Source organism: Mus musculus, chromosome 7 (assembly GCF_000001635.26).
Source record: "Mus musculus strain C57BL/6J chromosome 7, GRCm38.p6 C57BL/6J".
In the NCBI taxonomy this organism is placed as follows: Eukaryota; Metazoa; Chordata; class Mammalia; order Rodentia; family Muridae; genus Mus; species Mus musculus.
Genome location: NC_000073.6, coordinates 128,609,375 through 128,836,165, shown reverse-complemented (window position 1 = coordinate 128,836,165; position 226,791 = coordinate 128,609,375). Strand labels below are relative to the sequence as shown.

Genomic DNA, 226,791 nt, shown 5'->3' with positions numbered 1-226,791 from the left:
AGGCTAGTTAGTTACACAGCTGGCCAAGCACAGCCTCCCTAGGCAAAAAAAAAAAAAAAAAAAAAACCTCCAATTCACTGTGCAACATTTAACTCCCATTGGAAACAAGACTGCTCTCCAAATGGAAGAAGGAGAAAAATATTAAGTCCCAACAGGTTACTTTAGAAAGATACTCTTTACAAAAATACATATGAAGAGGCAGAAATTGCAATATGCATATAATTATTCTTTAACTGGAGAAACCTATATCATCTGATCTAAATTACTAACGTGCCAGCATGGGTCCCAGCCCTCTCTCCCTCTCTGGCACATGCACCAGTTGGCACAGTTATTCTCCCCCACGATGAGATGCCAACTGTACTCCCATGTTCCACCATATTTCTTCCTATTGCCTGCCCCATTTGCTTCTCTGCCGCTTAAGCAGATCTGTCCCGAGATGCAGTCTGTAAGTTACTTCACAGTAATATGCTGTCTAGCTGTCCATCTAAACAACTCGCTGTTGGGTAAATTGAGACTTGTAGGAGACCACCCCCATCCTCCTTTTGCATTGCTGTCGGCAGGGAAGATACGCTAGCTCATTCGTATTTATGAGACATTAAACAAGATGAAACCAGAGCCCAGTACAGGAAAGAGTGGAGGGTAAATAAACGCGGTGATCAGCAAGAGGTAATCCAGGTTGCCAGGACCATAAACCTTCCTAACTGCACGTGCAGTGAATTTTAAGGAGACCTGGCACCTCTATTCTTCCTTCTTGCAGTTTCTTCATAACCCAGGGTTTGTTTTTAGCAAGCAAGAACACTTTCAGCATCTTCAGGGAGAGACTACTTGGGAAAGTTTTGATGCTGGCGACTTGATTATTTGCCCCCTCAATCTCACAGAAGGAATTTGTCTCCATCACCCCGAATCAATTGAAAAGTAAAGTTCCTGAAAACATTACCCACCTAGGACTTCTCTGGGGAACTCTCCGTGGTTTTTAGCTCCCTCTTCCTCCGACTAAGCAGTTCTTGGGTAGAGTTTTATCAAGAGAAACACAACCATAAGAACACTAGATTCCTGGACAATCCTGCCTAGAATGCCCATTGCCTGTGATGTCCCGCCCCTCCCTTGAGGCTTCCCCCTCAGTCTCTGATGCCCCTCCCCTCCGACGAGGCTCTTCCCATAGCTTTTAATGACTACCGTTCCCACCAGACTCCTTTCAACACTTCCAATACTCCTCTCTCCCTAATCACTCTGCAGACTCTGCCTCCTCTGGTACCTCATTGTCCTCTACAGCTCAGGTAAGTATGAGGTCACCCACGCTGGCAGCCTACAGACTCTAGATATGGGGGAGCGGGGAGGGGCGGCACTCCCTTGTCCTGGAAGATTTATCTTTCCTGAGAAATGGCTGTTTTTCCAACAGCAGCTCTCCTCCTCCCAGCAAACGGCTTACCAGGTAAGGTGCTGCTTACCTTTGCAGCAGGGCACTCAGGTAACTCCACCTAATTGTAAGCGCTCCACAATGAGATCCAAGCCTCTACCTAATCAGGAAGGGAAAGACTCCAGCCATGACTAGAGGGGAGCAAGAGTGACCTCCAGCCCCTAGGGACAAGGTGATATGTGGGTAAAAAAAAAAAAAAAAAAAAAAAAAAAAAGAAATGGCTAGCCTCCCGTATACACTGCCTTTGCATCTGAGTTGTGCCACTCTCCTGTTGTGGGACCCCGAGGCTCATTTTCCCATTCGTGGGTAGGAACAACAGCACCCACAGGTGACTTGTGGTTCGTTGTAAGGATCAAGTGAACTGGTGAAGGTGACACCTCCGTGCCTTGTGGATACGCCCTGTTGTCTATCAACACACTCTCAAGACTATTAGAAACAGCACAAGTGCCCCGGGAGACCCTACTTTTCCAGGACCAGAACAGGAAGCAAGTCAAGTCCTTGGCAGGTTGCTGGAGAGATGGGGCATCAGTTAGAGCCCTTGCTGCTTTTCCTGGGGACCCAAAGTCAGTTTCCAGCGCCACACAAAGCAGACACAACCATCTGTCGCTCCAGCTCCAGCGGATCGGGTGTCCTCTTATCTTCCGTATAAGAGCACACTTACAGTTCTTGGCATCTTGAAAGACAAAGCCCTTCCTGATGGACTCTGGATAGTTTTAGGGGACAGAGAAAAAAATAAGTATTTTTTACGCAGGGGATATGTAGGGAGAGCATTTGTTCTCATCTTTTTCTCCAGAATTGTTTTTCATTTATCAGCAAAGATCACTGGACCCTGGTAATGGAGAAAGATATTCCGAAGCCTTTAGCTCTGTAATTTATGCTGCCGTTGTATTTTCTGTCCATGCAGGGGAATGACATCATAACACACAAATCAGTTCAGACTGAATTGACATCAGGAACGTAAACACGGCTACTGGTATCTCCATTTAAAAATTGCGTTTCAGTTCAGCCTTTTTACAAGACCTCAGAATGTATTCCTTAAGCTAAGGTCTCATTAGCATACCTTAATAGTGCATCCAAAACAATTGTTAACTTCTTTGTTTTCAGGGTTTGAAAGTTAGCCTGTCTGTCCCGTGAGGTTGAGTTAAAGGGAGTTTAATGTGAGAACTCATCAGATTGGATCATAAATCAAGGCTACAGTCAAAACAAGGGTGTTGGCACTTTAGAGATTTTTTTTTTCAATATGAAAAGATAGAGAACGCATGAAAAATATAACCAGTGCTAGAGAAGATAGCTCAGTGGTTTAAGAGCAGCTCATCCGAAATCCCAGTCTTGGGGAATCTGACGCCCTCTTCTGGCCTCCACAGGCACTGCATGCACGTGGTACACAGATACACATAAATCCATACACATAGAAATAAACTTAAAAAGAACACACAACAAGATAGTGAGGTGGAAAATACCCAAACTGTCACATGTTAAAACAAAGACATTTTCCCAGTGCTGAAACAGTTCCACTGAGCTCCATGGACACCAGACACTAGAGGGGTGAGGTAAATGAATTTTAACCTTGACCAGCCACAGTCTTTTCCTGCCACAGACATGGTTTTGTGCTTGTACTTCCTGCTTGGTCCCTTCTGTTCTTCTATATGTAAAAGGCTGCTGAATCTGAGGCAGAAAGCCAGGGCCATTATAGAGATCTGGGCATGACCCACCTGCTTAATAAATTTTCCTCTCCCCAACTGAAACCAGCCCAGTGACTCAACTTTCCCAGAAATACCAAAAACATTCTGGAGGCCCCAATGAGACTACACCACAGCATTCCTTGTTGCCTCGAGTGGCAAGAAGAGGGAAGGGTCAGATGACCCCATGGTGCAGATACAGTGTGTGGGGTGTTTCCTTCCTTAGAGGTCACCCAAACTGCTCTTGGGAGTTTCAAGGTGTAGATCTCTCTTAACTGCTTCGAGCTGCCAAAAGGAGCAACGTAGAAGGAACTGCAGTTAGAATGCCTCAGAGGACTATCCATTCAAGAGGCCATAATAAAACGTAACAGATGGCAGAGATCCAGAACATAAGTCAGCCATTTGATGATAACATATATTTTCGGACTGTGTTCCATGAGGGAGGTAATAACTGTACAATCTCGTGGGGAACATTAAGAGACAAAGTTAATGAGGAAAATGTTTTACATCAAGATTAACGTAAGTTTTATTTAGTAAGGTTAAGTGCAATTATACTGCTGGCTGGACCGTGTACCCGAGTCCTGTCGAAGGATACGACGACTGTAATTAACTGTTTGCTCCATCATTCTCTTGCACGAAAACAAGCACCTGGAAGCTTTGTAAAAAAGCAGTCAATTTAATTCCGCATCTAAGTGATGATTTTAAAAAGAAATAAAATCTTTCTGAGTTAGTTTTATAGGATTATCTAGCAACGTTCCAAGGACATTGCTTGGATGTCCTGAAGAATTTTCCTAAGCTGTGAGTTTGTTTACAGGGTATCTGGCAGCCTCCTTTAATCAGGGAATGCGGGTGACTGGAGTGTGGACCCTGGAATTAGAGTTTGCTAAGAGGAAGAATTGAAAACCAGAGTAAAGGGCATGGCCCGTTGAACTAGTATGCAGATAATGTACCAGTTGGCTGGAGGGCTGGGTACAAGGTTTCCCTGCTCAGAGAGAGCATCCTCATATGTCAGATCAGGAGACACAGAAGACAGAATAATTGCTATTTGTCTCTCTGTTGTTTAAACATTTAGAATATGGGTATAGACTCTAAGATCCTCCACTGGACAAGAGAATCCATCCCCCTGTCCTGTGAGACATGGGGAATTATTTAACTTTCCTATAAATAAGGAAGAGGCTTTTCTGGTCTGACCTACATATCCAGAGCTGGTCCAACCTACATAGCTGGAGACTGGAGCAGCAGACTTCTGGCAGGACCTATTTCCCCAAGCATCCTTGTCCTGTAATGAAGCAAGCATTCAATCCTCTCGGGTAGAGTTGTGCCCCACCCAAGGGAAAGGGTACTACCTGAGCCTGGAAATGTTCTGTAGTGCAAATGTAGTGTAAATTTAACACGTTTCACTCAAACAGTCCATTTTTTATAAGCAAGGCCTTTTAAAAATACACCTGATTTTGAATATTCCTTTCATTAAATAAACTTTAAGTTAACTTTAAACGTGTTTTAAGTTACTTGCTTCAGGCATAAGTTGACAACATATACAGAAGACTATATAATGGACGCTATAAATTGGTCTCTGTAAATGAACTATACTTATACGTAGCATGACTACAAACATAGTTCTGAGCACACTGAAGACATTTGATCATGTATAAATGACTGATAATTTTTATATCTTAATTATCTCTAACAGTTTTCAATAAATTAGTAACTCTCGTAAGATTAGGATTTTACATTTTTCTCCATGTTAAGATTTGGAACCTTAAAAATAATAATCTTTAATTGAAGTTATTTTAGTATCAAAATAAACTTTAAGCCATTGGTACCATACATAGAGACACTGGAACCTCGTTTTTCTGATCCTTGTATAATGCACTTTTACAAAATATTGCAGCTTTTTATGTTACTCAGTTTCTCCACATTGTTAACCTTAACAAAGTTAACAAAGGCAGGTGATTAGACACATACCTTTAAATCAGCCCTTATTAGCATGAGCCAACCATTGTAACCTTGGGAATTTATAAACATCAAACATATATTATTCTTAAGTTTATCCTCTACAAACTTTGTATTGTACCTTCTGTGATTTGGTTTTAACTTTTCATGGTTTTGTCCTGATCTGGATTGTTTGTTTGTTTTCTTTTTCATTCTTAGTATAAAAATCTCATTTTATCATACAAAAATCCATTCTTATCCAAAATATCTTTTAACCTATTTAGCTAAAACATGCAGAAGTCTTTGAGCCATTTCTGTCCCTGTAAGTAACCTCTCACCTGATTTCCTGTAACTCCAATAAACCCGTTGGTCTGCTAAGCTGAACTTCGGTGGTGCCTGTACTTTGCTCTGTCCTGTGCTGCCAGTAGACACGCGTATGTGTTGTGACTCCATAGGAAGCATCTGTAACACAGCACCCATGCCCTTGCAGGAGCATTCAGAGGCCGGGGGCTGGGTGTCCTGTTCAATTACTGTTCTTCACAGTCTCTAGAGACGAGGTCTCTCACTGAGCCTGGAGCTTCCTGGTGGCCTGCAAGCCCAACCTAGCAATCTTCCTGTCTCTACCCACCACAATACTGAGTTGACATGCATGCCAAATTGTTTTGTTTTGTTTTGTTTTGTGTTTTAGCATGGCTCCTGCTGATTCAGACACAGTGCTTGTGCAGCAAGAGCTCCTAACTACTAAGCCGTCTCCCTCGGAATCTGAATTTTAAAAAAGACATGAAAGGCCTGCTGTGTTGGCACGTGCATATAATCCTAATACTCTGGGAGACAGACAGAGAGCTATGGGCTTATGATTTGGTCTAGATAGCAGGTTCTAAGCCAGCCAGAGCTACACAGTGAGAACAGGTCAAAGCAACAACCACAAAGGAAACAGAGATACATAACATAGAAGGTGGACTATTCGAGAAGAGGAAGATGAGTGCAAGAAAGGGTGGTGGGGATGAATTTGAGGAAGGAGCATGACACACGGCATGAAAATGTCATGGACGAGTCCATTATTTTCTGTAATCAATTCCAGTGTCTTTGTTCAGCCTCTCTAAACCAACTCCAGGTATCTCTCTTGCTGATTCTGCAAATTTTCAGCCTCTGGCCTCTAGAACAACCCTGAAAAGATGGCAGGGGTCCATTTGGGAATTGGACTGTCCCAGGTTAATGCATGCAGAAAGTTCTGGAAACATGTGATGTCATTCAGAGGTCCTTTCCTGACTATACCCAGTGATACCCACAGGTCTGGAGACACTAAAGGATGGCTTCTTGGGAGTTTTCCCAGTGTGGAGGAAGGGGATTGCCCCTCCCGTTTTCAGGGTATACGGGAGTTAAAGTGAGCAGCCCTGGGGGGACCACCATGAGGATGCAGGGTTCTTTGGGTTGGACCCCTTTGTGGACAGCAGGAACAGAGACAGGACCTAGCTGGCACTCCTGGGAGACAGAGACTTTAAAAAAGCTCATCTTCATGCCTGTTCGGTTCCTGATCCAACTCCTGACACTCATCAAGGGAGTCCCAAAGTGAGTGTGCAGAAGATGGGGGATCGATCCCAGGACCATGGGTTGCTTCTCTAGACTCCTGTGTCCTTGAGCTCCTGGCACTTTCTCAGGCTTTAGTGAACTACTGAAGAGCCCTCAGTGAATGGCGGCTACTCCTATTTCTTCTCAATGCCCGATGATTAGCATGGAGCACATTAGGCTAACCACCTGCTTTCTGCCAGATGTCATGGCTTCCCTGGACCTCATGTCTTCGTGTACCAAAATGTCATATAACCCTTTTCCCCCTTAACATCACAGAAAATAGTGGAGAATTTTTAGAGACTTACTTCAAAGTTATGTCGTAAATTTTAATCTTGTGTTCATGAATGACTTACAGACCTAGTAGTATGACCCAAAAAGTCAGCAATTACTTTACAAATGAAGAAAAGGAAATAAAATATTAACTGTGTTTTACACAAGAGTAAAGTGAAGTGTCAGAGCATTAAGAACATAAATAACAACCCCAATAAGAGGCAAGCTAAGTATTTAGTGTAGGAGACATTATTCTGTATACTGATGTGTGTGTGTGTGTGTGTGTGTGTGTGTGTGTGTGTGTGTACAGTAAAGCCATTATGTCTGGCTTTTTTTTTCTTCCCACATTTTTTATTAGATATTTTCTTCATTTACATTTCAAATGCTATCCCAAAAGTCCCCTATACCCTCCCCCCACCCTGCTCCCCTACCCACTCACTCCCACTTCTTGGCCCTGAAATTCCCCTGTACTGGAGCATATAAAGTTCGCAAGACCAAGGGGCATCTCTTCCCAATGATGGCCGACTAGGCCATCTTCTGCTACATATGCAGCTAGAGACATGAGCTCTGGGGGTACTGGTTAGTTCATATTGTTGTTCCACCTATAGGGTTGCAGACCCCTTCAGCTCTTGGGTACATTCTCTAGCTCCTATATTGGGGGCCCTGTGTTCCATCCTATAGATGACTGTGAGCATCCACTTCTGTATTTGCCAGGCACTGGCAAAGCCTCACAAGAGACAGCTATATCAGGGTGCCTTCAGCAAAATCTTGCTGGCGTATGCAATAGTGTCTGCATTTGCTGGCTGATTATGGGATGGACCCCCGGGTGGGGCAGTCTCTGGATGGTCCATCCTTTCGTCTTAGCTCCAAACTTTGTCTTGGCAACTCCTTCCATGGATATTTTATTCCCTATTCTAGGGAGAAATGAAGTATCCACGCATTGGTCTTCCTTCTTGATTTTCTTGTGTTTTGGAAGTTGTATCTTGGGTATTCTAGGTTTCTGGGCTAATATCCACTTATCAGTGAGTGCATATCATGTGAGTTCTTTTGTGATTGTGTTACCTCACTCAGGATGATATCCTCCAGATACATCCATTTGCCCAAGAATTTCATAAATTCATTGTTTTTAATAGCTGATTAGTACTCCATTAGGTAAATGTACCACATTTTCTGTATCCATTCCTCTGTTGAGGGACATCTGGGTTCTTTCTAGCTTCTGGCTATTATAAATAGGGCTGCTATGAACATAGTGGAGCATGTGTCCTTATTACCAGTTGGAACATCTTCTGGGTATATGCCCAGGAGAGGTATTGCTGGGTCTAGCAGTAGTACTATGTCCAGTTTTCTGAGGAACCTCCATACTGATTTCCAGAGTGGTTGTACCAGCTTGCAATTCTACCAGCAGTAGAGGAGTGTTCCTCTTTCTCCACATCCTCACCAGCATCTGCTGTCACCTGAATTTTTGATCTTAGCCATTCTGTCTGGTGTGAGGTGGAATCTCAGGGTTGTTTGATTTGTATTTCCCTGAAGAATAAGGATGTTGAACATTTTTTCAGTTGCTTCTCAGCCCTTTGGTATTCCTCAGTTGAGAATTCTTTGTTTAGCTCTGTACCCCATTTTTAATGGGGTTATTTGAATTTCTGCAATTCAGCTTCTTGAGCTCTTTGTATATATTGGATATTAGTCCCCTATCAGATTTAGGATTGGTAAAAATTCTTTCCCAATCTGTTGGTGGCCTTTTTGTCTTATTGACAGTATCTTTTGCCCTACAGAAGCTTTGCAATTTTATGAGGTCCCATTTGTCGACTCTTGATCTTACAGCACAGGCCATTGCTGTTCTGTTCAGGAATTTTTCCCCTGTGCCCATATCTTTGAGAGTTTTCCCCAGTTTCTCCTCTATAAATTTCAGTGTCTCTGGTTTTATGTGAAGTTCTTTGATCCACTTAGACTTGAGCTTTGTACAAGGAGATAAGAATGGATCAATTCTCATTCTTCTACATGATAACCGCCAGTTGTGCCAGCACCATTTGTTGAAAATGCTGTCTTTTTTCCACTGGATGGTTTTAGCTCCCTTGTCAAATATCAAGTGACCATAGGTGTGTGGATTCATTTCTGGGTCTTCAATTCTATTCCATTGATATACCTGTCTGTTGCTGTACCTGTACCATGCAGTTTTTTATCACAATTGCTCTGTAGTACAGCTTGAGGTCAGGCATGGTGATTCCCCCCAGAGGGTCTTTTATTGTTGAGAATAGTTTTTGTTATCCTAGGTTTTTTTGCTATTCTAGGTGAATTTGCAAATTGCCCTTTCTAACTCAGTGAAGACTTGAGTTGGAATTTTGATGGGGATTTCATTGAATCTGTAGATTGCTTTCAGCAGAATAGCCATTTTTACTATATTAACCCTGCCAATCCATGAGCATAGGAGATCTTTCCATCTTCTAAGATCTTCTTCAATTTCTTTCTTCAGAGACTTGAAGTTCTTGTCATACAGATCTTTCACTTCCTTAGTTAGAGTCATACCAAGATATTTTATATTATTTGTGACTATTGTGAAGGATGTTGTTTCCCTAATTTCTTTCTCATCCTGTTTATCCTTTGTGTAGAGAAAGGCCACTGATTTGTTTGAGTTAATTTTATATCCAGCTACTGCACTGAAGCTGTATGACAAGAACTTCAAGTCTCTGAAGAAAGAAATTGAAGATCTCAGAAGATGGGTGTATTAGTCAGGGTTCTCTAGAGTCACAGAACTTATGGATAGTCTCTATATAGTAAAGGAATTTATTGATGACTTACAGTTGGCAGCCCAATTCCCAACAATTGTTCAGTCACAGCTGTGAATGGAAGTCCAAGGATCTAGCAGTTACTCAGTCTCACGCAGCAAGCAGGCGAAGGAGCAAGAGCTAGACTCCCTTCTTCCAATGTCCTTATATTGTCTCCAGCAGAAGGTGTAGCCCAGATTAAAGGTGTGTTCCACCACACCCTTAATCCCAGATGAAAGGTATGTTCCTTAAACTCGGAGATTCAATTTTCTGGAATCCATAGCCACTACGGCTCAAGATCTCCATACAAGATCCAGATAAGGATCTCCAAGCCTCCAGATAAGGGTCACTGGTGAGCCTTCCAATTCTGGATTGTAGTTCATTCCAAATATTGTCAAGTTGACAACCAGGAATAGCCACTACAATGGGTGTGTTGGGGTATCCAGGACTCATTGTGGTGGGCGTACTGGGTTCTGATGATGCCCAGTGTTCTTGGTTTCTGTTAGTAAGATTCTTATGTTTGCCTTTCGCCATCTGGAAATCTCTGGTATTAATGTTCAAGCTGTCTCTGGTTGGAGCTTGATCCTCCTGTGATTCTTTTAGCCTCTGTCAGCACTCCTGAGAGTCCAACTCTCTCCTGAGTTCCAGTGGTCAGAGCACTCTCTGCAAGCAAGCTCTCCTCTTGCAGGGCAAGTGTCTGGAGCTCTGATCCACCTCCTGAGTTCTGGGGTCAGAACTCTCCCTGTAGGCCAACTCTCCTCTGGCAAGGAATGTGCCCAAGGGTCTGGGTCTCAGCTCCGCTGCCTGGCTGAGGATGAAGGCCCGACGGGACCCTGACCAAGAAGCTCTGTTGTTTCTATCGTCCACATGCTCTCAGGTGATCAGGAGGTCCTGGGTGTGCTAGGGGTCCTGCCGTGTGAAGAGTCCTCTGGTGCCCTAGACGCCCTGGGCTGGGTTCATGCAGAAGATGGCGGGGCTGGCCCCGACCTGAATGGATCCCAGTCTCTGGTCAGGTGGGGTTCCTTTGTCCCTGTTCCTGCCAGCACAAGACCCTCCACAATTCTTGGAGCTGATGTTGCGTTCCACTCACCCATGATCCCGAGGTGATCCCAAGGTCCTGTGGTGTGGAGAGCACTCTGGAGCACCCTTAGTGGCCTCCTCTGAGCTCAGAAGCATGCCTGGCTTTGAGAGAAATGTTTACCCAAAGCCTTTGCTATGTTTGGGTCAACCAGTAGAGAGTAAGAAATTATTTTGAGACTGAACCTTGAAGAAATGTCTCTCTAAAGAATTTGCACTTGGTGACACGTGAGAGCTTGCAGCTGCACCAGCTTTGGTCCTAAGACACTCTTGGCAAACCTGTAGCTCTTACTTTTGACCGTGGCTAGCCATAGTCAAAAGAGACTGGGATTTATGTGGGTTGACTGCTCCCTCAGGCAGCAATGTCAAGATAGCATTGGTAGCTGGAACCTTTCCCAGCCCCAATTAACCCTGTATAATGTTTGAATGAAGTAACTGGATGAGCAACTCTGGGTATAAGTCTTTTCCAAGAAGCCTAAACCCCTCTGCTCCTTCAGAAAAATGAAGGCTTAGCATCTTGGTGAGCTTCTCAATCTACTGCTGCACCTACAACGTCAATCAATAGTTCTGCTCATGCACCTTAAGTAAAAACCTAAGTGTGAGCTGGGTACACTGACATAAACCTAGCATCCCACCACTTAGAAGGGTGTGTGTGTGTGTGTGTGTGTGTGTGTGTGTGTGTGTGCATGTGCGTATGTCTGTCTGCCTCTGTGTGTGTGTGAGTGTGTGTGTGAGTGTGTGTGTGTGTGAGTGTGTGTGTGTGTGAGTGTGTGTGTGAGTGTGTGTGTGTGAGAGTGTGTGTGTGTATGTCTGTCTGCCTCTGTGTGTGTGTGAGTGTGTGTGTGTGAGTATGTGTGAGTGTGTGTGTATGTGTGTGAGTGTGTGTGTGTGTGAGTGTGTGTGAGTGTGTGTGTGTGTGTGTGTGTGTGTGTGTGTGTGTGTGTGTGTGTGTGTGTTTATGCATGCCTGGTACAAACTAAGCATTAAATGTGTGCTGGTGATTCGGTACTACAAGAGCTCCTTCCTCCTTCCTTCCAACAGCCTGGTGAAGTGGAGACTCTTATTATCCCCATTTCATACATGAAAAAAAAATTCATCTCAGAAAAGTTAAGTATATTGCATTGTTCACATAATTCCCAAGTGGTAGAACACAGGACCAAACTTGGGAACCTAGTCCATCAATGAGTTAAATGCTTTGTTGAGGGTCACAGCTAGTAAGTAGCTGAAACAGAATTTGACTCCAGAGCCTGACTCTAGACCACATTGACAATTTCTGAGAGCCTCAGTCCATGCACTTGAAAGAATCAACCTTATTCCATTTGTTCATTCTGGTGGGAGCTGATCCACACACACCCCAGTGATGTCGGGTGATCCTTCTGAAGGCATAGGGAGCAACGTGAAGATGTCCACACAAAATCAACTGGCAAATTGGGGCTTTGTAAATAATATTCATGCCCATCACACACTATTCATTCTGCCCTCTAGAGCATGCTGGATTTTCTCACCAGTGTTCTAGTTTTATTTCTGTTTCTGGGATAAAGCATCCTGACAAAAACAACTTAAGAGAGAAAAGGTTCATTACGCTTACAATTCCAGACCACAGGCCACTACTGAGGGGAAGTCAGGGCAGCTAGCCACACCTCATCCAAGAGCAGAAAGACACAAATGCATATATGCTGCTTGTTGGCTCGCCTGCCCTCTCCACACAGCCCAGGGTCTAGCCCATGAAATGTGCTGCCTGCAGTGGACTATGCCTTCCTAAACCAAGTAACAATCAAGGCAGCCCCTCAGAGAGCAGCCTGATCCAGGCACTCCTTCATTCATGCTCTTTCCCCAGGTGACTCAAGGTTCTATCGAATGGACACTTCAAATGAACTGCCACACCCAGTGAACGTAAACTCCCAGGCTTCTAGACCTTCAAACCACTTGTCAGCCTCTCCTGTAGAGCATCTTCTATCCTTTCTCACACAAGGGTTATCAGAGCCCACTCTTCCACTCACTAGTCTCAAACTAGTAGCTTGGTTAGAAGATAGATTTCTCTGTGTCTGTCTGTCTCACAATCTGGATTTAATCCCTGAGACCCACAAGGTTGAAAGAGAATCTGACGCCCACAACCTGCCCTCTAACCTCTACACACGTGCAATGTCATGAGCATGCCAGCACACACACAGTAAATAAATAAAATGGGGATTTGGGTTCGTTTTGGTGTTTGGTTGGTTGGTTGGCTGGTTGGTTTTGGGTTGGTTTGGTTTTTTTTTTTTTTTTTTTTCAAGACAGGGTTTCTCTGTGTAGCCCTGGCTGTCCTGGCACTCCCTCTGTAGACCATGTTGACCTCAAACTCAGGGATCCACCTCCCTTTGCCTCCATAATGTTTTTAAAGGTGAAAATACTGTTATTGTCTGTGACAATGAAGAGTATGATTTTTTTTTTAATTAGCTGCATAGAGAGTTAACCCATCTTAGTAAACACATGCCCTGAGTTTGAGGTCTGCAGCATCATATTAAAGTGCAATACAATGTTTCTCCATTCCATAAACATGTAAAGATCCCACCATATGCAAGATATGGATGCAATCATCGGAATCCAAGGTTCCGCTCTAAATCAGTGGGGAATGAATGGGTGTAACCTTCTTACAGAATTGCAATCTGGACGTAGTAATGAAAACTCTCAGGAAGGCAAATCATTTAAAATGTGGACAAGAGTAATTTTCTCCCACACAGGGTCACAGATAAAAACAGACATATTTAAAGCTGAGTTTTCTATGGCCTCCTAAAAAAATATGGAAAATCAATTATTAAGTAAACAAACAGCCCCGACTCATCAGGCTGTAGTGCCTCCAGCACATGTATTAGTGTCTTAGTCCTGGACTTTTACTAAAAAAAAAAGTTTCTGTCCTTCACTCTGAAACATATTTTTACTTCGTTCACATGCAAAACAAAAACAAGAAATGCCACTTACTGAATTTAAATAGATATGCGAGTCAAAAATTGTATTCTTTTTGTTTGTTTGTTTGTGTCTTCTGCAAGATACACATTGAAAAGAGTTAATCTGGAAGAGTGTCAAAGTTCAACTCCAATTTATTATTATTTCTAAATTATACATAAACTGCCTTGTAAAGTCTTTAATAATGTCACCAGCTGAGCTGCAGCAGACATCACCTCACCTCGGTTCCCAAATCGCATTAAGATTTATTTTCTTATCTTCTCAGATGTGGCACTCCCACCTGTCCAGCCATAAACTAATCCGATGAATGAGGAACACTAACTAAACCACCCATCGCTATGTGCAGAATAATATTGAAGACAGAGAAAATTAAATCCCAATATTAAAAGATGGTAAGATTTCTGTGCTGGATTAGAATGCCATACATTGGTTTGCGTTGGACTGGACATGGGCAGCAGGTCTCACAGACGCAGGGGTGATTCTAGAATTTGAATTTTTTGCCCTACGTGGTTAACATGTGTTGTTTTTCTCTGAACATGCTGCTGCTGAGAGATCCGACCAGACATCTGCTGTCCTTCCTTGCTGAGATTCCATAAACTGAGGTTGGAATAGTGGCTTTGGCCATTCTGGAAGCTTTTTCCTCTTCAACTGCATGAGACTTAACTAAGTAGAATCATTGGTTCTCGAGAACCAAACCAGATTTTCCCAGCCCAGGCAGAGTACTCTAGAAGGATTTCACAACTTGCATTTTATTAACTAAACTGAAGACACCCTAAGCTAGTGTAGGTAAATCCAGTGAACCTGATACAGAGCAAACAGTTACTATCTGTGGAGGGCTTACTGTAATCAAATCTTTTTTATTATTTATTCATTTAGAGTTTTGAGGCTAGGTTTCATTATGTCCTCTGGCTGACCTAAAGTTCACGATGTAAACCAGGCTTGCCTTGAACTTGAAAAGATCCTTCTCACTTCTGTCTCCCCAAATCTGAGATTACAGGCATGTGACATCACACTTGGCTTAATTAAGGCATGATTCTTAGTCCTCCGAATGCCATAGCTTATGGAATGGGATGGTCAAGGTGACTTAGCAGATAAGAGTGCCTTCTGGGTGAGCCTGACCATCTCAGTCACCAGAACTCACATAAAAAGCCAAATGCAGTGGTGAACATCTGCAATTTCTGCACTTGTTAGAAGAGGTGGGAAGTTCTGATGGGGGGATCACCTGGGGTCTCGTGGTCCAGCTAGCCTGGAGTATGCAGTATGGAAGAAGCTAGAGACCTGATTAGCAAGGTGAAAGACAAGAAGTGTCCCCAAAGGTGTCCTCTGACCACCACCATCCCACCCACACATATTATAGACATATGTATATACTGCGATAATACATTTTTAATTTATTCACAAAAGTCTCCCCCAATTCCACCTTTCTCTCTTTTTTTGTTTTTTTTTTTTTTTTGAGAAGAGGAGTCCCCCTCTGGGTGTCACACACACACACTAACACACACCCCACCCCACTCTCACAAATCAAGTCACTGCTGGACTAGGCACATCCTCTCCCTTTGAGGGCAGAGGTCTGTTTAGGGGCATGGGATCCACAGGCAGGCAGGCAACAGGCACAGGGACAGCCCCTGCTCCACTTGTTGGGGGCTTATCTGCTACATATGTGCAGGGGGCCTAGGTCCAGCCTGTATACTCCTTGATTGGTGATTCAGTCTCTGGGAGCCCCCAAAGGGTCCAGGTTAGTTGACTCTGTCCTCTTGTGGAGTCCCTTTCCTCTTCAGGTCCCTCAACCTTTTTTCCCAACTCTTCCATAACACTCCTCAAGTTCCATCTAATTAATGTTTGGGGGTAAGTCTCTGCATCTCTTTCCATTGGCTGCTGAGTAGAGCCTCTCAGAGGACAGTTATGCTAGGTTCCTGCCTACAAGCATAACAGAGTATCATTAATAGTGTCTGGAATTGGTTCTTGCCCATGGGATGGGTCTCAATTTGGGGCACTCACTCATTGGTTGGCAATTCCCTCAGTCTCTGTTCTTTCTTTGTCCCTGCACATCTTGTAGGCAGGACACATTTTGGGTTGAAGGTTTTGTGGTTGCTTTCCTTATCCCTACACTGGGAGTCCTATCTGGCTATGGGAAGTGGCCACTTTAGGATCCATATCCCCTATTGTTAGAAGTTTCAGCTAGAATCTCCCCACTCCCCAAGACCCTCTGATTCCTCCCCAGTCTCAGATCTCTAGCACATCCTAGAGATTGCTCCCTGCCACTGATCTTTCTTTTCTCTCCTCTGCTCTCCCTACATATGATCTTCCACCCCCACATGCCCTGCTACCCTCCCCATCCCATCTTCTACCCAGTTTCCTCCTTCCATCAACTTCATATATATTGTTTCTTCTTCTGAGAAAGATTCAACCATCCTCCCTCAGGCACTCCTTATTATTCAGCTTCTTTGGGTGTGTTCATTATAACCTGGTTATCCTGTACTTTATGGCTAATATCCACTATAAGTGGGTTCATAACATGCATGTCCTTTTGGGTCTGGGTTACCTCATTAACAATATTTTCTAGTTCCATCCATTTGCCTGTGAATGGCATGATGTCTTTGTTTTTAATGGATGAGTAGTATTCCATGGTGTGAAGATAGTGCATATTCTGTATCCATCATTCAGTTGAGAGACATCTAGGTTGTTTTCAGTTTCTGGATATTATGAATAGCCAGACTATTCATAATATGAACATAGTTGACCAAGTGTCCTTGTGGGATGGTGGAGCATCTTTTGGGTATATGCCAACAAATGGTATAACTGGGTCTTGAGGTAGAGCTATTCGCAGTCTTATGAAAAAAGTGCCAAATTGATTTCCAGAGTGGTTGTACACATTTGCATTCCCACCAGCAGTGAAGGAATGTCCCCTTTGCTCCACAACCTTGCCAGGTCCTTTGAGTTTTTTATCTTAGCCATTCTGATGGGTGTAAATGGAAACTCAGAGTTGTTTTGATTTGCATTTTCCTGATGACTAAGGACACTGAACATTTCTTTATGTGCTTCTTGGTCATTTGAGATTCCTCTGTCGATAATTCTCTGTTTAGCTCTGTACCCCATTTTTAACTGGGTTATTTGGTTTGTTGGTGTCCAACTTCTTGGGTTCTTTATATATTTTGGATATTAGCCCTCTGCCAAATGTAGGGTTGGTAAGATCTTTTTCCAATCTGTAGGCTTTCATTTTGTCCTAAAGGCAATGTCCTTTAACTTACAGAAACTTTTCAGTTTCATAACATCCTATTTATTAATTGTTGACCTTAGTGTCTGAGCCATTAATGTTCTGTTCAGGAACTTGTCTCCTGTACTGATGAGTTCAAAGGTATTCTCTACTTTTTGTTGTATTAAATTAAGTGTATTCTGTTGCTTTTATGTTGAGGTCTTTGATCCATTTGGACTTAAGTTTTGTGCAAAGTGATAAATATGGATCTACATGCAGACATCCAGTTAGACCAGCACCATTTGTTGAAGATGCTTTCCTTTTTCCATTGTATTGCTTTGGCTTCTTTGTCAAAAATCAAGTGTCCATAGCTATATTAACTCAACTCAATTCCATTGATCAACCTATCTGATTCTATACCAATACCATGAAATTTTTATTACTATTGCTCTGTAGTACAGCTTGAAGTCAGGGATAGTGATACCTCCAAAAAATTCTTTTATTGTTCAGGATCATTTTACTTTTCTTGGTTTTTTTGCTTTTCCATATGAAGTTGAAAATTGTTCTTTTAAGATCTGTGAAGAACTGTGTTGGAATTTTGATGAAGATTGCATTGAACCTGTAGATTGTTTCTGGTAAGATGGTCATTTTTACTATATTAATTCTACTGACCCATGACCATGGAAGATCTTTCCATTTCCTGATATCTTACTCAATTTCTTTCTTCAGAGACTCAAAGTTCTTATCATACAGGTCTTTCACTTGCTTGGTTAGAGTTACATCAAGGTAGTTTATATTATTTGTAGCTGTTGTTACAGGTACTATTTCTGTAACTTCTTTCTCAGCCAATTTATTGCTTATGTAGAGGAGGACTACTGATTTCTTTGAGTTAATTTTGTATCCAGCCACTTTGCTAAATGTGTTAATCAGCTAAAGGAGTTCTCTGGTAGAATTTTGGGGTCACTTATATATACTATCATATCATCTGTGAATAGCAATACTGTGACTTCTTCCTTTCTAATTTGTGTCTCCTTCAATTCCTTTATTTGTCGTATTGCTCTAGCTAGACATGAGTACTATATTGAAGAGATATGAGGAGACCACTTGTATTGTCCCCAATTTTAGTGGAATTGCTTTAAGTTTCTTTCCATTTAGTTTGATGTTGGCTATTGACTTCCTGAATATTGTCTTTATTGTGTTTAGGTATGCTCCTTGTATCCCTGTTCTCTCCAAGACTTTAATCATGAAGGAGTGTTGGATTTTGTCAAATGTTTTTTCAGCATCTAGTGAGATGATCATAGATTTTTTTTTTCTCTTTCAGTTTGCTTTTATGGTGGACTATGTTGATGGATTTTCAAATATTAAACCACCCCTGCATCTGTAGGATGAAGCCTACTTGATCATGTCTTTGAAATGTTCTTGGATCTTGTTTGCAAGTATTTTATTGAGTATTTTTGCATAAATGTCCATAAGAGAAATTGGTCTGAAATTCTCTCTTGCTGAGTCTTTTTATGGTTTAGATAGACAATGGCAAAACAGAATGAGTTTGTCAGTGTTCCTTCTGTTTCTATTGTGTGGAATAGTTTGGGGAGTGGGGAGTATTGGTATTAGCTCTTCTTTGAACATCTGGTAGAATTCTGCTCTAAAACCATCTGGCCCAGGGCTTTTTTCTTTTCTTTTTTTTTTTTTTTTTTTTTTTTTTTTTTTTTTTTTTTGGACTGGGAGACTTTTAATGACTGCTTCTATTTCCTTAGTGTTTATAGGACTATTAGGATAGTGTACCTGGTCTTGATTTAGCTTTGGTAATTGGTATCTGTCTAGAAAATCATCCATTTCATTTAGATTTTCTAATTTTGTGGAATACAGGTTTTTGAAGTAAGACCTAATGATTGTTTTAATTTCCTCAGTTTCTATTATTATGTTTCTCTTTTCATTTCTGGTTTTATTTGGATACTGTCTCTCTGGCCTTTTAGTTAGTTTGGCTAATGGTTTGTCTATCATATTGATTTTCTCAAAGACTCTTGGTTTCATTGATTCTTTGCATTGTTCTCTTTGTTTCTAATTGACAGATTTCAGCCCTTGTTTCCTGCTGTCTACTCCTCCTGGGTATGTTTGCTGCTGCTGCTGCTTCTTCTTTTCTTCTTCTTCTTCTTCTTCTTCTTCTTCTTCTTCTTCTTCTTCTTCTTCTTCTTCTTCTTCTTCTTCTTCTTCTTCTTTTCTTCTTCTTCTTCTTCTTCTTCTTCTTCTTCTTCTTCTTCTTCCCCCTTCTCCCTTCTCCCTTCTCCCTTCTCCCTCCTCCCTCCTCCCTTCTCCCTTCTCCCTTCTTCTCCCTTCTTCTCCCTTCTTCTCCCTTCTTCTCCCTTCTCCCTTCTTCTCCCTTCTCCCTTCTTCTCCCTTCTTCTCCCTCTCCCTTCTTCTCCCTTCTCCCTTCTCCCTTCTTCTCCCTTCTTCTCCCTTCTCCCTTCTTCTCCCTTCTCCCTTCTCCCTTCTTCTCCCTTCTCCCTTCTTCTCCCTTCTCCCTCTCCCTTCTCCCTTCTTCTCCCTTCTCCTCCTCCTCCTCCTCCTTCTCCTCCTCATCCTCCTCCTCCTCCTTCTTCTTCTTTTGCATAGTATTCAAATGTGCTTTTGTTAGTGTCTATCCAATTTCTTTATGAGGGCATTTAGTGCTATGAACTTTCCTCTTAGCATTGCTTTCATGGTGTTCCATAAGTTTGGGTATGTTGTGTCTTCATTTTCATTGAATTCTAGAAATTCTGTATTTATTTCTTCCCTGAGCCAGTGATCACTGAGTAGTGAGTTGTTCAGTTTCTATAAATACATGTAGGCTTTCTGTTATTTCTGTTGTTGCTGAAATCCAGCTTTAATTTATAGTGATCTGATAGACACTTGGGGTTATTTCACATCTTCTTTTCTTATATTTGTTGAGGCTTGTTATATGACCAGTAATATGGTCAGTATTAGAGAAGGTTACATAAGGTCCTAAGAAGAAGGTATATTATTTTGTGTTAAGGTGAAATGTTCTATAGACATTTGTTAGGTCCACTTGAATCATAACCTCTGTTAGTTTCATTATTTCTCTAATGTTTAGTTTCTGTCTTGATGATCTGTCTATTGTTGAGAGTGGGGTGTTGAGGTCTCCCACTATTAATACATGGAGTTCAATGTGTGATTTAAGCTTTAGTAATGTTTCTTTTGTGCATGTGAATGTTCTTGCATTTTTGTGGCATAAATTTTCAAAATTGAGATGTCCTCTTGGTGAATTTTTCCTTTGATGAGTATGAGGTGTCCTTTCCTGTCTCTTTTGATTGATTTTGGTTGAAAGTCTATTTTATTAGATATTAGAATGGCTACTCCAGCTTGTTTCTTGTGTCCATTTGCTTGGAAAATATTTTTCCATCTCTTTATACTGAGATAAGTACTATCTTTGTTGCTGAGCTGTGTTTCTTGTATGCAGAATAATAATGGATTCTGTTTACACATCCATCCTGTGTCTTTCTCCTGGGAAATTGTGTCCATTGATGTTGCGAGATGTTAATGAACAATGATTGATACTTCCTGTTATTTTTATGTTGGTGGTGGTTGAGTGTGTGTGTGTGTGTGTGTGTGTGTGTGTGTGTGTGTGTGTGTGTTTGTGTGTGTGTGTGTTTCTCTTCTATTGGTTTTAATGGCATGAAATTATTTATTTCTTGTGTTTTCTTGAATATAGTTAGTCTCATTGGGTTGGAATTTTCCTTCTAGTATCCTCTGTAGGATTGGGTTAGTGGAAAGGTATCGCTTAAATTTGGTTTTGTAATGGAATATCCTGATTTCTCCATCTATGGTGACTGAAATTTTTGCTGGGTATAGTAGTCTGGGCTGACATCTGTGGTCTCTTAGGGTCTGAAAGACCTTTTTCCAGTCCCTTCTAGCTTTTAGAGTCTCAAATGAGAAATCTGGTGTAATTCTGATAAGTCTGCCTTTATGTGTTACTTGACCTTTTTCCCTTATTACTTTTAAAATTCTTTCTTTGTTCTGTGCATTTAGTGTTTGGATTATTATGTGGCGGGAGTATTTTCTTTTCTGGTCCAATCTGTTTGGTTTTCTGTAAGCTTCGTGTGCTTTTATAGGCATCTCTTTCTTTAGGTTAGAGAAATGTTCTTCTATTATTTTGTTGAAGATGTTTTCTGGGTCTTTGAGCTGGGAATCTTCTTCTATTTCTATTATTCTTAGGTTTTGTTTTCTCACAGTGTCCCAAATTTCTTGGATGTTTGTGTCATAAACTTTTTAGATTTTGCATTTTTGACTGATATATTTATTTCTTCTATCATATCTTCTCCACCTGAAATTCTCTCTTCCAACTTCTGTATTCCATTGGTGATGCTTATGTATGTAGTTTCTGTTCTCTTTCCTAGGTTTTCCATCTGTAAGATTGCCTCAGATTATGACTTTGTATTTATTTGCTTCCCCTTTGAATGCCCTTACCTTTTTAAATGTTTTCCTGTATTTCCTTAAGAGATTTATTCATATCTTTTTTTAAAGGCCTCTCTCATCCTTATAAGATTGGTTTTAAGATCCTCTCCTTGTGCTTCAGTTTCATTAGGATATCCAGGGTTTGTTGTAGGAGGATAGCTGGGCTCTCATGGTGCCATATTGTCCTGGGTCTTATTGATTGTGGTTTTACGCTGTCCTTTAGGCATCTGGTTTTTTCCCCTGGTGTTTGATCAATGATCCTAATGGCAGTAGGACTTCTCAGGAAGTGGGGGGAGCTGTGGACCAGACAATAGAGGTCAGAGTACCCAACTCTGCTGTGCCTCAGGCAGACTCTACTCTGCAGGCTGTGTCCCAGTCTAACCCAACTGGGATGGCGGGCAGATCCAACTTGGATGGGATTAGTGGAGCAGGGTTCCAACATGGTTAGTTTGGGGGTCCCTAAAGGTTTCCATGGGGAGATAGCATGCTTTTAGGCTCCCACAAGGATCCTCCAGACTGAAGACCAACCCCAGAGCTAAACAATGGGTCTCAGAGAACTGCACACCACTCACCTCTCACAATAATACATTTTAATTTAATGTATGGAGTATTATTCAACACAGAGAGTGTGCTTTTATAGTAGTTCTGTATCAACTTGACACAAGCTAAAGTCATCTGTGACAAAAGAATCTCAATTAAGAAAATGCCAACATAAGATCAGGCATTGTAGACAAGATCAGACTTGGAAGCAAGTCTGTAGGACATTTTCATAATTAATTATTGAGGGGGAAGGACCAAGCCTATTGTGAGTGATGCCATTCCTGAGCCCGTGGTTCTGGGTTCTATTAAAAAAAAAAAAAGAGGCTAAGCAAGCCATGTAGACCAAGCCAGAAAGCAGCAACCCTCCATGCCCTCTGCAGCAATTCCAGTCTCCAGATTACTGGCCTGTTTGAGTTCCTGTCCTGACTTCCTTCAAGGTGAACAATGATGCGGAAGTGTAAGTCAGATAAACCCTTTCCTCCCAAGTCCTTTGGTCATTATTTTTTACCATAGCAATAGAAACCCTGAGACATGGAATATATGTTAATTTATTCTGCATATATTAATGAAGTGGCTGTGTGCCTGGCATCATGCAAAGTTGGTAAAAGCAAGCATGACCCAGGCTCATGGATCCTACCATCTACTGGAAAGTGAGAAATCAAATACTTTGACAAATGAATAGAAAATGTATTAGTGAATGGAATAAATATTACAGCCTATATGAAGTCTGGGTCCTTGTCAAAGAAATACATCAAAAGTATCTTTAACACAAACCAGAGATAGGTGATCTTCACTCTCCTTCCTGCTGTCCAATTCCATTTCCAGTCTCACCCCAGTCTTCTCGCAGAGCACTTGCAGGGGCCTGTCCTCCCTCTCTTATTCCACTCCCTGGGGACTGCACAAAACGTCATGGCAGACCCACCTTTTCCATTCAACTTTCCCACCTTCTAGCCCATCTCCATCCTTTGTGTCAGCCTACAATACCTAGAAATACATTCTACCCCAGACCACAGTGGCCATACCTGGAAGAGTCTCAGAAGCACTCCCTATCAGGTGACCTACAGCCACCACACTCTTCTAAGATTCAGGGAGGGCAACAGAAACCAAGGAGTAAAACACCCACCCAACAAAGACTAGACCAGATATTAACCCTAGATTCACAGTCTCCCAACCCCACATGCCTGAACACCAGTATAAAAACACAATTGATAACAACTAAGACAATATGCCTATGCCAGAACCCAGCAACCATACTATAGGAGGTCCAAGAAATAAAATACAACTGAAGAACAAGACAAGGACTTCAAAATAGCTATTATGAATATGCTCAAGGACCTTAAAGAAGAAATAAACAAATCTGCTAATGAAATCTATGAAAACACAAATTAACAATGGAACAAAATGAAGGAAAAAAAAAGCAGGTCAAGACATGGTAGAATCACTAAAGAAAACCCAAACATAACTGGGAATTAAAAACTAGGAATCCAAACAAAAGTCTCAGAGGTAAGCCTCACCAACAGAATACAAGAGATGGAAAGAAGAATCTCAGGCGTTGACAATAAGATAGAAGAAGTGGATGAATTAGTCAAAGAAAATGTGAAATCTAAGGGGAGAGAGAGAGAAAGAGAGAGAGAGAGAGAGAGAGAGAGAGAGAGAGAGAGAAATTCAGGTACAAAGTGTCCAAAACATCCAGGAAATCTAGGACAACTAGGAAAAAAACAAATCTACAGATAATATACTAGAGGAAATAAAAAACAGGTCAAAGGCACAGAAAATATTTTTTAACAAAATCATAGAAGAAAATTTCCATAACATACAGAAGATGGTGCCTATCAAGGTACAATAATCATACAGAGCATTAAATAGACAAACCCAGAAAAGGAAACCCCACATGACACATAATTATCAAAACACTAAACAAAGAAAAAATATTAAAAACTACAAAGGAAAAGACTGAGAAACATCTAAAGGCAGACCTATTAAAACAACACTTGACTTTTCAAAGGAGACGCTAAAAGTCAGAAGGCCTTGGATAAAAATGTTCAATAAAATCTAAGAGAACATAGATGCCAGCCTAGACTACTATACTCAGCAAAACATTAAATCACAGTAGATGGAAAGAAAACATTCCATGATTAAATTTAAACCATATCAATCTACAAATTCAGATCTACAAAAAGTGCTAGAAGGAAAACTTAAACCTGAAGAGGTTGCCAACACCCAAGAAAACATAAGGAATAAATAATCTCAGACCAACAAATAAAAGGGTTGGGGAAAACATGCCTCAACAACAAAATATCAGGAATCCACAAACACTGTTCTTTGATAATTCTTTGGTCTCAATTCCTCAATAAAAAGACACAGACGGGCTGGTGAGATAACTTAGCGGGTAAGAGCACTGACTGCTCTTCCAAAGGTCTCGAGTTCAAATCCCAGCATCCACATGGTGGCTCACAACCACCTGTAATAAGATCTGTTGCCCTCTTCTGGTGTGCCTGAAGACAGCTACAGTGTACTTATTTATAATAATAAATAAATCTTTGGGCTGGAGCAAGTGGGGTCAACTGGAGCGAGCAGAGGTCCTAAATTCAATTCCCAACAATCACATGAAGGCTCACAACCATCTGTACAGCTACAGTGTACTCATATTCATTAAATAAATAAATAAATCTTTAAAAAAGAAAAAAAGAAAGAGACAGACATGGGGCTGAGAGATGGCTCAGTGGTTAAGAGTCCTGAATTCAATTCCCAGCAACCACATGGAGAATCACAGCCATCTGTAATGGGATCTGATTCTGGTGTGTCTGAAGATAGCTACAGTGTACTCACATACATTAAATAGATAGATAGATAGATAGATAGATAGATAGATAGATAGATAGATAGATAGATAGATAATCACCTCAGGAAAATGAGATATTCTGAGAAAAGAGATTCAAGAAGCAACCTGTGTGGCCATTTTACTATTAGACAAAATAGTAAAACCAAAACTAGATAGAAAAGAATACTATATTCTCAACAAAGGAAAAAAATCTACCAAGAGGATATTGCCATTCTTAACACAACACAAGAACACCAAAGCTCATAAAAATAAATACTACTATAGCTAAAAGTGCATATTGACCCTCACACAGTAATGGTGAGTGGCTTCAATACCCTACTCTAGCCAATAGACAGGTCACCCAGACAACAGCTAACCAGAGGAGCTAACTGATATCATAAACCAAGTGGACCTGATCTATTTACAGGACATTTCACCCACACATAAAAGAAAATACCTTCTCAGCAGTTCATGGAACTTTCTCCAAAACTGACCACATGCTTGGATGCAAAGCAAGTCTCATCAGATACAAGAAAATTGAAATAATACCCTGCATCCTATCTGACTACCTCAGATTAAAGCTAGATATGAACAACAGAAATCTTACAAACTCATGGAAAAGGAATAACTCACTACTGAATGAAAAACAGACTTAAAACTTTCTGGAACTAAATAAAAATGAATCCACAAATGCCCAAATCCATGGAACACAATGAAGGCTGTTATAAGAGGCAAGTTCATAGCAGGAGAGAGAGAGAGAGAGAGAGAGAGAGAGAGAGAGAGAGAGAGAGAGAGAGAGAGAGAGAGAGATTGATTTCCCATTTTAACAACTTAACAGCTCTAGAACAAAAAGAAGAAACCATACCCAAAAGGAATAGACATCAAAAAATAATCAAATTCAAAGTTGAAATCAATAAAATAGAAACACGCATGTACACGTGCGCACACATACATACACACACACACAACTGCAAAGAATTAATGAAAGAAGGAGTTGGTTCTTTGACAAGATTAGTAAATTAAATAAATCAAATTTAAGTCAAATTAAATAAAAGGCAGAGAGTGAAGATGCAAATTTAAATTAGAGACAAAAAGATGGACATAACAAAAGACACCAGGAAACTCGAGAGAATCATAAGGCCACACTTTAGACCCTGCAGTTCCCCAGCCTGGCCAGGCCAGCCTGCAGTGGCAGGAAGGAAGACATCCAAACACCTGCTGTGGGTACCACTGTGATAGACGAATGTGTAATGGAGAGATGGAAAGATGGGGTACACTGTGGAGAGATGCAAGAGAAAGCAAAGCTGAGGGGTTCACATACTGTGGGGCAAAGTGAAACGAAACTTAACAGCAGTGAGGAATAGGCAGATATGAGGTGGCCTGGAATGCCACCAAGGGCCATGTCTGGGTCAATGGCCCTGCTATAACTGGGGCCTATGTCAATGTCTATGGCCTGAGTTACCACCAAATGCCAAGTAGATGTCCTATGGTCTGGACTGCCACTGAAGACCATGTGGATATCCAAGGGATGTGCTGCCTTGTGGGGGAGGGGAGGAGAGACATGCTGATTTGAGTGGCCTGTGCTGCCACCTGGGGCCATAGGGACATCCAGGCCCAGGCTGTTCTCCAGGGGCCATGTCTGGGCCTGTGTTCCTATGGCAACCAGGGTCTGTGTTGATATCTCAGGCCCACCAAAGGTTACCACTAAAGGCCATGCAGATGCCCCTGGTCTGGATTGTCACCTGAGGCACCATGTAGAACTGGCCCCATCCCTTGTCAGTCACCTCACTTGAGTAAGCTGGCCCTGCCCATTGTCTGGGCAATACAGTAGAGCTAATCCTGATGAGGGGGAGCAGATGAGCCAAGCATGAGTGATGGAGAGCTTGTAGCAGTAAATTGTTAATCCTCTCTGAGTTCCTACACCCACCCAAGAGCTCTGGATTCCTGAATGAAAGACACACATGTGCAGCGCTATTTTTAATATGCCTTACCAACTCAATGGCTGAGCACTTCCAAACATCCATGTGGCTAGCACACACTCCCCTCCCATATTTCTGAGTCAACACTTTCTAAATCTATATTTTATCTTTGCTGCCCTGTTTCCTTCTGGGAAGCCCTCCCATAGGGCCAGTTTCCCTTTGCATATACATTTCTGAGTGATTTCTCTCTTGCAGTTCTTAAATCTGATCTCTCTGCTTCTGTGTCATGGTGATTCTGTCCTTCTCACTTCTGTGTTTCTTGCCTGGGAATCTAAAAGTCCAGTCTGTTTCACACTGACCCAACCATTGGCCATTGGCTCTTCATTGATCAACCAAAAACCAACTGAGGACAGGAACCCTCAGTGTCTGGACTTTCAGATGACCATGTAATTTGGGGAGCTGGATTAAGACAAAGCATTAGAACCAATCCCCAACAGAGCTGGCCCTGCCCCTGTTGTGGAGTGGCTTGGGTGAAGGAGAGATGTTCTCCATCCTTCTTGCCCCTCACTGGCTGCAACACTGTAGGCCCTGCTGGGCACACAGGAATAGCCTGGTGGAAGTGCAAACTTGTACAGCCACTATAAAAATCAGTGTGGTGGCTCCTCAGGAAGCTGGGAATAGATCTACCTCAAGATCCAGCTGTGACACTCCTGCGCGTATGCTATAGGGTATTTGATCACACTGTGCACCCCAAGATTTACTGGAAAAATCTGTTTTTAGTTGTTGTATGGCTCAGCCTTAGCACACATCTTTAATCCAAGAGTTGTCTGTTTATTGTAAACAGGATTAAATAAATTCAAGCACAGGACAAGAGGCAGCGCAAGCAACCAGCTGACAGGGAGTGAACATAGGGAAAAAAAAAAAACCAACAGAATAAGAGGAAGTCAAGAGGACAGTTAGAGAGATGCACATGAAGTGGAAGGGAGGCATATTCAGTCTGAAGGAGTTTTGAGACTGCACGGAGAAGGATTTCTTTTTCCTTTTCCTTTTGAGGCTTTTGCTGAGGAGGAAGGTCAGCTGGGTGCTTTCTCTGCCTCTCTGAGATAGCAGGCTTTCACCCCAGCATCTTCATTGCTAAAATTGAACAATTGAGATTTTTGTTAAAAAACAACAGGCATATACCCAAAAGACTCTACATCCTACTACAAAGACACTTGCTCAACCACGTTTACTGCAGCTCTATTTATAATAGACAGAAACTGGAAACAACCTAGATATCCATCAATGGAAGAATGGATAAAGTAATTGTAGTACATTTACTCAATGGAATATTACTCAGCCATTAAACAATGAAATCATAAAACTTGCAAGTAAATGAATGGGGTTAAAAATTCATCCTCGTTGAGATAGCTCATACCAAAAAAAAATAAATATTAGTCTATATTCACTTATATGTGGATATTAGCTGCTGAGTCTTCCATAAGCAGGCTACAATCCATATAACCACAGAGCTTAGGAATAAAGTAAGAGACTAGGAGGTGGGGTGGGATCTCCCTAGGAAGGGGGGATTGAATAGATAGTTACTGGTGAGTGGGAAAGGGAGAACTAGAACAGGAGGATCAAATAGCCAGGGAGGGAAGAAGAGGGCAAAAGGAGGGAATATGGGTAGGGACAGCAAAAACTAAGGGCTCTTTGAGAGGTCATAAGGAAACCTAAGACAGCAGAAACTACTTAAAGTATATACATATATGAAAAGAATCTCCAAATAGCAGGAGAGGTGAGCCCCAACTAGACATCTCTGGTCACCAAATGAATCCTTCAGTTCTGGAAATGGATTACATTTAATTGAGTTGTTGGCCAAAGAGTACCCGTGGAAATCCCCAAACAACCTGGGCTATTGCCAAGACTATTGGTTGCTCTCCACAAAATGATGGTAGGGCCCTATTGTTGAAGACAGTACTTACACAACTTATTGAACACAGAGAAATCCAGCTGGTGCCTACCTAGAGCCTTCATTCCTACTGACTGGTATTCATGGTACTGGAAGGAACTCTGCATGCTACCAGAAGATAAAGGTCAATACCAACCCAGGTACAAACTCTGATCTACAGTGGTGACCTGTCTGTAAGATATGCTGGTGCCTTTGATCTCTTTTTATTGTCTGACTGCTCTGGCTAGAACTTCGAATACCATATTGAATAGGTAGGGTTCGAGTGGGCAGCCTTGTCTAATCCCTGATTTTAATGGAATTGCTTTGAGTTTCTCCCCATTTAGTCTGATTTTAGCTATTGGTTTGCTGTATATTGCCTTTATTGTATTTAGGTATGCCTCTTGAATTCCTGATCACTCCAATACTTTTAACATGAATGGGTGTTATATTTTGTCAAAGGCTTTTTCCACATCTAATAAGATGATAATGTGGATTTTTTTTCTTTGAGTTTGTTTATATATTGGATTGCATTGATGGATTTACATATATTGAGCCATCCCTGCACCCCTGGGATGAAGCCTACTTGATCATGGTGGGTGATTGTTTTGATGTGTTTGTGAAAAATTTATTGAATATTTTTGCATCAATATTCATAAGGGTAATTGGTCTGTAGTCCTCTTTCTTTGTTGTATCTTTTTGGGGTTTAGGTATCAGCATAACTGTGGCTTCATAGAAAGAGTTGGGTAGTGTTCCTTCTGTTTCTCTTTTATGGAATAGTTTGAGGAGTATTGGTATTAGATCTTCTTTGAAGGTATGATAGAATTGTGTACTAAAACCATCTGACTCTGGGCTTTTTGTGGTTGGGAGACTTTTAATGACTTCATCTATTTCCTTGGGGTTATGGGGCTGTTTTTAGATGGTTTATCTAATCCTGGTTTAACTTTGGTAACTGATATATGTCTAGAAAATCATCCATTTTATCCAGGTTTTCTAGTTTTGTTGCGTATAGACTTTTGTAGTAGGATCTGATTATTTTTTTAATTTCCTCAGTTTTTGTTGTTATGTCTCCCTTTTCATTCCTGATTTTGTTAATTTGGATACTGTCTCTGTGCCCTCTGGTTAGTCTGGCTAAGGGTTTGTCTATCTTGTTGATTTTCGCAAAGAACCAGCTCCTAGTTTTGTTGATTAAGGAATACAAATTGGAAGGAGGAAGTCAAGTTATTACTATTTGCAGATGATTTCATAGTATACATAAGTGACCCCCAAAATTCTACCAGAGAGCTCTACAGCTGATAAACAACTTCAGCAAAGCAACTGGATATAAAATCAACTCAAACAAATCAGTAGCCTTCCTTTACTCAAATGATAAAAGGGATGAGAAAGAAATTAGGGAAACAACACCCTCCACAATAGCCACAAATAATATAAAAATGCCTTGGTGTAACTCTAACCAAGCAAGTGGAAGATCTGTATGACAAGAATTTCAAGTCTCTGAAGAAAGAAATTGAAAAAGACCTCAGAAGATGGAATGATCTCCCATGTTCATGGATTGGCAGGATTAATATAGTAGAAATGGCCATCTTATCAAAAGCAATCTACAGATTCAATGCAATTCCCAACAAAATTCCAACTCAATTCTTCATAGACTTAGAGCAATTCTCAAATTCATCTGGAATAACAAGAAAAGCTAGGATAGCGAAAACTCTTCTCAACAATAAAAAAAATTCTGAAGAATCACCATGCCTCACCTCAAGCTGGACTACAGAGCAATAGTGATAAACACTGCATGGTATTGGTACAGGAACAGGCAAGTAGATCAGTGGAATAGAATTGAAGACCCAGAAATGAACTCACACACCTATGGTCACTTGATCTTTGACAAGGAAGCTAAAACCATTCAGTGGAAAAAAGACAGCATTTTCAACAAATAGTGCTGGTTCAACTGATGGTCTGTATGTAGAAGAATACAAATTGATCCATACCTATCTCCTTGCACAAAGCTCAAATTCAAGTGGATCAAGGGCCTCCACATAAAACCAGATGTTCTGAATCTAATAGAAGAGAAAGTGAGGAAGAGCCTTGAATATATGGGCACAGGGGGAAATTTCCTGAACAGAACACTAATGGCTTATGCCATTAAGATCAACAATAGACAAGTGGAACCTCATAAAATTGCAAAGCTTCTGTAAAGCAAGAGACACTATCAATAGGACAAATGGCAACCTACAGATTGGGAAATAGATTTACCAACCCTACCGATAGAGGGCTAATATCCAATATATACAAAGAATTCAGGAAGGCAGACTCCAGAGAACCAAATAATCTTATTAAAAAGTGGAGTATAGAGCTAAATAGAGAGTGCTCATCCTAGGAATCTCAAATGGCTAAACACTTAAAGAAATGTTCAACATCCTTAATCATCAGGGAAATGCAAATCAAAATGATCCTGAGATTCCACCTCACACCAGTCTAATGGCTAAGATCAAAAACACAGGCAACGGCAGATGTTGGTGAAGATGTGGAGAAAAAGGAACACTCCTCCATTGCTGGTGGGACTGCAAGCTAGGAAAACCACTCTGGAAATCAGTCTGGCAATTCCTGAGAAAATTAGACATAGTTCTACCTGAAGACCCAGCTCTACTGCTCCTGGGCATATTCCCAAAAGATGCTCCAACATATAACAAGGACACATGCTCTACTATGTTCAGAACATCCTTATTTATAATAGCCAGAAGCTGGAAACAGCCCATATGTCCCTCAACAGAAGAATGGATACAAAAAAAAATGTCGCACTTTTACACAATGGAGTACTATGCAGCGATTAAAAACAATGACTTCATGAAATTTGCAGACAAATGGATAGAACTAGAAAATATCATCCTGAGTGAGGTAACCCAGACACAAAAGAACATACGTGGTATGTACTAACTAATAAGTGGATACTAACCCAAAAGCTCACAATGACTATGATACAACCTACAGACCATATGGAGCATAGAAGGAAGGAAGACCGGGGGTGGATGCTTCAGTCCTGTATTGAGTGGGGAACAGGACAATTGTGGGAGATGGAAGGAGAAGGGACAAGTGAGGGAGAAAAAAAGGGTGGCAGTATCAGAATCTGGAGGAGACATGAGAAAGGTACAGAGGGTCAGGAAAATGAATAAACATAGGTAGCGGGGGGGGGGGGTGAAGAACTGGGGATAGCCACTGGAGGGCCCCAGACACCAGAGAAATGTGAGGTTCCCAGGACCCTACATGATTGACTTTAGCCATAATGTGCAGAGAAGGCAGAGATAGAACCGGTGGAGACCACCTCCAGTAGATAGGCACAGTCCCTGGTCAAGGGATGGGGCCACCCACCCATCTCAAAGGTTTTTTAACCTAGAAATGTTCCTGTCCAAAGAAAAAACAAGGACAAAAAATGGAACCAAGGCTGAAGGAAGGGCCAACCAGGGAATGGCCACCTGGGGATACATCATGTCTGCAGGCACCAAACCCAACATTGTTGCCATGGTCAAGAGGCACTTGAGGACAAGTGTGTGGCACCTGGGGAAGTCCAGCTAGCAACTGACCAATGCAGATGCAGATGCTTAGAACCAACCATCAGGCTGAATTCAGGGAACTTTGTGGGAGGAGCTGGCAAAAGGACTAGAGGAATGGAGTGGGATTGCAACCCCATTGGAAGAACAACATAGGCTGGCCTGACCACCCAGTTCTCCCAGAGACTAGACTACCAACCAAGGAGTATACCTGGAGGGATCCATGGCTCCAGATACTTATGTAGCAGAGGATGGCCTTGCCCTACAGCAACAGGAGGGGAGGCCCTCAGTCCTGGGGAGGTTTGATGCCCCAGAGTAGAGGGATGCTGGAGTAGTGGGGCCGGAGAGTGTGGGTGGGTGGGGGAGCACTCTCATACAGGCAAAAGGGAAGGGGAGGGAAGATGTGGGATGGGAAGGGGGTAGCGCAGGGATAACTGAGAAGTGGGATATCATGGGACAGGGGGTTGGTGGAGGGGGTAAGCAGGAAGTGAGATGTCTTTTGAGATGTAAATGAATGGAATAATTAATAATAATAAAAGAAAAATGATTTAAAAAAAAAGATATGCTGGTGCATTTGTGGAAGTAACCAACCAATATTTGATTGGATTTCAGGCCCACTTGATGAGAAGAAACCCATGCTTGGCCCATAGGCCTAGGACCTAGGGGAAATCCAAACACCACTGTTCTGTTAAACAAGCATAGCAATAAAATGGTTCCTAACAACATCCTACTGTGTTCATAGACCAGTGTCTCACTCAGCCCTCATCAGAGAAGCTTCTGCTTACAGGAGATGGGAACTAATACAGAGACCCACATCAGGACAATGTGCAGAGTGAAAGACCTTGAAATACTCAGTCCTAAATGAGATGTCTTCATCAAACCCCTCCCCTCAGCTCTCAGGGAACCTTGCTGAAGAGGAGACGGAAAGGTTGTAAGAGCCAGAGGGGATGGAGAACACTGGGGAAAGAAGGCTTTCCAAACATAGCAAGACAAATGCACAAATGAACTAACAGGGACTGTGGCAGTACACCCGGGGCTGCACAGGTCTAACCCAGATGGGGTCCCAGCACTGAGAGGGGACATGGGCACAAGCCCCCAATCCTAACCCAGACGCTATCTCCAATTGACACATGTTCACAAAGGAAAAACTAATTTCCCCCAACAGAATGTCATTGGGTATGCAAACCACTCTCAAGGACACCCCACCATGCCCAACAGTAAATGGCCAACACAAAACGAACTCAATGGTAACTGGGGAGAGAGAAGGGTTCATTTCTCTTACATTTCTATAAATCTGTTCATCTTTGACAGCAGTCGGGGCAGGAACTCAAACAGGGCAAGAATCTGGGGACCAGAGCTGATATAGAGGCCATGAAGGAATGCTGCTTACTGGCTTGCTTCTCTGGGCTTGCCTACTTTTTATAGCACACAGGACCACCAGCAAAAGGATGATGGTTGCATCCACAGAGGGCTGGGCCCTCCTACATCAATTGCATTAAGAAAATGTCCTACAGGCTTGCCCAGTCTTCTGGAGGCATGTTTTGAATCGAGGTCCCCTTTCCCAGATGACTTTAGGCTGTGTCAAATTGCCATGAAGTTAGCCAGCACACTACCCAAGCCAGTTGTAAATGTGGCTCTCTGGTAGAACACCTACCTACTCATCTCTTATACAGAATGTGCTAATTAAAAGAGAGCTTCAATGCCAGGGCCAGGAAGCGGGAGTAGGTGGGTTGGGGAGCAGGGTAGCGGGGAGGGTATAGGGGACTTTGAGGATAGCATTTGAAATGTAAATGAAGAAAATATCTAATAAAAAAAAGAATTCAAACTCAGAGAGAGAGAGAGAGAGAGAGAGAGAGAGAGAGAGAGAGAGCTTCATTGGTTGGGTAAATGGTTCAGTCAATAATGCACTCACTGTGCAAGAATAAGAACCTTAATTTGACTCCCAGCACCCACGGATGTGGGGACTTTACATCTGTACAGCTCTGGGGAGGGAGCTCCTGAGTTGCTAGCCAGCCAGCCAGCCTAGTCAAATCAGTGAGCTCCAAGTGGGGCAAAGGAGGAAAACACCATTGTTGACCTCTGACTTCTACATACTTACACACATGCACACACTCATATATGCACACACACACACATGCCAAGAAAAAAATATACAAACAAAAAAAGTAAAAAGAACTGACAAATAAATAAATAGAAACCATCCAAGCAGAAAATAAAAAAGAACTGACTTACCTGGTAGCATGTGTCTCCTTCTCATACTTCTTTTCCCCTAAAATGTCTAGTTACTCCCAAAGCTTTGCTCATCAGTCTAATTTGTAGAATTCTTTTATTAAGTCCCCTAAATTTGGGCTCTGGTTTTTAATTGGAGTTGCATTGAATTTATAGACTAATTAGGTGAGCCTCAACAGGGTTATAATTGTGTCTTCCCACCCACTGCTCTTCATTTATTTACATCTTATTTTATATCCTTTCAGTGGGTTTCAAATTTTTCTTCATAAATGTCTTGAGGCTTTTTATTATGTTAATTCCTAGAAAACATACAGATCTGTCAGGTCTGGGTATTTTCATGGTTTTAACTGGTAGTTTATTTTTATGAACGTTTTATAATGAGTTATTTCTAGGCTAAAGGGGATCACTAGTATTGGTCTTTTCACCCCCTAATCTTGCTGAACTTTTAGTTCTCTTATTAATGGTAATGCCTTGCCTGCTCTCTTCTTCGCTTTACCATGTAAATTCTCATACAGTCTAAATAGCATGACAGTGTTGCCTCGGCCCTATATTACTTATGGTATAGATTCAGCTATATGTACAAGAGACACAAATAACTATGGCTCCAAGAAGACATAAATTCAACAAGGCATGGTAGTGCACACCTGTATTCCCAGAATGTGGAAGGCTGGGGCAGAAGGGTCAAAAACTAGAAGCCGGCCTGGGCAAGACTATCAAAAAATGACAAGCTTTTATTTTGTTTCTGTGTAAAAGTCTGAGTGTAGGAGACTTGGGATGGTTCCATAGTCCTGCAGCCATTAGGCTACCGGCTAGACCACCGCTCTCCGATGTTGTCCCACCATCAAGTTGAAAACATAGTCTCTTCATACCTCCGTGTTCCCTGCAGCAAGGCATAGGGCAGATGTAGGAAGTTACACACAAATTCTTACTTCCGCTGGGCGTGGTGACGCATGCCTTAATCCCAGCACTCGGAAGGCAGAGGCAGGCGGAGTTCTGAGTTCGAGGCCAGCCTGGTCTACAAAGTGAGTTCCAGGACAGCCAGGGCTATACAGAGAAACCCTGTCTCAAAAAAAAAGAAAAGAAAAGAAAAAAAAGAAAAAGAAAAAAATTCTTACTTCCAACCCACCAGCCAAAATCTAGCTTTAGATTCTGAAAATCCACTTACTTTGCTCTTCCATGACTGCCTGCTTATCATGACTTTTTCCAAACCTCCAGAGTTTTTTCTTTCCTAGTTATTTGAATTGAAGGCCAAGTCCACTTATTATCTCTCTTGCTTATTTCAAATTACACTTATATCTATGAATTTCCCTCTTAGTGTAGTTTTAATTGCATCATGAAAATATCACCATGTGCCACTTTGGTTCATTAAGTCCTAAGAACTGTACATTCTCCCCCTTGTGACAGGTTCCCCAAGACCAGGGCTCTCTCTTGCCTGCTGTAGTGCTGTATGAAACTGGCATTTCTGACAACCAAAGAGGACTGGTCCAGAGGTCCGAATTCTGCCACCAAAAGTCAACCTCTGACCTCCACAAGCATGTGCATGCACACACACACACACACACACACACACACAAAATGTACTGTACATACACTAGGAATCCCTCCTAGGGCTTTATGTATGCTATGAAGTAGTCTGCATCCACAGCCCTGATAAGTATGTTTTGTGTGATGCTGGACTACTAGGTTTTACTTTGTTCATCTTTGGCAGGCATGTCTCTTCTCTTCTCATCTATTCCTTCCCATTTGACCACTGCCTCTTCTTTTAGATGCGCCTAAGAGATAATGTATTTCGAGGTCTGGGATTTGTTCATTTAGCACATCAAAGCCTCTCTGATATTTGGCAGCCATTTTTCTTTCAGAGTGTCTGCTCTGAAGATATTTAATTATGTCTGACTTGGCCATGGCTCCTTTAAAGTGCAGTGTACCTTAGCTAGTGTTGGTTCTTGAATAGACCAGGGTCTAGGTGCTACCTTGTGTTTCTTGAGGGAAGCCCTAGTGGAGAGACATCTCTGCTGGCATCCACTCTGCAGCAGTAGCAGTGAAGGTTGTAACCTCAAAGATGTGGACATATAATCAATGTGAATCCATTTTGTGCTTGTTGACCTGCTGACTGTTGAGCTGTTGCTGATAATGAGTTTACTCCAGTTCTGGGTCCTTGTGGGTCTGCTTCCTGCCTCAGCACTGGGGTGTTAGGATGCCACCGCCCGGGGAGAGGAAACACAGGGGTGCTTTGTTTCATTCCTTCTTCATTGTCATCGAGGTGCCAGGCTCATGGTGTGCCAACACCTGCTCAAGGGAGACAGACCTTTCCTCCCGGTGAGAAATGACACAGACTGGGGCTGAGGCTGTGGTTCTCAAACTCGTCAGTACCCAGATGCTGCTGGAAACCTCGAGGGGGCCTGTGGGCCAGTGATGAGCGCAAACAGGGGGTGAGTGTCAGGAGCTCAAAGGGGCCTTCTGCAGGAGACTTGTGTGGTGCCGCTCAGTAAACGAAGGCTTCCCCCCACAGCGGTCCTTGAGGAATGAAACAATCCTTGCTTGTCCAAACTGTTAATTCATGGTGGAAATGTGGATACATACAACTGACTCAGTGTAGACCAGAGATTATTTTTTTTGCAGGAAGCAATGTCCAGGAAGGGAAGCTTATTGGCTAAACCCTCTGGGGTGACCCATATAGTTACCTCGTTGGCATAGAGAACTCTGGGTTCCAAGCTACATGACCAGTTGTTATGGTCCTCTTAGTGGGGTGTTGTGGTCACATGCTCCAGTAAAGGAACTGAGTCAGAAGCAGATTCAAAGGCCAGTTGTTCTGTCTGGTGACATGGTTCCACTTGTCCCACAGGTCTCTCGCCCGATACAAGCCAAGGTCTCCTACTACACTAAGCAATGCCCTTCTACCAAAGCAATCTGCAGATGTCGCATCCACCCGCAGCACCACGTTGTCCTTCTTCAAGCAGGTTTATTCAGGAACACTTCACATTGCAATGCAGGAACGGGAATCCCCCCCTCCCCCGAACAACCCTGGGGCGCACCTTAAATACCCTACTGACTCCTGCCAATCACCCCAGTCATGTACTGCAGTCCAGAGGTTCACAGTAAGTGACGACACCTCAGGCGAGCTGACGAGGCATGGCATCTGCGCAGTGCAGGTGGCTGGGATGTGGCTAAGTCTGAGGTAATGAGGAAGTCAGGCACAGGTCATAAGACCTGGCAGCCGTCCCGCGCGCCATCTTGGGGTGGCGGCCACACCCACTCCTCACATGCAGAAAAGATGGAACCCAAGTAAAACCAGTCTTAGCCCATCCTGCCTTCAGTTTCCTCTTCTACCAACTCCCCACTCCTTGCCCTGCAGCAAACAACCCTTTTCATCAAAGACTTGGAGAGCCAGTGGCCAAATGAGACTTGAGCCCCATCACCCACCTCCATCTCTCCTGGGGCACCTGCAGAGAGGGAGTCAAAAACTGCTGACTTCTTGATCAAATGATAAATTCAGCTTAGCTTCTAACAGAGTTGGTCTCCTTGTAAGAAATCATGCAGCTGTTTGTTGTCTACAAATCAACCTAATTTATATGTCAAGAATTGAGAAAACAGAAGCCCTTTTCACTTTTATTTTCAATAAGAGATATAGTCACATGACTCAAAATAAGTACATGTATGAAATGCTGTGTGAAGACCCCTCCATACGTAGCCACTAATTCTGGCTCCTTATTTGTCTTTCCTGGGTCTCATTGGAAGAATACAAACAAGCATAAGGATGAATTTAGACACGCAGGTGTGCAAATGCACACACACCCTTATTTACCTTCCCACATAGGCTGCTGTACGAACCACTCAACCCACCACTTGACCTTGGCTGTAGCTGTCTGCTGGCTCCTCCTCATCAGGAAGGCTCATCATTCTTTGTCACAGCTGTCTAGGACCCTGGAGCATGGAGAGCTGCCATTTATCTAACCATCTCTCTCAGACAGACATTGCAATTGTTTACAGTCTTCTGGTGTCACGGTGCTACCTCAGGTAATAATAAAGTTTAAACAGTGGGGTAGAGATCTATTAAGCAGCCTTGGCATTTCATTACAGGCACGTTGGCCAGTAACCTCTCTCCCCCACTGTTACTTCTTCCCCCTGTATTTTTATTTTTCTGGATGCCAAATGTTGATGCTTTATTGCAGTTTACTCATTGTTCAGGATCATTTCAGTGGTTAGACATGCACAATAAAAGAGAAAAATGTGCATCTGTGGAAGTCTTGAAAGTTAACAACAGAAGCCAATCTCCCATTTGCTGGATGCCTTCGGCAGCCCTGGTGTGAACCAGCTCGGAGACAGCGAGTCTGCAAGCTCAGCACACAGAGGAACAGTCGGACACAAATGCCTCTGCTTTGCCACAGGAAGCTGTGTCTGCCAGTCAGGCCTCAGTTCTCAGGGAAAGGACACAACAAGATACACAGGAACTTTCTTCTCAATATGCTTTTGCTTTCAAAAACCCCATTGCTGCACACTTGGAATGCTCAGAAAACTGAGGCAGGGGCATTGATTGTAGGCCACCATGAGCTACGAAGAAGACCCTGTCTCAAAAAAATTTTAAAAACACATGCCACACTTTTCAATACCCAAGCGAATTGAATGCATTCTCATGTATAACTGTGCATATGCACACACACGCACACACACACACACAAATGTGATTAAAAACATTAAAAGCTAGACAAAGAAAGCAGAACAAAATTGAATTGGCAGCCCCTTCACTGATGCCTTTCCTCTCAGCAGTAATAAGCACCAGATCATTTTTCTCTATGATCCATTTTGTCACATGTTCATATGCATTGAGCAGGCATGACATCATGAGGGTGACGTCATGGGGGTGACGTCATGAGGGTGATGCCATCAAGATGACAACATTACAAGGCATTAGGCTAGATGCCTGGAGCCTTACTAAAGCACTGGGAGGTGAACAGCATTTACGTTTCACAGATAAAGAAAGCAATGCTCAATGTGTCCAAGAACAGCAGACAACTATGGGCACCAACAACAGAAAGGAGGAAAAATGCAGACTGGCTAGGAACGGTGAGGAGTAGTCACACTCTCCTGTGTGCTAACAGTAACCTATCTGAATATGGTTTGGTTTTTTTTTTTTTTTTTTTTTTTTAATTCACAACAGGGACTGTTCATATAGACCTGGTGGACCAGCAGGCCATTCATCAGTTACAGGGTCCTGATGGGAAGGTGCCAGGTGAGAAAGATAGAGAAGATAAAAGCTGGATTGGGATGTCTTGCATAAGCTATAGCTCATGCCAAGGAAGTTTATTAACAAGTATAGCATTATACGTCCTATTTACTGAGGAAGAATGGCCAAGGTGGGCAGAGAGCTAAGTTAGACAGTGTTTGCAAAGAGAAAACAAGCTGCCACGACACAGCTGCCTTAGGACCGATGACCACAGCTCAGAAGGAAGAGTTAGATCCTCAGAAACAGCAGCCTTGACTCCTTCAAGGCACTGGCTCCAGCCTCAGTCAGGCCTTACCAAGCATACTCCTGAACAAAGACATAGAACTAAAGTCCCCTTTGTCCCCCCAATCAGGGCCTCTGTGAAAAGGCATGGGCTAGTCTGGCACCCCACAGCAGAGGACTCAGTGGGTACATGCACACACATCATACACACAACAGGGTAAGGAAAAAAAATGTTCACAGGCCAAGACACAAAATACTGAAGAAATATAAAGAGTGGGTGAGGCAAATCACATGTAACCTGACACATCTCTGTGCAGGTGTGCACTTTTATAGCAATTGTTTTGCTATACTTAAAATAAAATATCTTAAATAATATTTAAGTATTTTAAAATAAGGCTTAAAAATGTCCATTCTTTTAAAAAAAGAGAGATAAGACATGAAATTGGGGGGGTTGCAGAGGGGGCAGCAGGTGATTTGTAAAGAGGAAGGATGGTAATGATCTAAATACATTGTATGTATGTATGTATGTATGTAGTATGTATGTATGTATGTAGTATGTACATATGTATGTATGAAATTACCAAAAAGCTAAAAGTGCATTTAAAAGAGAGTGGGCAGTAGATTGGTGTGAGCCCAAGGGTCATTGCTTAGAATGACCTTTGGCATGGACCAAGTTCTATCCTGAGAGGACAAAATGTATTTGATGTCATACTCAGAGGTCATAAAAGAGAAAGGCTCAATTGGATTGTAACTTAAGAATGAAGACATTGAGGGTTTCTGCTTGTCCCTGTGGATTTTTCCCTTTTGTCTGTGTTTCTGTTATAGTTCTCTTAAGAAGCACCCATTAAAATACAAACACAGAACCCAGCCATCCTGTGCAGACTCGGCTGGCACCAGCAGGCAATGCACTTACTCCAGTGTGAACAGTGTGGAGTTTCCCTGTAATGAACTTTCATAACCAGGACACCATGTAGCACCCATGAGCAAGCTGGCAGGACACTGTACCATGTCAGCGTCAGTTCCTGCATCTTGTTCTGTTTTGCTAAAATCTCCTCCCTGGGAGACATTTAAAGCAACATCACCCTCCTCCCAAAAACAAACCAAAGTACCATTCCGTCAAGGTTCACCCTGGAGTAGCAGTGAATTCATTGGGCTTCTTTATGGAGCCTTACTGTGAAGAAACAGCGTGACCTAGGTAACTCTTATAAAAAAAAAAAAAGAAAGCCTTTAATTGGGGTTACTTACAATTTTAGGTTGTCCATGACAATCATGGCAGGAAGCAGATGGGCACAGCACTGGAGAAGTGGCTGAGAGTTTACATCCTAATCCACGGGCAACAGGCAGAGAGAAACTAACAGGGGCCTGGTTGGGCTTGTGAAATGTCACGTCTACCCTGCAGTGGCATGCTTCCTCCAGGGCCACACCTCCTAATCCCAAACAGTTCTAACTGGAAATCAAGCATTTAAACTTATAAGTCTATAGGGGCCATTCTCATTCAGATGACCATATTCTGTCCCCTGGGCTCCCATAAGATTGTAGCCACACCACAAATGCAAAATGCATTTAGTCCAAGACATGAAAAGCTCCAAAAGTCCCCACGATCTTTCACCGACTCAACACCGTTTAGCAGTCCAAAGTCTCTTCTGAGACTCAAGGCAGTCTCTCAAACTGTAAAGCCTTACAGCATCAAAATCAAGATGCAGATCACATCCTTCCAACATGCAATGGCACCAAATATACATCACCATCTCCAAAGGAGGAAGAGGAGGACCAAAGCAAGAATGAAAACCAGCAGGTCAAGTTCCAAACTCTGTGCTCCATGTCTGCTGATAAAGGTGTATTAGATGGCTCATCCCTTCCAGCTTTGCAGACTATAGCTCACTTCTCGCTCTCCGGCTGCAACTCTCCTTTACAGGTGCCCCACAGTCCTAGCATCTCCAGCATCTTGGGGTCTCCAATACAATCCAGCCTTGAACCTTCAGAGCTTCATGCAATGGCCTCTCTGGGTTTCCATGTAGCACTCCCCTGTCACATAGCTGGCTTCACTGGTTTTCCTTCCCCACAGAGGGAGGTTCGACAGCTTCTATCCTGTATGTTTCTTAACTCTAAAGCCAGAAACACGTAGCCGAAGCTGCCGAGTTCTTCTGCTTGCTAGGGCTGGGACCCAGACCCCTTCCTTGGATTTCGTATGTCTAAGCTGTCCATTGCTGATGGTTTTCTTTGCTGTTTAAACTTTAATCTCTTTGACAAGTTGGAAGCTTAGCTGGAAGGGATCTTGCCCTAAAAGCATTTTGAATCAGGCTATATGGATAAGCTCTTGTGTACTATGTGGAAGCATTGCCTGCCAATAAAAATCGAATGGCCAATAAGCTGAGACAGGATTAGAAAGGTGTGACATCTGGCAGAGAGAGGGGAACTCTGGGAAATAGTCAGGCTCAGGAAGATTAGCCACCCAGACTCGGAGGAAGTTGGATATATGAAATTGAGCCATGTGGCAGACATAGAATAGCATAAACAGATTGAGTTATAAACTAGTTGGGGTACAAGCCTAACTTATGACCTGGGCATCTGTTAGTAAATAATAGCCTCCGAGTTGTTAGTTGGGAACTGAGATGCAGCTGAAAAGGGCCACAGTCACATTAGCCCTTACTTATATTCCCTTGAGCACAGGACTTCTTGGCTCCAACGTTACATTTCCTGGTGCTCTTTTTCTCTCTCCAAACTGTGCAGTTTGTATTTCTCTTTGCCCCCCCTTGCTCCTTTTCATTTAGACAGGCGGAAGAATGATCACTAATAACCACGTGATGCAGTCACCACTAGGCTGTCTTAAAATCTCTGCCAACAACAGTAATCCAAAACTCTTCAGTTTAGCCTCAAGCACAGTTTTAGGGCCAGAGCAAAAGACAGCCACATTCTTTATCAAAACATCACAAAAAAATGGTCTTCGGGCCAACTAGTAATATTCTTCTCCTCTGGAGTCTCTTGAGCTGCGACCTCTGAGTCCATACTGCCTTCTACACTCCTACTAGGATGGTCTACTAAGCCCTGCTCAAAGCATCCAACCTCTCTTCCCTATTTCTCCAGACAACAGTATAGTCAGGCCTGTCACAACAGTGACAGTCCCTCATACCTGAGTCCCTGCTACCAATTTCTCTCTCTGCTCCTGTTCTATTGCCATGAAGACACACCATGACCAAGGAAGCATTTAACTGGGGACTTGCTTTTAACGCCATCACACTGGGGCATGCTGTCTTGTGACAGAATCTTCCCTGCCCAATCACATTAAAATATTAGTGCAGCAGGAGGCCTGTGATTGGAAAGGGGAAAGGGGGTGGAGCTAAGAGTTGCAGAGACAGAGAGTGTCTCAGGAGAGAAAAGGAAAGCCAAGATGGATGTAGGTAGACAGGAAGAAGAACTTGAAGCAGCATGGCTTTAAATAGCCACAGGTAGTTATGATATCATGAGGGTTAGAATAACTGAGATATTTTGTCTAATTTGGTGGGCAGTTTTATCATTATCAATTGGTTCTGAAATTATTGTATTGGCATCTTGTGAAGTGAATATTCATTGATACATAAATCTGTTTGGTTAATTATAAGCTTCTAGAGTTTTGTTTCCACTGGGTTTCTGAGTGTTGTGGCAGCTGACCTCAGGATGGACAGTCGTTACATGGGGCTGATGTGACAGCCAAGAGAACTTGGGAGCTCTGGCCATACCAGAGAGCCAGTGGGACTGCGTCAGGGCAGAGAGTTGTCAGCAGTAGCACGGGAACTTGCCAGTCATTTTTTAATATTTCCCCCAACAGGTGGTTCCCAACATGTGACTCGAACCCACGACCCTGGGATTAAGAGTCCCATGCTCTACCGACTGTGCAAGCCATCCTGTCACACCATCTGACTGCACAGGAAGCATCTACTTGGTGCTTATCCAAAGGTGTTAAGTGACAAGTGTGACTGTCCTTCCTACTCCCTTGTTCCCTACACCCAACTTTGTCATGGAAAATGAAAACGTCTACTAGAGGAAGCTAAGAGGGAGCAGAGTGGCCTCAGCACCAGTCAGGGAAGAGTGACTTCCAGGATTGATGGGTTGGACTCTAGGACCTTGGGGCAGATCAGTCTTCCCAGCAGCCTCAGCCACCCTAAGACCCTGTATGTTACCATCCTTGGACCAGCACTGTCGAAGCAACAAGTACCACCCTTGGGTTAGAAAAATCCTTTGGGATGGAAGAGCCCAATCCAAATTGGCAAAAGTCATTCAAAGGAAATAACATATTGTTTTGTTTTTAATTTGGAAAAGAAAACTAAAAAAGGAATCAAGTTGTTACCCCAGCAGTGTTCCTCATACCTTGTGCTGGTTAATAATGACAAGATGACAAGCCCTAAACCCTAAGTCACTTAGGGGACAGGCCTTAGGGCTTGCCTGTGAGGGGTTATTTCGGTGAGGTTAATTACAACGGGGAGACCCAGATTTACTGTGAGTGGCACCAACCTTGGGCAGGGTACTGAATTAAATATAAAGGGAAATGTTTATCTCTCTGCATCCTGAACACAGATGCAGTGTGACCAGCCGCTCCTACGCCTGCCCCCATGTCTTCCCCTCCATGATGGAGAAATCCCTTTGCACTCTATATTGAAAGGAACTCTACCTCCCTTAAATTGATTCTTGGCAGGGATTTGGTCACAGCAACACAAGAAGTAAAATACATTTAAAGACACATTTTTTATTTTTTTAATTATGTGTATATGTTGTGTGTATGGGCTGGGGGGGGGGGGGGTATATGCATGTGCGTACAGGTACCCTTGGAGGACAGAACGCCAGATTTCCTGGAGCTGAAGTTACAGGCAGTTATGAGCAGCCTCACATAGGTGCTGAAAACTAAACTCAGGTCCTCTTCAAAAGCCATACCTGCAGCTGGGTAGTGGTGGCTCACACCTTCAGTCCCTTTACTCTGGAGGCAAAGGCAGGCAGGACTCTGAATTCAAGGTCAGGCTGGCCTACAGAACAAGTTCCAGGACAGTCAGGATTACACAGAGAACCCCTTTCTTAAAAAACAACAAACAGAATGCTCTTAACTATAGTTAAAGCCACAAAGCCATTTCTAACATTGTGGTTTTCCTCTTGTTTATTTTGTTTCCCGAAAAAACGACTCAGAGACTTCTTATATATATGAATAAATGCTTAGGCCAATAGCTTTGCCTCTGTTCCTCACTAGCTCATATCTCAATAATTCCGTTTATTCTATTCGAAGCGTGCCACATGGCTGGCTACTTCCCTTCCCCACTCTCTCCACGTGGCCATGGCCGGCCTCTACTTCTCTACTCTTCTCCCTCTCTCTGCCTTTCTACAATAAAGTCCTTAAAACCATGGACTGCCTCTTCTCATTGGGATACGCCATGCTGGAGCAGTGGAGCAAGTCTCCCTCTAAAGAGCCGTAACTAACCTTCAGCTGGAAGACCTCTCAGAGCTTCCAACCATGGCCGCCAGCTGAGCCAACCCAAGCCACCGACCAGCAAGCCTAGGACTCTCCTTCCAACGGGAACCAGTCAGAGCTCTCTCCTCCTGCCTTTTCCCCTTCAGCCCCTGTCTGTGGGGGCCCCCACTCTGTTCTCAGCTCTTCTGTGGCATACAGCTGCGTCTGGGATGTCTGAGAGCCTAAGAACCTGACGTCCTCGGCCTCTGTGCAGGCCCGGGGATCCTGAGCCAATTCTGGCAGGTCCCTGGGGACCTCCCTACCCCTGGAGCAGGGGTCCTGCGGCCCAATATACAAACAGTCAAACTTCCTGTGTCCTGCCTCACCCACCGGACGTGGGGACCCCACCTTTTGACCCAGATAAGACAACTTAAGGGAGAAAAACATACCCAGTTTTATTATTAGAGTTTTCTAAAAGTAAGTTTTATGTTTGAGAGTGAATTTCATCTGAGCATGAGAGGAAATAAATGAAATGCCAGAGATACTGTGAGAATTTTAAATATTGCTGACACTAACTATATGAATCAGACTGAATACAAAAGTAAGACACACACACTGGAATAAAACAAATAAATGTGATATTAATCACAACACAGCAAACACAAGATATTATAATTCAAAACCTCCCCAAAACACAAGAGCCTTTCCAAGAGCTTCAGAATGGTTCAGAAACAAACCAGTTAGGTTCAAAGGGCATATGTATGAGTCATGGACAGACCAGTTTGTAAGACTGGGTGTTCCTTTTTAATAAACTCCTCTGACTGAATCAGACTTGACAGATGTTCCAGCTAGAGTGTTTGTTAATGGCCACCGTGTTCTAGTACATGTTCTGCCTTGCCAAAGACACCTGACTTTTCTGACCCTATTCCTTTATAGAGCAGGCCTGAGCCGCCCCCAGGCTGTGATACTCAAATGAAGTTGCTCGCGTGTTATGGGCACAAGGTGGCCATAAATGGACTTGTACTCAGAAGATTGTCCCTATGGTCTGGAAACTGTTAGATGGTGACCATCCCTGCTTCCCTTTCATTGCCCAGAACTGTGTAGTGAGAATTTTGGTTTCTTTTTTAAAAAACCCACAGAAATAAAAGAATGCTTTCATTTTAATCCCAGGTGTGGGGTATGGGGCTGCTTCAGACTGTCCACAGCAGCTGACTATGATTTGCCTCGTGCTCTAGCAGGGATGTGATTTGGCCAGCTGCAGATCGTTTCTGTGATTGTGTGACTTTTGGAATTCTGGGTACTTTTTAGATGGTCTATGAATCCTATGGCCCTGAGTGGAGTGGTGGTGGGTTTGTTTGTTTGTTTGTTTGTTTGTTTGTTTTAGTTGTTCCTTGGTTGCTGTTGGTTGCAGTTTGTTAAGTAATTGTGTGCAAAGAACAAAGAAGAAAAAATTAGATATCCTGACTTCGAAGATTAAATTTGTCCCCAAGAAACTTTATGGCCCTAGTCAACAGGAAGTAGTCTAACTATGATGTCACCCCCTTTCCTTTCTCAGCAGGAAGTATAATTATAATGTCACCCCCTTTTCTCTCTATGCTTTTTTCTCTCCTATCTGCCTATCTAGTGCTAGGGGGTTGAATGGATACAATAAAAAAGGGGGTGGAGAAGGATGAAAGAAAGAAGAACCCACAAAGTAGCAAAAGACAGCTACAGAACTGGTTGTGAAGATTCCTGGTCCGCTTCAGTGAGAGGGCACGCTGGAAGTATAAACTGTTCTCCATGGCTGGTTTCCTCCAGGAGACTCCCTGCCATGGGATGAGTTCCTGCTTTGCAGTGTTGGCTTTTTGTAATGTTTTGTTATTGTTTGAGCCAGTGTCTGCTGTATCCTAGGCTGACCTCCATCTCGCTATGTAACCTAGAATGACCCTGAATGATCCTCCTGCTGCCTCTGCCTCCCAAATGATAGGATTACAGGCTTGTACAACCATGCCAGTTTATTAAATGCTCGGACTCAATCGCAGGGTCTCGTGCATACTGAGCAAATCCCCAGTCCTGGAGTGATGACTTTAATACAGATATTGCCTGCTAACCGCTATTCATACCAGCAGTCTTGAGCTATTTCCCTACAGACTTGTCCTGACCTGTCAAGGGTTTTTATTGTCTAATGTGACTCCAGTGACCAAGTCGAGGAATGTCATTTTAAATTCACTTTTCCTCTAATTTCTCTCCAAACTTTTTTTTTTAGATTTATTTTGAGTGTTTTGACACATGTAGATAAGTATATCATATGAATACCTGGTACCCACAGAGATCAGAAGAGGACATCAGATCCCTTGATACTGGAGTCATGGATAGTTATGACCCACTCTACGGTTGTTAGGAATCGAACCCAGGTCTTCTATAACAAGTGCTCTTAACTGCTGAAACATCTCTCCAGCCCCATCTTCCCAGACTCATATTTAACCACTGAACATTTTCTGCCTTTATTTTTAGGTACCAATATGAGCAGTGTTTTTATTGTTTGTTTTTGACACAGGGTTTCACTGTCCTGGACCTTGCTCTTTAGAAAAGGCTGAATTCAAACTCACAGAAATCCTCTTGCCTCTGATTCCTGAGCGCTGAGATTAAAGGTGAATACTGCCATATCCGGCTATATGCATGCCTTTGGTTGTTTTTTAAAAAGAGATAACTCTTTTTTAAATTTTATTTAATCAGTTTAAAAAGTTTGGCAATTAAAAGCTCCTGGAAGAGAGTGAGTCCTTTTTCTTTAGGAGTGTTGACAGTGGTAAACTGACAGTGGAGGGCCATGCAACCGAGAATGTATGAGCAGCATACATTGGATGCGATGGTATGAAACGGGGGGGGGGGGGGGGGGGGCGGGGAGTGAAGCTAGAGATCAGAAAACTGGGTGGACAGGGAAAGAGACACAGATCTGAGAGGAATTTGGAGAGGGGTCAGTATGATCAAAACATTTTACAAAATTCTCAACTAACAAAAATTTTAAATAAAAATTTTTTAATTTAAAAATAATTTTTATATCACAGTGTAATTCCATACATACACACACTGCACTTTCTCGTTCTCTCCTAACTCCCACTTCCTACAAGGTCTCCTCCTCTCCCACTCATTCCCCACCCATGCCTCATGCAGGCAGTTGAAGTTGCTGTGTATTCAAGACTGCAACAGCTATGCCATGCCCACGAGACAGTGCCCACATATTCCTCCCAGCCTTCCCTTCCCACAGCCCTTTTAGCCTATTTTGTGATCACTGGGTCTCAGAGGGAGTGCTAGAGATATCCCATTTGGGGTCAAGCACCAAGCAACCTCTTTTCCTCTGCCTTCTGACTAGTCATGAGTCCCTATGTAGAGTGATGGCCAATGCTGAAGGGGTTTCTTTAGGCTCCTCTGACCAAAGCCAACAGCTACACTAGTCTGTGGGTATAAGTTTAGATATTTAGAAGGCAGTTTAACGAACAACATGTCCATCTGGCAAAACATCAGTAGGAATCCTAGGGACAGTGATATCCCTGGTCATAGGACCAGATAGAAGTATGGAGCCCAGCATGGATTCCCTCTCACTGAGGGGCCTGAGGGGCCTCAAATCCCATCATGCCCCAACTCCTGCCGTAGTTAGGATTTCTATTTTAGGTTAAAACAACACACCCAAGAACAACTTTGGAGGAAGGGGTTTATTCAGCTTAAAAGTTTATGTCCATTATGGAGGTGAGGGAAGGAACCTAGAGTCAAGAACTGAAGCAGAGGCCCTGGAAGAAGAATGGCGTTTATTGTGACGACCAGGAGCAGAGGAAGCAGGGGTGAAGCAAGAGCAGAGAGCCAACCTTCAGCAGTGACTACCAAGAGCTCAGGGCTGGGGACACAGGCTAGGGACACTTCCTACACTAGATGTGTGTACATGAGCATGCATGTGGAGACCAAGGTCAGCTTCTGATGTCCTTCCTCATAAATGCCACCCACCTTGTTTTTTGAGGCAGGATCTCTCACTGCCACTTGGGACTCACCAGCTGGGCTATCCTGGTCTCTGCCTGTCCCTGCCTTCCCAGTGCTGGAATTCCAAGCATGATGTCTAGGTTTTATGTGGGTGACAGGGATCAGAGTCAAATCCTCACGCTTGCACAGCAAACACTTTAAGGATAAAGTCACCCGCCCCCCCAGCCCCTTTGAAGAAGTTATTAGCAAAGTACGAAATACTGGGCTTTGTTGCAGCACTATGTACTTCAATCATGTGCGCCCTCCTCCTCTCCCTCTTCTTCCTCCTCCTCCCTATTGTCCTTGTCCTCTTGTTTTTTTAAGATTCATTTTTGTTATGTATGTCTATGTGCAGGCATGATCATGTGAGTGCAGCTGCCCTCAGAGATCACAAGAGGGCACTGGATCCCATGGAGGTGGAGAAACAGGTGGCTGTGAACCACCTAGTATATACACTGGGAACTGAATTATGGTCCTCTGCAAAACCAGCCCCAACTCCTACTTTTAAAATTCTAGATTCTGCCTATAGAAGAGAGCATGCAATATTTATCCAAGTCTGGCTTGTTTCACTTAGCACAGTGAATGGCTTCCAGTTGCATCCTGGATGGATGGATAAGAAAAAACATTTTATTCATTATGGGTAAGTAAAACTCCATCACACACACACATATACACATACAGGAATAGAGGAAACAGTCACAGCAACCAAGATAGCGACTCAATGGACACTTTATATATATATATATATATATTATATATGTGTGTGTGTGTGTGTATGTGTATATTCCACACATATAAAATACTTTCTATAGTATTTAATACTTCCTATACCCTAAGGACAAATAAAACATCTTGTATATGGTCCTCAACTTCAATTCAAAGGGTATTTATAGAAATAGTTGTATCTTGTTCAGAAAAAGTATTAGAGGATTTTCATTAATATAAGGCTTTAATATCCATTAAAAAAAAAAAAAACCAAGTATTTGCAAATTGCTGCTTCAGTTTTTATGAGCACCCAGGCAGTCAGAGCCCATTTCTTTCTTCATAAGCAAAACTCTTTTCAAGGGATAACTTTGGAAAAGGTTAGATGTGAATTCCTGTTTGCAAACCACTGATGTGGGTGATGCTCCAAGGTTTCTTCCAAGTGTTACCTGACTTTGCAGTTCTGATTTTTGAAATTCCCCTAGTCAACAAATGTTTGATAAGGACCTTATTCAATGGCAAGACTCTGAGGCCCATTGTAAACACTATGCTAATGTCAAGACACAGAAACCATAGGTGGGGCTAAGATGTATGGAAGCTGGTTCAGTGTTTGTCCAGTGTCATCGGGCCTAGGTTTGATAACTCGAGACTATAAACCAGGCATGGAGACACAAACCTGAAATCCCAACATTTGGACGAGGCAAGGGTATCAGAGGTGCGAGATCACCCTCAAATACAAATCTAGGTTAAGGCCAGCCTGGGCTACATGAGATAACGTCTTGGGAAGGGGGAGGCAATAGTGATAGAAAAATGTGTCTAAAGACAAGTTCACCAAAACATTCTATTTTATGCTCCCCAACTTGAGATTAAGTGGAAACAAGGGGCACTCAGTGGCATGGACTGCTTGCTCCAAATGCCCCTTCCCTGCCCAAGATCCGTAGGACACAAGCAGAATCATACAACTCAAACTTGTTAAAATTGAAAAAGCTAAACAGATTTCATTAAAATACACACCAAGAACCACTATTTCCCCTTATTCTGACAGTACTGGAACTCATAGGGAAGCTAAGCAAGCAGTCTGGTGTAGAGAAACGAAGGCCAAAGGGAACCAGAACCCACTCGGCTATGTGCCTCCCAGGAGGGGAATTTACTGGAATAGCAGGCATTTACTGCTGTGTCCTCAGGTAGACAAAGACATGAGTGGAAACTGCTGCCTCGGAAGGAGGGAAGCTCTAAATCATTGGCTCTCAACTTGCCTAATCCTGCGGCCCTTTAATTCGGTTAGTTCCCATGCTGTGGTGACACCCAACCATAAAATGATTTTGCTGCTGCGTCATAACTGCCATTTTTCTACTGTTATGAGTGGTAATGAATGGTATTATCTGATATGTGACCACTGTGAAGAGGCCGCTCCACAGGTTGAGGACACTGCTCCAAATCTTCCTGTCCTAATTCCATCTGGTTATGAATTACCCCTTGGAGGCTACAGGTTGACAAGGAAACAGGGAGAGACAACAGTTTGCAGCTTTAAAAAGAGAATCAATGTTATTGTTTTATTCACACCAGGTAAAACACATACACAAAAATGTGTATTATATGTTGCTTTCAAAAAAATTCCATGTTCCATGAGAACTATGTAAATGACATAAAATGTTCCTGCTATGTAACAAAAGAAGGAAATCAGCATCCCCAATGTCTGTTAGGAACTATTTAGAGACTGAGTTTATAGTTAACAAAGGGTGCTGCAGAGCAGTCTTCAGGCAGCTCTGCATCCTCTCAAGCACACCGCTGCAAGTAAGGCTGAACCAACGCAACAGGCCTTCCACTCTGCTTCTCTCAGTATCGCACCTCAGGCACTGAGTGCTGGCACAGAAAGCTCCACTCACTGTGAAAGCCTGTTATTTGCTCAACTCGCAGGGGATATGCATGTGCCAGGAGAGGTCAGATCATCACAAGAGTTCTAGAAAGTAAAAAGTGCTTCACGGGCTGGTGAGATGGCTCAGTGGGTAAGAGCACCCGACTGTTCTTACGAAGGTCCAGAGTTCAAATCCCAGCAACCACATGGTGGCTCACAACCATCTGTAATGAGACCTGAGACCCTCTTCTGGAGTGTCTGAAGACAGCTACAGTGTACTTACATATAATAAATAAATAAATCTTTAAAAAAAAAAAAAAAAAAAAAAAAGTGCTTCACTTCTGCAACTAGGCTCTCGGCGATGGCATTCGGCTTCATAAAAGCTGACATCAGCCTGGGATGAGGAGGCCTTGTCACAAGCAGGAGCAACTCCACACCAGGGCAGCTCCAGCTCCGATCAATTCACATTTAAAGGACAGCACAAGTTTCTTTTTTTTTTGTTTCTGAGATAGTCTCCTATGTAGTCCTGACTGTCCTGAAACTTGCTATATGGACCAAGCTGACCTCCAGCTCAGAGATCCACCTGCCTTTGCTTCTTGAGTGCTGAGATTAAAGGCCTGTGATACCATGCCTAGCCTAAATTTCTTAAAAATCATGTTACTATAGTTTCACAAGAAGCCCAGATTTAAATAAAAATAACATATTGCATTAATACAAAGAAAAATATAAGTTTAATAGCCCATTGACAATAGTTTTAAGAAATAGAAATAACCATTTGCATGCTACAAATATCTCTTCATTAGGACACAACTTAGATAACTATATAACTATAAAGATCTGAGAATTTCCCACAGCATCATTTTACGGTTGTAGTTTTTCTTCTACACTGTTCAAATACAGTACTGATTTTTTTTTTCAGCATCTTTCTGTTCTGTTTTAAAAACAAATTCCTACATCTGAGAAGTCCACGCTAGCAATTGTTGCTGAGTCACTTTTCTGTCATCCATCATAGATGCAAAGACGGATCAGCCACCAAGGAGCCTCTCAGCAATGACACTCATGCTGGAACTTCCTGTAAAGACAAGAGAGTCTTTTTAAAAAATCCTCAGTAAATTTCACAAACTCTCAACCTTACTAACCAATACTGCAAGCAACTGCCAGAGACCAGACTTCAAGCACAAGTCTTCAGACACACATACCTTCCAAAGGGCTGGGCTGGGCATGGGGGCTGTTGGGGAAGTGTGGGGCTTGTACCAAAGACCAGTTCAGTGAGGCGAAGAAGCACAACAAAGCTGGGTGTGGTGGTGCACACCTTTAATACCAGCCCTGGGCAGAAGCAGGCAGATCTCTGAGTTCAAGACTAGCCAGATATACATGGTCTACACACCCAACAAAGTCCCTCCCTACCCCATACCTCCAGAAAAATGCAAAAAGAGGCAATTGACTGAAAGGGGAGGGAAGAAGAGCTCACTAGTGATGGAAATAAAACCAAAATGATGAGTCAATAATTTTTGGTGATTAATTGGCAAAAATTCAAAAAAGTAACAACTAATGTTTAAAAGGGGTCAGAAAAACTGGCAATTTGCATAACATTACATGTGAAAATTGAGAGGCCTCTCTAGAATGCAACTGAACCATACGACATCAGAGCTTTCAAAATGTGTAATATTCTAGACAGTGCTACTCAGGGGTTTATCTCAAGTCAGAAACAGGCAAAAAAATATAAAGCTACATGTCAAAATTATGTATAAAGCTAAAGTCAAAATGATGTATAACAGTGAAATCTGGGAAGGCAGATAATCACCTCGTACTCAACAACGGAGGATAAGTTAATAATTAATAAATAAAACTGTGAGATGCAGAGCAAGAAACTTGCTCAAAAGGGGCCATGAGATGGTTCAGAGTGGGTGAAGGTGCTCACGACCCAATTTTACAACCTGAGTTCAAGTCCCAGGACCCCATGCTGTAAAGAAAGTCTACTCCAGCTGGCTGTCCTCTGGCTTCCACATACACACCATGCATGGCACACACATACATCTATATAAACAATAAATGTTCATTTAAAAGCTATAAAATAACTAAGTAAAATAGTTGAGCCACATGTATGTAAAGTTCATTTATAAAGATATAAAAATTGTAAACAAGGCTAAGCGTGTAGCTTAGCAGCACAACATACACAAGGCACTATGTTTAGTCTCTGTCCTATAAATATGTCTATATAAATGTACACCCCAACGCATACATGGATGTAGGCTGAAGTGGTAAAACCACATACTATCTGACATAGCAAGGATAGGCTAGGAGACAGCAAACAAGATATATAAAAAGAGATATAAAAGATATATATAAAAGATATATAAAGAGAGAAATGCTGGGACATGCAGATGGAACAGCCACTAAAAGCACTTGCTGCTCTTGCAGAAAACCACAGTTCTAGTCCCGGCACCCAAGTCAGGTGCTCACAACCACCTGTATTTCCAGCTACAGGGGATCTAACACCTTTGTCAGGCCTCCGTCAGCTCCTGGATGCAAGCAGCACGCACACACACACACACACACACACACACACACACACACTCTCTCTCTCTCTCTCTCTCTCTCTCACACTCAGGCACACATAAACATAAATCTAAAATAAATGTTTGAGAAAATCACTCCCAAGTCCATGAGGTATTTGCTGAACAGTGTGACAGCCCCACTGGACCCCGCCCGCCACAGGACAACCAGAGCCTCTGCAATCACTACTCCGCACACCGTTCGTTCTCTGCAGGCTGGCATCGATCTTTATCTGCCTGAGAATTAGGATTAAAAGTATGGGCTTCCACATCTGGCTGTTTTTGTTTTTGTTTTAATTAAGTACTTCATAACCTATTAAGGAAAACAGGTACCTGGTGTCTCAGGAAGGCAATCAAGATCACACAGTATGGCTCACTTGCAGACTGGATCACTTATCACAGACCTAGCCTAGCCATCTTCCCTATGTGTTTTCTCTATCAAGATCAGCAGAACTTAAACATTGCCTTTACAATCTTCATACAGACCAGGGGCTGCATGGGGCACGCAGCACAGACCTCCATCAACAGGTTAAGCCACTGTTTGGACATAGCATTGGGCTGGGGCACTACATAGCTGGGCTCACATTCAGAATTCTTCTGCCTCGTCCACTCAAGGACTGAGATTATTGGCATCTACTAACACATAAAGCATGCCTTTGCTTTTCTAGTTAAAGGGACACATATGATAGATACTGTCTCCTGCATTCATGACATGAATAGGGACATGATGTCTGGAGTACAGGAAGTCTTTCTTACGGCTATTCGGCAGTACAGAAATGAGTCCTGAGTGCCTGTGATATCACTCAACAGAGGACCCTTTCTGTTACAGATGGGAAATCAAGGAACTGAGTTGCGGGACCTACAGTCAAAAGAATCCCTATTTGCCATGCCCTGGAATCTATTTTTAAAAGAAACCAAAAATAAACCGGGTGGTGATGACACAGCCCTTTAATCCCAGCACTCAGGAGGCAGAGGCAAGCAGATCTCTGTGAGTTCAAGGCCAACCTGATCTACAGAATGAGTTCCAGAGAAACCCTGTCTTGAAAGAAAGAAAGAAAGAAAGAGAGAGAGAGAGAGAGAGAGGGAGGGAGGGAGGGAGGGAGGGAGGGGGGGAGGGGGGGAAGGGGAGGGGAGTCAAAAAGAGAACCCAAATCCTACTTAGATTTTTAAGTTGTCTATTTGTTTATGCGGTATCTCAGTGCACTGCCCACACTGAGATTGCCTTAAACTGAGACCCTCCGACTCCGACTCCTGAGTTCTGGAATTACAGACATACCTACAGCTGCCTCTGGAAAACCTTCAATAAAATGAATGTTACAAACCCACTTCTTTCCTCATTATCAATCACTACTCTGAATTTAAATAGTGCAACTGTAACAGTAACAAAGAGCCACTTCACACCAAAGACCTCAGAATCCAAGTGTAATCAAGGGCTATTCTAAGAAAACTCCTGGTCAAGAGAACAGGTTTCTGGCCTGGGAAAGTGTAAGCACCTGGCCAACAGACGATCCCTATGAGGGTGGGTTTGCCTTAGGCCATGCTAACAAGATTGCCAGAACAGTTTCCTTTTAATAGGAAACTGCACCTTCTTCCCTTCCCAGAATTCTACTCTGCCTTTTACCCCCTTCGAGGCATCATGTCTTAGGCCTGAGTTTGAAAGGCACAATTTTTCCTTTTCCTGTCTCTTTCTTTTAGATCCTGGCCAGAGCTGAAGCATGTGTCTCCCTGGCATTTTGGAGCATCCTTCCTATAGCTTCTCCCCACCCCTCCCCCCTGGCTGTCTACCATGTATCTGACTTCTGTGCCAGCTTAAATGGCCTTGTTCCCTTCTCCTCTTCTCCTCTTACAGCTGGCCTACCCTGAGACTCTTTCTTTGTGTGTGTGGTTTTTTTGAGACAGGATTTCTTTATGTAGTCCTGGCTATCCTGGGAACTCATTCTGTAGACCAGGCTAGCCTTGAACTCACAGAGATCTACCTGCCTCTGCCTCCTGGGTGCTGAAATGTTAGTGCACCACTACTGCCCAGCTGGGACTTTTTTCTTTTAAACACTAGTACAAGTGTCCTTGAGCCTCCACTTGAGCCCATTTGAGTCTAAAATCCCAAGAGATGACCTGATTTCCCTCTGCCATCTGACAATCACAAAGGGACCCCAAAATTCCAACAACACAAACATTAGCATGTACACATTTAATAAGGATTAACTCACCCTGTAAAATGCAAGTCTGCTCAATGCTGGGGCTGCTCTGGACTAATGTTCATTGTTCGATAAATTTCTTTAAGTAACAAGAGGGCAGTATCTTCAGATCCCCTGTCAGAAAGAAGACAACACTTAAACATGTACGGAAGGATGCCTTTTAATGCCCTCACACTCCAGCTATGAAAGACACCTCTACAAACACAGTGTGCAAGCAACAATGGTCTCTGCACACGGTGCAAAAGCACATGGCACACTGCCACCTCGTGGCTAACTCATTCTGTGCAGCTTTTAGAAAGGTTAGTGAGTCAGAAATGTAAGCTGCTAGCCAATCCTTCCTTAGCATCTCCACTCTGAGCGTAAAACAAAACCTTAAAGGGGGGAATGCTTTTGAATGTGTGAGTTCAGTGGTAGAATTTATTAAGTCTATTATAAACGGGCAATTAAGACAAAGACTTTCACCACAGTGAAAACACTGTACGAGTTAAAGCCAATCAAAGAGAATCAAAGTGAAGAATACTTACCAATAGCATAAGTGACTCTGAAGAGCGAAGAGATACTCATTGAAACTCTCGATTGGCTTTTCTTGAAGAACATAATCAATCCGGCGGCCTCCATTTAACATTCCAACCTTTCCTAAGTAGTCCTCGTCCTTGGAAAGTTCTGGACTTTCAACAATCTTTTCTGCTAGAATTTAAGCCATTTCGATATCAAAGTCAATCATTTAATCATTATCCTCTGACTTTAGCTGACTCTGTGTTCAATGAATATCGCTTGACACACATAGCAGCTGGGGAGCTACCAGGCTCACTCCCCATTCCTTCAGAGAAGGATGGAACCTCATAGAGTCTTTACCAAGCCTGAATACAAACTTAGCTCTCAACTCATATTCCTCCCCAGCCTGAACAATCTAAATAAAACCTGAAATTGCAGCTAAAAGCCAAGAAATAGCCAATAAAACTTAATTAGCAGCTGCATCTGACACTGCAGGATGTCAGGACTCCATCCCCTTTAGGGAAGGGGTCCATCCAATCTGACACAATCTGTCTGGAAAGAAAACCTCTCCAACGATGCACAAGCATTATGCTCTTCGGGCACAGTCTGTCCTGGAAAATGCTTCCAGTATCCCATTTACCTTCAACTACTTGCTTTTCCTCTTCCTCTTTGATTTGGTTGGCCACCTTCTCCAATTCTTCTTGCAGCTGAGTAGTAGAGGTGTGAGCACGCGCGAATTCGTTGAGTGTCTGCCAAGCACTTTTCAGAGAACTGATAAAGCCCTGCTTCAGATCGGATCCCATTCGAGAAAGGCTCTCTTTCAACTCTGAACGGATTCACATGATACCCCAGGTTACTTAGCCACTACATGCTATGCTCCAGAAATTAAAGTTAACCACGTCCCAGAGAAGCTCCCCTCCTCCCCCCCCTCCTCCTCCCACCTTAACTAGCATTAGGGAGCTTCCTGGAACCAAGAACCCACAATAGGATAAAATGTTGACTTGGGGTTGAGTTTTTTGAGACAGGGTCTCACTATGTAGGGCTGGCCTTAAAATTGAAATCTTCCTGCTTCAGCCTTCAAGTACTAAAATTGTAAGTATGCACTTGCATGCCTGGCTTTTTGTTTGTTTAGTTTGTTTGTTTTCTGACACATGGTCTTGGAGCCTCAAGCTTAGGGTGACCCTCACGTCTCAGATTCCAGAGCACTAAGATTACAGGATGTGCCACTGAAACCATTTCTTCTTAGCAATTTGATCTGTTCCAAACCTACAATTTTTTTAAAAAAGAGGTTCAAACACCATAACATAAACATCATCCTATAAACTTTTACTGGAATTCTTAAGACAGGTCTGTAACAGCAGGTGCTAGGCATATAATCTTTAAATCCCAGCACTCAGGAGGGAAAGGCAGGTGGATAGATCTCTTGTAAGTTCATGGCCAGGCCTCATCTGCATACTGAGTTCTAGGACAGCCAAGGCCCTGTAGAGAGAACTGGTTCCTTAAAGCTGCCCTCTTAAACCGGGTAGTGGTGGCGCACGCCTTTGATCCCAGAACTTGGGAGGCAGAGGCAGGTGGATTTCTGAATTCGAGGCCAGCCTGGTCTACAGAGTGAGTTCCAGGACAGCCAGGGCTCTGTAGAGAGAATTGGTTTCTTAAAGCTGTCTGTCCTCTTATCTCCACATATGCACAGTGGCATGCATGTGCCCATACACAAAGACATCACACATAAATTGTTTAAATGTTCATGATTCACTATAGATTGCCGGATAGTTTTGATGTGACTCAGTGCCTTGAACTCATTTTGCAGCCAGGAACAACCTTGACCTCCTAACCTTCTGCCTGTTCTGCAGTAAATCTTCGCTTCTTACCTAAGTGAAGTCTCTTCCTGCCTTTGTGATGTGGAACGAGAACAGCTTTTAAGTCCAAATCTGGAGCAATCATAGGCTCTAATCTGTACGCCACTGGGTCGAGCTGAAGGAAGAGAAGCAGGCACCGTCAATTACTTACTTGAAGTTACAGGCCACAGTCAGGGAAGCACACAGCTACTTGGCCAGCCAGAGAGTGACATTTCCACACCTTCCTCAGCTACTGGCTATTATAAGATTTGTGATTTGTAGGTGAAATTACTTTGCAAGCAGAGCAACTAACCTGTTTCTCCTTTGAGTAAAAGCTTTCTGGTACAAATACTTATTGAAGTGTCATCAGACTCTTAGGACGGAAGCTGAGCTTTGCAAATCATGACTGCTATTAATTTCAAGTAAGAACCTAAGAATCTATCCGGATGAAGAGGAGAGAACTTTCATCTTTTTAAAGTGCACAGTAACTCACCGGATGGTAAATATTGAAGAAACCTTTACAGGTAGGGAGGCGATATTTCTCATCAATCCTAGCCACTCCTCGAATAGTGAGAAGCATGCCGATCGGAGAGCCCAGGGCAAAGAAAATTTCCGGTTCAAAGTCTAACGAGCTGTAAGCAACAGAAACCTAGGAAAAAACACAGTAAGAAAATATTACCACAGACACATATACAAAACCCTTTGAATTTTTCAATGTTCTTGGCTCTGCACTGGCTCCCAAGCATGCAAACACGGAGGCCTCTCAGAGGTGGCTGCTGTGAGCTGAAGAAGGTAAGCATGGCCCATTAAAACTTCAGAGTCTGTGGCATTCTGCTCCACTTCTGAGATAATAAACACAGCACAGAAGCACAGCAGTACCTCTGCCTCAAACTGCAGAACCTGCAGCACCCACCGGGCCTGCTCCTACACTTGGTCAAGGTTCATGACGTCTTTTGCTTCTGCTAGTGTTATAACATGGAGATTTTCACAGTGCTAAACTCAGTATAATGGAGCCCAAGGCCACAGAAAGCACTTATCAGCACAAAGAGGAGTTCTAATCTTCAGTAGTCTCGGTTACTTCTATTACCATTCTATCTTCGCCTTAAAGAGCTGGAGGCAAAAGAATAAGCAAGCCCAGGGTCACCCTTGGATGCAGTGACTTAGAAACCAGCCAGGATACACAAGACTCTCTCAAAAAAAAAAAAATCCATTTAAGGCAAATTTCCTGTCAGAAAAAGGATTTGTATGAAGGAGCATATCTGAGATAGTTTGCATGGCGTCTCAAGGAAAGCACAGCCATCCGTGTGGCAACACGCTGTGTTTATGAAGTCTTCCTCTTCGCTCTACTTCAGGGGCAGGGAATGTCTTTTTGTCATGTTGGTAGGAAGAAGAAACTCAAGGGTTCTTTGGAAAATTGGTTGATGGCATTTTGCTGGGGCACACGTGAAGGAATTAAAGTGGACACGGTGTGAGAGGCTAAGGCAGACTCGTGAAGGAAGGTTTCGCTGAAGCAGACACAGGAGAGAGGATGCTCTGCTAAAGCAAGCACGTGAAAGGACGCGAGGTGAAGGAGCCTTTGCTGACAACACGCATGCATTGGTCTGCCTTACACTGCATAGTTGAGCTGCAGGACGCCATAGAGAGAAACACACCAAAAATCTCCTGGTGGTGTGCTGCAGTTTGTTGCTGCTTCCAAGGACTCAGGCTGATTGGATGCATGTGCTGGGGCAAGGCACACGGAGGAAGTGTGATGTTTGGAGGGCATAAATAGGCCTCCACAGAGTGACAGAGAGGGAGCTTGGCTTGCTGGTACAGCTAGCTGTGCAACACTTGTGGGTCTCCCATCTTCACTGATCTTCACTTCCCCGAGAGAGGCACAGCCGAGAACTTCTGGTGTTCCTGTTGGTCCCTCCTGCTGACTCAAGCTGAGGTTGAGGCCTGGCTGTCATGTCACCACTGCTGCTAACCTGACTCTACCAAACTGGACGGCTGGTGTATCCGTGAAGTACTTATGAGTGGATTGAGCTACTGCTGCATGATAACCTGTGAACTGAACTGCGATCATCTTGTGTATTGTGTATTGCCTCACATCAATTAAAGAGCCTATAGTCTATGTCTCAGGCAGGAAATAAAGTGGGATATCTGTAGGACAAAGAATTCTGAGAGGAGGAGGAGGCAGGGAGAGGAGCCCAAGAAGAGGTGAGGAGACAAGAGACCGGCGCATGGTAGCTGAGCACAGGGAAGCAGCCACACAGCAGAAGGTAGGTTAAAATAAAAGGCTGTCTTTGGTTACCATCTAGTCAGAATAGAGCCTAGCTATATAGCCAAGGTATTTGTAAATATAGTTTGAGTCTGAATCTTATTTCTGGGAGCATGGGCCTGGGAAGCAAAACTGTGGCCTAACTTCAACACCTTATGGTTTAAAAAAAAAAAAAAATGCCTTAAATACAACTGAAGTCTACGGCCATACCACCCTGAATGCACCTGATCTCCTCTGATCTCGGAAGAAATACAAGTGAGGCTTGGGGTTGTTTAATAGGGAAATACCAGTTTTAAGTATAAGAACCTGAGTTTAACCCCTAAAACCTACATCATGGCAGATGTGGTGGTGCATGCGTGGAAGCCCAGTGCTGGAGGTGGAGGCAGGAGCGCCCCTGAAGCTTGCCAGCCCCCTCTCCCCACTTTCCCTTTCCCTTTCCCTTTCCCTACAGGGCTTCTCTGCATCTTAGACTCGATTTGTAGACCAGGCTGGCCTCAAAATTACAGAAATCTGCCTGCCATTGAGTCCTGGGAGTAAGGTATGTGTCACCATGCCCAGCCTGTATTAAATATTTTTAACTGCTAAGCCATCTCTCCAGCCTATATGATCACTTTTACAACTTTGTTCTAAAGAAGCTATTTTTAAACATAAATTGAATTCCTCTTTCTTTTTGTATTTCATTTATGTCTCTGATCACCTTTCAAGGAAAATGGTAAAATGGTATCACATTGAATTTCTTTGAGCACTTGAGATGTTTGATATCTTCTCTCTCTTTTTGTAATGCATTGTGTGGGGGAAGGGAAGGGGAAGGGAAGAAAAAAAAAAAAAAAGCAGATATTCTTACAAAGAACCTGAGTTTGTTTCCCAGAACCACATAGTGGCTCACAACCATCTGTAATTCCTGTAGGATCCAAAGCCCTTTTCTGACCTTCAAGGCACAAAAATGGCACACATGTACACATGCAAGAAAAATACTCATACGTGTAAAATAAGAAAATCTAAAAACAAAAAATTTTGTAAAGGTGACCCTATTAATATGTTTCAGAGGAGAACAAGGGCTTCGAGTATCAGTCTGTGGTATAGCACTCGCCCACCACGTGCAAAGCACCAGTTTCCATTTGTGCATGGAAAAAGAGTAAAAAAGACTAGAGAGATGGCTCAGTGGTTAGGAACATTTGTTCTTGCACAAGACCCAGGTTCAACTTAAGGCAGCCACATAGGGCTCACAAAAGCATCTGTAACTCTAGTTCCAGGGAGTCGGCACTGTCTTTTGCCCTCTGTAGGCACTGCATGGAGTACAAAAACATATATGTAGGGAAAATACCCACACACATAAAATAAGTAAATACGTATTTTAAAATAAAAAGAAGTAAGTAAAAAGGGGCAGATAGCAGCGCACTGGCAGGTCTGGGCGGGAGAAGTAAGCTCATAAAGCACTCACTTCGTGGATCAGAGGTGTGCTGTGAGCCTCCAAGGAGCTCAGAGCCTACAGCGCCACCCCACAAGGAGGCAAGGAAGTTTCCTTCTTTATTAGCACTGGCTCTGGTCTGCTCAGAATTAAAAAAGAAAAGACTTTAAAAAAAAAAAAAAAAGACAGGGTCTCATTAGAAAGCTCTGGCTGGCCTGGAACTTACTGTGTGAACCAGGCTGGCCTTGAACTCAGAACCTTCTAAAAGCATGCCATACCTGGCAACAAAAGTAAGACATTTTAATACAATTTGAGGTTAGCAAGAAAGATAGCTCAGCAAGAGTAAAGGTGTTTGCTACTAAACCTAAGGGCCTAAGTTTGAGTCCCTGTCACATTTAGTAAGAGGGAACTAAGTCTCATAGGTTGTCCATTGACCTCCATATTGAGTGTCATGGTATGCCAGCACAAACACAAAATTAAAAACTATATGCAATAATAAATTTAAAAATCTATAACCTGTGTGTTTATGTGTGTATAAGTTTGGGCAGGTGCTTGAGGTAATCCTCTCCTCCCTCCTTATTTGTTTGTATTTGCATACGCCAGGCTAGCTCTCCTATAACTTTCTAGGGGTTCTCCTGTCTCCACCTCTTTGTTCCCCTTAGGAGCACTGGGATTCCAGAAGTGCCCCACCACAGCCATCTTTACACAGGGTCTGGACAGTTGAACGAAGCTCTTCCTGCTTCCATGACAAGCACCTTTCCCACTGAGTCACCTCTCCAGCCCTAAAAAATAGAATCTTAGGAAGGAGCTGGACTTAAAAGCGTGAAGAGGCCAGATCAAGCACCAAGTTCCAAGCTGTGCTTTTTAATACAATCAACTCTTAGACTAACAAGTCCCATGTGAACAACAGTAAATATACTGTAAGTGACATCATCCCAGAGTGTTTCCATACTCTAGTCAACTGAATACAAGTATACTGGATAATTTTATTAAACGTAGTGTTGTCAATGGCTTGTTCACTCTTTATAGGAACTCCTCACACACAAACTACAAGTAGTGGTAGAGAACGCCAATTCCTCAAAGAAATGTGCATGTTCTGACCATGACTTTATAACTCCAGCCCTTTGGGCTGTTACCAGTTATGAGACTTGGTGCTATAAATTACTAACAATGGAAAGACTAAAGACAGTTACAGAGCTTACATAGCATGCTCTGAATACATGCCATCTCGTGAGCATTACCAAAGAGCATAAAATGTTTACTAAGACCAGTTTTCTGTGTGCAGCTCCAAATGCATTCTATATAGCTATTTCCAAACACAGAAGCAGACCAAATGATAAATGTGCATTTCCAACCTAAGATGGAAAAAAGCCTCATTAAGAAACTCACCTGTCCTGTGCCAACTTCAAAAGATTCATAATCAACCCGTACAGAAGACACGTAAGCCCCAACTGAGAGCTTCCTCTTGGACTCGTTTGATTCTGAAGATGGAGAAGCCATTTCCTTAGTTTTTGGAGCACTCTCGTCTTGTCCTTTTGTCAAAGCAGCCAGCGCTGCCTTCTTTTCTGCTGCTGCTTTTTTCTGCTCCTATGAAACACCACAACAGTATAAGATGATCCTGAGGAAAAGTCAGTTCTTAGCTATCACAAGATACACTGCCATGCAACTAAGGAATTCTTACTGATTTCGGCATAGTAGTAATAATGGGATTACTAGGAAAAGGTACTTTTAAAAAATATTTATTTTTTTGAGTTGGGCATAGTGGCGAACACCCTTCATCACACACTTGGGAGACAGAGGCAGGTGGATTTCTGAGTTCTAGGACAGCCAGGTCACTTTTACTTATCTGTATCTGTACATACACTGCTGTAGGAATGGGTGCCGAGTGTATGTTGGTTACCACAAAGGCCTGAAAGGGCACTGCATCCCTTGGAGCTGGAGTGAAGGCAAGTTGCAGCCACCATGCAGGTGCCGAGAACCTAGCCTACCTCCTTCTACAAGAGCAGCAAGTTCCGTTAGCTGCTGAACAAACTCTCCAGACTCTCAGAAAAAGTACACTTTTTTAGAGACACATACTATCATCAGGAAAGACATGCTGTGATAGCTATAATAAACTGTACAATTCTTAGAAAAATAAAGATTACAAAAGACAAAGTACAGTAAAACAGCTAATATTCAATCTAACATAAATCTCAAAATTAAGTATAGGAGGGTGAACACAAAACTAAATTCTCTACTGACTCTACCTACATGATCTAGGCAAAAACAGTTTTGTAACAACTTTACTCCCAAGGCACTCACTGAGAGGGAAGAGCCAGCATGAAGCAGTGGCAGACTTAGAGAGAGAGAGAGAGAGAAAGACAGACAGACACTCTGTTTCTTTCTTTAGGTGCTTAGCTGGGCCCACAACACTTCAAGAGCTAAGTATTTCCACAAAGCAAACAGCAAAAACTATGGGGCAAATATATAAAAAGATGCTAATGCTGGTAAGACAAGCCTGTTTGCAGTGGTTGGTAAATACTCCCTGACTGCACCTCGTGTCACAAGGTGCACACTTATCAAAGTGGACCTCTATCCACGTCAGAGCCCCTTGCTCCCTAGGCTGGGAAGGGTTAGGTTAGTCTCTGTTTAACAGCAGCTACATTAAACAGCTGACCAGATGTTCTTTTCTATTGATTAACTCCAAAATACTAACAAAATAGGAAAGCAGTCCAACCAGTTAACATGGAGGACAATAACGTCAAAGACAGCTCGGTCAGCAGCACGGCAGCTCATTCCACCACTGGGATGCTGGACAGCCTCATTATCTCACCCTTTGTCTGTAGCACAATCTGAAACCTAAAATCAAAACCTCTACGAATCCTTCCAGCTACTATTTACTTTCTCGCTCAGCATTACCTTTTACTCCATTCAGAGAGTTCAATATTCTAAATGAGCTACCTAAAGAAATCATGCACTGGGGCTGAAGAGATGGCTCATTGGTTAAAGAGCACTCGCTGCTCTTCCAGAGAACTCAGGTTCAATTCTCAGTACCTACATGGCAGCTTAGAACTGTGTAATTCCATTTCCAGGTGATCTGACAACCTCACAGAGACACATTTGGACAAAAAACACCAATGCACATCAAATTTTAAAAGAAAGAAATCATGCTCTGGTAATATCCCCAATCCTGCAAACCACTCTTTATCAAATGAAAATGACAAAGACGGTTTACAGAGGAGAAAGAACCCAGACCATGAATATTTGATATCCTTGCAAAAAAAAAAAAAAAAAAAAAAAAACCACATTGGCTACTTTTAGTCCCATTTTTTTCAGTGATAGAAAGCCACTAAAACAGTATTATCTTCATCTGTTAACAATTCACCTGTGAACAATGCCAACCAATCAATGCAAAGAGTGCCTGGCAAAGTCTCATGGTTCATCTGAAAGCAGTTACATTTGAATTTAAAAAGTGAGATTGTACTATAGATCATTATCCATGTTCTGAGAGTTTTTCAAAGAACTTTTCTACTTTTTAATCTTTTATTGCAGAAAAAAGCTGAGGAACGTGGCTAGAGAACCTGCGCAGGCCAGGGGAGTAACACCAGAGTTCAGTTGGTACAGTTCTTATAGCAAGAGGGCAGAGCTCGAGGCTGCGGGGAGAAATGTCAAAAGACTCTGAAGCAAAGACTCTGAAGACTTCACTCCTCAGCCCTCGTCTGTCTTGCCCTGGGCCTGGCCTCACTGCTGTGTGTGGAGAACCAACTGGGCCTACGCACAGAAGCACCACAGCATACTCCTCAAACGGTCTGTGTTGGGCCAACATGCTCATCAGAGCACTAGTAGATCATTCTGTCTTCTGGATAAGACTGCGAGTGGAGATTACCCTCTCTCTAGGTAACCCAGGTAAGAGGAGGAAGCTGTCTGTGAACTGGAATTCGAGAATGACTTATATTTACCACACAGGGAAAGGGAAAGACACCTCATAGTCTAGTAGCGTTTCTCAACACTTACTCAAACACAGTCTGCTTTCTTTAAAACGTCTTGAGTAGTTCTCTTTCCATCCCAAATTCACACCACTATCATCTTTCTTGGCAACTGAAAAACTCCAATCACTGCTTTTGACATTTCTCCCCGCAGCCTCGAGCTCTGCCCTCTTGCTATGAGAACTGTACCAACTGAACTCTGGTGTTACTCCCCTGGCCTGCGCAGGTTCTCTAGCCATGTTCCTTCAGATACTGAACCATGGGACTTACTGATATCAAAGTAAAAATGCAATTCAAGGCTGGAGAGATGGCTCAGCAGTTAAGAGCACTGACTGCTCTTCCAGAAGTCCTGAGTTTAATTCCCAGCAACCACATGGTGGCTCACAACCATTTGTAGTGCCCTCATCTGGTGTGCCTGAAGATAGCTACAGTGTATTCATATACACTAAATAAATTATTTTTTTAAATGTAATTTAATGTACAGGGGGAAACAAGATAGCTGATAATTAGTCTCAACTTTAAAATTTGCAAGGCCCAGCAAAAGACAGAAAATAATCATTTTTAAAAGCAGAAAAGAGAGATTGGAGAGATGGCTCAGTAGTTAAGAGCACTGGCTGCTCTTCCAGAGGTCCTGAGTTCAATTCCCAGCAACCACATGGTGAAATACAACCATCTGTAATGGGATCCAATGCCCTCTTCTGATGTGTTTGGAAATAGCGACAATGTACTCATATAATATAAATAATATAAATAAAATAAATAAAAAATAAATAAAAGCAGAATAGAGCATATTTAAAAGTTTACTCATTACAGAAAATACAAGTTTATGAAATTTTATGTGACTTATGAAATATATTTTAAATTTTAATTTTTTAAAAACTATAGAATGTAACTCAGGTGGCAGACTACTTGTCTAGCACGCACAGAGCCCTAGGTTTGATCCCCAGAAATGCATTAAACCAGGCATGGTCAGACAGACATGATCGGAATCCCAGCACTGGCAAGGTGACTTCAGGAAGGTCAGAAGCCAAGGTCCTCCTCAGCTACACAGTGAGTCCCAGGCCAGCCGAGGACACATGGGACCATCTCAAATAGAAGACCGTGTGCTAAACTGTAACATGGCGGGCTAACACCAGGTCATGTACATTCTCTCATACTCGTTCTAACCATCTTACCTGCTCCTATTTTCCACCTCATCATCTGTGTGTGTGCACTGTGAGAAAGAGCACTGGCTATGCGCAGGCCACAGCATGCACACGGAGGTCAGAGAAGAGCTTGTGACATCAAACTCAGGAAGTAAGGCTTGCTGACAGATGCCTTTATTTGCTTAGCAATCTTGCCAGCATGTGGGCCACATTTTAGTGATGGGAAAAAAAAATCAAGGATCAAAGAAATCAAGTCAGTGCTCATGAATGTGCTATTAATAAGTAGCTTCCCTTCGAATTAGGGCCTCTCATTAATTCATCAAGAATCTCACAAGTTTTGGCACCTGGAAATCATCAAATATCAGTTTTAAAGGGAAAGCTAGAGATGGGGATTAGCAATAAAGAAGAACACTTGTTCTTGCAGAACTTTCTGGTTTAATTCCCAGGAACCACACGGTCATTCACAACCATCTGTAATTCCAGTTCCAAGGCCTCGACACCCTCTTCTGACCTCTATGAACATCAGGCATGCATACAGTGTACATGTATACACACACGCAGACAAAACTCCCATACACATAAAATAAATCTCTTAAAGATTTTTTACATAAATTAATAAAAATGAAAAGTCCTCTGTCCCAGGAACACCAAGTTATTCGGCTAGTGCATGCAAATACAATCCAGCCCAGCTGATTCTGGAGTCTGGGCTTCCGTTATTGTATAAAATAGTTGCCTAACCAAACGGTATTGCAAGCTTCTAAAATAAAAATGGGAGCCAGGCACAGTGCCTCACACCTGTAATTCCAAGAGGCTCAGGAGGCTGAAGCAAAAAGATCATGCTATGAAGTGAGTTCTAGGGTAGCATGGGCTATAGCATAAAACCTTGCCTTAGAACACACACACACACACACACACACACACCACAAAGGTCAGGTTACAAAATGTGTTAATTTATCTTGAGGGTAGAAATGAACCTTACCAGTTTGGCTGCTTTAAGTTTTACAAAATTGGCTATCTTCTTTCTAGGCCCGAGGGGTATCCCCATCTCCTTCAGGTCATCAACTGTGCACATAAGCTTTAAAGGGAAGCGAAGAACACATGAATTAATCAATCTAGAAACTGATGAGCTCAAAGTGGGACACAAAAATATTAAAAGAATCAACTGCAAGAAGCTTGGGCTTTTGTTTTAAGCCATAAATAAACCTTTCCCACGTCTGTCTCAGTTTCCTGTAGAGCACGTGTGAGGCCCTGACTTCAGTATCAGGCACCACACAAACATGTTAATTAGCCTCTCCGTTAAAAATTCTATTATTTCTAATAGAAAACATGTTTATGTCATGCAAAATTCTGAAGCTATACTGTCAAACATAAAATTAATCTCTCCCCTCAAATCTTTCCTGTCCATTCTGGTCCCAACCATCCAATTCTTTCAGGGACAACTGTTAACAATCTGCCCTCTGCAGAAATCCCTCAGGTGCATACAATAATGACATCCTCTTCAATGTGTGTGTGTGTGTTGACCTCAAGCTAACAGATCACGATCCATATGTCATATGTCATTCACCTGCTGCAGAGTTCTATAGCAGGGCTGCACAAATGAATCCACCAACATCCTGTCTGTTTGCACTGTGGCTGCTAAGGTCCCACAGTGCTAAACCAGTGTTCAGTGAACATCCCTGTAGCATTCCCAGGCATTCTGGACTTGTTCCAAGGCATTGAGGCCACCTGCTACATTCTTTCCTATAAGTCATGCTCTTGTTTGCACTGCCTGTGTGCCTGCTGCTTATCACTAGTTCAGTATAAGCTCTGACTATAAAAGCCCCTTCTGTCTGTGTCCAGGTGCTTTTCCTAATCTATCTCTGGCCATTAGGTATTGTCATACTGTACACTACATTGAAATTCTTGTCCACATATGGCACTGGGTTTTGTCTAAAAAAAAGCTTCACACATCTTTCCCCTCCAATTTTAAAAAAGCTATTTTTTTATGTTTATGTATGGACTCCTGGGTGTGTGTGTGTGGATATGTGGGTGTATGTGTCCATGTTCCAAGTGTGTGCTGATGCCCCGAACCACCAGAAGAGGGCACTTGATCCTGGAATTGGAATTACAGATAATTATGAGCTACAATGTGGAATGCTAGAAACCAAACCCCAGTCCTCTACAAGAGCAGCAGGTATTCTTAACCACAGAGCCATCTCTCTTGCCCCAGCCCCCTTTTTTTCCTATTTTTTTTTTAAACGTTTAAGTTTTGGGCTTATTTGGAATAAAATTTGATATTAAAATGCTTAAATCTTTCTTCAATTTTCAAGTTTACACAAAGGAAGAATAACTTTAAACAAAATAAATCAGGCTATTATCAATACCAGAGACTCCATATCAATCTTCTCCTTTTCAAAAGTGCTAATGTAGTCAAACAGGCTGAGTGCTTCCAGGGTTCCATGCAAAGTTAGGGGTTCTTCATCCTCAACATCAAGGTCACATGATTCATCTGACATCAGCTTTGACTCTTCAGATATCTTAATACAAAGGGGGAGAAGACAATGCAAAGTTCACACAACATTCTCACAAAAATTCTACATAAAATATGAAATAATTTTGCTCTACAAATGAACTAGTTTTAGCACTCTGCCATCTTTCACCTGGATTTTAAAATATATACATTTAGTAAATTATTCATGTTCCCATTTCCTATAACAATTTACTTTTAGAAATCCTAAGCCTTCACGTTTACTTTATAATCCATAAGGAAAAAGAATGGGAAACTCCTAGTTGTAGAGATCGCATCTTCTGTGTTGCCCAGGCTGGCTTTGAACCCATCACCCTCCCACCTCAGCCAGGATCACAGGCGAGTAAGATTGGTTTAATATATGAAAATCTATTCATGTAATCCACTACATAAACAAACTCAAAGAAAAAAAAAATCACATAATCATCTCCTTAGATGCAGAAAAAGCATTTGACAAAATATAATACCCCTTCATGTTAAAAGTATTGGAGAGTGATTCAGTTCTTCCACTGTACCGCTGAGCCTCCATGAGTCCTGACAACTGGAAACTGTTACAGGAAACAGTACAGGTTTGGGAGAAGAGCTCAGCTCCAGCTCTACCTCTCAGTGTCAACAGGGTAACTACAAACTTACCAGCTTTTCCTGAAACTGTGAATGCTTTATAACTCCATTAGAAACAGCCACAGATCCCGGAGACTTAGAGACACACATATCCCTTTGATTAGACAATATGTCAAACAGTATCAAAGAACCTAAGAAAAAGATATTGTGCTTTATAACAAAGTTAACCCAAGTATTTTTTCAGCACTAAATAAATTCTTCTGCTTTTTTTCAGTCTCTGACAGAAGTCATACAAAGATAAACTGATTAAAATCTCATAATCATAGTCAAAGGATGGCACAGCCAGTAAAGGCATTTGCCATGCAGACTTAGCAACCTGAGTTGCCTCTCCAGAGCCCATGTGTTGGCTCTTAGGTTTCTGTCAACTAGCCAGGAGCTAGAGTCATCAGCAAGCAGGAACCCTCAGCTGAGAAAACACCCCTACCAGTCAGGTAAGGAGCCATGCGGAAAGGCCCACACCTTCACGGGCAGTGCTATCTCTGGGCAGGTAATGCTGAGTGCACTGGCAAGCCAGGGAGAACAAGCCGGTAAGAAGCATTCCTCCATGGCCCCTGCTTCAGTTCCTGTTCCAAGCTCTTCTGTACTCAGGAAGTCCTGCCCTGACTTCCCTTCATGATGGACTATAACTGTACACTGAAATGAGCCCTCTTCTACCCACACTGCTTTCAATCATAGTGTTTATCAAAGCAATAGGAACCAAACTAAGGTACAATGTAACGGTGGAAGAAAACTGACCCTACAAGTTGCCCTTCGACTTCCACAAAGTCGGTGCGCACGCCCTAGGACACACGGCCATGCATGTACACGTGTGAATCTTATATACACAAGTTTTGCAGCCAGAAAAACACAAAAAACTTCTGAACAAACCAAAGAAGCAAATTCACATTACATGGGACAGCTTTACCTACACATTTTTTTAAAGAGCAACAATATTCCTATTTCATCTAATGACAAAAAACCCACACACAGCCTACCAGCTAGAGAGATGGCTCAGGGGCTGAGTGCATCCTGTTCTTCCAGAGGCCTAAGCTCGGTTCCTAGCACCCATATCCAACACTTTACAAGCACCTGCAACTCCAGCTCCAGGGACAAGCTATCCTCTTCTGACCTCCAAGGGCACCCACATTCACCCGGCACACATTCACCAGACTCAAACCTACACACATAAGTAAAATACAAATCTTAAAACAGCAACAACAAAAACGCACAGCCTTCCTCTGCTACTGGATTTGAAGAGCAAAGGCAGTCTCAACTGCAAACACTGTCCTCTGTTCACAAACCTGAGCTTTCCAAGTTTTTACACGACACAAAGCTCCACATCTGAACAACCCAAACTGTGCATCAGAGACTGCGGGGCAGCTTTACCTAAACTGTGACCAGCAACGGAGACCTTTCCTTTGAAGTTTGGGTTCCGACTCATAAAGAGTGAATGTAGCCGATTTATCTCCACTTCCACCTTTTCCACAATTGCCTGGCAGTAGGTAGGGCTGTTGTAAAATAAAACATCTAGCAGAGTCTCATTGGTAAAGTGACGGAACCGACCGATACTTGGCAAGGTAATTTTCTTGATGTTCCTGTTTTTAAAAGGAAAAAAAGTTACTGTCAGTATGTACTTTCAACTCTGAATTAACAGTTTAAAATTTTATTTATTAAAAATAAAAGTGTACAAGGTATAGATTATACATTAATCGTACAATCAACCTGTAGATGTCACAGGCTAGCTATGAGCTGATTCTGTTGGTAGAATAAGTCATAAATGGTTAAGATAAAATAATAAAGTGATCTGTGCCTACTACACTCTGAATTTCAGAATTCTACAATAGGCTGCGACGTAAAATACAGCAGAAGTGAAGACGTCCATCTTTAAATAGACAAGTCTACTGTCCCATTCTTCTTTTGACTAAAAATCTGGATGCCTGGCAAAACTGGCTGGCAGAGACAAGAGGCCGTCACACTTAGAATATGAAAGGAGTTACCAGAAACAAAAATCCTCTAAGGGCAGCTTGTGAGCATTCAGAGAGGAAGCAAGCACCTCACAGCACAGCACAATGTGGCCAGAACGCTGTCTGCAGGGTTAGCTTTATGAAAGCACGGGCCCCATCACATCACAGTGTCAATAGCTAGGAACATGCTATTAGCATTGTGTGGCAGCATAAATACTGTCTGGACCTGTGGTTTTCAAATGGGTGCGTTCAAAACTGAAGGGGGAAGTTCTGCCACAGTGCCTAGTAAATACAGTCAACATTCAGTGGCATTGATAAATGGCCTGCAGTTTAACAGTTTTATGTATGCCCACCAAGAAACTAAAAATGTAAGTCCCAAAGAGGGGTAATTTTCACCCCATGGGGGAATTTGCCATAATCTGAACACATTTGCTATCACATGGAGAAGATCTGACTGACTGTAAACTAGACAAGGATGATATTACTGAGCATCCTAGAGCATTCTCAGCAGACCCCTCCTGACCCACAGCAGGCCCCTCCTGACCCACAACAGATCAGGTGTTTTAAAGCCAGCTTCGGAGAGAGCTAGGGTGTACTCATCACATCTGGGAATCTGAATTCAATTTCCAGCATCCAAAACAAACTGTCTAAAATTTCCTAGATCCTTAAATATTTACAATAGGAATAAACACAGATACACACAGAGAACAGCCAAATAGTAACAGGCTGTGATTTGCTCATGTTGGAAGAAGCCATTTTGTATTATAATTTAAATTTGCCTCTAATTTTAGCTACTATGAAAAACAAGTTATCGCTGGCGAGATGGCTCAGTGGGTAAGAGCACCCGACTGCTCTTCTGAAGGTCCAGAGTTCAAATCCCAGCAACCACATGGTGGCTCACAACCATCCGTAACAAGATCTGACTCCCTCTTCTGGTGTGTCTGAAGACAGCTACAGTGTACTTACATATAATAATAAATAAATCTTTAAAAAAAAAAAAAAGAAAAGAAAAGAAAAACAAGTTATCAAAATCCACAAACCTGTCAACACCCGTGGCATGCCCACCCAAGGCGCTGTGCCAGTGAACTGGCAGGAACTCCACTCTGCTGACTTTCCCTTCATCTACAGACTTCTTGAAGTGTGTCTGCAGCAACTTGAGAGAAACCACCCTAAAATCATCCACTTAAAAAAAAAATTAAAGAGTAAATTATCTTAGCTTTGTAGCTAATTAATTAACTAAAATTACTGGCATTTTTTGTTGCTGTTGTTTTGTTTTGTTTTTCGAGACAGGGTTTCTCTGTGTAGCCCTGGCTGTCCTGGAATCCATTCTGTAGACCAGGCTGGCCTCAAACTCAGAAATCTTCCTACCTCTGCCTCCCAAATTGCTAGGATTAAAAGTGTGTGCCACCACTGCCGGGCTGGCATTATTAAGAAGATAAAGCTGTATGATTAAAAAATGATGACAAAATAGTAAATGAACACCTGACTGCTCAGCTAACTTTCATTGTATTTAAGGCCTAAAAAAAAATTGGTTTAACTACCTCAAACTCCCTCCTCAGCACCAGGTTCCAGGACCAACCAACTGTAACTTAACTCACTTAACTGTACACTTAACTCAGCCAAGGCCTTTCCTCTCCTAACACTGGAGGGAACAGTGACACATCCACACAAAGGTGTATCTGTGAGGCCGATGATAAAGCACAGATGTTATTTCAGACAAAAGCCTTTAATATTCTCTGGTCCTTAAACAGCCTCTGGGAGGACTCCCTATGCAGCAGCTCAGCACACAGGAGCTATATGCTGCTGCAGGGGCTCAGCCAGGTGGCTGTTGGCTAAAATGGTGAAATTATTACCATGATACCTTCTAATTCTTCAGAATCCAGGATTTTATGCAATAAGAGCAGATCAAACACAGATTAATACTTCCTACTGAACACAGAAATCTCCACTTACAGCCCCTGGCCACAAGTACACAGCTAGGAACCATCATAAAAGTGAATACTACAGAGCCCTCTATCAGCACTGGACTTGGAGTCGTCTACAAAGGAGAATGGGCTTGCACCTACCACATTCGATAATACTTCTAAAGCGCAGGTCACACACGGGCCCGATGCCGTGCACCATGAACACCAAGTGGTCAACCTGAGGCATCTCCCCTGGTAAAAACAAACAAACACATTATCAGCATAAAACACAAACATACACAAAGCTTAGCATTTGGTGTTGTTAACTAAATTGCTAAATTCTTGATATCCTTTTTATCATAAACTAGCCAAAGAAATCCATTACCCTCCCAAGCAAATATCTCTCATTACCCTGTATCAAATTAGGATACTTTGTCTAGTTTGGCAAATAGTGGTACATTAGATGGAGAAGTCAAGGAAACATCAGTTCTTCACACTCATACTGACTCTCCATAACATAGGGTTGTTTTCAGAACTCCACAGGACTGCAATGAAACTGTAGCTCCATAGTGTAAAGTGTGTACGTGAACATGGCCCTAAGCTCAATCCCCTACACAAAAAAAAACAAACAAAATCAAACACCCGCCATAGAACACTAAGCCTGACATGGACAAGCAATCTGACAATATAAAATTCTAAAGTCTTTGTTCCTAAAGTCCTTCCCCTTAATTCAAAACATTCTACGATGGCCAGCCATGGTCCTAGAACCTTCAGTACCATCACTCTAAGGCAGAGGCAGGTAGATCTCTGTGAGCTGGAGGCTAGCATGGTCTACAAAGCAAGTTCCAAGCCATTCAGAACTATACACTGTAATCCTGTCTCAAAACAAAACAAAAAACTCTAGAAGTATGGTTGAGTAAGAATGGCCACCATAGGCTTATATATGAATGCTTAGTCACTAGGGAGTGGAACTGTTTAGGAAGGACTCAAGGTGTGGCCTTAGAGGGGTTATGTCATGGAGTCGGCTTTGATATTTCAAAAGCATATACCAGGCCCAGTCACTCTCTCTGCCTTCAAAACAGGATCTAAAGCTCTCAGCTAGTTCTTCAGCCCCATGCCTGCCTTACTGCCATGTTTCCCTCCATGATGATGATGGAAATTGAAAGCAAGCCCCCAATTAAATGCTTCCTTTTCTAAGAGTTGCCTTGGTCTTGGTGTCTTTTCATGTATATGGGTACACTGTTGCTGTCTTCAAACATACCAGAAGAGGACATTTGATCTCATTACAGATGGTTGTGAGTCACCATGTGGTTACTGGGAATTGAACTCAGGACCTCTGGAAGAGCAGTCAGTACCATTGAGCCACCTCTCCAGCCCCATTGGTGTCTTTTCATAATAATAGTAGTAATACAAGAAATATCTCAAAGTTCAATCTATTTTCCTACACTATTTCATCCAGATCTCATAACACCTATTTATTTTATCTTATTAGACAATGAAATGTCTAGTATCAAAATAAAACTTGTTCTTCAGTGGCACAAAAGAGGAAAACCAAATGTGGAAGTATATACATCTGTGACCCAAGCTCTTGGGATGCTGAGACAGAAGAATTGCTGTTTTAGGCCAACCTTGACTACTTAGTAAAGACTGTCTCAAAAAGATTGGGGGCAGGGTTACTGGACAGATGAGTCAGAAGTTAGAGCATTTACTCCTCCTCCTAGAGGACCTAAGTTCAGTTTCCAGCACCGATGTCACGTGGTCACGACTGCCTATACCTCCCTCCCACTTTCGGAAGATAGGATACCTTCTTCCGGCTTCCTCAAGCATTTGCACACATACATGAGTGAAAAAATAGTAATAAATTTTTCAAAAAGCCAAGTTTGGTAGCTCCTAGAATAACCACATCACTTAGGAAGCTAAAGCAGGAAGAGCTCTGTAATTAAAGCACATCTGTTCTAAATAGCAAGTTCTAAGCCAGTCAGTGCTTCATAGTGAGGGCCTCTATCAAAATAAATGTAAATAAATAAAACAACCCTCTAAAAACCATAGGGCATAATGGTTCATGAGTACAGTCTCAGCGCTTGGGAGACAGAGGCATATGGATTAGGAGTTCAAAGTCAGCCTTGGCTGCACAGTTTAAGACTCACTTGGACTACATGAGACCCTATCTCAAAATAAAAGGTATAAAGATTTAATAGGAAAAACTAAGTATACACTATTGCACAGGATTGCCAACTAAGACCCAGGAGCCAAATCCTGATCACCGCCTATCTTTACAAAATGTTTTATAGAAACACATACACAAGAGGCAGTCCTGGGTACATAAGAAAGCTGGCTAAGCACATGCCAGAGAGTTGGCCAGGAAGCAGCATCTTCCATAATTTCTGCTTCCAAGTTCTTACCCTGACATCTATCATTGACGGACTGTAAACTGTCAGATAAAATAAACCTTTCCTTTCTAGTGGTTTTTGGTCATGATACTTATTACAGCAATACAGATCAAACTAGCACAGCTACTGAGTCTGAAATACTTCCTGTCTCGTAAACAAGCTTGCCAGCTCCTACAAGAGTAATACAGCCAAGCATGGTTTACAAACACAACCCCAGGGGCTTCTTGTCTAAATCCTAAATTCAATTCCTAACATGCACGTGGCGAGTCACAACCATCTGATCTGTAATAAGATCTGATGCCTCTTCTGATGTGTACAGACATACAAAGCATCTATGTACATAAAATACGTAAGTAAACCTTTTAAAACTACAGGGCTGGGCCATGCAGTGGTGGCACACGCCTTTAATCCCAGCACCTGGGAGGCAGAGGCAGGCGGATTTCTGAGTTCGAGGCCAGCCTGGTCTACAGAGCGAGTTCTAGGACAGCCAGGGCTACACAGAGACACCCTGTCTCAAACAAAACAAAACAAAAACAAAAAAAACAACAACAAAAAAAGCCTACAGGGCTGGAGATATGGCTCAGCGGGTAAGAGCACTGACTGCTCTACCGAAGGCCCTGAGTTCAAATCCCAGCAACCGCATGGTGGCTCACAACCATCCATAATGAGATCTGATGCCGTCTTTTGGAATGTCTGAAGATAGCTACAGTGTACTTACATATAATAAATAAATATTTAATCAATAAATAAATAAGCTGTAACTCCACATTCCCCAAAATTGGCAAAGCACTTTGTCGTAACAACACATATACACATATTACATATATTATAGAATCTGGTTTGTGTATTTTAAACCGAATTCCAAAAACAAAGACATAAAAGTAATACAATTGTGTTCTGAGGTACATGTAATCCTAACACTTGGGAGGTGGCGGCAGGGGCAGGCAGATCTCTGAGTTTCAGGACTGCCAGGACTACATAGTGAGACCCTATTTCAAATCAAAAAGAAATGTAGAACTGACAGCTCAGTGGTTCAAAGTGCTGCTTGTCCTGGCAGAGGCCACAGGTTTAGTTCCCAGCACCCACTTGGTGGCTCACAACCAACCCTAACACCCAGGGGATCTGAATCCCTCTCTGATCTCTGTTGGCACCAGACCAGCACACAGGTGCATATATGCATACATACAGGCAAAACACTCCTACACATTTTAATTAATTAATTAACCTAAAACTTAAAAAGGAGCAATACTTTAAAAAGACAGAACTGTGGGCAGCATATGGCTGACTTCTGAGCATGCTGAAGTAGTTCTGGTAACTGCATCTTTCCTCACAGTGAAGGAGGACACTGACAGAGCAGCACAAACAGGCTTTTCTCTCAAGCAAACTAAACACACCATCAGGAATTTCATCGAGGCTGTCGTCAATCCCGCGTTTTACAACTCTTGGCCTTGTCTGTCCGTCTTGGGTCGTCCCCCACTCATCTGGCACTGAAGAAGGCTGGAACTGGACAATAACCTTCAAGACACAAGATTACCACAGGCTCATTAGCAAAGTCATTTCCCAACTTAAGTTAAGCAGTATCTTGGGGGGGGGGGGGGTTCAGTTGGTCCTCAAGATGGGGTCTTAACACCCATCCCCAGATTGACTGGGATCTCTTCTAGATAAAGTTAGACCAGAATCTACAGCCATCGTCCTGCCTCTGCCTCCCATGTGCTTGGACTACAGAAATATACCACACTAAACCTGCTTCTAAGTGATGTGCTTAATATAAAAAGCCCTACGCTTCCCAATACAGATGTTATAAATGAAGAAGAACTGCTCCCCGAGCCAACTCTGTGGAGGTCCTGCTACCATTAACCATCAAAACAGCCTATCATTACTTCAGATGCTTATGCTGGGAAGCACACACCTAAATCAAAAGCAGTAGAGACTGAGTTTTTTTCCTGAGATGCTCAGCACTATAAGAATGGGAGGGGGTTATAAGTTGTGTGTGTGTGTGTGTGTGTGTGTGTGTGCGTGTGTGTGCGTGTGTGTGCGCAAATATAAGAATTTAAAAATTGAGGTAAACAACCACCAAACCCAGACACTATTGCATTTACCAGAAAGATTTTGCTGCAGGACCCTGATATAGCTCTCTTGTGAGGCTATGCCAGTGCCTTTCAAATACAGAAGTGGATGCTCACAGTCATCTATTGGATGGAACACAGGGCCCCTAATGAAGGAGCTAGAGAAAGCACCCAAGGAGCTGAAGGGGTCTGCAACCCTATAGGAGGAAAAGCAATATGAACTACCGGTACCCCCCGGAACTGTCTCTCTAGTTGTACATGTAGCAGAGGATGGCCTAGTCAGCCATCAATGTGAGGAGAGGCCCTTGGTCTTGCAAAGATCATATGCCCCAGTACAGAGGAATGCCAGTGCCAGGAAGCAGGAGTGGGTGGGTTGGAGAGCAGGGTGGGGGAGGGTGTAGGGGGTTTTGGAGATAGCATTTAAAATGTAAATGAAGAAAATATCTAATAAAATTTTTTTTTAAATTGAGGTAAAATTCCAGTTTTGTACAAGTTACCTGTTAGATTCTTTGTCTTATAAACATATCTAAAGCCAGCCAGTGCACACCCCTTTAATTTCAGCACTTGGGAGGCAGAGGCAGGAGGATTTCTGAGTTTGAGGCCACCAGCCTGGTCTACAGAGTGAGTTCCAGGACAGCCAGGGCTACACAGAGAAAACCTGTCTTGAAAAACCAAAAAATAAAAATAAAAAAATAAAAAGTAATAAAAATAATAAACATATCTAAGCCAAAAAAAAACAAAAACAAAAACAGAAAAAAAAACACTTTAAATGGCAAAATTCCCAATTAACTTACAAATTTGGTTTCAGCGACAAAAATTGATTTAAAAAAACACCTCTTTGTTTGTTTTGTTTTTCGAGACAGGGTCTCACTATGTAGCCCTAGCTAGTCTGGAACTCACTATGTAGATCAGGCTGGCCTCAAATTCACAGAGCTCTGACTTTCTCAGCCTCCAAGTGCTGGGATTAAACGCGGGCAACACAGCATTCAGTGAGGGAGAAGCTTCTATTCTCATTTGTTACCTTTGCATACTATTTATTTTTATTTCAGTATCAATAAGCATTACATACTACACTGAGTTTTGTTTCGTTTTTTACATTGTAATAGTTTTCTTGGACATAAACAAGTGTATATTCTAGCCCAAGTGATAATGGCACGCCTTTGATCCCAGCACTCGGGAGGCAGAGGCAGGCAGATCTGGGAGTTCAAGGCCAGCCTGGTCTATAGAGTGAGTTCCACAATAGCCAGGGCTACACAGAGAAACTCTGTCTCAGAAACAAAACAAAACACCTACAAAACAAAGTAAAGTAATAAACTATGATGATTATTAATTTTCTATATGCACATTGGTTTTCAAATTGTCTCCCCACCATTGCTCTCATAATCAAGGGCAGAGCTAGGAGCTCAACAGAGAGCAGACCCCGAGTATCTTCTCTAGCCCTTTGTAAAAGAGAAGGCTCAATCAAACCAAGTGAAAAATTTACTAAGCTTCTTCTTCTAAGACAATACTTAGTACCAGTTAATGTGTCACCCAAACAGGCAATCTATGAAACAAAGGTGAGTTTCCATGATTGATAATTTACTTGCCAGGTGGGGTGGTTTGGGCCTTTGAGGCAGAGGCAGGTGGACCCTGGTCTGCAAAGTGAGTTCCAGGACATCAGAGCATGAGTGAGTGAGTGAGTGAGTGAGTGAGTGAGTGAAAAAGTAACACATTTATTGTAAATAAATCACTGCCAAAACCACTAACAATGAACCATTCCCACACACACAGCAGAATGATTTTCCACCATCCTAGAAAGCAGCTTACCTTTGGGTTGTGCATAACGATAGTCTCTCCACTTGGAAACTCCAGTCTGCGGTGCCACTGATTTGTGCTTACAGCCTTTTTATACTCGGCCTGCAGAGACAGAACACACGCAATGAGGTGCAGTCAATCTGAGTCACACCGGGACAAGTGTGGAGGGCCATTGGGACTACGCTGGAGGCACAGCAGTGACGGAAGGTCTGGTTTACTGGCTGCCATCCTGTCCTGCCATCTGATTATCTGACATCAATTCTCCAGTGTTTGCTCTCACACACTCCTAATATATCCATTACATGGGGAAAATAATGGAGGTTTAGACAGTACATCAGTTTCTTAGGGCTGAACAAGCCAAGCAACGTAAAATTTATTTATTGCCTCATAATTCTTGAGGCTACCACTCCAAAATCAAGGTGACAGCTGGACACCAATTCTAGGAAATCTACACAGAGCACGCCCTCCTAACTACCGCTACAATCAAGGCCATTCAGCGCTGTAAGCCTGACTCCCACCTCTCCCTTTATCAAAGCACAGCAGCCTGTCTTTCTGAACAAGTCTGTCTTGGTGTATATAATGACACTAGCTGCATGGGGGCTAGAGACCACCCTACTCAAGTGACTTCATCTCAAATGATTCTACCTACAGCACCCTAGCTCCACACAAAGCGGCATTTGTGCGTACAGGGGCTAGTACTTCCACAGTGCTCTGGGGTGGAGGGGAGGAGACAGGCGTTAATGCTGAGACTGTACATATACAAACACAGTATTCAGCTCTACTCCTGAGTCACTGTTTTTTTTAATGTGTGAGTGTTCTGCCGGTATGTATGTGTACCATGTGCACACCTGGTGTCCTAGGAAGTCAGGAGAGTGTTAGAGCCCCTGTAACTGGAGTTACCAATAGCTATTATCTGCGTGTGAGTGTTGAAAATCAACCCTGAGCCCTCTGTAAGAGCACCCAGTGGTGTGTTTGTTTGTTTTTTAAGACAAGGGTTTCTCCGTGTAGCTCTGGCTGTCTTGGAACTCTGTAGATTTGTCTGCCTCTGCCTCTCCAGTGTTGGGATTAAAGGTTTGAACCACCAGCCTTTCCCTGTATGGAAAGCCATCTCCACTGTGAGTGCTGTCACAGAAGCCTGTCTTGTACACAAAGAAATAAAACAACCATATCATACCTCTAGTTTTTCACTGAACTCCTCTGTATAAGGAATAAATCTGCTGTCTGTGTCCCCCTTGTAAAACCAAGTACAGCGTCTCACTTCAGTTGGCTCCTCTTCCCAGTACACAGACTTCCTCATGCGGTCATAAAGGTACACATCGTAGCGTCCGCCATCCGTGCCTAGAACCACACTCTCAGGATCTGGCTGCACTAGAAACCGAGAGGACATTTTCTTCTAACGTTAGCAGGCACACTGGAAAATACGTTCATGACGCTACTAGTCAATACTCAAAGACAGACAATTAAGCTTTTTTTCTTATTGGAAAACACAAGATAATCTGTATTGCTCAAAATCATGACTTTTATTCATTTACTCATTTGCTTGCTTGCTTTTGAGGCAGAGTCTCGTTCTTTAGCCCAGGCTGCCCTCAAGCTCCCAGCAGTCCTCCTGCCCCATCCTCTCGAGTGCTGACATCACAGGAGTGCGCTGCTACAAAGAGCCAGGGCAAGTTTTAACAACACAATCAGGAGCCAACTGAAATAGTTTGAGTTTTTTTAAGTAGTAATATCACAGCAGATGTACCGTCATCCACCTGTAACCCCAGCACTTGGGATATGGAGCCAGGAGGATCAGGAGTTACTGGATAATTATAGCTACCTGGTGAGTTAGAAGCCAGCCCTGGGCTAAATGAGACCCCATCTAAAAAGTAAAACAGTGCAATAACATCAGTGTCCCGAAACGTTCCGTGAAGTACATCACTAGAGAATCCTGGCTGATACTGAAGTTTCACAATCAAATAATATCAAGAGAAAGAATCATATTTGTATTGCAAGACTACTCAGAGCCTTACCATACACCTCTGTGGCATCTCTCTCCAGAGGTAGACATGAGAATAATTATTCCCAAAACTCTTCTGACCTCAGAACACTTTTCCACACAACAGAGTTCCACAGGAAATACTTCATACCCCATAACTCCAAATGAGTAAGAGAAATAAAACTAAAACCAGGATTATGTAACGACTCTACCTCTCTGATTTAAAACAACTTTTTGGTTTTGTTTTGCTTTACTGAGACAGGGTCTAACCACATAGACAGGCAGGCTTTAAACTCATAGAGCTCTGCCCGTGCAGGGATGAGGAGGCCTATCACTGTGACCAGCTATTACTAACTGCGTCTCTGAATACTTTGCTCAATAACTCAGGATATACTTACTAATTAGTACTACCATCTTAAAGTAGGATCTGAAAACCTGCACAGATTAAGGAATCTGACAGTTGAAAACAAGACCACAGATAAATACCCTTCATTCTTTCTCTATCTCAAACGAGATGGGTACTTACCTGAATTATAGATCTCTTCAAGATTCAAAGAGTCAAGCACACTGAAAGGCATCCATAGCTGTTTATATTCTACCTCCTTGCAATAAAACCAGTGTGGCTGAACAGGTTCGTACTGGTTCTGAAGTACAAAAGGAGATGGCCCCTGTACAAGGGGTCCTGCGGGTCTGGCAGGGACTTGCTGCTGTGCTGGTGACTGCATTGCTGTGGGAAGCTGAAGGAAATTAAGATTGTCACATGTGTCCAAGAGAAATTCTGTAACCACTTCAAAATCAAATTGGTATCAGTATTAGCTATCCTACGTGTCTTTCCAGGTAACCATTTGTATCATAACTAGTATACTAGAACTTCAAATCAGCAAAGTAAACTAGACTTCTGCACACTGATGGCAAACTGACACCCACCAATGTCTCCCATGATTTTGAAATGTTTAATAAGTTTATTTTTAAATTTTTCATTCAATATAGTTTGATATCCTTTCCCTTCCCCTGATCCCTCCCCGCAGGTTCCCACTCACTCAATTTCTTGCTCTTTTTCTCTCTTAAAAGCAAAAACAAAAACTCAAATAAACAAACAAACAAAAAGCACACACACACACAAACACAAAAACAGAGTTCATTCTGTGTTGGCCAACCCCTCCTGAGCATGAGGCCTGCCCTTAGTGTGGCAGACACACCATGTGACTCCATGGAAGACAACCGCTTTCTCTCTCCCGGCCACTATCATGCACAAACAGCCTCTTGGTTAAGAGTAGACCCTAATCTGTGCCCACTTCTCCTTCTCAGTGCTGGGACTCTCAACTTGTGCTCCATGCACACGATCTGCACAGGTCCCATAATTTTTAAAATCTTTTGATCACCCATATTTCTCGATCCAACCCCTCCATTTCCAAGAATGTAAATATTTAAAGGTTAGTCTAACTAACACATACACACAGAGAGAGAAGAATTTCCATACACATTAAAAAATTAGTAGAGACCAGGGCAGTGGTGGCTTCTGCCTTTAATCGCAGCAGCACTCTGAAGGCAGAGGTAGGCAGATTTCTGTAAGTTCAAAGCCAGCCTGATCTACAGAGTGAGTTAACAAAAACTTAATGGAGCAATCTATTTAGTCGCTGTAATTGGGCATCTTCACTAACTAGTATAATTAAGATGAGACGCTGGAAGTCTACACTGCCACATTTCTCCCATGTCCTAAAGTAACATTTATTTATTAATATTATACACTAATATCAGGACTATCTGAGAGTACCTAGGCAATTAAAATCAACTATTACTCCAGTAAATAGGTGCTATAAACTTGAATATGAACAAATTTTATATTTATATATTGGTTTGGTTGCTTATTTGGGTGGGCATGCCTATGTCATAGGCAAGTGTGGCAGTCAGGGGACAATTTGTAGGGTCAGTTCTCTCTTTGCATTGTATGAGCCCTGGGAATATAAATCAGAGCCTCAGATTTGGTGACACGTGCCTTTACTCTGCACCATCTTGCTAGCCTCCAAAGCATGCAATTTACAAAGAATACCCTGTGTGTCATATACACATAATACCAATTACTTGGGCTGAGGCAGGAAAGAGTTTGAGGTCAAACAAAGCAATTTAGCAAGATCCTGTCTTGAAATTAAAAGGTGAGACTGGGTACAGCTCAGTGGGAGTGTCTACCTACCACATTTAACATCTTGGTTTTGACCAGTTATACACCATAGTCCTCTGTAAAAACATTTTGTCCTGGTGCTGGAGAAATGGCCCGCTGGGTAAAAGCACTTGCTCATACTTGCAAAGAACCTGGATTCAGTTCCCAGAACTCAGATGGTAACTTACAACAGCCTTTAACTCCAGGTCTAGACAATATAACCACCTTTTCTGGCATCCTGGGACACTAGGCACAACATGGTGTACACAAACACATTCAGGTAAAACACCCACATACATATAATACATAAATATATGCGTGTGTGTGTGTGTGTATATAATGCATACATATGTATATACATTATATATATAATAAAATAAGCTAAAAAATGTTTTATTCTCATGTGCATGTTAAAATGCATAAAGCTGAGCTCAGCAATTAAGGACACTGACTGTTCTTCCAGAGTACCCAGGTTTAAATCCTAGCACCCACATGGTGGCTAACATGTGTAACTCCAGTTCCAGGAGATCGAATGCCTCCTTCTTGCCAAGGGCATTGCATGCACATGGTACACAGACAACATACTGACAACAATACACGTGACAGAAAAAGAAATCGCAAAATGTTTTGTTTAAAACATACAAAGTTTTTTGAAACTTTTCACTGAGGTGAGAGAAGAGCAGTATGATATTCGCATACCGGTGGCAATGGTCCAGGCGGCATTTGGTATGTCTGCACAGGGGGTCCAGAAGGCGGAGGGTAGGAGGAGTGGCCTGGCATCTGACACTGCTGTAGCTGTGGAGGTGTTATATAGGGGTTTGCCCGGCTGCTGACAGGAGTGTGGCGATATGGGTTATGTCCTTGTTGAGGAATCCCCTGGGGTGGGCTGCCAAAATTTGGAGGGAGACTGCTTGGCTGAGAAGGCAAATAGGTGCTGGTGCCCATCTGTGAGGGAGGGGTAGCACCAGGAGCCTTGGAAACAGACGGTGGAAACGCACTCAGCGCATCTTGGGAGCCGGTTGTAAAAGCGAGTGTGGCTGGGGGCTTGGGAAGTGCTGACTGTCCAGCTGACATTGCTGAAGTCGTCAAGGGTGACTGTCCAATGTTCCCAAAGGGATCACTACTGCTTGAGACCTGAGAGAAGTAACTGAATGTCTGTGGCGTGGATGTGTGAGTAGAAGTCTGACCAAGGAAACTATCCTCCTCGCCAACATCTGTGGAGTCTTCTGCAACAGAACAGGAGAGCAATGGTTTAAAAGCAACACCACCCTCTTAGGCTCTACAAGAAAGACCCAGCAATTAGACCTCTTACTTTGGTCTTCTAACTTGTATTTCTGTGTAACAGGAAAAAAAAAAAAAAGTAAAACTTTTCCTTCAAAACTTTTCTCTTAAAAAATTTTATTTGAATAAGCTATAAAACAAGCCAAACATGGTGGCACACGCCTTTAAATTCCAGCACTCAGAAGGTATAGGCAGTCAGATCTCTGTGAGTTTGAGGCCAGCCTGGTCTACAATGAGAGCTCCAGGACAGCCAGGGCTACACAGAGAAACCCTCCCTCAAAGTAAGCCCCACCCAAAAAAAGGAAAAGAGAAAACATTTGTGCCCTTCTTACTTTCTATATAAGAATTTGTTTTGTAAATGTCCATGTTACATAAAGGGTATTTTAATGAAATAAGTTTGTAACTATTTTTTTTTTATATTTTGAACTTATTTTATATAATTCAAATGTTACCATATAAGTAAACATGTAATTTAATTTCTACAATAAGAAGCTAAAGTCCTGGCATTAGCTCTGTAGACAAGCAGAGGTGTGAAAGCGGTCTTACAAACAAGCATGTGTGATCTGTGTTGCCACAACGTAGGTTACCCACTACTGCAATCCTTAAGCAGCCGTCACAATTACATGCTCAGACATACAGGACACCAGGTCACAGGCGGGCAAGACGGCTCAGCAGGAAAAGCTGGCTGCCCCAGAACCAACAGGATAGGATGAGAAAACCAATTCCCACAAAGTATTCTCGGATCCTCCACATATAACACATAATAAATAAATAAAAAATGCTAAAAAGAATCACAAAATGGCAAGTCACTAGCAATCTCATTTTTCTAGGCTCATTTCTCCTCACTTCCCCTTGGCCAGCATCATCCTCACTACTATGTTCTCTGCTTCAACAGTGCCACGTCAAGTAATGCCCAAGGCATCGCTTTCCCATGAACTAGACCTTCACCCCACTCTTCCCAGCTCCCCCTTGTAATCTTTCCTTGCCTTGTTCTGGTCAAGCTTATCTGCAACTGCTGCAGGGCTTACAGTCCATCCGCTGTGTGGGGCCACTCCCAGCACAACAGGCACACTGTGGTCCCTGCCCTTGGAGAACTGCCAAAGCTCTGCCTCTCTGTGACCTCACAGTGATCCTCCTTCACAGCTTCCAGGCTGTCCCAGTTATACTTCACATACCAAATTAGTGAAGGGATGCCACTCCACAGGTTTGGCCATAATGCCCAAAACACAATTCCAATCAGAATATGGTATCTAAGGCTGTCTTTCTGAACTATGCAAACTATTCAGAAGACATGCCTACAGTCGCAGCCTCTCCAGACTGAGGCAGGCAGAACAATAAAAGCCAATCTTAAAAAAAATTATTTTTCAAGACAGAGCTTCACTATGTAGCCCTGGCTGTCCTGGAACTCACTCTGTAGACCAGGATGGCTTTGAACTCAAGAGGTCCACCTGCCTCTTCCTAAATGCTAGGATCAAACAAAGCTGTGCACCACCATATCCAGAATTTTTTTTTTTAATTAAATGTGGAAAAAGAAAGAGTCTTATCAGCAGTCTCTTCAATACTGAAGACAAAATGCCTTCCTGCCCAGGCCCTCCCTCAGCTTCAGCCTTCTGCTTTTCCAAAACATACTCCGACTCCATCACTCTCCAGTCCTGTGAGCCTCACAGGACTGTGTTCATCCCCAACAATCAAGAGCCTTCTGTGGAATCACTCACCCAGTAAGAGAACAGACTGACTTAGTCCAAGAAGCATTTCTCAAACTAGCACCGATCATAAGATACTGACCTCAACACACTGCAGGCTTTACCCTAGGAGCACTTCCTAAATCCACACCTCTAGGCCAGAGCTGCATAGTGAGACCCTCAGCAACAAACACCCTTCAAAGGCTCCCCGGAGTCCAATGAAGTCCAAACCTTCTAGGACAGTATGAGGCCCACAGACACCTAGGCTAATATTCTGCATACACACTAGGCATCTTTTTTGGAGACAAGTGGAGGGTGGAAGGACAGGATGCAGAGGAGAGGAAAGAGGTCCCATACGGAACACTGCCAACTCCTGCCAAGCCTGCAGACTGTTCCTCTATCGATCCTTCAAACTCCACTCTCTTTGATCATTCTCTTTGAGATTCTGAGGCCTTTCAGGGACATCGTCCCTCTACTCCACCAGCTGAGACTCACAGCGGCCACAGTGGCCGACCCATCCATCTCCAGCTGTTTTTAACCTGTACTACAATAACCAGTGTTTGTGTGTATGTATACACTGGTCTGAGGGAGAGGGCAGAACTGTCTGTTCCATGCTACCTTGACATCTGCAACAGGGCCTGACAAACACAAGCTGCTCAGTTCGTCTCTGCTTCCTGTGTGTCTCCTCCACAGATGTGATTAACTGCTGCTTTCAAGGAGATGGAGTCTCCTCTGGCTCCAGAAATGCTCTCAAGAGATCTCTAATCAAGCCATCTTTAAGTGTAGAGAATGCTTGTTATACACTCAGGAGGCAGAGGAAGGTGGATCACTCTAAGTTCAAGATCAGCCTGGTTTACACAAAGAGTTCCAGGACAGCCAGAGCTACTACATAACAGAGAGATCCTGATAAGAAAGGAAGAAAGGAAGAAAGGAAGGAAGGAAGGAAGGAAGACAGACAGACAGACAGACAGGCTTGTTACAGAATGGTAGTTCTAAAACCTTTTGTGCTCTCACAAAAAATAAGTTTAAATCTAAGAAACAAAGAGTTTTCAAGATGGGGTTGGAGAGTTATCTCAGTCATTGCGAGCTTGTGCTGCTCTTACAGAGCATGGCTCTTAAAGATGGCCCTAATTTGTCTCCCAGCACTGGACTCAGGTGCTCACACCCACCTGTAACTCCAGCTCCAGGCACGGTCAAAGTCTCTGGCCTCTGAGAGCAACTACATTCATGTATATGGACACAAAGATAGACATACCCAAGTACACATTTTTTAAAATAGTAAAAATAAACTTTTAAGAAGCTTTTAAAATATAAAGCTGGGAGTGGTGGCTTATGCCTGTAGTCTCAGCACCTGGGGACTAAGACAAGAGGTCTGCCACAAGTTCTGGGTTACCCTGGGCTACAAAATGACACCATGTCTCAAAAAGTAATTAATAAATGAATAAACCTTAAAGACTGATATACTTATCTTAAAGCTGAAAACAGAAATGTTGAGCTGGAGAGATGGCTCAATGGTTAAGACCACTGGCTGCTCTTCCAGAGGACCTGGATTCAATTCCCAGCACCCACATGGCGGCTCACAACTGTCTGTAACTTCCAGTTCCAGGGGGTCCCACACCCCCACATAGACACACAGGCAGAAAAACAGTAATGAACAGAAAATTAACAAGAAAATGAAGAAGAGAATAGAAATGTCAAGCACCGACAATAACACACAAATTAAATATCATACATCAAGGAAAACGAGCGTGCATCAAACACCACTCTGGAGGCCGAGAACAATCTGAAAAACCCAAGGCACGACCTTACTGATTCCTGGACCCTTCCACAGTACTCTGGTCCAGCCACAATTCTTCACCAAAGAAAGCATCACTGAACCTTTCAGTCACACCGCTTCCATGAGGCAGGGGCACTCGTGGATCCATCCCCCCAGTCGCTCAGCAAACTCCCACTAGAAATTCTGTAGTCTGCATTCCAGGCATCGGGCCAGCCCCTGCTTTGACAAAGCTTACACCCTGGCCTGGTAGGGTAAGCGGGCATATGTACCTGTCAGACAGTTACGAGCACCGAGAAGAAACATGACAGAAAGGAGACACTGCAGATACACATGCTTTCAGTTGTCTTTCTTCCCTTCTGCGGGAAACTCCCCTTAGTCCTCCAAGGAGGAATTATTTGGTGGGGAAAGCTCAGCACCTAACAAGCACCTGTGTGCTAGGCACTAAAAAACAGGACCCTGAAAATGAAAAGAGGTAAGAAGTTCACAGTCCACATGGAGGGGCAGAGTACTTAGCTCACAAGTATTTACACAACAATACGTGTGGGACACTAGATATAGAACTCTACAAAAATGAGACAGGGTATAGTGACGAATGCCTTTAATCCCAGCACTCAGAGGCAGAGAGGCAGAGGCAGGTGGATCCTTTAAGTTTGAGGCCAGCCTGATCTACACAGTGAGTTCTAGGACAGTCAGTACTACACAGAGAGACCTTGCTCTCAAACCCAGGGATAGGAGCTGAAAACATGAAATCTAAGCAGACAGGTAAAATGTCATGACTGAGGCCACACAGCAAGTTAATGGCAGTGCCGGGTCTGAACACAGTCTGTGCTCCAAACCACCAGAGAGAGACAGACGAGAAAGAGAGACAGAGACAAACGAGAGAGAGAGAGAGAGAGAGAGAGAGAGAGAGAGAGAGAGAGAGAGAGAGAAATCAGCCTTCCCAGATATACACAGAGCTTAATCAAAAGTGTAACGGGGGGGCTTTTACTAGGAGAGAGTGTATAGTCCTCTACAAGAGAGGCATTGTCTCCTCTGGAGAAACTTACTGTCTCCTAGGTGATGTCCTACCCTATCACCGGTGTTTCCCAGTAAGAGAGCAGCTTTCGGATTCTAGCAAAGGGTAACTGTCTAATTTAGCTGCGTTTTCTGCCAGCACCAGCACACCAGTGGGTGTTCAACAAACAGTTGCGCAATGACAGGAGTTCCAAGCCTCATCACCGGAGCCCCTCCTCCAGGATCCTCCAGTCCCTGGCCCTCTGAAAGCTGGTCACTGCTGACCCTGGCAAGCGACTCAGAGCAGGCGACACTCCTGTCCCACCCGCCTCCCGGGACAGACACTGGCCCCCAAGCGCCCTCGGCTCACTACCTCCGGGTAAGAGCAGGGAAGCCGGGGAGGCGGCGGCCTGCGTGACGGGGATGAAGGGCACGTTGAAGCTGAACTCCGTGGCCGAGGAGGAGAAGAGTAAGTTAGTGCCTGACGAGGAGGCGGACGCTCCGCCGCCGTTAGCCTTCCTATCCGCCATGGCTGCAGACCCCCGGCCGTTACGTGGCTCTGCGAGCCCGGTGCTGCACACAGACCGGAAACCGGTTAGCGAGGATGCCACCGCACTTCCGCACTTGCGCACAGGTGCCACAGGCCAGCGACTCCGGGATCGGTTTTCTTCCGGAATTTGACGCCGCCCAAAATCAATAAGGTGGAATCGGCTTCAGACCCAAGCCTATCACGTGACAGCCTCGGTCTCGCGAGACTGGGTCAGCCTCTGGAATCACAGCATAGAATAGAGAGGTGTGGCCGATGAATCCTAGCGTTAATTGACGCTCGAAGTCGCAGATTCTGAGATGTCCTGGACGCCCTGAGTTTCTCATGGAGTATCTGTTTTTGGTTGGTTGGTTTATTTGCTTGCTTGCGAGGCAGGATCTCTCTATGCTGCCCAGACTGACTTTTTATCCTCCTGCCTCAGCTCTTCCATTTCTGAGATTAATACCACCACACACTGCAATTCTTATATCTTTATGACAGGCGGTCATAAGAATTGGAAGTAAGAATTATTATCGGCTGGGTTCCTTTTTTTTTTTCAGTTACGTTTTCATGATGTTGCCTGGAATTCTCAAGAGGTCTGTCTGCCTCTTCTTCCCAAGAGCTTAAAAGGAGTGTGCCACCACTCCAGGCTACTATCTCCTTGAATGTGTGCATCAACAAAAAGTGCCTTTGGTAAGGCAGTTCCAAGTGGTAGACGATTTATGTTTCAAAGGGGCAGAGAAAAGATGTATAATTGCAACATTCTAGAGTTACTGCTGTAATTTAGGGTTTGGGGACCTATCTGCCTACTACCAGGTTTTGGCTGGAATAAAAACATTAAATTCTGGCAGTGTTGAGTTTACCTCGACAAGCATTTCAACGGGGCCAAGAAGTACAGAGCTTAGTAATGGGGAAACTTCTGGTGAGTCATAGATAACATGGCCTCAAACTGCTAAAAGCCATGCTAGACTAGAAGTTGGTCAAGAAAATTCTCTTTATCATAAAGAAGCAAGGCTGAGAACCATATACCAGAGAGTGATATATGAAACAGACCTGAAATCCTTCCTTTTTGGGTTTACAATCTGGCAAAACAATCAACTAAACACAAAATAATATAAATGGCAGGCTTTCCTTAAGTGTGTTTCCTGGAACACTGACATCATCTGGGGACAGAGATCTAAACATTCTAGGAAGAGCGAGCATGTATCTCTCTCCATCAGATCATTAGCGAAAAACTTAAGGAAGAAAAAGCTTCCCTGAGGAAGAAAAACTAAAGTTGAAACTTGAGAACTAGGGCTTCAAACCTCTTTATGAGTGCAGGGATCCCAGAGGACCAGCCCTGCTGTGGTGTTGCACACCTTTAATTCCAGCACTTGGAAGGCAGAGGCAGGCGGATTTCTGAGATCAAGGCCAGCATGGTCTACAAAGTGAGTTCCAGGACAGCCAGGGTTATTCAGAGAAACCCTGTCTCGAATAAAAAGAGAGAGAGAGAGAGAAGAGAGAGAGAGAGAGAGAAAGGCCTAAATTCCAAAACCATCACTTTGCATAATTAACTTCAACATATGATTTTTTTTTATTTTAAACCATAACAGGAAGGGGAAAAAAAACTAAAATAACAATTAAGATGAGAAAAGGGACAGAAGAGGGCCCAGAATGAGATATACCTTTTAAGGGCATGCCCTGAGTGACTGAGTGACCACCACCTCCTCCTCCTCCTCCTCCTCCTCCTCCTCCTCCTCCTCCTCCTCCTCCTCCTCCTCCTCCTCCTCCTTCTTCTTCTTCTTCTTGTTTTTTGTCTGTTTTTTCAAGACAAGGTTTCTCTGTGTAGCCCTGGCTGTCCTGAAACTCAGAAATCTGCCTGCCTCTGCCTCCCAAGTGCTGAGATTAAAGGCGTGTGCCACCACTGCCCTGGCTGAGTGAACTTCTTCTAATCAGGTCCCTTCTTGACTGCACTCTTCCCAATTAAGGATCCATCGATAGGCACTGGAGATGTAGCTCAGCCTGGGCTACATAGTGAGTTCCAAGGAAACTAAGGCTAAATGCATAGATGATAGATAGATAGATAGATAGATAGATAGATAGATAGATAGATAGATAATAGATAGATAGATAGATGATAGCCTCTCTAAAGCCAGATATCTTAACACATAGCTTTAATTTGTTTATTATGAGGCACAGAGTTAAAATATGAAATTTCCCTCATTCGGTTCCAAGAACATGGCTACTCTCTCTACTGAAAGAATGGATGAATGCAGTGGTGATATCATCTGTCATGGTTACTTTTCTATCGTTGTGATAAAATACTATGACTAAGAAAACTTATAAAGATTTTAATTGGGTTTATGACTTTATAGGGTCAGAGTCTCCGATGTCAGGGCAAAGGCATGGTGACAGGAACAGCTGAGACCTCACATCATCATCTGAGAACAGAAGGCAGAGTGCACACTGAGTGGCGGGAGGTTTCTGAAGCTAAGTCTGCCTCCATGGCACATCTCCTCCAACAGGACCACACCTTCTAATCCCTCCTGAACAGTTCTACCAACTGGGGATCAAGTATTCAAACCTTTGAGCCTATGAGGGCCATTCTCATTCAGACAACTACAGTGTCTTAGCCACGTTAGTTTTCTCAACTCACAAAAGTCAGACACAAAGTCATATTGAAATGCCAAGTCCTAGTTCCCTCTTTCATCCCGAGTCACTCCAAATCATGCCACTTTGGCATAAAGATTATCTTGAACTGAAAGCAACTGAGCAGAACCATGTATAAGAAAACCGCTTGCCCTCCCATTGTCTGTACAAAGGCAGGAGGGTTTCAAGGCATCCTCCCACCCCTTTCTACCAGAAAACACAGAAGCTAGTTACCTGGAAGAGCTTTCGATCCTTTTGTTTGGTGGTTGGTTGGTTTGTTTTTTTGTTTTTGTTTTTGTTGTTGTTGTTTGTTTGTTTGTTTGTTTGTTTTTGAGACAGGGTTTCTCTGTGTATCCCTGGCTGTCCTGGAACTCACTCTGTAGACCAGGCTGGCCTCGAACTCAGAAATCTGCCTACCTCTGCCTCCCAAGTGCTGGAATTAAAGTTGTGTGCCACCACCGCCTGGCTGAGCTTTCGATCCTTATCAACCCAGAAGCAGAAAGATCTTATATACTGTGTCTACCATGAATCTCTCCTATTTTGACTTCCTGCAGCTTGTTGCCTTTGGGAACTAAGAACTACTTTCTTCTGTCATTTCTCTACAAAGTTATTGTTCTTTGTGGGTGATCACAAACTTAATTTTTCTTTCAAGACAGGGTTTCTTGAAAACCTGTGTATCCCTGGCTGTCCTAGAACACGCTGTGTAGACCAGACTGGCATCAAACTCAGAGATCTTCCTGCTTCTGCCTCCTGAGTGATAGGATTAAAGGCATGGGCCACCACTGTGGAGCTCTTAATTTTTATCTATTTGTTTTTGAGACGGGGTCATATATAGGTAGCTCAGGCTGGCCTCAAATTCAGTGTGTAGCCAAGGCTGGCTATGAACTCCTGACCTTCCTTGACTATATCCCAAGTGCTATGATTTAAGGATACGTTCCCTCCAGGGGACCAACAAAGGCAGAAGGGCAGGTTTGGTTCCCTTTTCCTTCTGAACTACAGAGGTTTCTGGGTTTGGTCATAGCTGTCTCTGTTCATCTGTCGCCATCTCTCTCTGTTTGATCCCTTGCTAGGGCTTGCATGACAGGCAAGTGTTCTGCCACCAAGAAGTTCTTATTCTTCAGCTATATACTTTCTAGATTACATTCAGATCACCACTACCTTTTTACAGCCGAGTAGGTATAGATGATGAAATCAGGGTTTTCTGAGGTATATCCCATTTCTAGGGAAAATGTCTTCTCTATGAAAACTTGACAGTTCCTAAATTCTCTAGGCCCTTCAGGGTCTGCCCTGTAAGAGTGTTCTGATCTGTATGCTGTATAGGAATCTTGTCATAGCTCCCTAGTTGCCAGGTTGGAAGCAGAGATCATTTGGGTGTTTTGAGGTTAGAAGCTAAAGGCTGGGCTAGGAGAGAGTTCTGAGCACTTGCCAGTTCCTTGGCCATATTGAGATGCCCACAAAGGCTACACAACCTCCTTGATTAAATCGTTCAGGAAGAACTCACTGAGCTGGGGGCAAATCTTATACAGGACTTTGGGCAGGGCACCTTAGAAGAGTTCTACCACCAGAAACAAGAGGCACAAGGGGATCAGATGATCAGACACCAAATAGAATTTCAACCTTTAATTTTGCTTAGAGATGACTCTTGAAGTTGGCAGAACGTGCGTCTTTTTGGTCCAGGTGCAAGGACTCAAACTTTGAGCCAATGAAGCACCCTGATGGAGTTTGCCACCAGGCGCGCACACAGGGACCACTATACCAAGCACAGACGCGCTCCTCTGCCCATCTCCAAGATGGCGGCCCCGGGATTGCCCGACCTGTCTCCGTCTCCAAAATGGCCGTCCGCCCCGCCCACTCCCTCCCCTCCGGGAGTGCGCAGCACGCTCCCGCCGCCCCTCCTCCTCGAGCTCCACCCAGGTCGCTGGCAGCGCGGTCGGTGGCCGCGATTTCCCGCCATTGTGAGAAGTGGAGGCTAGGACGGTCTCCCCCCCACCCCTCCGGCCGCTGGCCAGCAGCTCCGAGGCGCTCGTGCCCGTCACCGCAGCCACCTCTCCTTGAGACGCGCGGAGGCCCGTGGCTCGCGACGCCCCCGCGCGTGGGAGGGCGCGGACGAGGAGCGGCCGAGCCCCCGAGAAGCCGGGCTCCGAGCGCGCTCGGCCCGCAGAGGAGCGCCCGCCGCACGGGCCGCGCTGGCCCCGGCCCTCAGCGCCATGCCCTGTGGAGAAGATTGGCTGAGCCACCCGCTCGGGATCGTGCAAGGCTTCTTCGGTGAGTGGCGCGTGGCGAGCAGGGCCGGGAGGGGAGCGGAGTTTGCGGGACCAGGCCCGCCGCGCGGCCGCACTCCGGACGACGGGCCGGGGGAATCACTGCCGAGGGCTCGCGTGGCCCCGGGCCTGGAAGCCGAGCAGAAGCAGCCGTCTCCGGCCGCCGGCGCTGGCGCCGCCGCCGCCTCCCGTCACCTGCCCGCTGCCCGGCCGCGGCTCGCTGGCGGCGGGGCCGCGGCTCCGAGCGCTAGCTGTGATTGACGGCCTGGCTCCGGGCCGGTGGCCTACGTAGCCCGGGTGCTGCAGACACGGAGAGGTCCCCTTGCCCACGGAGGGCCCTTAGAGCGGCCGCGGAGAGAAGCCACTGCCTGTGGGAGCCTGCGGGATATTTCAAAACTTCCGGGGTGTGTAAGGGAGTGCTCGAGCCTTCGCTCAGAAGTTCTCTCTGTTTCCCTTGACATCCGGGAGAATGCTTCTTCTTTTTTTTTTTTTTTTTTTTTTAAATTATTCTTCCTGCCCTGTTGACATTAGAACCCGTCTGCTCTGTTACCTGTTCCCGTACCAGGGCTAGCTAGAAATACTCAACTACTTAGATGAGTTGCCACAGAACGGGAGCCGAGAGTGCTGTAGGCAAGCTGAGTAAATTCTAGGTGTAATTGTCATCGTTGCTTTTTTTGGTTAACCAGACCTCCGATTCCCACGCGCATCCCAGATTTCGGTGCGTTTAATGACTGGCCTGTGCCACCGGTCTCCGTGGAATGTGTTTTCTGTAGTAACGCTCCCACCGGATCGGATTCATTTTACCTAGAATTCTAACTAATCAGGTAGTTTCCCAGGGTGAAACTAAAGCCGGCAGATAGAAGGGCTGGGTAGACATGACGATTATATAGCCAGTGAACACACAGTGTCTTCAACAGGGGCAGGGGTGTGCAAGCCCGCGAAAGAGTAAACCACGGGCTTGGGGTATTATAGCTCAGTAGTAGAATGTGTGCCTGGCCTGATGAATGGTCTGAGTACAGTGCAGGTGGAAAGAGGCAGATTCAAACCTAGCCATCTAGGGTGGTTATCAAAGGGTGTGTGTAAGCTGCTACCTGTGATTCTGTCATTTGGAAGGCAGAGCCCTTCGCTAAGTGCTAGTAATTGAAGTTCAAAATATTGGACCCAACAACTGGCATGTCGAGACTAACAATGATTCCCAAATGTCAAGCCAGGGTTCAGTTCTGTACTGGGTGAAAGTGCAAATGTGTAGATAAATTTTTAGGGGAAAAAAAATCTCTCCGTAGTTAAAGGTTTGGGACTTAAAGGGTTAAGTTCCAATGACCGATACCAGAATTCCTTACCCTTTAGTTTGAGGCAGGTCCCTAGCCCTAGCTGGCTGGCTTGGCGCTCATGGAAATCCTCCTGCCTCATCCTTTGGAGTGTTGCGTGTGCCACCTTACCCAGCCAGAATCTCCATTTATGAGAAATATCCCACTACCACGGTCCTGCTGTAGGGAGTTCGGGGAAAATTGCATTTGATTATCAATATTTTATAAATATTTTGGAATGTTTTGGAAAGGTCACTGCTGCCCTCTGAATGACTCTTTGGGAGAGAAGTGTATAACCTGCTCTGCTGTATTTCTGCTGTGTTTTCCTGTCGCAGTGATTACATTGGGTACCTTAAAGCTGGAGACTCTTTGGTCTGTGTTTGATTTTTGATTTCCGTACTGGGGGTTGAACCCAGTACAAGCAGGCAAATAGTCCACCACTGAAGCTGGTCTTCTGGCACGTGCCTCCATACCCAGTCTCTGTATCAGCTTTAGATATTAATTATCTCTTGACCCTGTCCAGAAATCTTCATCTCCAGCACTGCTGTCATAGCCCAGGATCTTTAGTCACGTTTTGGATTTCTGCAACAGCCTCCCCGTCTCTCTTGCACTTTCTATGCCAGAACCAGTGGCTTCCGGTTGGTTATAGAGACTTCCCCCCCTTGGGTTTTAGTTTCACTAGTATCCCCAGGTTGCCCTTGAATTCTCCATTTTTTACCTCAGCCTCTGGGAGATTACAAACAAACTTCACTGCACTCCTGTTGACCTGAGTATATTATGACCTTAGTATCTGACCTACACCCTTTTTCCTCCTCTGATACCCTGTATACTGTATAGCTCTGTACCCTGTACCCTGTAGCTCCAGCTGCTCTTGAGCATTTGCCTCCAAATTCTGGGATTACAGGCATGTACCTGCTCTTCTGGCTTTTTTTTTAAAGATCTATTTATTTATTTTATGTATATGAGTGCACTGTAGCTGTACATGGTTGTGAGCCTCCATGTAGTTGTTTGGGAATTGATTTTTTTTTTTAGGACCTCTGCTCGCTCCGGTCAACCCTGCTCACTCTGGTCTGCACCGCTCACTCAGTCCTTGCTCTCTCCTCCGGCCCAAAGATTTATTTATTATTATAAATAAGTACAATGTAGCTGTCTTCAGACACACCAGAAGAAGGTGTCAGATCTCATTACAGGTGGTTGTGAGCCACTATGTGGTTGCTGGGATTTGAACTCAGGATCTTTGGAAGAACAGTCAGTGCTTTTACCTACTGAGCCATCTTGCCAGCCCACTCTTCTGGCTTTTACCTGTATGTCTTCTGAGGTGTTTTTATATCTACTTGTGCGTTTCTCTGAGGATAGGAGTCCATGGACAAGGTGCCCTTGGATACCAGAAGTTACAGCAGTTGTGAGCCTTCGGTGGTCTGTGGGTGCTAGGATACACTTTTGACTCTAGTTTTCTTCTTATTCTTCATTTGTTTCCTTGTGTTGTTGAGACAATGTTTTGTGTAGCTCAGGTTGGCCACCAGCTCACTAATCAAAGATGCTTCAGCCTTCCAAGTGCTGGGATCACATCCATGTATCCCTATGTTTACCCCCACCCACCCCATATTAATAACTTGAATTAATACCACCTCCTCCTCCTCCTCCTCCTCCTTCTTCTAATTCTTCTTCTTTCTCCTCCTCCTCCCTCCTCCTCAGTCCTCCCTCTTCCTCCTCTTCTTCCTCCTCCTCTTCCTCCTCCTCCTCCTCCTCCTCCTCCTCCTCCTCCTTCTCTTTTCAGAGCTGAGAAACAAACCCAGGGCTTTGTGCTTGCTAGGCAAGTGCTCTACCACTGAGCTAAATTCCCAACCCCATACCCACTTACTTTGAGACCAGCTCCTGTCATTTTACCCAGGCTGGCATCCACCTCCTGGGTTCACGTGACCCTCCTTTTGCTTCTAAGTAGCTGGGACTAAAAGCATAGGCTACTAATCCTACCCATAACAACACACACATGCATGTGTGTCCGGACCAGCGGACAGCGCGTAGAAATCACTCTGTGGACATCAAGTGCTCTCTCTCCCTCGGTCATCCTACTGGCCACACAACTGCTTCTGAGTCCAGGCTGCTTGTAACCAGCTGCCTCTTCGCTTTAGGTGTTTCAGTTTTAGCTTAGTTTGGTTCCTTGGTTCATTCAGGATGAGGCTGGCAAGCGTGTGAAGGGCAAAGTGTGAGTCTAATCACAAGTGTTTTCCAAAGTTCAAAGCAGTGATAAGATCAGTAGAAGCTGCTCTGATCTTGTCATCAGTCCACTGTCTTGTCTGAACCCAGCTTGGAGCTCTTCTGTTCTACCACCCCACTCTTGATAGGCACTAAAGAATAATTTATGCTAAGGCTGGAGCCCAAGGAAAGGGCCTGGGCATTTTGAGGAACAGAGTAGAGTCGAGTCCTAGGACTAAGAAGCAAGAGGATGTCCAGGTGGCTCTCTGCGGACACTCAGCTTTCTGTATTAACTTGCTCTTTTTCTCTTCCATATCAAACAAACTCACTTGTTCTCAGTTCCAGCCCACACTTGCCTCATCCCAAATTCTAGGGCTAGAGAATGTACTTGGCCCAGGGTGGACTCTGCTGTCCGCTCATGATTCTAGCTCTGATGGGCGTGAGGGTTGTGTGGGACAGCCATAGCTGTTGAGACATGCCCTGACAGTGGGGAGGTTTCAAAGAAGTCTGAACTGAACAGCCATGGCAAAATGTGTGAGTATTTAACTTACAAATAAACACTAACATGTGGTTAAAGGCCAATACAGGTCTGTTAAGTAAGTTATTGTATGTTCTCCCATCGAATGAAGCTCCTTTTGTTTTGTTTTGTTTTGTTTTTTCTAAGATGGGATCTCACAATGTAGACCAGGCTGACCTCAAACTCACATCTATTCTCCTGCCTCTGCCTCTCAAGTGCAGGGATTAAAGCTATGAACAGAACCTTTTTTTGGGTTTGTTTGTTTGTTTGTTTGTTTGTTTGTTTTTCGAGACAGGGTTTCTCTGTATAGCCCTGGCTGTCCTGGAACTCACTTTGTAGACCAGGCTGGCCTCGAACTCAGAAATCTGCCTAGCAGATCCTTTTCAACTGTTCTACTTTCCAGTGGTTTGTGTGGCTTTTTAAAGTGGCACAACATCTTTAATTCAGATATAATTCACACAAAACTTATCATTTAGAGCTGGGCAGTGGTGGCACATGCCTTTGAACCTAGCACTTGGGAGGCAGAAGCAGGCAGATTTCTGAGTTCGAGGCCAGCCTGGTCTACAGAGTGAGCTCCAGGACAGCCAGGGCTACACAGAGAAACCCTATCTTGAAACCCTATCTTGAAAAATCCCCCCAAAACAAGCAACAACAACAAAAACCTTATAATTTAGGAATGTATATTTGATCGGGAGGTTGAGGCAGGAGGATTGAGTTCAAGGCCTGCCCGGACAACTAATGAAAATCTGTCTCAAAATAAAAAGAAGCCTGCGAATATAGCTGAGTGTTATGGTGGGGCTTTAAGTTTAATAACTACTAAATTATATAAGTAAATATTCAATGATCTTTAGTATTTTTAAATGACATTTAGTGTGAGAGAGAGAATGAATGAGAGCACAGATCATGTGTGGAGGTCAGAGGACAACTTGTAGGAACTGGTTCTTTTCCTTCTACTATGTGGATCCCCAGAGGTCAGACTCAAGTCTTCAGGCTTGTCAGCAAACAACCTTAACCACAGAGCCATCTCTCTAGCCATTTTTGTTTGTTTGTTTGGATTTTCCATTTGTTTTGTTTTGGTATTTTTATAGTGGGCACTGCCATTATTATTTCCATCATCCTTGAAAGAAACCCCAAAAGCTATTAGCACTCATCCCCCCAACACACTCCAGTGCTCTATCGACTGCCACCCTAAGCCTGTTGTATGTCAGGAGTCATATGACATGAGGCTGCTTTCTTTCATTTAATATATTGTCAGGCATCAGCCATGTTGCAGTGTGGCTAAAAATAATATTCCTCTGTGTGTAATTGTAAATATTCTGCTCAGGGACTGGTGACTGGATGCTCTTCCAGAAGACCCAGGTTGGATTCCCAGCACCACGTGGCGTTCGCGCCTGTCTGTAACTGCAGTTCCTGGAGATATGATGCCCTCTTTTGTCCTCCACAACACTAGGCACACACATGGTACCCCGCGTACCTGCAGGCAAGACACCCCTGTACATAAGAAACTAAAAAATAATTTTTAAGAATTATGATTTTTCATTCATGCCTTCATGGCCTCTGTATCCTCTGTTTCCTGCCTTGAGTCTGTGCTCTGACTTCCCTGAATGGTGGACTACGATCAATAAGATGAATTAACTAAACCCTTTCTTCCCCAAGTTGCTTTTGGTCACAGTGTTTTATCACAGCAGAAGAAACCTAACCAAGACACATACATTCGGATTTCTCCAGATCTTTCTGGAGAATTTCTTTTTTATAATAGCCATTTGGGTGGGAGTGAGGTTGTCCGCTACTGGGATTTTTTTTTTTTTTTTCTTTAAATGCAGAGCACTTAACAAATTTACGTTGTCATCCTTCTACCGGGGCCGTGCTGATCTCTATATTGTTCCAGTTTTAGTGTGTGTGCTGCTGGGATCTTATTTTAATTTTACTAATAACAAATAATATCTTGTATATTGGCATTTGGGTATTCTCTTTAAAGAAATGTCTGTTGAAAATATATGTGTAATGTTGCATGCCTGTAAGCTCAGCACTTGGAAGGTGACAGGAGAAAGTTTTTTTTGCTGCAGGTCAGTTTGAGGCCAGCCAGAACCACATAACATAGTGAGTGCATTCCTACACCATTTTTTGTTGTTTTGTTCAAGTCCTTTGCAGACAGTGAGTGGTGGGGAGGCAGTATTTCAGATACTCCAGGCTGTGTTCATGCTTCATGAACAACAACTCTAGCTGATGAGCTACCTCCCAGACAATTTCCTTTTTTTGTTTGTTTGTTTTTTTTGTTTGTTTGTTTGGGTTTTTTTTTTTTTTTTTCGAGACAGGGTTTCTCTGTGCAGTCCTGGCTTTCTTGAAACTCACTTTGTAGACCAGGCTGGCCTCAAACTCAGAGATCTGCCTGCCTCTGCCTCCCAAGTGCTGGGATTAAAGGCGTGCACCACCACTGCCCGGCCTGACGATATCTTTTTTAAACCAGGTATCATAAATTCTTGGCCAACCCCAGACTTACTATGTAGGCAAGGCATTTTGTTTTGTAGACAGGATTTCTCTGCGTAAACAGCTCTGGCTAGCCTTGAACTCACAGAGGTCCATTTGTCTCTGCCTTTCAATGCTAGAATTAAAGACGTGTGTCACTACCTTAGGCAAAGGTTTTAGTTATCTTTTTTCTTGTTGAATTGTGGAATTTTGTTTTCGTCTCTTTCTGGCCCACAAGCATAGCCAAGGATTGAACCTAGGTCTGTGTGCTTGTTACAGAGAATTTTCTCCCCCTCAGCAATGTGGCCATGAATTTTTAATTTTGGTAAAGCTTCATTTATTTTCCTTTTTAAAAAATTTTGGGTGTCTATGTATTTGCCCATTCTGTTGTATTTTTTGTTGTTTTGTTTTGTTTTGTTTTTTAATGTAGTGTGAGGTAGGGAAGTTACTCTTTTGCATATAACTGGCCAGCTTTCCCAGTCTAGTTTGTTGAAGAGACTGTCTTTTCCTTATTATAGTTTTGCCACATTTGTTAAAAAGCCAGTTGATGGTAAGGTACGTTTTATTTGGTTTCCACTCGGTGGTCTGTATGCATGCTCTCTCCATGCCAGAGCTGTAGTAGTCTGACTGCTATGACTTCTTCCTATTTTATTGTGGAGACTGGTGTGTATGTGTGTCTGTCTGACTGAATACGTACAGAATAGACATCAAAGGATGACTGAGGTATCTGCTCTATCAAGTCACTCTGTCTTACTCTCTCGAGGCAGGGTCTCTCACTCGACCCACAGTTTGGCAGCTTTGGCTAGGGGAGCTGGCTAACCAGTTCCTAGAATCTGCCTGTCTCCACCCCAACTGCTGGGATTATAGGCTCCCATACCTAGCTTTTATATTTGTGTGCTTATATTTGCATTTGAGTCCTGGCTTACTTGGTGATCTCTGGGTCAGCAGGAGTCCCTATTTCAAAAGATAGCTGTCAAAAAATGATACCCAATGTCCTATGGGTTCATACACATATACCTGGAATCCACTCAAGAGGTGGAAGCAGGAAGACCACCAATTTCAAGGCCAGCCTGGGCTATATAGTGAGGCTCTATTTTTAAGTAAGCAAAAGCTTGGGTGAGAGGGTTGGGGACGAAGGCAGTAGCTTCATGATGGAGCATATGCTCGCCGCGTTTGAGACCTGGGTGTTATCTCCAGCATTTGGAGAAGAGACAGCCAAACACCAACTATTATTGTTTATAACCTGGAACACTACCATTCTAAACCCTGTTTGCTTTTACAGTCATTGGAGACTTTTCTGTCCATTTTAATCTTGTTGCTCTTTTTTTTAAGCAATTTATTAGAATTATTTTTTAAGTTCACAGGAAAACTGAGTGAAAAGTAAAGATTTTCTATGTAACATCTCCACTTTCTCCAAATGGTGATGTTTCATCCCAGAGAAGTATATTTGTCCCAGTTAGGACATCCTTATGGAGCTGAGGTGACTCAGTGGCTTGCTAACTTAATGACATGAGCTCTGTCTCAGAACCTATGTCTAAAGGTGGACGAGAACAGTTGTCCTCTGGACCCGACTAGAGTCACAGTAACTACACAGGAACTGTAACTATAACCAGTTCCATGGGCTCCCTCTTCTGTCCCCTGTCAGCTTCCACATGGTATGTATGTGTATATATATATTCAGGTACCACATTTCCATATAAAATAACATGATGATTATTTAAAAAGTTGTCCTGTGACCTCTGTTCACAAGGCCCTGCCCCAAATGTACATATTTTTTAAGCAAATAGGCGTTAACATGTTATCCAGAGTCCATAGTATGCACTGCTAGGGCAGTGTGATAGGAATATATTTAGCTTAGTGGCAGACTGACAGACTGGGTTCTGCTCCCCAGCAGCAGTGAATGGAAATTGCTGTGTTAACAACGCCTACTGCCAAGGCAGAGAGAGCACTCTGTGCTGATTTGCATCCCAGGGTTGCCTTTTTGGCTTCTTAGGTTTGGTTTGGTTTTCCTTGTTGGTTTTCCTGGGGTTGGGGGGTTACACAGGGTGTCTGTGTAGCACTGGCTGCTCTGGAACTCAGAGTTCCTGCCTCCATCTCCTAGTGATAACAATTGAAGGTGTAAGCCATCACCAAATGGCCAGAATTTGTTTTCTTTAAAGATCAGTTTGAACACTTTCTCATCTACATATAGTGTGGTTAGTATTCTGTCTGTATTTTCATCCCTCTGTAATGGTGTGTGTGTGTGTGTGTTTTGTCTGTCTGTGTTTCCTTTTTTTCACAGTTTCCTTCATGTAACAGAAAAGTAGTTAAGTCTAGCTTATTATTTTCTTTTGTGGAATGTGTCTCTGGTATTTTATTTAAACAGTTTTAGCCAAACATCTAGGTTTACTTCTGTGTGATACTCTGTTAGTTTTATAATGTTGCTTTTGTTTGTTTAGTTCTGTGATCTATTTTAAGTTAATTTTGTGATTTGAGGTAATTTTTGCAGTGTTACTCATTTGTTCTGATATTGTTTCTTACAGTTCTTTCTCCATTGTTTATTGAACATTGCTATATTGCTTTTGTTCCTTTGAAAGTTCAGGTGGCTACATCAATGTTGATAAGCTTATAGGCTATTTATTTTGTTCCATCAATCTGTTCTTTTGGCAATACTATGCTTGAGGTTTTTTGTTTGTTTGTTTTGTTTTTTTTTCCGAGACAGGATTTCTCTGTGTATCCCTGGCTGTCCTGGAACTCACTTGTAGACCAGGCTGGCCTCAAACTCAGAAATCCGCCTGCCTCTGCCTCTCAAGTGCTGGGATTAAAGCCACCACGCCTGGCTTGTTTTTGTTTTTTGAGACTTGAGTATCATGTAGTACAAACTGGCCTTGAACTTATAACAGCCAAGGGTGGCCTTGAATTTGATTGTCCTCCCTGTGCCTAGTGCTATGATTACAGGTGTGTACCACCAGTCCTTGTTTTATGAAGCACTGGGAATCAAACCCAGGACTTCATGAATGCTAAGCAAGTAGCCCTCCACCAGAGCCATGTCCCCAACACCTATGATTTTGCTTGCAGTTTTTTTCCCTCTTGAATGGCTTCCTAGAAATTGTGTCTTATTTTTATTCTCTTTCCCTCCCCCTCTCCCTCCCCCTCCCCATCTCATCTCCCCTTACCCCCAGCCCTTTCTAGTCTTATGTAGCCCAGGCTGGCTTTGAACTCCTATTTTCTCCTGCCTCTATCTCCTAGGTACTAGGATTATGAATGTAAACTACCCCACCCAGGGATTTGTCTATTTTAATATTAGTCATTTGTGTTGGTGTTTTCGTTTTCCATTCCTTGATGTTTGCCCTTAGTTTTTTGCTTTTCTATCTGCATATGTTGATTAGTAGATTATTCTGTGTCTGTTTTTTCTTGGTATTTGATAGACACGTTCAAAGTTATTTTTTCTCTAAACCCCACTTTAGTATTCCACAAACACTAATTTACACAGATTAGTCTGTAATCCATCAGGGAAAATTTGGAACTATCCTCAAATTCCTAAAGTGTTGGTTTATTTGGGGAAAGAGGTTTGTAGTAAGGGACTTGTGGTTTCAGGACTTTCTGTTTTTCTCTTCCTACACATTGCTTATGGGCAGTGAGCATAATGATAAATCGGATTTTCATTGAGTTTTCCTAAATACTAAAACAGACATTTTGGGAATCTGTCATACTCTTTAAGAAGGGTCTGTTTCACTGCTAAGAAAGGAAGAATTTCCTCTTCCCCAATCTGTAAAAGTCAGCTTTTTCGTCCTGGCCCTAGGCTTCAAGAATAATGACTCTGAGACTCAAATATATTTATTTTTATAAGCTTTGGCTATTCCCCAATTCAATCATAACTTAGTATCTCATTTATTCTGATCTTAAATTCTGCCACATGGCTGGTTACCTCTGCTCAGCTCCCGTGCTTCTGACCTCCTTCATGTTCCTGGGCCAATCCTCCTGCCCCTGGCTCTCTCCCAGAATCCTCTCTGTCCATCTTCTATTTCCTGCCTCAGTTACAGGTCAATCAGCTTTAACTGACAGGTGTTGAATCCATTCAGTACACAAGAGATGTTCTCTACACCAATCCCAGATGCTCAGCCTTAAAAATAATACCTATAAGCAACAGTAAATGGACTCAATAGGTTGTACTTATGTACCTATTGACACACACATACATACACACATACACATACAAACAATGATAGTTAAAGAATAAAAAGTCATAAATTTGAAAGAGAGTTTACTGAGAGGGATAACAGGACGTGGGTGATGGATGGAGAGAATGATGTAATATTGTGTGTGTTGTTTGCTTGCTTGTTTTTTGAGATAGGGTTTCTTGGCTGGAATTTACTCTGTAGACCAGGCTACCCTCCAACCTGTAGATCCACCTGCCTCTGCCTCCCGAGTCCTGGGATTAAAGGTGTGCATCACTATTACCTGGACAGCCCCAAGTTTTAAAATAGTTTTGAAAGCTGTTCCGAGAAGAAAGGAAGATACACATGGCTTTGCAGTAGGTCTTTTCATAAGAAGGCATGACATGCATGCACCAGCTGCAGAGCTTCAGACTGCCCGCACAAACGGCGAGCTGGAGTGGGCCACGTGTGCAGCCATAGCTGCAGGGCTTGCTGCTTCCATTAGTTGGAGAATTAGTAGAGCTCTTAAAGCTCTGAGTGCCAGCTACGCAGGCTCATTTAGTATGTTCACCTCCCCGCCCCAGAACACGCACTGTCCAAGCACATGAGGAACCTGGGCCAAGATAAATCATTCTGAGTTATGAGCGAGTATCAGCAGACTTCAGAGAAGGGAAGTCATTGTGTGTGTTCTGTCTGTAATAAGAGAGGACCGGAAATCCGAAAGATGACAAAAATTCAGACTTGTAGAACACTTATAAACACAGTAGATCAAAAAGAAGTCCATATAAAACTTAAAATTGTTCCCAGCTACACAAAAAATGGAAATGGAAGAACATCCTCTAGCCAGGCAGTGGTGGTGCACACCTTTAATCCTAGCACTTGAGAGGCAGAGGCAGGCGGATTTCTGAGTTCGAGGCCAGCCTGGTCTACAGAGTGAGTTCCAGGACAGCCAGGGCTACACAGAGAAACCCTGTCTTGAAAAAATAAAAAAACAAGAACATCCTCTAAGTACAACCAGAGACTGTGCTGTGTATGTATGGAAAGAAGGCTTCGAGCATTGTGTCCATTTATGAAATCAGAAATGCGAACTGAAACCCAAGGCACATGGAGAAAAGGAAAGCAAATAATGAAGGAAGAACAGAAATTAAGAATTGAAAACAAGAAAATAGCAAATCAAAAGCCGGGCGTGGTGGCTCATGCCTTTAATCCCAGCACTTGGGAGGCAGAGGCAGGCAGAGGCAGGCAGATTTCTGAGTTCGAGGCCAGCCTGGTCTACAGAGTGAGTGCCAGGGCAGCCCGGGCTACACAGAGAAACCCTGTCTCAAAAAAAACAAAACAAAAAAATAAATAAATAAATAAAAATAAAATCTAAAAATAAAGAAAATAGCAAATCAGTGAAATACTTGAGACAATCTTATGTACTACAGACTGCCTTAAAGCTCACTAGTATGTGAAGGTGTCTTAAACTTTCTAACAACTTTCTATTTATTACACTGCAGGAAGTTGCTACGCTTTGCAGGCAGTGTGCATGTGGTGGTCAGAGCAGCTTTTGGGGCTGGGCTCTTTTCCTCCTCAAGGGACTGAACTCAGTGATCCTTTGGGAGCATGCATCTCTGCTCAGTGGCCATGAGCGCAAACATTCCAATCCTCCTGCCTCCATCTCCTGGGTGTAGGCATGAGCCACTGCACCTGGTTTATGCAGATAGATACCACCAACTGAGCTACGCGTGCAGCCCCACCCCCCCCACCCCCCCACCCCCCCCCACCCCACCCCCCGCTTTGCTTTTTCTTTGAGTGTGATTAGAGATTTGTGTGTATGTGGAGGGGGTGTAATTGGGGATTGAACTACTGAACTAAATCCCTAATCTTTTATTTCCTTCTTATTAGCAAAACTGATAAACCTCTAAGCTAGACTAGCAAAGAAAAAAGAAGACAAATTACCATACCAGGAGTAAGGAGGTAATGCCGCTGTGGACTAGCTGTATAGATAGAACAGAAGGCTTGGGTGCATATAGTCCAGCACTAACTTATACCACACAGTGCCTTGAAACAATATAGATTCATTACTTTACAGCTCTAGAGGCCAGAAGTCTGACATGTATCACTGGCTTTGTAAAAATCAAGTTGCCAGCAGGATTTGCATCGCCATCTGGAGGTTCTAAGAACAAATCTAATTCCTTGTCTTTTCTGAGCTTTAAAGAGTCTGGTGGTCACACTGGGAAACAGTTCAGTTGGGAAACTACATTGGCTTGCAAGCACGTTGACCTGAGTTCAGTCCCCAGAATTTACATATAAAAGCTCAGCAGGAAGTGCAGGGCCTTACTCCCAGCACTAGGGAGGTAGAAATAGGCAAATCCCTGTAGTTGGTTGGCTAGCCAGCCTGCCTACTTAGCAAGTGCCATGTCAGGGAGGATCCTTTCCAAAAAATCAGTGGGCAATTCCTAACAACATCCTAGGTTGTTCTTTGTCCATTGTGCACGAGCACGCATGCAGACCGCGTGCGCACGCGTGCGCAAAAACACATGCCCCTGCTCCAATAACCAAAAAATTCAACTACTTTCCTATCATTCAGACTTGGTTTGTCATTGGTTCTTAGTGTGTGGTCTGGGCTACTCTGGAACTCAGGTGCCTCCTACCTTACCTTGACACATTTTCTTCTCAGTCTTCCTTCCACAGTGAACCCTCTTTGATAATTTCCTTGTTTTAAGGTTACTAGTTTTTGGCTTAGTTATGGGAAGTAAGCCCCGCCAGGGCATTCCTTGCACCATAATCACAAACTAATCACCATGCCTTCCCTCCAGCCTCTCCCACAATGTCTTTATGAACTGGCCTGGTTTAGTTCCCATAGTAAGTGGAACCATCCTGTCTGTCCCTTCTGTGTGTTACATCCTCCTCAGCAAAGTCTTTTCAGTGGCTATTGCTGTGACTCTGAACTTTCTTTTTCTTTCTTCCTTTTTCTTTTCTTTCTTTCTTTCTTTCTTTCTTTCTTCTTTCTTTCTTTCTTTCTTTCTTTCTTTCTTTCTTTCTTTCTTTCTTTTTAATCAAAGAACACAGGAACCCATAGTAAAGGATGTTCTTTGAAACACTGAACATTGATATGCAAAAGTTAGAAATCTCAACCTAATCCTCACCCTTCATAGAGACTGATTGGTTGTAGACCTAAGAGCAGAACCTGAAGTATGGCACCAAGGCTTGTTTTGTTCATTTTTTTTTAAAAATGAACTAATTAATTAATGCATATAAATGCAGGTAGCGCACTTATGGAGGTCAGAAGACAATTTGGTGAATCAGTTCTCTCCTTCCACCGCGTGGATCCTGTGGTCAAGCTTGGGCTAGCTAAGGGAAAAATGTTTGGACGGTCTGCTAAAGCAGGATTTTTGTGTTTCCGACAGGCTCATCTACATCACAGTTAGAAACACATTCCCCTCATTCGCCATCTACTTAAGGCAGCCATGTGACAAACACGAAAGCTTGTAGGCATGTAAGCTGGGGGTTCAGTCCACAAGAATCTGTGTTCTGTGGGTTACTCCCTCTTTGGTCTTCCTTTTCATCTCCTGTAAGCTACCCCTGCAGGTTGTTTCTTCATTGTGAGGGCAAGAAGCCCTCAATATGTGTAGTGGAGAACTGGCTGCCACTTTGAGTGATGAGCCTCTCTGATAAGAGGGTGACAGACATACCGTCTATATGTAGCACTAGAAGGCTAAAACATCACTTACATAGCAGTATAATTGGTGTTGAAGGACAGAATTATAGTTTCGGTTTGTTTTTTGTTTTTCTGTTTTGTATTTATTTTGTTTGAGATGGCTCATGTAGCTCAGGCTCCTATATAGCTGAAGAACCCTGAACTTCTGATCCTCTGACAGGCCTGATGATTGACCTGAGCTAGATCCCCAAGAACCAACTCCTGCAAGTTGTTCTTTGGCCTCCTTGCCCATGTGAATGCACATACACACACTAAACAAATAAGCAGATGTGGTTTAAAGTCTCCACGTTACATTTCACGGTGTGTTACTGTATCTGAAAGTATTTGAGCCAAGTACTGTATATACCGAGCTTGTGCTGCTATGTCTGGGTGAACCACATACTGTTCCACAGGTTCGGCTCTCAGTGGTTAATGGCAGGGAGCTAAGGGCAAGCAGCCTGGGTTTGCGGTGCCTGGTGACTGGTGCCCGGTGCCCGGCAGGAAAACCCCTTGAATACCTGTGAGTGTCCCAGCTGCATATTTTACTCGTACTAACTATTCAGCTTACGTATTGCTGACCTGAACATAATCTGCTGGCCTATATTGTGCTTTGATGACCAAATTTCTCTTTCAGCACAAAATGGAGTTAATCCTGACTGGGAGAAGAAGGTTATTGAATACTTCAAGGAAAAGCTGAAGGAAAATAATGCTCCTAAATGGGTGAGCTTCCTGCTGTTGTGTGAGTTGGCTGGCTCTAGTTTCTCTCAGCAGAGCAGACCGCCCCACCAGCCACGTGACTAGAAGTAGCGCAGTGAGTGCATACAGCTCTTCCAAGTCTGTGGTGAAAATAAAGGGGCTTTGGTCTGATGCTTCTGTGTTGTGCCTCTAGATGGCAGCAAATGACTGTTCTGCAGAGTAAAGTGTGCTCTAAGAGTGTCTTGTTCCTTCCTAAAAGAATTGGCATGTGTGAATGTTGAGAGGAACCCATCAAAGCATATGCTTTCCTGTTGGCTGCAAGGTTCACAGTCCTCACGGTGTTGATGTTTACAGTGTGGGGGCTTAGGAGGCTGACACGAGAGGGTTCTGATGAGTTTGGGGCTAGCCTGGGCTACTTGTGAGTTTCAAACCATGCTGAGCTACAAAGTGATACTGTCTCAAAAGAAAGCAAACATGGGAGCTGGAGAGAGGGCTCAGTTGTTAAGAACACTGGCTGCTCTTTCAGAGGTCTTAAGTTAAATTTCCAACAACTACCTGGATATTCACAACCGTCTATACTGAGATCTAATGTCCTCTCTGGCACACAGAGTATTCATGTACATATACATGTACATACATAAATCTTTAAAGAAAGAAAACAAAGACAAAACAAAACCAAGAAAACAAAACTGAACCAAAAGAAGGCAGTCAGGGAGATGTTACACATACTGTGGATGCTTTTAGAAGGAAAAGCATCGTGCTAGAGTCAAGTGTTGTCACACGAACTTGGAAGAATTGAGAGGAAAGTTCTTCCCCAGCAGATGTTATGTTGAGCAGTGAGCACACACAGCGGGGCAGGGCTAGGTTTTGAAGATGTGTCTCTTCCAGACAACAGCTTTGCTAATCTGCTTGCCTGTTTTCTCCGAAGGTGCCATCGCTGAACGAAGTGCCCCTCCATTATCTGAAGCCCAACAGCTTTGTCAAGTTTCGTTGCATGATTCAGGATATGTTTGACCCTGAGTTTTACATGGGAATTTATGAGACAGTTAACCAGAACACAAAAGCACGCGTATGTATTGCTTCCTCCCTGAACCATGCTGTCTATAATTTGTAATATTAATCACATTTAATAATACTTTGTCCTGCGTTTTGGTCATAGGTTCTTCATTTTGGAAAATACAGAGATGTAGCAGAATGTGGGGTATGTATCCTTACAGTGTCTGAGGCTGGTTGTAAGCACGAGTTTTCTACCTAAAAAGAGAATTTCTCTTTCTTTGGTTGGTTTTCAGTATACTTGTCTTGTATATGAGTGAGTTCTAAAAAAATCAGGCAGAATATTTTTTTTTTGCCTTTAAGAATTTTTCTGACATAATCTTATTATTATCTTTGAAAGATTTCTGGCAAGATTATAAATGACAGGATTCTTCCTTAGTATCTGTGAATAAAAGTACAGGGATTTTTTTTTTCTTTAAACAAAAGTGAAAGCTTAACTTAAACTTAGCACTTTCTCAACTAGATAGAATTAAACATTTGCTTGCTCGTTTTGTAAAGCAGAAGGCTGCACCGGGAGATCTAAGGCCGTTGCTGCGGATCCCGGGCCATCAGGGTTGGCAGGAAGCACCTTTGCCCGATGAACTTACCTTACACTCCTTCAGTCGAATACACTGAGCCCCACTCTGGCTTTCTAGGGAAGGTTGCTGGGAGTGGAAGTGAGAGGTAAAGAAGTGTAGCTACCATTGAACACTTCCTCCGACTCGAGAACCTGCCCTTTTGGATGAGGCTCTCACTGTGTAGCCTGACTGGCCTGACGTGGACTTGTGTCTGCCCTGCTTCTTTCTGCCTGCCAGCTGTTGGGATTACACGTGTTTTACTATCACGTTTGACTTTACATATGGGCTTTAAAACCAAGTTTTCATGGGCAGAAAGAAGAAATGAAAGCATAGTGACAGGGAAAGCACAGAGTTTTGGGTGTCATGTAGCTGTGAAAGGGTGGCCACTCTACTGTGTATAGGGTTCCATAAATGCTAGGCCCCACAGGATAGTGTGGAGGCAGAGCTTTACCAGACAGCATTTGTAAAGGGACTCTGAACTATCTGGCTTCTGTTCCTTTCTGTGCATTGCTTTTCTGATACTAGGAGAAAAAGACTTCACTTTGATGCTTGTGTAGTATGTGGTGTCTTAGCTAGGCCTGGAAACAGCTTATTTTATGTTAACAGTAAAAAAAAAAAAAAAACATTAGCAAGTCTAAATAGACCAGATAGCTAGTAATGTCTCCTCTCTCATTTGCTTTGTGCTTTTCACGTGTTTTCTATTGAAAAACACAAACTTTAATTGTCCATTTTGGGAAAGGAAATGAGAATTATAGGTAGGGGGTTAACCAGGTAGGTCAGTATGAAGGTGAGACCTCTGCTGTTACCTTTTCTGGGTCTGGCTCTCTGCTCTATGGACCTAGAACCTCCATCATCTTATCTGGAGCTTTTAACTTTTTTTTTTTAACCTCTTACTCAAATTTCCCGAGAGTTGATTGATAACCATATTAATATAGCTACAATTATACAATTCAGAAGAGTCATTCCTAGTTGAAAGGAGTACTCCATAGTTTAGCGGGTTCATGGAACAGAACACCAGCTTTAACTGGGAAGCTACAGTGTAACTCCTGACAATGATTTAGAGTAGTGGGCTCACTTAACCAACGGATCTCCCTATTCTCACACATGCTTCCCCTTTGTCATGTGTCTTTTCTTTTTAAAATGTTTCTGTAAGACAAATGTGATACCAGGTTAATGGATTGACTTTATCAGTGCTTCTCTAAGAAGTTACAATGTATTGGTGATCATATTACTACTACAGAGGAGGTTTCCTCCTCTGTGTACAATAGCATGAATTACAAGTTGGTAATCTTGGCATAACACTGCCACGGGCTCAGAGAGAGTTTGTGTGTCTGCCATAGATAGATAGATAGATAGATAGATAGATAGATAGATAGATAGATAGATAGATAGATAGATAGATAACACTGCCACAGGCTCAGGGAGAGTTTGTGTGTCTGCTATAAATAAACAAACAAACAAACAAACAAATAGATTCTCGAGCTGAGTGGTGGTGGTACATGCCTTTAATCTCTGTACTTGGACGGCAGAGCCAGGCAGAATCTGAGGCCAGCCTAGCCTACAAAGTGAATTGCAGCACAGGAAGAACTACACAGAGAACCCTGTCTCAAAAACGCAAAACCAAACAAATCTTAGATGAAGGCCCCATTCCAATGAAAGGGACCTTGCCCCTAGGGGAAAACAGATAAAATATAGTTTGAAGATGGAGACTATAACATACTTGCCTAGCATGCATGAAGCACTGGGTTCAGTCTCAGTACTTGGGAAGTGAATCAGACATTCAGGGTCATCCTCAGTACATACTGAGTTTGAGGCCAGCCTGGTATACATCAGACCTTGTTTCAAAAACAAAACAAAAAATCAGTTTCCAGCTTAAATATGAGTAAAGTACATGTTACATGTATGAAAATGATGTAATGAAGTTGGTGATTTTATGTGTGTGTGTCTGTTAACATGAGGGACTGTTTGGTTGGTTGGTTTGGTTTTTGAGACAGGGCTTCTCTGTGTAGCCCTAGCTATCCTGGAACTCACTCTGTAGACCAGGCTGGCTTCAAAGTTGGTGATCTACCTGCCCCTGCATCCCACATCCTAGGGTTAAAGGCGTGTACCACCACTGCAGGGCTTTATTGTTTTTTAATGGTAGCTTGGAGACTGATGAAGTGATTCTGTCCATAAGAGCAATTGCTGCCAAGCCTGATGACCGAGTTCAGTCCCTGAGACCCACTTGGTAGAAGGAGAGTACCAGCTCTGGCAGGGTGTCCTTGCACTTCCGTATGTAAGCCTTGGCATGCATACATACCATACGTACCCCTCTTCCCCGAGTGCACAGAAGGAAGAAAGGTATTAAAACTGGAAGTTAGAAAGCTGAATGGAATGACTTATTATAATCCCAGAATTTGGGAGGCTGATACAGGAGGATTGCCAAATGTTAGAGCTACAAGGTGAGACACACATACACACACTCCACTCTCAAAAGAGAAAGAAAGGAAGGAAGGGAGGGAGGGAGGGAGGGAGGGAGGGAGGGAGGAAGAAAGGAAGGGAGGGAGGGAGGAAGAAAGGAAGGAAGGAAGGAAGGAAGGAAGGAAGGAAGGAAGGAAGGGGAAGGGAAGGAAAGGAGGTAGTTTTGGAAGCAGAGTGTGTGGTGGTGGCAGCATGTCCCTTACAATGCTTCCCAATATTTGGGAGTCTGAGGCAGGGGGATCACCAGTTTCATTTTAGCCAGAGCTACATAAGGAGATGCTTCTTTGCTTAATTAATTGCTTATTATTTACATTAACTGGAGGTAACATTTATTATGATTTTATAATGTGAAAATGTATTTTTTAACAAAAATTTAAAAATATGTTTCTGTATATTACAGCCTCAACAAGAACTTGACTTGAGCTCTCCAAGGTCTACCACTTCGGAAAGACAGACCTTCTACTGTGTCCCCGTGCCCGGGGAGTCTTCGTGGGTCAAAGAGATATCCTTTATCTAACCCTCACTGTTCACTGCATGAGTCTTTTTTTTTTTTAATTTAAAGGATCAAAATCCAGATTTTAGATTTGTAGTCTTTTTACCTTGGCAACATTAGCTGGAAAAAAATGTATTCATATACATGTATTTAGTAAGACATATTAATCACAGAGCAATACCTAAATTATGATATATTCCTGTAGTGAAATATTGTTAAAATAGGTTGAGATAGATTTATAGGTAGTTAAATATTATCACAATAATAAATAAGTAGTTTCAAATTAGAATAGTTTTTATATAATTTCTATTTTTTATGTGCATTGGTGTTTTGCCTGCATGTTCGTCTGTGTGAAGGTGTCAGAAGCCCTAGAACTGGAGTTACACACAGGTGTGTGTGTGTGTGTGTGTGTGTGGTTTTTTTCATGGACACATCATGCTCATAGGAGCTCATTGGGAATTTGGAAGAGGGTTTCACATCCTTTTGAACTGGAGTTACAATGCTTATGTAGGTTCTGGGCACAGAACCTGGATCCTCTCTAAGAGCAGCCAATGTTCTTAACCACTGAGCCATCTCTCCAGCTCCAGTCGACTGAGCCTCTGAACACTTGTTTCAGTCAGTTACTTAAAACTTGAGTTTTGAGAGGTGGCGGGTTTGGTTTGGTTTTTTGGTGGTGGATGTGTTTTGAGTGAGGTCTGATAGAGCTCAGATAGCTTCAGGTCCTGATCCTCCTCCAGATGCTGGGATGACTCCCAGCCTGGCCAAACTTGGACCTTTAAGCCTTTTCCATCTCCTTTAGTGCGGTGGGTTCTCTGGCTTGCTTGCTTTCATCCTTAGTGATGCTGCTTTGTTTTTTCTGCCCTGATCTGTTGCCAGGAGTTTGTCAGGTGCCTTGTCTACTGACCTCTGCTTCCTTCCTTTTATTTTACTTTGTCTGGGTTTAGCTTTTCTACCTTTTCCTTTTTACAGAGCTGAGGTTTGAACCCAGCCCCCTTTGCATGCTAGGTAAGCACTCCTCCCCCTGGCCTGTTTTGGGTATGGTATTCCTGGTTTCTTGAGTAAGACACTCAGTTACTGATTTCAGATTTTCTCGTATTGGCAGTTAAAATAAATAATCCCACTCTAGCATTAGAGCAGCAAGCTCCCTCTCACCACTGCCCTGCTTTCTGTTCTTCCATGTGATCTCTTTGATCTCTGGTTGTTGCAGCACTGTTGTTTGATTGTCTCCCTCCCTCTCTTTGTGTTATTGGCATCATGTATTTCATTTGCATGTAAACTATATAGAGAACCTGTGCTATTTGTATTTATCTATTTGTTTATGTGTATGTTGTTGTTGTTGTTGTTGACTGAATGCATGCCTGTGCACCAAGGATATGTCTGAGGCCCTTGGAGGCCAGAGGAGAGTATCAGATGCCCTGGAACTGGAGTAGGAGTTTAAAACTGTTACTGCCCTCTCTCTCTGGGTGCCGGGGACAGAACCAAGGCCCTTTTGAAGCCAGTGCTCTTAACCACTGAGCCAGCTATCTTTCTAGCTCTATTTTAAACCAGTCAGTCAATTTATCTATCTGTTTGTTTGTTTCCTTTAAGATATATCTAAAAGAAGTCATTGGTTACCCTGGACCTGCTGTTGCAGGTGGTTGTTAGTCCCAGGAACGAGACTCTGGTCCTCTGGCTCTTGACGGCTGAGCTGTCACTCTGGCCCGTGTGCTTTGACTGTTGCTGTCTTCTCCAGAAACCGAGGGAGAGCCCACGTCATTTATACTTGTGAACACCTTCACTATCTCCAGCTCTCTATCTCTGCTCTTTGTGTTTATGTGAAATGATTTATTTCCCTTAGATGCCTCCTCCCCTTTTTTAAAAGAACAGGTCTCAGGGTGGTGAATTCCTTCATGAAAGTTCAACTGAAAGTCTTTTCAGCTTCCTTTTTGAATGACATTTTCACTAGCTGTAGAGTCTGTGATTGGCATACGTTCCTCTTTGCTCGTGTGGTAATGATACAGCGCCGTTGTCTCTGCCTCCAGTCTTCTTTGGTGAAAGGTGAGCTATCACTCTTACTCCTCTTATATAAGATGTCTTTTGTACTCTTCTTTATACCTCTAAAATATTCTTTCTCTTTTGCTTCCAGCCTTTTACTATGGTGTCCCTGGGTTTAGGAGTATCCCCTACCCTTTTCTTTTAAAATGTACTTTTCTTAATTGGGTTTTGTTGAACCTTCTAGTTGTGGATATTTTTCAGAAACAATTTTAATCATTTCTTTAAATATTTTTTTCTGTCCCAATCTCAGTATGTAAAACACAGACTGAACTGTGTGAGTGTGTGTGTGCCCCGCTGGGATTTGTTGTTTGTTAATGCAGGCTCTTGGGAGGCAAGCACGTTGACTGAGCTGTCTTCCCAGCCCTGTTTTGGAATGTCACACATAATTATAACACAAGTCGATCTTTTCTTTTGATAGCCTAAACTGTGCTCATTTTTGCTTTCCTGTTTCTTGCTTGTTTTTTTAATCCTGTTGCTAGAAGTTGGGCACAAGCCCTTCAAAGCCGGGCTGGGCAATTTCCTGCTTTGAGTTTCCCCTCCTTGTTTCCCCCTCATTTTGCTTTAGTTGAATGGTTAGTGCTGACCTGTGTTCAATTTCACTGAGTTTCTTTTCTCCATCCCTAATCTATTGACCCCCACCCCACCCACCCCCGTGTGTGTGATTGGGACTGGGGCAGGGTCAGAGAGAGAGTGTGGGGTTTTGTTGCTTCCCTTGTTTTCCATCTTTTATTTTCAGATCTAGTTGTCCATCTGGTTCTTTCAGTATTTCTCTTTCTCTGTGAGTACTGCTCAGCTCTTTCCTCATCCTCTTTCTGGTTTTGAGACAGTGTAGCCTAGCCTGGGCTGTGTTTGAGTTTGGCTTGAATTTCGATCATCCTACTTCCACCTCCAGAGTGCTGGGATTGCAGGCATATGCCACCACATCTGGTTTATGCTGCCAGGGATTAACTCGGGGCTTCCTGCATGCTAGGCAACTGAGCCACATCTCCAGCTCTGTCCTTTATTCTTGTGAGTCGCCCACTAATTCCAGAGTCTGTTATCTCCGGGTTTTGTTTTTTTTTTTTTTTTTTTTTTAAGTCTGATAATAGGTCAGTTTTTCTGTTTCTCCACTCGACTGTTTTATTAACTGCTGAAAAGCAACACTGGGGTAGAAAATGGAATTTCCTGTCTTCAGAAGGGTTAAATTTGGCTTTGGCAGTTGGTATGTTGGATCAGGTTGTTCTTATCAAGGAGTGGTTTGAAAATTTATCAATATTATATTTAATTACTCCTGTTCCCCAAGGAATGGCCCCTAAATAACAAATGGACTGTTTAGCTCTGAAATGCCTGGGATGTTCTTCCAGTCCACATGTGCTTATATGTGCAGTTCTCCGCTAGGCCAGTAGGAATGACAGAGTTTGAGTTGCTATCCTTTGTCTACCTCTGGCTCTTTCTTCTAGATATCCTCTTACAACTTGCAGCTTCCTCTGTAACCCTAAGCTATGTAGGCTTTGTTTCCTCCATGAACAAGAGATAGTCTATTCAGATTCGCTACAGTTTACAGGGTCCTCCTATAACCAAAAGGATGTGGGGTTTTTCCTTGGGTTATGTCTCCTTATTCAAGGATCATAACCTCGTCCTCCCTGTGCCTGTAGACATTGGCTTCGTCTGTGCTGTTTTGTTGAGGTGGGACATGGAATACAACCTCTTACTTTCATAGCTGTGATTTGAACAGGTATGGCCCCCATAGACTTGTGTGTTTGAATGCTTGGTCCATGGGAAGTGGCACAAGTAGGAAGTGTGGCCCTGTTGGGGTAGTGTGGCCTTGTTGGAAGAAGAATGTCACTGTTGGAGCAGGCTTTGGGGTCTGCCATGCTCAAGTTATGCCCAGTGTGGAATAGTCTTCTGCCTTTGGATTAAGATGTAGAACTCTCAGGTCCTCCTCTAATACCATGTCTGCCTGGTTACTGCCATGCTTCCTGCCTTGATGATAATGGACTGAACCCCCTAACTGTAAGCCAGCCCCAATTAAATGTTTGCCTTGTTGCTTTGGTCACAGTGTCTCTTCACAGCAATAAAACCCAAATTAAGACACTGACCAAAACTGGAAGTTTAGTCTTCTTTCAAAAATATTGTAAGAGCTAAAAAGACAACTCAGCCATTAAGACACTGGCTGCTGTTGCAGAGAACCTAGGTGTAGTCTCCAGTAGCCACATAGCTGCTCCAAGTGGTCTGCAGTTCCAGGTCGAGGGAATCTGACACTGTCTTCTGGCCTCCAAGGGTAATGCATGCATGTGGTACACAAACATATTTCTAAGAAAAATATTCATAAGCATAAAATTAAAATAAATCTTAAAAAAATATATCCTCTTAACTGAATTGTCAGATTGGTGCTATTTATACCCCTATAATTAGCCTAATTTAGGATGGTTTGGTTCAAGGTGATTTTCTTCTTAACCTTTCGTTTAACGCCTATGTCAATGCGAACCAAGCTCGAGTCAGTCCCTCGACCTCCTACACTCCCAGTAGGCACAAGAGGAGTTATGAAGATGACGAGGACATGGACCTACAGCCCAGTAAACAGAAGGAGCAGCATCCAGGCTCCCGGCAAGCAGGTAGTGTGCACGCTCGGCCTCCTCCTGACCTTAGGTTGTTCCTAGGCCTGTTCTGGATCTGGGACCTGACTGGATGGTGTTGCTCGGGTTGAAGCTCAGTGGTAGAACCTTGGCCTTGAGTATATGAGCCTCTGGTCTAACGCCAGCAACTGGGCGTTTCATAGTGAGTGCTTCTTGAAAGCTGCTCACATGGATGCGTTCAGTCTCAAGTGGTCGTCTGGAAAAAAAAGATGTATTTCTGTCTCCGTGATTGATGATTGCTGTCCTGACTCCTGAACAATGAGTAGCATATGTCACACCTTACCCTAAAGTGACCTGAAATGACCTGAAAATATCCTATCTTGCTTTCTTTTTGGAATCATGGTATTTCTGTTGAACTTTGCAAGGCTGGAAATAGCAAAGGAAAAAATGTAAAACTGCAAGATGAATTTGTAATTTCTTTCCTTGAGTACAGCTGGTTCTTTCACTTTGTTGCCCAGGCTGGCCACCTGCCTGTGCTTCCTGAGCGCTGGAATTAGAGGGGCCACCACCATGCCAGGCTCAGGTCCAGATTGATTGGATGTGATTTTCTCCAGTTTCCTCATCTGTTGCAAAGAGACGTTTCCTAGGTGAAGGTTGAGACTACACTTGTCTGTGGTGTAAGGACAACTCAAAGACTGTTGTTAGGGATTATGCTGTTTAGTAAATTAGTGGCTATAGGTTCTCCTCCAGTGACCATGATGTCACTAGCACTGGGTAGTTAGCTGTGTTTCCAGTACCAGGCATTGCCTTCCTCTTGTTGAGTGAGCCTTAAGTCCAATTAGAGAGTTCTTGGTTATTGCTAAGGTGTGTGTGCCACTACGGAATCTTTAGGCTTATTGTATTGTCCTGACCCTTGATTTGGTTCATACGTGTCATAGCTAGATAGGATGAAATTAGCTTTTAAAAGTACTTCCATGTGTTGGGCACCATGATTTAACATCTGAGCTCCTAATACTAAGTAAGGCAAGAGGATGACCTAAGGAAGGAATTCAATATTTTAGGTGTGTATCTATCTTTGTTCTGGTATAAGTCAAACAATATTATTAACTGGACATTGGCATTTTCAACCTTATAAACATGATTTATGTCAAACTTGAAAAGCTCTTTGGAATGTTCTTTTCTTTGGGCTTAGAAGTGACGGCATGCACTAAAAAAAAAAAAAGAAAGAGAAAAAAAAGCCAGGTGTGGTGGCGCACGCCTTCAATCCCAGCACTCAGGAGGCAGAGGCAGGAGGATTTCTGAGTTCGAGGCCATGGTCTACATCTACAGAGTGAGTTTCAGGATAGCCAGGGCTACACAGAGAAACCCTGTCGCTAAAAACTTAAAAAAAAAAAAAAAAAAAGAAGTGACTGCATGCAATACTGTTTAATCTAGGAGGCCTCGGGGGCCTTCACTGGTGCGGAGAGCCAAAACGCTTAGAAACTGAAGCTTCCTCTGGACAGCAGCTGAACACCTTGAACCTCTCTTCCCCGTTTGATCTGAACTTTCCTCTGCCAGGAGAAAAGGGTCCTGCCTGCCTTGTTAAGGTACAGCCTTTCCTAGCTCTATCCACAGATGTTACTGTCTCAGAAAGAAAGCATTAGAAAAGCCTCAGCATTTGCCCGCATTGTCTTTTGCCACAATAACAAATCATTCCAGATTTAGCTATTTACAACAAAATAAGTTATTTTACAGGCTTAGGCCATAAGTCTGACATGAGAACTGTATAAAATCAGGGTATCTGGAGGCTGTGCTGACTTCCAGAGGCTCTAGAAGAACGGTAAGGAGGACAGGAGATGGTTTGTTTGGTCTTTTGCCTCATTTAGCTTTAAGAGGCTGCCTGCATTCCTTGGCTTGTGGCTTCTTCATCTTGAAGACAGCAATACTGCATCTTTCTGACCATATTTTTTATAGTCACATTAGCATCAAAAAAGGCTCTGTCTTTGACACTGATCCCCACTTCGATCATTCAGGGGTATCACCACTTCAGGGTCCTTTTGCACACTTGCAAGTTCCTTTGCATTGTGAATAACATACTTGGCATTCCAGTGGTTGGGCTGTAACTATCTTTTAGGGCTCCTTATTTTGGTTACAACGTTCTTGAGGAATTGGCCAGTCTGGAGCTTAGTGTGGTGGCATATGCCTGAGATCCAAGTGCTCGGGATAGAGGCAGAAGGGTCGAGAGTTCAAACCTCTCCTGAGCCACATAGTGAGACCCTGTGTCTTAATCTGGGTTATTATTGCTTTGATGAAAAACCATGACCAAAAGCAAGTTGAGGTGGAAAGGGTTTATTTAGCTTACACTTTCATATTAGTTCATCATCAAAGGAAGTTGGGATAGGAACTTAAGTGGGGCAGGAACCTGGAGGCAAGAAGCTGATGCAGAGGGATGCTGCTTACTGCCTTGCTCCTCAAGGCTTGCTCAGTCTCCTTTGATAAGTCAAACCTAGGATCACCAGCCCAGGGATGGCCCTACCCACAATAGGCTGGGCCTTCCTACATCAATCACTAATTAAGAAAATGCTCTACAAACTTGCCTACAGCCCAGTCTTAAGGAGAAATTTTTTCACTTGTGGCTCCCTCTTGACTGATGATTCTGACTTGTCTCAAGTTGACATAAAACTAGAGCACACACCCTGTTTCACAGAGTCAGAGGGTAAAGGTCACATTCAGAAGTGGGACAACTTTTAAATTCATGTCTACTTCTTTTCTATGTCATTTCTAACTTCATGTTTTATTTCTGCTGTTTTATATTTCTTTTCAAAACCCAATTCTTGATTGTTTTTAAAATAAAATATTGAATGTGGCATCATATGCCCATAACCCCACCATTTTAGAGGCTGAGATAGGAAGATTAAGAATCCAAGGCTAGCCTGAGCTACAGTAGCGTGACTCTGGTGCAAGAAAAACAAGTTAAACTGATGTTAGTGACTTGTACCATCAGTTTTAGCACTTGGGAAGCAGAAGCTAGAGGAGTACTTTGAGTCCAAGGTCAATGTGTGCCACACAGGAAGTATCAGACCAGCCAGGTAGACCCTGTAGACACACTGGGCTCTGGTGTAGCAAGTCCCTGTGGGAGTGTGGTTGTTCACGTGCTTGCTGACTGAGTTGCCTGGCTAGCGAGGACGTGGTTGCTCTTGGTGTGCCATTCAGGGTTAACCTGGTTTTGTGTTCTCGTCAGGTCTACGAAGATTGGGATTGCTTCAAAGTCAATGATGTCCTTGAGTTATACGGTGTGCTCTCTGTGGATCCTGTCCTGAGCGTACTGAATAGTGAGGAAAGGTGAGTCTGTCGGCAGGCTACTTCTCGTTGGATTTAACTGTAGAACAGCGGCAGATCATTACAAAGAGCTTCCCTTCCTACTTCAGACTTAGCAGTTCCCGCCACCCGTGTCCCATGTGCTTGTCATTACGGCTGTTTGTGGAGAGCGGTGGCGCACATCATTCAAGATTGCTGTATTGTTTGAGACTCAGATTTTCCCAGACTTAACTAGTAGGGGCCACCATGAGCAAACTCAAGGTCCCTGAGCTGACCTCATGATTTTCAGTATTTATTTTCTGTCACATTAAGCCACTTGGACGTTGTATGTACCAGCTTATTATTGCCTAGTTTTTCATTTTTTTCTAGTGAGGGATTTTATTTAAGTCAAGAGTAAATACTAACTGATAATAGATTGGTTCATTTTTGGATCCTATTCTGTCCTCATACCTGAGGTCATCCACTCACAGGGAGAGTCGGCATGTGCCTCACGGCTGCAGAGCTTCCCATCACATATGCTGGGTCCTTTTGCTCCATGTGGAGGTAGCGTCTCATAGGGGGACGTGGGAAACAAATGCTCATCTCGTGGCTAGGCTATGAAAGACAAAGAAGAAAACCCCAGTCCACAAAGCTCATGAAGGCACTCCTTCAGTTCTCTCAAGAGCTCTATCCTCTCTGCTTCTTCAGAGTTGTATTACCTCACAGGACTTCTGCGATCCCATTTGTCAGGTCTCAATGCCTCCTACGGGGCCCTGCACAGAAAGTCTTTTCCTGAGCCCCTAAGTTCAAGAGTTTTCCCTCCTTGATTCATTTGGAGTTGAGTTTTGTGCAGGATAATAGATAAGGATCCTTCCTCCCTCCTCCCTCCCTCCCCCATATTAACATTTGAAACTGTATTTCTATATTTCCTTTAAGGAACTGTGAATTTCCTGTGCATGATGTACACACACATAATCTCAGCACTTCGAAGGTTGAGTCAGAAAGAACTGAGTTGTAGACCAGACTGGGCTACGAAATGGAGGAAGACATCACAAAAAAGACAAAGCCCTGAGTTCACACTCCTTCAGCACAAGCTCTCCTTCTCATTTCCCCCTCCTGTAGTTAAAGAGCCTCATCATTAGAAGCTCTGTGTGTGCCCAATGTCTTTGTTTTCTTTTTCCGTACATCAGGCTGGCCTTGAACTTGTGTCAGCCTCCTGCCTCTGCCTGCAGAGTGCTAGGATTGCAGGTTACACCAGCATCCAGTACTCTGTTGTTTTACAGTGAGGCTTTGCATTCAGTGCTACACTCCACTGTGGCCCCTTTTGATTCTGGTATTCGTTTCATGTAGGTTCATTTGTGGGGTTACATTTCACTGTATCCCTTCAGAAGCAGGACTATGCTATCCCACAAGTGCCCAAGAATGCCTTTGTGTGTTCCACAGTTCTTTTGGTCTCTCCCTGCTGGGAACCAGCTTCCTAGTCTCTGGCTGTCTGTCCCTCCTGTATTTATACATAGCTAACTAGCTACGTGTATATTCATCACCACCCTTCTTTTGCTTCAATAAGGGATAGTATAGTTGTATGTTTTTAGACTCTTTTTAATTACATAACAAGACATGATAACATAGACCTTGTTCTATCTTTCCTTTGGCCAAAGGGAAGGAAGGACTTTTTACAAGCACACCTACAGCAGACTTATTGGATACCACGTGACCATCGGCTTTCTACATAGCAAGAACTTAATCATTTTCATACTTAGAGGAGGCATAGGCAGGCAGACCTCTGTGAGTTCAAGGCCAGCCTGATTCTACATAGTGAACTCTAGGATAGTCAGGACTGTATGGTGAGACCCTGTCGGGGGTGGGGGAGGGGGGCAAGAAGAGGAGGAAAAAGAAGGAAAGGAAGGAAGAAAGAGAAGGAAGAAAGAGAAGGAAGAAAAAGAAAAAGGAAACAATAATAACACAAAAATGTTGGCAAAATATTTTCTTGTTTCAAGCCATGGCTAACCTGGAATTCACTGTGTAGACCAGTCTGGCTTCTGCCTCCCTAATGTTAGGATTTTAAAGGTGTGTGCCCCACAATCAATAGCTTTCCTTGTAAATTACTTGATTACTGAGGCCTTTTGGTTCAGAGGGGAAGGACACAGACTGGGGCAGATTTGGAATGGATTTGTGAACTTGTCTCATGAGATCTGACAGTTTGTATAGTGTGGTCTTTGTGCCTAGTAGAGTTGAAGACTTTACACATATTGGTCATTTGTTCAGTGACTCCAGAGCGAGTATCACGTTTGAGTTGATTAGCAAGCCTGAATGTTCACACTGTTCTAATCACTTGTTCACACTTTCGAGAGAGGTGGAATATCCCATCAGAATAAAATTTAGCAAAGACCATTAGCAAGATAAAAGTGAGTGGTCTCCACACTAAATAATAAAGACATGTGGACTTTGGAGAAAAAGATCCCAATGTTGTTAGGTGCTGAGAATGCAAGGAGCATCTGCTTTGAAGTGGTCTTGTGAATGACATCCTCTGTCATGTACCCGGCACTGTCCGTGGCAGTAAGTCAGACACCTCAGTCTTGGGCAGTAGAGTAACCCAGTGCACTGTGCGTTGACCTGGCAGATGTGAGTGATAAAGCCCTTTAGAGTGAGGGGCCAGGGCCTCCATTGGAGGATGGAGAATCCCTCAAGCAGGATTCTGAGTGTCTACAGAGTGCATGTTATTTTCACAACATGCCCCTCTCTCCCCAGGGATGCCTCTGCACTGCTGGACCCCATGGAGTGCACAGACATGGCTGAAGAGCAGAGAGTGCACAGCCCACCCGCTTCACTAGTGCCAAGAATTCATGTGATTTTAGCTCAGAAGTTGCAGCACATCAATCCGTTGTTACCCACTTGCCTTAACAAGGAGGAGAGCAGAAGCTGTCAGTGTAAGTGTGGGCCCTCACCTGCGCAGATGCAGTCCCTGCTCAGCAGAGGGTTTTCTAGTCATTCTGTGATGAGACCTAAACAACAATGAAGTGTGTAAGTTGTCTTTGTTCTCACATTTATATCACTGAGACAGGGTTTCTCTGTGTAGCCCTGGCTATCCTAGAACTCACTCTGTAGACCAGGCTGGCCTCAAACTCAGAAATCTGCCTGTCCCTGCCTCCCGAGTGCTGGGATTAAAGGTGTGCGCCACCACCGCCTGGCTATATCGCTTTTTAATTTTAAAAAAAAATCACATTTACTTGTGGGAAAGAGTACCTGCATGTGTCAGGGCACACATGTGCAGGTAAAAGAAGAACTTAGAAGAACTCACCTCTGCTGCTGCTGTGGGGCTTGGGGATCAAGCTTAGGTTATCACACTTGGTGGCAAGTGCCTTTCCCCTCGGAGCCATCTTGCCCCACCCTAATATTGGCATCATTTGTTGTCTCCAGAACTGTAGCGCTCCCTCCTGCTCTTGTATAAGATGCTAGTGCAGAGCTGGCCTGACACTCTCATTTGCCATTCCTTCCTTCTGCAGTTGTGTCCAATTTCATGTCTGAGTTGTCTCCAGTCAGAGCAGAGCTGCTTGGATTCCTCACTCACGCACTCTTGGGAGATAGTTTGGCTGCTGAATATCTTATATTGCATCTCATCTCTACAGTGTAAGTCTGCGCTCTTCCTGGGCGTGGGGTGTGGGATAAAGAGGGGAACAGCTGTGATGTCTGTAGATCGATCGGCTTGATCTTCAGGGACTTTTACAATGTTGCGCCCAGCACAGGTCCCTTTCTCCACTTCACTTAGCGTCACATAGAGCATTGTGTTTCCATCCTCCAGACAGAGCATGCCTGACAGTAAGATAAGCTGTTCTTTTTTCTGTACTCATTTTATGTTTTATTTTGTGGTAATGTAGATTAAACCCAGGATCTTGTGTATACTTTGAATGTATCTCTGAGTCTCATTCCTAGACCCCTGTTTGTTTGTTTACATGTATGTATGTGTGTATGATGTATGTATGTATGTATAATGTCTGTATGTATAATGTATGTATGTATGTATGTATGTATACTTCTCCAGACTCTGCTTATAAAAACAATGAAGTCTGTCTGTGTACATTTAATTTGTATATTGACTTTAATGCTTCAGCCCTTTTTTGGTTTGGTTTTTTATTTTATTTTATTTTATTTTTTTTTGAGACAGGGTTTCTTTGTTTAGCATTGGTTGTCATGTAGCTGTGTATACCAGGCTAACCTTGAATTCACAGAGCTCCTCCTGCCTCTGCCTCCTAAGACCTGGAATTGAAGGTGCACACCGCTACCACCAGCTAGTGCCTCAGCCTTTGTCTCCACCATATTGGGTTTTTGATTTGGTTTGGGGTTCAGTTTTTGTTGGTTTTTGTTTTGTTTGAGACAGGGTTTCACTGTATCCCTGGCTATCTTGGAGCTCACTCTGTAAACCAGGCTTTCCCTGAACTCAGAGATCCACCTGCCTCTGCCTCCTGAGTGCTGAGATTAAAGGTGTGCACCACTACTCCCTGTGGTTCTTTCTTTTAAAAGAAGGAACAGGAAGAAAACTGCCTGCTCTCACATGAAACAGTTTCTTCCCATTTAATACTTGAGCATATTCTTTGGTTTATGTCCATGTGTTGTGTTCAGTACTGTGGTCCAATCAGTTCTGGTTGAAGTCCACATCTTCCCTGCTTTTTACATTTAATATTTAGTTAACATATCATAATACTTTTTTTCTTTCTTTTTTGAGATAGTGTATCGCTATGTAGCCCTGGCCCGGAATGTTCTATGTAGACCAGACTGGCCTGGTACTCCATCGAGATCCTTCAGCTTCTGTTTCCTGGGTGCTGGGATTGAGGGCAATCCGTCATACTCAGCCTCCTTCATAAACTTTCTAATGACCAGGCGTTCTTATATTATAAATCAGGGCAATACTGTAACCATTTCCCAAAATGCTAGGGTTTTGCACTTTTTTTTTTTTTAAGTAAATGCTGTTACACTACGCATCTTTCCGTTATAATCTTCTTTCCCCTGGTGGCATCTAAGATAGTATGCAATTCTTGGGTTCCCATCAACGCTCTGTCGTTGCTTGACTTGACATCCCTGATGGAAAACCCTGGAATTCTGGGAGGTATGCAGTGCCTGAGCCATAGTCACACTGTTGCGGTCAGCCTGTAAGGCAGGAGCCACCAGCTTATATCACGCACATCTTGCCAGTGACGTCTGCAAATGCTATAAAGGGTCAAGCACTTCAGGTCTCAGCATTTTAGATAAGGTGCTCTACCCATACTGCCATTCTGATAGATAAAAATGTTCTTTAAAAAAAAGTTTATTTTTAGTTTATATGTGTGACTGTTTTGTCTGCATATCTGTGTGTGCAGTGCCTGTGGAAGCCAGAAAAGAGTATCTTCTCCCTAGAACTGAAGTTACAGGTGGTAGTGAGCTATTCTGTGGGTCTGGAAGAGCAGCCAAGTGCTCTAACTGCTGAGCCATCTCTCTCTGCTTCTGCAAACTTTGTAGTGATGGTGTCTCAGTGTCTTACCTTTGGTTTTGTGTTCTTTCCCTTCTCCCAGGTATACAAGAAGAGATGTACTTCCTCTAGGAAAATTTACAGTTAACCTGAGTGGTTGCCCGCAGAACAGTACCTTCACGGAACACCTCTACCGGATCATCCAACATCTTGTCCCAGCAGTAAGATAGCATTGTGAAAGCAATGAGCATGACAGACCCAGTTATTTTCCACTCACCTTGAGTACTAACTCTGTGTTCCTTGTGGGTCTCATTTACAAGGGACAAGACCTGTCAACTGACATCATTTAAAATGCACTCTTAACATTCACACTGATTGACCCAGCACAAATTTGTAAGTTCAAAAATTAATGCAATGGCAGTGACTCCCTTAGAATTACACTTCCAGTCTATGCCAGTTTGTTCCTTTGGATGCATATTACACCTGAGGTCTAAATAAGCTTTAAATTATATGAGTCCAATTCCTTCAGCTGAGGTAATGAAGTGGCCCATCTCCATGTCGCAGTGTTAGTTGCTATTTGGAAGCATCTGGAATGCACATTTGTGTTAGAATCTCAGGTACAGGGGACTTCTCTGATAAATAAAAATTTTGGCCACTTGGGACTTAAGAAAATGAAGCCAGATCTTCTAAACAGCCTGTTGCGTCTTTACTTCAAGCCCTGCGAGAGGCCTGAGGACTCTGAGCCACTTACTCATTGGGCTGGGCTTTCACTGATTTCTGACATTAGCTGAAGAAGACATGTTGGATAATTCATTAGGAAATGGTTGTAAAATGGACGGTGTTTTGCATTTTGCCAGGCTCTCGAGTGTCTAATAGGAGACCCCTGGGTTTTCATTTCTGCTTCTATATTTGCCCCTGCGGTTCTGTGTTTTTATCTGGTCGGTTTCTTAGATGGTGACTAACTGAGGTGTGTGATCTGAACGCCTGTCTGTAAAGCTCTGTCTTTAAACATGTCACTTTCATTCATAGACCCTGCAGTAGGATCTTGGCAGTTCCCTAGGCCCACATCTCCTGAAATAGCTTCTCTGTCCTCATGGAATTTTTTGTTTTTGAGGTACATCAAGAAAGTAATTGCTGGTGTGTGCTTTAAAAATTCTCGGCAGAACACTGAAACCCTGGAAATGGAATAGGAGGCACTGCCAGTGGACACGTGCCCATCTCTCCAGTAGGGTCTGAGACTTAATCTGGAGAGCAGAACTGGTGGCTGCCTGTGGGGGCATGTCCTCCTACATGGAGAACTGGAGTCAGTCAGGAGCAGCATGGGCCTGTAAGGGCTGCCAGCAGAGGCTGCTGCAGTTACATCTCCCAGACACAAGATGGCGCCAGAGACCATCTTTCTCAGCTGTGCAGCCAGGGTTACATCCTTACATGGGGAAGGGTAATTGGAGGAAGGGGCTTAGAGGGTCACTTCCTTATTTTGCGTTTCATTGACCATCTCCTCTCTCACCACCCTTAGTGCACTGGCACCAGCCCTTCTCAGTGCTCTTCTCTCGGATCAGAGACGCGGCTTTTACTGCTTGTTACATGGCCAAGTCAGGCTCAGCCCCAGCACATGGTCACTTTTGAAAAATGTATATGAGTGTTTGGCTTGCATGTCTGTCTGTGCCACATACACATGTCTGATGCCTGTGGCGTTAGGTCCCCTGGAACTGGACTTCTGGATGGTTGTGAGCCACCATATAAGTGCTGGGAGTAAAACCCGTGTCCTATGCAAGAACAAGTGTCCGTAACCACTGCCCTCCTTTCTAAGAGTATTTGAGCCAAAGTAGAAAAGTCTCTAAATTTCAGCTATATCTCTTCCTTCTTCTCTCACTGCATGCTTTTCTGAAGGCTGGAACATGCATGATTTCCATGCAACTAGAGCAGACAGAAGGAGTTGAGTGTGGTGGGGCTGGAGGCAAGGTTGTGGAAGGTCCCTGCTCTGAGTGGAAGTGTTGATAATGAGGTCTGCAGTGTCGTGCCATAGTCTAGTTTAATTTACAGAGCCTTTTCTCTTCAGCGACTAGAATTAGCAGTCTTTGTCTTTTACTAGCTCCTGTCTCTTAATGAAGTCTTCTGGCTAGCTGATGTTTGGCTATCTGCAGCTGTCTACCAGTTTGTATCTCTGGCTGGCCTTCCCTCTCCAGTGTGCACTAGGTTGGCTGAAACATGGGACATAAGCAGCTATGGGTGTGGCCTGGAGTTTGGCCACAGAGTTGAAAAGACCATTTGTCTCATTTCTTAGAAATGATACCATTCCATGTGAGACACAAGCGTTTTGTCTCTAAATACGTGTTGTGTGTGTGTGTGTGTGTGTATGTATCTGTGTGTGTGTGTGCGTGTGTGTGTGTATCTGTGTGTGTTGTGTATCTGTGTGTGTGTGTGTGTGTATCTGTGTGTGTGTGTGTGTGTGTGTGTGTGTATCTGTGTGTGTGTGTGTGTGTGTATCTGTGTGTGTATCTGTGTGTGTGTGTGTGTGTGTGTGTGTGTGTATCTGTGTGTGTGTGTATCTGTGTGTGTGTGTGTGTTGTGTGTGTGTATCTGTAAGAAGCCTGGATCTTTGCTTATTACAATTTCTGTCTCAGTCTTTTCGTCTACAGATGACAATAGAAAACATGAACCAGTTGAAGCTCATTCCCCACAAAGACTACACAGCCAACCGACTGGTCAGTGGCCTCCTTCAGCTGCCCAACAATACTTCCCTGGTCATTGACGAGACTCTTCTGGAGCAAGGGCAGTTGGACACGCCAGGTATGCACAGAGATGCTCGCTGTCTTCTTCTGGCTGTGCTCCGCTTAGCCAGATCTGGCAGTGGCTTCTAAGGCAAACTTAACATTTAACAAATATTTTAAAAATACGCATTTGACTAAAGCATGTGCCACAAACTGTACACCAGTTGTTTGTTGTGACCAACTGTTCTGTTGGCTGCCTATTAGCTCAAGAAAGGATAGAAAAGATTTAATGCAATAGTTTGTACATCCCATGGGAACTTTCTAAGCAGTTTTTATAGTTTCTGGAGGAAAAATAGATCGTATGCTTTAAACTAACTTCAGTTGTGAAACTTGTTAAAAAAAATAACAATAGCACGCTAGATCATGTCCACATGAAGAGAGGGCAGGTAACCCTGTAGCAAGCCACAGAAAGAGATGGAAAAACAATGAAGAGTGGGAACATGTAAGGCAAAGAGGAACATGAAAGTCTAGCAGAGGTGGTGGCACCCATTTGCAATTCTGTCACCTGGAAGTCAGAGGCAGGAGAACCAGGACTTCAAGGCCAGCTAGGCTTCATCAGATCCTGTCTCAGAAATGTGTAAATTGGGAAAATTCAACAACCTTACTTTCTAAAGAAATGGTTTTCCCATATTACTATAGCCATGACCTAGGAAGTAATGAACTTACCAGAGTCCACAATGGGTGAGTTTTGGCCCCCAGAAAGTTGCAGTTGGCCTAATACTGTCTGTGGAGTTCATTACATAGTTAACATTAGATTTACTGACATTCTCCTTAAGATTGCTGGCTCCTGTGTCTTTTATCTAAGCAGCAGAAAACACATGTCTTAAGTATATGTCACATCACTGCCAGTCATGGTCTTTCTCTTCCAGGTGTTCATAACGTAACTGCCCTGAGCAACCTGATAACCTGGCAGAAGGTGGATTACGACTTCAGCTATCACCAGATGGAGTTCCCATGCAATATCAATGTTCTCATCACATCTGAGGGAAGGTCACTACTTCCGGTATGATGGCTGAGGGTTAAGTGGAGGGAGGTTACACTGTAAAGGTTACTGCTGTCCCTTTGTCCTTTTTTATCGGTTATATTGTCTGTGTATGCAGGTGCACTTGTGCACATGTATGTCATGGCCAGGGGTCACCCTCGGGAACCATGTCGCCTGCATTGTGAGACAGGGTCTCTTACTGGCTTGAACTGGCCAAGAGTGAGTGTAGCTCAGTGGGAGAACATTTGCCTATCTTGTGTAGGGCCTTGGATTCCATCCATAGATTTCAAAAAGGAGACTGAAATTATTATTAACAAGGAAATCTGATATTTTCATTTTACCTCCATGTAAAGTAGTGTAACTGTCAAGAACCAGCAAATCCCAAGATAACCGAAGCAGGGCAGGGGCACCTCTCGTATCTCAGCAGAGTGTAGGAGATGCCTAGGATGGTGGTGCACACCTTTAATCCCAGCGCTCAGGAGGCAGAGGCAGGCGGATCTCAAGCTCAGTTCAGAACAGTGAGTTCCAGGACAGCCGGGTCTACACAGAGAAACCTCGTCTTTGAAAAGCAAGCAAACAAAAAGGAGTAGAACTGATTCCCCGTAATAATCCAAACTACTGTCCTTACTGCCTTTGTCCGTCTGTCCCTGTCCCTGTCCCCGCCCCAAGTTATATAGTGTTCGGTAAGTTAGCAAGAAATTGATTCCCTCTGGGCTTGTTGCATGCCTCTAATCCCAGGACTGTGAAAGCTGAGGCTGGCCAGTCTCAAGTTGGAGGCCATCATGAGTTATGCAGTAAATTTATTATTTGAATGTTTTCCTCTTTTCATTCATCGTTTGGGGTTTGGGCAGTGCACCAGCTGCTGTGTAAAGGCTGGAGGACAGCTTGTAGGAGTTGGTTCCGTCCATCTGTGTGGATCCTCAGAATTAAGCTCGGAATCACATTGCAATTGGTTTGTGTCTTAATCCAGACAGATTGAGCACACTAAGGTTTTAAAAATATCCCCCTCCTCAACTCGTGTTTCCTAATTCCCTTCCACGCTGAGAGCCGCCGCCTCTGAGGTAGGCAGCTGAAGGAACTTGGGGATCATGGATCTTCCTCTTTCCAGGCAGACTGCCAGATTCACCTGCAGCCCCAGCTGATACCACCCAACATGGAGGAGTACATGAACGGCCTGCTCTCAGCTGTGCTGCCGTCCGTGCTCAACAAGTTCCGGATCTACCTGACCTTGTTGAGATTCCTGGATTACAACCTATCAGACGACATAACCAAGGTACACCTAGTCAAGCAAGACTCCTGTTACCTTCTGGGGTTCATGCAACTTACTGCAGTTACTTGCTAGGCAGGGTTAGTGTTGGGCAACTCTAGTCTTCATTGTGCTCTTCTGTTTAAAAGAGATTTCATTTTTTGTGCTTTTTCTTAGCAGCCTCCTTTCTTTCTGCATTTCGGTTGTTTCTGTTTGGTTGGTTGAAGTATTTTCACACTGGGAGCCAGCCAGCCCCTTTATGTCAGTCAGCAAGTGCTCTTCCTCTCATCTCCAGCTCCTGCCGCAGCCTTGTGTTGTCCCTCACTTAGGCCTGACAGATGGGTTCACTACATTAACACAAACGAATCTGCTGCTTTCCAGGCTGTTCCACAGCCCCCCAGTCACACTAGGACTTATTTCACAGGTGCTAGCCAGTGTCACAGGACACTTAGTGTATCATCTTACTAATTATCACTTTGTGCTATTGTCTTTCAAACCAGAGGGGAAAGCTGAACAAGAAAATACAGTTTGTGTTGCCCTTCTGAGTTGTTTGTGGTTTTACTGTATAGCCTAGGCTGGCCGTAGACTTAGAAGAAATACATGGCTATAGGCAGACATCATGCATAGCTTTACACACTGGTCAGGATTTCCTTGTGCAGCTGCCTAAACCAAGGTTGTGTCTTCTGTGACAACTTCTTCAAGCTTTTTCTGTGACCATTCTTTTTTTTGTCCATTTGTTTTATGATGCTGGGTTTCAAACCCAGGGCCTTCACTGTGCTAAGCACCTACCACTGCTCTCTCTTCTGACCCCACTGATCCCACTGTGCAGATCAGGCTGGCCTCAAAGTCAGAGAGATCTGCTGCCTCTGCCTCCTTAGTGCTGGGATCAAAGCTCTTAGCTATTCCATCGTCTGTTCCCTTCGTGTTCCGCTCCCCCCCCCACCCCCCCACCCCCCCGTTCTGTCAGCAGTAGCTGTACTCCTTACAAACATGCCTCTAAAACCCAGAGGAGTTGTCAGTCCCGAGATCCTATTGTCTGTCCTACTGAGTTTGCGTGCTTCTTAATGTGTGCATTATTTTGGTCAAGTCTTTAGCACCCTGTTAAAGAAATTGTTAATCCCAATCCAGGTTTCTGCCTGGCCTTAATCATTTAGTTCCCAATAAAGCCTCACACAACCTTTATATTTACAATAAGCTTTAAATACCACAAGAGCTGGGTCGTTATCTACCCTCTATGCCATTAGAATCTACCTTCTATCGTTAACCCCTTGTTATTACTATGTTTCATCTGGGATGCTCTTAATTCCAATTGGCCAGCCCTCAGGGCCACATTTTCATGACTCACCTAACTCATGGCAACTTTACCTCCCTTCACCGTCTTCTCTCCCTCCTGGTTCTCCTCCCCGCCCCCCCAACCCCCACCGCAGGCCCAGGAGCCCTGAAACCTGCCTGTGCCTCTTCTGCCCAGCTACTGGCTGTAGACATCTTTATTCAGAAATAACTTGAGGGCAAGGTCACATAGAATCACTTGGGTCTATGTGCGTAGGGACTCTAGGGCAACCAGATCTTGAGGAACCAATATTAGTATTAGAATACAAACTGCGTCAATCCACTGCAGCAGCCTTCAAATTTTTAGGGGCCATTGTTTTTGGTTTTCTGTCTTTTTTTAGTTCCTTCCTGCTGCTTTCTCTCCCACTGGCCCTCATTACACTTACGTCAGTACATTTGATGGTGAGCTGCGGATCTTTGAAGCTGCGGTCATTTTCCCTTATTTTTCTTTCTGCTTCAGTCTAAAAAGCTTTTGTTCACCTATCTTGAAATTTGATTAATTTTTGTGCCTGCTCAAATTTTCTACAATTATTGCTGTTAATTGCCTTATTTTTTATTTATAGAATTTCCTGTTTGCTTCTTTTTCAACATTATTTCCTTATTGATGTTCTCTGCTCGGTGAGGCACTGTTCACATAGTCTTTAGTTCTTTATACAATAGTCACCCCTTTCCAAGAGTGATGCATGCTTGAGCCCCAGGAAGTGCTTTTAACTGGAGCTAGTACCTGGTCTCACGTACACTATGTAAGGGAAACATAATGGTGTATAGATAAGCTTAATGTATATAGCAAGCTATTCGTGGTAACAACAGAGGAACAGCGATAACAGGCTTCAAGTAAGATTAGGAAAGGCGGGCTGGTGAGATGGCTCAGTGGGTAAGAGCACCTGACTGCTCTCCGAAGGTCTGAAGTTCAAATCCCAGCAACCACATGGTGGCTCACAACCATCTGTAACAAGATCTGACCCCCTCTTCTGGAGTGTCTGAGGACAGCTACAGTGTACTTACATATAATAAATAAATAAATCTTTAAAAAAAAAAAAAAAAAAAAAAAAAAGATTAGGAAAGGCAGCCTTGCAGATCAGAGCAGCAGCGCAGGAACTCCAGCCCTGCCTAGAGGACATCACCTGAGGAGGATGGAGTGTGTAACAAGCTCAGATGTCACAGCCTCAATACTCTTACCAAGAGCCACTGTTTTCTTGTATAAATGGTACCCAAGATACTGGCAGTTTCCATGGTTTTGACAGAGCTGAGTGCAGCCATTGTACTTGCTGTATTGGGCCCAGGCAGGTCTGTAAGTTACCGTCCCCCCGCACCGTCGCCGCAGAGGGTGCTGGCTGCTAGGCTTGTTCGGCATCTCAACCGGGCCAAGCTGAATGTAGAATGTTTTCCGTGTTGCATTTTGTAATGGGCCTTAAGTTTTGTTTTTTCTACCATTATTTTTACCTCAATCAAGGATCATGTTTCCTTTCCTCTAAAAAGTAAGGGAATTGTTTTGAAGGGACACTTTTACAAGTGTGTTGCTCTGTGACACAGGCGGTTGAAGATGATTTTGTGGAAATGCGTAAAGATGACCCTCAGAGCATCACGGCTGATGACCTCCACCAGCTGCTTGTGGTGGCTCGGTAAGTGCGCTGATCCAGGTCACCTCAGCTGCCGGCTGTGTGCATTTGATCTGCTCAGCAGTGTCTGAGGCAGAATTCTAAAAACAAAGGAACTTCTCCTTCCAAAGACATCGAGAATTGAACAGATGGACAAAGCTTTTGTCTGAAGATTGTAGTTCAGATCCTGCTTAAAATTTGGGTATGTGTAGCCGCGGCCACAAGGAATCCCAGTGCAGACACGCTGGCCTAGTCATGCTGGCCTAGTCAGACACGCTGGCCTAGTCAGACACGCTGGCCTAGTCATGCTGGCCTAGTCAGACACGCTGGCCAGCACTGAGCTCAGTGAAGGAGAGAGAGTGGTTGGAGAAGATTCCTGATGTCAGGCTTAGACCACCATAAAGGCACAGACATGAAAGTTAAATGAAAAGACCCACCCAGTGTGAGTGCTTGTTGAGGGTTACTCAGTAGAACCTTAGCGGTAGACCAGCCTTGCTCTCTAAGCTTGTCAGAGCCAGCCTCCCTCTAATTCTAGCTCTTCAGGGACTTCTTTGTGAGGTCACACTTGGCCTTTATGTGGACCAAGCATTTACTCTGATAGCCTCCTGATAGCTTTCAAAGCTTTCCTTGTTTTTTTGGTTTGTTTTTTTCCAAGATGGCAGTGAGGTAGGGCAGTGAGAAAGAGAGAAGGGGGTGGACACAGAGAAGAGGAAAAGAAGAGAGTGAGTTTTCCTAGTTCCTTCCTAACACTAGGTAACTTACTTTAAACCAGATTCCTGTCTCTGAGCGTCGGTCAGACAACACTCTCCAGAGAGCGCTGGCTCAGAGCAAAGCAGCTGGAGCTCTCCAGGAAGGCCCGGCTTCAGCAGCAGAAGAGTGTGAATGGGAACGAGCTTTAGAGCGCCGAGCGTGCAGGGAACGGCAAGCTACGGCCTCTGTGCGTGCAGTCCACAGTCCTTTACACCACATTGTTTTATAGGGAATTTGTATCCAAAAACACAGTGACTTTTCCTGAAATCAAGTCTGGTGACACCTAAAGTTTATATGATTCTCTGTAAGGGTTTTTACCTTACTGGTTTTATGGAGTTTTGGAGTTTGTTTTATAATTAGTTATGATGTACAAAAATGTATTTGATATTAAAGGTTTAATAATGATAATGTTGCTGATCACACCATTTTCTTAGCCACAGCTACATCTTAGGCCAGACTATGAAGTGCCAGCTTCCTCTGCAGAGTTATTTGAAGAGCTGTGTTAATTCAGAACAGGTCTGAGCGACAAGTTCGAGATATGACTTCTGTAGTGTCATTTTCTACACAGCTGCCACAGACGCAGTTTCCCACGTCCCAGCTGTACCAGCCGGCAGAACTGGCCTTTCCCAGAACAGGTGGCGGTTCCTGGCTTTCAGATTTCATAGACTGGTAATACCTTTCTGAGGTAGGGGTGCCAATTGATTTTGCCAAGTCATTTGAAAGAAAAAAAGAACAAAACACACTGTGATCACTATTTTGTTTTCATAAAGGACATTCTCAGAACACGAGCATCTTTTAATGGAATAAATGCAGCTTTGTGAAGACCACCACATTGTCCTTAACTTTTCTCATCTCCTGCATCTGTCATCTGCAACTGACATATTATGGGATTGAGGGGAACACTGCCCCATGGACCCTGGTCCAGACATGAAAAAAATGCTACTTAAACAGTCAAGTTTTCGGGGTGGGGAACCATCTTTTTTTTTTTTTTTTTTTTTTTTTTTTTTGGTGCTGCTTATCAAACCCTGGCTTCTCATACATGCTAGAGAAGTGTAGTCTCCCTGGAGCTACATCCCCGGGCTGTGCAGGGTGGGATGTTTTTCATTTTCCTCATTATTTAACTGACTTGATGAATGTACTGCATTTTGAGCTTTTAATATAAGTAACACCATTTACTAGTGCAGTAAAGGTCCATCCAGTTACAGGTAGGTTTTCCTCTGACCAATTCATTTTGATATGTGTATTTTCAAATGAACAAAAATGTTAGTAGTTATAATTTGCAAGTTAATGTAGTATAATGGCGATTGTAACAAGAACCTTCAGAAAAGTTAGAACCTTGCTGTTAATCTCATCTGCTGTGTGTGAAGATCAATCAGTGGTCCCTTAGATTCTTCCCTGCTAACCAAGGAAACAGGGTCGGCCTTGATAAATCAAGGGAGTTGCCTGATGAAAGGAAGTACAAACTACTAGTTGTTCAGCATTCTTTTCCTAACTGCAAATCTATTTTTATAAGTTAATGTAAATAATGTTCATACTAGAATTCTAACTGGTTTTCATTTTTATAACGGGTAGACAGATCTTCCTTAAACTTTTGAAAATAAAATGTTCACATAGATTTTTGAAAATGCATTTTCTTTGTCCTAGAACAAATTTTTTAGTTTTATCTTGTCAAACTGTACCAATGTAAACCGTAATTTACCAAAGAGAAGTCATAATTTTGCATGGTCTTACAGAAAAGTTCCCGTAAATAACCCTGTCCAGTAAATAAAACTTCCAAATTGCCAGGACCATGGGCCATTTTTCATGAATTAGAAATACAGGAGAGCACCTCCTCAAGCTGAACTGGAAGAGACGGGCTCTGCAGCTTTCTCAGCCACACACATGTTCACTTCTGTAGCTCTGCAGCTTTCTCAGCCACCGTCTCCCCCTCGCCCTCACACACATGTTCACATCTGTAGCTGGGTCTGGATCAGATTGTAACCCTGACCAGGCAGCTAGGTCTCTTTGGAAATAACCATTGCTTTAACTTCTGTTGTCACATCTCTTCATGGGTCATTTCTTTGGAAACCCAAACATGCATTATCTTCCCATCTGGCCTGGCTTAATACTTAACTACTCTGAAGACCCTAAAGAAAAAAAAAAAAAAAAAAAAGGCTACAGCATTCAGTTTTTAATGTCTGGGATTTAAAATACAGTTTTCATTTTTAAAATTGAAAGTTCAAAACAAGTGTTTGGTTAAAGCAAACTTACCATTTATGAATTCTTTGAAGACAACTCTTACTATTAAATGCTATACAAGAAATTCTCATACGCTGATGTTTTGAATTACAGTGGTTCTTTTAATAGTCACAAGACTTGACACTGCTAATAAATAACAAAATCGGAATGCTTGTCAGAGTTTTAACAGACATAATGTTAAACTGAGAGTCAGTTAACCAGAGTAAGGCTCTAAAGGATGCCAGAGACATTGATACCTGCTAGAATATGCCTACAGCTTTCTCACTCTGGGTTACAGAAGAGGTTCTTGGTGGTTAGTTACTGAATAAAACCAGTTTAACCTGGACTTTGATGTTTTCCATAGTTCTAGAACCTACAAGAGATGCTAAATGTCCCCCTTGAAAGAGTTCAAACGACTTTTCTAGAGATCTCTAGAGTCAATAAACATGATCTTATATTCCTGCAGCAAGTTATTTTATGACGGGCAAGCCCATACTTAAGAATTTGAGAGAGAGAGAAAAAAAAATGTATATACGGGAGAGAGTGGGGTCAAAGGAAAAATACAGTTTTACCATTGTTAATTCTCAACTTCAGAGAATGGTTAAGCCACGAGACTACTTTTTTAATTTAGATACTAATGCACACTAGTATCACTAAAATCTAAATGCATAATTTCCTTTATGAAGCAGTATTGAGGAATGAACTGACAGAGCAAAAAAATGCTACCACCATAAACAGATGTCCACACCACACCTGCTTGAGAGTGTCTCCCCCTCTAGACACGAGCTTGGTTTCTTTCCTGCTCCTTCCCAAGTGAGATGCACAGACCATTCTAGTGTTTGCTACTCTGGTCCATATTCCAGGATGACTGCCTGTAGTCTTAGCTTACATATCTGGAAATTTGCTAAGGTTCAGACTCCTTGTAAAACAATTGCCAATAAACATAATTAGAATTTGAAATCCCTAGATTCAGTACAGGTTAAAATAGCCTGAAAGGTGAAAACTTCATTTTGAATTTTTAAATAAAAGACAAAGGAATGTGACTAAAATCTAAATCTGAATTATTCGTGTCTGGCATTGTGTAAACATATTTTTAAGTTCATTTTGTTGAATTTCGTTAACCGCTTCGGGTTCTGCTGGACTCTTCTGAACTTTGGCAACCGCCAAGTTTATCCCATGAGTTAGCCCAGCTTGGGTAATATTAGCGACTTGGACCATGGAGCTGCGGATCTTTGCAAAGGGAGAGACTGCCCTGCTGCTGCTGCTCTCTGAAGAGGGAGTTACGCAGAGCCCTGCCTCAAGTTCCAGAAGGCTGGACCCGGAGCTGGGCGTCTTCTGAGATAGCACTGAATGTACTGGTTCAACTGATAAGAATGGTGGGCCTGCCACAGAACAAGAGACGTTTAACTGAGAGGGTCGAGGAGGCGTCTGTCCCATTGGTTCTGACTGGGTTTCTTCATTAGACACACGGTTAGTCTTGTGACTTCCCTCCTCACTCTTCTGAGCTACAGACCTGATCTCTGACAGGTCATTCATTTTGTTCTGTGCATCCTGCACAAATCTCTGGCAGTAAACATCCATGGGCTTTGTGAAGCCAGTCCGTGTGTGTATGCTGTCAGCAGAAGGGCTTTTCTTCAGGGGAGACTCCAGGCCTTTCCCAAGTTCACTTCCAGGACCAGCAGCAGCTTCTGAGGGGGCATGAGTGCTGACGTCGATACTGCTGGCAGACTGAGACCGACTGCCTAATCGAGGTGCTGACACAATAATCCCACAGCTTGGGAGAATGTAATCTATTGGCCCTACGCTCTCTAAAGAATTGGCTAGCTGCTTGTCTTCCTCCGACTTAGAATTTGTAAGGAATTCATCAGAGTGGTACGAGTCGTTATCTGAAGAAATGTCCCCATCAGACTCCCCCTGGACCTTATTACCCATCACTCCTGGGTTTTCCATGGTCTCAAGACTACTATCTGACTTCCAAAGATTGACTTTTAAGTTTGGTTTTAGAAAGTTAACTTTCATTTCAGGCTTTGTAAAGTTTCCTAATTTTCGTAGGTTGCCGATGTTCACATTGGATTTGGTCTGCTTTACTTTTTGATTTAGAGATGAAAATTTGCTCATTAAAAAGCTTTTCCCCTGGGCAAGAGAGCCTTGGTTTTGAGATCTGATACCAATGATGTCTTCATGAGGCTTACTGCTTTTCCTGTAAGTTAGAAAAGAAAAAAAATTAATTCCTCGTGGAATCCAAAATACTGGAAGTACGGGGTACTGCTTGCTAACTTATAAATCCAAATAACAAGTCAACACTAAAACTCTACTATCCAAAAGATGTTGGATGGTAGATATGTTTTCAGTTAGGAATATAACTGAAACTTTCTAGCAGCTACAAAAAAAAAAATGGACCTAAAAAGTTTTACTTACATATAAAATACTGTACCTCAACAGATATATAAAAATATCTGTATCTTGGTTTTTTTTCCCTTTGCATGAGGTCTGCACAGTGGTCAGTGTGTAGTCATGTGGTTACAGCATACCTGAGCTGGGACTGGTCACGTTTCAAAGGCCAGAGCCTCAGGTGGCATGAGGCTGCCGTCCTAAGTGCAGGACTAATGCATGTTGAACGCTATCTTCACTCTTGATACTGACCTCTCAAGTTTCTTCTCAATGATAGGAACGTCCAGTCCCATGGCTTGCTTGGTGATCTGCAGCATCTCTGCGATGCACTGAAGAGTGTCTGGAACCCAAACACAGGTCTTACCGGTCGCCCCAAACACTAGCACACAGCCTGAAGTGAATTTGTGGCCACAGACTTAAATACTAGTTTACTGCCTACAGTAACTTACAGAAAACTGCTAACTTGCTCACTGTCCTCCACATGTTCTAGATGATGACTTTTTTTAAAAGTTTGTTTTATCTGGCTCTGCCTTCTCACACCTAATGCTAAAAACAGAGGCCATGTACTTCCTTTGCCATTACACAAGACAAAAGTGAATAAGCCTGCAGTTGTGCCTCACTTGTGATTCCAGGGTGAAGCTAGAGCAGAAAATGAATTGTGCATATCATACACTCAAATCACAACACCATCAAGCAGAGAAAGCGTTCTTAGCTATTTTTACTTGATGCTAACTGAGCCATATAAAATGGCCCCATGCTCCAGGAGGGGCTCCGAGCGGTTGGAGAGTCACCGCCTGCAAGAGCTAGACAGAACGTCCACTGGAGCTCTGGCTTTTGAGTCTGATTGGTTCCTTCAGGCAGCGTCACTTACATCTTCAGTCTAAGGTTCAAAGTGCTCAGGCAGCAAGCACAGTATAGGAGGCTCAGCTATACCCTTTTGGAAATATTTGGGATGTGAATTAATAATAAACTTTGCTGCGGTCTCTCCAGACTTCTTTGTCAATAAAAACAAACGAGACTCCAGAGCAGAGGTTGGGATGAGGTAAGTAAGGGCATCTTGAAGCGCATAAGGCGCAGCTATTAAGCAATCCCTGGTAACTGGATGCAGGAGCCTGGAGAGCAGCCACTTTCTCCCAGGTTGCTGTGTCTGGAATGACTTTCTTCAACCCCTGTTATATCTGTTTCTTCAGCCTTTGGGAAGGAGTCACTTCCTGGATAAATCTACCCCTGAGTGGTTTGCAGTAAGCCAAGCCTGCTGTATAAGGGCAAACGGCGAGCTGCCGCTGCCACCACCATCTCCATCTTTGGACTTTTCATAGAGCATGTTAGATGATGATTTTTAACAGACAAGATCAAAAGAGCTAATGAACAGCACATAAACATCTTAGAACTCACAGGGACCTGGTAAAGTGGTCGGAACTGCTGCCTCTGGGAGCAGGTGCTGCCTCTGGGAGCAGGTGACACACTTCACAGCCATTCAAATAGGAGTAGAGATCTCGAATCCAAGCTACTCCTGAGCAATCTTTCTAGAAATCAGTTCTACAATGTCCCATGCAGTGGACTTGATTATCTCTGAAAGTGCCATGGTTTGCCCTTCCTTACCTTTGCCATCTTCTTCAGGACTACGTGGCACAGCTCTTAGCGTATGGAAGTAACCGCCTGCTTCTTTACACCTGTAGTGCAGCCGCATGCACGAGAACTTGGGTTTGCCGAAAAGAGTAGGTTCAGGACCTAACACAAATGAGTGTGTTACAAGTTGTTTTTCACATAACACTCTCTGCCTTTACTTCAAATACACATATATCACCAGACTGTGAGCATATTTCTATTCATAATTTAATCAAGATATAAACTTACAGCCATTTATAAAAATGTTTTCATAGTGTGTGAATCTTGACATTTCATGCATGTGTGTGTCCTGACCATAACAAGGCAGCCATGTCTTATGCCCTCTGTTTTATCATGAACATAAGATTTTGAGGCCATAAGAACACTTCTTCGGTTGTAATTGTTTAAACTTTTTGATCACTGGAGTTCTCAAGAGGCACAAGATGAAAGCAACCATACCCATTATTAGTCTCTAAAGAAAAGGGAAGTCTGCCATCACAGATGGCTTAGAGCATCCTCTTTTGTGGGTTAGTTAATGTGCTAGCATTTACCTATTTCTATTCTTTCCAGGTCTTCTAGGCCCAGTCGTTGATACTGGTTTACTTTATCAACTTCGTCATCATAACTAGGGAAAGGCAAGCACAACAAAGGTTAAAAGCAAGGGTTTGGCTCTGGCTACAAAGCTGAGGTAGAATGTTATGAGCTACCACATGCACTTAAAGTCAAATCTTTCCAGCATGCATTCCAGAATGAAGTGAAACATAAAAAGTATATATTAAATAAATAAGAGGGACAGCCCAGCACTCAGGAGGCAGAGGCATGTGGACTCCTGTGAATTCCAGACCAGCTTGGTCTATAGAAGGAGCTCTAGGCCAGCCAAGGCTACATAACAGAGAGACCCTGTCTCGGGGTGGGAGGAGTGTAACATAATTTAACAACTAATAGAGAATTTTACATATAAAGAAAATTACAAAGAAATAATTTCAGTTTTATAAACAAAATATAAACAAGCCTAAAATGAAGGCAATATACATTGGAACGCTTTAGCTAAGGAATGTACAGCGGATGGGTCTGAGATCCCAAATCAATGAAGAAAACTGTCATGACCTGAGCCAAAGGCATATGGAATGACAGGAAAACGGCAGCTTAAACCAAGCTGAAAAAGTAAAGGGGACATTTTACTCAGGAAATGCATTAAGCCTGCATCCTGGACAGCTCATGGAACAAGCGAGCACTCAGCTTTGGAAGTGGCACAGATAATTGCCTTTTTGGAGATGGCGCTAATAAACCACCAAAGTCACATAATTGATCATATGCTTGTAACCAAGGAGACGCTGAAAGTCGCATAATCATATGCTTGTAACCATGGCAACACTGACGTGCACACATGCGCACATACAAGCTGTGCATCTGCAGAGCTGAATCATTCAATGGCAAAAGCTGCAGGGAATTCAGTGTCAAACAATGGGGAAAATACAGTAAGACAAGCCATGATACATGGCCTCTGTGATTAAACAGAGTGCGTGATGCCCAGATTGTGATGAATTCCAAGTAATACTAAGCTAAAACAGTGATAAATAACTCAAAATTTGAAAGATTATTTAAAGGGCTCAATGAAATCTCATATATACATGAAGACAAAAAACAAACTAAAAGCTTTAAATCAATGGCGACTTACTAGGCCACATAGTAGGCAGCGTTAGACAGCAGCAGCAGCACTTCCACATCTCTGTGCGCAGCGTCAGTGAGGCTGTACAGATACGATTCCTGATCAATTATTTTTATCCACATTTTTGCAAGCATATTCCTACTTACAAGAAAAGATTGCCCAGGGGAACAAATGAAAATGAAATGATTGTACTTCTGAAGTTAAATTTAATACAGAAGCAATCTACATCCATTTTGGGGGGAAAAAACTTAAACACCTCTCCCCACTCCCACCATTAGGAGGGAGCCGATGTGAGCCCGAGCGGAAGGGAGGTCTGTTCCAGACATGACCAGAAGGGGGCGCAGTCCTCAAAGGAAAGGGATAATGTAAGAGGGGAAAATGGTGAAAGAGGTGGCTACTGGGAAGAAGAAAGAAAAACGTGACACGCAGAAGGAGAAATCATATGTTACCTCACATTTGCCAGTATTCAAAATAGCATACTAGACGCTGAGTATATTTTTGCACTACTAGAAAACAGCTATTCTGAAATAGTCTTAGATAAACTGTTGTGAACATGAAGGCAAGCCACACTCCATTTTTCTCACTATAGATTTCACTTGGCTTTCAAGGAATGAGTAAGCACTGCCTTATGGCCATTTTGTCGCATTATCCTTCCCTCCCTGCCCCCCCCCATTCATTCATATTCTCTCTCTCTCTCTTTCTCATACACACACACACACACACACACACACACACACCCCACTACCACTACCACCACTGAAACATTTTAGAATGGAATTCAGGTGAATTGTTGAACCATTTTAAACCAAGACTATCAAGACTATAGTAAAATGCACATCTTGAGATGCTTCTAATAAGGAAATGGCCAAGGATTAAAAGATACAAATAATCAACAAGCAGGCATAACCCAAACTCAAATGAAAATTTTAACGTAATTTCTAATCTGGCATGGGTAGCCTTTCCAGCCGAGTCTGTTAAACTGCAGATTCTGATTGCTGATCTTTAGATTCCACCATAAGATTTTTCTGCCACAGGATCTCAAACCCATCTCATCTGCTGGCTCTTACTATTATAAAAGCAGTAGCAAAAGCAAACAAAAAAAAGACCCAGATAGGAAATATCAATTATGGATGGAACTTAAGCCACTGACAAGCGTGCCTGGGAATGAGGTCACTGCCAGACGGCACTGCCGAGGACTGCGGCTTTACCAAAGCCTGTACCTCGGCTTTCCGCATCAGCACCACCTGGTTGCAACCCAAATTCAACAGTTTTTAATCTGAAATGATTTCCTCAGTTTTCACCTACACTCTAGACCTCAATGAATGAACAGACGTACCTAATAAAACATAGACTCATTCTGCCAGCCAGTATCTGAGTAAGAGAAGACCATAAATCCAGAGATCCTGGCAGCATAGCAGAATGATATGGTAAATGGAAGTGAGTTTTACGCATGATACTTACTGCATTCTGAAAACTGCTGCTTGAGCCGAGCCACGCCAAAAATTCCATCACGACACAATTTTTACACACACACCAAAAAACAAAAAAAACAAAAAAAAAAAAAAAAAACCCAAAAAACAAAAAACCCTACAGTGTCACTTCCATCCTGCCTATTCTAGAGTTAGTATTTACATCAGTCAAAAACATTATGTCCTTATCTAAAAGCATTTGGCACAAAACAAGCGGTCGAGTGTTGTCGGCCTTTTTCCCCCTCCCACCCCATTTTTACTGCAGTCTTAGGTGCAGTAAATAATCCCTCCCTGTCCATACCCCCACCCTTTTAAAAAAGAAAAAGCACATTTGGTACGGACAAGAAAAACAAAAAACAACAAAAAAACCCTTATGTATAACCCCACCCACCCCCTGCATTGCAGCTCCTTGCTGCTGCCCTAATCATTTTTGTTTTCCCGCCACTGTGGCAAACCTTCCTTCCATACTATAAAAACAAAAATTGCCAAAACTACATGCAGCCCAACCACGGAGACAATGGTCGCATAAAAAGCGCTGTCTTCCGGGGACATTAACATCAAGCTTTGGAAAAGAAGTAATTTACAGGAAAAATACAGCCCCACTGGCACTTTAACCATAAGTCCTGCAAAAAGAAGGAAAATCTTAAAAGTCATGGCGAGAACGCCATCGGACTTAGGTTCCGCAGCGTTGGCAGCTGGAGCGCGAGGCGCAGGTGGCGGCTGCCGATGGGAGCGCGGCATCCTCTGTCTACACCGCACCTCGCGCCTGCAGAGAATGGCACTGCGGACTCGCCTCCAGTCACGCCCACTTCCGCTGCGGCAGGCTGCCACTGCGCGTGCGCATTGTATCCTGCGCATCCCGCGCCCTCCACGGAGAATAAAGACCCCGGCCGGTGGAGCTGTTGGGTGGGAGGGCTTCTGGCTTGAGCCTTTACCACGGCTTGATGGGCAGAGGGCTGCCAAGCTGTTATCTTTGCCGCGATCCTGATAGTCGCAATACCCTGCGGAGGATAGATGACCGGGGTAGAGTCGGCGTTTCTGCAGGTGCTCTGGGTCCTGATGCAGCTCGCCTAGTTCCTTTCGAACCTAAGCCTCTTTCCAGGCGCTAAAGTCCAGCTGGTCTGTGGCAAATGAGGTGGCTGAGAGCGCAGGCAGGAAGGACACACAGTTGAGGAGGGCTGCTTCTATCCGGTGTCTGCCGGGATGGACCGTGAAGCGCGCTGAACGCTGCGTTGCCGCACTGCGTCCCTACCGCGGCACGGTGCCGCGCTGGACAGTTCCCAATACCGCTTCTGGCCTCCCCAGCGTAAGGCTGTGGTAAACTGCTTCCCAGACAGTGTTACATTACCTTACCGATACTGCAGTGAATGAAGCTAAATCTGTTGCACTGCCGAAATAGTCCTTAGGATAGTGCAATACTGCAGTATTTTTAATAATACAAATACCACAATAGCATAGAGAATAAAACATCAAATGTTTATGTAAAGACACCCACTCCTGTATTTGCACAGTCCTGCCTTTCTCCCCAGTCCCTAGTCCTAGCCGTGGTCTTAAAAAGAAAAAACAACTACCGTTCAAGAACAAAAAGACAAAAAAAGCACTGCCGTTAGGACCACCAGAAAAGCACTTACCGTGCAAGTCTGGAGAGCTTTCACACCGGCACAGTCGTGTATGGACGACGACGGACGGACACGCACGCACGCACGCACACACACACACACACAAATACACACACACACACACACATACACACACACACACACGTGCGCGCGCATACCCCCCAATAATAATAATAATAAATAATAATTGCATTGTTGGTTGCGTCACTGAGTAACAAAGCCCCTAGGAAAATCAGGCTGGTCTCAAAATCACTTAGACCTGCCTGCCTCTGTATTTCAATGCTGAGATTAAAGATTATGCCAGCACATCTGGCCTAAATACATTTTTTTAAAAACAAGAGCTACCAAACTAAATTAGGCAGTGGAGGCTCACACCTTTAATCCCAGCACTGGAGAAGCAGAGGCAGGTGGATCTCTGAGAGGCTGAGTCTGGTCTATAGAGTGAGTTCCAGGGCTACACAAAGAAACCCTGTCAACCCACCCCTATCAAAAAATTTTTATTTTAATTTTAGAGATCCATCAAGGAATGGATAGCTGAGGCAGGCACATGGTGACTGCTAAAGGCCCCAAGCCCAGTGCCGTGCGGCCACTCCCAGAGCTATCTGGTCCCCACCCCAAAGTTCTGGATCTGGGTCTGCATTCAGTCAGCAAACATACAAAATGATTCTATAGGAAACTCAAATGTCCAGATCATGTTTCTCATGGGGAGAAAGAGGAAACACATGCATACACACACACACACACACACACACACACACAGACCCTTAAAGAGGAAAGGAAAATACCAGTGGCACATTTAATGAAAGAGCAGCATCAGGGATGACATGACAAGGCAGATGACAAGAATCACTGAGAGACACAGAAAAGCTTGTTAAATAAAATGGCAGCAGCTAAACTCTCAGGTTAGCGTCTCCAGGGAGAGTGATCCATCAGAATGAGATGTGAAGGTGTTAATGACCCACTCTCTGAGAAAGTGACACCTCAGAAGAGCAAGCAGAAGAGAGCAGTGGGAGCCACGCTGGCCCTTGCTCCTAAGCCTGTGCGCAAACCTAGAGCCTCCTGAGCCTTCATAGAAGTTCTTACACCTCCTATAAAAACAGAAACTAAAACAACAGAGGGCTGGGCTTTATATAGCACAAGTGGCAGAGTGCTTGCCTAACATTCATGAAGCCTTAAGCCATGGGATTGGTTGTGTATGCCTGCAATCCTAGCACCTGGGAAATAGGAGGCAGGAAGGTCAGAAAGTCAGTCTCCACTCTAAAGTGAGTTTGAAGCCAGTCGGGGATACATAAGATACTATCTCAAAAAGCAAGCACTCAGCCTACTCAAGCCGAAATGTGATCAAGAAACTACTGGCTCTAAAATATCAGCTCACTTTCTTCCCCATCAGTCCTTCCATCCCAGCAGAACCTCAAAGAAAGCAGTTTCTAACAACAGTGACAGACGGAGGAAAATGGCAAATACCTCAACCACTTACGCAATACAGCCTGTCTAACATGGCCAACCTAGCAGAGAGCCCTCTGGGGTCTAAGTGGAGAGCGTCAAGCCTTGGCAGCCCTGGATGTCAGAGGAGCAGACCATATACCCATTCCAAAAGTCTGCAGCTCTGATCCTTTGTGCCACGGCCACCTCTCAGCAGCAACACATCATTCCTTCAGACAGCCCTTCTGTGCGGGGCAGCATGGAGCTCCCCATGCCCTCTATCGACCCAAGGCAGAATCCTAAAGAGCTGACAAACACACCCAGTCTGGCTTACACTAACATCCTAGAGGACAGAGAGTAACAGTAGGAGCTCTGGCCGATGAAACGTATACTCCCATAACCACTTTTGGTGACTGACCATCCAAGGGAGAATTAGAAGACACAGCACTGTATCAGGAAGAGGGGTGAGTCTAATGGTGAACTAGAGACAGGACACCTGACTCAAGTCTGCTCTTGAAGATGACCTAAGGGACAGTGTATTTATATCTGGTGACTGCTGCAGGAAATGAATATGAAACAATATAAGCCTAGTATGGATCTTTAAGAAGTCACCAAAGGCTAGGCTATGGGAGTCTTCCTGCCTCGGCCTCTAGTGTGCTGGGGTTACAAGTGAGCTACCACTCCAGGCATGAAGTGTTTTAAAATCAAGTGTCACATCTAAGTATTTCTTTTCACAGCTGGCATGCTTTTTAAGCACCCTTAACTTCATACCGAATGTGAGTGTGCCTTGCACTGAGACAGCCATGCTTGATGCATCCGTGCCCACACATTGCAGACAAGAGCCAGTGTTAATAGTGACAACTTATCAACCCAGAACACGAAGCAGGCTGAATCCTAGACTAGCCCAGCTCACCTGGGGTCGCAGTCAACCAGGGCCCAGCCCCCGTGGAACTTCTCGTCACCCGGCAGCAGCAACTGCATATAACTCTGTAAGAGCTGGCTGATGAGCTCCTGGTGGCTTCTCTGGCTCTCCTTATGCAAAGCTTCATGCTCCTTCTCCTTGGTAAATATGGAGTAAAGGTCTTCTGTCACTGGGACGCCTTGCATCAGATCTAGGGTAGAAAGTGTTAACACTGTCACCATCTTAGCTTCAGTAATGTGTCTTCTAGAAAACAGATCCTGAGACCTAAAACAACAGAATTCATCCGTGAAAGCAGAGACTTAAATCTTTTCCCCCTTAAAGCAGGCTCAAGTTTTTAGACTGGATCAGATGTCATCAAAATTACAAACTTCTGTGTTTCTGGAAACATCTCATGAGTGAGGATACTTGGCTTTCCCTGGCTTCATGTGTGCCGTCCCTGGAGCTTGGTGACAGTTAGCCATGGTAGCAGCCACTTCCTGCTCTGTACTGTGTGCGCAGCACTTTGTACTTTTCTCACAAGGCTCTGCCTTATTTATTTCTCTCCAGCCCCTGCATGTGAGGACAAATATTTCAAGATGGACCTCATCTCAGATGTGAACTTTATAGTGTATAGTTGGGGAATGCATTCTGATTGGTCACAGCTAGCTCTAATAAAAAGACCGTATTCTGGGTAACAGCAAACATTATCCCCCAGGGAACAGGCCAGTTGGAATAGATAATGCATAGCGAGCATGTGGGGCTAAGGAAGATGAAGCTTCTCCTGGCAGCAACCCACCCTCTGCTCACACATCCTGCAAAGGAGAGCGCTGCTCATGGCCGCAGGTGAGGCCAACCATCGGCATGGACCTGATGCAGATTCTAGGCTGGACCTGATGACGAAGGAACTGGCCTTCTGGGTCTCATGAGAAGCCAGCTCGATCGATACCATGCACACCACCCAATCCTCAATGGAAGATACTGTCTACCTGCTAATGAGGGGCTGGCTCCTTAGTTAGTGTGGATTTGATAGAAACTAGGGGAAAAGCTCAATGAAAAAGATCTTAAAGTGAATCCAAGGCTATCTTATGTCTGCCAATTTTTTTTTTTTTAAGATTTATTTATTATATGTAAGTATACTGTAGCTGTCTTCAGACATTCCAGAAGAGGGCACCAGATCTCGTTACAGATGGTTGTGAGCCACCATGTGGTTGCTGGGAATTGAACTCAGGACCTTCGGAAGAGCAGTCAGTGCTCTTAACCGCTGAGCCATCTCTCCAGCTCCCTGTCTGCCAATTTTTAATGGAGTGAGTTTTTCAGATAAAAAAACAAATTGCATTTCAAAATATATTATCAAGAAAGTGAAGCCGGGCGTGGTGGCACACGCCTTTAATCCCAGCACTCGGGAGGCAGAGGCAGGCGGATTTCTGAGTTCGAGGCCAGCCTGGTCTACAGAGTGAGTTCCAGGACAGTCAGGGCTATACAGAGAAACCCTGTCTCAAAAAATCAAAAAAAAAAAAGAAAGTGAAAAAGTCCACAAATACATGAGAATATTTACAACTGTTCATCTTGTGAGGGGGGATGCATGCTTAATACACAAAGAACTCCTAACAGCTCAGCAATACAAAGCATATCCAATCTTAAAACAAGCAAAAATCTTAATAGATGAGCTAACTTCCTCCCTATGGGGTATGCAGCTAAAGCTGTAAAAACCGTTGAATCCATTCCTTATGCAGGTCTTCTGGACACTGGGATCTGAGGCAGCTTATGGGAAAGAAGATCTGCTGACCACTGGCCTCACAGACTCAATGAGCTTCTACTGCTGCTGGCCTCTCCCTCAACCTTGAGGAGACTGAACATCCGACCAAGACGATCAGACAACTGAACGGAGACAGGCCCAGAGCCCAGGTTCTCAGTGGCGTGAGTAAATAGGCACATTAGCTGGTGGAAGCAAGTCATCTCTCCCTTTAAATATCCTACTAAACTCTCAATCGCAGCCAGATGTGGTGCGCACCTTCAGTCCTGGAACTCAAGAGACAGACAGGTTAATCTCTGAGTGTGAGATCAGCGTGGTGTATGTAGCCAGCTCCAGGTCAGCCAGCAATATAGATAGGCTGAGATCCTGTTTGAAAACATCCAAGACTCTGCTTATACTACCTGCTTCTTATTTCTGACAAAGGAATCAAACCTTCTGCTTTACTTATGGAGATTAAACCCAGGGTCTCCAATTTGCTAGGTAAGTACTCCAAAACTGAATTACAACCCAGTTCTGAATGTACCTCCCTACATTAGATTTCCCCAGTTCCTACCTAGAGTGTGGCTAGGCTTATTTTACATGTTCAAAATTATCAGGTGAAAGAAACAGATTTTTAAAAATATTCTTAGGGACCACAGATCATCTATGTCATGTTTGTTTCTAATCCAGAACATTCTACTTTCACTTTAATCCCGTAAAATAACTTTTTCTTGAAAATAAACATGTTAATATAGGAATTGTATGGGCAGTCTCTCTTCTGCTTCCTCTTCTAAAAATTAGTGAGTTGGTTAGGATAATTAGTAATTCCTGCTAAATCATGATTATGGAAAAGAATGGTGTATTTGAATGATAAATGACCAACAGGAAAAGAAAATCCTATAATTACATGGCTTGAGCCACCAGAGAACAAATGAGCATACTGGGTTGGGTACTGCATCCCACACACTAGCAGCCTCAATCCTGCTTTTCAATCACTTGAGTAACAACTGACTAATACATATGTAATTATATGTTCCTTTGTTGCTCCAGCCAAAAACATTTGTCAAATGCTAAGCTTGTGAAAATGTGAATTTAATATATTAGAAACACAAGTACATTATAAAGCATGGTAAATGCAAGAAGCAGAATTCTGTAAACTACCGCTCACAGAAGGAACGCGCGGCCCTCCTGCTCCTTACCTATGACGGCTTGCCTGTAGGCATCCTTGAACCGACTGAGGTAGTACCTATTTGCCGAGTTAACGCCATCTTTCATAACTCCTGCCAACTTCCTTTCTCCTGTTCTTGTAAAGTCACCCTATCAAAGAAAAGGTAATTGTGGAAATGTATTCAATGTAAGAATGGTCTCAAAACTCATTTGGGACTTTCAGTTCGAGACAAGAACTCCACAGGCTTCCAAATTATAAATTTAAAAAGTCCTAAGTATTGCAGTTAAATAAAATATGTACTAGTATTTAACTCTAAGCTTGTCTATAAATAGTTATATGTAATAGTTATTCATGGCATCGAGCCTTCAGTTAGATGCCCCTTTAGGACAAAGCTATTCCTAGCAACTTGTAGAATTTCTGAAATTTCTAAGTCCAATACAATTATATAACAAACACCAAAAAGATAAAAAAAGATTTTTCAAGGCTCATATTTATAATATTCAAAAAAAAATGAGGGGACAGAAAAGGATTTGAGACAGTCACATGTAACCTAGACTGGCCTTACTCTGTAGCCATGAATGACCTTGAACTCTCAACCCTCCTGCCTCCACATCCCAAGAGCTAGGATTCCAGGCATGCACTGCCATACTCTGCTTTCAAAAGCTCCCCACATCATGAGGATAGCAGACTAACATCTCTGAAACCATCAGCCAGCTCCGAATAAATACTTCCTTTTATAAGAATTGCCTTTAATCATGGTGTTGTTTCTTCACTGCAAGTTTTAGGACACATAACCCAGGAAATTTAGGAAAAATATTACCAACAAGCTGGCCACTTTCAGAGTCTTAGTTCAGCAACATGTACAAATAGAAAACCATGCATGTGGACTCTAAATAACTCAGAGGAAGAAAATGAGATAGTGTTTGGATTTATAGAGCTTATTTTCCTTAATTATTAAAAAAAAGTTTTTGAGCCAGGCAGTGGTAGCACACACCTTTAATTCCAGCATTCAGGAGGCAGTCGGGCAGATCTCTGAGTTTGAAGCCAACCTGAATTCCAGGACTGACAGGGCTACACACAGACACCCTGTGTCAAAAAACCAAAAGAATATTTTTGTGGGGCTGGGGAGATGGCTCAGTAATTAAGAGGACTGGCTGCTCTTGCAGAGGGCCTGGGTTCAGTTTCCAAAACCAACATCACATGGCTCACACTTGCCTGTAACTCCAGTACCAGGGGAGCTGACATCCCTTGGCTTCCTCAGGTATCTAAATGTATGTGATTCACATAAACTCACAGAGACACACAGACATACTCCAAGCCAGATGAGATGGCTCACACCAGTAATTCTAACTGAAGATGTACAGGGCCGATATGGCCTACACAGAGGCCCTGTTGTAAAAACAAAACAAGTTTTTTATATTTATTACTCAACTAAAACCTAGAGAAGCTGATGTCTTCTGAGCACTTGTTTTGTTTGGTTTGGGTTTGCTGGGAATCAGCTCCAGGCCTCACACATGCAAGCAAGGGCTTCACCAACCAAGCTACACTTTGTTAAAGAGATATGGCCCCTGGTCAAATAGGAGCTTGAAAGGAAATCAACGTAAACCTAATTTAAACTGACTCAACCAATTCCTACTGCCCATAAAGAGTGCCCATAAATTGAGAATTTGTTACCAGGGACTGTATTTACATTTAAGTTTCTGTGAGGCTTTGTGAGCTCTTCAAAAAACTTAATTTATAACAACAAAAAACTAATAAAGCGTTCCTTTAGCACACACTCAGTGTCAGGAAATAGTCCCAGCCTTTACAGCCTATAACTATCTGTCACAGAAGGCCTGGTACTTCCACTGAACAACTAGTGGAACAAAGTGGATAAATGACTGCCCAAGGTTGTACTGAGTAAGAGGCAGGCTTAAGAGTCAAACTCAGAGAAGACAAAAGTATTCCCACACAGGTCAGGTACTAGCAAACATGTTTTGTTTATATACAGTTTTAAAATGGATGCACAGCCAGGTATAGTGGTGCTCAGGGAGGCAGAAATAGGAGGATCTCTGTGAGTTTGAGGACAGCTAGGCCTACACAGTGAATTCTATGACAGCCAGGGCTGCATAGTAAGAGAAGACCCTGTCTCAAAATAAAAATAAACGCACATAGAACTTCTTATTTCCAGATTCCCTTGAACAACTAGAAGATAAAGCAAAATGGGACCTCCTCAAAAAGAGCGACCTTCTCCAGAGAGCGACAGAGCCCTCCTGCTCAGGCCAGGCCCACAAAGGCCGCCTATACCTGACCTAACAGCAGACTCCTGTCATAGCCAAACATTCCAGAGATAAATCATACACACACACACTCACACACATATATGTGTGTGTGAGTGTGTGTGTGTGTGTATATGTATATATGTATGTATGTATATATATATATATATATATATATATATATATATATATATATATATAGAGAGAGAGAGAGAGAGAGAGAGAGAGAGAGAAACAAAGCTTGTTTTGATCCTCAGATAGAATGACCCACAATGCCTGCTACAAACAGTTACCTTTAGAGCAGCAGTCCCAGCATACTGCCTGCTGATGGAGTCACCGTTGTTGGCCCACATTATCTGGTAGGTCCGATTACATTTCACAGGTAGTGGCTGCTCTGGGGGCATCACACCTAGTTTTTTAAGCTAAAATAAACACATTAGTGGGTAAATAATATATGAGAAACCATAGCATTAACTGTGTATTACAGAAAAAGAGGGAAAGCTGACATAATTTGGGACCTTTGTCTAAAGGAAGTGTTTTCCAACTTTCTTTCTTAACTCCAGGCTGAGAACATGGAGGTCAGAGAACAGCTTTCAGAAGTCACTTCTCTCCCTCTACCGCCTGTGTCCCAGGAGCCAATTCAGGTTTTCAGGCTTGGTGGCAAGTGCTTTACCCACTGAGCCATCGCACTGGTTCCCTCAGGCTTTATGCCTGAGACAGAGTCTTGCTATGTAGCCAAGGCTAGCCTAGAGTCCCAGACCCTCTTGACTCGGGCTCATGAGTGCTGAGAAGACAGAAGTGTACCAGCAAGCCCAGCTCAGACATGTTTTTAAAGATACAGCACTGCCCGATGTGATGACGCACACCTTTGGTCCCATCACTCACAAGACAGAAGTGGGTGGAGGCAGGGATATATAATGAGTCCTGTTTCAAAAACAATTATTATTAAATAAATACTGCTATCAATTACTATAGCTGAATAAATGTAACATTTACAGTGTTTTTTTTTTAACGTATAGACCAATACTACTATATTTTGCCTATTTTAAATTTACCTAAGAAGTGGAAACAAATACCGAATGACACAAAGAAACAACCATGAGCAGTAGGTGAGTAATAAATGCTCCAAGAATCATAACCAGGTGCCCGGGCAGAGTTCAAGCGTTGGGGGCAGGGGGAACTTGTTTGTTTTGGTTTTGTTTTTTAACGTGAATTATCTCATTTACTTATCACAACAACAACAACAACCACCACAACTACCCTGCATTAAAGTTGTTAAGGCTCAGGTCTGAGGAGGTCTCTTAGAGTCAACACCTTCCACATGGTGAAGACAGAGCTTAAATTCAAAAGCCTTACTGACTTTTACTTCAAAAGACAGAACGAAGTCCTCCAAGAATAGTCACAAAGCTCTGTGGGGGCAGGGAAGCAAGCCAGAAGGACAGTATGAGTCTCCACTTTGGACTGTAGCTCAGGAAGTTGTTTAGCAGGTGTCAGAAATCTGAAAGACCTACAGTGGAGCACTGAGGTAACAAACAAGCAAGGGGAGGGAGCAGCAGCCGCCACCCTCAGAGCTGGGGACAGGGGAAGGGACCATTGAGTCCCAGAGAGCCGGCTATTAACAGGGGTGCAACAGGCAAAGGGCTTTGTGGCTTTCCATCCTTGATAGCAGTCTCCTCTAATTCCCGCCCCCTGCAGCCCCATCCCTACCTCACAGTGCCAGGGCAGGCTAACAGAAATTCATTGTGCAGACTCCCAGCCCAAAATACAGAAGGGCAGTTTTGAAATTCAGAGAACAATGGAAAATAAACACATGAAACCCCCAACAGATTTAAAATGTTTGCAGGTTGAATATGTAAGAAAATGCTACCACATCTACTTACTTCTAAGTTACATTTCTCGGGTTTTTATGTAACAAGATATTTACATGCTAAAAAATTTTCCACAAAATATTTGGACTTTGAGAATATGTTTCACTATTTACTTACACATGAGTATTTGAAATCAAAAGGACTCCAGATTACCTGCTGTTCCATGACCACGCGCGCTATGGCAGCCTGGACCACGTTGGTGCGATCCAGGCAGTCCATGCAATTAACTCGAAAAATCCCTTCTTGCTTACATATCACACCAGCTTGATCAACCCTTGTCAAAAGAAGTATGGGATTAATTTACAATTTCAAAAAAGTTTTCAAGAAACTCAATTCAACTCTTAACACTATGGCAACAGCAGCACTGCCTGGCAACTGTGTAGGAACATCCTTAAATGTCAGACAGCACGGAGGGCTCCACACACTTTCCTGTCGGTTACAATAACTTGGCAGTGAGGCATTCTTATCCCCATTTAAGAACTCAAAAGCCAAGATCCGAGAGACTGAGAGAGTAACCGACTTCCCTCCCTCTCGGGGCAGTGGGGTTGCACACAACCATGAACATTTAAAACCCCATCTTGTCTTGCCTTCCTTTCTAACTCCAAGTGGACCTCTCAAAGACACACTAGTTGGCTTTACTGGATGGTAAGGAGTCGTGCAGTCGTGCTTGTGCCCTCTAGTCTCAGGCCATCATGCAGTCTTCACATCCAATCGCATGTTCTCTCCTGGCCTCTAAGACCATATTCTTTCTCTTTCGCCTACCTCCTAGAGTCTGGGCATCTTTTCCTTCTCTGTTACTTTCAAAATGCCTGAAGTCTGAATATAGTTAAGCTTCCCTTCCCACATGAGGGATGACAAAGGAGGAAAACAAAATGGAATCCACAGAGTGAGAGGGACACACTTAAGTCCTTCAAGAGCAGCAGCTGCTCCACTTCATTTTCCAACCCTCTGACACCACGCCCTGCTCACAAGCAGCACTGCCTAATGGTGGCACTCCCAAAAAGGAAGGAAACGGGGCAGAAAACACATGATTTCACAGACCAAAAGTCAAAACAACGTTTTGTGAAATACTGTGGTGGTTTGAATGGGAATGCTGAATGAGAATGCCCCATAGGCTCATATATTTCAATGTTTGGTCCCCAGTTGGTGGACCTGTTTGGTAAGGACTAGGAGGTGTGGCTTTGTTGGAAGAATTGTGTTGCTAGATGGGCTTTTAAGTTTTCAAAAGCCTACACCCTTCCCAGTTAACATCTCCCTCTCTCTCCTCTCTGCCTTGTGCTTATGAGTCAGACGAACACTCAGCTGCTGCTCCAGTGCCATGCACGCCTGCCTGCTGCCATGCTCCCTGCCACGAACTCTAACTCTCTGTAATCAGGAATCTCAAATTAAATGCTTTCTTTATAAGTTGCCTTGGTCACAGCGTCTCTTCACAACTGTAGAAAAGTAACTAAGTCCAGTACCTACCAACACCACTTCATGTCAATGATGATGTCATGAATGGCATCCGTGAGGGTTTGAACATTCTCGAACTTCATTCCTCGGCTAAACCCCATTCCCCAAAACAGAAAGCAAAGAACCGGCTTTAGTATTATAACAAAATCATATTCTAATTTACTCAAGAGGAAAGGGCCAGGGCTGTAACTTGGTGGTAGAGCATTTGCCTAGTGTGCTCAGGTTTTAATGCCAGCATCATCAAAACCAACCGAAGCTGAGTGTGGGAGGGCACACCTTTAATGGAAGAATCTGAGAGGCAGAGACTGTCTGTGAGTTTGAGGCCAGCCAGGGATACATAGTGAGACCTTAACTAAAAAAAAAAAAAAAAAATCTTATTAAGATATTTTTTTAATATTTAAATCACATTTTATTTACTTAGTCTCTGTGTGTCCAGGCTTGGAGTGAGAGGCACATGTGCCATGGTGTGCACATGTGGAGTGAGGGGCACACGTGCCATGGTGTGCACATGTGGAGTGAGGGGCACACGTGCCATGGTGTGCACATGTGGAGTGAGGGGCGCACGTGCCATGGTGTGCACACGTGGAGTCAGGGGACAACTTTCAAAAGTTGGTTCTCTCTGCCATACAGATTCCAGGGATCAAATCAGGTTGTCCAACTTGATAGCAGATGTCTTTACCCATCCAACTATCTCGCCAGCTTCTTAGGATCTTTAATAAGTAGCTCAAAATTCTTAAAAAGAATAAGTAAGCCGGGTCTGGTGGCACAAGCCTTTAATCCCAGCACTCGGGAGGCAGAGGCAGGCAGATTTCTGAGTTTGAGGCCAGCCTGGTCTACAAAGTGAGTTCCAGGACAGCCAGAGCTACACACAGAAACCCTGTCTCGAAAAACAAAACAAACAAACAAAAGAATAAGTATAGGTAATTCTATACCTATTTGCACTTGAAAGCACATGTACAAACACCAAAGCAATGCATGCATATGCCTCTTTCCCCACAACTCCTTACAACCTAGGCAAATTCACAGGCAGAACAAGCATTGTGGCAAAGTGGATCCTGCTTTCAGAATAAACATAAATTAAAGATGTCAGCAACAGGATTCACCAATAGCTGACCATCCAGAGCAGGCTAGGAGTTATCCTGGGGACAGAGGTGTTGCTAACAGTATGAAGACAGCCAGAAGGATACCTGTGGCTTTCAGCCGCTGTGATTATGTGTCCCAGTACATTTTGGAACAGAAAGACTGTAAAAACTTCAGCAACAACTTAAAGGCAAACAGCTTAAAGCAAAGGCCACAGACATGAACAGCAGGTAAACCTCACATCCTTCCCTTCTGAGCAGAGAGGAAGGGAAAGAGCAGAGAAGGTTAAGCCGCTTCCCTCTGGGGACGCCCTTACCAGTGCTCATGGAAATCGAAGGAGACATAGGTGAGCTTGGGGTTGTTGAAGAGCAGCACCTGCTTCAGGTAAGCATCACCAATAATCTTCTCCCTTCCAGCCTGGTCTACCAAGTTAACAATAACCTGTGGTAATGATGAGCAAGAAAGTAGCAATATTAACCAGACCTCAGAACTGGAAGGCCAGTGGAACAATTCATTTGGAATTACATTTTACAAATATAGCTGTGCTTAGTTAGAAACTAGTCTACTCAAGCACCAATTTTACCATAAAATTAAAATATCTGTCATATAAGTTTAGCTGTATGAGAGCTGTTAACATCAATGGTAATAGTCCTGTAAATTTGCAATAGCCAACCAAAACACAAAATAAAACATGCTTCTTTTTTAACAGCAAAGGTTTTTTTTAAGATTTTTAAGTTTGTGTGTGTGTGTGTGTGTGTGTGTGTGTCTGTGTGTGTGTCTGTGTCTGTGTCCAGCCCTGGGGGTCAGAGGCATCAGAGGCCCCTGGAACTTGAGTTACAGACAGTTGTATGTGGGTGCTGGGAATTGAACCTGGATCCTTCTGGACCTTCATGGTCTTGACTGCTGAGTCCAACCTAAATAGTAGGTATTTTGAATAGGCAGAATAAGTTTAAAAAAAAAAACCCTACAAATGAGATAGCATAAAACTACTGAAATATGTAAAAGGAAATCTGAATAGACATAAATATGTACCATGTTGCTGAATCTCAAGGTCCAATATTGTAAAGATATCAAGGCTTTCCAATTAATCTATATACTCAACCATCCCAATCAAAATTCAACCAGGATCTTTTCATGGAAAAGATAACTTAATTCTAAAAAAGTAAATATTCTCAAAAAGTAAATATTTGGAAAAAAATGAAAAGCAATAAACACAGAGAAATTTGCCCCATCTGGAACAATTCTATATAGTCTATGTAGCAAGCAAGACTGTGAAACTAAAGATAGGCAACTGACAGAGGAGAACAAGGCTGAGGGCCAAAGACCTGAGTCCACTGAGGCAGGAAGGGTAGGTAGCTAAGCACACTGCTGTGAGCAAGCACAGATGACCATCAGGGGCCCTGGGACGACAACTGTCTGTCTACAAGGAAAAGAGACTTATAAAAGAGTTCCCTATATCTCTTTAATGAAACACAAAATAAACTCTAGATACATCAATGACCTAAATGTTATTTAAAAAAAAAAAAAAAGCCACAAAAAAAGTAGTAGTTTTTGCACAGCTGTAGGTGGAAGCATGACCTCCCAAGCATAAAATAAAAACCAGAAGACAAAGATGATGTTTCCGATGTGACAACAGGAAAAATTTAAATCTGTGTACAAGTGACATTATCAGCAAAGGTTTAAAAAAACAAAACAAGGAACTCTCATGAGAATGTACTTGCCACAGAAAATCAACACTTTATAGAGTACCATAAACAGAGTAAGAAAAAACTGGGTACAAAAGACCCCAGTGAGCAAGATGCTACAGTCCCTACTAACAGTAAATTGCAAATGTCAGGATATAAAAGAGGTTTTAACCTACTGACGGGTAAATTTAAATAACTGAACAGAGTCAGCATTGGTGAACATGAAAAACAACAGCGGGGTCCCATTGCTACTGAGAATAGAAGCTGTGTGATCCCTTAAAAACGGTTTCTAATTTCCTGCTGCTTGTGTTGGGTGGGCAGGGCAAGTCTGAGGATTTTCAGTGCTTCTGGTGCAGTATCTCTGAATGCTAAATATCAACTTTAAGTGTATATGCTGTTTAATTCAACAAGTTTGCCTTCACAAATTCATTCTGCAAAAACAAGTTCCCTAATTCTTAGACTTTTAAAATTGTCTTTACTCTCGGTGGGGGGCACATGTATAAGCATGTGCAGGGGGCAGAGTTAGAGAACTTTATGGCGTCTGCTCTCACGCCCCGCCCCCTTACGTGGGTGCCAGGGATGAAAATGTACACATGGGTGATAAGGCTTGCCCATCAAGTGCTTGACCTGATGGGCCATCTTGCCAGCTCTTCACTTTGGATTATTTTGTTTTTGAGGCAGGGTCACACTATGTAGCCCTGGCTGTCCTGGAACTTGGTATGTAAGCCAGGTCAGCCTCAAACTCACTTTGTGCTGGACTAAAGGTGTGCACCATTATAACCAATTTGTTTTTTCAAACTGAGTTCTTATATAGCCCAGGCCTTGAATTTACTGGATAGCCTAGGCTGGACTAATCCCCTTTACAACCTCTATAGTCTCCTCCTGAGTGCTGGGATTATAGATACACACCATCATTCCCAATTTAGAACTTTTCCTTTTTTCTGCCAGCCTTTGCCTCCGGAGGTGTTGGGATTAAAGGCATGTGCCACCACTGCCTAACCTAAGAATTCTGGGGAAAAGACTAACAGCCAGAGACTTCACTGCAGAACAGTATGTGCACTGCCAGCTCTTTGTGACTTCAGCCCATGGTGAATGTGCGGGTGTCAGGTGACCTTGCTACAAACAATAGATTGCTAACTCAAATCTCAAGGCAAGCCTGGAAGCCGCAAGGCTGAGTGCAGTGACTTCAGTAAACCACTGAGGACTCGGGTTCTTTCTGCCTTTCCCTCTGCCATTCCCTCATTGCTTCCCCAGCAGCACACTGGATAAACGCCCGACTGCTTCATTCACCATCTTGAGACAGATGCAAAAGTCCCTAACATCAAATCCTGACAAAGCAGCCTCAGGGGCACTGTGGGTTCCGGTATATCTTTTATTAGAGCAGGAAGCTTTTCCCACATCAGACCTTCTGTCAAACAGCTCCAGCCTAAACCAATTATGAGCTAGCGCAATGCAGCCACACGGATGAGTCACCCTGACCGTGGGCCCCTCATCGCAGAAAGCAATTACCCAGGAGAAGGACACAGATAACACAGATAAATGAACACTGCCAGGCTCCTGCTGGAGGCCAGGAGGTGTCTGCTCAGCGCCCGCCTCTAGATATTGACGTGCGTCAACGGGGAGCAGGGACAAGTGTGGGAAGAGGTTATTTCCTGGCGTGCACACCTCAGTATTGCTCCTTTTAACAATTTGTGTTGCATTTAAATATGGCTTATTCTTTCTAATGCTACTTACAATTAGGAATATCAATAATGCATGAATCAACACGAATCAACACATTATTAAGGAACTCAATGCAGAATAAGACCAAATCATTCCTGACCACATCCAGTCCTTCATGCCGCCCTCAGCAGCCGCTGGCTCTGATGCTGCAGTGAGGCTCTTGCATAAGCACCCGTGACTGAGCACACTTGGAGTCCTGTTTGCCGATTTAAGTGCTAATTGCTCTGCATCCTTTCCCAGACTTGACGCTTCTCAGCGGTTCCCCTCAGCTCCCCAGTGTGTGAGTCATGGCTTTAATTTGCATTTCCCTGATGATTAATGAGATGACGCACCTTCTCTGATGGATTTGACTTTATAAAATATCCTTGTACATAAAATCCTGTTACATTATTCTGTCCAGTTTTTTTTGTATTGTACATCCTTTTTAATGGGTTTAGAAGACATTTAAATGTGCTGCGAGATAACAGACCAAATCTTAACTATTAAAGATTTATTTTATGTGTGTTTTGCCTACATGTACCTGTGTGTACCATGTGTGTGCCTGCTGCCCTCAGAGCTCAAAAGGAGGTGTCAGATTCCCCGGAAGTGGACTTACTCATGGTTGTGAGCCACCATATGTATTCTAGGGTTGGAACCTGGGTCCTCTACAAGAGCTCTTAACTCTCCAGCCTCCCCTAATCTCTGAATTACCTTTCATTCTCTTCATAATGCCTTTTTAAAAAGTATTTATTTTATGCATGCGTTTCAATTGTGCATAACCAGAAATAACAAATAGTAAAAAATCGTAAAGTAAAAATCAAGTTAGTCCCTTTCCATTATGGTTAGCGTTGTTGTTTTGTACATGTATGTATCTTTGTGTGGTGAATACACAGCATAGCACATGTGCAGAGGTCAGAGGTCAACCTTAGATGTAGGCCTTTGTCTTCCATCCTGTTTGGGGCAGTGTCTGTATTGGTTACAGCAAGCTGGCCTACAGAGCTCTAGGATTCTCCTTTCTCCACGTCCAAGCTCTCCTTAAGAGCCCTGAGATTACACATTCAGGGCCTCGAACTCACAGAGATCCTCCTGCCCCTGGCTCAGAGTGCTGGGACTGAAGACACATGTCATGTCACCTCTTCTCTTCTCTTCTCTTCTCTTCTCTTCTCTTCTCTTCTCTTCTCTTCTCTTCTCTTCTCTTCTCTTCTCTTCTCTTCTCTTTGTGTGAGTGGGTGCTGGGACCAAACCCAGATCCTCTGCAGAGCCGTACATACTCTTAATCGCTGAGACATCCCTCCAGCCCAAAAATAACTATTTCCTGGTTGGGCATTATTCTTTATCAAGTGACTAATAAAATGTGATAGACAATCATACATTTGAAACAAAGAAAGATAAGGAAACTGCTTTTATAAATCCTGCTCATGACTCAGTTTGAAACACTATGCTGTCTTCTGAAATCTTTAATGTTTAACCTTTTACATTCAGATCAAGAGTCTTTCTCAGAATTATACACACACACACACGCGTGTGTGTGTGTGTGTGTGTGTGTGTGTGTGTGTGTAGTGGGTATCAAAAAGAAAAGTATAGTTAAGTATTATCATGTTTTATTTTAATTGATAATTACATTCAAAGTGCCTTACCAACTTGTGTTATTGCTAGCAATATATGAGTTTCCATTTTTAAAAGCAAATACCTGCTTTTATCTATTATAAAACTATCTAAATTTTGAATATGATTATTAAATAATGATTGTTTTTCTTTCCTACTTTTTTTTCTTCCTGTTGCCTATGAGTCTCTGGCTGAAGCTACATGAACTAGACACTAGTCTGGGAAGAACGGAAGACATGCAGCACTGAGTCTGTCCATTCCTGAAGCAGGAACTCAGCATCTTTCTCCTCTCCTTTACTTTAAGACAGGGTCTCACCATATTGCCTGGCTAGCTGGACTGGAACTCTCTATGTAGACCAGGCTGGCCAGGAAAAAAATGACTCCCATGTCATTATACAGTCAGATTGGTCATTCCTAAGAGACAAGAACATTACTTTCATATATTACTCTCATATCAAAATTATTGGCCTTGTTTTCCACCAAGAGGGTTTCAGTCCACTCTGCCTTATTTAACTGTACTCCACGTGTGAGCACACAAGGTCCTGAGAGGCCTATCCTAGTCTGTGACAACTGCCAGCATCTACTTCATTTTCTCCAAACAGCTAAAGCAGCTGATTCGAGAGTATTCTTAGCTTACTCATGTTTAATCTTCACGCTAAAAGTGGCTGTTTAATTATGAACAGTACATGGTTTTTATTCATGGAATTCCACATGTAAGGAAATTGTTCTTACTACATACTAAAGCCCACCTGTTTTTTGTAAATTTTCAGTTGTTCTTCAAAATGGGCACAGAAACAGTCAACCGTTTCCTTCTCACCTGCAAAGAAGCAATACAAAATCCATTTCTCCTTCCAGTGCTGAGACAGACGCGTGCCTACGCTATCATCTTTTTTTTTTTTTAAGATTTATTTATTTCATATATGTGAGTACATTGTAGCTGTCTTCACACACACCAGAAGAGGGCATCAGATCCCATTACAGATGGTTGTGAGCCACCATGTGGTTGCTGGGAATTGAACTGAGTCCTCTGAAAGAGCAGTCAGTGTTCTTAATCACTGAGCCACCTCTCCAGCCCCACCTACCCCATCTTTATTCTTACTTTCTTATTTATTTTTCAAGACAGGGTTTCTCTGTATTGCACTGGCTGCCCCAGGGCTCACCCTGTAGACCAGAGATCCGCTGGCCTCTGCCTCCTGAGTGCTAGATCAAGGGCATGCACTACTACTGCAGGGCCCATTCTTACTTTTTAATAATTCATTAACAGTTTAAATGTAAGATTGTCTAACCATCATTTTAAATTAAGATTTCTTTTTTCCAACTAGAATGAGCTAAAATATATCTGAAAGTACCAACTATGAAATTATAAATGCACACACAGGCACACACACATGCATACATGCGCATACACCCACACATACCCTACCTTTCAGTAAAGGTTTTATGTGAATTATAATAAAAAAATTAAAATGATGGTTTGATACTAAAGTTAAAATAGTCTAAGAAAATAACTCTTAAATGTTTAAAAAAAAAAAACCCTATCTCTCACTGATTTCCTGTGCACTAGTGTCTAGTTAATACACTCTCTGCTTCTACAGACACTGGCTACAGTCATTCTTTCCCAGGGTTAAATGTTCTAGAAGATAAACTTCAAAGCAAGCAGTTCAGACTCTGTGAAGTGAGGCGCTTTATCAGCCTGCTGAGAAACTGCAACATCCAGGAAAGGACCGGGTCCTGAGGCTACTTCCTCACAGTGGGAGGCATGGCTTTTGTTGTGTAGTTTTTAGTACAGGGATTGAACAGGGCTTCTAGCAGGCTGGTCAGGAAACCATACCTCAAAGTCATATCCCAGCCCTGAGAGTTATTGTTTTAAATGAGACAAATTCATACCTATCTGGCACCTGATCTTTTTTTAAGATTTATTTATTTATTACGTGTAAGTACACTGTAGCTGACTTCAGACACTCCAGAAAAGGGCATCAGATCTCGTTATGGATGGTTGTGAGTCACCATGTGGTGCTGGGATTTGAACTCATGACCTTTGGAAGAGCAGTCAGTGCTCTTACCCTCTGAGCCATCTCACCAGCCCTGGCACCTGATTTTTTAAAAATTCTCATCGAAATCTTCACTTGTAAACCAAATAGCTGGCGTGCTTACTTTTGTCTAGCCGAGGTCTTGGATTATAGCGATACCCAACCTGGCTCCAAAAGACCGGCACAGAGCCTCGAGTTTGGATAAATGACAGGGTATGATGATGAACATGGATTAACTGCTCAGTCTCCACATAATTCGCAACATTTCCATTTTTATCCACTCCTCTTCGTTTATACCGCATTCCTGAAAGAAAATTAAACAGAATGCAGTGACAGTTATTAAAAAAACATTCAGCGTGGCTTGGTACTGGAACACACACTTAATATTTCAATGTTCTGCAGGCTGCGGCAAGAGAATAGAAAGTTCGAGGCCAGCCTGGGCTACATAGCAAAACTCTCAACAAATCTGTCTGATTAGATTGTGCTTCTTAATTACCTATCTACAGGAAAACCTGGGAAGCCCACACACCGAGAGGTAAACAACAACAACAACAACATACCAAGACCACGGCTGTACCCAGCACTGCTAAGTTGAATCCTTTGAATGAAAGGTAACGGTTTTCCCAAAGGGGCTAGTTAGCACTCTGAAAGGATTTATCACTGTGACACAGGCTTTTAGTTGGAACACTGTCCTCAGACACATCCCAAGTGACTTCCTTATCGTCTATGTGCATGCAGCCTGCTCTGTTTGACTTGCTAAGTCTGCCCTGTTCCTCCACTGCAGAAATCCGTCTCTAATTGTATCCCAGCCTTTGGAGTTCCGAGCTAACAGTGCTTTCAAGGCCATGATTGTCATTTGCATTTCCACACATCTGCAGCTCCTCCACTCCTGCCTGCATTTCATTTGCATGCTCTTACTTACCTGCTCTGTGCCTACTTCTTCGAGATATAAGAGCCACTAGAAATCGTGGGTGAATGTCATCTACACAAGTGGAGTCCTGAGGGGGCGTCTCTGGGCTGCTCTTGTCATCATCCGAGGACTCATTGTAATTAACCACAAGTTCTTCAATCTGCACAAAACCCTGGATAATGGGGATGATCCAGAAGTCCACATCCGGAGTCTAGGATGGGAACAAACATCGTTGTTTATATTCTGCACAGCACTGCTACTTACTTAAATCCAAATGACTGAGCAGAGCCTCCAGTCAGCCTGCCACAAGCACAGGCCCTTTCTCAACCTCATGTTCTACTCACAGGACGGCAGGGGAGGACGAGGCCTTCCCTTTCCTTTACAATGACTTTCTCCTGACAGGGAACATGCCCGAGCACCAAGCTGTTCCACACAAACTCAAACTCCACCACCTGACAGAGTGCTCGCTTACCTATGTCTCGATGTCCTCTGTGGAATGGGACTACTGGGGCCTCCTAAGGCTGTATATAAGCATGTGTAAAGTAAAGTGCACTGCCTGCCAACAAGTAGTTAACCACGGAGCTCTGATAGCTGTTCCTTTAGATATAGGAAGGCAAAGCTTTAAAGCTGAGTTCCAAAGTTCACTTGCATTAGCCCATAACAAAATGCAATCTGTCCCGATCCATCCATTACAAAACAGTTCACTACTCAAAAATAATAAAGAAACCCACTTATTATGTAGCTGTGCCCGCCTGTCTGTGTCTGCACCATGCATATGGTGCTGCGAAGGCCAGAAGAGGGCGTCAGATCCCCAGAAACTGGGGTTACTGGGGATGGTGCTGAGAACCAAACCTAGACCCTCTCCAAGAGCACCGGATGCTTGTACCTGCTGAACCATCTCTCCAGCCCCCTTTTTCTTTGGGCAGAGCTTCACTCTGCAGCTCAGACAGGCTTGGAATGTTAGGTAGGGGCCTTGCCTCAGCCCCCAGGTACCGGCTGGCAGGTACATGCTACCTCCACCCCCACATACTGGGCGGCGGGCACACACTAGCATGCCCAGTTCTGTTGCTGTCATTTGTAGGGATGCCATGGAAGCATTCTGCAGCTGAGCTCTGCCTCAGCTCAGCTCCACTTCACAACCTGCTTTAGAGAAACACTTTCTTCACCAGCCTAAAATTCAAATAGTAAATGAACAGCAGAGAGGATTTCCATAAATGTCTCATTTTAAAATGTCATCTAACTAATTAGGAGAGCCCTATTCAGAGAGTCTTCTGTTCTTCTAAACGAAACACATTAAGAATTTAAAGCAGGCACTTGGAGGAGGAAACATGGTAGGAAGTTCAGTGTCATCTTTAGCTACGTATTAAGTTTGAAAATGGACTGGACTAGATCAGGTCCTGTTGCAAAAGCAGCAGAGTAAGACTGAGGAGAGGCTCCGTCTAAAGCACTTCTGTGTTAACGTCAAGCCAGGCATGGGACATGCGCTTTGTGACCTAGTGCTGGGGAGGTGGAGGGAGGTGGATCCCTGGGGCTCATTGCTTGCCTAGCCTAGCCTACTTGGTGAGCTCCAAGCCAGTGAGAGAACTTGTCTCTACATAAACCAGGCACCTGAGAAACGACATCTGAAGTCGCTTTCTGACATCCACAGACACACGCACACACTTTGCTCTGAGACAGGGTCTTCTTGTGTGGTCCAGATTGTCCTGTCTCAATTTCTGGAGTGTGGGATTATAGACGTGTGCTATCACACCCCTCTTCAACATCAGTTCCAAATCCACCTGTCCTCTGTGCTGTGCACTGTGGGTCCCACCTAGTCCTCTGTGCTGTGCACTATGGGTCCCACCCAGTCCTCTGTGCTGTGCACTATGGGTCCCACTCTGTCCTCTGTTCTCTGCACTGTTGGTCCTACTCATTTCCGGGCTTAGTTTCACTTGGTGTTTTCTCTGTAACTCAGACCTTCAGAAGGATGGCGATGGCAACAATGAGGTAAAGGCTTAGCCTACAGTCTTCATTTTACTACTATTCTCACTACTTATACTTTAGCTTTTCACAGTAATGTGAAAGTGTCTGACAAAGCTCACCAAACACTGGAATTCCACATTGTCATCATAAAAACAAATACTCATTATCAACGCCCTTACTTGTCTCCTGTCACTGAGTTTGAGGGTCACTTACTGCATGATCAGTATCAGAAAGCTAAGAACGCCCTATGCCTCAACCTCACAGTAGGTGTCTGGCTGAAAATGCACTAGTTAAGATTTCAGTAACTGCTATGAACCATCAGTAAAGGAGAAATGGGGAAAGAAAAATAGCTGAAAGGCTAAGGAAGCTAACAGATGACCCCATTCCGTTATTTTTGTCTCGTGTTCAGTGTCTAAAGCACACAGCAAACAGAGCCCTCAGCCATAATTCTCCAACATGCGTAATAGGACCTGATGGCTAATCTTCAGTCAACTTGACTGGACTCAGAATCACCTAGAATAAGAGTCAGACCTCTGGGTGCATCTTTGTGTCTGTTTCTAGAACTAACTGTAAAGAAAAGACGTACCCAGGTGGTATCATCCATCGTCTGAGGCCCAGACAGCATAAAGGGGGAAGTGAACATCCGTATCTCTGTCTCCCTACTGCCTGGCCCACCACGGCAAAACGCTTCCCCCCCCCCCCACCCACGATGATGTGTTGAAATCACCAGCCATAATAAAACTCTTCTCTGCTCAACCCGCCCATCTCAGACACCATTATCTCAGTGACAAGAAGTCACTGTACTCAAGTACTTCTGACAGAAGTGGAAAGCAGAAAGTAACCACCCTTCCAGAACGAGGCAGGCAAGATGGCTCAGAGGGCAAACGCAGCTGCCGAGGAATCTGACAACCTGACTTCAATCCCTGCAGGCCATGGGGAGGAGACCCAACTCCAAATGTTGTCCTCTGACCTCACCACATGCACGTGTGCGTGCACACACTAATAAATACAATGTAAAAACAAAACCAGAGAGAACTCCATGCAGTCATGCCATCACACCACCACACCCTGCAGTTTGTAACCACTGTAATACTGGCCAAACCCCAGCAGAGAAACCAAAATGGTATCACTACAGAAAGCTAGGCTCCTGCATTCCCAATGGAGTCCCTTTTCAGGCACTCTATGGGCATCACTGGGTCCTACTACTCACTACGTACAGCACTGAGATCTGCTTACTACTGCCCCCACTTCTGTTTTTTTCTGAAGGTGGATGGAGTTGAACATATTTACAGAGCCCAGAGGACCTGACGCTTGTGACATGTGACACATCTCTTACAGGTGTATGACATCACATTCATTGAACAGAGTGCTGAGGAGACTGGCCATGGGCTATAAACCACCTGAAGGCACCGCCTTCATCTCCTTAGTTAAATGAGTCTCCTCTGCAGGAGAAGCTCCTAACAAAATCTCAGAATTCACCCAAATCAAGCGACCTCTGCATAACAATGGCAACAACAGTGTTTTAGAAGCGTCTACTCACACCAATCTCAGTGAGAGCTTGGATCATGTACTTATTCCAGAAAAATCGGTCATCAACCTAGAAAGGCAGAGAAAAAGATCAGCTCAGGGACACTTTAATTTCCTACAAAAGGCAAACAGGCACTGGTCAGGAGCCATCACCGCTCCGCCTTGTGGGTATACCTTCTGCCACAGGGGACGGCCATCCCTCTCCCCAGTGCTCTGTCTCTGCACCGAGTTGGTCAGGTCATAGGTCAAGCTATAATAGAAGGACTCTGAGTCCATGAACATCTTCAGCAACTCCTCAAGCAAACGCCGCTCCAGTTTCTCCTTTTCTTTACTTTCTTTAACCTGTAAGAAGTCAATCTGTAAGTCAGGAGTCAAACGATAAATTAATAGGTAAAGCAAGCCTTCAAGTTAGGACAATCCCCAAACACAGGACTGTCTTCTGATATACAAAAAAGAAAAAGAAAAAAAAAAAAGCTTCCAGATGGATTTATTTACCCTCAACTTATGGCTAATCGATGATGGATTCAAAGCCCACGTCAATCAAAGTCTTACTTTCTTTTTGTTGGGAGCAGACACGTTGGATTTGATATTTGTAAATGTCTTCAGTAGAAACTTGGAGTCGTCAGGAGATGGTATAATCTTCTCAGGCTTGTTAATTCCAAAATGATGCTTCTTACAGAGCTAAAGAATTTTTTAAAAGGATGATTCATTATTAATTATTATCTACTTTAGATGTTCAAGTATGAGTACAGAAGTGAACACTACTGCTTGGGCATTTGGGTTAAAAGTAGACCCTAAGAATTAGTGAAATGACTAAGCAGGCAGGATATAGCTATGGTTTCAATAATTAAAAGCTACACTATAAATAATTCACAATACAGGCAAGACATACTTAGGGTTAAAGGCAGAAAACCCAGGTTCAAGTTTATTCTTATTTAACATGTTCAAGGGATACAATGTTCTGTTCTGGTCGAGGTTATAAATGCTTTGAAAACTGGCATCCAAGAATAAAATATTGCAAAATACACATCTGCTATGCCTCAAGGTCATTACAAACATCCGTATTAAATATTTGTTTGTGCTAACTACCTGAGTGCTTTGGTTGAGAAAATTCCCTGAGTCTGCTCTACTGGGAATCTTAAAAGCTGGACCTTTCAACAAGCTCTCCTCCTGTCTTTACACACAATAATGAAATCTGGATGTGTTGAGGCAAGAACAGGGGACAGACAGTTAAAGAATGATAGCTAGTGAGTCAGTTAAATGTTTTATTTTATAAGCTGCCTTGCTCATGGTGATCAACAGGTCAACAGAACAGTAACTAAGACAACTGTCTTTGTTTTTATTGCCTTCATTTGCTTTTATCTCAGCTTGGAGGGGAGTTTACTTGGGTCTACTATCTTTTAGCTTCTGATCAGAAAATCCAAAGAACTGAGAGCTGAACATTTATTTTTGAAATTTATGAAAAATTCATTTCATAGGGACTGGAGAGATAATTCAGCCGTTAAGAGCATTTCCTAAGGACCCAGATTTAATTCCAAGCACCTACGTGGCTGTTGGATACTCCAGTCCCAGAGGATCCAACACCTTCATCCAGTCTCCAAGAGTACCATACATTCATATGGAACACAGAACACAAGCAGGCCAAACAATCATACATATAAAAATTATCAATTAAAAGGAGTGCATGTATAAGCTATGCCCTGAGAACACATGACACTCATCATTTACTATTTAACACAAAGATTTATGAGTATTTAATATAAATATATAAAATATATAGTATAAATACTCATCTGATTCTTCAGGAAATACTAATGTCTTGTGGGATAAGACTTAAGCCTCAGTTAGGGGCATAGATAACTATATGGAATAAACTTTCTGATATGTTCTGAAAGAGAAATGCCCTCCATTAGCTCATGTATTTGAACTTAGTCCCCAGTTGATGGCACTGCTTGGGAAGGTTTTGGAAGCTCTTAGAGGTGGAGACTACTAGCTGAAGTATGCCACTGGGCTGGGCCTTGCAGTTTTACAGCCTTGCCCCATCCCTGCTCTCTCTCTCTCTCTCTCTCTCTCTCTCTCTTCCCTCCTCACTCTCCTGGGTGGGGATGAATTGGGATCAGTCAGCTTCCTTGCACCTGCTGAGATGTTTTCCCTGCCTGTTGCTATACGTGCCCTGACACGATGGCCTATGGCTCAGAAACCAGAGCCACTATCAGACCTTTTCTAATTTGCTTTGCTTATAGTATTTTTATCACAGCAATAGAATAACAACTAATATGCTCTGTGCGCGAGCGTGTGTGTGTGTGTGTGTGTGTGTGTGTGTGTGTATTCTGAGGGTAGGGGTGACAGATAGACAGACAGACTTATTCACTCCCTGTGTAGCCCTGGCTTGTCTGTTACTTGCTCTATAGATTAAGCTGGACTTGAACTCACAGAGATCCACCTGCCCCTGCCTCTCAAGTGCTGGGATTAAAGGTGTGTGCCACCATGTCTGGCTAATACACTTTTTTCCCCAATACATCTTTGATATTACATGCAAGTCTGTGCACAAAACCAACTAAAAACAGAACTGTAAAAAAATATGGATAAAAAACATTTAGATAACAATTACAGATCTATGGAACAAAGCATAAACTCACTGAACTACCTTAAGCAAAGGTCACACTAATGAATATTCTAGAATCTTCTATATAATTACTGAGCTAAAAGTCAGCCCTGTCAGAAAATAATGATAAGAAAATGATTTCTTGGGGACCCTTCCAGTCATAAACTACTTTGTTAAACATTATCCTTGGATATGGGCACTTGGATCATCTTCCCTTCCCAGTGGACTCTAAGGTCTCTAAAGTGTACAGTAGGCCCTTATTATAGCTTTGATTATTCTTTAAAAAAATTCACTACCATAAACGGCAGTTTTGTTTTTTTTTATTCCTCTTACAAGTTATATTTCACAACCAAGATTAAAAGCTGATGTTGCTGAAGAAAAGGAAAACAAATGGTTTTACTTTCAATTTTGTTATCTATATCCATTCTGAGATAAAATTTTAAACAGCTTTCTGATGGGAAAGTGGAAAACGGTGCTGCTCTCTATTACAGCAATGAGATACAGCACATGTGCTAAGCAGGCGGGGAACAGAAGCCCTTAACACTTTAAGGGTATTTCTCAAAATGCATAATGCATGTCTTCTCATTTTTGAGCCCCAGAGTTCCACCATAGCCATAAACATATATATTTTTTAATTGATATGCTATATTGGAAAACAGTGTGGCAATTCTCAAAAAAGTTAAGCAGAATTACCAAAATGACCTAGGAACTCTATACTTCAGGGAAATGAAAACCTATGTTTACCAAAAGCTTGCATGTTACAAACTGCTTACCACAGCATTATGCATAATAGTATAAAAATGGAAGCAACTCAAATGTTCATCAACTGAAGTGAAATATTATTTGACAATAATAAGGAATAAAGTACTGACAAATGCTACCACAAGTAAACTGGCAGGCCAATAAGCCACACCCCTCTCAACACCACTGAGAAAGAAACTTAAATTCTAATATTAAAATCTGCAATAAAATAATTTCTGCTCCAATTACAGAAGAGAAGCGGGCTGCAGCAAATGGAGGAGGCTGACCTGATGAGCAGCGGGAGCTCTCTGTGGAGAAGGAGGACAGTGGTGGATCACACAGAACAGTAAACGGGCTTCAAATCAGAGGGGCGTGCTGCAGTGGGAGACACGCCAGCCTCACCAGCTTCACCTAACAAGTGCTTATGTGTACTCCCATGAAAGACAATAGGCGTTAAGGGGGAAAGCTCCTTTTAATTGTGTTTACATGAACAGAAGGAAAGGAGAGGATGACATAAATTACTATCCGAAGATTAGAAGAAATGTGATGACTATCAGCACACCTACCCTTGCCTCTCCTGCTACTCACTGTTGCAAAGTTCCCTTACTGTGATATAAATTAAAAGTAAAAGGGAAGGGGGCGTGGAAATAATTCCTAAGACATTCACCCAAGGATGGAGATGCTTTCTTTATAGTTCTGCAGTGGTTTCAGTGAGGATCGTTTGATCCTCAATAAGCTCTGGCATTTGAATACTTGATCCCAGCTGGTGGTGGTGTTTTGGGGAGGCTTGGGCTATATGGCTGGGACAGGCTTTGAGGTTTCAAATCCATGCCATTCCAGAGTTACGCTCTGGTTAATGTGGTGGTTTAAAGAGCTCTGAGCGTCTGTTCAAAACAACAATGTTTGCCACTCACTGCCATGATGGAGTCTTAGTCCTCTGGGACCATAAGTCCAAATAAACTCTTTCAGTTGCCTTGGTCATGGTGTTGTAGGACAGCCACAAAAGTGTTACCCTCTCCCCTAATTTGCCCAGGTCACAACATATATTCCATTCCTAACATGAAGCATAATCTTTGGTGACCTTAATAAACACTATAGCTCAAACAACCTGATCGTTCTAAAACTATTCAGTTATTCTGGGCAGGTGGCTCAGTGACGAATCTGCCCTCAGCGCCCGTGCGGGAAGCCATGGATGGAGGCATGCGCCTGTAAGCCTGCCACCAGAAGATAGAAGCCACCAGAAGATAGAAAAGGCGGATCCCTAGAACATGCTGGCCACACAGCCGTCTATCTGACCTGTGAGCACCAGGTTTAGTGAAAAATTATCCCAAGAAAATAAGTGCTAAGCTGGCCATGGTAGCACATGCCTTTAATCCAAGCACTCAGAAGGCAGAGGCACCTCTGTGAGTTCAAGGCCAGCCTGGTCTATGTAGGGAACTCCAGGGTAGTTGGGGATACTCACTGAGACCCAGTCTCAAACCCTCTATACCCCACCCCCAAACGAAAGCAAGGAAAGTAAGTGGTAAAGAATGGAATCTGATGTTGACCTGTCGTCCATATGTGCACATGCAAGCACTTTCACGAGCATCTGCTTGCACAGTCATGCACGCCCCTCCTCCACACATATGTGTATGGCATGAGGGAGGCCTCATTTTCATGTTATTTAAAGATGATCTTTCCCTCTACCCTTAAAGCAGCTCAGCTTCTGTCTTATACACTGCAATTCATGGGTCGTGAAGGGTCTGCTGCAAGGTTTGAAGACACAAATTACATGTCTGCCATCAAACGCCTTTGTGACAGTCCCCTTGATGTCACCTTACCTCCAGCTCAAGCTCCTGAGGTTCCATTTCAGAAAGTGACAATACAGCAATCTTGGTGACTTTACAGACCTCATGGTCTCCTGGGAGTTTGCCTACCAACGCTTTCTGCCGAATTAAAATAAGCCACCATGGAAGATCTGAAAGAGAAAATTCTAATAAATGAATGGTGTTCATAGAGTGGTGCTGGCCTGGGGTGAAGGGACCAACAGTAACAAAATGTAAAATGCACAATAAAGACACTAAAAGTCCCTAAACACAAGATGTCCAGTCTCACTCAGAGCAATGTAAATTATGGAGCAAACACTTGTGGCTAGACTATGAGAAAACATGAACTCTCAAACAGCAGTGCTGACAGAATACCAATGGACACAACTGGAAAAACAACTTATGAGGCCTATAAAAAGTAAAAGTAGTTTATGATGATTTGTGCATGTAATAAGTGAAAAGCGTAGGTGTGCTACTCATGTACATAACACAGCTGTGCTACACTGTGCGATGCATCCAGTGACATGTTTCTATAACATCATAATGGAGCTGGGGGATTCCCACCGCCTAGTGACAGAATGGCACAGCTCAGTGTGCCACGCATTCTGATCTGATCTAACCATGTTTGCAGTGATAAGGAATTCTGGTATAAACAAACTTACTATGTTGTCAACAGTATAAAAGTATAATATACAATTATATTCAGAATGAAAAACTTAATTGAATATACACAATGTGTTATGCATTTGCCACTGATTTATCATGGGGTATTTGCTTTGAGGCAATGATTCTCAACATATGGGTTGAGACCCCTTACCTCTATCTCCAAAAATATTTACATTACAACTCATAACAGTAGCAAAATTACAATTTTAAAGTAGCAATGAAAATAATATTACGGTTGGGGGTGACCACAACACGAGGAGCTAACTGTATTAAAGAGGCACAGCATTAAGAAGGTTGAGAAGCATTGATTTGGGAGGATAGCACTGAGTCCAGTGCTCTGCCCATCCACTGAGCTGCGTCATCAGTCCTACCCTACCCACCATCACTTCAAATTTATTCATACACCTGCTTCTCTTGCAGAAGATTTGGGCTCAGTTCCCAGCACCCACATTGCAGCTTGTCTATAACTCTAGTTGCTGGGGATCTGAGATCCCTTCTGACTTCCACAGGCACTAGGAATACATCTGGCTCTTGTGTGTACTCACACACTCACACACACACACACACACACACACAGAGAGAGAGAGAGAGGCAGGCAAAAACACACACATAAAACAAAATAATCTAAACAAAATGAAACAAAAGTTACTAAGTTTGCTATAAAACATCACATCAAGATTACCCTGGCGGCGGCACCTCATACATCACATCTTTATGTCGGATTTATCACAACTCTGGCCGGAATTAGGAGGCTTTGTCAAGTGACTTGATTTATATCAAGAGGCTGGTCTCTTAATAATAGTCCTACAATGATGAAGTCACTTTATAACCTGCTTGTGAAACATCCCAGTTATTAAGCAACACATACTGCATTATGATAATTTAAGATGTATTTTATTTTTGGTACCAAGGTAGCTTTACTTTCTGTAGTTTTAGTCTCCTGTGGTCAACTCTGGTCTAAAAGTACCAAATGGGAACTGTCAGAACTAAACAATTAGAAGGTTTTCAATCATAGGCCATCAAGGTGGGCATGGGGGTGGTCTGTAATTCCAGTGGCTCAGGAAGCTAAGGCAGGAGGACTGGGAGGTCAAGACCAACCTGGACATCTCAGCAAAGGAAGGCACCAGGGGACTGGAGAGATGGCTCAGCAGTTAAGAACACTCACTGCTCTTGTAGAGACCCAATTACTAATAACATTTGCATGGCAGCTAATGACCATCTACAACTCCAGTTTCAAGTGATCTAAGCCCACTTCTGGCCTCATGCCACTGAAGGGCTCTAGCAGGCCAGAGCATGGCAAACAGTATTTTCTTTTACCTTCTCCCCCATTCCCTCTGTTTTGCTAAACTCTAAAGTTACATTCCTAAAGCGACCCACCAAGGTCTAATCCCTTATTTGGCCACTTCCTCCCCCAGACACTGGACACTACCAAGGTCAAAGTACTGAAGTCCAGGAATCAAAAGTCCCCTTTGTGGTACTTAATTAATATACCCAATCAAAATTAACCCACTCATCCTAACACAGGGTTCCCCATTTTCCCTTTATAAACTGCCATTTTGCCTATGGGCCACATTGGCTGTCTCTTCTCTATCCAGAGGCAGTCCTTTGTTCTTCAGATAATATCTTTCCCCCTCTCCCTTGTTCCCATCCCCTTCTCCCTCATCCCGTACCTCCTGTCTTTGTCTCTTATTCCCTGCCCTTTGTCCTTTTGGGGCAAATAAACCTCCTCTGTGCTGAGAACTTGGTCTTGGCATGTCTAGTACACAATGAACAGAGATACATGCAGGCAAGAGACACATATAAAATAAAAATAATATAAATCTTTTTTAAAATTAAGTAAGGACCAGTGAGGTGGCTCAGTGGATAAAAGCACTTGCCACAAAAGTCTGACAATCTAGCAGGGCGGTGGTGGCGCACGCCTTTAATCCCAGCACTCGGGAAACAGAGGCCAGCCTGGTCTACAGAGTGAGTTCCAGGACAGCCAGGGCTACACAGAGAAACCCTGCCTCAAACAAACAAACAAACAAACAAAAAGTCTGACAATCTGAGTTTGATTCCAAGACTCCATGGTGGAAAAAGGAATGTTGGCCTCTAACTTCCACACATCCTATGTGTGTGTAAGTATATACACACACACAAATCAAACACATCACACATAAATAAAATGATAAATAAAATTTAAAATAAAAAATAGAAAAAGAGTTGGAATATAGCTCAGTGGCAAACAATTGGCCAGCAAGTGAAAAGTCCCAGGCTCCATCCCCAGCACTTCAAAAATAAATAAATAAATAAATAAATAAATAAATAAATAAATAGCATGCCATTCTTACTAGTATAATGACGTCACATGACCATTCTTACTAGTATAATGAAGTCACATGACCACTCTTACTAGCATAATGACATCACATGACCATTCTTACTATTATAATGACGTCACGTGACCACTCTTACTAGTATAATGACGTCACGTGACATCACACTGTGCACCATCAACCCCCCCCCCCTTTGTTTAATGCTATATATGTTACCTGCCCATTGGTCCTGTAGTACTCAGCTGGACTATCAGACGAGACGGGCTAGCACAGTATCCGCACAGTTCAAGTAGCCACACACAGTACCCTAATGCTGTTACAGTGTTGTTGCCATTTATCTGACTTCATCTCACTACTGTCAATCTCTTATTAAGCCCAATTTGAAAATTCAGACTTATCAAGGTATTACAATCAGAAAAAAAATACAGTACAGCCATAAACTGTTTATGATGGGGTATATGTTCTGAGAAGTGTTCTGTTAAAGTGATTTCATGTGAGAACATTTGAGATGTATTTCCAGACTAAGACAGCTATCATGCCAGTAGGTCATACATGCTCTTACTGGACCCCTGTGGCATCTTACTGTTGACCAAAATGTTACTGTTCACGGTAGCTGGTCTTTGCTACTTGGTGGGTTCTTCTTTTCCTACCCTTTATCTCTCCCACCCATAACTAGGAGATAAAGAAAGACAGAGGTGAAGAGAGAGACAGCGATCTTTGAGTCTAATTTCTTTCCTTTTGTTTCTTCTCTGAGCATGACTTCTAACAAACCTTAAACACTCCCACCACCAAACATCCAACCACCACCAATCCTGCCTATTAGGGCTCCAACGTTCATATAACCTCTGAAACGTTTCCAGAATTCCAAATGTTACACAACCAGCTGCAGCCGGCAAAACCACATCTCTGCTAGAGTGAGAGGCAAACCATAGTCAGCTGCTACGGAGGCCAAAGCAGCCCCATCCCATATCTGGGATTAACATGAAACTCTTCTTATAATATTCTTTTTAAAGAAATCAAATTCCAGATTTCTCACACAGTTAACAACACATGCCTATGCACATGAGATATAGTACTATGTGCTATTTCAAGCATCCACTGGGGATACAGCATACCCCTCCAGAGACAAAAAGAGATACTGAACCTAACACACCTTCATAAGAAGGAAGGAGTAGAGCTGGTGAGATGGCTCAGCGGGTAAGAGCACTGACTGTTCTTCCGAAGGTCCTGAGTTCAAATCCCAGCAACCACATGGTGGCTCACAACCATCCGTAATGAGATCTGACGCCCTCTTCTGGTGTATCTTAAGACAGCTACAGTGTACTTATGTATAATAATAAATAAATCTTTGGGCCATAGCGGGCAGGGACTGAGCAAGTGGAGTTGACCAGAGCAAGCAGGGTTGACCGGAGCTGTCCTGGAACTCACTCTGTAGACCAGGCTGGCCTCAAACTCAGAAATCCACCTGCCTCTGCCTCCCGAGTGCTGGGATTAAAGGCCTGCGCCACCACTCGGAGAACATTTTTAAAAAATGGCCTGAGTCTAGTTCCAGTTCTTAGAACAGAAATGCTCCAGTCAACCAGAATCCGAGGGAACTCAACACGAAATGTAAGGGGCAAACCACTCTATGGCAAGTTGAAAACATAATCACATTTAGGACACAGAAAAGAAAACGGACGCTCGGGAACTGGAGTTGCAGCTGATTATGAGCCACCATGTGGGCTCTGGGAGTAAACCTAGGTCTTCTGAAAGAGCAGCGCTCTTAACTACTACGCTGTGCCTCCAGCCCCAATATATCCTTTTTTTTTCTAAAGATGTAAACATTATAGATAAAATTAACGTTCTCCTGATTGCCACCATCATCCCTTACTCTATGGAAAGTTTTCCCTTGACTCCAGCCTCTACTTTGTTAGTGTCTCATGTGAGAACCGCAGAGACAGAGAAAATGATTACCATTTCCTGGTGTTAGTCCTTCAAATGTTGCTTGAGGGCTTAAGAAACAGTACAGCGATTACTTATTTCGTAGGCCCCACTCAGCTGCTTGTTTAGACGCTTCCTGCTTTCTCTCTCTACATAAGCAACCCTGTAATAACCAGGGTGAGATGCCGACCAGGAGTTTTTGCTGTGTCTCACAGGCTTGCTTACTTTATGTCCTAGCTCTGCAGGCTAGACTCCTGAGCCAGTTACCCCTCCGAGAAATACAGCACTCACACAGTGGTGTGGTCATGAGGACCAGACAACCAGCCACACAGAGAAGTTACATTTGCATCACAGGAATCCAAAGATGGGTGGAAATCAGCTATTCTTATATAGCATAAGATTTAAGTACAAAGATTCAAAATCCCACACAGGCCTGGAATTCACCATCAACTCAGAATGGCCTTGAACTCCTGCTCCTCCTGCCTCCACCTCTCAAATGCTAGGACTAGAGATGAGAGCCACCCCAGCAGTCAAAGTCTCAAATTCCTGAAGGGCTTCTGCAGTTTATACCTCACATACCTACAGAAAGATCTCTGCATTTTACCAGTGATTTCAAAGAATGAAAATATACTGGTAAAGGGGAAAAAAAAGATTAAAAATCTATTCACCTTTCCTTTGTTCTCTGTGAAGTTAAGAAGAGGAACATTTGCATGTTTCTCTGTCATTTCAAACTGACATCTCAGGGAAGAAATGTGAGCCAGATGACTAAATTGCTCTTACTATCCTCGGAGGCTGCTGCTCAGATGCACCACTTTTTTCCAGTGCTGAAGATCTAACCTGGGGCCTTGTGCACGAGCGACAGCCCAACCCAACTGTGGCTTTTAATTACCCTTCTGCTGATGTGATCACCCTGTGAGTTTTGAGATGTCCTCTTCCTATGCCTCTTGCCTTAAACCTACTCTGATAGTAAGACAGCTCTATCAGGTTTTACTAGGCTAATCTGTGCACTTTTTTCCCTTCTTTGAGACAGGGTCTTCACTGTGAAGCCCCGGCTGGCCTGGAACTCAATATTGTAAGAAACATTTTTTTTTCAATGACAGGTAGTTAGTTGGCGAGGACTCATATTTCCTAACCCTTCCTCTTCCACTTTGTGTGGATCAGAAAATCAAGACAAACTGTGAAGTCATACTCCCTCCAATGGGATGAGACAAAGACCACCTAACTATGTCAGACACAAAAGACAGAATTCATCTTGGCCAAGTGTGCTTGCTGGACTACGTGGCACTTGGTGCACAGACTTTTCCAGAAAGAGTGGCCTGGCCGAGTTGATTGTGCTTTGTTTACTTTGTTTGTCACTTGTGCCCCCTGAGTGCAGACCAGGCTGCCTAGAATTCCAGAGATCTGCTTACCTCTACCTCTGCCTCCTGAGTGCTGGGATTAAAGGTGGCAGTTTCTTTGTCACAACTCTTTACTTTCTGCCTTTATGTACAGACTATGTATGGTATTTATCTTGCAAGCAGCATGTAAATGGATTTTGGTTTTCCAGTGTTACAAAGTCTCTGGTTTGTTATGAAATGCCACATCAGTGTGTCTAGAATCCCATCACCTCTTACTCCTGTCAGTCACTCCAAGTACGCCTTTTACTTTCTTAGTTTCTCTTGCATTGAGTCTTTAACTATGATTAACCCATTTTCCTACTCTGATAGCTTTTACAATCTTTTATTATTGTTTGCCTTATACAGTAGGAAATGAACCTTAACCTGTTAAACCTAAAAGTAAGTTAGAGTCTTTACCAGTTCCTAGAGGATGAAAGAATAATCCTGGAATAGAAACCTTTTAAAATGCTTTTTGTGTTGTACCTTCATCATCATCTCCTCTTCTCCCTCTTTCTTCTTGTTAAATCCTGTAATGTTGCTGTTATTGTTGTGTGTTCCTTCTACATTAAATTTAAATTCCATATGAAGCCAAATTCATTTACATTTAGCAAATTCCTTTCCCACAGACGTTCATTCCTTCCTCTATCCCCACACTTCCAGGAGCAACCATTTCTCTTTTGACTGGAGAACTTTCTTTTTTGCTCTATTGCTAGGGATTGAACCCATGGCCTTGCACACACGAGGCTCTCTATCCATGAGCTATACCTCTACAGTCCCTGAAGAACCCTACCATTTCTTTTCATTCAAAGACATACTACTGACACGTATCTTAGTATTTGACTACTTAAGACTCTCTTTCTTTTCCAAAGAAAGGGTGGGATAGGGGAAAGAAATCTAGCCAAAGCTCCTAGCCAGCTGAGAAGCAAGAATTTCAGCACAGTTACCCACGCTTGGTATGAAGGCTTCTGACAGAGATCTAATTGCTTTTATGTATTTTTTTCCTTCTTAGTGTTTTGGTGTATGTGTACGAACAGAGTGATAACAGTAATACAAAAAGAAAATGTTAAATCAGCAATGAACCATGCCTAAAGGCCTAAGCCTATATGACTCTCAAGTGTGGCCTTTCTCCTTTCCTAGACATTTTTCTGGGAACTTCACAAACGAATCTGAACCTTTGTTTATAGTAAAGACATCCTAACTTCTCTGCAGCCCCATGACCTAGGATTTACCTTATCAGCTGTGACCCCATCTGAAGTGCATTATATTGAAAAGAAAATAGCCCTTAGCAAGCCTCCCAAAATGTGACTTCAGAAGCCATGAAAGCAATGTGACTATCTCAGACACTCAATCCTGACTCTCTCTTAAGAAGCCCACACCAAACAGGCCTGGATCATGTATTCTCTTTAGCACCTCTATTTCCTATTAACCCTGTGTTTAAAGCTATTTAAATCTCCTCTTAACAAACTCTAACTCTGCATCATACTGGCTTCTGCTACAAAGTAAAGAAGTTAGGGAGATGGCAAGCATGAGGCCCACAAATAAAAGCTGGGCAGAGGGTCAGAGATATGGCTCCGGTCAAGGTACATGTTCCAAGCCTGTTCCATACACCGTAACTCACAATTAACTTTTAAAGACTGGGCTGGTATAACGGCTCTTCTGTAATCCCAAGGTTTGGGAGGCATAGACCTAGGACAAAATGGTTAGCTAGACTATCTAGGTTCAGCAAGAGACCTTACTTCAGTAAAGAAAGTGGACAGCCAGGGAAATGTAAATCAAAACAACCTTGAGATTCCACCTCACACTAGTCAGAATGGCTAAGATCAAAAATTAAGGTGACAGCAGATGCTGGCGAGGATGTGGAGAAAAAGGAACACTCCTCCATTGCTGGTGGGATTGCAAGCTTGTACTCTTGAAGTCAGTCTGGAGGTTCCTCAGAAAATTGGACATAATACTACCAGAAGATCCAGCAAAACCTCTCCTGGGCATATATCCAGAAGAAGTTCCAACTGGTAATAAGAACACATGTTCCACTATGTTCATAGCAGCCTTATTTATAATAGCCAGAAGCTGGAAAGAACCCAGATATCCCTCAACAGAAGAATGGTTACAGAAAATGTGTTACATTTACACAATGGAGTACTACTCAGCTATTAAAAACAATGAATTTATGAAATTCTTGGAAAAATGGATGTATCTGGAGGATATCATCCTTAGTGAGATAACCCAATCACAAAAGAACTCACATGATATGCACTCACTGCTAAGTGGATGTTAGCCCAGAAACATAGAACACCCAAGATACAATTTGCAAAACACAAGAAAATCAAGAAGAGGGAAGACCAATGGGTGGATATTTCATTCCTCCTTAGAATAGGGAACAAAATACCCATGAAAGGAGTTACAGAGACAAAGTTTGGAGCTAAGACGAAAGGATGGACTATCAAGAGACTACCCCACCCAGGGATCCATCCTATAATCAGCCACCAAACCCAGACACTATTGCACAATGCCAGCAAGATTTTGCTGAAGGGACCCTGTTATAGCTGTTTCGTATGAGGCTATGCCAGTGCCTTGCAAATACAGAAGTGGATGCTCACAGTCATCTATAAGATGGAACACAGGGCCCCCAATGGAGAAGCTAGAGGAAGCACCCAAGGAGCTGAAGGGGTCTGCAACCCTATAGGTGGAACAACAAAATAAACTAACCAGTACCCCGGAGCTCTTGTCTCTAGCTGCATATGTATCAAAAGATGGCCTAGTCAGCCATCATTGGGAAGAGAGGCCCCTTGGTCTTGCAAACTTTATATGCCTCAGTACAGGGGAACACTAGGGCCAAGAAGTGGGAGTGGGTGGGTAGGGGAGCAGGGCGGTGGAGGGTATAGGGAACTTTCAGGATAGCATTTGAAATGTATATAAAGAAAATATCTAATAAAAAATGCTAAAAAAAAAGTGGACAGCAATCTAGGAAGACATCTAACATCCATCTCCCACCCACATAGGCACATAAACACACATGTTCACAGGCATTCATAGGGCACAGAGAGGTGGGGGAGGAGTTCCATGAGTAGAACTAACTCTCTGAAAAAGAGCCCCTAAGGCTGTTATGGACAAAAGAGGGGAGTTGTGTCAGGCAGCACTCCATCACTACTAACAATGGCACCCAGTTTTTTATTTTAGCTTTGTTTGATGTTATTTTTGTTTTTGTTGTTGTTTGTTTGTTTGTTTGTTTGTTTGTTTGAGATAGGACCTCTCTACATAGCCCTGGCTGTTCTGGAACTCTCTATGTAGACCAGGTTGGCCTCAAACTTACAGAGATTCACTTGCCTCTGCCTCCGTGCACCACTACACCTGGCTATGTGATCCTTTGGCGATTAATTTGATATGTCAATTCAACTGAAATAAGTAATATCCTGATAACCAGTACATTTCTGGGTACATGCTATCTCAAGAAGAGATTAGCATTTAAAATGGTAGACCAGTGTTGGTGAGCACCATATAATCTGCTGAGAGCTGGAGTGAACAAAGGAAAAAATGAAGGGTTAGTGTGTCCTCTGGCTGACCCGGGGCCTGAGAGATTGGGTCTGGAGCAGGCCGGGTAGTACTAGTTCCTCCAGGCCTCTGTACTTGGGCCTGCACTGGAACCACCTCAGAGGCTTTGCTGGTTCTCAGGCTTGCAGATGGTAGGTCTGGATCTCCAGTGAACATGAATCTTTCCTCTCTCTTCACTTCCCTACCTCTGTTTTGCTTCTCTAGAGAGCCCTGGCTCATACAGGTGCTTGACAACAAAGCAGAGGCTGCTGTAATATAAATCCCTAAAACTGTGGAGAGAGTTTTGGGATTGGACTGGGTAATAGAGGGGCTGGAAGTCTGGAGGTACACACTGGGAAAAACCAACACTGTCATGAGTGAACCCTTAAAGGTAATTCAAGAGACAGCCCAGAAACTAAACACCCGAAGAGAAAGACTCAGTCTGCTCAGAAGACTCCAGGGCAGTTCTAGGAAGTCCGAGATGGACACATGTCACTGGACAACGGCGAGAGGACCGGCTTTGTCAGACGGAAGTCTTCGAGGCGTGTTCATAGTCTACTGTTCGGAGAAGGTAGAACTGAAGAATAATGGAGCTAGATATTTAGATGAAGCTATTTCTAAGTAAAATGTCATTGCTAAATGACTCTTCTTGACTGATTATGGTAAAATTCAAGAAGACAAATATGACTCAAAGGCACAATTGTTAGCAAAAAAGTTAAAGAAAAAAAAAAGCAGAAGCAGAACTTTTAAGAGAATTGACTATTTCTCAACCCATCCAGGCTGCAAACTGTAAGAAAGGCGCACTCTGGAAAAAAACACTGCGGCCCAGCATCTGTGTGGCAAAGAAATTGGTATAGGTGAGTAGACCCGGCTATGCTGGCAGGAAAACCAGCAGCCTTGGGGGGGGGGGGGGGGGGGAATACCAACTTTAGAGATTCCATAGAGCAAGCAGACATTTGGTGAAAATGCACACAATTCTTCAAAGCAAGGCAAGAATGACTCCAAAGATGGTTCTGACATCACGAGATCCTTCTCTTCGGTTTCTAAAAGGAGGACTATGGCTGACTGGCTTTCACCAGCCAGGTGGCTTTTATGTAAAGCCAGGAGGACATGGACACTCAGCATCCAAGGCTCATGGTCCTTCCTGAGTAGGAGAAGAACTGGGGCAGGTCCTCCACCTCAGTAGATCTGGGACGTGGAACTTGATTACTAGAGTTGTCACTTTTCACACTTTACTTACATCGTACTTAGTGTGTATGTGCCCAGGGATCAAACTCAGATCATCGGGGTTGGGGGAAGCCTCCTTTACCCTTGGAGCCATCTTGTCAACCCATAAACTTACTCTCAGTGCCCAGAGAATGCACTGAAGAAAACAACTGGAGCTCAAGGAAAAGGAATGGTAAGTACAGTGTGCAGGAGGCAAGCTGCCTGGTCTGCTATCAAAGGAGAGATAGGCTACCTGCACAGTAAACAACCTCTGGGGGCTCAGGGCCATGTGTCACATTCAGCATTGCTCTATGGCAGAGGAGGAGTCATCTGCATCCAAGAGACCAGAGTTCACATCAGTCTTAAGGGAGCCAAGAAACTCTGGCACATAGAATCACACAAGCTGAGAGGAGCCAAGAAAAGGATGAGACATTCAGCACCCTGCCTAGGCACCTGGGGAATAGGAGGGACAGGAGAAAAGAAACAAACAAACAAACAAACAACAGGCTGACAGACTGTAACTAGACTAGCAACTAGTTTCTGGCTTCTAGAACAGAGCTACTAATAGCACGTGGGAAACTAAGCCCAGCCAAACCCAGATTTCACATTTTACTTAGAGTGCATTAAGACGACAGCCAGCAAGAGTTGGTTGTTCCCCAAAGTGGGTTCAGAGCTGGAACTCCGGTCATCAGGCTTGGAAGCAGCTGCCTTTACTTGCTGAGTCCTTTCAAAACTGGCCCAAAATTCTTTTAAAATTAACCAGGAACCTACTTACTGGTAAAAATCTTACATGTGGATGAAAATAAATAATTCTGAGATACCTGTGAAAAATAAAATGAATTAAGAAGTTTTATTTGAAGAACATTTTACATCATTTATATTTGTAGACATTATACTGTATATAATTCTACTGCTTTAAGGAAAATATTCTAGAGAAATTTGAGTCTAAGGAGTAATGACCTATAAATATCAAAATAGAATTGTTTGAATTTTTGTTTTTGTTTACTGTGCCACTGTGGAGCCTAGGGCAGTGTGTGCCGACTAAGCACATGTTCTCCACTGGGCTGTTTCTAGTCCTAGTTCTGGTTGGTTTTGTTTGCTTATAGTTATTTATATATTTATGTATGCACATAGGCATGTGTGTATTTATTATTTAGTGTGGGTGTGTGAGTCATCTCAGCCCCATTTTTTGTTTCTATTTTTAATGAGTTTTCGTTTTTTAATGTGTATGAGTATTATGACTGCACGTGTATCTATGCACCAAGTGGGTGCAGTGCCAGAGGCGTTTGGCAGAAGGTATCAGATCCCCTGGAACTAGAGTTACGAATGGTTGTCTGCTGCCATGTGGGTACTGGAAACTGCGCCCAGGTTCTCTGCAAGAGGACTAAGTACTCTTAACCAATGTGTCACATCATCACTGGGTTTTTACCATTGTTACTGTTTGTTTGCTTTTGAGACAGGGTCTCACAATGTAGAAACTCTGTCTTGAAACTCAGTAGGCAGACCAAGCTGGCCTCTAATTCAGAGATCTACCTACCTATGCCTCCTGGGTGCTAAAAGGAAAGATGTGTATCACCACCTGCAGCCCGTATCTTTCAGTTAAAGTGAATCAGGAGCTGGGGAGATGGTTCAAAGAGTAAAGGTACTTGCCACCAAACCTCATGATTTGAGTTCATACCCTATGACCCACATGGTAGCCCCCACAGGTGTCCTGACAGCCACACAATTCAAATGTCCACACAACAGGGGAAGGGATTGCTCTGTTTTGAGTCAAGGTCTCTGTGTAGCCTCCACTGGCTTGAAATTGCTCATTATGTAGCACAGGCTAGTCTTGAACTCATGATCCTCCTGCTGAAATTATAGGGATTTGCCATAATACTCAGCTTTAATGAGTCTGAGGCCCTTTGTTGAAATAAAAATTATATACCATAAAATTTGCCCATTTAGGAAATGGTGCCAAATGACTCAACAGATTAAGGTATCTGCCACCAAGCCTGACCACATGAGTCTAGGAACCCACTCACTTAGGCATGTGCACGTTGCTCGCTCACTCTCACTCTCGCTCTCTCTCTCTCTCTCTCTCTCTCTTTCTCTCTCTCTCTCTCACACACACACACACACACACACACACACACAAGCATACAAAACATATGCCCTAAATTAGTCAATTAATTAAATGTAAAAAATAAAAATAAAAGCAAAAGTATAAGAATTTTAAATTTAAAAATTAAAATAAAATTTTAAAAGCTAAAAATATAGCACTCGGGAGGCAGAAGATAGTGGATCACTGTGAGTTTGAGGCCAGCCTCATCTATATATTGAGTTTCAGGCCAACCAAGAACATAATGAGACCTAGTCTCAAGAAATAAACAAAAAACAAGCCACTTGTAAATAGGCAACTCAATGATCTTAGTCAATCCATAGTTGTAAAAGTTTCATCACAATCACAATCCAAATTCTTGGTTTGTTTTTAAGACAGTGTCTTATGCAGTCCAGACCAGCCTTGAACCTGCTCTGTAGAAGACCCTGGATTTCTGATCTTCCTCCCTTCCTCCCCAGGGCTGAAATCACAGACATGGACCACCTCAACCAGTTTTCCTACATATTTTGAATAATGTGACTTGTCAGAAGATAATAAAAATTTATTCCCACTTGGTACAATGTACATAGACATGAAACTCATGTTGCAATTGGATTACTACGGTGGTTTAAATAAGAATGACCCACCCCCAGGCTCATATATTTGAATGCTTGGTCTTCAGGGAGGGGCATTAGTTAAGAAGGATTAGAAGTGTGGCCTTATTGGTGCATATGTGTCAACTGAGGTGGGCTTTGAGGTTTCAAAAGCCAAAGCCACTCCCAGTTTCCCTCCCTGCCTGCTGCCTGAGCATCCAGATGTAGAACTCTCAGTTACTTCTCCAGCACCATGCCTGCCCACCTGCCACCTTGCTCCCCCATGATGAAAATGGACTAAACCTCTGAAATTATAAGCAAGCTCCAACTAAATGCTTTATTTTATAAGAGTTGCTATGGTTATGGTGCCTCTTCACAGCAACAGAACACTGGCTAAGGTACATATTATCTAAAGTGTTGTCCTAGGAACCAGGTCTCCACAGAGCTGAGAGCTCTGCACAGGCTCTTGTCTCTAATGCCCTTGAGGATAGAGTTTTTCAATGGCTTTATAGGCAAGTGCTGAAACAATGCTAGTGACACTCAATTTACTCAATATTAAAGCATATGAAATACTTCTTGTCATTAGTCCTATAGCAAGGAAGCCCTCTATATAAAGACTATAGTCAGTTTAAAAACCATATGCACAATATATTTTGCCATCTTAATGATTGAGATATATTTACCATTTCCAAACTAGGAAAACACAGATGGTGAGTACTATTTTAATGAATGAGATCTATGTAAGTGATTCTGTCTGTGATTGTTCAGTACTATGAGGAGTAATTCATTCAATTACTAAACAAAGAGATTTGTCAAATTAACCAAGACACTTTTCAACTATTTCTGATATTTCATGCAATATGTATCTTTGCTAATGAATCTCTGTACTTTTTATATTTAGTTAGTTCTTACCTTAATTGAGCTTATCTTCTTGGACTTCAAAATGTATTTTAACTTGAAGAGCTTTTGTGACCCATTTTAAATTTCCAGCCTAAAGCAATCTTTTCATAGATGCTTGCATAAAGATATAACTGTACTCCAGATAGTATACAGAAAATAAAGGATAAAAATGTCCATCGAATGTGTTTTGCAGTTACTTACTCTGCCATGGCCCCTCTACCCTTGCCTCTTACCCCTCCACTGCCTTCCCCACTAGCCTATGTCTTATATACTCATTTTTCTGACCTTAAGTCATACATCACTTCCTCAAAGATGCCCTCCATCCCGGGACCCAACTTGATCCAGTGAGGCACACAGCACCCAAACCCTGGAAGCTTAAGTCTCTTAGGACAAAACAGTTTGACTAGGTGATTAATATATTATTAGTTGAAGTTTATGAACCTAGGCATTTCAAGTTTTGTCCATTCTACAGCCTCCAGTCCAACTATAGTCCTTAGCACACAGTATGAACACCTTAAATATCTATTAAATCAATAAGCACCTACTGAAAATTTAAGAATAGCCCATACTATGGGCCAGGACACAGAGACACACCCAGTGAAACCACAGTACTCCACAGCACTCTAGCCCCTATTTTTCTGGAGCTTATCATACATAAAGAAAGATAGATGGCAGATAAATAAACAAGCTAATAAATTAAAAAATGAATCAATCAACATAATTACAGTAAGAATCTCACTATAGTTTTTACTTCCTTCTGAATATTACAATGAACAAAAGTTATTTTGTTTTTAAGATTTGTTTTTAAGTTTTTACTGATGTGTCTGTCTGTCTGTCAGCCTGCCTGTGTGAGTGAGTATATACCTTGTGTGTGACAGTGGCCTGGGAGGCCAAAGGAGGACATCTGATCCCCTAGAGCTGGAGTTATAGGCAGTGGTGAGCTGCCTGATGTGAGGCTGGGAACTCAGGTCCTCTGCAAGGGCAGTCAGCACCCTCAATGGCTAAGCTATCTCTCCATCCCCAGTAAAGATAGTTTTCATGGTGCTTTGCATTTCTTCAATTTGGCAAGCAAATACACACATACTTTCTATATAGTTTCTGTTCTTTCCTATCAGTAAATCTCAACTGCTCAACTCAAAGCCAGACTGTCAAACTGTCAGATACAGTACACTAAACCTAGAAGATACACTTGCCTGTAAATATCAGAGGAAGAGCATCCAAATGATAAACAAGCAAACAGCTTACATAAATATCTTCTGGCCTCCAAGGCTAATAGAACAACTTTTAGAGGACCTTACAGAGTGAGTGAGAGAATAGCTGAGTTTGGTGGCATACACCTTTAATCTCAGTGTTCAAGAGGCAGTAGGTAGGTGCACCTCTGTGAGTACAAAGCCAGTCTGAGCTCATACATAAAGTATATAGTGAGTTCCAGGTCACCCAGGAATATATAATGAGACTTAGTCCTTCCCCACAGGAATAAAAGCACAATTGAACATACTTTAAATTTTTTTCATATTTTACTACTAAAATTTTTCTTTGTAGTCTCATAATAGTTTCTGGTGACTTATTAATTTCACCTCAGTATCAGTAAATATTAATTTGAGCAAAACATTACAATTATACCTTTACACCCCCCCCAAAAAACCCTATGTACATAGAAGTTAGGTGGTTCTGTAGTAGGCTGCCTCTTCGGTTCTTTAAAGGAAAAACAAAAGAAAGCCAAGCAAAGAAGCACAGCAGCAGTGTCTACACAATCCCAGCATGCAAGAGGAGGGAGCAGGATTACAAGCTCAACACCGTCTTGAATGACAGTTCCAGGTCAGTGGAAAAACATAGTAAGAACGAAAACAAACAACTGAAAGAAAAGACAGAGGAAGGAAAAAAGAAAGAAGAAAGTGAGATCAGTCATTCTTGGTGATTACTAGATCAAGAACTCAGCCTGTCCGACTGTTTTGGAGGCATGGCCATCTGGTACTTGAGGTTCATGCAGAGCCTGGACTCAAGGTCATCATGTGATCTTTCAGGTCTAGTCTACCTCCTCACTGCTTAGTCAAACACATTTGAAAAACGTCACCATGCAACAGAGGTAATTGGGACTGGAGAGGATTCCCTGCAATGCTTTACAGTAAGTGCTTCTACGAACATTAGGTTCCTGCCGAGGGCTGAGCCATCTCTTCTGTTGAAGTCTTCACCTTAGAATGTAACCATATTTGGAGACAATCTCTAAAGAGGAATCACATTAAAATGAATTCTCTAGGATGGACTTTAATCTAGTATAGCTGGCTTTATTTATTGTTTTTTAAAGAATTAATTATTTTTGGTTATGTATAATTTATGCAAGTATGTATATCTACAGGTGGATACCAATGCCCAAAAAGTCCAGAAGCATTGGATCCCCTGGAGCTGGTGGCTGTTGAGTCACCTGACATGAGTTCTGGAAATCTAACTCAGGTCCTCTGCACGGCCTGAGTATGTGCTCTCAACTGCTGAGCCACCTCTAGCCCAACAAGTAATATTATTTAAAAAAAACAAAAACCTTAAAGACAAAGGTACAAAGGAAGGGAAGCCCACGTGAAGACAGGGACCACAGCCATCTATAAGCCAAGGACAGAGGTCCTGGAAGAAACCAGTCCTGCTAGCTCTTTAGTCTCCAGCATTATAGGAAGATGAAATTCTGTTGTTTAATGCCTCCCACAACCTAGCGAACCTGTATCGTTCTAGAAGTCACGAAAGCTGCTGCTATATTCCTTGGAGTCCAGAGTTCAGTGACAACCATGAGCAGCAGCACAGCTCACCCACGCCACTTTTAGACTGACAATGACATCTGTTCAAATAAAATCATGTTCCCGTCACACTAGGCAAGAACAGGAGTGCACGCATTAATATGTAGAGTCAGTAGGAGGAAAGAGAAAAGGGGAGCTTACATACAGATGTCTTAGTTCCCTCATCTCCTCTCATCACCCCCGAATGATAAGATATCCCCATGAGAAAATGTCCCCAAAATACCAGCTCAATTCTGACACATAAGGAGCGCAGCTCCTTCCGGCCAGTCCGACTCTGAGCAAGACAGAGGAGGGATGAGGCAGCGTGGAGGAAGAGGATGAAAGGGAAGAGAAGGGCAGATCTCCTTCCCTCAGTGAGGAGCAGGGTGGAGCAGCACAGGGAAGACAGGACTGTGGGAACATGGGAGAGCAGAGAAAGCACAACAGAGGGCCCAGATCTCCATCTGCTTCTCCTATGGCTTCCTTCTTTTAAAACCAAATCTGTTAAGTGGCCATGACCGGGACAAGATATGGATAAGACTGGCGTACAATAATTGAGAGACTTGTTTTACTCTCCGTTTCCATTTTTATACTTTCTTTCCCCAGTTTACTCTCCTCCTGACTCCCTCTTCCACTACTTCCATTTCTATGGTGGGAACTGCCTACACAAGGCTAACCACAGACCTGCATCCATCGGCACAGGAGAGAAGGTCGGCAGGCACTAAGTTCAATTTAGCCAACTCAGGGCTCTCTCCAAGGTTACTCCGTGCTGCTCTGACTGCTCCCCTCATCAAGGTAAGTGGCCCTGTGAACCAGGTGACCTGGAAGGTCCTTGGAGGACCAAGGACCAATAACCTTCTCTACTGTGTGAGCCACGCTCCCTCCCTAGCAGATCTGATTGCTAGTCCGTCTCCCCTGATTACAGGGAACCTCAAATTAGGCTTGGAGGAGGAGAACACCATCTTTAGAGCAGAATTCTTTTTGTCCATGTAAACTAGGGCTAGAATAGAGCTTGGCTGGTAGTGAGTCCTTGCCTCACGTGCATAAAGCTCTGGGTTCAGGCCTCAGCTCCACCTGAACTTGGTATGGTGGTGCATACCTGTAATCTCATCCATCATTCCCGAGGAAAGCAGGAAGAGCAGGTCAAGGTCACCCTTGACTATGTGGAAGTCTAAGGCCGGCATGGGCTACATGAAACCTCCATCTCAAAAAAGAAAAAAAAAGAATTGAGAAACAGATGAAGGAGATGTGCAAAGAGAACTGGCAGTGACAGACCTCACATCCTATCCCATATCCATAGTCAGTTTCCTGGGTTCTTACAAAAAGTACGTTTGCACCAGTCAATTGGTTTTCCCCTGTAAGTTAAGCTGATAGATTTGTATAAGAGAGCCTTGCTAAGACGCCTTGTAATTGACTAAGAGCCCTCAGGTACTGTCTCATTCCGCACATAATGAGGCCAATTACTCTGGTTCTTGCTTTATTGCTTAAGAAATAAGGCCCTTGACCTTATTTGTTGTTTTCTTGGCTCCCAGCCACTCCCTGAAAAGATGTCGCCACTATTTAGGAGAAAGAACAGGGCACCAGAATAGAATGAGGATCCCAGGAAAGAGGCCCTGTAAGAAGAGAGCCATGGAGAGATGTAGACATGAAGTCCAATGTGACAACCTAGGCCAAGCCCACAGATCCGGGGGACTGCACACTGCTGCTGTCTTAAACCACTCAGCCTTTAGGAGGGCTGATTACACAGCAGACAGTGAAGCAGATGGTAGAGTTCGATAACAAATAATAATAATAAATATTAACAAACAGAGCTTGCTCTTAGTCTCCTGACTGATGTCAGTGATTTATTCACTGCTCTGAGATGTGACTGAAATTAGAGAAAAATAATCAGAAGTTTCATACACGTCATTTACATAATAGAAAACGAATTTTAGCTCAGAACATCCAGCTGTGAAATTATCTTGTCAGTATGTAAATGAATTAAAGAGATATATATGTAAATGTGGACAGGTAGGAGAGTGTTATTAAAATACTTAGCATGGTTACACAATGGCTGAATGCTTTTCTCCTCTGTGCTGAAAAAAAAAAACATTTTTTAAGACAGGGTTTCTCTGTGTAGCTCTGTCTGTCCTGGAACTCACTCTGTAGACCTAGCTGGCCTCAAATTCAACGATCAGCCTGCCTCTGTCTTCCTAATGCTGGGATTAAAAGGATACGCCACCACTGCCTGCCTATGCTGAAGAGATTTTTAAAGCCCACCAAAGACAGAGCACACAACAGAACTCAAGCAATGTTATTTATAACAGGGAGAAAGAAGAAGAAATAAAGATCCTGGAAGAACTTCCCAGTGAGGGAAGACAGGCAGCTCATGAAATGCTCAAATAAAGGAAGAGCAAGGAACGCTAGCTCCATATATCAACACAGGATAATCTAGAAATGTTAACAATAAAACGAAGGGAAGGAAAGAGGCATGGTGGCACACACATAAACCCAGAACTCAGGAGGTGGAGGCAGGAAGAGCACGAGTTCAAGGTCATCTTTTGTTATGATGGTCTCAAATATCCCAGGTCGGCAAGTTTGAGGCCTCATCTTAAAAAATAGATAATAAATAAAACTGCCAGGTGTGGTAGTGCAACACCTTTAATCCCAGCACTTCAGAGGCAAAGGCAGGTGGATCTCTGTAAATTCTAGGCCAGTTTAGCTTGGTCTATACAGTGAATTCCAGACCAGCCAGGGCTACACAGTTAGACCCTATCTCAAAACAATAATAACTAATAAATAAAATAAATAATAGAAAGAAGAGAAAAAGCCAAGTAGAGTGGAACATGCCTTTAATCTCATCATTCAGGATATAGGGGCAGGCATAGCTCTGTGAATTCTAGACCAGTCTGGTCTACATAGAAAATCCCAGGCCACTCAGGGATACATGGTAAGACCCTGTCTCAAGTGAGAAAAAAAAAAAAAGAAAATATTTAAAAATAAGAGGTTAGCTGGTAAATAGTAATGGCCAAAGCAATTTATGCTCTTAAAAAAAAGATCAAAAGAGTGTAAGAGCGATCCTCACATAAACATTATCACCACAGAACACGGGCTGTGTCTGAATTCATGCAAAAGCTAAGGAAAATGATCTGTAACCCCAGTTCTGGGAGGACATAGACAAGATGTGGGAGCCCACTGGCTAGTCAGCCCAGGTGACTCTATCAGCTCTAGACTCAGTGAGACCCCAAGCCCTATCTCAAAAAAAAAAAAAAAAAAAAAAAAAAGTGAAGGGCCTAGGGAGATACACACACTGATCTCTGACCCTCACACAGTCTGCATATGCATGCACGGACACCCACACAGACACACACATACATTCCAGACAGAGACAGACAGAACAAATAATTTAATGGGATTTTCATAAAAATCTCTAAAATATAAATTCGCACATACTACTTAGGAATATATATCTGAGAAAAACAATAATTCTCAATGGAGTAACAAAACTAAAGAACTGATTTCCTTCAAAGGAAGGACATACTTGGAAAAAATGGCAGTGACAGCTCTGAAGTCACAGTCATGCCTCACTTCTTAATCTGGATAAGAAATAAATACGCACACTTTATAACACCCTATACTATTTACCTGTCATAAACAGTCCTAAGGTATTTATAAAAATATTTCATAATAGGAAATTAACTTAAAATATGGCCAAAGAATCCTGTAGCTGGTCTTTGTGGGTTCATCTTTTTCCCACCCTTTATCCACCACCCACGTCGTTTTACCCACTATCACTAGACAGTGGGGAAGGAAAGATAGAGAGGACAGAGAGAGATCTCTGAATATAATCTCTTTCTTCTTGTTTCTTTGAACAGGACTACTAACAAACTACAACCAACCTCCCTAAACAACCAAAATCAACCAACCAACAATCTACCTCATGGGGCCCTAGATTTATATACCCTCTGAAAAGGCCCCAGAATTCCAAACACCATACAATTGCAGAAACTAGCTGCAGCTGGCAAAATCACACCCCAACCAGAGCATGAGGCAAATCACAGTCAGCTGCTGGGGACACTATGAAGCAGCCCCACATCCCACACCTGGGATTAAAACAGAAACATACTGATAACAGCTCTGTGTTTTGTAAAGAATCCAAAATTCCAAAATTCCCACTTCAGAATCTAGTAAAAGAAAACTACATTGTCTCTAGTAATATATTTTTGTAATTCACAAAAATCAACCCAGTGCCTAAATGCTCAAGAATCTTACTTTAAACTTAAGAACAGCTGTGTTAGCTCCTCATACCTATGATCCCAGCACTTGGAAGGCTGTGTCAGGAGAAACAGTTCAAAATAAACCTGGGCTACAAAATGAGACTCTGTCACACAAAGAAAAGAACAGGGCCAGCAAGTGAGATAGCTCAGTGGGTAAACACAAGCCTGAAAACCAGAGTTCCACCCACTGAACCCACAGTAGAAAGAGAAAACCAACCCCACACACACACACTGCTCACACAATAATCATTAAAGAATAAAAAGAACAAACGACAGTCACAACGGGCACACTACAGAGATGTAACTGACTTCATAGGCAACACAGCAACAATACCAAAGCCTCTTATAATTCATAATCATACTAAAATTATCACTAGAGGAGCCAGGTGTAATGAATGGCCCATGCCTGTAAACCCAGCATTCAACAGACACAAAATTCAAGGGTGACCTAGACTCTTATCTTAAGCTCTTGGCCAGCCTGGGTTAGACTGAGAAACAAATGAAGGAGCTGAAATGATGGCTTCGAAGTTAAGGGTACTTCCTGCTCTTGGAGTTCCCAGCAGCCACATGGGCTGGGTCACAGCTGCCTTAACTCCAGCTACAGGGAAACAAGACTTTCTTCTGGCTGCCTACCTCGGGTACCCATCTATATGTAGCATACATACTCACACCCAGGAGAAGAGGCATCTGCTCTCCCAGGTGAGGATCCAGTGAATGACTTAAGCTTTCCATCCATTTGCCTGCCGTGGCAGAGACCCAAGAAAATGCCACACTACACACCAAAAGACTCCTCTCTTCCCTGGCAGAAGTGACTGACTCAGGATCAGGCAGCTGACCCCAAAGCCAGGCAGTCACAGCTGCCCCTGCCCACCTTTCCAGCTCTGTTCTTCTTACTTCCTTCCTGTCCAGGAACTTGCTGTACCGTCCCTTAACAGAACCCACTTCCACACCCAGGGACCATGTGTGGACCACCGTGGTCATGCACTCTGTCTTTCCCTCTGAACTAAGCTCTGGGCAGGCAAGAAAGGTTCAGTTTGGGATCACAATTGTTAGGCTGAGTAGTACAATTCCTGGCTTTGTCAAAGTAGGGACTTTGTGAGAATTTTTCTTTAACAAAATAGCAAAACAATTGTAACACTGTGTCACCTCTTCTCAAAAGCTTTATTTTCATTTCACTAAACTTAAGTAAAAATACATATGCTTTGAGAAGACCCAAAATTATGACAAAGTAACCAATATCATACCAGAACTTCCATGCAACCTGGAAAAGGACATCACAGAATAGCATTTTACATTTTGTAAGTGTAAGGAGTTTATAAAAACATACCTGAATGAAGTTGAATTTTCCCAATTACACCTTCCACTAATCCCAAACAAATGGGGTTCCAGGCAAGAAGCAGATCCGTGGCTAAAATAAAGTGAGAAGCAATCGTGAGAACACACTCACCAGAAATGTCAAGCTATCTTTTTGCAGCATAGTTTAAAACATTTTTAAAAATTAAATATTTTAAAGTATTTTGGGGGATCAACACTCCCCCCCCACCAAAGCAGTTATAAAATAAACATCCCCCACTAAACATACAACCATTAATAACTTTGTGGCAAAGCATTAACTCTCAGGCTTCATTAAGATTCTGGAAACCTGCAGAGTTAAGGGTAGGATGGACTGAGGAGCCCCACTTCCTGAGTGGAAGAAAGAAGCTGCCACACTACAAAAAGGGACAGCCCGCCCGCCCCAGATCCAAGACAAGGCATGGTGAGGGCCATGGAGCTGTCCGCTTAGGGGATTACACTGAAACGCACCCTTCCCCAAAGACTCAGAAACTACTAGACAAAGGAATCCAGAAAGTCACTTTTCTTATCCGTGACTTCTAGGACAAAACCAACAGGAACTGCTTAGTTACTGAGTGCTACTGCACCGATCCCTCATCTGAACCACAGAATAGACTACAGTGATTTGTGGCACTGTTTTCACATTTCTTAAATTACTAACACTCTAGACACCCAGAAGAGAAGCAAATTACATATAAAACAGGTATAAGGACAAAGGATATAATTTAACTCTTCTGCAATCAAGGTTGCAAAAGATTGCTACACACATAGTGATAAATGTGACATTTCTGATAGTTCAACAACTGAAAAAGATTACCAAAAATTAATATTTCTGCTGGTTCAGGCCAGCAAGATGGCTGAGAGTGTGGAAGTGCTCAACATGAAAGCAGAGTTTAATGCCCAGAACCAACGGGGGAAGGACTGACCAACCCCAAAAGTTGCCCTCTGACTTCCACATGTGTTAATAATAAATGAAATTTTAACAGCACTCAGGAGGCAGAAGCAGTCATATCTGAGTTCGAGGCCAGTCTGATCTACAAAGTGAGCTCCAGGACAGCCAGGATTGTTGCACAGAGACAGAGAAACCCTGTCTCAATAAATAGGTTAATTAATTAAAATATAATTTTCTGCTAAAATTGCATTTTAATTATTACCACATAAACTTAATTTTACTGAAATATTATCTGTCATTCATACAGTAACAATACACTAATAGTTTAGTTTTCAAACTCATTTCAGTTTTGATAGTTTTTCACTATGCATTAATTTCTTGAGTCAGGATTAGCCATGGCTAGCTGTGAACTCACGGTGATCCTCCAGCCTCAGACTTCATAACTGAGACTGTTATTTCTTCTCCATCTTTACTGTTATATTTTCACCAAAAAACAAAACAACCAATACATTTCTTCAGTTGATTGTGGCTATTTTGCCTTGCTAGGGGTGAACCCAGGATTATAAGACTAGGGTTTCATGCATGATGGGCAGCCTACATGCACACCTCAACTTCATTGTTTTATTGCAAGAATTAAAAACATTTTAAAGGCTCCTCCTATACATATCATCATTTCTAATATTTCTTGCTTTGTATGTGTCAAAGTAGGGACACAAATGTGCCAAGGTGCACATGTGGAGGTCAGAGGATAACTCGTGGAGTCAGTTCTCTCCTTCCTCCAGGTGGGTTCCGGGGATCAAACCCAGGTTGCCAGGCTTTTGAGGCAAGTGCCCTTACCTAGTGAGCCATCTTGCCAACCCTCATTTCCAATCTTGACAACATTATGAGGTTGGCATTAGGTGACCCAGTTTACAAGTGAAGAAATAATGCTTAGAAAAATAACAGAGTTGCTTGAGGGACCCAAAGAAGCCAGGGACTCCACAGGAGGGCCAACAGAGTCAACTAACATGGACCCTTGGAGGCTCCCAGAGACCAAACCACCAACCAAAGAGCAAGCATGGGTTGGACCTCGGCCCCCTGTATATGTGTAGTCAATGAGCAGCTTGGTCTTCATGTGGGCTCTCCAACAACAGGAATCTCTCCCTGAATCTGTTGCCTGCCTGCCTGCCTGCCTGCCTGCCTGTGGATCCCATTCTCCTTGATCTGCTGTGTGTGTGTGGGGGGGGGGGGGGTGAGATACTAGAGGGGGGCTCCCCCTTTGCAAAGATGAAGGGGAGGGAGGAATGGGGGAGGAGCTGCGGGAAGGTGGTCCTGGGAGGAAAGGGAGGCTAATATTGGTAGGTAAAGTTGAATGAATAAATAAATTTACTTAAAAACTAAAAAGTTCCAGGACGGCCAGGGCTATACAGAGAAACCCTGTCTCGAAAAACCAAAAAAGAAAATAAGAGGGAAAAAAAAGGAAAATAACAGTCAAACTGCCCACAAGACAGGAGTCAGAGCCTCAATCAAAAGAAATATAATAAGACTCTGCCTCAAAAGCGTAAGTTGAAAATGTCAAAAAACTTAAATTAAAAACAGGTATAGTGGCACAAATCTTTAATCTCAACACTTGGGGCATAGAGGCAGGCAGATCTCTGTGAGTTCAAGGCCAGCCTGACCTACATAGTGAATTCCAAGCCAGCCAGGCCTACACAATTTTGAGATCCTGTCTCAAAAATTTAAAAAACAAATAAATAGAGTTAGGAATAGCAGTGCATGCTATAATCTCTGATGTTGTCCAGGCTAAGGCAAGAGGATCTTGAGTTTCAGGCCACCCTACTCTAATGGCAAGACTGTTTCTCAAAATAAACAAAACCAAAGAGGCCTGCCTATCTGACTGGGGTTGTACACCCCAGCAACCTGCTGCAACACCTCACCTTCCCCCCCCCCCCCCAAACAGCGCAGTGAGCCACTGAAACAGGAAGTTTTAAATGCCGCATGTGATTACAAAGTATCAGTATGAGACGGAGGGGGAAACTGGCCACTGAGGTAAGACTAGTCTGTCTCGTTTCAGGTCTCTGCCTGCATAGTAACTGCAGTGCCACACAGAACTACCTCCTCTTAAAAGTCTTTTTCAAGGGCTAGAGAGATGCTGTGGTGAGAACCAGGCTGATCTGCTATACTCTCTTCAAGCCCTGATATATAGAAAAGGCCTGGGGACTGGGTCTTGGGGAAACTTCAGTTTTGGATCCTGAGAACCCAACTCTTCCCCCTAAAGTGGTTCTTAACCCTCTTAACACTGGGACCCTTTCATACAGTTCATGTTGTAGTGACCTCAACCATAAAATTATTTTTATTGCTACTTCATCACTGTAATCTTGCTACTATTATGAACTGTAATGTAAATATTTGTTTTCTGATGTTCTAAGGGGACCCTTATGAAAGGGTCATTAGTCAATCCCAAAGTGGTGGTGACCCCCAGGTTGAGAACCACTGACCTAAAGCGTTATGGTTATCAGAGCCAAGGATGCTGCATGCGTACTTGTTCTGTGACACACATGAAGTGTCCTGTGTTCCCTTTGTGAAGCATTGCTTGGTTAGCATCCAGCTGACTTCAACCATCATATGAAAGTTTCTTCTGTCTCCTTTCCCTGCAAACCGTATATATGATGTATGTATGATAAAATAAACTTGCTGAGATAAGACAAAGTTTATATGAGACCTCCTGGGCCTCAACTTTCCCATCTTCTCTGTTTTCTGATCTCCTGGTCTGTTCAGAACCTACCAGTGAAGAACAGCCAGGACCTGAGTGCAGGTCGATGGTGCGACGGTTAGGAGCACTTGTGACTCTTACAAAGGATGATCAGTTCCCAGAACCCTCAAGATGACTGGAACTCCAGTTCCAGGGCATCTGACACCCTCTTCTGACCTCCACGGCACTGCACATGGAGTACACTTACTAACATACATGCAAGCAAAAGACTTAACACATAAAATATAAATAGATCTTATAAAAAATCTTTTTTAAAGAAATAGAACATCCTGGCATAATTTTCCATTTAAGGAAGTACTTTTTCACATAAATCTTTAATTAAGATTTTTTCTATTATAAAAATACTGTGATAAATGATGAATTTTATGCAAATATTTTATTTGTCTCCATCCTTAATAGCATTAAGATAGATTCCTAGAAATGAAAGTAGTAGTCACAACATTAAAAAAAAATAAGGCTCTCAAGCATTACCAAATTACTTCTATTAAATGTTATGTCACATTGATTTCTGCCAAAAGCATATTTAAAAGTTTACTTTAAAGTTTACTTATATATAATTTTCCTGCATATAGGTATAATATATATATATATATATGTACATATATTTACATATATATGCAGGTAAACTTAAAAACACACACACAGGATCTCTCTCTAGGTAGTCCTTGCTGTCCTGGAGCTCACTATATACCTAGGCTACTTTGAACTCAGAGAGATCCACCTGCCTCTGCTTTCCAAATACTGAGATTAAATTAAAAGTATGCAGCCCTACTACACCTGGCCTAAAATTTACCAGGATCTTTTAATCTCTTAATTTAATGGCATCCATTACCTAGAAATAGGCTATTTTCTATTTAACTATAAAAGTAGCTGCTTTCCTCCTTCTACACCGATCTCCTCGTGTATGCCATCCCCCTGCTTTGGCCTTCTTGTTTGTATCTTTAATTTCCCTGTGAGACTAAAACAGGAGGGGCTGGAGAAACAGCTCAGTGGTTAAGAGCACTGACTACTCTTCCAAAGGTCCTGAGTTCAGTGCCCAGCAACCACATGATGGCTCACAACTATCTGTAATGGGATCTTTTCTGGTGTGTCTGAAGACAGCAGTAGGACAGTGTACTCACATACATAAACAAAATAAATAAATCTTTAAAAAACAGAAAAAATAGACCTGCAGGTTGAGAGTTCTGCTTACAATTAAGAATAAGCTCCTGTTTTTCCTAGGTTTGTTTGACCCATCTGATGGGATGTGCTTGATCACATGTGGGTGGGAGGTACATGGGCAGGAAATGCATCAGGATGTATGCTTGTCCCTAACTGGAACTAATAGAAAATATGAATGATCGGTTTTGCCTTGTTACGCCCCTACAAAACATGACTTGTGGCCATTTTCTGGACATGACTAGAGTCAATCTTGGTGAGTATTTAATTAAAACTAGCTTTAAATTGTAAACGGGTCTTATTCTTGACCAATGGGATTAACACTAGCAAATGTGAAGCCCTAGAGTAGATTTCTTATTGACCTATGAATCCTTTGTGTACTTAGGACTTTAAATCTTTGACTTCTTTGCAGATGCTGTGTTTTTATCTTTTATACAAATCTATCTCAAAGCTTAAAAAAGCCTTCCTTGCCTAGCATCAATTGTGGCTTAACTGCTTTTATCTCTGTTACTTTTAAATGCTTTACTCTAACCTTTACTCCAGTGACCAGTCTGTCAAGCCTGTATCAGACATGGCAAGTCTCACATCTGCCAGCACAGATGTTCCTGCTGAAGAAGGAGCACCAGCTTCCTTAACCCTGACACTCTGACCTCCAGAGGTCACAACTGTAACAGCTTCATAGAAAGGAAAAGAGGGACTATTGAAGATGTGCTCTGGAATCTGTCCCATTGTTAGGGAAAGACTTATCAAATACCTGCAAGGATTCAAGCTCAGAAGATACAGAACTAAAGAAGCAAGGTGGGGATTATCATTCAAAGGTATGCTTGCTCTAAGTCCAGATAGGGGCAGGAGAAATGACTAGGCAGTGAGTGATTGCTGATCAATCATGAAGTCTACAGTTTGAATCCCAGGACCCACATAACAAGCTGGGTGTCCAGCCCCCAATTTGGGGGTGAAGGTGGAGACACAAGGATCTTTAGGGTTTGCTAGCTCCTAGCCTAGCTAAGAAAACATAGCCCCGGGTTCAGGGAGAGACCCTGACTCAATGGAATAGGTCAACCAAAAAAGAAGACTATACAAAAGTCTCCTTCCTGGTCTCTGTATGTGCACAGATACAAGCAGCCAACCTCCCACTTCACTATTCCCCACACAAGCACACATACACTGTAGAGAGAATCTATTAATAAGCATCACCTGTCAATAAAAAAAGCTTATGGCCAATGAGCTGAGGCAGAAAATAGGAGGTGGGACATTCAGCAGAAATAAAGAGAATTCTGGGAAATAATCAGAAGCATGGGAGATTCACCACAAACACTGAGGAGATGGACATAAACCAGCAAGTAGCTGAACTCAGGTTAGAATAAATAGATTGGCCCAGGAACTCTGAGGAGACAGACATAAGAAGACAAGGAGAGGAAGTCAGCCATGTAGCTGAATCCAGTTAGAATAAAAGGGATAGTACATTAAGAGCAACTCAGAATAAGCTGAAGCTATGGCCTAGGCATTTATTAATAAATAATTAGAATCAGAGTTGTTATTTCTGGGAACTAAGTGGCCAGGAGGAAAAGCTTTTTTTTAAACAATACACAGACACAAACAACAAATAAATTAATTAAAAATAAATATTTAAAACACCAGCAACAACAATAGAGTGGTTTCTAGGTAACATAAGATCAGTAGGTTCAGTGGAAATTTGAATAGGACTGGCAGTAAACTGAGGCCAGCTAAGGAGAGACTTAAATAAATAAAGGGCAATGAGCCCACACTTCCTAGAGTCTATGGCAGGCAGGCAATGTCATAAGTGAAACACGATTACAGCCAGGGGTTTTATCTCAGTTAGCACAATGAATGCTCACCCAAAAGTTAAATAGCGCTTGCAATTGTTTGAAGTCCACATTGAAAAATACTGTTCACACCATGACCTGGTGAATACATTCAAATATGTAAGTGCCAGAAATACAGCTTCCTGAATGGGGACTGGGAGCAGGGAAAGCAGCTAGTTAGTGCAAAAAAAGAAATGACAAATGAGCTTGGGAGGTGGGTAGGCAGCAGACTTGTGAGGCATCACGTCCCCTGCAGACACCAGACACAAGACATGCATGAGATGCACATACATACATATAGGCAAAATATTCATACACACAAAATAAATAATCTAGAGAAAGGCTTTAAAAGACTGAAGAGGAGGTTGGGGTGGCTTAGTGAGTACAGAGCTTACTGCACAAGCGTGATGACCTAAGTCCAGACTCCCCAGCAACCATGTAAAAAGCAGGGCCCAGTGGCATACACCTGTAACACCAGTGCTGGCAAGGGGATGACTGGGGTTTCCTGACGGTCCTTTAGCTGTGGCAGGGAGAGGGGGACCTGCAGGTCTGGTCAGAGAGCTGACCTCAAAGGTAAGAAACAAAGAGCAATAGCAGACACTTGATAACCTCTTCTGGCCTCTACTTACAGACACAACAATACAAAACATACATGCATATACACACACACAAGTGAACACACATACATCAAGAAACAAATACACACAACAGGAAACACTTATACATACACAACAAACACATGCATACACATACAACAGGAGGCACACACATACACAGGACATAAACACACTCATATACCACACATTCCGGGGGGAAAAAAGCAAATATTAAACAATGTATCACAAAAATTACTAGGAAAAGCGATGTAACACCTCGGCTGGGAAGGGCAGGAGAGAATAATGATTTTACACCAAAGATTACACTGAGGACTGAGATCAGCTCAGTTGGAAGAATGCCTATCTAGCATGTACAAGGCCCAGGGTTCATCCCCAGAATTGCATAACATAGGCATTGCTATATTATGGTAGTGGTGAGTTCAAGACTCTCTACCTCAAAAATACAACAGTAAGAGGAAACAGTAAAGGAGAAAAAGTGCATGGTAACATCTGAAGCACAGGTATAAAGTTAACCTTGGAAAGGAAGGGTTTTTTTTTCTTCTTCCAACTCAGCAAAAAAGGGATGAAAGGCTAACTATAGCAACAGAGAAGCAGATGAGCACATCAAATGGCACTAACTTCATGAAATGGGAGCCCAAGTCCTCCTCCTTCATCAAGGGAAAGGCCATGGCAGCAGGATGGGAAGATCAGCATAGGTGCGGAAGTCAGCAAATGTTCTGTGGCTTCCACACAGACACACAGCATTAAGTGCACACACACATTTTCTTTCTCTCTCCTTCTCTCTCTCCTAAAATAACCAAATATTTTTTAAAATGTATCACAAAAATAATAGGAAAAGAGATATAACACCTCAGAGGACACGCCAGGAAGCTTATGTACATACATGTTTTAAGGTTATTTTCATTATTTATGTATACATATGTGTGTTTTATGCATAAGCATAATGGTGCCCACTGAGGCTAGAAGGTTGTAAGCCACCCAATGGGAATATTTGCCTAGTTTAACATTAACGCCAAAGAAACACAGTAGGCTTTAAAAAGGATAACTATGAACACTGCTAGTTCAATCATTACTTCTAGACCACACATCCTTGGAAACAAAGTCCAAATTCCTTAGAAAGGCTTTTAAGCTAAGTGAAGAAGGGAGGGAGGGGGCTTGATGATACAGGCTTTTAATTCCAGCACTCAGGAGGTAGAGATAAGGTCTATCTCTGTGAGATGCAGGCCAGCCTAGTCTACATAGTGAGTTCCAGGACAGCCAAGGCCACATAGAGAAAACCTGGGCCCCCCCACCAAAAATATAAAAAATAATTAGAAGAAAGGCTATCCTGTCCACCCTTCTCCACACTCAGCATCCTGGCCTGAAGTCACCCTCTACCCCTTTCAGGCTGGGTCTGGAATGCTGCTCCCCACCCACTTCTGCCCGCTCTTCCTTCTACCCTCAAAACAAGGGTTAATGGTCTCAAGACACAATCCTCACTCCTCCCACCCTTAGAACTAATCGTACATTTGTGTAGCAAATCTCTATCTCAGCACCTTGCTTGTAATTATTGACTTGACTAACTCCTTGATCACACAGGAGCTCATGAAAAACAGGAAACTCAGAGACCTTTCAAGGTTCAGCTTTCTGTTCTCAGTGCATAGCACCATAGGCTCTGAGCTAGACAGGCACTTCAGAATGGAAAGAAATTTACTGCAGTCAGATAATATTTAAGTAACCACATTGTAAAGGTTTACTATTTAAACTGACAAAAATTAAATTCATGTGGCCTATTACAGATGTGACCATCAAGCCTGATGCCATAAAGCCACTGTCACCATCATCCAGCTGGTTAACACCAGAACGGTTTCCCTTTCTCCACCCAAGGAGGTTCTCTCTAGCATACCTCCATCACCGTAAGTTTCCTTACCAAATACCCCCAATGTACAACTCTCGTATGTGCATGGAGCTTGAGGTCACCACCATCATTCCAGCTGACCGAGCCAAACCCTACACGCCACCTGAAATGCCTTTGTTTCTCATCAAGACCTATTGGTTCTGTCCCCTTGATATCTGATGATTACTGTACTTCTTTCCATAGCAGGCAGACGAGCCACACATGGCAGAGAAAGCTTCAGAGAGGGTTAAGGAGAAGTAGCAGAGAGAGCATATGTGAGTTCTGATCAGCATCCAAAAGAGACAGAACAACGAGAAAAGGGAAAGTAGTGCCTTTCTGTGTCGGGGTCAGAAGCAGCACCTGCACTACTGGGTGGGGCTGAGGAGGAGGAGTTATTTGGCCTGTCTCTGTCTCTATAGCACAGCTTACGTTGGGGGGGGGGGGGGGGGAGGGGAGGCTATCTTCCTAGGGCTAGTCCCTGTGGTTGGTCTTTTATGTTTTGGGTAGCTTGGAATGCTAGGATCCAACATATTCCTTAACAAATAACAAGTGCTGAACGTACTGGATGCACAAAAGACTCTTAAAACACTGTAAGTTCTGCTGGGCCAGACGGCAGAAGTGGAGAGTTGTAAGAACTCAAGGCAGGAAATTCAGGAGCTGTTTGCCTCCAAGCAGGCTAGATTTACAGTTGAGATAGAATGAGTCTGCAGACAACACACAAAAGAGATCGAGCTTGAAACCAGAGACCCAGGTAACTCCTAGGAACAGACCAAGGTGCCTTGGAGCTGAGTAACATCTAAAAGCTGGACAGCCAAGATAGTTGCATGTGGCATAGCCACCACAGCTTCCGTATGGTACTCCAGGCCGACGACCCTAGCTCTACCACAGCCTGAGCCCCTTCAGCTTTGCTTTGGGAATGCTATCCAACTTACAAGGTTTCCATGAGGATAAATGAATCATGTGATAATAGTAATAATGTCAGTAACTTTCAGCTCAAGTAGGGAAATATGTATATATTTAAGACTCCAGGATCTCATAGCCCAACAATTTGCCTGTACATTTTTATTTTAAGAACCTACAAAAGCTTTTTTAAAGTAGGGAGAAGGGTGGCACACATCTGTAACCCCAGCACTTGGGAGGCAGAGGCAGAGGATCCCAAGAAGTTTAAGGCAATTAAGGCCAGGCTGGTCCATACACTGAATTCCAGGATTACACAACAAGTCTCCAAAAAAAAAAAAAAAAAAAAAACCTACAACAAAACAATTATTTTTATATGTGTGTGTGTGTGTATATATATATATATACATATATAATGGTTTTAATTTAAATTTAAAAGTTTTATACTTTTAAATCTTAGAGTGAGGCTATAACTCCTAAAGCCTTCTTCAGGTGATATTTTATGGAGATATCACTATGCCTAGATTTATCCCAGAATTCTATTTCCTCAGAATCTGAAACACTGAGCTATTGCTCTGATGCAGGTTAAAACTGAACATCCAGGCTGAGTGTCAGCAAGGCAGCAATGATCCAAGCGTGACTGCCAGCCTCCTCCTTCTCCTCCATGGGAGCATCTAGAAGCCCAGCCTAAAAGGAGGAAGCTGTGTATGGGAGAGTCATGGATATCGGTGATGTTAATTACATACATCAAAATAAATACTGGAGCCCAAGTCTTATAAAACCACAAAGGGATATGAATAGAATGTGCAGGGAGGTTTTTTTTTTTCTTCCTTCTTTTTTGAGACAAGATTTCATTAGGCTGATTGCAAACTCAGAGATCCGCCTGCCTCTGCCTCCTGAGTGCTGGAATCAAAGGCGTGCAGAACCATGTTCCCATGATGGCCTTTTGTTGTGTGCACGTGAGGCAAGTACTCTACCACTAAAATACATTCTTGGCCCAGGTTTTTACTATGTAGCCTTGACAACCTTATTCTCCTGCTATATTTGACCTTAGGATATGTAATATTTAAAGATATTTTTTAAAAGAAATCTGATGTAGAGGCTAGGCATGGTGGCACACACCTTTAATCCCAGCACTTGTGAGACAGAGGCAGGCAGATCTCTGAGTTCAAGGCCAGCCTGGTCTACAGAGTGAGTTTCGGGACAGCCAGGGCTACACAGAGAAACCCTGTCTTGAAAAAAACAAAACAAAAACAAAAACAAAAAAAAAAGCAAAATCTGACATGGAACTCACAGGAGCCATTTCTTTCCTGTCACTCTTAGGATGAAAACTGTAGCTATCAGGGTTAGCAACGCTCACTTTTACCCAGTGAGCCACCACCTCCACAGCCCACAAGTGTCACTGTCATCAGCAACAGAAGACACCTGAAAAAAGTCTGAGCTACCCAATTACAGACAGAAAAAAACAGGTAAGGGAAAGAACACAATAAATGTAAAAATAAATAAATGGCAGAAATAGCATATTAGTAGTTGTGCTAAATGTAAGCTACTGAACCCAAATCCCATTTTGTTTACCTGTGTGCACTTGTGACTGGGGTAGTGTTTGGTACCTAAGAAGCAGCAACAGTCACTCAACTAAATGAACAAACAAAAAAGATACAAAGGGTAAAACAGATGTCTCCCAGCAACTGGCAATTTTTATAAACTACTAGAGCAAGACTAACATTTTAAGGATGTTTGTTTTTGCATAGTGCTAGAGATCAAACTCAGGGCCTATATATTAATATGCTAGGCAAATATTCTAACACTGAATCACAACCCCAGTCCAAGATTTTATTATTTTTAAAAAAACACCAAAATATCAATCTTTGCTATACTATCCTGGCACTTTTAAAAATAAGTGCATTGATGGGCTGGAGAGATGGCTCAGCAGTCAAGAGCATTTGCTATTCCTACACAGTACCCAGGTTTAGTTCCTAACACCCATATGGCAGCTTACAACCATACTTAACTCCAGTTCCAGGGGATCTGGCAACCTCTTCTGGCTTCCAAGGGCGCCAGGCATGCATACATACATACATACATGCAGGCAAAACACTCATACACACAAAATAAAAATAACAAACCTTTTACAAATAATATTAAGGGCAATGGTGGTACACATCTTTAATGCCAGCACTCAGGAGGCAGAGGCAGGTAGATATCTGAGTTCGAGGTCAGCCTGGTCTACACAGTGAGTCCTAGGACAGCCAGGGCTACACAGAGAAACCCTGTCTCAAAAACAAAACAAAACAAAACAAAATCAATCTATAAATGGGTTAGATCAGGCAAGGTAGTTCACACCTTTAATCTTAGCACTTGAGAGGTAGAGGCAGTAAGACCTCTGAGAATTCCAGGGCAGTCTAGTCTACACAGGAATTCCAGGCCAGCCAGGGCTATCGAATGAGACATTGGGGAAAAAAAAAAAAAAAAAAGCATTGGTCTATCAGTGAAAATAATACTTGATGAGATGTAATCAAGACTAAGCTTTAAAAAAAAAAAAAAAAAAACCTAAGCAAAAATTGTCTTTAAATCCCTACTCTATGCACTTACTTTCTTAGACCAATGGCCAAAGAGACAGGAAACAGTGAGACATGAACAGGTTATGTAACTGACCAGGGAATGAAGGACTCATGGGTTTTAGGAGCTGCTGAACTTTACTGTTTAGTACAATATGAAATGAACAGTGTGTGTGTGTGTGTGTGTGTGTGTGTGTGTGTGTGTGTGTATGTGTATACACGCACACATTTTAGGTAAACTTGAAATACATTATACTCTTATTCTTTACCAAGAAAACAAGTTAGCACTAGCAAGCCTAATGTATAGAGAATGTATAGAGATGTTATTTGTCTGGGCATATGCAACACCTAAGGACTTGACACTGTCAATATTTTTAAATGGCTATTCTGGAGGCAGAAAGGATCCTAATGGCAGAGAAAGTGGTCCTGCCTTATGCTATTCCTCCACGGAGAACAGCCATGTAAGTGAACTGCTCCAGCAGGTTTTAACCTGTCCTTCAACTAGTATACTAACTGGCAAGCACATTCAAAGAGAAACATTTTAAAGTTTAATGTTGTCAAAGTTACATAACTATTACAAACTACACAAGTATAGCTAGCACTCTACAAATAATGCCAAATTCTAACTTCTAATTCGTGAAATAAAGAAACATACAACCAAAGTCTGTAATTGAAATAAGCTCAATTGTTTGACCACTACGTCAACAATTCCACTAACTTCAAGTCCATCTGGCAGTGGTACACAGCTTCTATTTTCAAATGCCCTTCTCTTCCTGGTACACAAAAAACAAGTGATTAAGCACTGTGTGCCTGCAGAGAGCATGAGTCATTCATTCCAAGATCCCAGAGTGAGAGCACTCCCTCAAAGCAAGAGCCAGCCAGCATAGGTTTTACACAGTTTGAAAGCAAGTTTCATCTGTGTCTTTAAAGAGGGGGCAGATAGTTTATGCATATCTAATCAGACCCCAGTTTCACTTCCTGCTAAAGACAAAGGCTATTATTGCTCTGACAATCACCAACACCAAAATCAGAAGGATGAAGAAAAGAGCTTTAGGATGGGGAACTGAAAGCTCCAATTGTTAGCATGTCATGCTTTCATCCTCAGAATTTAATGAGGCTTAAAGACGGGGTAAGTAATAATTTCATTCAGGTGCCAGCTTAAAGTTCAAAGTTTGATCCTCATTTCCTCAGCCTCCACAGTGGTTATTATTTCTCTACGAGGCAGCAAGCTGAAGAATTCATCCAATTCAGAAGCAAAGGTGTGGTGACTTCCCACTGCAAAGCCAGCTCAGCCAATGGCTGTCAAGCCAGGCAGCTCAGTAACATCATCTAAGTGTTCTGTAAACTGCCGACGCCTGGGCTCATCTCGCAGAGGTGGACTTAAACCGGCCAAGATGGGGCCCAGCATAAATATAATTTTTAAAGTCCTCTAGATGATTCTAACATAGAGGCAGGTTTAGAATTTTCTTGCTGAGGCTAAAGAGATGGCTCAGTGGTTAAGAGCGCTCACTATTCTTATGAAGGTCTTGAGTTCAATTCCAAGCACCCACACGGCAGCTCACAACTGTCTGATGACGTCTTCTGGTGTGCAGATGTACATGAGGACGAAGTACTTATATACCTAAGTGGTTACAGCTCTCTAGAAATAATCCATTTGAGTAGCTGAGTTTGACTCTATCAGTCTGACTCACAAATGATGCATGGGACGTGTAATACATGGAAGCTGTAAAGATCCAATTGCACAGATAATCCCTAATACAGTGACCTGGCATAAAGGCTGGTCTAAGGTACCAAAGGAAACATATCCAAAAACGAGAGGTGATTACCTACTCAGTAGGCGGAGAGCTTGCCTAGCACCCACAAGGCCCAGGGTTCAATATTCAGTGCTACATAAACCAAAGCGGGCGAAGTACTTCTGTCACTCCAGTACTCAGGAGGTGTAGACGAGTTATCCTTGTCTACATGGTGAGCTCAAGGCCAGTTGGAGGGAGGGAGGGGGAAGAGGGGACAGAGAGAGGGAAGGGGTAGAGGAGGAGGGAAGGTCCTGAGAGGTAAGTCAAAACAGATGGACACTGGTATTTCCCTTCCCTCATTTTTAAACAGTGCTATTAAAAAGATGCATAAAGCTACACTTCTTACATTAAATAGATGCAACCTTTCTCTCAGCTGTTTTTAAATAATTACATATTTTTTCTAAAAACTTTATTTAAAAGTAATTTACTCTTTTGTATCTTGTTCTAGGATTGTGTGTATAGTGTATACTGTGGGCCCTCACAAAAGCTCTGCCTTCAAACCCATCATTATTGTCTTGGAGTTGATGTTTCACCTGGCCTCAGATGAACAACTCCTTCCAGATTTAAATAAATAAATGAAGAGAAGAGAAGAGAAGAGAAGAGAAGAGAAGAGAAGAGAAGAGAAGAGAAGAGAAGAGAAGAGAAGAGAAGAGAAGACAAGACAAGACAAGACAAGACAAGACAAGACAAGACAAGACAAGACAAGACAAGACAAGACAAGACCAGGGAGTGGATAAGCAGTACCCCATCTTACAGTCTGGCCAGTTACATCCTATTCTGTTCTCATAAACTCCCTGTCTTCTCTGATATCCTGTTAGAATGAAGGAATTGTACATAAAAAGCATTAGTTCAGCTGGACTGGGTGGCACACGCCTTTGACCCAGCACTTGGAAGGCAGATTTCTGTGAGTCAAAGACCAGCCAGTCTACATAGGAAGTTTCAGGCCAGTCAGGGCCTATCATAAGAAAAACAAAGACAAAACCAAAAAAAAAAGTATTATTTTTGATAAGATAAAATCCCCACAGCTCAGGGTACCTTCCAAAGGCCTTTTCACTTTTATAAGGTGATATGACCACTGGGAATTTACAGGTGAAGGAAGTTCATAGAATTAAACCAAACAACACCTTTCTTCCCATTTTATTAGGAAGAAAACAGATTCTCCCAGGGGATGGGGTAGGAACCACTTAGACCTCAAACCTCAAGACTCAAATTAATGAGCCAGGCATGGTGTTCTCAGCACTCCATTTCCACTAGCCCCAGCACTGGGAAGGCAGAGGAAAGGGAACCAGAGGCAGTGTTGTCCTCTGGTACTCACTGAGTTCAAGGACAGCTAGGGCATAGGAGGCCCTGTCTCAAAACAAAAAGACTCAGATCAAATCTTGCATATAACTATGTGTTAGGGCTCTATGCTAGTATCTGTCTCTAGAACCCTGTGTGTCTCCTGCACCAGCCCACACATCCTGCTGGTCTGGTAGCAGAACTACTCATCTTCCTACTTTGGCACAAACTGGGTAGACAGCCTCCAATCAATACACGCTTCTGTTTAGTTTGAGACTGGTTCTCATGTCACATGCAGGAGCCTCAAACCCCTAAGTATCAGAGGATGACCTTGAACTCCTGATCTTCCTGCCCCCTACCTCCCAAATTCTAGGCTTACAGGCTTGCACCACCATTTTATACTGGGTTTTATGCAGTACTAAGGATAGCACCCAGTTTTGTGCATGCTAGGCATGAATTCTGCCAACTGAGTTATATACATCTCCAGGCCCTAAGCAACACTTAAAAAAGACTAAATGACATCACAATGTAATTCAGAAGAATGAATATCCATTGCACACACTAGCAAGATTTTGCTGAAAGGACCCTGATATAGCTGTCTCTTGTGAGACTATGCCGGGGCCTAGCAAATACAGAAGTGGATGCTCACAGTCAGCTATTGGATGGGTCACAGGGCCCCCAATGGAGGAGCTAGAGAAAGTACCCAAGGAGCTAAAGGAATCTGCAACCCTATAGGTGGAACAACATTATGAACTAACCAGAGGTCTTGACTCTAGCTGCATATGTATCAAAAGATGGCCTAGTCGGACATCACTGGAAAGAGAGGCCCATTGGACTTGCAAACTTTATATGCCCTAGTACAGGGGAACGCCAGGGCCAAAAAGTGGGAGTGGGTGGGTAGGGAAGTGGGGGGAGGGTATGGGGGACTTTTGGGATAGCATTGGAAATGTAAATGAGGAAAATACCTAATAAAAATATTTAAAAAAACAAAAACAAACAAACAAACAAAAAAAGGAATAACTGTTACTTTTGATCTATAAATAAAATTCAGATAGGAAGAAAAAAAGAATGAATATATATATATACACATATGTGTGTGTATACATATACATATACATATATATATAATGTGTGTGTGTGTGTAAAAAATGCTAAATTAAATGGGAGAGTGCTTCTTCAAGAAATGAAAGGATTTGAAAGTTACAAGGGGAAATGCCACAGCTCTAGAAATGAGTCCAAGAAGGTAGGCTAACACACCCACCACCAACCATCCTCAGAAACTCTTCAGTGTGCCGACTACAACCTTCCTAGCAAAGACAGGTGCCTTGGGCTCAGCATAGGGAACGTTTGTATCTGGCATAAAAGTCATGTTTTATGATGTGAACCATCAGGAATCTTATACTAACACATACTCTCACACACACACACACGTTTAACATTATAGTACATTACAGTTAGATGTTAAAGTTATCTAGTGAGATATATTAGTGTTACATAAATTATAAAATTTAAAGGTCTATATTACTTTTACTTTTTTTTTTCCCTCGAGACAGGGTTTCTCTGTGCAGCCCTGGCTGTCCTGGAACTCACTCTGTAGACCAGACTGGCCTCGAACTCAGAAATCCTCCTGCCTCTGCCTCCTGAGTGCTGGGATTCAGGGCGTGCGCCACCACGCCTGGTCCATGTTGCTTTTAAAAGGTAAAAAGATGTCTGGAAAGAATAAGATTCCATAAACAAGCTAGTATATCTTGATATATCTTACCATTAAGGTAAGGAAATGTAAGAATAAATTTGAAAGAACATGAAATTAAAATAAGTTTTTGGAATTTGCTGCTTTTTAATATCTCACACATATGTGTATGTATGTGTATGAAAGACAGGGTCTCACTAAGTAGCTCTTGCTGGCTGGCCTGGAATTCAGAGGTCTGCCTGCCTCTGCCTCTCAAGTACCAGGATTAAAGGTGTATGTACCACACCTGTCTTAATATAATATAATGTTTATATATATGACACAATTTTTATATATAATTCTTTGAGAATTTAATAAGATGTATTTTCATCATATTCACCCTCCACTCCTCCCCACGTCCTGGTGTTTTTCAGACAGGGTTTCATGTGGCTGAAGATAGCCTTGACTTCTAACCTTCCTGCCTGCACCTTCCAAATTCTAGGTTTAAGGCATGTGAAAATACTTTAAGAGAAAACATACCAAGGGACCTAAAATCCGCCTGTGTTTCTCAACTAGCTTTACCAAGGAGAATAATGGCAGGTTTTTGTTTTTTTTTTTTTTAATGAATGGAAGCAGTTCCCTTAAGGGTCATCTGCAAAATGAATCCTCCTACAAAGCATGCAACTGAATTAACACTGCCTGTGTGTTTTGAGTACTATAATGCTGGATGGTCAATATTTTGCCTCACTTTTAAAACACTAGTTATACATTATCACTTATATATCACTACCAACTAGAAATAACATTTCCCCTATTTTGATCGACAGCCTTTGGTTCAGGGGTTCTCAGTTCACTTATGGCCAGTGACACATGATGATCACAACTGAGATCAGCTAACAAGTCATGATTTATCAAAGGCTCTGTGATATCACTGTTACCTCCCAGGCTTGTATAAGCAAGGCTAGACTTTAAAGAGTTATGTTTTAAAACATTTGAACAGGAAAAGAACAATCTATAAAAATAGACACACAGAGATAGCAACACAGGTTGTAAAGGCCTTACACACTTAAATCCCCATAAAGCCACACCAAAATGAGCACATACTGAATCAACAGTACAGGAGGACTGGCTTGATTTCCCAATAGTCTAGTGTCTGTGTCCAAAGACAAGAGCCTACTCCATCATAAAGTCCAAGGATCAAAATCAGCGAAAGCAGCCTTTGTGGCAGAAGGGCCAGGGCCAGGGAACAATAAAGTGTCTGTGTGTCCCACTTAATGTCATTTAAAAAGAAAACAGATCTACAGAACTTCACAACTTTCCAAGCTGCACCCCCCACCCCCCTCCCATGACTAAATAAAATGTCAATGAGAAATGAGCACAGGACCTGAGTCAATGTTCTAGTCTCTATTTAATCCTCCCATCAAGCCCTTTGATGCTCAAACTATACAAGGTGAACAGGGACGATAGTTATTTCAATACGACTCCAGCAGATACCTTGTGAGGGACCTATACTAGCAATCTAGAGACAAGTGCATTCTCCCTCCATTCGAGAGCTGTGCTAGCTGGGAGGCCCATGATGCCGGGCTTCTTGGAGAGCATAATGCAGCCAGATTCCTGAAGGACCACACCGAGGTCACCGAGGTCTGCCACCTGGCAGTTCTACCCTGCGCCAGTCTTTTCTCCCTGGCCACTCCTTCCTCGGTGTCCTGGCTTGATGGTACTCTCCTAGAACCAAGTCAGAATGCAAGTATCTAGGAATCAGGGATTAAAAACAAAAATTCCTCCATCTTTAAAGGTTGTTTCTTCCCCTTCCAACTCTATCTCTGCTCTGTGTACTCTAAAAGGTTGCCCTGAAACTGGATCTCGGATTCCTGCAAAGCTAGCCTAAGAGAGGTTTCAGATTGCTCATCCTAGGTTCCTACCCAGTATATATCAATGTCTCCTCAAAGATCTGCCCCATGATCTATCCCCTTCTTCTACTGCAAACGCTCTAAAAACCCAAGAGAAACCTGAAACACTGGCACTGGCTGGAAAGGCTATTACATAACAACATCATGGAGTTTCTTATAGCTACATAAACTAATTTTGCAGGAAATGAGGTAAGACAGGCACAGGGACAAAAGCAAATGAGAAGCCCCTACTATCAGCCGGTGACCTTTTTCCTTAGAGTGCGGGCTTTGACACGTGAGGGGCTTTTTATTCCCCTATAGGTTACATTATAGCGCTGTAGGTGCCCATGAAATATAAATCTTACAACCTTGTAGCCAACAAGGTAGAGAGACCTTATAAAACAACAATGTCAGTACTGAAGAACGTGGCTTTGAAGGCATACACTGGACTAGAAGCCTTGGCTCTCTTTCTTCAAGAATTTGGACAAATTATTCCTCTATGCTTCAACGTCCTCATCTATAATCATAGACTAGTAATAAATCTATCCTCAGAGTTTTACTTCGAGAGAAACTGAATGAGATATACAGTCCATCAGAACACAGAACTCAGAAAATGCTCCACAGGTGAAAGGCTGTTATTGTAAGCTGGTATTAATCTTGGGTGAAGATGCAAAAGACTAGCTAGTGAGCCCAACTGCCACCTTATTAACACTAGACTACATAGGGTAACAGAAATAGTACAGAATATAAATCCAGTGTCTTTTAAAAAGAAATTAAAGACTGAAGACACTAGTAAACCTGGCTGCAACAATAACATAAATGACGAGGATGCCAGGCATGGTGGTTTATGCCTATAATCCTGGCACTCAGGAAACTGAGGCAGGAGGATTAGGAGGAATTCAGGGCCAGCCTGAGCTAAATAAGATACTGTCTTAAAAAAAAAAGTTAGTTGTTTTGTTTTGTTTTTAAGTAAAATGACAGAACACAAAATAGTAAGCAAACTAAATAGAGTTTCACACAATGTAAAAAGAATATATGTATTTCAATATGCATTTCTCAAGAAATACATATTCCATGTAGATTTCAATTCCACAATAATCTCTCATTTTCAAGTTGGGTTAATTTGACAGTGAAAACTAACTTCAGGCTGGCATAATGGTAAGGTTATTGGGTGAAGGGGATTTCTGCTAAGCCTGACATCCTGAGCCTGACCCTTAGGATCCGCAAAGTGGAAGAACCAAACGGGCCCACAAGTTGCTCTCTGATCTCCACAAGTACAAAGCAACGTGTGTATACATGCCCCTTCCCCCAAAATAAAAATACAATAATTTCATTGTCAAAACTGTAAGAGGAGCAAGAAAACTTTGTGTGGATTCTGATAACTAGTAGTCCCTCAGGAAAAGAAAGAAAGAAAAGAAAAGAAAGAAAAACAAATGTCCACTGCTAGTCATCATTTAAAGTTTCATTTTGCTACACACAGACTATATGCTTATAAATGCTGTGTGTACAGCACGTGATCTGAGATCGTTCATGGTCACTCAGTCTCAGAATAAAATAAAATAAAATACATAACACTGCCCCTTCACACAAAGCTAAAGACTGGAAGAAGTTCTAAAATGGAAAAGACTGGATGGCTACTCCCAAAAATATATTGTATTATATTCTTTTTGAATTTGTTAAACTACAATCCTCTTAAAATATATATTTATTTTTCAACTAACACACACACAGTATTTTGGTTTTTGTTGGTTTTTGGGTTTTGTGTTTTTGGTTTTTTTTTACATTTTCTGTTGCTTTCTCTCCCTCCTCATCCCCACCATACCTCTGGTCTTCCCTCCCCCTCCCCCCTCATTCCCACCATGCCCTGGTCTTCTCTTGGCCCACCTCCCTCATCCCCACCATGCCCCATTCTTCTCTTGACCCACCTCCCAGAACCTCTTTTCTACTCCAACATCACGCATGTCACATTACCCTCCCCTTCTTCAACTCCCTTTTTTCCTTCTCCCGGTTTCCTTTTGGTTAAACTATAATTCCCAGTGTCTGACTCTCATAGTATCAGTTAAATTCTACTCTCTGGAGAGTACACAGCACTCGATCACTTTCCTGAGAGAAGTTAAAACAAGCTAAATACTTTTTTTCTGGTGTCTCTTAACTTGCAATTGTGATAAGCATCTAAAAAAAATAAATAAAAATCAATGCTTTACAAAAATGTAACAGACTACTCACCACTGTTAGGAAAATAAAAACAAATATTTATACTATTTTTAAAAATTAACATTGTCAAAAATTAAGGAATCCTATCTCACATACACACACTCACACACACACACTCACACACCCATGGGTAGGGGAGCAGATGCTGGTGTATCAGAGGAAAAAAATACAAGTGTAAATTCTAACATTTCTTGAACTGTCGATTCTCCACCCTATTAAATAAATTTTTTTGTTTGTTTTGTTCTGTTTTGAGACAGAACCTCTCAATTATGTAGCTCTGGCTGTCCCAAAATCTGTTATGTAGACCAGGCTGGCCTCAAACTCACACGAGACCTACCTGCCTCTGCCTCTTGAGTGTTGGGATTCAAGGTGGTCATCACCACTCTTTTTTTGTTTTGTTTTGTTTTTTTGAGGCAGGGTTTCTCTGTATATCCCTGGCTGTCCTGGAACTCACTCTGTAAACCAGGCTGACCTAGAACTCAGAAATCTACCTGCCTTTGCCTCCCAAGTGCTGGGAATAAAGGCATGTGCCACCACCGCCTGGCTTGGTCACCTCCACTCTTGCCTGAATAAAGAGTGATTCAGCTAGGTGGCATAGGCCACACCTGTAATCCCAAAACTGAGGAGGAGGTAGAGGCAAGAGTATTGTTGAATTTGAGACCAACTATAGTCAGTTTTAGGCTAGCCTAGGCTACACAGCAAGATGGGGAGGGGGGAGACATCAAAATGGGGCCTAAATCATCTTTTTTTTTTTCCACAGCAATAATTTAAGTGTGAGGAAACTTAGAGTTATATTTAATTCAGGTTAACTCAGTCATGAAGTATGTTCTGTATCATAAACACTCTTTAGCCCAGAGACACCAGTATTAGTAAAGCAAGGCCTTGTGCTGAGGAGTCCTGTGTCCACTGGAGAAGACACAAACTATCATCACAAAATATATAGGGAGGGTTATAACTGTAGTATGTACAAAGTACGCAAAATGTCAAGAAAGAAAATCAATGTGACCAATAACTGCCCCATGGATGAGGGCCAGACTAGCCCAGGGCAGACAGCCTTGAATATGAGTCTTACACAGAGAAGTAGGCAGGAGGGGGACAGAAAGTCACGGGGATTCCAAGCTACAGAAGTGGTAATTTTAACCTTAAATATCATTATCACTTTTTTTTTCCTGATTATCTCCAGGAAAAAGAAAACTTCCTGTTTCTGGTCATTCAGTGTGTAAAAATCACAATCCCAGCACTGGTTGGTCCTATAACACCACTTGTAATACAAAAACAAAAGCAAAAAAAAAACCAAACTTGGTCAGAAGTCTATTCGGCTCTTGAATAATCAAGATGAAAAAAAAACTAAAGATTTTAACTCTGTCACTTTAAACAACAGCAACACTCACCACAAAGAGAAGACAATGTTCAATAAAGAGAATTTGAAATAACTCTGTATAGATTAAAAAAAAAAAAAGACCTAAACAGCATTCAGATCAATTAAATATTACTAAAATAGCTGTATTTGAGATCTTAAATACTGGATAGGTTAAACTAGTCAATAACTACAGGATACTTTCTAAGGCTTCCAATGGCCTGTTAAATCTGAACTATGATGGCCTCTGCCTTCCTCTAGGCGCTACCTACGTTTGTGGGTGATGGGATACGTATCTACGAAATGAGATACACTGAACTGTGATGCTATACCAAACTTTTGATAATGGTGAAAAGTTTTACACTTGCTCTCTGATACGAACTTTGGACAAACAAAGAGCAAACCTCAGGGCTAGCTCCAGGAAAGGGCCCGGCTAAACTTTCTGCTTGAGAAAACTGACCTGCGGAGATGAAAAGTCCTGTCTGATGAGCTGAGAAGGACTCCAAGCTCCCTCCATTTATGCATTCCAGCTGCCAGGAATTTGGCCCGCGGGACTTTTACAGCTAAATTCCCCCCTGCTTTACACCTTGCAGGGTGACAGGCTAGGAAAAGTGGTCAGATTAGAATAAAGTGGCCCATCATCTATTCCAAGGTCACCAAAAGTCTTACTGTGGCCACCGTAGTGCCTCCATTCTGAAAAGAGGAAATAAAATACAGCGGCAAGAAAATACAACCAGAGCCATATTTCTGAAGAAGAAAAAAAGTTGTTCTTCACCGCTCTAGCAGAGTAACTTTGCAGGTCTCCGTAAGGACACAATGGACACTGATGAAAAGTGTCACCAAACCGCTCCACTTTCTGGGATCTCACACTTCTCTCCTCACCTGAGAAAGAAGATCCTGACCCTACTCTTTCAGGCTGCTGTGGGGATTGGCACTAAGACACGAAAGGACCTGTCCTCAGAAGCCATCCCATAAGAGGTAACAGGATGACCTAAAAAGCTCCCTTGAAGTTATTCTACTGGATGTACTCAAAGAACGCAGGAAAACGTCCAATGCCGTGGCTCGTTCAAGAGTTCCAGTCTCACTTTTCCTAAAGTAAAAAAGTGTTGACCAATGAAGGAAAAAAGCACTGGAGAACTAAGTAGAAGCTGCCCAAACTCCTCCGAGCGATAACTGACCGCAGCTGTCTGAGAACAGGAGCTACTATTTAAGCCAACTAACTGCAAACAAAGTTTTCTAAAGCAAACTGATGGCTGGAGACTTTGACCTCTCCTAACTGTGTGTGACAGACATCCAACACGACTTCTTCTTGAAAATGGCAATTCATACACTAGTTTTCGATCAAGTCCTGTGAGGTAACCGTCCTGAAGTCACTCTTTAATAAGTGACCGGGAACAACTCAAGGATGTCAAGAAGGAGTGTCCCGCATTAGGTTCCACTGAACTGATGGGACTGGAACCCAGAACTTCCCACGCTGGACCGTGAGAAGACGCTGCAGGTGGAGGCCTACGAGGGGTTCATAAGGGACCCTATCCCCGCACCCCAGGCCCCAGATACTGGAAGAGGTGCACTAAAGGGGGTGACCGGCCTTCCCCGCCTCCCTGAGGCAGGAGGACTCCCCGAAGCGGCGGCCGCTCCCCTCAGGACTAGCGCTGACATCCCCAAGCGTCCCGCCCAGCCTCGCGATCCCGGGGCCGGAGGGGCCGGGCCGCGCCCCCCGCGCTCCAGCTGGCCCGCGCGCCCCACCCAGCCCGCGCCGCGCGCCTCACCCGGTCGGAGCTGCAGGCCGCCGTCGCGCCGGCTGCACCACAGGGCACGCTCGCCCTGCTGCAGGATGTAGTGGTCCTTAGCCTGAAAGAGCTCCATGCCGGCCCCACGCGCTCCGGGAGGCGGCGGTCCCCCGGCCCAGGCACGGCAGCGGCCCGCCCTGGAGCGATGCTGGAGTCCTCCTCCACCGAGACCACCAGAGTCCGTGCCTCAAGGAGACTCCGAGGACCCAGCCCACGGAAGAACAGAGTGGGGAAGCACTCGGGGGCCTGACCCGCGGGCCAAGAACACGCTTGGGCGGCCGAGGCCCGGGAGGCCTTTTCCCCCTCCCCCCACAACTCCTGTACCTAGGCTCCGCCCCCTATCCTGAGACTCCACCTCCTACAGTTCATCCTGGCTCCCTCTAGACTCCGCCTCCTCCCAGGTTCCTCCCCTCAGCGTGCAACTTTCCCTCCTATAGTTCCTCCCCTCTCCCTTAGGCTCCGCCCTTGCTCAGGCTCCTCCTCCGACCTTCCGACTCCGCCTCCCTCTGTAGTTCTCCGAAAGCCCTCCTAGGCCCCGCCCTGGTCCCGCCCACGAGTTTCTGGCTCAGCCCTCTCCCAGCCTGTGTCTCAATCCTCTTTCTCCTTTCAGCTCTCGCCGCACCTCTTTCAGTTCCTCCCTCTCTGTCTATAGCCTCTACTCCTCTGCCTCTCCCACTCGCCGGCCTTACCAGCTGCGACCTCAGGCAGGCCCTGAGCCTAAGTCTGGTTATACTGGCTCGACGCCCTTTATGCAGCCATTTCTTGATCTTTCCCTGATGTGCAAGCCAGTCCTTCATTCCTTCCATTAGCTCCTAGAAAAGTCTGGTCAAGTCCCCGAATCCACCTGACATTCCTTCCTCCTCGGAGTACATTTACCCCTAGTCTGAGCAAAGACCAAACCAAGCCCAGAAGTACAGCCATGGTTGTCTCCAGGGTTCTACCCCAAGTTAGCACTCGGCTGAGCAGAGGCCGCTCTGTTTTGGCATTTCCTATTAGAACCTGGACACCAATAATCATTTAGTAAATGCACATTAGTGGAGATGTGTCTCCACAGAATACACACTTAGAGTTAGCTGGGCTAGTGAGGAGAAGGTACAGCAAAGTCTGAGAAGCCGGCCTACAGGAAGTCAGTAAAAGGGACGTCACTCAGAGATGGTAAAATGGCCAGGTGTCAATCTGAACCAGAAAGATTTAGGAGAAAAAGCTTCCAGTTCTAGACCTATCTCCCAGTCTCCAGACTTTGGGTCTGTCTTGTTCTGTGTGATCTTGGGACAATTTTAGTCTCTACTGATTGAATTCGTGACCTTTACTACACTCTTAGACTCCCAATTCTGTATGTTCCTGTCTTCCTTTAAAGCAATCTTTAAAAAAAAAAAAAAAAAAAAGAGGCCTAACCACCGGAGCTGGGTGGCTCAAGAGTACTTTGCTACTTTTGCAGAGGACCTCCGGTTCAGTTCCCAGCACCTCCAGGGCAGCTCACAACCAACTGTGATGAGACACCTCTTCTGACCTCTGTTCCTGTATGGGTGTAGTGCACAGGTTCATAAATATAAAGTAAATGGTGGTGCTGCTGCTGCTGGTGGTGGTGCTGCTGGTGGTGGTGCTGCTGTGTTGGGAGCCGCGCCCACATTCGCCGTTACAAGATGGCGCTGACAGCTGTGTTCTAAGTGGTAAACAAATAATCTGCGCATGTGCCAAGGGTATCTTATGACTACTTGTGCTCTGCCTTCCCCGTGACGTCAACTCGGCCGATGGGCTGCAGCCAATCAGGGAGTGACACGTCCGAGGCGAAGGAGAATGCTCCTTAAGAGGGACGGGGTTTCGTTTTCTCTCTCTCTCTTGCTTCGCTCTCTTGCTTCTCTCTCTTGCTTCTCTCTCTTGCTTTTCTCTCTCTCTTGCTTTTCTCTCTCTCTTGCTCTTTCGCTCTCTTGCTTTTCTCTCTCTCTTGCTTCTTGCTCTCTTGCTTCTTGCACTCTGTTCCTGAAGATGTAAGAATAAAGCTTTGCCGCAGAAGATTCTGGTCTGTGGTGTTCTTCCTGGCCGGTCGTGAGAACGCGTCTAATAACAATTGGTGCCGAATTCCGGGACGAGAAAAAAACTCGGGACTGGCGCAAGGAGGATCCCTCATTCCGGAACCAGAACTGCGGATCACGTTTATAAAGGTTCCCATAAAACAGACTGTTGAGAAGGATTCAACTGCCGAATTCAGAACTCATCAGCTGGGGAACGACGGTGATAAAGGTTCCCGTAAAGCAGACTGTTAAGAAGGATTCAACTGTATGAATTCAGAACTTTT

The 226,791-nt window shown here is 43.1% G+C and overlaps 3 protein-coding genes and 1 pseudogene across 7 annotated transcripts; 1 reads left to right on the top strand and 3 right to left on the bottom strand.

The window, feature by feature from the left end:
• Positions 1-51,329: 51,329 nt before the first annotated feature.
• Sec23ip (Sec23 interacting protein) lies at positions 51,330-91,304 on the bottom strand. Of its 3 annotated transcripts, none has more exons than NM_001029982.2 (19): positions 90,988-91,296; positions 85,581-86,107; positions 83,250-83,460; positions 81,923-82,116; positions 80,761-80,850; positions 78,283-78,403; positions 74,661-74,750; positions 73,635-73,776; positions 72,017-72,225; positions 70,664-70,782; positions 69,888-70,040; positions 68,504-68,599; positions 63,804-64,001; positions 59,240-59,395; positions 58,780-58,882; positions 57,552-57,737; positions 56,941-57,103; positions 56,429-56,530; positions 51,330-52,738 (listed from the first exon to the last, which is right to left on the bottom strand). In NM_001029982.2, the coding sequence occupies exons 1-18, from the start codon at positions 91,142-91,144 to the stop codon at positions 56,449-56,451; spliced, it is 2,997 nt and encodes a 998-aa protein (NP_001025153.2). In that variant the 5' UTR covers positions 91,145-91,296; the 3' UTR covers positions 51,330-52,738; positions 56,429-56,448. The 3 variants fall into 3 exon arrangements, with proteins under 3 accessions (NP_001025153.2, XP_006507582.1, XP_006507584.1); XM_006507519.4 differs by having other exon boundaries at positions 52,375-52,738; positions 56,941-57,100; positions 90,988-91,304; XM_006507521.2 differs by lacking the exon at positions 85,581-86,107 and having other exon boundaries at positions 52,375-52,738; positions 90,988-91,125.
• Positions 91,305-95,736: 4,432 nt separating this feature from the next.
• Mcmbp (minichromosome maintenance complex binding protein) lies at positions 95,737-139,725 on the top strand. Its single transcript, NM_145955.3, has 16 exons — positions 95,737-96,033; positions 110,968-111,053; positions 111,958-112,098; positions 112,189-112,230; positions 115,500-115,601; positions 120,076-120,220; positions 121,616-121,767; positions 123,402-123,502; positions 126,206-126,384; positions 126,961-127,084; positions 129,001-129,118; positions 131,522-131,687; positions 132,538-132,671; positions 133,759-133,923; positions 136,759-136,847; positions 137,596-139,725. Exons 1-16 carry the CDS (start codon positions 95,976-95,978, stop codon positions 137,720-137,722), a joined length of 1,929 nt encoding a protein of 642 aa, NP_666067.1. The 5' UTR covers positions 95,737-95,975; the 3' UTR covers positions 137,723-139,725.
• Positions 139,726-139,729: 4 nt separating this feature from the next.
• Positions 139,730-224,985, bottom strand: Inpp5f (inositol polyphosphate-5-phosphatase F). 3 transcript variants are annotated; one of them, NM_178641.5, is made up of 20 exons: positions 224,475-224,801; positions 199,928-200,008; positions 177,014-177,150; positions 172,400-172,528; positions 172,022-172,189; positions 171,861-171,917; positions 168,371-168,569; positions 167,573-167,752; positions 166,168-166,235; positions 160,744-160,868; positions 159,360-159,437; positions 158,049-158,169; positions 156,321-156,449; positions 153,801-153,918; positions 150,882-151,080; positions 145,468-145,539; positions 144,341-144,414; positions 143,784-143,912; positions 142,434-142,521; positions 139,730-141,990 (listed from the first exon to the last, which is right to left on the bottom strand). In NM_178641.5, the coding sequence occupies exons 1-20, from the start codon at positions 224,569-224,571 to the stop codon at positions 140,841-140,843; spliced, it is 3,399 nt and encodes a 1,132-aa protein (NP_848756.2). In that variant the 5' UTR covers positions 224,572-224,801; the 3' UTR covers positions 139,730-140,840. The 3 variants fall into 3 exon arrangements, 2 of the variants coding, with proteins under 2 accessions (NP_848756.2, NP_001333446.1); XR_003946368.1 differs by lacking the exons at positions 139,730-141,990; positions 142,434-142,521; positions 143,784-143,912; ... (5 more) ...; positions 158,049-158,169; positions 159,360-159,437 and having other exon boundaries at positions 171,863-171,917; positions 224,475-224,985; NM_001346517.1 differs by lacking the exons at positions 150,882-151,080; positions 153,801-153,918; positions 156,321-156,449; ... (10 more) ...; positions 199,928-200,008; positions 224,475-224,801 and adding an exon at positions 146,920-147,296.
• Positions 142,967-143,468, bottom strand: Gm16044 (predicted gene 16044; annotated as a pseudogene).
• Positions 224,986-226,791: the final 1,806 nt, after the last annotated feature.

What these genes read in the sequence shown, in the direction of transcription:
- Sec23ip (NM_001029982.2), bottom strand. Translation starts at nt 91,144, where the DNA reads ATGGCGGATAGGAAGGCTAACGGCGGCGGAGCGTCCGCCTCCTCGTCA. An exon ending in AGTTCAGTGAAAAACTAGAG is followed by an intron (nt 80,851 to 81,922) that starts GTATGATATGGT and finishes CTGTCTCTGCAG; the next exon opens with GCCGAGTATAAAAAGGCTGT. An exon ending in TCTTCAATATTTACCATCCG is followed by an intron (nt 58,883 to 59,239) that starts GTGAGTTACTGT and finishes CTCTTCCTTCAG; the next exon opens with CTCGACCCAGTGGCGTACAG.
- Mcmbp (NM_145955.3), top strand. Translation starts at nt 95,976, where the DNA reads ATGCCCTGTGGAGAAGATTGGCTGAGCCACCCGCTCGGGATCGTGCAA. An exon ending in GATCGTGCAAGGCTTCTTCG is followed by an intron (nt 96,034 to 110,967) that starts GTGAGTGGCGCG and finishes TTTCTCTTTCAG; the next exon opens with CACAAAATGGAGTTAATCCT. An exon ending in TATCAGACGACATAACCAAG is followed by an intron (nt 133,924 to 136,758) that starts GTACACCTAGTC and finishes TCTGTGACACAG; the next exon opens with GCGGTTGAAGATGATTTTGT.
- Inpp5f (NM_178641.5), bottom strand. Translation starts at nt 224,571, where the DNA reads ATGGAGCTCTTTCAGGCTAAGGACCACTACATCCTGCAGCAGGGCGAG. An exon ending in AAGACCTCGGCTAGACAAAA is followed by an intron (nt 166,236 to 167,572) that starts GTAAGCACGCCA and finishes GCTTCTTTGCAG; the next exon opens with GTGAGAAGGAAACGGTTGAC. An exon ending in TCCTGAAGAAGATGGCAAAG is followed by an intron (nt 142,522 to 143,783) that starts GTAAGGAAGGGC and finishes TTTGGGTTCCAG; the next exon opens with ACACTCTTCAGTGCATCGCA.